General features: G+C 39.3%; 1 protein-coding gene across 1 annotated transcript; it reads right to left on the bottom strand.

Annotated features, from left to right (window-relative positions):
• Positions 1-150,790: 150,790 nt before the first annotated feature.
• LOC122797934 (zinc finger protein 271-like) lies at positions 150,791-286,399 on the bottom strand. Its single transcript, XM_044066453.1, has 2 exons — positions 286,201-286,399; positions 150,791-153,160 (listed from the first exon to the last, which is right to left on the bottom strand). The coding sequence occupies exons 1-2, from the start codon at positions 286,397-286,399 to the stop codon at positions 151,011-151,013; spliced, it is 2,349 nt and encodes a 782-aa protein (XP_043922388.1). The 3' UTR covers positions 150,791-151,010.
• Between the last annotated feature and the right edge of the window lie 1,959 nt (positions 286,400-288,358).

Genomic DNA, 288,358 nt, shown 5'->3' with positions numbered 1-288,358 from the left:
GGAATCAAGTCACTAAATAATGACATACATTGAGTTTCAGACTTCACACTCTGCAGAAAAATGCATGCTAAACCAAGACCTGTTGTTCTGTCAACTGTCTAAGTTTATACAAGAGCAATTTTAGTACTGTTTGTATGTTCCCCAATATATTTGACTTGTCAGATTTCCTGTGTTAAGAGGATGAGAGGATAATGCAAATAAATCGCTTTATAGAATTTGGTATATCCAAACCTCTCAACTGTCCCCAATTTTAGCTCAAAATGTTGCTCTCCCCCAAATAATCCCTCAGAAAAATGACAAATTTGGAAGAAAATGTGGAGGGTTTACAATTAATAAATAATTGTAATGATCAGAGTTATAGATTACTTTTAACTTCAGAAATGCGTGTAGAGTCTCTTATTTTGTCAGCTGCTCAAGTTAACAGTACTAATATTAAAAAAAGTGTCCCTTCTTTGACAGGTTCCCAACTGTATTGTGTGGCTATTTAATATTTTTGCATCACATTTTTGGTCCGTTTTTCATAAAATTGTGGTTTTCTGGCAAATTAGTGGCAAATCATTAAAGACTGAAGTTAGAAAATAATGGCAGACATTTGAGTTTCAGATTTCATACCCTTCAGAAAATTCATACTAATGCAAGACCTACTATTCTATTATCTTTCTAAGTTTATAAAAGCAATATTTAAAAATTATCCTTATTTTTGGGCCTTTAATCCCACTTCTGTTTATGGCTTTGTCCAGATTTCTTGCTCTGAGGCTGAGAGGTATGACAAATATGTCAGGGCCATCACCGTCAGCCAGAGACATTTCAAATTGTGACATACTTGTTGCATCCCACTCCCCCATGTAGTGACTCTGGATTTGTCTAAGCAAGGCAAGGAGCAGTTATGCAGTGTAAGTGTGCAGAGTATCCCCCCATCTAAGGTAGACACAAGTACTAGAGTGGCTTTTCATCTGTCCTTGATTGTGCAGAATGTTCTGGTTTTCTGTCATATTTTATACTGTTGATTTATGCTTCTTCTTATTCAGAAAATGCATGTCATTGCAGTGCCTGTTGCTCTGTGTTTAAGTAGCAATGCTTTAATGACCATCAGGTAAGCTTGTCTGAGACTGAAAAATGCAAGTAATCTTTAATAAGCATATTGTTAAAGAATTACCAACATTGAAAGCCTTTTTGTTGTTGCCATGCAGAGAATATTTACATAACTAGATAGCGGATAAGCCTTAGGTATTGAAATGCATATGACAGCATTTGTAATAAAGGACAGGATTACAGTATTTTCAGAAGCTCATTACATTTGTTGGAGAATTGCAGTCATCTTTGCAGGCTTTATCTGTAAACTAAACAGAATGCCAATCTATCATGTGTGGTCCATATCCTGTGCAATAATCCTTTAAGCAGTTTATCTTGAGCTTGTTTCTTGTTTTATTGTGCATTCTTTACTTTGACCATGTTTTTCCCATGAAACAAGTAGATAGTTGTTGTCAGGCAACAAGTCTTTTTTGGATAAGAAACATTTTTACAAGTGGGGGTATCACACAGATTGCTACTTTCAGCATGTTACTTGGTACTTTTGCAAAGCTGAATATAAATTATAATTAGAACTGCAGTGCAAGGAGGAGTGGTTTGAGTTGAGTGTTGTTTTTTTATACTTGATTTTGACTGGCATTTCAGTAATGTACTTAAAAAGTAATTTATTTTTTCATGCTTCGCAACCTTTTTGTTTCCATCTAGATATTTAGTAAGCTATCATGTAGCCAATGCATTGAAATATATTTTTTCTTCTACAATTCATTTTGTCTTGATTGGACTCTCATAATGATGGCTTGGCAGTGGCACCCAAGGCAGCGTATTTAATTAAAGTCCCAGTTGTTGATGTTTTTAGCATAGCTCCACCCTTTTCTAGTTGGCAACACCCCTTCCCATTGGCCCCACCCATTCAGCTGTCTCCTGCAGCCCCCCTTTGATTTGAAGTCACCAGCCGCCACTGCTACAAAATAGACATTACTGTCATAAAAAGGTTAATACACTGTCAGCCCATATACTATAGTGCCTGTTTGGAGACAAGAGTAGCTGAATAAGCCATGACATGGTACAGATTCAGGAATGGCTAATCAAAAGGCAAAAGGGAAATCTAAAGAAAGAGGAGGTGAAGGGAAAAATACAATAGATTGCACACTCTTACAAGGATTGCTGACATCCCTCACCTCTTTACTGCAAGATGTTCAAACAGATATCAAAGATATGTGTTTTACTTACAGAGAACTCTTCAGTGTTTTTTTAAGTGATTCAATTGCATCCAGAGCCATCCAAGCTAAGATAAGAATATTTTCTTGATTAACTGCACCTGTACTTGCTTTACACATTAAATGCTCAGATAACAGTTGTGATCAAAGTATTTAAATTTAATTTGGGGTCAAAAATAGTCATTTCTGTTTTCTGGCTTTTCTGATCTGTATGTCTTCAAATCTCTTTAGAGAAGGGTAAATTAGCCAGGGACTTTATTGTTTAGCAGTTATTTCTTGTTTAATCTGAGAGCTGCTTTTGCTGTGCTTTTACATTAACAGATTCCAGGGTCAGACATCTGGTGGCAGAAGGTGTTTACCTGGGCTCTCTGAGTTAGATAGCACTGGAGGAAGCTCAAAGTGTGGTTATTTATTGGCTAGAGGATGTAGGATTTAGTTTTCAAATTGTTCACTGAGCTGTGGCAGTTAGCGGTGCCTTGTATAGTAGCAAATGCCTAAACTATAAAATTGACTTAAAAGGTTATGATTAGATCCAAAACCTGTTAAGCAGTGTGGCATTGTACAGAAATAAGCTTATAGCAGCTAGCTTATTCATCAAATAGCATTACCATTCACACTAGCATTATATGACATCCTGCCTTTTACCCCAGAAACTACCCTAGGAGACACCAGTTAAAACCCAATCCTTAATCCTCAACAGCCAGCCCTATTGCAGCATCAGACAACATGGATATGCAATTTTCAAATGTCTCTGTGGCCATCTTGGAAGATTTGGGCACCCTAAGGCAATGTAGCAACTGTCTCATGTTGTCAGATAACCAAATAATCAATAAAAAAAAATCATAGTTTGTGAGAGATGTAAATACAGCAGTTCCTTGTAGGCAAAGACCTCACATACAAATGAGATTGCCAGGAATACCAACACTACATCCATCACACATACTGTTCCAAACACACACTCAGATTGTCTTATACTGAGGGGCTTAAAAAACCTTCCCAAACCTCAAAGACCTCTAATGCCACCTAATGGTAACACTACTTCTCAGCAATCAGTAAAGCATACACCAAATGCAACACCCCTAAGAGTCAACTCAGTAGTCAGGGATCTGGGTACACATGCAGACAGTAGCCTTACCTATGACCACCATGTGGCCGCAGTGGTGAGGAAATCCTATTATGTTGTGCAACGTAAAATTAAGGCCATGACATCTAGCTCCAAACAGGACATTATCCCACTGTACTCTGCCCTTATCAGACCAGTCATAGAGTACATTGCTCCCTTTGGCATGTACCTGACCAGGCATATGTAGCAACTAGAGTGACCTTAACGTTTCCTTACAAAAAGAATACAAGGCATAATAAATCTGCCTTATGTAGAGCAGCTTAAAGACCTTTCCCTCTACTTAGTCTCCTATAGATTGCTGAGGGGTGATCTATGCCTGATATGCAAACTCCACATTTATGAATCTCCAAACATATTTGTAATTCTAAGAGTACCAGAAATACAAGGTCTAGGAACCTGAATTTTACCTCTGACATAAACAAAATATGCTGGAGATACAGATATGTGTCCCAGAAATAGCCACTCCTAGGGAACAGGCTTCTGATCCATGTGAAGCTGAGTTTGTCTATTACCCAGTTTAAGCACAACTTAGATAAGTGGATGGGAAATAGGAAATTTACACCAGGCCTGGCACTCATGTGCTTTATAAATTCCTTGGATGCAGGACATCATTATTCTTTTGGGAAAACTTGGCTAGACTTAAAAAGACCTCGAGGGTCATTAGCCTAGTAACAGTCTATGACTCTATGAATTTATGAAACAACAAACATCTCACAAAAGCCGACACCTAATGGTCCCCCTAGGTGCAAACCCTATAAGTCAAGATTACATTTTATCTTATATGCTTGTCATCAGGGACCCCATTGTGTGACACACAGATGCCCTACTCACCAGGACCCATTGTGTTACACATAGATGCCCTACTCATCAGGACCCATTGTGTGACACACAGATGCCCTACTCATCAGGACCCATTGTGTGACACACAGATGCCCTACTCACCAGGACCTATTGTGTTACACATAGATGCCCTACTCATCAGGACCCATTGTGTGACACACAGATGCCCTACTCACTAGCACCCATTGTGTGATGCATAGATGCCCTACTCACCAGATCCCATTGTGTGACACACAGATGCCCTACTCACGAGGACCAATTGTGTGACACATAGATGCCCTACTCACCAGGACTCCATTGTGTGACACACAGATGCCCTACTCACGAGGACCCATTGTGTGACACATAGATACCCTACTCGCCAGGTCCCATTGTGTGACACACAGATGCCCTACTCACGAGGACCCATTGTGTGACACATAGATACCCTACTCACCAGGTCCCATTGTGTGACACACAGATGCCCTACTCACCAGGACCCATTGTGTGACACATAGATGCCCTACTCAACAGGACCCCATTGTGTGACACACAGATGCCCTACTCACCAGGACTCCACTGTGTGACACACAGATGCCCTACTCACCAGGACCCCATTGTGTGACACACAGATGCCCTACTCACCAGGACCCATTGTGTGACACATAGATGCCCTACTCACCAGGACCCGTCCCATTGTGTGACATATAGATGCCCTACTCATCAGGACCTATTGTGTGAGACACAGATGCCCTGCTCACCAGGACCCATTGTGTGACACACAGATGCCCTACTCACCAGGATCCATTGTGTGAAACATAGATGACCTACTCAAGAGGACCCCATTGTGTGACATACAGATGCCCTACTCACCAGGACCCCATTGTGTGACACACAGATGCCCTATTCACCAGGACCCACTGTGTGACACATAGATGCCCTACTCACCAGGACCCATTGTGTGACACATAGATGCCCTACTCACCAGAACCCATTGTGTGAGACACAGATGCTCTACTCACCAGAACCCAATTGTGTGACACACAGATGCCCTACTCACCAGGTCCCATTGTGTAACACACAGATGCCCTACTCACCAGGCTGCACAAGGAGAAGTTAATGGGTAGTTGTCTATCTGAAACCTGGATCCACAATATCAGACATGCACTCAAGTTACTGCACCCAGGTACCAATATGATTCCATCATAGTCCTTGTGGGTGTAAATTACCCGAGATGTACTTCACTGGACTATATGAAAAGAGACACAATGGGTCCCTTGGAATATGTGTCACAGACAGGTATGAGCCTTTCCCTGAGCAGCATTCTACCTTCACCAAGGATGATGCCACAGTATGAATATAAAATGATCATTTTTAATAAGTGGCTTAGTTTCTAGTACCACTTCAGGGGGATCCAATGTCTGTCAGCATCAGAGAACATGGTCAAAAGACAACGTTGCTTTGCCAAGGTTGGGTTGCACCTCTGCCTCATAGGCTTTCAGATACTGGCTAAAACTTTATCCATCCCTTAGAATCTTTTTCAAGCAATGCCAAAAAGATAAACTTACCAACATAGTGAAAACGTCTACAAGCAGCCTTAAGGTGTTGCTGCTCAGAGTCTAAACAAAAAACTCCAAACCCTTCAAGCCCTCCTCAGTCTGGACAACGTACATGTTTGTGTTGTGACTGAGACTTTGTTTAAAGCCATAGAAAGTACTCCAAAATGGCAAGGCTACAGTGCCTTCCACACATTTAGACCAAAACAGCACAGACTGGGGCCAAATATGGACATGTCTTATTCTATGTTAGCAATAAACAAACCTCCTGGTTGATTAAACAGGATGATACCCTGGAGCTCATTCACATGCAAATCAGTATAGTTAAGGTTCTCACAAAATCATGGGTAGCTTCAGGTCACCATCCATGCTCCTAGAGTCTCACAACTCTTACCTAAACCTACTACAGGCACTCCAACCAAACACCTTATTCATGGGTGACTTTAACTACCCCTCTATAGGCTGGGAAATGTATACTGCCCCAAACTCACTGGCACAATGCTGCCTGAACTTTATTAACATAAACACTTTGGACCATATAGTGCATGCTCCAATCAGGGAATCAAACATACTGGATCTGGTACTCACCGACATGGGACAACACTGCATCACCTCCATGTCATGTCCACACTAGTGAGGTTGGATCATAAAGCTGCCTCATTTGAAATAAAAAGTAAACCCAGAAAATTTACCTAAACCAGTAATAGTTAGGAACTTTTGAAAGGCAAACTACATCCTATTAAGTGACAGTTTGTCAAATTTCAAGGCACCCCCCCAACCCAGAGACCACAGTTACCTATGCAGAATTATTCACAGAGACACTATACTAACATATGAATGGCTGCATAGAGACTGCAGCACTGCCTAGAAATAAACCCAAAGCAAACACTAGAAACAATCCTCCTAAATATGATATATAATAAAATAAGAAAACTCATAGCCAAAAACAGGAAAAGCAACTCCCTTAAAGACAAGTGCTCTCTTATACAACTAAACAAAAAACGAAGAGGTCTGATTAAGACCAACATCGCCAGCTATGAGGCTAGGATAGCCTCACAGGCTAAGGACAATCAGAAGTCCTACTTTAGCTATGTCCAGAACCTTAGAGTTAACAAACAACAGGCAGTGAATGGTACCACCTACACAGATCAATGTGACATAGCAAATCTACTGGTTGATAAATTCAGCTCAGACTTCATCTCCCACTTCACCCAGCTCCACCAGGTACAATCCCTTTCAACATAATTCCCCCAGCTATCAGCAGGGACCAGGTGCTGACAGCACTTACTAAAACCAAGAACACTGCCTCCAGGGTCCTGAACATCCCTGGTTGCCTCCTGAACGGTCTAAAACATGACCCATTAGGATGACCTGATGCACTAGTCAACTACAGCTTTGAAACAGGCCACATTACAAGTGAATGTAGGACCACAGCAGTCATTCCCCTCCACAAGGGCAGACCATCAACCAACCCAGGGAAATACAGGCCTATCAGTCTAATGATTGTCTAATGATTTTAGTATGCAAAGTCATGAACAAATTATCATGGAAATGATAAACAAGGACACTGGCAACCTGCAGACACTGAACTCATCCCAGTTTGGCTTTATTAAAGGAAGGTCATGCTTACTTAACCTGATAGCCTCCTTTGAGAGGGTCACCAAGGTAATGGACAAGGGTAAAATAGTGCATTTATTTATTTATTTATTTACTGCATATCTTGACTTAGCTAACACATTGGATACAATACTCTACTCAGGCATTGTTGACAAGCTCTCTGACCTGGGCATAAACCCTTACATAACTCACTGGATTACTGGCAGGCTCACAGATAGGACCCAAGAAGTCAGCATTCGTGAGACCACCTCCACCACGAGACCAGTCACCAGTGGATTACTCCAGAGTTCCATGCTTGGCCCACTCCTGTTTGGCATCTACTTCTCAGAAGTCAAGCCTAACATTAAAGGCCGCTGTCTCAACAAGTTCACATATACTGTAAATTGGGAGCTATTACAGATTCCACCCAAGACAAAAAATTCTTACAAGTGGATTTAAGGCAAAAAAAAATGACTGGTGACAAAGTCATGGCCTAAAACTCAATGCCAAAAAATGCATTATTAATGCCCTTTGGTAAACTGTCAATACAAGTTAATTACTCTATTGATAAAATGCCCTAAGAGTCAACCCACTAGCAAGGGATCTATAACATATGTAGACAGCAATCTGGCCTTTGATCAACATGTGGATAAGATAACATGAAAATCTTTCTTTGTCACCCAGCTTATAGGTACGGGTATGGCATTTAGATACAAGGAATTTATAGTACCAGTCTATGCAGCCCCTATTAGACATACCATTGAATACAAAGTCCTCATTGGCATGTATCTAACCAGACAATTTCAAAAGTTGGAACACCCACAAATATTTCTCACTATGAGAATTCAGTGCATGAATACCCTTTCCTACACTAATCACCTAAAGCCTCTATCTCTGTATTTGATTTCCTACATGCTGCTGAGAGGGTATCTCTGCCTAGCTTAGGGGGCTTCCTCAGACCCAGCCCTGATGGATCTGTTGCACGTGCTCAAAACAAACAGCACCATAAACATTAGATCCAAGGCTCTGAACTTCACTTGTGAAACAAACACACCATGCTAGAAAAACAGATATGTGTCCCAAAGGATTCCTGCATTGTGGAATAGATTTCCAGAGTTCATCCTGACCCTATGGAAATTAAACCTTGACAGATGGATGGGAAAATTGTAAATATAACCCTCCCCTGGTTTGTCCACCCCATGTCCTTTGTGGACAGACACCACCAATAAGAAAAGTATTATCCTAACTAACACCACCTCCCTTACAAATCTTTAGCTACCTGCCTACTAACATACCCCTGTATGATACCTGGGACCCAAATGATTTGGGGTGTGCGGCTAGGCTTGTAAAGGCCCAGTGGTCATTAGCCTAGTAACAACCTATGAACCTATAAACATACCAGTAAAGCTACCAAAAAATTGAGCAGCACGGTTGGGATATCCTAGAACATCAGCAGTTTATTAATGTCTGTTCTCACCAACTGGAGGAACTATAGTCACTGAATAAGAAGCTGAAGCTCAAGACTGATGGCACAGCAAATCCCTCTCATTGGAACAACATTTGAGCAGTCGGCTTGCAGAGGGGATAGAGGTAGAAGACCTGGTGGCTTACATTGGCAAACTTGATTGTAGCGTGGCTCTCTTTCTCAAAATAAACTGTTTTGCACCAACCCTACAGCAATTTAAGGGCAGGGGCTACTGAGTGCAACTTAAGTTTCTGGCTTTATTAGAAGTCCAGAGAAGATAATTGAAACTGTCCTTTGAGTTTCCATCACAAGTGGAGGTTTACCTATTATGACAAGTCCCCTACATCAAAGTCATGCAGAGCGATAGTGGAACAGCAAACCACCTTCAAAAGGAAGCCACTGCAATCCCTAAAGGCCATTGGTCACAAACTAGGAAAGAAAAAGTTTAAAAAACACTACATCACAGTCATACACAATTGAGTGCATGTCCTCATTTTCAAAAAAAAACAAACACAGAAACTAAATTAGATTATCCATCAGGTTCCTATCCCTGACCGATACCTTCACTGAGGAGAAAGAAGCTGTATTGGAGTTTAGAGCGCCGGAACCATCACATAATGAACTTGAGCTGCTGAAAAAAGAACAAGATGGGCAGCAGTGATACAGGCTGTTGCTTCAGTTACAACAAGGATTTCTCCTACCTGAAATCAGAACCATGGGGAATGGATCATATCAAGCAATAGCTCATCAGCTTTGCTCCCAGAACAAGTATGGGATGCATAAACCTCTCTACTTGTCCTGCTAAAGGATGTTACTCACCTTTAAAGGTAAATGTTTCCTTTTCTGGTCTGAACTGCCTACTAAATGCCTTTAGCTGATGAATGATGCAAAAATTAAAAATGTGGCTAATGCTTGACCCTTATAAAGGAGTAAATCCCTGGTTGTGTATGCTATGCTTTTTTAAGTGATAGTACTTAATTATTAGGGTGTGTGCTATTGGCATCTGTCAATATTTAGTCTCATGATTTGCATTTCAGTTGGTACTGACTATGGGGAAGGGGTCATAGTGTGAATATGGTTCCTAGAATAAAGACCTTGCTATTTAAGAGCATTCTGAGGGAATATTAGCTGGCCACCCCCATCACAGAGATGGTATAAAATATACACCGTCTGTTTCTCCTGGAGCTGTACAGATGGTATTTTTAAATGACTGCTTTTTTTTGGGGCTAAATCACTACTGGATTTATAATCAGAAGAGGTTTTTGAACATTCATTTATTCATGTTTTATTTATTTATACAGTTTGTTAACTTGGGTAGAGCCTTGATACCACTGAACCAATTTCAGTCTTAGCCCAGAATGTGAACACACTTCAAGTGGAAAAAATAAAATAATTTATACAATAGAAGAGCATACTATACCTGAAAGAATAGTTAATATACAGTAGAAAACATGATTTAAGAAGGTAGTAAACAGAAACCACCATGTACAATATTTGCATCAGTTAAAGTAGTGACATGTTAAGATTCATGCAAGAGATGCTATAGTGAAAATAACAGGCAGTATGTGTCAGAGATTAGGGAGGCTAGATTATGTTACCTGAAGCACAGCCTTTACAACCATCTTGTGCTGTGAAATGTTCATTAAGTTTTGTAGTTAGAGAAGTCTTTAAGATTTGAGTGACAATCCCCCCAGAGCTTGGGTACAAGGGTAAAAATGGAATGGTTAGAGCATTTCAGTCTAGTTTTACATGCTTTCTAGAGAGACCCTGACTGGATATGAGATCTAAGGTTATATGACGGAGGTTGTCGAAGTAAGCTATAGAAAAGAGGAGGGTAGGAATTTTCTTTCAGGAGCCAGAAAAGATGGGAGCCAATGAGTAGAATGGCTCATTGCTGAACTGGCAGACAGTTGGCTTTGGCTAGTGCAAGGCAGTGGTGTTCATACATCAGGGAAAGGATAACAAAGTATCAGATGGAGTTGGAGACTGGAGGGTGCTACAGTAAGAATATGCTAATGCTTTAAGATATGTCCTTTCCTAAGGAGGCAACCCACAGTTTTATTTTAGTTTAATGGACTGAAAAGCAATATAGTGCTAATCTCACCCAGGTCTTTTTTGGGACCCCACAAAATAGTAAATATTTATTACTTATATGTGCTGTAATGAGAAATGACCCAAGACCCTGGCAGATCACATTAACCTCTTGTCATGGAATATTAGGAGACCAAACTCAGGACATAAAGTTGCAGGGGTGATTTCAAAGCTACTGCTGCATGGCTTTCTTGTTGGAAACAAAACTGAACAAAATGTCATTGTTATACGTTTGCAAAAACTGGAAGGTACGATATATGGTATCTTGTAACACACAGACTTCCTTGGGTGGGTTCATATTCATCGATTATGGTTTGGAATGGCAAATTTTAAGCATACTGACATGGAAAAACATAAATGGATACTAGCACAAGTTATGACCTCTTGGGGTATTTTGATTCTAGGAAATTTCTGTGGACTGAACCAAAAGGCTACCTCCTCCTTTAGACAGTTTCAGGAATGCTACACTGATGTCAATCTACTTTCAGGGGACTTAATGTGGTGGTAGACTTTGGTATTGTTATGATCCCTAGAGAGAGACCAGGACCGGTTAAGCACATTAGGCGTATGCAGTCGAGGTTGACATCATTTTGTCTTGCTGATGCATGGTGAGTACTGCTTCATGAAGCTGGAGAATTCCCTTATTTTTCTCCCCGTGCTGGGATTACCATCAGATTTGATTGTTTCCTGATTAGTAACTTATTTATAGGATGTATGAGCACCTCACAGGTAACCCCAAACAGTCTTTCAGACCACAGTTTTCTGGTAATAGACTGTGCAGTAATTTCTTTGGGGTACAAATGGGAAAACAGTTTGAGGTGAACCTGCTCCTGGTTAACAGACTGGACTTGCTACAGCAAATTTTATAATACGTCAGACATCAGTGGTAAAAGAATGAAAAGGGAAATAGGGTAATATGCAATAAATGGGAACAGTTTAGGGAAAATGTTACCAGTATGATGTAACAATTAAACAGCAAAACAGGGCTTCTACAATGGGATGGACATACACGTTCATACTGCAATGACCCTTCATGAAACAATATATAAATACTGGCTGCAGAAACTCATCAGTCCTGAGCACCATCAATAGCGTAAACATAGAAGTTAAATAGCAGAAATGGGGCAAAGATGCTACATTGGGCAGAGCAAACTCAGAGCCCTAAATTATTAGCCCAGAGAATGATGGAAATGAAGTAGGGCAATACTATACCACACAAGAAAGATACAAGGAGACAGAAAGTGTACTCTGCCCAAAAGGTCAGGCTGGTTATGGAAAATATCTAACAAAATTTATATAAGCCTTCATCCAGCCTCTGTGAATAACAGTGGCTGGAATTTAATCAGGTCTCCTTTGGCCCAACTGACAAGCCCATATAAACAGATGGTAGGTCAGAAGCTGACAAGACAAGCAATCCAAGGAATGAACTAAAAGAAATCTCCATTAGCAGATGGCATTCCCACAGAAATATTTCACGTTTTAAACTGACCTAGCCCCTATTCTCTTAACTTTCCATATGGAAAGTAAAACAAATTGCACCTTACTCTATCAGACAAGAGTAGCCAAAAGTTTTACATTTCACACAGTAGCCAAGGAGTAATTGGAGGCTTGTAGAGGCTGAAATTATAGCCAAGGCATTAGCAAATTGGCTTTAAAAAGTTATATCTGCAATTGTTCATGATAATCAACAGGGGTATGTAGGGGGCATACAGGTCATATCAGGAAAACACATAATGTTCTGGAGTCTTCAGCAAATCAGCCATTAACTACAATTTCCTGTAGCAGCCCTTTTTATAGACTTTAACAAGGTTTTCTGACAACTGTCACTCAACTATCTATGACATGTCACAGAAAATATGAGATTTCCTGAATCATATATAGCCTGGTGCCACTTATTATATGCAAGTCCCATGACTAAGCTGGTGACAAAGAATACCAACCCCTAACCTTTAAATTGTTTACAGGCACGAAGCAAGACTACTGGCTTTCTCCACTTCTCTTTGTCCCAGCTATAAACAGGCTTAGTCTGCTTTATAGCAGGCAGAACCACCAGCAATGGGTCATCAGGATTAAAGACACTTGGGGCACATCCAAGATGGCTAACTGAGAGCAGCAACTGGTGGAAGGTCTGTGACTGAAAACGTCCTCTGACAGAAAATGTAATCAAAAAATCAAAATTTGAAGATGCATGTTAGATAATTTTATTCATTAACAGTCAAAGAAAATATTTATACTTCAAGTTCTTCAAAAGCTGTAGTTTTTCTGTCAGAATATTAACTGTTCAGTTAAGACAGAAGAGACTTTAACATGAGTCACTAGAAATGGTACTCAGCCAAACAAGATAACAGAGCTGCTAATATATTTACAGGCTGTGACTGACAGGCAACTTTAGAAGGTTAATTTGAATAAAAGGTGGAACCTTTTAAATATGCATTAACTCAAATTTCACTGCAACTATAGTTAAACATATGAACTGGAAGTGAAGAAGTGAAACAAATATAATGTTACACATACTGTGAAATACCTTAATTTATAAGTGACTATATTTGAAAACAAGTACTTGAAGTTTGATAGTAGTTATTAATGAATGGTAAAACAAATATATATTGTTTAGAGCTTCAGTATTACAGGCTTGACGTATATGATGTGAGTATGCTGTCAATACAGTTGAAAGTCTCACACTTAAAGCAAAAAAAGAAATAAACTGTATATTTGACAGAAATAACATAGGGGCTTTAATTTACAGAAACAACCCACTGAATATATACGAATAATGAAATTTTGTTTAAACATTTAGTTTAATATAATTTTACAAAGAGGAAATAGAAGGGTTTGAAAGTAAATTGGTCTTATGGTGGAGCACACCACAAAACATTTTAAATTGTTGTGCAGCAGCCTTTTATATTTTATGCTATCAGCTGATAAATGTCAATACTATGGATAGATAAGGAACAATAATAAGAGATGTTAGCATATCTTTCTTTAACACCTTAATGAACACATAAAACAGGAGAATGTGCATGTTTAAAAAGTTTAGTTGTGAAATAATTGTTCTACTATTATATATTTACACCTTTTAAAGGATATAGGCTCCTCTTTATTTTACTGTTAATGGTATCATATTTGATTGTAGTACAGTAGACTTTTTTGTCAGAGTATTGGATGGATGTGTCTGCTTGGAAGGTTAGACTATTCAAGCAAGGACTATTAGACTCCATGAGGGGGTAAGAGGGATTTTAAAAGCAAATGTTTGGTGACAATTATATTTTTTTCACTTTTTGCGAATGTCCACAATAGTAACTATTATATCTCTAGTCAAACTTCAAGTGTTAATGTTCAAATGATGATTACTAAGCAGTTCTTTACTAACAGAGTGTCATTATCTATGAGAAGTACATGTATACATTTGATCAGTAGGACAAATGGCATTTATTAACTGTATTTCCAAAAAAGTTAGTGGATTAAATAACAGATGCAAGAGGGTAACTTAAATATATATTTGAAGTTGTTTAATTTTCAAGTTATGCTTTTTCAGGAAATGCACTTATTCACAGAAGACATGAACAGACTTAATACCAAAAACTACACTACGTTATGCAGTTCACAATATAACCAAAGGTTTACTACTGAAATGTCGAACGGCACTACGTCGACTGTACTATAGTCGAACACGGAAGTTCGAAAATAGTAATGTCGACGACAAAAAAACAATCTAGGACTGTGTTTTAACATGGGTCGAGGTAGGGGAGATGTTTGTAGTTCTGAATAATAATGAACACCTACCTCGACCCATGTTAAAACCATTCCTAGATTGTTTTTTTGATGTTGACATTACTATTTTCGAACTTCCGTGTTCAACTATAGTACAGTCGATGTAGTGCCGTTCGACATTTTAATAGTAAACCATAACCAAAAAATGGAGTTGCTATATTAGGCTAAATTCTTTGCCTATGCGTAATGTTATAGAAGCATATTAAGATGATAATGGTATGCTTTGTACTGTAACTATAAAGTATAATAAGAGGATATTTACTCTTATTAACTTGTATTGGATTCCTTTAATAGGAATTAAAACAGTTAATTAACACCTAGGACAAGTAATTCAAAACTTGAAAGGCAGTATCATTCTAGCAAGAGACTTTAATTGTATATTGTCACCAAGTGGTACTAACACAATAGGTAAAAGGAGAATATAGGCATCTGCAAAGGCATTGTTAAAATTTACTGAATTGTTTCACCTGAGAGACATAAATGAATTTTCAGACCTAAATTCATTATTTTTATGCATTATTCCCATGGACACAGAACGCAATCCAGACTTGACAGAGTTTATGTCTCTAATAGCCTGAGTGATACACTAGGCAAAGTCAAAACAGTAACCTGTCCACTTTCAGATCACAATGCACTTACTTTTAAGTTTTTGAAATCTAATAATAATGTTACAAATCAGAAGATTCCCAGCATATATAACTTGTTTAACATAATTTAAGGACTTTTGTATTAAAGGAATCCTTTCCTTTATAGAAATTATGAATACAGAAGATACTTCAGATATTCATTTATGGGATGCACTAAAAGCATATCGTTTTGGTAGAGTCACTAATTGGTTGTCAAATAAAAAAATAACAATGGGAAAAATTGCATGAAATACAAGAAAAAGTGATAAAGTTAAAATTAGAAAATCAGACAAAAAGAATATGGAAGAGATTAATACGATAAACAACAACTATTTGAAAATCTTAAACCATAAAACTAAAATAATCCTTGAGAAGTTTAAGATAAATAACTTCTCTATTAACTCAACATCTATGAGCAATTTAGCCACAAAAACAAAATTACTAAGTAAGTCCAATCACATAAAAGAAGTCTGCTCACATAGGAAGAAAATAAAAACAACAGAAATAGAAGATATTCTAAAAGAATTCAGAGATTATTATAAAAATATCAATCAAGATAATATATTAATAGATCCAGAATAAATAATTAAACTATTTATTAAAAATATAAAAACTAAACTATCTAATGACCAAATTAAATTAACTGACAAACCAATCTCTATGTCTGAGCTTCAAACTAAAATTCTAAAATAAAACCTAATATAGCACCAGGTAATGATGAAATTATATCTGAACTTTATACTCAAAGATGCCCTTAACATACTAAACAAAGTTTTTTTTTTTCTATAGTCAAGGACCTAACTAAGTTCCTCCTTCCTAGAACTATACCCTCATCTCTCCAATTTTAAAAACTGACAAAGATCCGACTGAATGTTCTTCATACAGGCCAATATCACTATTAAAAGTGGATTATAAATTATTTATGGCAATTCATGCAAATAGATTAAAATACATTCTACCCTTCATGATTGATGAAGATCAAACTGGCTTTATCTTAAACAGAAACACATGATAATATAATTGACTATGCAAATAAAACAAAAGAGAACTTAACATTAATGAGTTTTGATATTAATAGTGCTTTGACACTGTAAACTGGAGATATCCCTTGCTGGTTTTAGAAGAATATAATTTCTCAAGTAACTTCACACATCTTATTAATCTTCTTTATAATGATTATTTTGTATATGTTAAAATAGGTACTTTTACTTCTGATTCTATACAAATTTTGAAAGGAACCAAACAAGGATGTCCTCTTTCACCTTTGCTTTTTACTATAATGATGGAACCATTCACTAATTTTCTCAGATCAAATATATATCTAAAAGGTATTAACACAAATGAGAAATTTAACTCTAAAATTCAGCTGTTTGCTGATGATATTCTATTGACATTAAATGATAATGGTAATTCTTTATCTGGAGTTTTCTTAGCAATGGATGTATTTCAAAGAAAATCTAGTTTAACATTTAACAATAACAAAACAAAATCCTACCTATAAATACAAATAAGAATAGAATCAAACATAAAGTCATTAAATATATTGTCAAAGAGAAGAAAAGGAATTATTTAGGAATAATTATAACAGATAATATTAAAGATATAATAAATTATAATATTATTAATATAAACAATATGAAGAATCTAATAGACAAATGGAATAGAATTTTCTTCATTTTGGAATTGAGACTATCTATGATCAAAATGATTATCTTACCAAAAAATCTTATATATTATTCAATCAGTAACATTACTCCCACAAAAAGTTGTGTTAAAGAATTTAACACTTTAATTTTGACATTACTCCGGTTCCCCAGTAAACCAAGAGTTGCTTTATACCATCATATGAGAGACTGGGCAGCAGGAGGAATACGGCTACAGAATCTAGAATTATATTCATTATCATCGGTTATAAAACAATATATATATTGGATTAATAATGCACATCTAAGTGGAAAGAATTTTAAGAAAATTGTTTTGTAAACTCTAAACATAATAGATATTATAATAATTGTCTCATACTAAATAACAGTCTACATTGGTTATTAAAGGATTACCTTATAGGAAAAAGTTACCAAACAAGTGACTCCTATTTCATTTCTACTATATTCACCACTTTTAGAAATTTTATCTATAGAAACCTGGCATATAAAGCATGGATCTTTCTTATATTTCCTATGGTATATACCCAAAATAACATTTCCACCTCAAAGTTAGAAACAATGATCACATTTAAAGAGAATAATCTGCTATACTGGTTTTAACTAATGAAAGATGAAAAGCTACACTCTGTTGATTATATTAAGAACACATATAAATTAGATAAAGACATGTAGCTAGATGTACAATCTTGCAGACATGTAGAAAGGGAAATTAATTTAATGCAACCAAGGATAAGAGATCATATCCCAAAATTAACTGAATATTTAATATTTGAATCCTACAAAATACATTGAGACAGGGCCTCATATCCAAATTATATAGAGTGGTGAAGAGAGAAACAAGAAGTTGCAATGACAATTATTGGAACTATTTTATCCAAATTAATAATAGACCTCCAAGTGAAGAAGATAGAAAATAATTCTAATATCTTCTAAAAATACAACTTCATCTTTCAGATGGAATCTCTTTACTTGGAAATTTTTACACAGGTCTTTCTTCACACTTCATAAAATTGAATTAATGTTCAAGAAGAAGCAAGTTTGTTGGAGATGTAAAAAAGAACTTAAAGCGGATTGGCAAAACATGTTTTTTGACTGTACTGTCTTAACACCTTATTGGAATAACATTAATCTCTTTTTACAGGCTTTGTGGACATGCATTTGCTTTATCTAAATCACTAATAATTTTAACACTAATATTCCTATATGTGTTAAAAATGAAACATCACATTTTGTGGTCTATACTGTCAATAGCAAGAAATGTTATAACTCAAAAATGGAAGAACAAATCTACACACTCCTTTAAATATATATATATATATATATATATATATATATATATATATATATATATGTATATACAGCATTGAAGTCTCTCACCTGGAAATCTTTACAATTAAGTCAAGAACAACCAGGACTACCTCTTGCTACAAGATGTGGACAAGACTTAAATAACTACTTGACAAGCAAAAATGACTGCATTTTAGATTTAATGTAATGTATAATAACTTGAATGACTTGATGGTTAATGGACACTTCTGTAAATAGTTTTCTTTTGTGTGTGAGGTTTACTTAATTTTTTTTCATTATCATGTTCACAAATCTCTGACTGTAAACATTGTTGTGAACATTTTACAAATTGAAAATACAATACAAACTTAAAAAATAGAAAGAAATAGCACTCAAGATTCTAGTGCTTAAAAAGACATTGAATCAATGCTATCTAGTCTTCAGAATATATAACTTAAAATAGACAAGCTGGAAACAAAACTAGAAAGTTTCATAGAAGAGACCAGAAAGAGGATGGAACATTTTGAAACTGTTATGAAACAATAACATGCAAATAACTAGTATGGAAGAGACTTTGAATGATCATGAAGGCAAAACAACTAAAGGTGAGTCTCACACTGAATTTATTTTAAAACAAAATAAGTGGTTCATAGAAAAACTCAATAATTTAGAAAATAGACTGAGAAGAAATAACATTAGAATTTATGGCATACCTGAAAAATATGAGGGAAACAGTTTAATAAACTTCTTAACTACCTGACTACATAAAACATTAAATCTGCCTGAAACTCTTTCTGTTTGAATTGAAAGAGCACAAAGGTCCCTGAATGAGAACACCTTCTAAGAAGGAAAACTCACCACCACACTCAATTATAGTTAAGTTCATGTCTAGCTTAGAAAAAATCAAATATTAAAAACAGTATGGTCCGGTCTACCTATTAAAATAGGTGAACATGTAGTCAGATTTGACAATGATTATTCCAGTAAAGTAATGAGTAAACTAAAATCCTGTTTACCACTGATCAAGGAACTTAAAAAGAATCATATTAAATCCACATTGGTGTTTCCTGCAAAGATAAAATTATTCTTTCTGAAAAAAAAAACAACATATTTAATATGCTAGATGAGACATCCACTTTTGTTAGCAGCAATAAAATCCTTAATAATACTAGTGGTATGGAGTGGAATAGTATATCCCTGAAGAGACAAAGTGAGCTGAATTTTTGGAAAACTGCTTCCAAAGCTAAAAAGCATAAAAACAATTGATTCTTATTGTCTAATTGCAGGACTAATATTTCTGAAACAATTGATTTGCCTGTTAACTAAAAGGTCTGCACTGGACATTAAGCCTCAAACAATATGTATTTATGTATTCATATCATATGTTAAAATATTTTTTCATGATGAAGAATATAAAGGGGTTAGTCTCACTATTTACCATACTTACAATGAAATACATATATTTTATTTAACTAAACCTATAAGTGTATGTTTAAATGATAAACAAATACTTCCTCTAAGAGAATGTCATTACAATATGCAAAATAATTTGGTAACTTTAAAGCTATATAATTTAATAATTTTATTTTATTTAATCAACATTGCTTAATATGTGCATTGCTGGGTCAGACCTAAGTAATATGGTGATTAGAAGTGTTAAAGTGCTGGTGATATTGTTTTCTTTGTTCCTGTGTAACATATTCCTTTCACAGATCATTTACAATAGCTATACGGAGTGAGGCTTGAGAACAAAATGTTACATTCCTTCAGAATTCTTTTTTCCCACCTTAAGTTGTCCTGAAGAAAAGCAAAGTCAAAGTTCATCACTGATGTCCGTAAAAGAAGAAAAAGAACTTTATCTGAAAAAAAAATACTGAAAATAACATCTCTTTTCATTTCTTTGAAGTGAATAATTGGTAAGACAAAGACTATGGTTATGTTTTACACAGAAATGTAACATAATTTGCTTACATTCTATATGTTAATAGTTTATTCTGTTGTGTTATTAACTTTATATGTATCAACTGTTCATATCAATTGAAAGAACATTGTAAAACAACTAAGAAAAATGAGAAATCTACAGTGGAAATTAACAGCAGCTGTGTGCACTGAGTTGTCATTTTACATGCTGCAGCCAAATTCTGATGTCAGCATGTAAAGCTTAGAAGAGATCAGCAGTTCAAAATGGCTTAACATATGTATTCAAATGAAATAAGCAGGGATTATTTTATATCTATCTATATATATCTATATATATCTTAGCTCTCTCTCTCTCTCTCTCTCTATATATATAGCTATCTATATATATATATATATATATATATATATATATATATATATATACACACACACACACACATATATATATATATATATATATATATATATATATATATGATTCCACTTCATATCGTCGAATTATCATTTCATCGAATTGCAAAACATCGAGACCAAATCGTCGAAAACTCATAACATCAAATCTCAAATCATTGAAAACTATAAAGAAACTAGAAATAACATCCCACAGAGTTTTTACTAAGTTTATGTAGGGGGGCAAGCCCCCTGCACCCCCACGCCCTCGTACATTAAATATACCAACTCCAAGGTCACACTACAGTGGGGGAAAAAGGTAATTTCCTAACCCCACTGTAGTGCGACCGTGGAGTTGGTATATTTAATTTATGGGGGGTGTGGGGGTGCAGGGGGGCTTGCCCACCTGCATAAACATAATAAATAGTGTCTGGGATGTTATTTCTAGTTGCTTTATAGTTTTCATTGATTTGAGATTCGATGTTATGAGTTTTCGACGATTTGAGTTTTCGGTGATTTGGTCTCGATGTTTTGCAATTCGATGAAATGATATTTTGACGATATGTAGTGGAACCATATATATATATATATATATAGTTTCACTTCATATACTTGAAATGCTGAAATATCGAATTTCAGCATTTTGAGCATATAAAGTCAAAACCATCAAAACATCGGCACCTCACAAACACGAACTCACAACACAGAACACACAGAATACAACACAAAACACACACACCATAACACCCACATAACAAAACACAACACAATACCACACAAACAAACACCTACACTACACAAATAATAATAATATATGAATCTATGAATCTATGAAAAATGCAGGGGGGCAAGCCCTTCAGAATGAGGAATATATAATCTTGGTATACACTGGTTTTTCTATATCATTTAATAAGAATGACATTTTTTTGTTTTCATGTCTAATTGATACAATAACTTTTGGGGACAGTTGATCACCCAAAACTATAAGTTGGGAAACAAGAGCTTAAACTTTCTGCCTGGGTGTCAAGGCTGTTTCCAGTATCAGTTTTAATCTTCTGAAGTATTCCTTACTAGGCTTTATTCAGATTTGTTCGTGGTTTATTACTTATCCTTCATCTATTCCTAAATATTAACAGACTCCATCCTGCTCAAGTTCTTTTATATCATATTCTTGCCACATGTTGGTATTTTTGGTGCTGCAGCTTTCCTGTTTAAATGTTGCTTTTACACATTTATCAAGACCAAAAGTCATGCTTATATCATCTGAGAAAGTTTTAACCTGTGCTTTCAATTCATAGACCAAGGTTGCTAGTCAGGGACAGGAAGAAGCCAACAGATCAGCCCAGGGAGTAGCCTAATTTCCAGTGGCAGAGGGACCCTTTGTTTGCCATCAGCTCCACTGAGTGAGATGATGACCTCTGAGATCAGTGTGACACTGGTCAGGTATGCCATCAATACTGCCCCCTCCTTAGTCAAGTGCCTGTATGGTTGTTACTCAACATTTGTGTAGGGCCATATTACAGGGACAAGCAGAGGGAAATTTATTCATTGCAGAGCCAGTTGGTGTAGAATGTGTTCTGAGTGAAAACTTGTAGGATGGATGGTGCCAGATGTGCACCATTATGGACAGGTAACATAGGGATTTGATGTGCAGCAGATGTCTCAGTGCACCTACCTATCATGGTCACTGATCTTCTCATGGATGGTCTACCATTGCCTGTGAAAGCCTACCACTGGAGGTGGGGGCAGGGGGTCTATCTTGGACCTGTACCAGCATCACCTTCACATCACCACCATCCAGTGCTAAAGGCACTGTGGATTTTTGAGACAAAATTGTTTATAAGGTGCTCATTTGAGTGCACTAATATGTCCCACTTTTCATGCACTTTCTGCATAATGTAGATTGTGCCTGTGAGCGTCTGAGGACAGGGTGTCCCTACTGACAGGAACATGCGCAATCAGAACATAATTCTCCTGAATGTGTCCTACATCTGTCTACAGACCCTAGTACCATGATGCATCATCTACTGGAGCTATGTCCATGGGCACCTGCATACACACAAACACACATCTGGACCATCCACCAGCACCTATAAGATCATTGCAAAACTAAACCCTCCCCAGTATATTTCCAGCTCTCTCAAATCACCAGTTCATGCTTTACACACATACAGCATTAATCCCTGCCCCACACATACACACAAACTACTCTCACTGTTGACATTTGACACTGTGGCTCTGTGCATATGACTGTGCCCTGTCCTATTACCTGGGTAGCCTGTGTCTGATGCACAGTCCATTGATGGTAAAGCACCGCCTGAGTGCTATGATTATGCTGAACCAGATGCTGCCTCTTATCCAGTACTTTGCCACACTGTATCCATGTCCATCTCCCAGTCATTCCTGGACATCTGTCTCCTCTATAAGCTGCTCATCAGATGCCACCACCACTGATGACCATCAGACTTCTTCCTCCTACATATTTCTGCTCAGCTGAAAGTGGTTGTACATTAATATATTGTGCAATACTGCACACACTGCAAAGAATTTACTGCATGTTCCTCAGTTGTACTACGGTGCTTCATCACAGACATCCTGGCACTCAAATTAGGCATTTAGTAGTCTGAACACATGTTCAAGAATAACTCTGGTCTGTAGCACAGCAAAGTTATATACCTTCTCTGCCAGTCTGTTGATTTCTCAGTGCTGTCATTAGCCATACCTCTAGGGCAAATCTGGCATCACCAATAAGAATGCCCTGTGGAAAATTATCAGCGTAAACTGCTGATATCTTGCACAACGTATTCCTAAACATACTCAATTCCCTAGTCCCAATAAAAGAAAACATATCCCCCTGGCTAACAAACCCCACCCACTCCCTAATGCCTCAGAGGGATAAAACCTGGAAGTTGTAGACTAAAACCAAACTCCCCTCCCACCTCCAACAATACAGACAATTATGCAATCTTGCTAAGAAAGCCATCACCAGTGATAAGAGAAACTACTACAAAAACCCTCCTGATTCACACCTAAATAACCCAAAGAAGTTCTGGCATACAATTAACCAAATCCTTCATCCAGGCAACCCCTCCTCATATCAAACCTCTTCAAACTGCTACTAACTTTAACTCCTATTTTATAGACAACATCAGCAAATTAACCAACTATCCTAACTCCAAAATTGTCACTACCCTACCTACCAACCCTCTTAAACCCTCTAACACCTCCTTGGCCTTCTCCCTAAAAACTGTATCCACCAACTACATTAAATCCTCTGCTCCCCCTCAGCAGATGGTCTCCCTCCACTCTTTCTCCAGAAAGCAGCCAACACCCTTGCCCTCTCCATCTCTATTCTCATTAACCGGTCCTTTACTGATGCTAAAGTCCCTGTAATTTGGAAAATAATTCTACACCTTACCCATTCGTAAAGGAGGCAGCTCTACCAAACTCTCCACCTTTAGACCCACTGCAATTCTAACACCTCTCTCTAAGATCTTGGAAGAATGTGTACACAAATAAATCCTACAATACCTCATACAAAAGAACCTAATCACCCCCTCAACATGGTTTTTGCCCTAGTCATAGCACCTCTACTGCTCTCATCTCCTTCATTAAAACCATCACACAAGCCAGACAGCAGAGAAAACTAGTCTCTTGCCTCTTTCTTAACCACTCAAAGGCTTTCAACACCATCTCTCACCCCCCTCCTCTTAAATAACCCCTCTGAACTCAGCCTATCCACCTCTACTATTTCCTGGTTCTCTAGTTATCTCAACAATCATTTCCAATTTATTAAATGGTTTTCTGCTTCCTCCCCTGAACTTTCTAGAAATATGGGTGTTCCTCAAGGTTCATTACCGGGCCCACTACTATTTAATATTTTCACCAATCTGTTATCTACCTCCACACCACAGTCATCACTGGTACAATATGTCAATGACTTCACTGTCATCACCATAGCCAATACGCTCTCCAATCTGCATACTACAACCCAGAATTCCTTTTGTCTATCAAAAACTGGCTCAACCAAAACCACCTAATCCTAAACCCAAGGAAGACTAAACTTTTGCTCTTTGTCCCAAAAATGATGAATCATCTTTTTCTCTATCTCTTCCCATAATAATACACCAAACTGCTTGTGGACATTATTGATGACCAGCTGAAATTTGACCTACATGTTCTCAGTGACATTAAGAAAATCCACCACAAACATGGCCTCATCTACAGGAATAAAAATGTTTTATCCAGTAAAGCCAAGATAGCCCTATCCCATGCCTACTTACTCCCAACCTTTCTTTACAGCTCTCATATCTTCCCCAACTTACAAACCACACTGCTCTCTAAAACAGAGTCCACTTATAACAAGCTGGCCAAATTCGCTGCCGAACACCCCTACCATTCTCATCACTGCTTAGCACGCAGGAAACTAAACTGGTTAGAGCTTCCCCACAACCTTTTCCTCTCAGCTTCAGATAATTCATTTTATACTGCACCTGCCCTCCTTCTGTCCCAGCATTATCTCTATCATCTCTCCCTACTCCCCACCTAGAAGTCTTTATAGCTCAGAACAACATCTGCTTTCTATATACAACCCAAAATCAAAATTGGCAAGAGCCTTTACAGCTATTCCCCAGCTGAGAACTGGAATAAACTTCCGCTGGGCATTCAAAATATTAAGCCTAAACACCAGTTCAGAAATGCTGTAAAAAAACACCTAAGCAACACATGGCTATGTCAGTGTAACCATCCCCTTGACTGACTTTATTCCACTCTGCCATTGTGCCAACCACCTTTCTTCCATACCTATGTAACCCTACTTCCCTTCTCTTCCACTAATGTTGCATATTTACTATAGACTCAAACAGAATTTATTGTGTTATAATTAGTTCTACCCACTGCAGCTATTCAGCTGCACTGATGATGAGGAATGTACATTTTCTATTTGATTTTTTTTACTCTGTATTGTGCCAGGTATACTTATTAATCATTTAGAATCTATTTGTCTATTATTTTAACTCGGCTTAATTTTACTCCAAGTAACTATTGTTTATGTAGCTATATATTATGTTTATGTAGTTAGGTAGTTATGTAGCTATGTTTTTTGTGGAGCTTTTCTCCCTGTGTCTCCACTGAAAAAGGGCTTTGGCCCAGCTGGACTAACCTGGTCAACCCATGTCAAATAAATAAATAAATAAATAAATAAATATGTGCCAGATGTGGGAGTCACAGCACTGCCTATGTGGCCTACCTAGACACTGTACATTATATGTTGTGCACTGCAGACCACCTATCAGCATAAACTGTTGATAGTTTGCACATATTCCAGACGTGAGAGTCACTGCACTGCCTCTCTGGCCTACTTACACGCTGTACATTATCTGTTGTGCACTGCAGACCACCTATCAACATAAACTGCTGATAATTTGCACATATGCCAGATGTGAGAGTCACTGCACTGCCTCTGTGGCCTACTTACACACTGCACATTATTTGTTGTGCACTGCAGACCACCTATCAGCATAAACTGCTGATAGCTTTCACATGTGCCAGATGTGGGAGTCACATCACTGTGTCAGTGGCCTAAGTACACACTGTATATTATAAGCTGTGCACTTCAGACCACCTATCAGTATAAACTGCTGATAACCTGCACATGTGCCAGATGTGGAAGTCACAATAATGCCTCTATGACCTTCTTACACGCAGTACACTATATGTTATGCACTGCAGACCACCTATTAGTATAAACTGCTAATAACTTGCACATATGCCAGATGTGGGAGTCACAGCACTGCCTCTGTGGCCTACTTACACGCTGTACATTATCTGTTGTGCACTGCAGACCACCTATCAACATAAACTGCTGATAATTTGCACATATGCCAGATGTGAGAGTCACTGCACTGCCTCTGTGGCCTACTTACACACTGCACATTATTTGTTGTGCACTGCAGACCACCTATCAGCATAAACTGCTGATAGCTTTCACATGTGCCAGATGTGGGAGTCACATCACTGTGTCACTGGCCTAAGTACACACTGTATATTATATGCTGTGCACTTCAGACCACCTATCAGTATAAACTGCTGATAACTTGCACATATGCCAGATGTGGGAGTCACAGCACTGCCTCTGTGGCCTACTTACACGCTGTACATTATCTGTTGTGCACTGCAGACCACCTATTAGTATAAACTGCTAATAACTTGCACATATGCCAGATGTGGGAGTCACAGCACTGTCTCTGTGGCCTACTTACACACTGTACATTATATGTTGTGCACTGCAGACCACCTGACAATTAATGGAGTGGAAACCCTTACAGTTGATATAGTGTTGTCCCTGCTGCTCATGTGTGGCTCTTATTGAAATGTTGGTGTAGTCAGTAGCACACAGTACCTCAAGTAAACAGGCTAGGTCATAAAATGCCTGTATGGTGCTGCCTTTTTTTATTTGCAGTGTATGTGGTAACCAAATATACTTGCTCACATGCCGTAGTGTGGCATCAAGGAACTGGTGAAGTATCCTTGAGCAAGTGCCTGGGATCCAAACATTGTGTTCTCCCACTGGTACTGAAAGGTCACCATAGGTAATATTCTCAAAGGCACATACACCTTGGTGTCCAGACTGACTGGTACTTTACACAACCCACCAGCATGCATATGAGGGTGACATATCTCAACCAGCTCCCACAGTGTTTCTTTATTCACACTGTAGTGGTCCACTATTTGTATGTCCTTTAGGGCATGGATGGATGACTTAGGAGCACTGGTGACAACTTACTCCCCTCTGATTACCAGCAGTGACAAAAGTCTCTTACATATATGGTGCAGTGGTGCAGCAGTGGTGCATTGGTTAACATTTTTGCCTCATAGCAAGAGGTTTTCCGGTTTGATTCTTGGCTGAGGTGCCTTCTGTGTGAAGCCTGCATGTCCTCCCTGCATTCATGTGGGTTCCCGCTGGGTGCTCCAGTTTCCTCCCACGTTACAAAGACACCCATCTGGAGCATTTCTCCCCAGGCATCCACTGAAAATTGGCTCATTCCAAGTCAGACTTTCCTGGTAAACAAATGTTAAACAAATAAATAAATATAAATTCCAACTAATGTGGTGGTTGCTCCATGCATGTTTTCACTGTTTCTATCCCATAGCTCCAAGATTCTACTGTGGTCAACAACTTTACCTGAAGCATCTCTCCAAGCAAAATATATCTATTTCAGAAACCACACTGGCATACTGTTTACACTTATTTACATCTGACATTGCTCTCATTTTAATAATGTTTCTGATTTCCATGACATTAAACTCCTAGTTGCATATTATTCAGTCTGTGACATGTCTTGGCTGTCCATGATCATCCCAGTGAGTCTCTGAATCACTCCCATGTGGCACATTGGTACTCTTGTACAAAGTCAGCTACTGCAACAAAATGCAACAAAAAATGTTTCTGAATTCCAGTGTCCGGGATCATACTTCAAGATTATTACACTTGTGTAACAGAACAGCATTCTAACACACATTACCACAACAAGCAAAATAATAAACAACGTTACACTTTAAATTCAAAGAAAATGTCAATTAAACCAGCTGAAAATGTAATAAGTTGCTATTAAGTTCAGACCACTCTTCTACCTCTTTTGTCAATGTCTTCTGTTTATCAACTTTATCTCAAAAAATATATCTGTCATGCAAATTTGTTACTGATGTAGGTGTGACTAGACATAATAAATTACAGTAGAGTGTACAAATTAAGGTTCAGTTTAGAACAGGCATGCCTTTGAAATCGTACTTGTGAAATTATTAGAGTATAAAAACTTACAAACTCATATAGTTATATCAACAGAACAATAAGAACTCTACTTCTTCCCTAAATTTTTAATACGGAAGTTAAGTCTTAGCTAATAAGTAAAATCTTATGATAAGTTAAATAAGTAAATAAACTGAATAACAACTAAAGTTCAGATACTTTTATAAAACAGATATCTGAAAAAGTGTGTGCTGCAATGTTCCCTCTTCAATTGTAACTTCACCTTCACCATCATCGCCGTCATCATCATCATCGTCATCATTACCATCATCATCATCATCATCGTCGTCATCACAACCATCATCACCATCATCGTCATCATCATCACCATCATCACCGTCATCATCATCATCATCATGTGTCGTCGTCGTCATCACCATCATCATCATCATCACTATCACCATCATCATTATCACCATCATCACCGTCATCATCATCATCGTCATCATCACCATCATCATCACCACCATCACCATCATCATCATTATCATCATCATTATCACCATCATCATCGTCATCATCACCATCATCACCATCATCATCATCATCATCACCATCATCATCATCGTCATCATCATCATGATCATCATCATCACCACTATCATCACCATCATCATCATCACCACCATCATCACCACCATCATCATCAATCCCTTTTTCCCATTTTTCTACACGGGGTTGAGGTATCGTGTTAACTGTCACAATTTCTCTTGATTCAATATCACACTCCTACCAGACTGTCACAGATCTTCTCAAACACAATCCATCCACCTCTTTGCTGCACATCCTCATTTCACTTACCTTCTTCCTGTCTGTCCCAAGTCCTCTGCAGCAGGTTGTCTTGTGCTTTTCTGCACGTGTCCAAACCACTGTAATCTGTTCTCTTTGATCTTTTCTACAATTGGAGCTACTTTGGCTTCTGCACTTATGTCCTCGTTTCTTCATCTGTCCCACAGTGTGCATTCTACTACCCTTCTCACACACTTCATTCCCATCACCTCTAACTTCCTCATCTGCTCTGCCTTTAATGCCCAGGTTTTTGACCATACAGTAGTCCTAGTTTTACTGCTGTCTTGTGCACCTTACATTTCAGCTTCTTTGGCATTTTTCTGTCATTCACTACACTTGAGACTCTATGCCAGTTGGTTGCAGCCCCTCTGATTCTAGCTTTGACCTCTTCATTCTGACTTCCCTGCTCCTCAACTACCCCTCTTAGATACTTGAAGCTATTAACCTGTTCCACTATCTTTCCTTCTATAGCAAGTCTCATCTTCTTCTGATTTTACCAATTTGTTAAATTACCACTATCTTATCTGTGCTTAGGTTCATTTCATGTGCCTACAGTTTTACATTCCATTCCCCTATCCTTTGCTGAAGTTATTTCGCAGAGTCTGCCTGTAATGCCACATTGTCTGCATACAGCAACTTTGTTGATTTGTCCCCTCTGATCTATTTGTTAGTGTAGTCCATCACCAGTCTGAACAGCAGTTAGCTCAGAGCTGAACTCTGATGTACACCCACTCCCACTGGGAACCCCTATGTGAGACCAAACACTGTTCATACTTGATTCATTGGGTCCTTGTACATAGCCTGCGCTAATTCTACCAATATTTCTGGGACTTCAAACCAATGCAGTACTGCCCAAAATCAGCTTTCTTGGGACCGTGTCATATGCTTTCTCCAAGTCTAGTAATGCCCAGTTGGACTCTTTCCTCATTTCTAACTTCTTCTCAACTATCTGTCTCACTGCAAACATCGGATCAGTTGTGCTGCATCCTAATGTGAATCTGAGCTGCTCATCTCCTACCTTATATTTTACTACTCTGCGTATCCATTTATCAATCACCCTCTCCAGAACTTTCATTTAAAGTGACATGAGGTTGATGCCTCTGCACTGCCCACAGTTGAGGATGTCCCCTTTGTTGCAGTACAATGGCACAAGCATGCTTATTCTCCAGTCATCTGGCATACCCCTTCCTCTCCATACTGCCACAAGTATCCTCGGGTAACTGTACACTTACTCTATGCCAAATTCAGTAGCTACAAAATATTGAATGAGAACAATTCCTTAGCATGAACATTTTATGCATATCAAGTCTAAAGTTAATCCCCACAAAAACTCATATATGTCTACGTCGTGTCAAAAACTAACATTAATCTCACAAACTTCAAACTAGCTACAAAAGATTCTATGAATAGTTGTAATATCTTCATGCCAACAACTGAATGGCCATTTCTTCCACAACTACTTTGTAAAGTCCAACAAATAAACACAACCTTACCTTCAACTTACCACAAGTCAGAGTCTTAAAATAAAAATCTTTCAATTCTTTTAACTTCATTAACCATTAAAATGATTCTAAATACAGTCCCATTTAAGATAAACATAATAATAAAGGCCACTGTGCTTACTCTCCACTAATTCTAATATTATGTCTTCTTATATGAACACATACACACACACATACACACACACACACACACGCGCGCGCCTAAAAACCTAAGTCAGCAAAACAAACAAACAAAAAAAATGAGAGCAAGTGTAATATGAGATTACCCATAAGCATTAAAGTGATCCTGCTATTAGCAAGAGCAAAACATTAAATTACTCCAATATATAGTGTATCCAACATCACCACTAATAACAACATAGTTATATACTTTAGCAATAAAAATTTCAACCCCCCCCCCCCGCTAACACAGCCAGTAATGACTCTTATGCAGAGGAGTACACAAATGGCTTGTATAAACACTAAAACAACTGTATATACTCAGCTGTACCTGACCGGATCAAAAGCAGGTCCTTCTAAAAAAGAAGCCACCTTTGTAAACCTAAGTATAAACAGGTTATATAATAAAAGGAAGAAACTGACATCTAAGAACAAGAGGGAACTTAGCAGAGGAAGAACACCCTCCACAGCTTGAACAAGCAAGTCAGATATCTTGTAAAGTACTCTAAAGCCAATGATGAAGCTAAATTAGTATCCCTAGCTAAGGACAATCATCATTAGCTTTGTCTGAAATTTAAAAGGGAATGCTCAGCCATGTGCTGAACTTGAAGTGGATAGTACCACTCATACTGAACCTGACAAAATTGCCAACCTGCTAGCTGACAGATTCAGTGCAAACTTTACCCTTCTATCCCCACCAGTCATTACCCAAAGCACACTTGATACCAGTGCTCTGCCTAGTATCTCCAAAGAGCAGGTCATAACCAGGCTCTCCAAGACCAAAAACACAGCCTCTATGGGACTACATAACATCCCAAGCTGCTTATTAAACAATCTAAAATAAGACCCATTGGAACCACTTGATACTCTCTTTAACCACAACCTGGGCACTGGCTTTGTTCCAGCAGAGTGGAGAACAGCAACAGTAATCCCCTTGCACAAAGGGGGCCCATCAACTGACCCTGGGAACTATAAACTCATAGGTCAAACCAGCGATATATGCAAGGCCATGGAAAGAATCATCATGAACCTTATCAACAAGGATACAGGTGACCTTCAAACTCTTGACCCAACACAGTTTGGTTTCATTAAGTGAAGATCAAGCATATCAAACCTGGTGGACTTCTTCAATAATGTTAAAAACAACAAAAAACTGTAAGAAATACAGAGTCAATGTATAATGTTAGCACTTTCATCAAGTTTAATAACTCAACTTCATCACACAATTAAATCACTTCACAACAAACACTTAAATACTCTTCCCAAATCACGACTAAAACAATTAAAACAATTAAGTCATCACTACCACATATAAAAGTATATTAAATATTCAATAATATATAAACATATAAATATGCATGTATGTGCATATAAAAATATAAAGAAATATATATATATAAAATATATATATATATATATATATATATATATATATATATATATATATATGGGTACATGTCAGTACATCGACAAGTTAGAAGATCGACATCCACTTCACCGACACATGAAATAATCGACACCGCAAATCACGGACATTTAACAGGTAAGAAGTTTAAATTTCGCTAATCATGCCTACGATGTTTACTAAGTGTAGCAGTGTTATGCATGTGTGGTAGGTAATACTGGTAGGTAATACTTTCCAAAAAAGGCCACGAGTCCTTACATATATAACGTTCAATGGTCACATACTTGTTTAAGATTGCATCCACATATTTTGCCATTGCATATGTAACTGAACCTCTGCCATTAACTATTAGACATAATGGTGGATTCTCTAAGTCCTTATGGATCTTAGGAATCCCAAATATAACTGGTATTTTTGGAGAGGGCATAGATAAATAATTAAACAAATCCAAGTCTATTCGGTTCTCTATAAATAAATCATTCAAAAAACTCCTGATTCTTCTATAAGCACAATTTAACTCATTCAAAGAAATAGGAGTATATATTTCAGTATTTAACATTGCCAACATCCTGTCTTTATAATCTACTTCATCAAAAAATACCAAACCTCCTCCCTTGTCAGCCCTAATTACTTTCACCCCTACGTCTCTTAACTCATTCACAAGAGACCACTCTTCACTGGACATATTACAGAATACAGGGTCAATCCTTATAGTATTCGCTATGTCTCTAAAATCTAACTCACACATATTTTCAAAAATGCCAAGGACCGAGTGTAGTGGAGGGTTATATGTGCTGCTAACCCTAAATTGGTTTGAAACAAAATCTCCCATTGGCACTAACAATTTTAAATTAATTTTACTGGTAAATAATTTCATGTCTACCAATACTCTAAAAATATCTAACCGCCTACTAGGTACGAAGGTTAGACCTTTCGCCAACAGGTTAACTAACTCTTCAGTAACTTGTAAGCTAGAATAGTTAAATATTTTAAAATCTCCTTCATTATTAGTTAACAATTATTTCTCCAGCATGCTGTATTGCATTAAACTCATTACAACTCTCCATATTTGATGTGTCCCCCACACTAGAGACATCCTCATTAGAAGAAAATACATCCACAAAACCATTTATAATATTATATTGATTTGATAATCAATTAATGATGTCCCCTTCAGGCATTTGAGAAAAAACAAAATTAACAGAATTATTGCTTGGCCTGGTTTCAAACAAAGATGTATCAATGGCATTATTAGATTCTATATAGTCAACAGGAACAAACTCCGGTTCATTAAAGTTGCTCATTTCATCATTAGAATTGATTATATCTGTCCCATGCTTATCCATTGTTACAATACTTGAAATGTTATATTTTAAAAATCTATTTGAGCGAGCGCAGTAACCTCTGGGTTATCACCAGAAATAATAGATCTGTTACTAACATCATCCAAGTTAATAATATCTGCCTCACATTTTTCAGTTACCATAATATTTGAAACAGTTTCCAAAAGATACAGTACCTTGTTTGATGTTTGAACAATTATCGCCAGCATCCCTTCTTCCGACCATGGTTCCTCCATTGGTTCATGCCACCTTGTTGAAAATTTGTCGGCTGGTTGTTACTATGTTATTTTATTTGTCCTCCCATATTAGACACATTATTACTGTTCCTTTGTGAAATTCTTTCACTCCGACAAATTTTCTCTGATGTACCTTCACCTGGATCAATATCTCCACTATAAACAATAGCTTCTGTTGAATTGGTAAGCAAAGAACTACCTCGCAATGTGAAACAATAAAGCCTTGGAGGGAATTAATGCAGCAAAACACTTTTATTGAAGTATAAAAAACACCATTAATGTGGTTAAAAATCTGTTTTCGTTTCAACAACTTCGTCAGATGTGGCCTGAAGCAAAACTCATCATGTTAAATATTCAAAAATAAATGATGTCATAAATTAATTATCCAATGAAGATCTGTTAAAATTCAATCAAATGTTTTCCATCAGCCCTTTTGTAACACAGAATCAAAACCTGACACAGCCCTATCTTCTTTGCACACTGCCCACCTGTGCACAAACACTCCTTATTGCTGCAGATAGAAAAGATACATTGTTACTTCTTTCACCCACATGGTCACAATTGGAGGGTATTTGCGCCACTTTTGTTAAATTGTTCCACGAGAATTGCAAAGTGTGTGTGATGCAGATAGTGCTAAGTATGGCGCTTTTTCAAGAGAGTGAAGTGGTGTTTAATACTACCGACCACTGCTCAACACCACTTACCACGTTTGCACAGAGGAAGGTGAAAGTACCAATGTATCTTTTCTATCTGTAGCAGTAAGGCATGTTTGTGCACAGATGGGCAGTGCGCAAACAAGACAGGGTTGTGTCAGGTTTCGATTCTGTGTTACAAAAGGACTGATGGAAAACATTTGACTGAATTTTAACAGATCTTCTTTGGATAATTAATTTATGACATCATTTATTTTTGAGTATTTAACATAATGAGTTTTGCTTCAGCCCACATCTGACGAAGTTGTTGAAACAAAAACGGATTTTTAACTACGTTAATGGTGTTTTTATACTTCAATAAAAGTGTTTTGCTGCATGAATTTCCTCCGAGGCTTTATTGTTTCAAATTGCGAGGTAGTTCTTTGCTTCATTGTTTGGTTTTAATCACCTCGTTTTTGCCTTACTTTGGTTTTCTGTTGAATTGGTGTTATTCAACCATCCCCTCAACTTGCGTATTGTAGTTCAATTCAAAATTCCTTCCGCTTACTTGTTGATTCATCATCGAGTTGGACCATTGTTGAGAAACATGGGGTTTTGGATAGGCTGAACCATTTTTATAGTCGTCACTGTCCGGTTTAATTTTTTAATTTTAAATGTTTTAAACTTCTCCATTTGTATTTGAATGCTTTCAAATATACGACCATAATCATACTGATATGTATCAAAGTCTAAATCATTCCTATTTTCCAAATCAAGTGTTCCTATTTCTGCCTTTAATAAATCAATGGATGCTTGGTAATGTGTTATTAATAACTGTAGGAGCTCTAACCTTGCTGGTCAAACAACTTTACCATGTCCCAGTGAAAAGGTGAAACTGCTTCCAGACCTGTCAGGTAATGCCAATAACATAACCCCTTAGGGACCTGCTGTCTCTGCAAACATTCACACAGGTACACTACTTCTAACTGCAGCTTCTTCAACTTGAAAGATTTACTGTCCAACAACTGCAGTTTATTAACAATAGAATTAGAAGTGGTTTGGAAGCTTGGATTACCCTTCAGACACTGATCTGCTCAAAGGTTGCATAGGTTTAAACCAGTTATTAAGGTCAATAAGCAAATTATTTGTGGATGAATTCATTATACTTGTATTAGTGTCCAGAAACCCTAGTCCAGTCACAACATTTGCAAAAGACCTGGCTTCAGCATTAGATCCATTAGAACCGGGTACTAAGTCCAAACTTTGATTCTTGTGTACCAATTCGGCCAGGCTGTCCACTTTTTTGTTCAAAGCCTCAGTTAATGATGCTAAAGCAGCTGTATTGCTGTTCAGTGTCTTAACCCTTCCTTCAGAGTTAACTGGGGAAGATGTTGGAAGATTAACCATTGACCTGGTAGCCATGCTACTACTCAAACAAATGACCAATGTAAAACAAAAAACAAACTGTTAAAAACAACAAAAAACTTCAAGCAATACAGAGTCACTGTATAATGTTACCGCTTTCTCCAAGTTTATTAACTCAACTTCATCAGACAATTAAATCACTTCACAACAAACACTTAAATACTCTTCCCAAATCACATGACTAAAATAATTAGGTCATCACTACCACATATAAAAGTATATTAAATATTCAATAATATACAAACATATAAATATGCATGTATGTGCATATAAAATATAAAGAAACATATATAAAAACATATATATAACAGCAATACTACTAATTTCATTCACCTATTGAGGCTGTTAAGCTTTAAAATACATGAAATAGACCATATGTAATTCAGACCTGGTCTGGCATATGCTCTTGTTAAAATTTGCCAATGTAATTCCAGTTGTTCTAATAATAAAGACATAGGACCCCACCCCCCGTCATCCACTACTACAGTGTCAATGGCTCTAAATAAAAACGAATGATTACAATAATCTTTGACATGTCTAGCTGGGGCATTTTCAACGTTTCCTTTTCTAATACTATATAGATGCTCATATACCTGCTCCCTTAACTTCCTATCCATTTTGCCTATGTAAAAACATGGGCAAAATTGGCATTGGGCTAAATAAACCATTCTACTTGTATTACAATTAAATCTATGCCTACTAGTAAAATCTTTGCCATGCAATGCCTGGCCAAATTGGTACACATGAATCGAAGTTTGGACTTAGTTCCCGGTTCTAATGGATCTAATGGTGAAGCCAGGTTTTTCACAAACGTTGTGACTGGACTAGGGTTTCTGGACACTAATACAAGTATAAAGAATTCATCCACAAATAATTTGCTTATTGACCTTAATAACTGGTTGAAACCTATGCAACCTTTAAGCGGATCAGTGTCTGAAGGTAATCTGAGCTTCCAAATCACTTCTAATTCTATTGTTAATAAACTGCAGTAGTTGGACAGTAAATCTTTCAAGTTGAAGAAGCTGTAGTTAGTAGTGTACCTGTGTGAATGCATGCAGAGACAGCAGGTCCCTAAGGGGTTACATTATTGGCGTTACCCGACAGGTCTGGAAGCAGTTTCACCTTTTCATTTGGACTTGGTGAAATAGTTCGATCGGCAAGGGTTAGAGCTCCTACAGTTATTAATAACACATTACCAAGCATCCATTGATTTATTAAAGGCAGAAATAGGAACACTTGATTTGGAAAATAGGAATGATTTAGACTTTGATAGATATTGATATGATTATGGTCGTATATTTAAAAGCATTGAAATACAAATGGAGAAGCTTAAAACATTTAAAATTAAAAAATTAACCTTGGACAGTGATGACTATAAAAATGGTTCAGCCTGTCCAAAACCCTCTGTTTCTCAACAATGGTCCAACTCGATGATGAATCAACAAGTAAGCGGAAGGAATTTTGAAGTGAACTACAATGCGCAAGTTGACGGGATAGGGAATAACACCAATTGCAACAGAAGCTATTGTTTATAGTGGAGATATTGATCCAGGTGAAGGTACATCGGAGGGAATTCGTTGGAGTGAAATAATTTCACAAAGGAACAGTAATAATGTGTCTAATACGGGAGGACAAATAAAACAAAATAGTAACAACCAGCCGACGAATTTTCAACAAGGTGGTGTGAACCAATGGAGGAACAATGGTCGGAAGAAGGGACACTGGCGATAATTGTTCAAACCCCAAACAAGGTACTGTATCTTTTGGAAACTGTTTCAAATATTATGGTAACTGAAGAATGCAAGTCAGATGTTAACTCGGATGATGTTAGTAACAGATCTATTATCTCTGGTAATAACCCACAGGTTACTGCTCTCGCTCAAATAGAGTTTGTAAAATCTAACAACCTTTCAAATAATGTAACAATGGATAAGCATGGGACAGATATAACCAATTCTAATGATGAAATGAGCAACTTTAATGAACCTGAGTTTGTTCCTGTTGACTATATAGAATCTAATAATGTTATTGATACATCTTTATTTGAAACCAGGCCAAGCAATAATTCTGTTAGTTTTATTTTTTTCTCATATGTCTGAAGGGGACATCGTTAATCAATTATCAAATCAATATAATATTATAAATGGTTTTGTGGATGTATTTTTTTCTAATGAGGATGTCTCTAGTGTGGGGGACACATCAAATATGGAGAGTTGTAATGAGTTTAATGCAACAAAGCATGCTGGAGTAGTAATTGTAACTAATAATGAAGGAGATTTTAAAATATTTAACTATTCTAGCTTACAAGTTACTGAAGAGTTAGTTAACCTGTTGGCGAAAGGTCTAACCTTCGTACCTAGTAGGCGGTTAGATATTTTTAGAGTATTGGTAGACATGAAATTATTTACCAGTAAAATTAATTTAAAATTGTTAGTGCCAATGGGAGATTTTGTTTCAAACCAATTTAGGGTTAGCAGCACATATAACCCTCCACTACACCTGGTCCTTCATATTTTTGAAAAAGTGTGTTAGTTAGATTTTAGAGACATAGCGAATACTGGAAGGATTGACCCTGTGTTTAATAATATGTCCAGTGATTAGTGGTCTCTTGTGAATGAGTTAAGAGACGTAGGGGTGAAAGTAATTAGGGCTGACAATGGAGGAGGTTTGGTATTTTTTGATGAAGTAGATTATAAAGTCAGGATGTTGGCAATGTTAAATACTGAAACATATAGTCCTACTTCTTTGAATGAGTTAATTATACTTATACAAGAATCAGGAGTTTTTTGAATGATTTATTTATAGAGAACCGAATAGACTTGGATTTGTTTAATTATTTATCTATGCCCTCTCCAAAAATACCAGTTATATTTGGGATTCCTAAGATCCATAAGGACTTAGAGAATCCACCATTATGTTTAATAGTTAATGGCAGAGGTTCAGTTACATATGCAATGCGATCTTAAAGAAGTAATGTGACCATTGAAAGTTATATATGTAAGGACTCATGGTCTTTTTTGGAAAGTATTAACAAGTTGAAATTTATAAGTAGTTACAATTTTGCAACAATTGATGTTAAGGACCTCTATACGGTTATACCCAGTCAACAGGGTATTGAGTGGAGTATATTATTGTTGAAAGATAGGGGGCATCTATAATGGAAATTTCCCTAGTACAAGCACTTTTGGATGTCAGTTTGACAAACAATTATTTTATGTTTGATCACAATTTTTCTATTCAGAATCATGGAGTAGCAATGCTTCCCCAGTAGGTGCCGGCACGGCTAATTTAGTCGTGGCAGACTGGGAAGAACATTCTATTCCTGACGGAGGAAATGAGTATCAGCAACACATTTGTTTTTATACGAGGTTTTTAGACGATACTTTTATCATTGTAAGGGTGCTCTGGATTTATTTATACAATTGATTTACTAGTAATAGCACAACTGAATTTCTGTCTTTTACCTACACCTTTCAGTATGATAGAATAGCCTTCTTGGATGTGGATCTAATTAAAGATATAACTGAAGGGCAATATATAGCCAGGATCCACAGGAAGGAGATTTACTCCAATTCATTTCTGCACTTCAGTAGTGCGCATCCACGGCATCAGAAGAAGTCTGTGGTTAAAGGACCACTCATGAGAGCTGCCTGTATGTGTGCCACAGATAGTGATTTTGATCTGGAGTGTAATTTCCTTGCGGGATTATTTACGAAGAGGGGTTATCCAACTTCATTTTTAAGGGATATTATTAATGAAGTTAGAATTAAAAGAAGTATGGGCTATTTTAATTCAATTTTGAGTAAAGACAAGTTAATAGAAGAAATAGGAGTTATAAATAATGAATTCCAAACTTGTGTAGAAAAACCTGATTTTAGTGTATCTTTTATTACCCCTTTTAATATTGATGGATAGGTGAGCAAACATATTTTATTTAAAAATCGGGATTTGATTAAACCTGATGATCGATTAGATAAACTTGAAATTGTACCTAGGGTGATTTTTTAATGAAAAATTAATTTTAAGGATGTTTTAAGTTTCAAACATTTAGCACCCCCTAAGATAGTGGGTATGTATAGATGTGAATCCTGTAACTACTGCAGATATATGCAGATGGGTGTTAACTTCTCCATCCATGGCAAAGATTTTACTAGTAGGCATATATTTAACTGTAATACATATAGAGTGGCTTATTTAGCCCAATACCAATTTTGCCTATTTTTTACATAGGCAAAATGGATAGGAAGTTAAGGGAGCGGGTGTATGAACATCTATATAATGTTAGAAAAGGAAAAGTTGAAAATGCCCCAGCTAGACATGTTAAAGATTATTGTAATCATTTGTTTTTATTTAGAGCCATTGACACTGTAGTAGTGGATAACAGGGAGTGGGTCCTATATCTTTATTATTAGAACAACTGGAAAACTGTTGGCAAATTTTAACAAGTGCATATGCCAGACCAGGTCTGAATGACATATGGTCTATTTCATGTATTTTAAAGCTTAAAAGCCTCAATAGGTGAATGAAATTAGTAGTATTGCTGTTATATATATATATTTTTATATATTTTGTAATATATATTTCTTTATATTTTTATATTCACATACATGCATATTTATATGTTTATATATTATTGAATATTTAATATACTTTTATATGTGGTAGTGATGACTTAATTGTTTTGGTCGTGATTTGGGAAGAGTATTTAAGTGTTTGTTGTGAAGTGATTTAATTGTCTGATGAAGCTGAGTTAATAAACTTGACAAAAGCGCTAACATTATACAGTGACTCAGTATTTCTTGCAGGTTTTTGTTGTTTTTAACAGTTTGTTCTTTGTTTTACATTCTTCAAGAATGTTACCAAAGCCATGGATAAAGGCAAAACAGTACATACTGCCTATCTGGACTTAGACAAGGCTTTTGACACAATCCTTCACTTAAGTATCATTGAGAAACTCTCCCAGTGGTAAGGATGTCCCCCTGTTGTAGAAGGAAGTAGCAGTCCACAAAAATCACAATAACTGATGGGCCAAAGAACAGCTATAAAGACGATAAGTTAAGACTATGAACCTATGAACCTATGATAACGTGGACTATTGAGGATAATAAATATATTATGTAGTGTTTATATTATGCAAAAAGCACATAATTTCCAGAAACAAGATATACAAAAAGATTCAGAGATAAATTACAGGAAAGAAAATACTTACAGAAGAAAAACTGCTAAAAGCTTTGAATAAAATAATGTGTTCGTTAATACAACAGATTTGTAAAAAAAACAGTATATAGACCAAGAAACTTTGATCTGTTTGGAAAAAGAAGTGTCTGAGGAAGTGTGAAAATATAAACAAAACCTAGAGAGTTTTGAAAAGTATGAAAAAGAAATATGGACATGGGAAAGAAAGAGAGATTTGATATAGTGTAATATTTATGCAAAGGCAAAAGCCAAATTAATCAGTATAAAGAAGGCAGCCCCAAGGATATTCAAAGAGAAATACAGGCAAAGGCATCCAGATATTGAAAATTTCAGAATTAAAAATATAATATCACAAAGTGGGACAGTAGAAAAGAAGATTAGTAAAGTAGAAGTTAAAAAAATAGAAGATGAAGTTATGGAGTGCCTACAAAGTGAAGGATTTGGTGTAGAAGCTCTAACACAGGTTACATCACAGTATTATGGAATACGCCCCCAAAGTAAGGAGAAACAGGAAGTTAAGGAGATATCTGATGAAGAAATATGAACATGTGAAAGAAAATCCGATTTAATATGGTTTGATATCTATGCAAAGGAGAAAGCAAAACTAATCAATGCAAAAAGAGCAGCACCAAAGATATTTGAAGAGAAATACAGGCAAAGGAATCCAGACATGGAACACTTTACAATACAAAAAATAAGAAGACAAAGAGGAAAAGTATAAAAGGAGATTAGTAATGGAAAAGTTAAAGAAATAGAAACTGAGGTTATGGAGTGCCTGCAAAGTGAAGGATAGTGAAGTGTGGAAAATCTAATTCAGAAAGCACCATAACAGGTTAGAACAATGGACATCCAAATTAAGGGGAAACTAGTGGAATGGGAAGTAATTAGTCAGGTGCCATATGATGATATTTTGGAGCCTTCCACAGGAAACCAGTATAAATGTTCACTTGAAGCTGGACAGCAAGAGAAGGAACAGGAAACTGTGGAAACTCTAACACAGTCAATATTGAAGAGTGATAGGCCAGTGAGTTTTCATATGACAGAAGAGCAATGGATGGCACAGGATGAAATTGAAGAGAATGTGCCACAGGGAGATGTTATAGAACTTTCTATAGAATGCCCACAGGAAATGGAACACAAAAATGTGTCCTCCGTTTAGAAGACAATGAGTTAAGAGAGGAGTTGCTTATTTAATAGAGATTGATAACTATATTAAGATCAATGAAAGAAACAGACTGCAGAAGGTCAATAAAACCCCAAAAGTCTGAAGTTTGATAAAACAAATGAACACAGTAACTAGGACTGCCCATAGATATCCATGCAATATAACAGAAGTAAACAGGTTATATCACTGTGCAGCAAAATTAATAACTGATCAAGTTCTACCACAGGAATACATGGTAGTGAGGGAAAGGAAAGGGAGAAATCAAATACCATCATGGAAGTATTGAATAGAGAAAACTATAAATGAATTAAGGTAAGAATTGTCACTGTTAGAAGAGTATAGAAGAGGGAACAGTTCAACAAAAATACTTTGAAAGATAGACGAGATAAAAACAATGTGCAATATTTGAACAGATCAGGATCTATCATTGACTATCACAAATAACAAACTAAAAATCTCAGCACAGGTGGAAAAACTAAGATACACAGAAGTACAAAATGAGCAATTTATTGATGACCTAAAAAAGTTTTATAGAGGATTGGGAAACAAGGTAAAAGGAATTGCAAGGCCACCAAAAAAAAAAAAAGACGGAATAGATACATTTTGGAGAACTATTTATGAAGATCATGTGGAACATAACAAAGATGCTAAATGAATGGAAGAAGTAAAAGAAAGAATAAGAAGCAGGACAGGGATGAAGTAACAAAAATGAAGTAATAACAAGAAAAAACCCTGGAAAAAAAAAAAAACTCTAATTGCAAAACACTAGGCCCAGGTGTTAAACCTAACTTCATCTTGCATGAATAGCCATGTATTACAAAGATTTATAATAATAGAACTATTTATAACAAACATCAAAAACAACAGGAAAAAAAAACAAACAGGAAGAAACAATGTTCCTACTTAAGAAAAAAAATAGACCAATAACTTGTCTTCTAAGAATAACGATCAATCTAATACACTGGAATTGATGCCAACCCAACAAAATTTCAAAAAAAAACTCAAATTATAGCAAAAGAAGAACCACACGACAGACACAGCTAACACTGATACATGGCGAGCTAAAACATGAAAATGACAAAAACAAAACAAAAAAAAAAAAAAAAAAAACAAAAGAAGCCTCAGCACCTGAGAGGTTTTTAAAAAAATTTAATAAATCAGCAGTTGAGTAAAATTACACTAAAAATAACATACCGGTTTTGGCACTATGGCCTTCATCAGTGTGTTAAAGCAGAATACAATTTGCATCTGTTAAATAAAGTATATATATACTTGAATCAGAATGATTGGGTCCACCCATCCCATTAACTAATTAAACAAGTTAAAGTTGCTCATTCATTCCAGGGGAAAAAGAACCCCCAGTTTAATTATCTGAGTTTGGTCTTTTTTATTAAGGATGTCATGCCAACCAGCTTTCAAGTTCCTATTGCTACAATTTGCAGTAGGGTGTTTAATAGTGTGTTTATATAAAACATTAGTCTGACATTTATTCCTAATGTTACTTAAATGTTCTGAAACTTGTATTATTATAAATTTCCAAACTAATCAAACTAGGACAAAACAGGACACCCAAAACAGAACAGAATTGGAAGAAAAAAAAGAAAGATAAATAATAATAATAATACCATTAGGCTGAGTTATAACACTTTTTTTTTCACTTTCATATATGGATGTAACACTTTTTGTTTTCATTTAAGAAAAGATGGATGGATGTTGCACTTTTTTTTTATGTATGTATGAGTTATGGATGTAACACTTTTGGTTTCATGTAAGAGTTATGGATGTAACACTTTTGGTTTCATGTACGAGTTATGGACATAAGACTTTTGGTTTCATGTACGAGTTATGGACTTAACACTTTCATGTTTCATGTACGAGTTACGGACGTAACACTTTTAGTTTCATGGATTTGATTCAAAAACATTGGGATATTTTATTGGCTGATGATAGGTTAAACAATCTTCTTGATTCTAAATGTCACTTTTCATTTAAAGAGGCAAGACTTTACAGGGATTTTTCAACCATTATAAACATAGAACTCACCACAGGAGTAAGCTTTAGGGCACATTAAAGGGGGGTTTGTTATTGGGCTGTGTTCCATGTGGCCATTGTACTTTTTGTAAATATATCATTAAGACAAAGGAATTCACGAGTAAAAACACCTGTAAGATATTCAGTATAAATGTTTTTGCAAGCTACATGCTCAGCTTTTTATATAGGTCAGACATTATGACCATTCAAAATATGGGTTTCAGAACATTTAAGTAACATTAGGAATAAATGTCAGACTAACATTTTATATAAATACTCTATTAAACACCCTGCTGCACAATTTAGGTTTGTAGTTACTGACAAAAGTGTAGGCAATAGAAACTTGAAAGCTGGTTGGTATGACACCTTAATAAAAAAGAGAAACTTGGATAATTAAATTGGGAGGTTGTTTTCCCCTGGAATGAATGAGCATATTTAACTTGTTTAATTAGTTATTGGGCTGGGTGGACCCAATCATTCTGATTCAAGTATATATATATATATATATATATATATATATATATATATATATATATATACTTTATTTAATGGATGCAAATTGTATTCTGCTTTAACACACTGATGAAGGCCATAGTGCCAAAACCGGCATGTTATTTTTGTTATTTTTAGTGTAATTTTCACACTAAAAGGGATACTCAACTGCTGATTTATTAAAGAATTTATACCGAACCTCTCACAAGGAATGTTGGCTGTTCTTTTTGCTTTAATAGAACAGAAGGGCAATAAAAGAAAGTCACATGGAACAGCAGATCACTTGCTGTTTAATAAAGTCATAGTGGAGAACTGCAAAAAGGGGAAGAATTTAAGTAAGGCATGGATTGACTATAAAAAAAGCATTTGATAGTATCCCACATTTATGGATAAAAGAATGCTTAAAAATGTATAAGATACACCGTCTACACTGATCGACTACATTACAGTGACCATGAAACAGTGGCAGACCACTTTGCAATTAAGCTATGATAAAGGATAAATTATTATCCCAGGTATAAAAATCCATAGGGGATATTCCACTGTGACTCTCTATCACCACTGCTGTTCTGTCTTCCCCTTAAACCATTAAGCTGTCTACGTAACAGCTTAGGCCATGGCTATAATTTGGCTCCTAGAAAACAACAAAGTGTAAAGACTTCTCATCTTATCTTTGTCTATGATTTAAAACTGTATAGCTCATCAGATGAGGAACTGAAAGCACAACTGCAAGTTGTCAAAACTTTTTCAGATGTCATAAGAATGTCATTTGGTCTTGATAAATGTGCAAAAAAAACCTTTAAAACAGAAAAACTGCAGCACCAAGAAAACATCAGTTTGGGACAAGAATATGAGCAAGAGGGAGTGTATAAATATTTGTGAACTGATGAAGGATCAACAATAAAACATGATAAATGCGAATAAAACTTAGTAAGGAATACTTTAAAAGACTTAAATTAATCCTGAAAACAGCACTGACATCTAGGAACAAAATTCATGTTATAATCCAATTTGCTCTTCCTATCCTAACTTACAGTTTTGCGGTGAGTGACAAGCCCCAAAACATGTTGGATAGATTAGACAGGAAAACAAGAAGGATGTTTCATGCTCACCAGATAATTTATAAAAATCAGTGCATACCAAGATTATATATTCCCCATTCTGAAGGAGGTATAGGCTTCTAGATCTGCAATTGTGGGACTGCACACATATCTGCTGACCTCACAAGACCCAAATGTAGTGAAAGTTTTGAAACATGAGGAGAATAAATCTAAGATGACTTTTCTGCTTAATCTAGCAGAAGCATATCGGCATCAAGCTGGAATGGAAATCAAACCAGAAGTAGATAAAACTCAGGCAGCAACTGAAAGTGCCAAAAAAGCTAATGAAATAATATAAGGTGAAGGACCAGATGAGAGGCAAGAAATGTGGAAAATGCATAAATATAGTTGCAAGTATAGAAAACATCTGGAAGAACCTCATTTTGATCAAGATAGAATCAGGAATAGTTAAGGAGTGGCAAATTCAAACCAAGAGATGAAAGGTTAATACTGGCGGCCCAAGATAGTGGGCTACATACACGATGGTTTATAAAGTCCATTGAACATGTGGGAGAAACAGACAAATGTAAGTTTTATAAAACAGAACTCGAAACAGTCGCACCCCTCATTGTAGGTTACAACATACTAATGGCAGAAGAGCTATATACTGAAATGCATAATAATGTGGCAAGATTATTGCACTGGGGATTGTGAAAAAAATGATGGTACTGAGGTCACTGAAAAACACTGGAAACATGAACCACAAAGCATCATAGAAAATGATGAAGTCTACATCAATTGAGATCACCCATTACCGAGTTCAAAGGATAGATGCTAGAAAACTGGATATAGTTGTCCATGAAAAGAAGACAAAAGTAGCACAGATCATTGAAATCTCCACACCCAGTGACTGCAGTTTCTTGCATACAGAGAGACACAAAGTCATAAAATATCAGGATTTGCAGGCAGAAACGAGAGCAATGTGGAAGAAAGATACCCAGATAGTTCCAATAGTAGTAGAAGCAATGGGTCTTATAAAAACAATCTACAATTGTACTTAGATATGTTACCAATGCATGTAAGACCATGTGAATTGCAGAAGGAGTCATTACTGGGTACATTGTGGGTGCTACGAAGATGGAAAGAATTTGGTTGTCCGTTTCTATTGCTTCTGTATTTTCAGTGCTGTGGTGGAAAGTTACAGGTCGGGTTCAGGTAATGGAAAGTTACAGGTCGGGTTCAGGTAAGTGTGCGACTGAGTGTGGGTTAGGTTAGTTAGGGTTAGGGTGCGGGTTAGGTATGTGTGTGATTGTATGGACGTGAGGGTTAGGACGGGTTAGGTGAGTTAGGGTTAGGGTGCGGGTTAGGTATGTGTGCAATTGTGTGGACGTGAGGGTTAGGGCAGGGTTAGATGAGTTAGGGTTGGGATGTGGGTCAGTTAAGTGTGCGATTGTGAGGACATGAAATTTAGGGAAGGGTAGGTAAGTTAAGGTTAGGGTGCAGGTGAGGTGAGTGTGCAACAGTGTGCAATAGTGACGGACCTTAGGGTTAGGGTTTGGGTTAAGGTAAGTGGATAGTTAGTGGTGTATGTATAGTTTAGTGTAGGGTTAGGTGTAAGATTTTAGGTGTATGTGTGTGAATTGCTGTTTGTTTGGTGTACTTGAGTTGTGTGTATGTGTTTTCGAACAGCAAATTTTTTCCCTAGGAAAAAATTCACTGTTCTGTATGTTCTATGCTTTCAGCTTTCACTGAATAGGGGTTGATATTAGAACATTCGAAGTTTTGAAACTTTGATGTTCTAATATAGACCCGATTAACTCTTGCTTCTCTAGATGGGTAGGCAACTGGCTCACCAACAGAAAGCATAATGTCACCGTTTGGGATTTCATCTCTACCAGTAGACCAATTACCACTGGTGTACCAAACGGATCTGTGCCGGGCCTTCTACTGTTTGGAATCTACTTCTCAGAAGTCCAGGCAAAAGTAGACAACTTGTGGCTTACCAAGTTTATTGATGATTGCAAACTGGGTGCAGTCACTGAGTCTCCTAATGATGTTAACATATTACAAAAGGGGCTAACACAAACAAGTGATTGGTGCCAAATCCATGCACTAAAACTAAACACAAAAAGTGCATTATTATCCCCGGTGGCAAAGAGGAATTCCCTGCAAATTACAATATTGACAGCACCGCCTAAGTTCAAATGCAGTGGTGCAAGATTTTGGAACACAGGTTGATAGCAATCTAAACTTCGATCACCATGTGTCCACAGTGGTAAGGAAAGCCTTCCACACTGTGCAACTTAAAAGAATGGGAATCATATCTAAGACTAAGGATGTTATAACTCCTCTTTACTTGACTCTCATCAGGCCAGCGGAAAGAACTGAAATCCCTGTCACTGTACTCTGTATCTTAAAGGCTGCTGAGAGGTGACTTGTGCCTAGCCTACACTGCAGTCTCTGACCCTGCCCTAATGAAAATGCTGCACATCTGAAAATCAAATGGGACAAGAGTCACTCAGTCCAGGGATCACAACCTAGCCTGCGACACTAACAGAACATGCAGGAGAGACAGATATGTTTCCTAGAGTTTGCATCTCCTCTGGAATATACTCACAATTCATGTGAAGCAGATCTCCTCAATGACCCCATTCAAGTGCAACCTAGACAATTGGATGGGAGACTGCAGATTCACTCCTGGGGTGGTACCTATGTCCCTCATGGAAAGGGGTAGTTGGTGCTGATTATAGACTCGCTATGCAAATAATGACCATCTAACCAAGGTCAAGTAGGGAACATGTGTATAATGTGGCTAAGCTTGTAAAGGACCTAGAGCCATTAGCTTAGTAACCTCCTATGAACCTATAATTCTATACCAACAGATGATGGAACACTGAATCAGGAAGTATGGCCATTGTCACATCTAAAAGCATTTTTGAGTTGCTCTCCAATAACATTTAAGAGACCACACAACAAAGTCTGGAAAGAAAACTTTGGTTGAACTGCAATTACATTATGCAGCTCTCTTTTTTTATTTAACAAGAAACATCTTTATTAAATTATCACTTATGACATAGGCAATCATACATTTATATAAATTAAAACAAACTATACTGATGTGATTTTATTTGCAAGCAGTATACATCACAAACCATATTGACATAATTTTATTTGCAAACATCGTATATTTACCCATTCATTGTCAGTGACGCATTATATAGCTCATTCAAATCTTGTTTTTTTAAACCGCATTCCTACCCTGCATGTATTGTTCCCACAAATCCCATTTTTATGCAATTTACTCCTACCCTTTTCTAAAGATCCCAGTTCCAGTTGTTTTATCTCTGTTACTATATTCACTACTTAGAATTGTTACTATATTCATGACTTAGAATTGTGACTATATTCATGACTTAGAATTGTTACTATATTCATGACTTAGAATTGTTACTATATTCAGGACTTAGAATTGTTACTATATTCACGACTCAGAATTGTTACTATATTCAGGACTTAGAATTGTTACTATATTCACGACTTAGAATTGTTACTATATTCAGGACTTACAATTTGAGTTCCATTTTCTAGTAATTGCTTTTTTGGTTGCTGCATTAATTAGACTCGACAAGGCCTTACTATGTCTAGGCAATTCTGAGTATTTAGCATAGCTCAGAAAAATAATTTCCTTAGATAAAACAATTTGCTCACCCAATATCTCAGATTGAGTAGTCAGCAGGGAATCTTTAAAATCTGCCAACTCATTACACTCACAGAAAATATGTTCCCAATTCTCTTTTTCTTTGCCATCACACCTCCAACATTTGCTGCCTATCCGAGGAAAACTTCTCTGGAGTCCGCTTAGTATATAAAAATACCTATATAAATAGTTCCAAGCAAAAATCCTGAATCTTCTAGATTTTGTTGCATATTTGGGAGACATATATATATATATATATATATATATATATATATATTTAGGTCCACTATATAATTTCAAAAGTCAAATCTCCAACATCAGAATTTGATGTTATTCAGGATTTGAAAAAAAAATAAAAAAAAAAAAAAAACTAGTTAGACATCATATGGCTGCAGGGAGGAAAGCACCCCTGCACTCCCCCAAGTGGGGGCTGCACCCCCCACACCCCCTGCTACTTAAATATACCAACTCTGAGATTGCACTACAGTGAAGAGAGCGGTAAAGTTACCATTCTGTACTGCTGGGTGATATAAATTGTTTAACTTCGAGATTTCAAAATTTCGAACATCTGGACATTGGGATTCTGATGTTCGGAATTTTGAGATTTCGAAATTAAGAAGTGGACATATATATATATATATATATATACATATGTGGGTCACTGTCACAATGTCAAAACATGGTTTATCGAAACTGTTTCGGCAGACACAATTTAGCGAAAGTGATTTTATCGAAAATGCAATTTCACTAAATGGTGAGGTGAAAATTAAAGAAAGCATGCAGTTTGCATGCACCATTAGTTGAAAATCAACATATAGTGTTGATTTACAACTAACGAAGCTATCACTGACATCATGGTACAGTGGGGGATAAGGGAATATTCCCTTTTCCCCACTGTAGTGCGATCTTGGAGTGAGAATAATAAAGTAGGGGTGTGTGGGGGGCACAGGGCGGCTTGCCCCCCTACATAATACTGTTTGATGTAATTATTCTTTTTTGTTTTACCTTTTTTTTTAATGTAGATTTCTTTAGCAAAAGTGCATAGTCGACAATATGCACTTTCGACAATATGCAGTTTCGCTAAAGTGTGTTATCGGAAACACAATTCGATGGATTGTGTTTTCGATAATGCAACAGTGACCCATATATATATATATATATATATATATATATATATATATATATATATATCCCATTGTTTCTTTGTGAATTGCTTATCTAGTCTCTCTATCCAATCCTTTCTAATCTCCTCTGATTGATTCTTATAGTTATCATGCAATATTTTTATGCTCTACTATTCCTTTTTAACAACAGCCTCTGTTCTAGAGTCTACTAAAAACTCTACCATTGCTGGTCTTTTATTTAGGACCAACCCATTTATTTCTCTTTGCCTACACTGTGATATGAATCCTTGACAAGAAAGGCAATCTCTAGCCTGCAGTGCAAATAGATTCTTGGCATCTTTACATTCTATTACCTTTCCATATCTCTTTATATGTTCCCTATACCTTGGTTACTTTGCCAGTTTTCTCCAATAAATTTCAGTCACCTCTTGCCTATTACCTATATCCCTAATTGAAGACATCTCTTTTGAAGAATCTTCTTTCTCCATTCCCACATTGCCTTAGTTCTTAGAATACTTTCTGCTACTTTATGAATATAATATTCTGTATGATTATTGTTATTCTCCTTAAAGATATGCATCCAAAGTCCAGTCTCTCCTTGTTTCTTGAGCTTTTCCCTGATTTCTCATCATCCCTTTCCACTTTGAATTATAGGTTTCTAATTGTGCTATGTATAGAAGCCTTTCCTGTGTAGCTCTGAAATACCCTTTAAATCTGGTAATCCTAATCTGCCTTGTTCTATTAGAAGAATCAGTTTACCTCACTTGACTCTTGCCATCTTCCCCTCCCAGATAAATGCTTCAGCTCTTTATTAATTGCTATTCACAACTTCTCCTCTGGTTGCTAAAAATATGCCTGACCTGTGTATAATTCTAATGGGAATAAAACATTTTAACTACTTGTATCTTACTATCCATATCCATATAACAGATATTCCAATTTCTCAATTTTTGTATTATATTTTGTTTAGTCTATTCCCACATATCCTTAGCTGCCACACTGGAATCATTTTTAATCCAAACTCCTAAGTAGTTCATTTTATCATGACCCTATAATTATGGATATTCCCAAACTAATTTGTGTATGGGTGCTTTCTCTGCATCAAGACTCTCCAACAGCAGGGGTATTTTCTTACATTCTGCTTCCCTCAGGATGACCAGTGTTCTGTTAATGTTGTCTAATGATCACTTCCCCTCCAAAAAACTACACTGATCCATATCTATTAGTTTGGCATCACATTTGCCATTCTTTAAGCCATTACAGACATGAATATAGCCGCTGTCCCGAGGGCGGTGCCCGGTCAAAACAAACGGTAAATAAACCGCTTACCACATGTCCGGTGACGTTATTGAGTTATTATCTATGACGACATTTAACCCAAAGCTACTATTACTAAATAATGGCATATTATAATATAAAACCTGTTTATTACTTTTGCAGCATCGGCGGCGGTGTTGATGTGTTTCTGCCCTTGCGCAGCGACATTGTGATCAGGTGCTCTGCACAGAAGCAAGATCTCCATTGCAGCCTGTTAATGCTATGAGCAAAAAGTAAATGGGTTTAAGACAGCGAGACAGCTTTAAAAGTGTCAGCGAGGATGTTATTTGTTAACACAACGCTATGCTATGTGTTTAAAATTTTAACATGGGAAAAAACAAGAAAAACAGCGAGTCAACTTTTTTCGGCTAAACCTGTCTTGCCTAAATGTTAGGTTTAATTTTAAATGGCGAGACAGCTTTAAAAGCACTAGCGGAGATTGCCGTTTTTTGGTTTGCTTCTTGTTCTATATGTTAAACCCATGTACTACTCTTGGGTATTTTACAAAAAGAATTATATGGATAAAAAAGTCGAGGCGGGCGGACACTTTTCAATGACCTCTTCGATTTAACGCTGGCCAATCCAATCAGCCGCGTTTTTGGAATAATAATGGGGGGGTCATGGTATAATACTTTATAATCATTGTTTAGGATTAAAATGGGCCTGTATGCAGCTGGATCTGATGGGCTCTTTAGGTATTACAGTACCACTGCTTTCTTCCAAGATGTTGGTACTTCTTCTCCTCTTAAAATACTGATAAACAAAACCTTCCAGATTTTCATCAGTTTTTCCCTCTTACCTTCCAAACTTCCACAGGAATAACATATATTCCTGGGGACTTTCCTAAGGATTGCTTATACATCACCATTTTATCATCTCCTCCTATCATGATAGTAATTGAGCCTCATCTACCTCAAACCTTGGCATATTTAATTCTTCTTAAACATTTCCATTTGTACCTTTTCTTGATTTCTGTATTTCTCTGGTTATTTTATTTACTTATTTATTTATTGACATTTGTTAAACAGGTTTGTCCAGCTGGGCTTGTGGCTCATTTTCAGTGGAGACCCGAGGAGAAAAGCTCCAGTATACATTTTTAAACAAGTACAATTTTAAACAATATTGATATAATAGCAGTTATAGCAAAAATATGCACATCTGTTGGGTTACATGCATAATGATAAATTTGCATTAAAAAGAACCTTGGTAACATAATTTTACATTGATATAGTTCAATAGGTCAGCAATAAACCTTTTTGTTTGTATAAAATTATGAAAATGCATAGTAGACACATTGGAGAGAGAGGTGTAATGAGGTACTAAGTATGGTCCTTTTGAGGATACATAAAGGGAAGGAAGACTAGGTGGGGGTCATGGCAAGGGCAGGTTCTGGAATTGAGAAAATAAGCTTTTTAGTTCATTTTTAAAGTGTGAGGTGTGGGATATTGAACGTAAGTCAAGGGGAAGTTTGTTCCAAGCATGGGCAAGGGAGTGTTTGTAGAGTAGTTTTCCTACTGACATTTTTGGGTGGTAGATATCAAGTAATTGTTGGTTAGAAGTACGGAGGGTCCGGGATGGGATGTAGATGGAGACTAAGGAAGATAGAGATGGACAGAAGGAGGGTTTATAAAGAATAGAGTGTAGCATATGAAATTGATAAGATAGCAGAAATTGGGGAAGTTCAATCCATTGAAGAGAGTTTAAAGTAATGCAGTGGTGTGATTTGTGTGGGGAGTTAGTAATGAATCTGGCTATTTTATGCTAAGTCTGTTGGAGTTTGTTTAGATTGGAGGCCTGGCTATTGGTAAGAACTGGGGCGGCGTATAAGAGGGAGGGGAGGAGGAGTGCCTGGCCCAGGGTAAGTCTAGATTCAGGGGTTAGGAGTTTTTTCTTCCAATATAGCAGACCTAGTTTCTGGTTTGTTTTTTATACATTGGAGTATGTATAGGTTGAACTTTAATTCGTCATTGATAATGACCCCTAGAACTTTTGTGTGGGTGTCAGGTTGGATAGTTGCATTGTTAAAAGATGTAATAAAAAAGGAGGTTTTGTGATGATAAAGAGAACGGGGAAGGAAAAGTAGGAGTTTGGTCTTTTTGGGATTTAGGATCAATAGGTTGTGAGAGACCCATTGTTCAGTGGATAGTAGGACCTGTTGGGTCAGGGAGTGTAGTTCAGGAATATTATTTGAGATGGATATAAGTGTGAAGTCGTCAGCATACTGAATAAGGGAGGATTTATTGCATGAGGTGTAAAGATCATTGGTGAAGATGTTAAACAAAAGGGGTCCCAAGACGGAACCTTGGTTTATACAGACTTTCATATAATTTCTGATATATTTATATTACCTCTACAGGATCTCTTGCTATCGTCCTTGTTATAGGCTCTGTAAGCTTGGGGACATCACTTTCTACTTTCTGTCGCCTGAGTCATTGTGATAAAAGTTTTTATGCTCTAAAGTTAGTATTAAAAAAAACAGTTGTTTAACAGCAATCTTCTAAGCTCATGCATATTATTGACGTAATCCCTTATTTTCTGTTTAGAATTCTGCAGTTGCTCCTCTTCTTGTTCTGTGAGATTCTCCCTATTCTGCAATACTTTAACATTTATAAGCCCCTCTAATCAATTCTTGTTACTTCTTAACCATATCTCTCTTTCTTTTATTTCCACCCTATTTTTAAACTCTACTTTAACTGCATTCCAGTCCCTAGCTATATTTTGAGAAAAAATGCTTAGCTTCTATAATAACACCTGGATAATTTCCACCACCCATTCCTTAAATTCCTCTCTTTTCAACAGATAGGTGGGAAAGCACCAGTGTCTCATTTTTATTTTTTTACCCTGTGTTTTTATTTTATTTATTGGTGCTTGGTCTGAAATAGTTATTGGATGCATAACAAAATGTTTAATTCTGTCTAACCTGAACCAGTTTTTTGCATTTTGGGGAATAAGTTGTAAATTCACTCCAAACTCCTAGTATAGAATTCACATCTTCCATGCCAAATATTTTTCATAAATTTCTCCAAAAATATACCCTCCTTCATTATATTTTACCTTCTGGACCCCCAGACACATCTTCACTGCTGCAAATCAAATTCCAGTCCCTACCTATAATTAATATTCCTTGCTGAAAGCTGATTATTTCTTTCAGAATGTTCTTAACCTCGATTATAGCAGTTTTAGGAGGAATATAAACAAATGTCAGTGTAATCTTCCTCCCTTGGCAGTAGCCTCTTAGTACTACAAATCTACTCTTATTATTGTTGTATCCTCTTCTATAACTATTGCAGCTCTTTTTGCAATTAAAACAAGTACTCATCTTTTCCTTTGTCCCAAGTATTCTGCTGAATAACCATCCTGAAAATCTTTCCTGATATTTAAAGACATTAAAGAAAACATAATTGTGTTAAAAAGTTATTATTCCCAACTTTTATGTGTAAGAGCTTTTTTGTTAAGTGTCTAGTTCCAACTTTTGTGTTGCATGCATGCATGCACTGTTTGGGAGGTTGATCATTTAAACAGCTGTTTCTTATAGGTTCATAAGTAGGTACTAGGCTATTGGCCCAAGGGCCTAAGCAAGCCTAGCCAACAAGGTTCCCTGGCTTACGCCCCCAAGAAAGTTATTTTCCTGTGCCCCTGTCAAGCAGAGCCAAAGAAGTGATCCCTGGGGTGTATTTCCTATTTCCCATCCACTTATCAAGATTTTTCTTGAAGGGTGCTAATGAGGAACTTTGCTTGACATAGATGGGTAGCTTGTTCCAGAGTATGGGAAGTCTCTGGGACAGGAATCTATCCCTCCAGCATGTTCTGTTTATTGTGGTGACAAGGTTTAGGTCCCTAGAGCATGCAGCTTGGAGGGATTGGGTTTTCTTTAGGTGTAGCATGTCTAACAGCTCTGGGTTTGACATAGCTTTATATGTTAGGCAGAGATCACCTCGGAGTAGGCGATATGCTACGGAGTAAAGCTGGAGATTTTTGAGACGGTCAGTGTAGGGCATCTGTTTGAGGCCAGTAATCTGCTTTGTGAGGTACTTCTGTGGCCTTTCCAGCTGCTGCAGATGTCTTGTGAGGTACATTCCAAAAGGGGAGTTGTACTCTATAATGGGTCTAATGAGTGTCGGGTAGAGGGGAACAATGACCTCTTTTTTCCTAAATGAGAACCCTTTTGTGATGAGGTGTGCCATGTAGAAGGATTTCCTGACTACTGTGGGGATGTGATTATCAAAGGAGAGACTACTGAGCACCTGGGTCCCCAAGTCTCTTATCACACATTCGGCGTTAAGCAGACTGCCGCCTATGTGGCAGTTCATGGGTACAGAGTTTTTACCAAAGGGGATGACGATGCACTTTTTGGCATTGAGCTTGAGGCCATGGCTCTGACACCAGGCATCTGGCTCAGTGAGGCCCGTCTGTAGGATGTCCACATCATTTGGGGACTCATCTATGGCTCATAGTTTGCAGTCATCTGCGAACTTCATTAGCCAAAGGTCTTCTGTGTTAGCCTGTACTTCAGAGAAGTAGATACCAAACAGGAGAGGTCCTAGGACTGAACCCTGTGGTACTCCACTTGTCACTGATTTGAAGTCAAATTTGGAGTCTGCAGCTTTTATAGTGTGGGTTCTGTCAGTGAGCCAACTGGCAGCACATCTTGTGACATAGGGATTTTTACCTAGTTTAGTGAGTTTAGCTATAATTCCAGAATGGGGGATGGTGTCGAAAACCTTGGCAAGGTCATGATAGGCTATGTGAATCACCTTACCCTCGTTAACAGCTTTGGTGACTGCCTCAAAGAAGTCAATCAGATTCAGGAGGCATGATCTGCCTTTCACAAACCCGAACTGGGTGGGGTCCAGAGTTTGGAGGTTACCAGTGCCTTTGTTTATGACTTCCATGTTGATATGCTCCATGGCCTTACAGACCAGGCTTGTCAGGCTAATAGGGCGATAGTTCCCAGGATCATTGGTGACTCCCCCCTTTGTGGAGTGGGATAAATGTTGCTATGCACCATTCAGTGGTCACAAAGCCTGATGTGAGACTATGATTGAACATGGTGCTTAGGTGGGGAGCCAGTTCATTCTGAAGTTCATGTAAAACGCAGCCTGGGATGTTGTCCGGTCCCATAGATGCTGTGTTTTTGGCTTTACAGAGTGCAGATTTACCTGCATAGTTGTGATTACAGGGTCTCTGCATTCTTCCTGTATACATATGGGCCCTTTAGGGGGTGAGAGGGGGTAAAGTTAGCACTGAACCTATCTGCCAGGACTTTGGCAATATCAGTTGGTTCTGTAATTTTCATGCCATTGTGCTGTAACTCAGAGCAGATCTGGGTGTTGCCATTGAGATTCTTGACACAGCTACATAATGCTTTGTGGTTGTCCCTAGAATCAGAGGCAATTTTGTTTTCATAGCTAGCTTTGGAGGATCTTATAAGGGATCTCAGCTTCTTAGTGAGACTGACCAGGGAACTCCACTCATGGGATTTTACTCTCTTTTGCAACAGTTTCTTCCTTCTGTTGTAGAGTTTGTTTATGGCAGGGGACCACCAGATTGGCTTCCTTTTTTGAAGGATAGTGTCTTGGTTTTGTTTGGGATAGCATGATCCATGCACTTGTGTAAGTGCTTATAGACTGCATCTGTGTAGGATTCAGCAGTCGTAACTGTATTGTGCATCTGCATGGGTGTCATGAAGTTCACCACTTCTGTCTTAAGAAGCATGAAGTTGGCTTTGGAGAAATTTTTTTACCATGATTTCCTTAATGGGGGGTGGGGGTGGGATGTGGATATCTAGGGTGATTAGCTTATGGTCGGATCTGACCAACGAGGAGTTGACTCCAGGTGTGGAACACCAGTCACTCATGTTGGTAATGACCTGGTGGGGGTGTGGATAAGTTGATCCAGGGCACTGTAATTTATGAATTCCAGAAAGCATTGAGTGAAGGAGTTGGTACGTGCGTAGTTTCCCAGTTAATGGGGGGGGGAGGGTAGTTGAAATCGCCCATTATTAGGGTGTTTGGTTGAACTCTAATATTTTCCAATATATCAAGAAAAGAGGAGTGGGAATCCTGGTGCATGGTGGGGGATCTGTAGCAAGCTACAGTTTGGATTGCAGTTTTGCCCAAAGTTAGTTGCACTTGGATAACCTCGGGTGCATTATGCTGAGCTACTAGCCTGGAGGTGTGGCTATCCTTAATGAATATGGACACACCTCCACCTTTGGTGTTTTGATCCAGGTTAGGTGGCCGAAAAGTGTGGTATGAGTTATAGCCTGGTAATGCAGGAGTGCTCTCTGGAGCCTTGAATCAGGTCTCAGTCACTGCACAGATATCGATGTTCTCCATTTTAAGGAATTCCTCGAGGGAGTGCATTTTGAGATTTAGACTTCTAGCATTGAGTAGCATTACCTTCAGTTTTTACTTGCCTGTTCCTGTTACAGTGGTGAATTTGTCATTTGAACCTTGCCTAAAAAAAGGCACTATAGGGGCAGCAAGAGCCTTAGCCAGTATCCTGAATCCCAGGGGTGACAGGTGCAGGCCATCTCTGGCAAAGCATTGTGGTCTGTCGACCATGTCGTCCCAGTCAGAGAGATACTGGATCTTCTTAGAATGATGGGTTCATATTAGAACGATGAAAATGTATTTTGTCAAATACGTTTTCGTCTACACATGTAGGGCGAACAGGCAAAACAGCGAAGCGGCTGTTTAGTGAATTCTTTCCCTGGGAAAGAAGCTGCTTGACTGCTTCATTGCTTTGCCTGTTCTGGAGTGCAGTGTGGTCTCTTGTCCAGTATAGCTCCCGAGCGTGATTGTACAACAGTTACTGACCTTAGAGTTAGGGTGCGTGTTAAGGTAAGTGCATATGTATGAAAGTGTTTACTGTTTTTTTATTTTGCATTAGATGTATGGTTGAGTTACGTGTGTGTGTGTTTTTAGCTGTTTACTTTTGTTTTGGGGGGTAGGATTAGGGTTAAGGTAAGTGTGTTTGTGTTTGGAACTGTTTATGTAAATGTGCAAGAGTTACTGACCTTAAGGTTAGGGTGCAGGTTAAGGTAAGTGCATATGTTTTAAAATGTTTACTGTTTTTCTTTTTTTGTTAGATGTATGTTTGGGTTATGTGAATATGTGTATTTAGTTGTTTACTGGTTTTGGGGTGGTATAATTAGGGTTAGGGTATGTGTGTATGTGTTTGGAAGTGTTTAATGTTTTTTTGGGGGGGGGTTTGGAACTGCGATTTCTTTCCATAGGAAAGAAATCACTGTTCTGTGGTTTCGACATTTTCAACGTTCGCTGAATATGTGTCGATGTAACACCGTTCGCTGTTTTTATCATTTGGTGTTATAATATGAACCCAGAATGACACCAGAAGCTTAGCCAATTGTTGAAGTCAATCATTTTGTCCTTGTACTGCAGTATCATTTTGGGAGATGGCAGGATGCTACTCAGGGCTAGGGTCATACCTGTCTGGGCTACAAGATCGGAGAGCTCTTCCATGTCTCTTGTCATGTAGTCCAGGGAGGTATGTCTCAGGTCATTCTCACAAACATGGACAGTGACAGAGTCATATTTGTACTTGTTGTGGAGTGACCTGGGTGTGTGGGTTATGTGGCAGATCCTGGCACTCAACAGGCAGCTGACAGTAACCTTCTCCTTGTTTAGCCTGGTGAGTGGGACATCAGTGTGTCTGACTATAGAGTCACCTATGACCAGTGTATTGGGTACGTTGTTTTGCCTTATGGGCTGTGGTTGAATGGCACACTGAGTCTGTGGGCTATGTGTCATTTGGGTTGTGTTGGAGAGGTGGAGGTTGCTTGCATTTCTGCTTTGAAGGTCTCTGTTGCTTGAGCAGATTATTACTGAGAGCCTCCGCAAATGTTTTTGTGTTTCTATGTGTAGATTTTGTTGGTATAGGTTCAGTGGGACTATGTAATGAGTGCGGTGTGGTGAAAGTGTTTACCTTCTCCTCTCTACTGTCAAGTTCAGTCTTGGTTGGAGAGAGCTTTACCTCCAGTTTGGCTGGATAAGTGCATCTCTCACAGGTTGTGGTGTTGGGTAGCATGAGGAGTGGGTTGTCTGTGTACATGAGGCAATTGCTACATTGTCCCAAGATGCCCAGATTCATCAGATAAACAGGAGAGAAAACTGGGAGATGACCCTTGGACATGCCTGAATTAAAAACTACTTTCCTCTAGACAAGTGAAGAAAGTGAGTATAAGAGCTGTTTTTCTCTGAGCAAGTGAGGAAAGTAAGTACAAAAACTGTTTTTCTCTAGGTAAAGAGGAAGGTTGAGTGCTGTAGTAATTTGTAGCTTATTTAGTGCTAACAACAAGTTCTGAACAAGTGCTGAGCTTGAATAAGCAAATTCAAGTGCTAAAACTAAGAATCTGTACCTGGATCTTGTGGTATATAGGCTACCTAGTGCTTATCACTCCACTGATAAGCTAGAATCCTTCCCTTCAACACAGAAAGGCTTGGGGGGCTCAGAAGCTTACAAACAGTCCTGGATACAGCAAATCTGTATCTGGACTATACTAGTTACAGGAAATTGGGAAATAAGCACAAGCCCAGGCTTTTAAACTAGAAAGTTGAAAGAGATGAAAAAAACTGCCCAAACAGCCAATAAACTACAATTCCTTGGCCAGAAACCACTCCTGTTGTAGATAGGCTACCTAGCACTTTCCACTTCCACTGATAAGCTAGAAGGTTTCCCTCCAACACAGAAAGGCTTTGGGGGCACAGAAGCTTACAAACAGTCCTGGAAGCAGAAAATCTGTATCTGGACTAGACTAGTTACAGGAAAGGTGGAAAACAAGTGCAAATGCAGGCTTTTAAACTAGAAAGTTGAAAGAGATGGAGAAATTGCCCAAACGGCCAATAAACTACAATTTCTGGGGCAGAAACCTCTCTTGTGGTAGATAGGCTACCTAGTGCTTACCACTCCCACTGATAAGCTGGCTTCCCTCCAACACAAAAAGGCTCTGGGGGCTCAGAAGCTTACAAACAGTCCTCATTACAGCAAAGTTGCATCTGGACTAGACTAGTTGCAGGAAAGGCAGGAAACAAGCTTAAAAAATGTATTTTGTCATCTCCATTTGAGCATATGTCATATCTTACAAAACATTTTGTTTTATTGAAAGCCCTAAAACACACACACACACACACACACACACACACACACACACACACACGCACACACTCCAATTCCCTGAAAACCTATACAATTAATACTAAGCATACATCTCAACTATGCAGACTTTCACAGCATGTCCAGATTTTTGTCTCATATGTTTTTGATCTGTTTCTCATAGAATTGTGGATTTCTGGCAAATCCCTGGCAAATCCTTGACAACTGAAGTCAAAAAATAATGACAGCCATTTGAGTTTCAGATTTTATACCCTTCAAAAAAGCATGCTTATGTAAAACCTGTTACTCAATCAACTTTCTAAGTTTGCAAGAGCAAGATTAAAAAAGTGTCCCTATTTTTGGGCCTTTGTTCCTCACATTATTTATAGCTTTGTCCATATTTCTTATTCTATGAGGTATGATAAGACACTAAACTAGCCACATCTTCAAATATTGAAACTTTAACCTCCTAATAGGAATAAGTGTCCCAAACTGACAGCCACACTCTTTGATGTGGGTTAACCTAAAACAAAAGGTTATCTATGCAAAGACAGATGGTACAGGCTGTGCTTCCACTAAATGCAGTCTGGTTTTGTCTTATCTTTACACCTCTCCCAGATGGGAAAACACTTGAATGCTTTCAGAAAACATTATCTCCTAGCCATCCAGAGCCGTGGATGAGGGTAAGGTGGTCCACACAGCCTATCTGGACCTCGCCAAGACCTTTGACACCATCCCCCACTCTGGAATCATAGATAAACTTACTAAGCTGGGCATTAATCCCTACGTCACTCAATGGGTTGCCAACTGGCTTACTGATAGAACCCACACTGTAAAAGTAGCCAACTCCAAATCCAGCTCTAGACAAGTGACAAGTGGAGCACTTCAGGGTTCAGTCCTGGGAACGCTCTTGTTTGACATCTACTTCTCTGAAGTACAGACCAACCCCAAGGGACTCTGGCTAACAAAGTTCACAGATGACTGCAAACTGGGAGCCATTATTGAATCCCCAAATGATGTGGATATTCTACAAAAGGGCCTTACAGAAACAGATGCTTGGTGCCAGAGCCATGGGCTCAAGCTCAATGCCAAGAAATGTATAGTTATCCCCTTTGGGAAAAAACTTGTACCCGTGAATTACCAGATAGGTGGCAGTACACTAAACACTGAAAGTGTGATAAGACACTTAGGGACACAGGCAGATAGTGGTCTCACCTTTGATAACCACATTTCCACAACAGTCAGGAAATCCTTCTATGTGGCACACGTCATCACTAAGGGTTTTTCATCCAGAAAAAAATGGGGGTCACTGTCCCACTGTACTCATCCCTCATTAGACCCATTATAGAATACAATGCCCCATTTGGTATGTACCTCTCAAGACATCTGCAACAACTGGAAAGGCCACAGAAATACCTCACCAAAAGAATCACAGGCCTAAAGCAGATGCCCTATGCTGACCGTCTAAAAAAACTCCAGCTATACTCTATCACATATCGTCTACTCAGAGGCAATCTCTGCTTAACATACAAGACCATGTCAAACCTAGAGCTGTTGGACATGCTACACTTAAAGGAATACCAAGCCCTCAGAGCCAAACGCTCCAGGGATCTAAACCTTGTCATCACAATTAACAAAACATGCTGGAGGGATAGGTTCTTGACCCAGAGACTCTCCATACTCTGGAATAGACTGCCCATACATGTCAAGCAGAGCGCCTCTTTGGCCTTCTTCAAAAAGAACCTTGATGATTGGATGGGAGATAGGAAATTCACCCCGGGGATTATGTCCATCACCTGCTAGACAGGGGTCCAGGGAACTAAATATTGTGGGAAGAAATAGCCATGGAATTGTTATGACTAGGCTTGTTTAGGCCCTGGGGTGAATAGGCTAGTACCAACCTATGAACCTATTTCACTTTATCTGATTGCATCCATGGAGACATGAGGACGAGATATAGAGTTGCCACTACAAGCATACATTTGTTTGCTAGAAAAAAGCCTTATAATATTCAATGTTCTTGCATTCTCTTAAACATGTTACTAGATGAAGCTAAGGGCCTTAATCCAGTCACTGCTGTACACAAGAATGAGAACAAGTACACATTTTTATTTGTCTTGCTCTTTTGACCAGAATTTTCTTTACACTGCAGTGCCTACATTTCTTAAAACTGAACAAGAAGAAAGAGAGAAGAAGGGGAAAAACAGGAGCACCTGTTTGCATTAGTATCCCAGTTACACTTAAACATAAATGAGAAAACTTTACTTTACAGCATGCAAAGAAAGTCATGCACTATGAAAAAAGTTGTTTTACTTAGTTAACTCTTTCCCTACTTTTCCCCTTTCCTAGGTATTTTCCAAACATTAATGGCATGAAGTAGGTTCATATGTTTTAGAGTCCCCTACAAGTTACCAAAGTCAGAAAAAGTCCAATATTTCCAGATTTTCTTCTTCCGCCGTGTTTCATAAATATAATTATTGTTCTGTAATCTGACATTTGTCATTTTTCAAGTTACTAAGTTACTAGTTTTACTCCTGTTCATTTCCATCTCAGAAATCCTGTCTCTGCTTCATTTCCAACACACTCTAATTTCTTCTAGTCAACTCTTGTGCTTTTTTCTTCTCTAAAGCATTTTCTGTTGATACATTGGAAAATATTTTACTGGCATCATCTCTCTGTGGTCTTTATTATCAGAAGAACAAGAAGTAGAATCTCCTTTTGTTTCATAGCTCACTATTTGGACAAATGTTTGCATTTCCCCCTTAGCATGTTCTGTATCAAAAATGATTTTATCCCTCCAAGAAAGAATATTTTGAAGATAGATGGGTACAACAGTTTGAATCTCATGAATGCTTTTCAACATTTCCTGAATAATGGACTACATTTACTCCTCTTCTGCCTGGTGTACAGTGAGTAATCATTCTGCACAAACACTATGCTGTCTCCCACTTTTAGTATTTTATCCTTCTGACAGTTATTTCAGTATCAACTCCTTCTGCTAGTAGGATTGCATCTTTACTATTTAAAGTCTAGGTTGCTTTCTTATGACCAGGTTTGGAGAATACACACAATGTGCCCTTTCAATTAACCCCCGCTGTGGAATACCAGTCCAGTTGCTTATTTGTGCTTTCATAAAATGAATACAATCTGTTCCTCCCAGCTTCTCTAGTATAGCAGATTTTCCCTACATGCTCTGTCCTCTAATCTTATTTTTTGAAACATCTCTTCTTTCGCAAATAAAAATATATACATAAAATAACAAGCTAACAGCTTTTAACATCCAACATTCACTAAGAAAATAACGAAGCTGAATACTTACTATGTGCGCGCTTCAAGTATAGGCTTAATACTAATATACTGGTTGAGCCCTGGATCCACGTGAGCTCTTAACTTAAAGATCCAAGAAAGTTCTGTGGATTCTAAATGGTTCATGTTATTATTTTATATATATATTTTTATATCTTTTGATAAAAGTATGCAGTTTTACACTCATACACCTGTTGGTAATATTTCAGCGTTTTAAATTTTGTGTATGATTTGTTAGTAGTGTTGTTTTGATATGGTTAGACTAATTGATGTACTAGGAATAAATGTTTTTTAGTATATGATTAAATGCTCATCTGCAGTGACCAAGCGTTTTACCATTGAATAAAATGCTTTAGTAACTATGTTTCAAAAGTTTATGTCCTATATAGGAATAATGTTTTGCGATGTCTACAGATTGAGTGATATTTTATTTACGGACATGCATATCTGTACTCTTATTTCATTTTATTTTAATAATATGCTATTTCTCATTTTAGAGATGTTTGTTTTGTTTAAAAGTAAAGTCAAGGTGGTAGATTCAATAAAAACCCCACCTATTTAATTAATTAATTGATTACTTAATTTTTAATTAAGCTGTTGCTATTTAAATGTTTGCTGGAGGGAGTATATGTAAAATCTGAAGAAGCATGCCAGTGGAGCATGTGAAAGCACTCATTCCTGTTCATTAAACCTGGATTTTATATACATTGTGGTGGTCGTGTCCAGTCTTTTCGCTTCAAGTATTTTTCTTTTTTGGGACGAGTACCTTTGGACGGCAGCTGTACTTGGATATATCAGTATATAACAGAGGTAACAAAAATTAACTATACACTGGCATTCTTAAATACATATACAAAAAATGCAAACTGCATATATACATGAAAAGAAAAGACCAGTAATGAAGGTTACAAATAAATCATATGACACCGCCAACACTATAATTAAATGTAAATAAAATACTTTTCCCAGAATACGGCCTTAATGAATGAAGTGAAGGACAGAAGTAACTATTCTTCTGAAGGTAAAAAAAAATGTTAATGTTTAACTCTGTATACAAATATATGGCACTCCTGACTAATAAGAAAACTAGAAATTAGTTGGCATAACAATGTTGAATATATATATATATATATATATATATATATATATATATATATATATATATATATATATATATATATATGTGGGTCCACTTCTTAATTTCAAAATCTCAAAATCCTGAACATCAGAATCCTGATGTCTAAATGTTTGAACTTTTGAAATCTGGAAGTTAAACAACTGAGATCACTCAACAGTGCGGAAAGGTAACTTTATCATTCTCTTCACTGTAGTGCGATCTTGGAGTTGATATACTTAAGTAGCAGGGGGTGTGGTGCAGAGGGCTTGCCGTCTACAGCAACATGATGTCCAACTATTTTTGGTTTAGTTTTTTTTTTTTTTGCATTTCGAGATTTCAAAATCTCGAACATCAAAACGTCAGGATTCTAATGTTTGAGATGTTGACTTTTTGAAATTACATGAGTGAACCCATATATATATATATATATATATATATATATATATATATATATACATACACACACACACACACACACACACACACACACACACACAGTGTATATGCTTATATATATATATATATATATATATATATATATATATATAAATATATATATATATATATACATATATATATATACATATATATATATATATATATATATATATATATATATATATATATATATATATATATATATATATATATATATATATATATATATGGGTCCACTTCTTTAAGTCGAAATACTGAAATCTCAAATTTCAGTATTTTGAGTCAAGAACGTCGAACCCTCAAAATCACGAAACACCACAATCATGAACACTCACATCATCGAACCTAACAAAACACACATACAAACACAAACCTCCTGCCAAAACAACACAAACACTATAAAAGCATAACTGATAACACCACCAGAGATTTCTACAGGGGGACAAGCTCCCCTGCACCCCAACCCCTACTTACATATACCAACTCTGAGGTCATACTAACCCGAACAAAAATGAAAACACACCTTCTTTGACTAACCCTACACTCCCACTGCAGACAGTCATATGTAAACTCACTAATAACACACACAAACACACACTACAGATGTACAAACATCACCACATTCAGGACTCTCACACATACTCACTCAACCACCTACCCCAACCTACTTGTACAACTCCCCACAACAACTAAATATTAAGACATTAATAAAATCTTGACCAATGGATGGACCTCAGTGTCACTGGACAGGTTCCCCAAACGTAAATGCCCTCGGGCAGATAGCCTAGTATGAACCTATGAACCTATGAACTAAAACCCTTAAAATTTAAACACGTACCTGAATCTCTGTAAATAAATGAACATCACCCTACACACCACACAACCCTTAAAGCAACAGCACACACTAAATAAAGCAGCAATCTAAGTCCACCACAGATTTGATAAACCAAGATTCGAAATAGTGCAGTTTCAAAAAATTGCATTTTTGATATTCTCGACTCGAAATACTGAAATTCCAGATTTCAGTATTTTGAGTTAAAGAAGGAGACCCATATATATATATATATATATTTATACACACACACACACATTTTCAGCACTATATGATGTATTCATTTTGAGTCATCTATTCTTTTTTTGTCTTTTTTTTTTTTTTGAGGAAACAGCCATTGTTCCAGAATTCTTTTCAGCATACCTTTTTAGGCTACAGAAGTTCCACGGTTTCCTGTACTGATATAATAATATTCTATATTCTTTGACTGAAAAAAGGAATTGCCACTTCTAATGAGTTTAAAGTCAATAAACCCTCTGAAAGAAACTTTAATTTTGGATGGAAACAGATGAGCCTTTATGCCATTTTTCTACAGGGATTTAACAAATGGCAGCATGCCTTTCTCGTTTCCATAACTTTAGATACGTACTCATTATCAAATCTTATTATGCTCCCACTCACTTTAGGTGAGTCATTAGACAGCATTTCTTTTAATTTAAGAAGTCTGCCATAATGGGAGATAAAGTTGACTTTGACAGATCTAGGTGGGAATCTTAGGTCTCAATTAAAACACCCAACTAACCAATGTGCACTTTCAGTGAAGTGAGAGAAACTTTGAATTCTGAGAATATTAGGAAAACATATAGTGAGAAAGTTAACTATACTGTTCCCTTCCATATATTCCTGGATATAAATGATTCTAAAGGTTATTTCTGCATTTTCTAGTTTCCAGGCCAACAACTTTTCAAAATGCCAGCTATTTTTCTTTAAAAAGGAACACTGAGCATCTTCTTCTCCCAGTCTTCATTTGATACCATTTGAGGATGCTTCGGTTTTACAGATCTGAATTCCTTGCTGCTATATTACCATTTTTCTACCAGTGTTGTTAATGTCTGTCTGTTTATTAGTTTTCTTTACCAAAATCCAACTTAATGCCCAATTTAAGTTTCACTTATATTTTTCAATGGATGTAACTAGCTTGTGGGCTTTTTTCTTCAATTAAACTTTCTCAGAAATCATTTTTGCAGAGCTCATATATGACACAGACTGAGAAGAAATCTGGAAGGAATTTTGTTTTTTCTTATTTATTTTACTTTGTTTAAATGAAAATCTGACCAGGTAAAGTTCATTTCCAGTGGAAAAGCAGAGAGAAAAGCTCCAGAAGATACATTTAACATGCTCATGACAAAATATATTTATGCAAGGATACATTGCATAGTTCTTAGGACATTATGATATAAACAGATAATCATTCTGTAGTGATACTACATAAAGATAAAACATCTATTTATTCTGTGCAGACGTTATACATATTACATTTCAAGTATAAAATATTTAGTATGCAAACACCATGTGCAATACATGTGACAAACAGACATCAGATATGACTTATAAGACATGAGTAAGGAGGGTTACGGTATAGATGTTAGGATTAAATAAAACTGAGATAAGGAATGTGAAACGTTAGTTGGTAGGTAGCTAATTAAAGCTAGAAGAGGTAGAGAGGCATTGTGTAGCTGACAAGTCAAAGATAGTAGGGGTAAGAATACTAGGATACTTACTGACACAGAACCTGGTTATAAGAGAGTGGTGGAGGGTATTTGAAGGAGATGGATACAATTCAGGAAAAACATGAAATGTAAAGTGGGGATTAAGACAGGAAGGTAATTGGGGAGGTGTGGTACAAAGGTTTGCTGTGTAGAAGGGGCTACAGAGTAAACAGGGATGGGGATATTTATTTTTTATTTATTTTTATTTAACATTTGTTGACCAGGTTGACCAGGAATGTCGGTTAGGCTCCTTTTTTTTGTTTTCAGGCCGGGAGAATACTCAGATGCATGTCTTTGGAATGTGGGAGGGAACGGAGACCCCGAGGGAAACAACAACACACAGGGAGAACAAAACTCCACACAGCAGAATGGACCCCAGCCGAAGAATCAACCGAGCTGACAAAGAGAAATATAGTTACCCATCTGAGAAGCATATACATGATGATGTGTGGTTTATGCACTATTTTAGTAAGGGACTGAAGCTGGAAAGTTTCATTGTCATTTTTAACTATGTTGGGATGGTGTTCCAGAGTTTGATATATGCTGGAATTACAGTGATTCACCTGCTGAGTTATTAGACTATTGTAATTACTGGTTGAGTGAAGGTCTCTACCTTGACAGTGGTGCTGTAGGGTATCTTTCAATGTGGAACATTTTTATAAGACTGGGTGCAGTAACATGTTGAGAGTATGTTAAAAGGTAGCTCAATCTAATTAAGTTGTTTCAGCATTCTGCAATGCTTAGTCCTTTACATAATGTTGGCAGCAAATGTGTATTTTATTATAATAGGTGGAGAGTTTAACTGTAGGGTGTAGTGTTCAGGATTATAAGAATACGTGAGGCATATATAGCAAGGATGGAAGAGGTGGGTAAATGCTTGTGTTAGTCTTGTATCATCTGTCAGGCAGTGTTTGGTTGTGCAGAGAGGGAGCAGAGTTTCTGGCAATTTTTCAATGGCTTGTAATATGTGTTGGTCAAATTTAACGTTATTGCCAATTAGGACACCCAGAAGTTTTGTTTAGGTTACACTTTCAATTTCTGTGTTTGTTAGCTGAGGTTATTTTGAAAGATTGTTTCATATTGGTATTGTTTATGATATAAGACCATTTGCTTTGTTGCTTTTTTTGTAGGATTTAAAAGTAGAGCTGCACTTTTAGCCAAGTTTCAATAGCAGTGAAAGAATTTTGGGTGATGTCCTGAAGTGTTGGTAGAGATGGGGTTTCACATATAAGGGTTGTGTCATTAACATATTGTGCCATGCTAGGAAGGGTTGTACTATGTAGTTTGTTTATAAAAATGTTATGATAGGGGCATAATATTGATCCTTGAGGGATGCCAACAGCGATTGCCAGAAAGGAGGATTTTGTTTCTATTTGACAGCTTGTTGCCTGTCAGACATCTATGGAAACCATGAGAGAAAGGTCTGGGTGAGACCAAGGGAAGAAATTCAGTGAGATGTTGATGGGATATAGCGTTAAATGTTTTTGATAAATCTAAGAACAGTGCAGACTCCAGGTTGCTGTCATTCCTGTATTGGTATATAATACTGGTAAAGTTGAGGCCAGAAGTGGTAATACTATGCTGGAGTCTAAAACCAAGCTGGGCTGTGGACAAAAGGTCAAGAGTTAATGTACTGCATAAGTGGCAAGTGGATGCATTTCTCTAGTATTTTAGACAGACGGGATAGAATGGCAATAGGTCTATAGGTGGAAAAGTCTGTGGATGTGCCACCTTTGGGGGGGGGTGATACTACACAGAAGTTTTTCAGATGTATAGAACACCTTTCTAAGATAGGGATCGGTTCATCAGTGGGGATACAGGGAAAGCCATGACATCCACTGCTATTTTTAGGTAAACTGTTGGAAGTTGGTCAGCAGCTAAAGAGGTTGGGTTTAGCTGATAGAGTTTTAGTAGAAGTGTTCTTATAGCAAAGGTGTAGCCTGGGAGGAAGGAGAATTAATGTGATTGGTTAGTAGAGGATGGGGAGAGAGATGAAGTATTATTATTAACAGCTAATACCATCTGTATAAAGTAAGTATTGAACAGAGATAGTACTGAATCTGTGGTCAGGCATCGATGGAGAATGAAAGATTTACAAATCCAAAATATAACCAGTAATAAAAGGAAGCATACACCAAGAATATACACAGGAATTCTGGAATAAGTGGAATAGAAACTTCCTATAAGAATCTGAAAAAAATTGCAGAGATCTGTCAGGCAGCTATTACCATATGAACATCTTGGCTCTGCCCCCTCAGTATTTCACTTCTTACTTCCTTTACAGTTTTCCCTAATCTACATTTCAATGGTGGCATTCCACTTACTCCATCCTTTTACTTCATTGCTCTGTGTTTCACTGATAACACTTTATTGATTATTATTGTAACTGAATAGTACTACAGTCTACGTTTTTGTTACATCATATGACAGTAGGGCCACAGCCTTCCTTTCTGTACATCAGTTTAATAGAATAAATGATTTAATTAACAACACATCCCATGAGAACCCTCTCCAATACATCATGTAAGCTTAGATGATCACTACTGTTTACATGATGAAACAATTATATTTGTAATATGTACAACACGTTTATTTACAACAACATTAGTCACAATATTTCATATCAATTTAACATTGCTTTGACATACTGCTTGGTGAGAATCACACACTATTTTGCAATACATATCTATTCATCTATCTGTCTATAGATGTATTCAAAATTATGATGCATTTTGTTTTATATAATACACTTTCCTTCATCCATGCATCCATTTCTGCTGGACTAAGCAGACCTGGCATTCCTATAGATAATCATTTTCTTGAATGAGAATTATTTTTCTTTGATCTGTTTCATGCTCTTTTCTCTCTGTAAAATCTCTACTGGGTTTTCAAGCAATTCTCCTGATTGTTTTGCCTTTTTATATTTCTGTGAGTTTAGTTTTCTTTTTTAGTACCATCACTAGAATGGGCCTGATGATTAAGTGAAGGAGTAATAAAAGTTTGTGAAATTAAAATGACTTCAGTCTTTGATTCTTGCTAAAAGTACTCATCTAATTACCTGTAATGTATCCAGATCTCACTCACCTTGCAATTAACATTAACTGTACTGGCAGCATATTTACATTATGCAAAAATCCCCTTTTAGCATACTTTCTGCTCCTCCTACTGGATTTATCTGGGAGTTCTTGTTTCACATTGCTCCAGTTTTTGCTTGCATGTCCTGATATTTTATAATGTAGTATCTTGCAGTGATTCAGACACAACAGTAGAAAAGTTTTTCTCAATAATTAACAGTGTCTGTCCTTGCTTCAGCTACATCTGGTCTTCTTGTTTTGTCTTTCTTAACTGTTGGTACTGGATGATACCACCTCATTATATCTTTATTTTAAGTAATTGTTTGTAGTTCATGTTTTCAATGTCTCTGATGTATATGCATGTAGTAGTGTTTCTAGTCTCCAGTGTAAGAACCTTACCATATTAGTACAGAGACCAGTCATATCACAGCCTGCAACATGATACACAACTCTTTATTTCCATAATACAAAATCTATATTTGTATCTCCCAGTTTTTCTAAAGAGTTGATGATCATTTCAGAGGCATAAAGCAGAATTGTTGTTTTGCAATCCAAGTGATCAAATATTTTTGGGGCCAAATGGTCATAACAAATCTGTTTCTGCATTTATTTAATTTCAAATGTGTTTAGGTTTGTAGTACTCTGTCAAGAGTGGACACCATTCCTAAGTCAGGACATAATTAAAATTCAGAAAATATTCTGCTTCAGTCCTTGCTTTTTACCTACAGTGCTCTTCTCAGCATCTAAGATGTACCCAGAATGACCTCATTCTGCACTTTCAAATGAGGTGTGTATTGGTAACATCTGAGAATGCTTGGAAATTCTTTTTTTTATTAGCACAGTTACTCATATTACCACTAGAACTATTTGCATAGCTTTATTCTACAAGACACTACATTCAACTTGATGCATTGGCATTTTATAAGTTTATTGCTTTCAGTAAATAAGACATTACTGTTAACTAGGCATAGCAATTTTGATAATCAATATATTTTCTGTCCTCTTCTCTTTGAATAAAAGATATAATTTTATTGCTTTTACTTGCTTAACTTTTGGCACCTGTATAATCCATGTAATAATTACATCTTAGGTTCACAGATGTTTAGTAGGCTAAAAAACACTAGGGTCTTTTTAAGCCAAGCCATGCTTCCCAAATCTCTGACAAGTTCTGCTACCCTTGATAAGTGTAAGTTGGGGCTTGAGAAAGGAAACATTAACAAGCAGTGGTCTGGGAGACAAACCATTTACAGGCTGCCCATGTCAGTGAGAGACATAGGTGCCAAACCAGGGAAGAATGTCTTTTTCCCCATCCAACTATCCAAGTTGCACTTGAATTGAGTTAGCAAATAACTCTTTCACATGGACTGGCAGCCTGTTCCACAGAAGGGGATACATTTTAGTTTCTCTCTAGCAGATCCTATTTATATCATAAGCAAAGTTTAAGTCTTTAGAATAGGTAATTCTGGTGTTATTTTGTAGATATGCAGAAGATCCATCAAGATCAGGTCTGACAATGCTTTGTATGCCAAGTATAGATCTCCCCTCAACAGCCTGTAGGACACAGAATACATGGATAGGGCTTTGACAGAGTCAGTATAGGGCATGTTACTTAAACCTTGCATTCTTTTAGAGAAGAACCTCTGTGAATATTCCAAATTATTGGATATGTTGGTTAGGTACATACCCAAAGGAGACAATCTTCACTATGAATAAATCTTTGAGGTTTATATTTCTGTGCTGTAATGTTTACAGTCGCTAGTTTACCAACCTTGCTACATTGTATCTTTCAGTATACAATCTCTAAGCCATAAGTGCTACCTGAGAGAGAGAACTAGCAATGTGACAATGGTGTGAGACTCAGCGGCCTTGGAATACATATGAATCTAATCTATAAGTGTATTATAGCATGCAACAAGATGCGTAACTGCTTCTATTTCCATAAACAAATCCTACATTTGTATTTGCTGCCTACACTTTCTTTATACTTTATAAATCCCTGCATATGAAGTCCACTATTTTGATCTGCCATACTACCCGTCCAACTTCTGCATTCAGGTCATCCAAGCCAAGCCATTTACATACCAAGTCTTGATGAACATGTGGCTGCTCCAGCAGTTCTCTTTGTTTTCCACTATGACTGACAGCTTCCTGTCTTCTTCTCCTTTTTGTCTGTGCATATTAATCGTGTTCTTGATGGCCTTTTATTCTGTAGTTTCCTTCTGTTTCTCCATATGTATAATCAAATGTAGTTTTTGAAGTTTTGTTTTGTGAATCATTGATGCCACATCACCTTGTTTAGTTCCTCTAGAACTTATTATTTTTAGTGTTTTAATGCACCAGTCTCATTTCTGATAAGCCACTGTACCCTCTGTCTCTCCTTGAACCTGTACCAGTTTTAGCCAATTATTGTGCATTGTTGTTTACAGCTGGGATTCTGATTGAAATTGTTTACTTTTTAGCTAGTCTGTCACTTTGATATTAATTTTCTCTCCATCTCTACTAGTAAACTAGCTACATTTCAATACATTTCTCTTGTGTGGTTACTCTATTTTTTTAAATCACTTCTGTCATCTCTTGATCCACATGTTTTTGTTCCAGAAGCTCTCTGTATCCACTCTAATTCTGGATTTTACACTTCACCATTTCCTGATCATATTCTTTGCATTTTTTTTTGCTTGTTTGCACTTTCTACAGCTATTGATTTTTTGGAGGCATTTGTCTATATAAATCTTCAAATAACTTTCACTCTGCTGCAGGCATTACAGTATGTTTCTTTTCTTCACATCAACTGTATCATATCAAATCTCACTTCTTTTCTCAATCCCATACTTCCCCCTTTAAGGAAGCTTCCATACTTCTTCCTTTCTAACATGTTCAGTGTTTCTTTGTCATTTATTTATTTATTTATTTGACATGTGTTAGCTGGGTTGGTCCAATTGAGCCAGAGGCCCAATTCAAAAAGCAGTAGTGATGCAATTGCAGGTAATTAAGACAGAAAAAATGTGAACAAGATGAAAATACAAAGCACAGAAATATAAAGGTTATAATATCAGCAATTTTTTTCCCTTCTAGCAGACAGGTATAACAGAAATGAAACATATCTCAAAAAACAAAAAAAACAATCAAAAGAAGTTAACATAGAGCTAGGTATGAGATACATTTATGCCATTGAAATCACCTAGCTAAGTGGAGTTTATTCCTGGCTTGGAGGGGGGGTGAAGGGGTGTAATGGGTTAGGTAAGGTCATAAGAGGGGCAAGACTTGATGGTAAGTAAATGTAGTCTAAGCTCTTTTTTGAAGTGCTTAGAGTAGGAGATGGTTCTTGTATGTGAGGGGAGTTTGTTCCATGCTTGGGCTACGCTGCATTTGTAAAGTAGTTTTCCAAAATATTTGTTGGGTTTATAAATGTCAGGGAGTTGTTGATTTTATGTATGGAGAGTGTGGTTTGGGGTATAATAGGATACAAGGGAAGAGAGAGAGAGGCAGGTAGTAGGTTTGTATAGTACAGAGTGTATGATTTGAAATTGAGACATTTGGAGTTGATCGGGGGATTCTAGCCATTTAACCTGACATTATACTCCAGATCCCGAGCAGGCTTTGCTTCTGCAGTCCTGCAGGGCCTTCTAGCTACACCATCTCTTGCTTAGTCCTACCACCCACAGCTTGGCTATGGTATTCAACCCATATGTCAGGACTGCAGTTGCATTCTTGAAGGACATAGTACAGTTTTGTACCTACCATAAATGTAGATGTCCGATAGATATGCAACTGCAGTCAGGTTTTCCCTCCCTCCTACCCCTCTGTTTTTCCCCTTGGGTCCATTTTCCCCCCTTTTCCCTATAAGCTGGGGTTATCTGTTATGGTGTATCTGTTTATTACTGTTGTGCATCTTTGGATTTTTTGTTTATCCATACACAAAATTTAGCCTTCCTTGGAGGGCACCTGGCATCTGGGGCAAGAAACACCGAAGAAGATGGCGCTGGCTGATGCTTTTATACCCCAGCCGCTCTGACGTCGGGGAGGAGGCGACATCAGCCGACGCCGGACCCAGACTTTGGAATCCGGCCGACCGAGGGGCTGCCTGAGGCAGGACAACCCATATGTCAGGACTGCAGTTGCATTCTTGAAGGACATCTTGTGAACATACATATTCCAAACCCAAGATCGCTCTTTTTCAGAAAATGCCCTTTTATCTGAGACATGACAACCCTGGAGTTGGTATATTTAAGTCAAAGGGTGTGGGGGGCTTGTCCCCTGCAAAAACAACTTTAAAGGTATAATAGTATTTTTTTGATATTCTCTGTTCTTCTGCGTGTTTGTAATTTTATTTTCATAAGTCTAGGACTCACAGTTACAAGTCTCAGAATTACAATAGGGATCCAAAGTAATTATGTATGCTTGGATGGTTTTATTAGTCTAGCTGCTCCTACTAGAACCGGGACTACATGTTACCCTTATTCAACACTGCTTTAGTTTCTGTTTGCATGTCTTGCTATTTTACAGTTTGTAAGGCACTGCAGTCACTATTACTTGTTATTAGTCTAGCTCCCCGTACTAGAACTGGGACTACCCGCATACCCTTATTCAACACAGCTCTAGTTTCTGCTTGCATGTCTTGCTATTTTACAATCTGTAAGGCACTGTAGTCACCAGGGTGGCAATTTTGATAATAAATGCTGTTTTTATCTTTGTGTCTTCTTCACTCTTAGCTGTTGGTAATGGGATGACCCCACACAATCATTACCTTTTCATTTTTAAAAATCCTTTGTGATTCCTGGTTCCAGTATTATCTGTATGTTAAAATGTTTACAAAATTACTATTGTAAGAGCCTTACCATACTGTCATCTCCTTCAGTAAACAGACCTTCAACCATAAGAATATCACTGTCTAAAAGATGCACAGTTGTTTATAGTTCGCTGCAAAATCTACATTTGTCTATATCTTCTACCTTTTTATGGATTTTTTGAACTATCTAGTAATCCATTAACTTCAGCTGCCATTTCTAACCTTATATCTTTTGGTTTAAATTCACCTCTCCTGAATCACCCATGTTTCAGCTCTTGATCCACATGTGGCTGTTCCAGTAGCTCTCTGTACTTTCCACTATAATTCTGGCCTTTACACTTCTCCTTGTTTCCTGATCACATTCTTTGCATTTTTTGCTTGTTTGCACTTTCTGCAGCTACTTGATTTTTGTCCACTTCTGGTTTGATTTCCATGCCTACTCATTTCCTAAAGGTTTTTGCTAACCTAAGCAAAGTCATCTTAGACTTCTTTTTTAATGTTTTAGAACTTTCACTATGTTTGGATCTGATGATGTCAACAAATATGAATGTAATCCAGGACTCGCCAACCTGTATGCGTAGCAAATTTCTAGGAGATTCATGCCTCCTTCAGCCTGAATATTTTATAAGCCTGTCAAACAATGACTCTTGTATAACATTTGATGGAGATAAAACAGTTTTTTTCTTCTATAAAGCTTACCCAGCTCATTTTTGCAGCCAAACATCCCAATGATGTAACTTAGAAGTGAAAGGCAAGCTACTTTACTGTTGGACCTTATTCTTATATTGAACAAATGTTTTAAGTATTAGTTTCTGATTTCTAAAATGTTCCTGAACTTTTTTTTATCATTATTCATGCCGCATTGCTGCGACTCCATTTCCAGACATTTATATGCTCCCTCTTGTTCCAATTCTTTATATGACATTCCTCCCCAAGTTTTATATTTTCTTGATTCTTCAACTTTCTTGCTTCAAATGTGTTTTGTACATTTCTTGAGAGCAAATGACATTTTTGTGTCATCTGAGAAGGATTTAATGACTTGTAACTGTTCTTTCAGTTGATTACTTGATGAACTATACAGTTTTAGACCATCTGCAAAATGTAGAGACATACTTTGACAGGAAGATATTCTTTGTGTCAATACATAATCCATGACCTAGGCTGTTACATAAACAGCTTAACGGACTGAGAATAAGGCAAAACAGTAATGGTGAAAACAATCACCCTGGAATACTCTGTGCTAGATTCTCACACCATGGATAGTAATATACCCTTTATTGTGTTTCAAATGCAAAGTGGTTTGACACCTCTTCACAGTAAATATAATAAAATGTCAACATCCAGTCATTAATGAGGTGGCATCTATTGCCAGTGTTCTTAGATTGAAGTCAGAATTCCTGTTATAGGTTTTAAATAGAGGATAGACAATTTCTTAGGTTAATTAAAGTGCCAATATAATTTTACAATTTTATAAATGTACAATTCATTGGTCACATAGAGAACAAAACATACAACCTAACACAACATTTTGGGGGGTCGCTAATGGTTCCCCAATTGTGTTTTGTGTTTTTTGTCTAGTAATAATTTTTTTATATAACCACAAACTTCCAAACTTCTGAACAACTAGGACCAAGGTGAAAACCAGCACAGCGACCAGAAAAGTTCAAGTTAGAGTTTATTAGTTGTGCAAAAAAACAAGGTTAAGTGCTCTCTTCCCTCAAAAACCCAGGCCTTATATATTAAAACACCAATTGCATTAATTACATACATTATTCAAATAATTGCCCCAGTTAAGACCATATGAACATATACTTAGACAATCAATCTAAAATTCTTAGATAAAACAATTAACCTAAAATGTTTTTTTAACTTTAATACACTAGATATGCGGACATTCTCATTGATACCTGGATACTGTGTTGTGTTCAACCGTAACTGCCATTCTAATTCACATATATCCAGGTGCACATCTAAACATCTCCCTTGAGAATCAAAATTGTGGTTGTTATATTCCTGAATATGCCTACTTAAGGCATTAGTCATTTTCCTATTTTTAATATCCAGTAAATGTTCACTAATTCTGTCTTTTCCTATATAAAATATTGGGCATTTTTGGCACTTGGCCATGTAAACAACATTTTTATTACAGAAATTGAAATTCCCTTTTTAAAAAATGTATCTACCATTCAAGTTAAAACTATCCTTTGTTTCCAAAATGTTAGTACAATACATACACGTCCCATATTTATAATTTCTGACTGGTATATTATTGTGAACTTCATCCATTGTACCACACATTTCTAAAATGTTTTTGAATGATCTATCTCTCCTGTAAACAATTAATGGTGATTTACCCACTTTTTGGGCCACATTCTGGTCAAAATGCAAAATATCCCAATTATACTTAATAACATGGGAAACTTCTTTGGAATTCATATTAAATGTCGTAATGAAACTTAACCCTACACCATCCCTTTCCTTTCTTTCTATACATACAGGGGGTACTATTCCTCTTACATTAGTTCCCCCTAAAATGGGCTTGTAAATTCCTTCTATCTATTTGTTTACAACTTCCTCACTAACTTGATTTGCTCATGTTGTGCTGCTGCCCATTCATCTTTTCCCAGATGTTCTGGCCTGATTTAATTTCCCCAAATGCTTAGGTTTTTACATGCTCTGACAGGAATGGACCCCATTCTTATGTCAGGACATAATGTTTATGAGATCAGTTTTACTTTAGTCTTTGACATTTGACATTATATTCCCTTCTGTTCTAATGTCTGAACCTAGATGACTGAACTCCTTGACTACATTAATTTCTGTATACAGGTTGCAAACTATTTGACAGCTCTTTGGAAGGTTTGGAGGTTCAATATTAAGCAAGAGTATGGTTTCCTCCATTGTTAGCCAAGCTGGTGTGATTTCAGGGTGTGAATATAGATGGATTTTACTCAAGGATAAATCACAGTGCAGCAAATGATGTTCGTGCAATTAACAAAAAGTTGGTTACAGTATCTGTACCTGGCTTCTTCCAACTGGGAGCCTTTCTTAACTTGATCTTTACCTCAGAAGTTACTTCCTTGTAGTCCATATCCTCTGTTAGAATTTCTTTCTTCTTCTTTTATTCATTCATCTTCCTCAAGTTCACCTGGGTCATTGTAGATATTTCTTTGAAATTTATGAATGTTGTCTTTTCCCAGCCGTGTCTCAAATATTGTTTTTCTTTCTTTCTTTGCTCCTTCTAGAATGTATTTAGGTGAATCCTAAACAGCTTGTTCCATGTTCTTTCCCAGTGTATCTGTGGAGGTTTTTTGGCATGTGCAGAGACTTAATTTATTGTTAGAAACAGCATAAATCAAATAATGATATGTTTCTTATCTCATTCACTTTTTAAAAAAATTTTAAGTGATTTTTTTCTGTATTCTTCCAATGATATCTCTTTTCTTAGCTGTCCTGAATTGGTATTCCCATTCCAGTGATCTGTTTACTTTTCTTTACTAGTTTATGTGTTTTCTTAACACCTTGTCTGTTATTAGTTTTGCTGCACAGTAACGTTGTCTAGTAATTTTTTCATGGCATGTGAAGCTCTCTTTATACTTCCAAATATTGTATTATCTGGTTTATTTTATTTATCCATTGTTTTCTAGCATTATTACCGCATTATTACTATTATTCTTATGTTTGCTTGGTTTAATGTTAAGGTTTTATATATCTAGACAGAGAATGGATCCCATTCCTAAGTCAGGGTATAATTCAAGTTTATGAAATCAGTTTTGTTTCAGTCTATGATAGGTGCTTTTATCAGCATCCACAATGTATCTAGATTTGCCTCTTTTTTTTTTAGTTAATAAGGTGTTAGATTTATCAGAAGTATATCTAAACATGTCTGGGGATTCATTTTATTAGCCCAGTTGCTCCTACTACTATTGGAGTTATCTGTGTGTCCTTATTCCACATTGCTCTTGTTTTTTTTTTCTGCAGGACTTGATAGTTTGCAAATATATGTCTTTCCATTCATAAGATCTTGTAGTTGCTTGGTTGAGCAATTTCAATAATTAATGCTATTTTTGTCTTTTTCTTTCCTGGATGATAATATCCAGTCTGTTTGATTCTACCTTCTTAGCTGCTGGTATGAGATGTTCCCACAAGATCATCACTTTGTCATTTTCAATAATGCTTTTTGGTTTATCTGTCCAGTCTCTTTCAACTGCTGCTATGTTGTATATTTACACAACTAGCAACATGTGTAACACTTTCTAGTTTGGTACTACCAAATCCATATTTGTCTGTACCTTCTATCTGTTCTATGGACTTTTGTGAACCATCCAGTACACAGTCCATTATCTTGGGAGCTAATATTAACTTTTCACCTATTATTTAAATTCACCTCATCTAAACCATGCATCTTTTGGTCAACATCCGATCCTTCCAGTAGATCTCTTTACTTCTTGCTATAACTGTGGTCTTTCTATTACATTTTCATTTTTGATCACATTCTTTGTATTTTTTCTTTTGCTTTTTACACTTACTGCTCCACATTTTTTTAATATGTTTGGTTGGATTTCCATGGCTGCTTGTTTCCTAAAGGCTTCTGCTAAAAATAAAGAGGTCATCTTATTTTGTTCATGTTATAAAACTTTCAATATATTTGAATCGGATGATGTCAATCAATATGTATTTTCCTTATTGTGTTCTTTGTATTCTTTCTTTTGATATTTGGCATTGCATTTTGTTACCTATATTTTGTCCTTGTCTGATAGAATTCCCTAAAGGCTTCTGGTAACCTAAGCAAAGAGGTCATTTCAAGCTTATTTTCATGGTATAGACAGCTGCATCTGAAAATACTGTGTGTGTCTATTTCTCTCAAAGTGAACATTCCCCACCAGTGTCAGTGGTGAAGAATGAAGCTCCTTGGTTACTGGCCCAGAGGAGAGATGTCCACAAATAACAAAGGGGAATGAGGACACCCATACCTAGTTCCTCTGCTCAAGCAGAAATTATCAGAGAGGATCCCACCCTATTTAATTTTCACCTCCAATCCCTCATATATACTCCTAGTCAATCTTATAATTTTATCAGGGAATGCAAATTCTTCCACTGCCCTGCTCAAAAAGTCCCAACTTACTCTGTCAAATGCTTTCTCTGCATCAAGACCCACCAACAACAATGGTATTTTCTTACATTCTGCATTCCTCTGGATCATCATCGTTCTGTTAATGTTGTCAAAGGTTTTCCTCCCCTCCATAAAACCACACTACTCCATATACATCAATTTTGTCATCAGTTTTGCTATTCTTTTAGCCATTATAGACATAAATACTTTATAATCATGGTTTAGTATTGAAATAGGCCTGTATGAAGCTGGATATGATGGGTATTTACCCTCTTTTTGTATTACAGCCACCACCACTTTCTTCTAGGATGTTGGTACTTCTCCTCCTCTTAAAATAGTGTTAAACAAAACCGTCCAGATCTTTATCAGTTTTTTTCCCTCCTAGCTTACACATTTCCACAGGAATACCCTCTATTCCTTGAGACTTTCCTGTGGATTGGTTATACATCACCATTTTTATCTCATCTCCTTCTATCCTAACTGTTAGCAATTGAGCTTCGTCTACCTCTGTCATTAACACATTTAATTCTTCCATAAACATTTCCATTTGTGCATTTTTCATGCTTTCCATATTTCTCTTCATACAGACTTTTACAGAATTTCCAAAATATTTCTTAAACCTCTACAGGATCTCTTGTTATCTTCCTTGTTATAGGCTCCTTAAGCTTGGTGACAACCCTTTCTAATTTCTGTTGCCTTAGTTGTTTTGCTAAAAGTTTTTGCACTCTAGAGTTATAAAAAAAAATTACTTAACAGCATTCTTTCTAAACTCATGCACATTATTGAGGTAATCGGTTTAGCATTCTGCAGTTGCTCCTCTTCTTGTTCTGTGAGATTCCCCCTATTTTGCAATACTTTACAATCTGTCAGCCCCCTCTAAATAATTATTACTTCTTAACCATATCTCCCTTTCTTTTTCTATCTTCTGCTATATCTCCTGAATAACTTCCATGACCTATTCCTTAAATTCCTCTCTTTTCGATACATCTGTGTGAAAGTGCCAGTACCTCATTTTTATTTCATTACCCTATGTTTTTATTTTGGTTATTACTGGTGCATGATCTGAAACAGTTATTGGGTGCATATCAAGACTTTCAATTAAATGCACACGTTCGTGTGAAATGTAAATTTCGTTTAGCCCACCCAGTTTTTGTATCTTGGGGAATAATATGTAAATTCACTCCAAACTCCTAGCATTGAATTTACATCTTCCATGCCAATTTTTTTAATAAATTTCTTCAAATATCTACCCTCCTTTGTTATAGTTTCCTTCTGGACCCCCCAGATACATCTTCACTGCTGCAAATCAAATTTCCATCCCCATCTGTAAGTAATATTCCTTGCTGAAACCTGATTATTTATCCCAGAGTTTTCTTAAGTTCTATTATAGCAGTTTTACACGGAATATAAATACATGCCAGTATAATCCTCCTTCTTTGCCAGTAGCCCCTTAATACTACAAATCTACAATTATTATTACAATTTGGCTCTTAGAAAACAAAAGTAGCTCATTTGAAGAGTTCCTGCCTTTGATTAACTGGTCAAAATAATTAGCTTTTTGCATACATTGACATGAATGGACCACACATAACTCTGCCTCATTTGGATCTTCTGATGGTTTTACCAGGTCAGCCTTCTGCACAAAACTCTTCACACATACTGCATTTAAAGGGATTCTGCCTTTTTTTAATTTCTCCAAATCTTTTGGGTTTCTGGTACCATGACGGGAATGGACCCCATTCTTAAGTCAAAGTACGATTAAAGTTCATGAAATTAGTATAGTTTCACTCTGTGATGTCAGCCAAAAGTGGTCTTCGCAGCACCCGCAATGCACCCAATAATGACTCCTACAATTTGTATGGAGTTACATGTATTGGTAGTGTATTTAAACAGGATTGTAGACTCTTTTTTATAAGACCCATTGCTCCTACTATTATTGGAACTATCTGGGTATCCTTCCACACTGCTCTCAATTCTGCTTGCAAATCCTGATATTTTATGCCTTTATGTCTCTCTGTATGCAGGAACTGTAGTCACTGGGTATGGTGATTTGCATGATCAATGGTACTTTTGCCTTCTTTTCTTGGACCACTATATCCGGTTTTGTAGCATCTATCTTTTTTAACTGTTGGTAATGGATAATCACATGTGATATAGACTTCATCATTTTCTCTGATGCTTTGTGGCTCATGTTTCCACTGTTTTTCAGCCACTTCAATACCATAATGTTTGCACAATCCCCATTACATTAGCCTTGACACATCATTATGCCTTTCATTATACAGTCCTTCTGCCATTAGTATGTCACAACCAGCAATGAGGTATGCAACTGTTTCCAATTCTGTTTTACAAAACCTACATTTGTTTCTCCCACATGTTCAATAGACCTTGTAAACCAATGTACATGTAGCCCACTATCTTGTGCAGCCAATATTAACCTTTCATCTCTTGGTTTGTATTCACCTATCCTTAACCATTGCTGTGTTTGTTCCTGATCAACATGAGGTTCTTCTAGAAGTTTTCTATACTTGCAACTATATTTATGAATTTTCCACATTTCTTGCCTTCTCATCTGGTCCTTCATCTTACATTCATTCTTTGTTTTTTTTTTTTTTTGGCACATTCAGTTGCCTGACTTTTATCCACTTTTGGTCTGATTTTCATTCCTGCTTGACACTGATATGCTTCTGCTAGCCTAAGCAGAGAAGTCATCTTAGATTTATTCTCCTTATGTTTCAAAACCTTCAGTACATTTGGGTCTTGTGAGGTCAGCAGATATGTATGCAGTCCCACAACTGCAGATCTGTACATGTAATCAATTTCAAGGAGGCCTGTCCCTCCTTTGGAACAGGGAATATATAATCTTGGTATGCACTGATTTTTATAAGTCATTTGGTGAGCATAAAGCATCCTTCTTGTTTTCCTGTCTAATCTATCCAACATGTTTTGGGGCCAGTCAATCACTCCAACACTGTAAGTTAAAACAGGAAGAGCAAACTGGTTTATAGCCTGGATTTTGTTCCTAGATGTCAATACTGTTTTCAGGATTAATTTAAGTCTTTTAAAGTACTCCTTACTAGGTTTTATTCACATTTGTTCATGTTTTATTGTTGATCCTTCATCAATTCCCAAATATGTGTACACTCCCTCTTGCTCAAGTTCTTTTATATCACATTCTTGTCCCAAACTGATGTTTTCTTGGTGCTGCAGTTTTCCTGCTTTAAAGGTTGCTTTTGCATAGTTATCAAGACCAAATGACATTCTTATATCATCTGAAAAAGTTTTGACAATTTGCAGTTGTACTTTCAGTTCCTCATCTAATGAGCTATACAGTTTCAAATCATCAACAAAAAGAAGATGAGAAGTCTTTACACTTTGTTGTTTTCTAGGTGCCAAATTATAGCCATAGCCTAAGCTGTTAAGTAGACAGCTTAAGGAGCTAAGGGCAAGGCAGAATAGCAGTGATGACAGAGAGTCACCATGGAATATCCCCTTTTGGATTTTTATCCCTGGAATAATAAGTTGTCCTTTATTGTGGCTTAATTGCAAAGTGGTCTGCCACTATTTCATGGTCACTGTAATGTAGTAGATCAGCATAGGGTATATCTTACTCATTTTTTAAGCACTCTTTCATCCATGAATGTGGGGTACTATCAAATGCTTTTTTTTATAGTCAATCCAAGCCATACTTAAATTCTTCCCGTTTTTACAGTTCTCCACTGTGAATTTATTTAACAGCAAATGATCCTTTGTTCCATATGATTTTCTTTTATTCCCTTTTGTTCTATTGCCACAACTGAGTTTTCTTCTAAATGATTATAGACTCCGTCAGCATCAATTCCAGTGTATAGTTTATAGATCATCGGAAGGCAAGTTATTCTCCAGAATTTATTTATAGGTTCATAGGTAGGTACTAGGCTACTCTGGCCCTAGGGCCTGTACAAGCCCAGCCAAAAAGGTACCCTGGCTTTTACCACCCAAGAAAATTGTTTCCTTGTGCCACTGTCGAGCAGAGCCGCAGAAGTGGCTTTTTTTTTTTGGTGTTCTTTCAATTCCTTTTACCTTATTTCCAAATTCTCTCAAACTTTTTTGGGTCATCAATAAATTGCTTAATTTGTACTTTTACGTTATATTTGTCTGCGTATCTGCTAAGTTTTTCCACCTGTGCTGAAATTTTTAGTTTGTTATTTGTGATAGTGCTTGATAGATCCTGATCTCTTCTAATACCATGCATTGCTTTTATCACGTCTGTATTTTTAAGTATTTTTGTTGATCTGTTCCCACTTCTATACTCTTCTAACAATGACACTTCTTGTCTTAGCTGCTTTATAGTTTTCTCCATTCAATACTTCCATGATGGTATTCAATTTCTCCTGTTTCTACCCCTCACTACCCTGTGTTCTTGTGGTAGAACTTTATCAGTTACTAATTTAGCTACTCAGTAATATATCCTGTTATTTCTGTTATATTGCATGGATTTATATGGACAGTCCTAATTATTGTGTTCATTTGTTTTATCAAACTTCTGACATTTTGGATTTTATTGACCTTCTGAAGTCTATCTATCTCTATTAAGTCGAGCAACTCTTCTCTTAGCTCATTTTCTTCTAAACTAATGACACATTTTTTTTGTTTTCCATTTCCTGCAGGCATTCTATAGAAAGTTCTATTGCATCTTCCTGAGGCACATTCTCTTCAATTTCCTCCTGTGCCATCCATTCATCTGCCATATGAGAACTCACTGGCCTATCACTCCTCAAGATTAACAGCGTCAGAATTTCCTGTTCTATCACTTGCTGTCAAGCTTGAAGTGAATGTTTATACTCGCTTCCTGTGGAAGGCTCCAAAATATCTTCATATGGCACCTGACCAACTGCTTCCTGTTCTACTAGTTTCCCCTTAATTTGTTTTACTACACTAAAACCTTCACTTTGGATGTACTCCATAACCTCAGTTTCTATTTCTTTAACCTCTCTATTACTAATCTCCTTTTCCTCTTTGTCTTCTTATATTTTTGTATTGTAAAGTTTTCCATGTCTGGATTCCTTTGCCTGTATTTCTTTTCAAATAGCTTTGGTGCTGCTCTTTTTGTATTGATTAGTTTTGCTTTCTCCTTTTCATAGATATTACACCACATTAACTCTCTTTTTCTTTCCCATGACCATATTTCTTCTACAGATGTCCTGATCTTCCTGTTTCTCCTTACTTTGGGGACTCATTCCATCATGCTGTGATGTAATTTGTGTTAGACCTTCAACATCAAATCATTCACTTTGCAGGAACTCCATAACTTCAACTTGTATTATTTTTCAGCTTCTACTTTACTAATCTGCTTTTCTACATTCCCTCCTTGTGATATTATTTTTATTGTGAAATTTTCCATGTCTGCATATCTTTGCCTGTATTTCTCTTCAAATATCTTTGGAGCTGCCTTTTTATGTTGATTAATTTGGCTATCACATTTGCATAAATATTGTACCATATCAAATCTCTCTCTCTTTCCCATGTTCATATTTCTTTTTTATACTTTTCAAAAATATCTAGGTTTTGTTGTTTATATTTTCAGACTTCATCAGATGCTTATTTTTCCAAACAGATCAACGTTTCTTGATCCATATACTGTTTTTCAAAAATCTGTTGCATTAATGACCACAAATTTTTATTTGAAGCTTCTGACAGTTTTTCTTGTGGAAGTATTATTTTTCCTCTAATTTCTCTCAATTTGTTTGTATATCTTGTGTCTAGAAATTCTGAGCTTTTTGCATATTAGTAACAATATATAATTTATTTTGTATCCACAATAGTCCACTCTATCAACTTTATAGTTCTGCCTGGTGTCGATACTATCATGACCTAACATATAACTTTTCCTGTATAAATGTTTTGTCACATATTGTGCATTTATATGGCTTTAGGTCATATTCAATGTCTGAAGATTTATCATACTGCTTTTGTGTGCAAAATTATTGTCACGCACTGTGCATTTTTTCTGTCTACAGTGGACACTCTGATGCCTAATCATAGCAGTTGTATGTTTAACAGTGACAATTTTATTCACCATCATATCTCTTTTCTAGAGGTGGAGCCAAGATGGCCAAATGAAGGCAGCTTAATTTCAGAGCTCTGTAAAATTTACTCAGAAAGGAATTCAGTCAACAATATCAGCTAAACTTTACAACATCTTGTCAATAATGCTTTGTATTTCATTTGTAACAACTTTGAAGTCCAAATAAACAACCCGAGCAGCTGAAGGACTTCAGGTACACAGGATAAATACAAACAGGAAGGAAAAAGCAGAAGTCCACCATTCAGTAAATGGTAGTTTAATAAAAATGAAATTGATAAAACACAATGCTTTCGAGTAAAAGTCTTCCTCAGTATAACAAACATAAAAAACATTCACATTTTATACTACACACAGCCAATCAGTCATTAAAATTAACATCAATTAAAAAGTTTTTCACAGATTTAAAATGCCCCAGCATTAAATACCAAAATATATACATATATACATAGATCCAAGAACCTAAAATAAATAATGTTATCAACTAGACTATATCATATTTATCTTTTAACATTGGTTTTATGCTAATACTACCAGGCAGATGGTCAGCCCTAAAACAGTTGATCCATTTGTACTCTACCATCCCCATCTTATTTAATAGGTCTCCCCCATTACTACTTGGAATTAACACTTGCAAAATTCTAAACTTAAACTCATGTTCTAATCCAAATGCAGACTCATGTTTTGCTAGTGCATTGGTAAGGACACTCCTATGAATGTCAGATAAATGAGCACTTATTCTTTCTTTTAGTTCTTAAGTCCCTCACTTAACACCTCCACCTTAGGTATATATCCAACTAACACCCACCTACAACTTTCTCTTCACTCAGTCTCACTATGCCCCTCCCCAAATACCTTCCCTTACCATTTTTTAAAGCTATTTTCATCTTAGCTCTATTGGGGGCTTATTACTATATATCTTATGAAATTCACCACTATATATCTTTCCAAAACCCAAGGGACCATACTTACTCCATTCCTATTAATACCATCCACTTTAACTTCATTGCAGTCCATAAAATAAAGATACATCACTACTTAAAGCTTACATAATTCACACAAAGCTCTGAATATTCCAAATCATCACTAACAAAGAGATATACACTTTTACTTTTTAAACTATCCAAACTACTCCTGAAAGTATATAGCCAACTAAAACAACATGGTGACATTCACCCAAACCCTGGCCCAGTTACACAAATTCAAATCTCTAACAACACCTACCTGGACAATAGTCACCATCTATGTCAAAGCCCCACCATAGTCTAATGATCATTAATCTAAATATCAGAAGCTTAGTAAATAAGATCCATGACTTTCATTCCCTTCTATCACAATACTCACAAGACATTGTTTGTCTTACAGAAACCTGGTTAAAGCCTGCTATATCTGATAATGAAGTGCTCCCACCTGGCTATAATGTCTACAGAGCAGACCATCAAGGTAGAAAAGGGGGAGGGATCACGATACTCTTTAAAAACTCCCTTGACATCATGAAAATAACTACAGCAATCCCTTTATTTAATAATGCTGAAATCTTAATCACCAAACTTAGGATCAATAGCAGGAAAATATAAATATTATAAGCAGATACATTCCCCCTGGAAACAATATTACCACCCTTGAAAGCATTTTGCAATGGTTATCTGAAACCTACCCCCAGGAAACATATTTGCTAGTTGACTTTAACATTGACTGGAACACCTGTTCCTCTATAAACCCAACCAAGCACCTAAATCGATATAACTTTAAACAAGTAATTAATTTTACTACGAGAATAGATATCAGAAGTGAAAAACATAGTATCTTAGACTGGATCCTCATTAAAAATACCCCACACCCCTATACATCAGGTACCCTTCCTCGATAATATAAGTGATCACCAACCCACTTTTATTCTAAAACTCAAATCTCACCATAAACATATGCCAGTCCTGCAAAACATCAGCAATAAGAACAAATTTGACCCCATCAAGTTCAATGCAGACCTTAAAAACTACAACTGGGCTACACTTTATCATCTAACACTGGAAGAGGCAGTTCAGCACTTCATTGTAATCTTCCTGTCTATCCTGAATAGACATGCTCCAGGTCGAACTATTAGATCCAAGCCAAAAATTGCACCTTGGCTAACAAAAGACACCAAAATAAAAATAACAGAAAGGAACAAACTCTGAAATCTGTGGAGGAAAACCAAATACCCTATAGACCAACAGCTCTACTGTGAACGTAGGAATAGCAGAAAAAAATCAGTGTGCCAGGATAAGAAAAACTTCTTTCTAAATTTACAAACAAAAAAATCAAAGAAACCCACAAAAAGTACAGTTGTGTACACTTACCATAAATGCAGATGTTCGAGTGCATTCACTGTTGCAGTCATTACATTTGGGTTATCTGCTTGCAGGTAGCCCTCAGTCAGCCGGATTAACAAAGTCTTGGGTCCTGCATTGGTTGCTGTCCCTTCTTCCATGACATCAGGTCATCAGGAGTATAAAACATGCAGCCAACACCATTACATCAGTTTTTCTTTCCCCAGATGTCAGGTGCCCCCCTAATGGGAAGCAATTAAATATAAAGGTACAATGATATACCTCCAACAAAAAAGCAAATACACCAAAAAGCTTTTAAGCATAGTAAAGGAAAGTAGAGGTATAACCAAAAGAAGTTAGGGACTGGATGGAGGGTAACCAGGACTGAAATAGTGAATACATTCGAACTTCTACATTTATGGTAAGTGTACACAACTGTACTATGTTCTTCGTGTTTCACTGTTGCAGTCATTACATTTAGGTAGATTCCCAAAGCTATGGTTGGGAGGAGGAATTTAAATAGCATTAGGACCAGCTATAAGGCCCTGCAAGACTGCAGTGGCAAAGCTAGCTCTGGATTTAGAGAAAATTAGCAAATGATAATGCTTGGTGAAAATATGTACAGAACTCCAGGTAGCAGTTTCTAGGATGTCCCTGGTAGGGACGCCTCTGAGAAAGGCTGTAGAGGTAGATGCAGCCCTGGTGGAGTGAGGTCTGATCCCCTGGGGGATAGGTTTTCCATGGCGCTTATAGTAGAAATTAATGCACTGGCCTATCCATTTAGAAATGGTTTGCTTTGAAATAGCCTTCCCCTCTGCCCCTGCAGCAAATGCCACCAGCAGTTGTTCAGATTTCCTTTGAGGTTTAGTCCTGTCCAAGTAGAATCTAAGTTGTCTGTGCACATCTAAAGGATGCAGTATCCGTCCCCCTTTGTTCTGTGGATTGGGAAAGAAGGTTGGCAAATGAATGGACTGATTAAGAGCCACACTGGATACCACCTTGGGCATGAAGGATGGATTGGTTCTGAGGGACACCCTGTCCACATGAAAGATGATGAAAGGCTCCACTGCCATAAGGGCCTATAATTCAGATACCCTTCTAGCTGAAGGGATTGCTAAAAGGAAAGCTGTTTTCCAAGAAAGAAACTTTAAGTCTGCAGTAGCAGCTGGCTCGAAAGGAGGTAGAGTGAGTTTCTCCAAAAGAAAGTTAAGGTCCCAAGCAGGGGTTGGAGCTCTCCTGGGTGGTCTCAAATTGTTGGCCCCTCTGAGGAACTGCTTGAGCAGTGGATGAGAGAAGAGGGGAGGTTCTGTGTTATAATGAGCTGAAATGGCTGAGGCATGGATTTTAACGGAGGAAAAAGCCAGGCCCTTGTGAAGCATCTCAGTTAAGTACTGTAAAATCCGAGGTAAATTGGGCGCTGCTGTGCTCATCCCTTGAGACTGGTTCCAGGCACAGAATCTTTTCCATTTTTCAGCATAAGATTTTCTAGTACTAGGCCTCCTTGCCTCTAAAATGATATCCATCACAGGTTTACTGAGGAATGGTAAAGGAGAGATTAGATAATTAGCCAGGCTGCAAAGTTCAGTGTTAGAAGCTGAGGGTGCAGAATCTGGTTTTCCTGCTAGGAAAACAGAGAAGGAGTCTGAGACAGGTGCTATGGGGATAACCGTTACACACTGCGCAGGACAGGGTACCAATAATGGTGTGGCCATTCTGAAGCAATCAAAATCATCCTTGGTTTGTCCTGTTTGATTTTTAGTAGTACTTTGGAGAGCAGAGGCAGAGGGGGAAAGGCATAGACTGATAGTTTTTTCAAGCTGAAGGACAGAGCATCCACTTTCCAGGCTTGTTTGTGGGGAGTCCTTGTGCAAAATTTGTCCAATTGGTAGTTCTGGGGAAAGGCAAATAGGTCTATATTTGGGCTCCCCCATTTGCTTGTCAACATGTTGAAAATCCTTGGTTCCAGTTTCCACTCATGTGGGTCCATGAGGTTTCTGCTTAGTCCGTCTGCCAGTGTATTTAATTTTTCTGGCAGCAACTGAGCTTGTAGATGCACTTGGTAGCTCAAGGCTGTGTTCCACAATGCTGTGGCTAGTCTGCAGAGGGGGTAAGAATGTGTACCCCCCTGCTTGTTTATGCACCACATAACAGTGGTGTTGTCCGTCTTTACCATTAGTTGTCCTGGAAGAATGTGGTCCTTGAAGGCTGTCAGAGAATTCTGTACAGCTAACATTTCTTTCTGATTGATATGCAGGTGCATTTGACTTGGGTTCCATTTACCCTGAATGCACTTCTCTACCAGGTGAGCCCCCCCATGCATAGTCCGATTCGTCTGTTTTTAGGGTTTGGGCGGCAGGGGTGGTGTGAAAGGTAGTCCTTTGTTTTGGTGGCAGGCCTCTGCCCACCAAAGGAACTCTAGGCATAGGCAAGGTAGGTTCATAGATTCATAGGTAGATACTAGGCTATCTGCCCTAGGGCATTTATAAGCCTAGCCAGAGTGTATTTGGCATCCGCCTCCCTATTAGATTAGCCTACTGTGCCTCTGTAAAGTAGGTCACAGAAGGTACCCTTTTAAGATTAGTTTACTGTGCCTCTGTCTAGCAGGGTCACAGGAGAGATCCCAGGGGTGAATTTGCGATTTCCCATCCACGCGTCCAAATTTCGCTTGAAGAGGGTCAGCGAGGGGCTATGTCTAACATGAATTGGAATTCTATTCCAGAGTGAGGAGAGCCTCTGGGAAATGAATCTGTCCCTCCAGCATGTCCTATTTATTTTTGTGCTGAGGTTTAGGTCCCTGGAGCGTGTAGCTCTAAGGGACTTGGATTTTTTGAGGTGGAGCATGTCCATTAATTCTGGGTTTGACATGGCTTTGTACATCAGGCATAGATCGCCTCTGAGTAGGCGGTAAGCAACTGAGTAGAGCTGGAGTTTCTTTAGTCGAGCTGCATAGGACATCTGTTTGTAGCCCATGATCCTCTTGGTGAGGTACGTTTGGGGTCTCTCCAGTTGCTGCAGGTGTCGGGTAAAGTACATCCCAAAAGAGGCATTGTATTCAATTATGGGCCCGATGAGTGACGAGTAGAGGAGCACAATGACCTCTCTTGATCTAGATGTGAACCCTTTCATGATAAGGTGGGCTATATAGAAGGTCTTTCTAACCACTTTGGCAACATGATTATCAAAGGAGAGATTACTATCTACGTTGGTCCCCAAATCTCTAATTACTTCTTCCAGATTAATGGATTACCACCTATGTGGTAATTTGTGGGCACCTTGTTTTTCCCAAAGGGGATGACTATGCACTTTTAGCATTTAGCTTGAGGCGTGGCTCTGGCACCAAGCATCCATCTCTGTGAGACCCTTTTGGAGGATGCTTGTGTCAGCTGGAGATTCGATTATGGCCCCAGTTTGCAGTCATCTGCAAACTTTGTCAGCCATAATCCCCCCGTGTTAGCCTGAACCTCAGGGAAGTATATACCGAACAAGAGAGGTCCCAGAACTGAGCCCTGTAGGACTCCACTTGTAACTGGTTTGGATTCGGACATGGCACCTGTGATTCTGACCATGTGGGTTCTATCTCTGAGCCAGTTTGCAACCCATCTTGTGATATAGGGGTTGATATTTAAGCTGGTAAGCTTATTTATGATGCCCGAGTGGGGTATTGTGTCAAAGGCTTTTGCGAGGTCCAGGTAGGCTGTGTGGACTACCTTGCCCTCATCTATGGCTTTGGTAACTGTTTCAAAGAAATCAACTAGGTTTAAGAGGCAATATCTGCCCTTATCAAAGCTGAATTGTCTGTGTCTGGAGGCTCCCAATGTCTTTGTTTATGAGTTCCATGATAATACGCTCCATAGCTTTACAGATCAGACTAGTCAGGCTTATGGGGCGATAGGTTCCGGGGTCCGTTGTGGCACCACCTTTGTGGAGTGGGACCACTGTAGCTGTACGCCATTCTTTGGGTACATATCCTGTAGTAAGGCTAAGTTTGAACAGTGACTTAATGTGAGGGTTCAGTTCTTCTTGGAGCTCATGTAAGACACAGCCTGGGACACCGTCTGGTCCCATAGATGCTGTGTTTTTTGATTTGGAGAGGGCAGCTTTCACCTGTGCATCTGTGATGTCAGGGAGGTTACATTCAGTTGGGATAGGCGTTTGCTGCTTTGGGGGAGAAGTTTGCGCTGAATCTGTCTGCCAGGATGTTGGCTATGTCTGTAGGTTCGGTATATTTTGTACCGTTATGCAACAATTCAGAGCATATCTGGGAGTTTCCGCCCATGTTTCTGACATAACTAAAGAAGGCCTTGTGATTATCTTTAGTGTCTAGGGCAATTTTCCTTTCGAAACTGGCCTCTGATGATTTTATGAGGATCGAAGTTTCTTGCTAATACTGATCAGAGATGCCTTCCCTTTTTGGGATTTTGCTCTGTCATGTAGTAGCTTCCTCCTTCTGTTGTATAGCTTATTTATGGCTGGGGTCCACCAGACCAGTCTCCTGTTTTTGGAGGAGTGAGTCTTGGTTTTATTTGGGATAGCACGATCCATGCATTCCTGCAGGTGCTCATAGAATGCATTTGCAAAGGATTCTGCGGATAGGGTTGTATTATCCTTTGGCCCAGGGGCTTTGAAGGATTCCACCTCAGATTTGAGAAGTGCAAAGTTGGCTTTGGAGAAATTCTTTACAGTGATTTCCTTGGCTGGGGGTAAGGACGGAATATGGATGTCCAGGGAAATTTGTTTATGGTCTGATCTTACCAATGAGGGGTTTACCTCTGGTGTGGAACATAGAGCCCCCATGTTGGTGATGACCAGGTCCAATATGTTGTTCCCTCTTGTGGGAGTGGTGACCAGTTGTTCCATTGCGTTAGAGTTTATAAATTCAAGGAACCGTTGGGCGAGGGTGTTTGGGCTTGAGTAGTTTTCCCAGTCAATGTTTGGGTAGTTGAAGTCACCCAATAACATAGTGTTTGGAGAGACCTTCATAATCATTGCTTCTAGATCCTGGGAATGTTGACACCATAGGCTTTTTAGATACCACTGTAGTTTCCTCATATGCAGTCTTGCATATGGAATTGGAAGAATGCAGGAGGCCACGAACCCCAAGGTTTGCAGTATTTGTCTTGCAGATAGCAGGGCTTTTGTGGCCACTTGTTTGAAGTAGGTTGTCAAATGAATTTGTTTCTCTGGCATGAGGTAAGCCATCTGGGAAGTTGTATTCAAGCTTGCTCCCAGCAATATAATTTGCTGACAGGGTACCAGGCGAGATTTCTTTTCATTTATGGTGTACCCCAGACAGGTTAGAACTTTTTGTACAAAGGCCAGATAATTCAAAAGTATGTCCTGGCTTTCTGCCTGAATTAGACAATTGTCCAGGTATGGGTATATTTGAATAGTTCTTTGCCTGCAAAATGCAATCACTGGCACTTTGTGAATACCCTGGGTGCAATAGATAAGTCAAAGGGCAGTGCAGAGAACTGATAGTGTGTGTAGCCTGCTTTGAAGTGAAGGTATCTTCTGCAAGATTCCCTAATTGGGATGTGCAGGTATGCTTCTCTTAAATCTAGTGTTACCAACCAGGCGTCTTTGCCTAGCATAGGAAGTAATTGGTGAAGAGTCAGCATCTTGAATTTTGGAATCTCCAGAAAGGTGATTAGAGTAGACATGTCCAGGATAGGATGCCATGAATTGTCATTTCTAGTTATCAGGAAAAGTCTCGAGTAGAAACCTTCTTCCTTTTCCTCTTCTGGTACCAGTTGAATAGCCCCCATGCTTAAGAGAGAAAGTACTTGTTTTTGGGCCTCTGCCCACTGATTTGGGGGTAGGTCCAGCCACTCTTTTGGTGTTGGCAATGTGTGGAAGTGAAATCTGTATCTCTGGGACACTATATTTAAAACCCATTTGTCCTGGGTAATGAACTCCCAGTTTTATGCATGAAGAGCAATCTTTCCCCCCAAAGGGGCAGTCAGTTGATAAGTGCTTGGAAAATTTAAAAGGAAGTCATTGAGACAGTTTACCATAGGGGGGAGTCTTATTACTCCCAGATTTGGAAGTGGAGGCCCCCCCCCACTGCTTAGTCCTGTGTGTTCCCTGGGACTGAAACTTGGGGTTTCTGCTGTGTCTGGGTTTGTCTTGAGAATACCTGGAAGGGGCTGGAAAGGACCAATTTTTAGAGGGCCAGTGCCTACTAAATGTAGGAGGCTGAACTTGTAAGAAATCTTTAATGGTTTGCATAGATTTAGCCTTATCTTCCATCTTTTTAAGAACTTCCTCAGCCTTGTTGACAAACAGGCGGTCCTGATTTAAGGGAGCATCCAACAATTTAGCTTTAACATGATCAGGTAAAGACTGCTCCTTAAGCCAAGCATGCCTTCTGAGCACAGACCCAGTAACAGCAGCCCTGCAAGAGGCCTCTAATGAATCAAAACCACATTGCAAAGTATGTTTTCCAACCTGTTCAGCAGAATGCATTAAATCCTGTAATTCTTTATTTTCCACACAATCAGGAATCAACATCATTTTCTGTTTAAGCAATCCAATGACATGTTGCTGATACTTTAACATATGAAACTGGCAGTTTAAAGCCCTAATGGCCAAGGTTGCAGAAGTGTAAACCTTCTTACCCCATCTATCTAGTGCCCTGGAGTCTCTATCAGAAGGGGTAGGATTTTTAGCAGTAGAAGCCTTAATGTCCTTGGGCCTCTGAGAAATAGTCTCAGGATTCGCAATAGGATATTTAAAAAGGAACTTGCATGACTCAGGGACCCTGTAGTATCTGTCAGGTTTTCTGGTAGCAGGAGGCAAGGAATCAGGGGCCAAACTAGATTCCGAAAAAGCATCATCAACAATGTCTAGTACAGGAGGGATAGCTAAAGGCCTATGCTGAAGCCGGAGTAAGAAATCTCTGAGCCTCTTTTTTGAATCAGAAAAATTCTGGCTCTCCCAATGGAAATGCTCCCATAGAGAATGTAAGGTTTCACCAAAAGAAAAGTCCTCTGGTGGTACAGCACAGGGAATAGAGTCCTCTGCATCAGAATCCTCATAAGTAGATAAGAGCAAATTGAGATCATCAGAAGAATCCGAAAAAACAGAATCCTGGTCAGAAGATTCATAAACAACTTCAGTTCTAGGCCTCTTAGAAGGGGGGGGGGGTTGGCTACCCCTGATTAGAGTTATTAGAGCTTCAGCCATTCTTATCATTTGTTTTTTAGGCATAGAGGCCTGAGCATGTGGCCTGGGTGTCGGTTTTTTAGGCATGGTTCGAGATTTTAGGCCTAAGTGAAGAAGGAGGCGTTGGTTTAACATGCAAGTCCGTAGGCCTGAATACACCCTCAGAAGCCGGTTCCTGCACAGTGGCTCCGGACCCAACAAAGGTAGAGACATCCACAGGTTCCATAGCTGAAGCACCTCGCGGCATGCCGGACTCCGAATGGGTCTCAGTAGAGGTCTGCGAATCAGAAGTAGTGGGTATCAGGGGCTGTGAAAGCACCTCACTGAGTACCGGTGAACTAGCGACTGGCTTAGGAGAAGCATCGTTGGCAGTTTTGGACCTCAGCGGCCTGTCTCTGTCTTTATCTTTCCGTTTTTCAGAATCCCGGTAGTTGGATGGCTAACTGACATTTCTGGATAATTAAACTGAGAAACGAAATATTTAGAGGCGAAAATATATTGACGAGATAGTGCACTGATTAAATAAAGCACAAAACCGACAGCAAGGTACATCATGGCCAGGGCCTAGGCAAGGAATACAGTATGAATGAAAATCTTTATGAGGTATTTGCTTTCAACAAGTAATGTCATTATTAACTTTTACTGACATCGGTAAGGAGCAAGAAAAAGTTTCCCCAATGGGGTACTTAGCTTTAGTTGAAGACTTTGGTTCTGAAACTCGAAAACGAAAAGTTCAGGAGTCGGCCGACCGGCACTTGCGAACTGCTTCTGCTTCGGGTACCACACGGCAAGAAAGATGGATGTAATGGCATCGGCTGCATGTTTTATATTCCTGACGACCTGACGTCATGGAAGAAGGGACAGCAACCGATGCAGGACACAAGACTTTGTTAATCAGGCCAACTGAGGGCTACCTGCAAGCAGATAACCCAAATGTAATGACTGCAACAGTGAAACATGAAGAACATCTTCTGGGCAGGGATAAATAAGGTACTTCAGGCAAACCTACTACTCCATCCCCAAAAGTTACCAATAACCAATCAGGTGACATAGCTGATAGCTTTAAGAGATACTTTACAGAAGTTATACTATCCCTTGCCAACCAGCTACCAAACCAAATAATCAACCTTCCCCAATACCAGACCTCTCTTTTAGACTCCAATCAGTATCAACAGATTATATCAAAAATCAACTGGCCAAACTAAAACCTACAACCCTAGCTGCTGATCAACTCCCAGCTGAATTCCTTCAAATTGCATCAGATGCCATAGCTGTGCCAGTTTCAATCGTTATTACTAGAGCAATAACCGAATCAACTATTCCCTATATTTGGAAAATTACCCATGTTATCCCCCTGCACAAAGGTGGTAGTTCCACTGCTATATCCAGTTATAGACCTATAGCTATACTCTCTCCTTTAGTCAAAATCTTGGAACGATGTATTCACAAGCAACTCATGCAATACCTCATCAAAAACAGTCTCCTATCCCATTCTCAACATGGATTCAGACCATCCCACAGCACAACTACTGCATTACTGACATTTAAAAATGCCAATAACCTTTATAGAAATGGTGGAAAGTTATCATCTGCTCTCTTCCTAGACCTTTCAAAAGCTTTTGATATGGTGAACCACTCAAAACTGTTATACTCTCTACAAAACCTGGTCTTAGACAATCACTCTATTGCTTGATTTAAAAACTATCTAGAGGGTAGACAACAAGCAGTTCTATGGCAGAAAAAACTATCCTCTTTACTCCCAGTATCCACAGGAGTTCCACAAGGCTCAATTCCTGGCCCCCTTCTATTTTCCATCTTTATTAATGACCTGTATACTGCCTGTCCAGAAGCTAATATCATTCAATATGCAGATGATTCTACATATTGCGTCCTCAATGACTGAATTGCAGGAAATTACCCAGTCCAACTTTACTTCTATTGAAAACTGGCTAATTAATAACTGCTTAATATTAAATCCTAAAAAAACAAGTTGTTACTGTTCACACCCACTCATATCAAATCTCTTCCAAACTTTTGTATCACTTCCAGTAATGGCACATTAATTGCTTCTGACTCCCATACTAAACTGCTGGGAGTGGAAATTGATAACAACCTAAAATATGACCTGCATGTAAATCAGATGATCAAAAATACACATAAGAAACTGGGCTGCCTTTACAGGAACCAATCCTTCCTATCTCATAATGCCAAAGTTACCATTGCTTGCACTCATCTCCTTTCAACTCTATTGTATGCATCTCCCATCTTAACTAACCTATCCAAGTCTGAACTAAACAAACTTTCAGCATGCTATAAAAAAATTGCAAGATTTGCCACTATATCCGCCAATCAAACTCATCACTGTCTTTCTCTCAAACAACTTAATTGGCTGGAATTTCCCCACTTCCTCCATTACAACCAACTTGTATTTGCTCGTAAAATACTATATCAACCAGACAGATTTCCATCACTAAAAAACATAATTATGCCTCATACCACTGCAAGACCTCTCTGATCAAGTGACAAGCTTCCACTTAAGGTCCCCAAATCAAATAACTCAGCTGGGGATTCTTTATTTTCCACTTATGTTGCTAAATACAGGAATTCTCTCCCAATTGCCTTAACTATTGAATCCACTCACACAGATTTCATAAAAGCTGTTAAGTCACACTTACTGGATCACTGGATCTGCCTCTGTTCATCCCCTGGTTGATTCTGTTTCCTTCTTACTTACCCGGTAAATATCTTTCTTTACCTACCTTCAACTTCCCTTCTTCTTGAGACTAATATCCTCCATGTTAACTAGCCATGAAATGTACCCAACATCCCTTTAAGTATTAGATATCCTAATATGGCTCTTACTGTATAAGGAATCTAACTTACTAGTATTTTATAAAGAATTTATCACTATTAATGTCATTATTTCAATATATGTAAATTTTGATGTATAGCTGCAACTTAATGCATGTTCACGCTGTACTGATTTTGATTGTATTCCATATCTTGTTATATGTATACTGATGTTATATATGTGCCTTATTTTTTGTATGCCTTGTTTACTTAGTTGGAGCTTTTCCCCCGCGGGCCTCTGCTGAAAATGGATTTGTATCCAGTCGGACCTTCCTGGTTAACAAATGTAAAATAAAATAAATAATAAATAAATTAATAGTTTTACCAATGTAAAAACAATGGCAGTAAACACAGTTTGCAAAATATATCACATTCTCTGTATTACATGTGCCTGAAGCCTTAAACTTAAAACTTGCTTGACTGATTGGATGTGTAAAATATAAGTTCAAGTTTATATCTTTACAGTGGGTACAGTTATAACATGGTCTAGTGCCCGGTTTAGTCATATAATTCTTCACTATACTTCCTTTACTTAAATCTTTATAACACAACTATTGCTTTAACCTTTTTTCTTTCTTATATACAAATCATGGTGCCATACCCACTAGTTCACCAATCTCTTGATTCAACATTAAAATGGACTAATTTTTCCTAATAATCTGTTGTATTGATTTAGTATGTCTGTTAAATTTCATCAAATAATTAATCCTACCCAACTTCCTATTTATATTAGCTTGATTTAGTGGGCTAGGTCTCCTCCCAGATAGATAGGGTTTAGCCACATCCTTCCTTAGTTCATTTACTATACCTTTCATTTCTTCAATCATAGCAGTACTGTAGCCTCTGCTTCTACAATCTACTGCCATCCCTTCCGTTTCCTTTCTAAACATCTCATCTTTAGTACTGAGCCTACTTTCTCTCATGAATTGGCCTTTTACAACCCCTCTGAAAATATGTTTGGGGTGTATACTTTCTGAATGTATATAAGAAAGAAAAATGTTTAAGACAATATTTGTATTATAAAGATTTAAGTAAAGGAAGTATAGTGAAGAATTCTATGACTAAACCGGGCACTAGACCATGTTATAACTGTAGCCACTGTAAAGATATAAACTTGAACTTATATTTTACACATCCAATCAGTCAAGCAAGTTTTAAGTTTAAGGCTTCAGGCATGTAATTCAGAGAATGTGATATATTTTGCAAACTGTGTTCACTGCCATTGTTTTTACATTGGTAAAACTACTAAACTATAAGAAACTAAAAGAAAGAATAAGTGCACATTTATCTGACATTTGTATGAGTGTCCTTACCAATGCAGTAGCAAAACGTGCCTGTGTTAGGGTTAGAACATAAGTTTAAGTTTAGAATTTTGCAAGTGTTAATCCTAAATAGTAATGGGGAGAACTATTAAATAAGATGGAGATGGTACAGTACAAATGGGTCACCTATTTTAGAGCTGACCATTTGCCTGGGCTTAATGGTAGGATTAGCATAAAACCAATTTTAAAAGATAAATGTGATATGGTCTACTTGGTAACATTATTTGTTTTAGGTTCTTTTATGTATATATTTTGGTATTTAATGCTGGGGCACTTTAAACCTTTGAATAACTTTTTAATTTATGTTAATTGTAATGATTAATTGGCTGTGTGTAGTACAAAATGTGAATGCTACTTATGTTTGTTACACCGAGGAAGAGTTTTACTCAAAAGCTTTGTGTTTTATCAACTTTGTTTTTATTAAACTACCGTTTACTTGAACTGTGGACTTCTGGTTCTTTTTCTTCTTACTTGTAACAACTTTGGAGAATTATTTTGAAGAAATTCCCGTCACATTACCTGAGACATATTAGAAACAAAATGAGCAGTACCAGCACTGAAGAAGGAGATACAAATGTTAACTTCAACTCTACAAACATTATCTATGAAAATAGATACCTTCCAGCAAAACCTAGAAAATCTTCAAGAGAACAACCAGAAGCAGACAGATGTTTTCAAGGGACTCTTACAGCAGCACCAGAGTAACATCTCTGACATAGACGTTGCACTAACTGATATGGATGGGAGGCTTAAAGAAGATGAGTAACATACCGACTTTCTGCTTAAACAAAGCACCTGGTTAATAAATAAACTTGATGATCTTGAGAACTGAGAAAGAAGGTGCAATATAAGAATTTTCGGTCTCCCCAAGAAAACAGAAGGAGACATTATTGCCTTTTAGAACTCCTGGATTCCTGAAATACTGGGCTTACAAGAAAGGCTTTCATATGGAATTGAAACAGCCCAGAGAGCACTAGGTAAGCCAGCTTCAGCTTCCTTTTCTACAGCACCAAGGTCAATTGTTATATAATTCCTCTTATACTGATAAAAACCTTATACTAAAAACAGCTTGGCAGACAGCTCCAACAAAATGTAACCAAAGCTTATTAGATTTGGCAATGATTATTCTGAAAGAGTACTGGAAATGAGGAAAATATGTTGGCCTTTTGTAAAGCTACTAAAACAAAATAATATCAAAACACAAATCTTGTATCCTGCAAGAATAAAAATGCATTTGTCTAATGGAACAAGAACATTTAATAGTCTTGAAGATGCATCTGCTTATACCAAAAAATGACAACATAATCACCATCCCTGAGGGCATGGAAGTTTCCTTCTCTTCATTAAAAAGATCATCTGAGAAAACTTCTTGGACAGACTCAAAGAAAAAGAAGACAAAAAAGTGACACTTCATCCACATCTAGTAATAAACCTCTCAAAGCTTCTTCTGATAGGAAAAAACTTTTTTTGTCTAGTTTTTCACAGAAGTCATGCAGCTACACACTTAGGTTCATAGGTTGGTACTAGGCTATCAGCCCTAGGGCCTATACAAGCCTAGCCATAACAATTCCCTGGATATTTCTTCCCACAATATTTACTTCCCTGGACCCCTGTCTAGCAGGGTGACTGACGTGATCCCCGAGGGTGAATTTCCTATCTCCCATCCAATCGTCAAAGTTCATTTTGAAGAGGGCCAAGGAGGTGCTCTGCTTGACATGTACGGGCAGTCTATTCCAGAATATTGGGAGTCTCAGGGTCAGGAACCTATCCCTCCAGCATGTTTTGTTCATTGTGATGACAAGGTTTAGATCCCTGGAGTGTATGGCTGTGAGGGATTAGGATTTCTTTAAGTGGAGCATGTCCAACAGCTCAGGGTTTGACATGGCCTTATATGTTAAGCAGAGATTGCCTTTTGCAAACTGCCACACTAAAGCCACTAACTGTTTTTAACATTTAAAGAGAGTGAATAAGCTATTACAAGCTATAAGAGTAGTTTAAAAAATATAACAGTTATGTAACTCATCATAAGGTGCGTATCCTGCTTTTTCATGTCATAATTTTTATTAGGACTGTCTGGCATTCATACAGCATGATTACTGATTTATTTATTTCACTGTCTCAGAATGGACTTTTCTGAATAATATGTGTTATCTAGCACACTAAATGTATTACTAACACAATATTTATTAATTTAACTATAAAAAAATAGTTTACTGATGCTTTTCTAGGCAAAACAACTTAAATACAGTTTGCTGTTGCTGTCTATGTGATTTGCCATTTACTAACATACAGGAAATGGCTGCAAACTTTTGTGACTTTTTTAATGTTTTTTTTTCAAGTTTACAGCCTCACATTGCTTGAGAATGTTGTTACAAACACTTTTTACTCAAACTGAATCTTTTACTTACATTGACGGTTCTCAGGACTTTTTATCTCAGGACTTGTTTTAAATGGTGCAGTAGCCACCATTATGAAAATCTCATGGTCATTCCCTTTTAATGTAACACAAGGAAAATGTGGGGAATGCTTTCAGAGTGACACACCAGTCTCTTTTACCTTAATCTTCAGTTGTGAATGCCTAGAATAGCAGAACATTATTAGATTGCTTTATTGAAGTTAAATAAAAGGTTGTTAATAAATAATTAGCAATTATTTAAAGGCAGTTTTATAATTTAATTTGAATGGCTTGTTCATTGTTGGAGGGAGGGGAAAACAAAACTTGTGTATAGGACATCTACTGTATCACACTGATACTAATTGCACTAGCATTTTCTTCTTTTAAATATTATTGAAAACTACTTTAGTGTTGTAAACATACTTTGATACACTGATTATTGTATGAAATTATATTCCTTGTATAATACAGCACATTTGTTTGAGTGGGTTTTAAATTTATTGTTTTTAACATTTTTTTCCAGTAAGCATGAAACAAAATGCATGAACCAATAATGACAAACAGAATTAGAATAAAATGTTTTATGTCACCATGCATTCCAGATTCAGAATTCAGTGATTTGATTTGAAAAAACCACACATGCACACCTTTCTAAGCATGCTTGCTTAACAGACCGTGATCCAATACCTTATACACTTAATTTTTCTTTAAGATGTAATCTTTGTTATGAAGGAATACAGATGTGTATTTAAATTATAGAGTGCTCTTCTTCATCTAAACAAGTAGTTCTGTGTAATTTTACACTCATAAGCAAGTATGCATTAAGAGTTTAAATAATTTTACTGATAAATTATAAGTTGCAGTGCTGACAACGATTGGAAATATATGTTTGTATTAATATTATCCTGCAGGACTGCTCTGTGAGTGTAACTTTAATATTAGCTACTACAACTGAGATGATTTAAACATAAAGTTATCTTTATATATGTCACAAAAAGAAGTTATGTACTCACCATAACGTTCCATCTGAGTACTTCATTTATCTTCAACCTGTGGGGCTATGGATCCGAATGGGATCCAACACAGCCACAAAACTAGCATTTGATCCAAGCTCCAAGCTCCTCCTCTTACCCATAATGCCCCCTGTCTTCTTCCTCCCTTCAGATTGAGTTTGCTACTCAACATAAAACATACACCTGACCCAACAAGACCTTACCACTACTGACAGCCCAAAAAATTCCTAAGCCAAGCATAACAAGGGACACTCCTGGAATGCTCTTCTCCCATACTCATGGTCAGGACAATAGTGATAAGGTCAGGGGAAGGGGGGGGGATGGTTGAAGACAAATGAAGCAAAACTACTCAGATGGAACGTTATGATGAGTACATAACTTCTTTATCTGATGTAGTTGACTTCATTTGGTCTTTATCCTGTGGGACAGTGTCTCCAGCTACTAACACCTAGGTGGCCCTCATAGAAGGATATTCTGGAGCACCGCAGAGCCAAAGGATGCCCTGTTCCTGGATACAATGTCCAATTTGTAATGTGAAATGAAGGTATGAGAGGAGGACCAAGTAGCTGCAGAACAAATATCATCCAGAGGCCCTGGACCAAAAAGCCACTGAAGTGGCGATAGACCTGGTGGAATGCACTTTCACCTGACCCGGAGGGGAAATTCCCTAAATAAAATATGCTCGAATAATGCATTGGGAAATCCAATGAGCAATTGTCACCTTAGAAATTGGCTTCCCTAAAAATGGTTTTAAGAAGGACACAAACAACTGATCAGATTTACGAAAAGCTTTCGTCCTCTGTAAATAGAATTGCAATTGCCTGTGTACATCCAGCAGATGTAATTTATATTCACCCCTATTCTGGAAATTAGGAAAAAAGACAGGAAGATTGATAATCTGATTGATATTGGCTTCTGATGCCACTTTGGGAAGAAAGGATGGATTAGTACGCAGACAAACCCTGACCTTATGAAAAAAATCAAGTAAGGTACTTTAATGGATAGTGCCTGAAGTTCCAACACCCTCCTGGCAGAAGTAATAGTGACTAAAAAGGCAATCTTCCAAGAGAGATACTGCAAATCCACCTAAGCTCAGGCTCGAAAGGAGGGGAGACTAAAGCCTGGAGCACGAAAGTAAGGTCCCATGGAGGCATAGGATCCTTCACCAGGGGTCTTAAAAGAAAGGCACCCTTAAGGAAGGTCTTGCAAAGTTTAGAAGAGGCTAATAAAGACATATTTTCCCCTACGTGGAAATTAGAAATTGCAGCCAGTTGGACTTTGACAGTTGAGGAACTGGCACCTTGCTGAAAAATCCCCACCAAAAACATACTGCAGACACAGGAACAGTACAGAGGTCCAATGCCCGCTGTGAAACCCATATGGAGAACCACTTCCACTTGCTACGGTACAACCTTCTAGTGGAAGATTTGTGAGCCACCACCAAAATAGTTTTAACAGGAGATGATAAACTGGGCGTCCTAATAATCAAGGGGAACTGGAGCAGCCAAGCGGTGAGTTTCAGACTGACCAGGTCTGGGGGAGGAATCCCCGAGGGATGAGAAATAAAATCTGGAACCAGATCCAAAATCCATGGTGGAACTACTAGGTGAGACCAAAGGGAGGGAAACCAAACTTGGTGAGGCCAGAATGGGGCAATGAGTATCACAGTGCTCCCCAACCTGCGAGCTTTCTGAAGAAACTTTGAGATGATGGGCAGTGGGGGATAAGCATAAAGAAGACAGGAGGCCAAGCATGAGTCAGAGCATCTCTGGGGCCTTCCCCCTGAGGGGGGTTCAGAGTGCAGAACTTGCTGCATTTTGCATTGGAAGGAGATGTGAATAGATCGCAGCAAGGAAGACCCCACTTTAGAAAGATCTGCTCCGTCACTGAAGAATTCAGAGACCACTCGTAAGGCATCAGGATAGTTCTGCTGACCGTCCCAGAATATGCATTGCAACCAGAAGTCGACTGGTGGAGATTGCCCATTCCCACACTCTCATGGCTTTGCGGCAAAGGGGGTAAGATCTGGTCCCTCCTTGTTTGCTGATGTACCAGACTATCGACATGTCTGTCTGAATCGCAATCATCTTTAGAGGAAGATGGGCATGAAGGGCCTGCAACGCAAGAAGAACCACCATCATCTCCAGGACGCTGATGTGCAAACTGGTCTCGGATGGGGACCATGTGCCTTGGACTGTCCTTCCCGAGCAATGCCCTCCCATCCTAGCTGGCACTTGTGGTCACTGTGGTTTTGGGCAAGGATGGAAGAAAGGGACGTCCCCTGACTAAATCTGGAGAATAAATCCACCAAAGAAGAGTCTCTACATACTCAGGAGATCCGGACCTTTTGGGAAAAAGGTAGAGCTAAAAGAGACCATTGGACCACAAGAGTCCACTGAAGACTACGCATGTGAAGGAGTGCCACAGTTAATAGGTTGTTCGTGGCCACCATTGACCCCAATGCCCTCAGAACTGTCTCTGCTGTCAGAATCTGGGCTTGAAGGAAGTACAAAATATGTAAATTTAGACTGTGTACCCTGTCTGTGGTAAGGAAAACTTTCATTTGGATAGTGTCCAACCGAGCCCCAGTGAAGTCTAGGATCTGAACAGGAGCCAGTGATGACTTGTTGAGATTGATGGTGATGCCCAGTCTTTTTGCTGGTAAGAAGAAATAGTCCCTGGCCTGGCAAAGCAGATACTTGGTGGGAGCAGTGAAGAGCCAATCGTCCAGGTAAGGGAAGACCTGATTACTTTGAAGCCTCAGGTGAACCCCTACAACTGCTATCACCTTGGTAAACACCCTGGGGGCTGTGGTGAGACCAAAGGGAAGGGCTCTGAACTGATAAAGATTGGCTCCCAGCTGGAAGTGGAGAAACCTCCGAGAGCGCCTGTCCATCTTGATATGACAGTATGTGTCCTGTAGGTCAATCAGGCAGATCCAATCTTTCTCCTGCAGGTAGGGCAGAATTTTGCCTTGGCTCCTGACAGGTTCAAGGTGGATAGATCCAGAATAGCTCTTTGGTCCCCAGTTTTCTTTGGCATTAAAAAGAACCTGGAATAAATGCCTGATCCAGATTGATGAGGGAGGACAGGTTGGATGACTCGCTTTCTTAACAGCTTGCCTATCTCTCTAGTGCTGCTCCCTCCCTTTGCATGGGTGGAATGTCTGGGAGGTGATTTGGTGGGAGAGGTGGTTCGAGGAACAGAATGGAATAACCTCTGGATATAATTTGCAACACCCAACAAACTGTTGTTATGGACTCCCATGCTGCTGGGTGCAGTGATAGGAGACCTCCGACTGCCTCCAGAGATGAGCAGCCAGGCAGCCCTTTGGGGCTGCTGCACGGGCCTGTCCGAGAACTATCTTGGGGAGCCAAAATTTCTCGGCCCCCCTCTGCCTCTAGGGCGGCATGTATCATAACCCCCTCTGCCTCTGGGAAGATGTGTCCTGAGTGTCCCGTGAAAATGCCTGAGACTTCTGTAACCACATCTTCTTTCTCCCTCACTGATTCCTAGAGAAGGATCTTTGAGGGGTGGAGAAGTAGATTCTGACAGCAGTCTTCCTGTCATTCTCACTCTGGATCAAGGTCTCTTGAACTGACTTCCCAAACAGGGAAGAACCATCATATGGGGTATTTGCAAATGACTCCTTAAAGTGGCGCCTTATAGCAAAACCAGAACCGGGTGCCCTGGTGGCTCCTTCCAAAGCATGGGAGAGAAGACGTATAGACGTATTCACTAAAGCCTTGAGAATGGCCATCCGTGCGGAGAATGTCTTCTTGCCCTCTGCCAACATGGACTCCTGGGTCGACTCAGCAATTTCCTTGACCAAGTCTCGCTGCAGCCAAATAACATGTACCATACAGTTCAGCACTCTTATGCAAAAAGTCACTGAAGCGTACACCTGCTTCCCTAGATGATCCATAGTCCTTGACTCTTGGTTAGGAAGATGGACTGTACAGCTCTCCTAAAGCCCAAGCCCTTTCTTTGGGTGGCTGTCACCACCACAGCATTCACCGGGGACCCCTTATTCCAGCAAGTTCTATCTGGAGGGGGACTAAGGACCTTATCAGGGTGCTTAGGGATGTGCTCCACGGTGTTCGGTTCCTTCCATGCTCGAGGTGTTATAAGGTCCACAGGTGGATCTGTGAGAGGAGACACCCAGGAAGTAGATGGGCCCGTGCCGAATGCCTTGAGGACCACTGACTTATATGAGGTCGATTTTTGGGCAGACCCCCCCCGGCAAAGGAGTTCCATGATGTCTCCAAAGAAGACCTCCTTGGGGGATGATCGGGGGAGAACCTTCTCCTTCCTCCAAGTCAGTGTCTTCAGTAACAGACTCTGGGGAGGAGTCCAGGTGCCTCCTTTTGCATGTCTGTTGACTAGGAACCTCCTCAGTGGGACTCTGGGGATGGCTCATATACCTCTTGCTGCTTCCTCAGGAGAGCTTTCTGAGGCAAACCAGGCACAGGCTGTCCCTGAAATAAAGGAATGGTTGGGGCTGTACTCAAAGCAGAGGGAGTCAGGGTAGAGTCCAAGGATGATCTCATCTCATCAAGGGCCTTGACGAACTTGAGAGAATCCTCTCCACCACATCAAAGGCCAAAGGGAATGGACATCCTGTGAAGTGCCAGTAGGAGCCGTCCTCCTTTGATCCGATGGGGGAGTCAGAGCTGAGACTAAAGGAGCTGAGATGCTGATGGGTAGATTGTGCCCCGACACACTCGGAGCCGACAGCAACCCTCTGATCCGATGCCAAGCCTACAGCTCTTGAGAAGTCAGATCAGATCCTGTCAGATCCAAGACACTCAAGGCAATGGTGATGTTGAGGTACAAGGTACCATTGGCGCTGACACCCCGAGGGTCCTCGGATCCAAAGGCTACAAAACTGAAGGTCAGATCAGAGAAGGAGTTATTGGAGTGAAGAAGGACTGTGAGCTCTCCGCTCTGGAGGGAGAGGGGGCAGGCAAGACTCCCATTTGGATTTGGGTGAGGATTAACTTTCGTATCATCCTATCCATCTCCACTTTGCTCAGGCTACGGGTTGAATGGGAGGAGGAAGCCACCAACACTGACGGGAGTGCCGATGAGGGGAGGCCTGAACAGGAGACCGAAAATCTGGGATAGTGTAGCCAGGGAGAACCTGGTCTAGATGCAGACTTAGATTTCAGCAGAGGCCCCGGTGGAGCGGAGCAGTCAGGCGACCACTTCTTCAGCCTATCTTTATTATGCTACTTCTGTCCTTCCCCAGACCTCTTGGTGGGAGTTTGAGTCCCAGAGCCCCGGGAAGGAGAAGAAGCTGAAGCCGTGGTAGAGGCTGGGGGTGTGGGGGCCGCCATCCCCAAAGAGGGAAGTAATCCCTTTAGGATAAACTTATCCCTCCTTTCCTTAAGGACCCATGGATTAAACTCTGCACAGATAGGACAGAGGATAAGCAAGTGTACTGTACCCAGGCATACCACACACACACATAGAGTGTGGCCATCGGCTGGGGAGAGCTTATGGCCACACACTGTGCACTTTCTAAACCCTGGTTTTGGAGTATCAGATATACTCCCAAACCTGAAATCAGAACACATACATACACACACACACACACACACACACACACACACACACACACACACACATGATGGGAAAAACTTTTTTTTTTTTACCGAAGACCAACACAGGTAGGGAAGGTAGAGGAAAAAGAGAGAGAAAATTCTAAGAAAGATAGAGAAGAGACGCCCCCCAAAAAATTCACTCACCCAAAAAGATGCTCAGAGCTCAGACCATGATGCTACCTGTTTCAGCAGCAAACGAGATCTGAAGGGAGGAAGGAGACATGTGGCATTATGGGTAAGGAGAGGAGCTTGGAGCTTGGATCAAATGCTAGTTATGCGGCCATGTTGGATCCGATTCGGATCCATTGACCCACAGGTTGAAGACCAAATGAAGTCAACTACTTCAGATCAGCTATTTCATAGTTCTAAGCAACTAACAACCAAGCCATCACAAAGGATCTTTTAAGAAGCACTTATGGTTGTTCTTATCTATTTCAATTAAGTATGTTTCTAACAAGATATAATTTAAGAAGTTATGATTCACAGATTCATATTTTCTTATAGAGACCTAACTTTAGCAATGGATTTGTGTGTGTGTCTGTGTGTGTGTGTGTGTGTGTGTGTATATATATATATATATATATATATATATATATATATATATATATATATATATATATATATATATTGTACGCACATGTATGTATAATTATATGTGTGTGTGTGTGTGTGCAAGTGCAGATTATATATATATATATATATATATATATATATATATATGATTTGTATGTGTATATACATGTGACTTTATATATATAATATATATATATATATATATATATATATAAACATGTGTGTGTGTGTGTTTATGTATGTATGTGTATGTATGAGGACACAGATTTATATACATAAATAATCTTGAAGTTGCACATTATTACATTTGGTTTATATTTAATTATTAAGTTGATTCTAATGAGTTGGTTGTAACTACAGCAGAGATGGTAAGGGAGGCAGCTAGAAAGGTTTGGTGTGACATCTGGACAGAGAAAGGAGGTCAAGCAGACCTGGTGGTGGAATGAGGAAGTACAGGAGAGTATACAGAGGAAGAGGCTGGCGAAGAAGAAGTAGGATTGTCAAAGAGATGAAGAAAGTAAACAGGAGTATAAGGAGATGAGGTACATGGCAAAGAGAGAGGTGGTGAAGGCTAAGGATAAGGCATATGGAGAGTTGTATGAGAGATTGGACACTAAAGAGGGAGAAAAGGACCTGTACCGATTGGCTAGACAGAGGGACTGAGCTGGGAAAGATGTGCAGCAGGTAAGGGTAAAAGGATAGTGAGGGGAAACATACTCACAAGCGAGGAAAGTGTGTTGAACAGAGGGAAAGAGAACTTTGAGGGGCTGATGAATGAAGAGAATGAGAGAGAGAGAAGGCTGGATGATGTGGGGATAGTGAATCAGGAAGTGAAACAGATTAGCATTGAGGAAGTAAGGACAGCTATGAAGAGGATGAAGAATAGACAGGCTGTTCACCAAGATGACATACCAGAGGAAGCATGGAGGTGCTTAGGAGAAATGGTAGTGGAGTTTTTAACCAGATTGTTTAATGAAATCCTGGAAAGTCAGATGATGCCTGAGGAGAGGAGAAAAAGAGTTTTGGTACCTATCTTTAAGAATAAGGGTGATGTGCAGAGTTGTAGTAACTACAGAGGGATAAAATTGATCAGTCACAGCTTGATGTTATGGAAAGAGCAGTGGAAAAGTACAGTTTTGTACCTACCATAAATGTAGATGTTCAAGTGCTAATACAGCTGCAGTAATCACAGATGGGTTCAAAGTCTAGGTCCAGCGTCGGTTGTTGTTGCTTTCTTTCCTGATGTCAGTGCGACAGGGGTATATAAGACACAGCCAACGCCATTTTCTTCAGTCTTTCTTGCCCCAGATGTCAGGTGCCCCAAGAAGGAAGGCAATACATACATTATATATATATATATGTAATCAAGCAATGCAATATAATCAAAAATCAGTAATTGCAAGCAAATACACCATAGAAGGATAACCCAATCAGGTTGTATGAGGAGGTGTTAGCCACTAGGGCCTTTACAACCAAGAGGAGGGAGGAGGAAACCTGTACTGCAGCTGTATTAGCACTCAAACATCTACATTTATGGTAGGTACAAAACTGTACTATGTTCATCGTGCATACAGCTGCAGTAATCACAGATGGGTAGAATCCCAAAGGTGGTAGGCACTAGGTGGAACTGGGATGAGCCAGAATGCCCTGCAACACAGCAGTGGCAAAGCCTGCTCTAGTTTTGGAGTATAAGGCAGATGGGTAGTGTTTTGTGAAGGTATGCACAGAACTCCAAGTGGCTACCTCCAAAATATCTTTGGTAGGAACTCCTCTGAGGAAGGCTGTAGAGGTAGCTGTGGCCTTGGTGGAGTGGGATCTGATGCCTGTAGGGACAGATTTTCCATGATAGGAGTAACAAAACCGTATGCAGTGGCCTATCCATTTTGAAATTGTCTGTTTGGTAACTGGCTTCCCTTGAGCTCCTACAGCATAGGACACAAAAAGTTGTTCTGATTTCCTGAAAGGCTTTGTTCTGTCCAAATAATAACGTAGCTGTCTATGGATGTCTAAGGTAGCAGCCTTTGCAGCCTTTCCCCTTTGTTTTGAGGATTGGGGTAAAAGGTAGGTAAGTGTATGGCTTGATTTAAAAGCTACCCTGGATACCACTTTAGGCATAAATGACGGTTGGTTCAAAGGAAACCCTGTCCTGATGGAAGATGAGAAAGGGCTGCACAGCCATGGCTAGTTGTGGTTCCGAAACCCTCGAGCTGAGGTAATGGCCAGAAGGAAAGCTGTTTTCCAGGACAAATATTGCAAATCTGTTGAGGCAGCTGGTTCAAAGGGAGGCAATGTTAATTTTTCTAGAACGTAATTAAGATCCCAAGCTGGCACTGGTTGTTTCCTTAGTGGTCTTATATTCTTAGCCCCTCTGAGGAACTGTCTTAAGAGAATACGGGTGAGAGAATACGGTGGATCCGTGTTGAATTCCGTGTTGAATTCTGCAGAAATGGCTGAGGCATGGATTTTTATGGAGGAAAATGAAAGTCCACTGTTCAGCAGCTCAGCTAGATACTGTAATACCTGAGGCAAATTCAGTTTTCTAGGGTCCTGGCCTTTTTTCTCATTCCAAGAGCAAAACCGGCCATTTTTTATGGAGTAAGCCTTTCTAGTAGATGGCCTTCTGGCCTCCAAAATGACATCCTGCACCTCCTTGGGGAGTAGGGTCTGTTGTGGTGTTAAGGAATTTTCCATGCAGCGAGATTGAGTGTTTTCAGCTGACTGTGAAGAGTTTTGTAGCTGTGCTGAGTCAGCAGAAGAGGCATTAGAGGTAGGGGGAGGAGCATGTGTTAGGCTCCTCAGGAGTGGGTACCAGTGTTGTCTTGGCCAGTCTGGAGCGATCAGTATCATCTTGGTCTCTGTCTGCTCTTGCTTTCAAGAGCACCTTGGGCAGAAGAGGCAAAGGTGGAAAAGCGTAAACTGTCCATGCTGTCCAACTGAATGAAAGGGCGCCCACTCTCCAGGCCTTTGGATGAAAGGTCCTTGAACAAAAGTTTTCCAATTGATGATTTGTGGGAGGCTTAAGAGATCTATGTCTGGCCTCCCCACTTGGATTATCTTTGTAAACACTTGAGGATGCAACTTCCATTAGGTGTGGATCTGTCATATTTCTGCTTAGATTGTCTGCCAGCGTGTTTTCCAAGCCTGGCAAGTACTGTGCTTGAAGTTCGATTTGCCATTCCAGAGCCAAGTTCCAAAGTGTCATGGCTAGTCTGCACAGGGGATATGAATGTGTTCCTCCTTGTTTGTTTATGTACCACATTACTGTGGTGTTGTCTGTTCTTATCAATAATCGCCCTGGATGCAGGAGGTCCTTGAAATCTGTAATTGCATTTATCACTGCTAGCATTTCTTTTTGATTGATGTGAAGGTGCTTTTCCTTTTGGGACCATTTGCCCTGTCTGTCATGTGTCCATGCCCCCCCAGGCATAATCTAAGCGTCTCCATAATCATCTGGCGTCTGTTGTGATGACTTGATTTGCTTGAGGCTTGCAGAATGGAGACATGTGTTTGTTTGACATGCTTGGGCCCACAATAGAAATTCCTTTTCATTGTTTCCAAACTGTGGCTGTGTTGAGACCACAACTTTGCACATGGGATTAAAAGAATGCAAGATGCCATGAAGCCCAGCCTGCAGGGGATTTTTCTTGCAGTAAGCCTGGTACAATTTGCTAGTGTTTTGAAGTACTGAAATTAGTGCCCCTGTTTTTCTGGAAGATAGGCCATCTGGGTGTTTGCCAAGTTGGCACCCAGGAAAGTTATTTTCTGAGATGGTGTTAGCATCAGGCAGTCACCAAATAAGGGTAAATTTGTATCCCTTGAAGTCTGCAGGCAATTATACTGATGCCAGGCATTAAGTGAATACTCTGGGTGCAGTAGATAAGCAAAAGGCCAATCCAGAGAATTGATAGGGGATTGAACCTGCAAAAAATCTGAGGTATCTTCTGCAGCTTTGTCTGATTGAGACATGCAGGTATGCTTCCTTGGTCCAATGTTACCAACCAAAACTCCTTGCAAAATCTCCCCAGTGGGTTCCTTTCCTTGGTACCAGAAATAGCCTGGAATAAAAACCTTGACCTTGTAGGTGAGTAGGTACCTCTTGAATAGCTTTCATGTCTATGAGCTTTGAAATTTGTAGTTGTGCCTCTGCCTTTTTTGTTGTGTGGTTTGGCATGCCTGCCTCATTTTTGGGAGAGTGTGAAAACTGTTTATAACGTCCAGGATCCATTTGTCTGTTGTGACAATATGCCAATTTCTTGTAAATAATGCCAGCTTTCCTCCTGTGCTGCCAGCTGAGACTTGCTGCTTGGCATAGAAAGAAGGAAGTCATTGGGTTTGTTTCCTGTATTGTTGCCTGTATCTACCTCTTTGGGAGTTTTAGAAGGATAATTTCTGCTAAAATGTGGTGGTTGAACCTACAGAAAAGCTTTGACAGTTTGCATAGATTTGGCTTTTTCTTCCATTTTCCGTAGTATCTCCTCAGCATTAGTACCAAATAGCACATCCTTTTGTAGGATTTGTTCCCTAACCCAGGCATGTCTACGAATGACTGAACCTGTAACAGCAGCTCTACTTGAGGCCTCTAGGGCATCATAAGCCACATTGTAAGGTGTGTTTACCCACTTGTTCTACATTTTATTTCTTAATTGTGATAACAGAAACTGCTGATATTTAAGCATATGAAACTGACAATTTAAAGCCCTCATAGGGGTGGCCGAGGTATATACCTTTTCCCCACCTTTCTAAGGATCTTGGCTCTTCGAAGGTAGTGGATTCTTAGCAGTAGGGGCTTCATTCCCTTGGGGCCTTGAGAAATGGTTTCAGGGTCAGCATTATGGCTGGCAAGCCTCGAATAAACATCATCAAATGCGTCCAAGACAGGAGGGTATCGCCAGAGGTCTGTGTTGGGACTGCTCTGCATCAGAATCTTCAAGGGGAGTAAGAGTGTTCATGGGCCCTGTGCAACAGGCCTCTGGGATGCCCTGGCTGATTTGAACTTAGTAAAAGCCTTAATGGAAAAGGAAGATGAGGGTCTAAAGACACCATGGGTGGAAGTGGACCTGTCTTTGGTGGTTGTAGTATGGGCCCGGGTACCAGTGATCTCGGTTACAGAAGACTGTCATCAGTAGTCAGTGACTGCATAGGCTCTCCGAACCGCACATGTATCGGCTCTTTTGGCATGGTGTGGGGACCGCTGGGGGCAGCTGCACGGTATCCCTTGTCCTTGCATTTTGGACAAAATGGTAGTCGGAGTCTCTGGCGACATTTTATAATCAAACCAAAAAAGTGTTGTTGGGGAAGAACTCCGCCGGCTAATAGTGTGTGTTTATTGAAAGTAGCGCCAGCGACAGCCCGAGATGTCGTGGTAACAAGGTGCATGCAAAGGGAATGGAAATCTGTTGTTGATTTGCTTTCCACAAGAAAATTATTACTTTTTTCTTTCTGACGGTCTGAGGCAGAAAAGTTTTTCTAGCGGGGTTTAGCTTTAATGAAGACTTCGGTTTTTTTTTTTTTTCGAGGAGGAGGAGCTGGCGAGCACACTTGAACTGCTTCTGCTTGCTCGGCACCGCGGCGCAAAAAAGACTGAAGAAATGGCGTCGGCTGTGTCTTATATACCCCTGACGCACTGGAAAGAAAAAAAACAACAACACCCGGCCGACCTAGACTTTTGGAATCTAGCGACCGCCGAGGACCCGCCTGACGGCAGAGAACCCATCTGTGATTACTGCAGCTGTATGCATGATAAACATCTAGGTTAAGAAGGGAGGTAATGATTAGTGATCAGCAGTATGGTTTCATGCTGGGAAAGAGCATTACAAATGCCATGTTTGCTCTGAAAGTGTTGATGGAGAAATATAGAGAAGGTCAGAAGGAGCTGCATTGTGTCTTTGTGGACTTAGAGAAAGCATATGACAGGGTGCCTAGAGAGGAGTTGTGATATTGTATGAGGAAGTCGGGAGTTGGAGAGAAGTATGTAAGTGTGGTACAGGATAAGTCCGAGGGTAGTGTGACAGTGGTGAGGTCTGCAATGGGAGTGACAGATGCATTTAAGGTGGAGGTGGGATTACATCAAGGATCAGCTCTGAGCCCTTTCTTATTTGCAGTGGTGATGGACAGGTTGACAGACGAGATGAGACAGAAGGCCCTGTGGACTATGTTTGCAGATGACATTGTGATCTGTAGTGAGAGTAGGGAACAGGTTGAGGAGACCCTGGAGAGGTGGAGATATGCTTTAAAGAGGAGAGGAATGAAGGTTAGCAGGACTAAGACAGAATATATGTGTGTGAATGAGAGGGAGGATACAGGAATGGTGAGGATGCAGGGAGTACAGTTGGCGAAGGTGGATGAGTTTAAGTACTTGGAATCAACAGTTCAGAGTAATGGTGAGTGTGGTAGAGAGGTATAGAAGAGAGTACAGGCAGGATGGAATGGGTGGAGAAGAATGTCAGGAGTGATTTGTGACAGACAGGTACCAATAAGAGTGAAAGGGAAGGTCTACAAGAGGGTAGTGACACCAGCTATGCTATATGGGTTGGAGACAGTGGCACTGACAAAAAGGCAGGAGTCAGAGCTGGATGTGGCAGAGTTAAAGATAAGATTTGCACTGGGTGTGATGAGGATGGACAGGATTAAGTATCAGTATATTACAGGGTCAGCTCAGGTTGGACGGTTTGGAGACAAACCCAGAGAGGCAAGATTGCGTTGGTTTGGACGTGCTTAGGAGGGATGCTGGGTGCATTGTGAAAAGGATGCTAAGGATGGAGCTGCCAAATAAGAGGAAAAGAGGAAGGCCTAAGGTAAGGTTTATGGATGTGGTGAGAGAGGACATGCAGGTGGTTGGTGTGACAGAGCAAGATGCAGAGGACAGGAAGAAATAAAAACAGATGATCCGCTGTGGTGTCCCCTAATGGGAACAGCTGAAAGAGAGAAGATTAAGTCGATTCTAAAGCTACTGCTGCACAAAATAATCTCATTTAAATTATCTATGTCTCACTAATAGTACTTGTCAGAGCTGTTTAGCTACAGTCATGAAGGCTGGAGAAAGCAGTCTGACAGATTGTGTTCTATCTCGCAGACTGGGAATCTTAAAAATTCTATGTTTTTTGTCGGGAATTTTTTGTTACATTACTGCTTGTTTTTCAGTAATTCTTCTGACATTTCTTTCTGTCCCAAAAGTAAAGTATTTTACATATTATGTATTGTCATCATATAAACAGATCTGTCATACATCTTTACACATACCTGGGTATATTGGGGAAGTATAAAGAGTTGTCTAAATAGAAGTTTGACTATTTCTTATTTTAAATGTGACACTGCCAGCCCAACTATCTAGAATTTTGTAAATAATTCTGTCATTTGTGAATATTTATATGGTTCATACAGAACTGTATGTTATGTATTGAGCTTCAAGAATGTAATCACAACATACTCTGCTGGAGCATAGAAGATTAACTTACAAAACTTAAGAATAGTTGAGGATAAGTTACTTTATAGCTGGGCTGTAAACAAGATGTTCTCTCTCAGTTTCAGTGCAAAAACAGACACAATGTCTAGAGCTAGAATTTTTTCTATTGTCTTGAAAGAAAAGTAATTACTAGGTTTAAAATGTAAAGTGCTTTATTGCTTTATGACTTCCTAGCAGCTACACAATTCTGAGCAAACGTTTGAGAGATATGTATTTCTCACATAGAGATGTTAACATTCTGTTAGTTTCTGGTTTAGTCTAGGAACTGAACTCAGGTGACAAAAAGTGATGTCATCCAGGCTAACCCAGCAGCAAAATGTGATATTAATTTAAGAACTCTCTCAGAGAGAGACTGTGCATTTTGTATTTTATCTTGGACCTGGCAAGAACATCCAGTCATCATCATCATTATCTGTACTTGCCTGCCTTGTAAGATTCAGGGCATAGTATCTCTTTTAGATATAGACAGGATTAGTAAAGATCAGTTTACACGTTTTCTGTATTTATTTGAGACAGTCTTGCAATGTTGTTTTAAAATATTTCCGGTGATTTTGAACTCTGAAGTAATTGCGTTGATTGACTGAGTATTTTCTTGTTCCTTTACTATTGAATACATTTAAACCTATCTTTGTGGCTGATATTTGTGAGACATATGTAAGCTCCTAGAGTACTTGCATATGTATTTGTTGACACTGTACAGGCCACTCCTAAATAGTCTTGCAAGTCTTGGTCAACACTACCATTTGGATAATAGTAACATTACACAGTAGGATTGGACACATTTTGTAAGGGCCTTACAGAAGCTGATAAATAGGGGTTGGTGGCAGTGGAAACTACCTTATAGTCTGGGCAGAAGGGGGCATAGCTAGTAAACCTGTGCCAGCATTCCCCAGGTGTGTATGTGTTTGTATATAAATCAAATCTCAAACTGTGTGTGTGTGTGTGTGTGTTTGTGTGTGTGTGTGTGTGAGCTACTTGGGCAAGGACATAACGTACTGATTGGACAGAGAGGGTGTTGGAGGTCTTGGGTTGGCCTCCTCGGCTGAGATATTAACCCTATAGCTGTACCAGTGGGGAGTCATATTGGGGACCTGGAGAAAGAGGGAGAAACCAACCTCAGACTGACTGTGATCTCTTGTGTGTTCTTAAGGGAAACTGCAATTTACTGTGTGCGTACTTGTCATCCTCCTGTTGTGTATGTCCACTTACTATTGCCAGTGGTGAGGATTGAGGCTCCCTGATTACTGAGCCAGTGAAAAGGCATCACATTAACTATATCTACATTTACTTATGTCCTTATCCTTAGTTTCTTTAAACATAAATGGACTCAATAATCCAAGGAAAAGATCTAGTTTATAAGGTATTTAAATGTAAATAACCCCCAAATAGTATTCGTACAAGAAACTCATTAAATCAGCTGAAAAGAATGCCTGGAACCCACAATACTAACCCATTCTTCATATAAAGCTAAAAAGAGAGGTGTCATGACTCTATGCAAAAGAAGTGTTGTACACCCTCAAATTGTATATAAATATTTTATTTATTTTTTATTTACAGTTTGTTTACACGGATAGTCCATTAGGCCTGAAAGAGCCCATTTTCAATGGAGTCCTGGGGAGAAATGCTCCATAAAAACAGCATCTAAAACATCATACAAATAAAACAATACATTCACATGTTATAATGCAGATGATGAACAAGATATTGCATAGGATAAAAATACAGTTTCTAGTGGAATTTAGATATAGAAATATGAAAATAATTAGTGGTTATTCACAAACACATTGGAATATAACACTAGTGGCGAAGAGCCTCACATGCTATCTTAGCACGATAATAGTAACAAAGAGTATTTATAAGTAAATAAGTGAAAAGAAAAGGGTGGATAAGAAGCAATGTAGTTCAGCATGGTGAGTGAGAAGAAACCGTGAGGGAATATGAGAAGCAGGGAATAATGTAGTGGGGAGTCATGTGGGGTGAGAGCAGGAACATTCCCAGAGGATCTTGAGGGACTCTTAACCATCATCATTACTAAAGATTAGGTGTGACAACTTCAAGACGTCATCTGGATTTTATTACAAATACTTATAAAGATAATCTTATACTGGGGGGACTTCAATTGTATTTTAGATAATCTTGACACTACTAGCACCTGACCACTAAGGCTAACATCTACAGCAAAGCTATTTAAGAAATGAATTGATTCCCTTAATTTATATGATACATTTAACTCTAAACATAATCAGTCTCTGAAATTTTCGCATGTTGATAACAGGTTCAAAACCCAAACTAGGACTGACAGAATATTAGTTTCTAATGATTTAATGCTAAAACTTTCATTTTTCTCTATAATTCATTGCCCAATTTCCAATCACAATTGTCTCAAACCCATATCATTATTACATTAGTATCACAACTAGTGTTTACTTCTTGAAAGTATTTTAATTCCGCTAATAACCAAGGATTTAAATCTTTAATTTTGGTGATATACCTAGAATCCCTGCATATATCACCAAAATTAAAGATTTCAATCCTTGGTTATTAGCGGAATTAAAATACTTTCAAGAAGTAAACACTAGTTGTGATACTAATGTAATAATGATATGGGATGCTTTAAAGGCCTTTATTTATGGTAGAACTGTCACCTGGTATAAGAATAAATTAAAGGAATGGGAATCTGATAAGCAAAGTCTATAAATCCAAATTTCAACTCTTAAATCAAAATCAACACACTTATCACCAGTTGATAAAAAAAGAATTAGATGAACTGAATCTAAAGTACTCAAATATTTGGCATATAGAATAAATTTAGCTCTAGAGAAGATTAAATTAAATTCATCTGCACTAACTCCAAAGACATGCATAATTTGACAGTTAGAGCCAAGATTCACTCTAAATCAAATAATATCATAAAAATAATACATGCGTCTTCCAATAAGGCAGTATCTGATATAGGAGATATATTAGATGCTTTCAGGTTTCATTACACTAATCATTATAATTGTGACACATTTAAGTTGTAATAACCTAGATGATGAGTTGGCTACAATAAAATTACAGACAATAACTAATGAACTTAAACCAAACTTGGAAAAACAAATAACTAAATGAAATAAAATATACAATTAAATGTTTTAAACCTAATAAGGCCCATGGTATGGATGGTATTATAATAGAAATGTACAAACTATTTCCCACAGCTACTACTTCTCTTTTTCATAAAGCTTTAATAGCAGTACAGTCTGAAAACCTGATACCACTCTCCTGGAAGTATTCCTTAATCATCCCCATTCTCAAAACCAATAAAGAACCACAGTTCTGTAAATCTTATAGGCCTATTAAATAATGATTACAAAATCTTTATGTCCATACTTGTCGAAAGAGTGAAGGTCCTGCTTATGAAAATGATAAATTATGATCAAGAAGATTTTATACATAAAAGACACAAGAGATAATATTAAAAGAATACTAACACTTACTGAATACCTAAATAAAGAAGGTGAAGAAGCCCTTTTAGTCAGCTTGGACACAAAAAAAGCTTCTGACTCTATCAACTAGGACTTTCTTTTTGGAATATTAAACACGTTAGCATTTTCACCATCATGTGTTTCTATGATAAAATCCGTTTACAAAAATAATCTTGCTTACGTTAAACTAGACCCTTTTGTGTCTGAGTCCATACTATTAACTAAAGTGACTAAGCAAGGCTGTCCACTGTCTCCCATCATAGTCACTCTAGTTATAGAAGTTTTTGCCTGGTTAATAAGAAATAATCAAAAGATTAAGGGTATTAATGTTTATAACAATTATAACTCCAAAATATCTCTTTTTGCAGATGAAATTTTACTCACCCTCTTCAACTCAAGAGTCTGATTTGTAAGAATTGGACTTAGTTATAAATCGTTTCCAAGAAATTTCAGGACTTCATTTTTGTGAAAGCGCTCACCTGTGTTCGAATAAAAGTCTATTTGGATTTTACACTGCTCTTTGCCATCTGCTTTTCATTGGTTTGCTGTGGTGCTGTGTTCTACATTTTTGTTCATCAACTTCATAAAGATAATAAACTCCAATATAGACATTAAAATTTTGTTTTACTTGCTTCCTTCAAAATTACATCTCTTTTCTTGAAAACCCTTGCCTCATGTGGCACAATTTACAGGATTTCTGCCTACTGTGGATTTTATGGTGATGTACCATATTATGCTTCCATGTAAATCTCTTGTATGGTTTCTGCCTTCTTTAATTTCTCCCATTCTTTAGGGTTTCTAACACCAGTTACAGAATGATTAAGGTTCATGAATTCAGTATTGTTTCAGTCCTTGATGTCAGCCAGAAGTGCTCTTCGCAGCACCTGCAATGTACCCAGTATTGACTCCTTCTGTAATTCATACAGAGGTACATGTATCAGTAACACATCTAAGTATGATTGTAAATTAATTTTTATAAGACTAGTTGCTCCTGCTACTACTGGAACCATCTGGAAATCCTTTCACATTGCCCTGGTTTCTGCCTGCAAATCCCAATACTTTATGACATGATGCAAGACACTGTAGTCACTGGGTGTAGCAATTTAAATGATCAATGCTACTTTTGTCTTTTTTCATGGACTACTATATCTGGTTTTCTTGCATTTATTTTTTGAACTGTTGATAATGGGTAATCCAATGTGATATAAACATCATTTTCTATAACGCTTTGTGGCTCATGTTTCCATTGTTTTTCAGCTACTTCACTATTATAATGTCTGCACAATCCCCAATGATGCAGTCTTGCCACATTATTATGCCTTCCAGTATACAGTCCTTCTGTCATTAGTATACCACAGCCAGCAACAAGATGTACGACTGTTTCCAATTCTGTTTTACAAAACCTGCATTTGTCTGTTCCTCTCACATGTTCAGTGGACTTTGTAAACCAATGTGTACTTGGTCCAACATTATTAATTTGTCATCTTTTGGTTTAAATTCATTTCTGCTTAACCATTTGTGTGTATGGTCCTGATCAACATGAGATAGTTCCAAGAATTTTTTTATACCTGCAACTATATTTACACATTTTCCAAATTTCTTGCCTTCTCATCTGATCCCTCACGTTATATTCTTTCCTTTGTTTTGTGGCACAATCAGCTGCCACCTGATTTTTATCTACTTCTGGTTTAAGTTCCATTCCCACTTGACACCGATATGCTTCCATTAAACTAAGTAGGGAAGTCATCTTAGACTTATTCTCTTCATGTTTTAAAACTTTCACTATGTTTGGGCCTTGTGTGGCCAACATATTTGTATACAGTCTTATGATTACAGATTTATACACATAATCAATTTTCAGAAGACTCAAACCCCCTTCAAAATGGGGACTATATAGTCTTGGTAATTTGATAAGCATGAAGTATTATTCTTGTTTTCCTGTCCAACTGATCCAACACCTTTTGCGGCCAATCAATCCAAAACTGTAAGTTAGAACAAAAACAGCGAATTTGTTTACTTGGGCTTTGTTCTTATGTCAGGGCTGATGAAAATACAAAACCAGACCACGGAGACCTTGTACAAGCAGCAAGCAAACCAAGCGTAATCTTAACGAGCTTTTATTTATTACAAACGTTTTCGCCACACAGCAGTATGGCTTCCTCAGAGAAAAGCATTTAACAATGAGGTATAGCGCACGCCCCCTTTTATAAGAGACAAAAGGAAATGACAAAAAAGGCGAGTCGCACTCATTATAGTCAAAGGAAACAATTTAAAACTTAATAAAGTCATCAATTTCATCAAAAATAATCAACAGCAATAGTAATACAGGCTATTCATCATGTTTGAAATTGCAAATTTAAAATAATAAAATAGTGCCAAAAAATTAAGGCAACTTGACACTGATATGCTTCCATTAAACTAAGTAAGGAAGTCATCTTGGACTTATTCTCTTCATGTTTTAAAACTTTCACTATGTTTGGGCCTTGTGTGGCCAGCATATTTGTATACAGTCCTATGATTACAGATTTATACACATAATCAATTTTCAGAAGGCTCAAACCCCCTTCAAAATGGGGAATATATAGTCTTGGTAATTTGATAAGCATGAAGTATTATTCTTGTTTTCCTGTCCAACTGATCCAACACCTTTTGCGGCCAATCAATCCAAAACTGTAAGTTAGAACAAAAACAGCAAATTGGTTTACTTGGGCTTTGTTCTTATGTCAGGGCTGTTTTATTCACATTTCTTCATGTTTTATTGCTGATCCTTCATCAATTCCCAGATATTTATACACTTCCTCTTGCTCAAGTTTTTTTTATATCTCATTCCTGTCTAATGCTAATATTTTCTTGGTGTAGCAGATTTCCTGCTTTAAAGGATGGTTTTGCACATTTATCAAGACAAATGACATTCTTATATCATCTGAAAAAGTTTTGGCCACATACAGTTGTGCTTTCAGTTCCTCATCTGATGAACTATACAGTTTTACATTATCCACAAAAATAAGATGAAAAGTCTTTATATGTTTTTTAGGAGCCAAATTGTAGCCATGACCTAATCTGTTAAGTTGACAGCTTAATGGGTTAAGGGCAAGACAAAAGAGCAGCAGTGATAAAGGGTCACCCAGGAATATCCACCTTTGAATTTTTATCCCTGGAATAATAATTTGTTCTTTATCATGGCTTAACTGCAAAGTAGTTTGCCACCATTTTGTAGTCACTGTAATGTAATCAATCAGTGTAGGGTGTTCTTATACACTTTTAAGCACTCTTTTATGCATGAATGCGGAATACTGTCAAATTATTTTTGTAGTCTATCCATGCCATACTTATATTCTTCCTCTTTTTAAAGTTCTCCATTACCACAGGATCATAGGAAGTTACTACACTATTGGCCTTGAAAAGCATGCCAAGAATTTAGCCCATGTTCCAACAAGTCAGCACCCTATGACACTGTCCAGCACGGACACAGGTGGAATTCCAGGGGTGCATTTTCTGGCTTCATTTAACAAATGATTGTTCCATATGACTTTCTCTTGTAACCCTTTTGTTCCATTGCCATGACTGAGTTTTCTTCTAAATTACTGTAAACTCTGTTGGCGTCAATTCCAGTCTATAGTTTATACTTCATAAGAAGGCAAGTTATTGGTATACACTTTTTAGGATATCATACAGGTCCACTCTTAAGTAGGAGTATTGTTTTTCCTGTTGTTAACCTGGTTGGTGTGTGTGTGGTGCACATAGAAATTGCTCTTAGTCATGGCTAAATCTTCATATAAAGATGTTAATACTTTTAGCCAGAAATTAGGTACTGCATCTGAGCCTGAAGTTTTCCATTAGGAGCTTTTCTTAACTTTGTTTCAATCTCTTTGGCTGTTACTTCATCCCATTTCATATCCTGTAAATGTTAATTTCTTATTCTTTCTTTCTTTTACTTCTTCTATCCATTCAGCATCTTTGTTATAGGTTCATAGGTTGGTCCTAGGCTACCTAGGGCCATAGCTAATAACAATTCCCTGGCTATTTCTTCCCACACTATTTACTTCCCTGGACCCCTGTCTAGCAGGGTGACTGACGTGATCAGTGAATTTCCTTTCTCCCATCCAATCATCAAGGTTCCTTTTGAAGAGGGCCAAGGATGCGCTCTGCGTGACATGTATGGGCAGTCTATTCCAGAGTCTGGGGAGTCTCTGGGTCAGGAACCTATTCCTCCAGCATGTTTTGTTTATTGTGATGACAAGGTTTAGATCCCTGGAGCATGTGGCTCTGAGGGATTGGGATTTCTTTAAGTGTAGCATGTCCAACAGCTCTGGGTTTGACATGGCCTTGTATGTTAAGCAGAGATTGCCTCTCAGTAGACGATATGCGACAGAGTATAGCTGGATTTTTTTAGGGTGGTCAGCATGGGGCATCTAATTTAGGCCTGTGTTTCTTTAAGTGGGGTTGTTCTGTGGCCTTTTCAGTTGTTGCAGATGTCTTGAGAGATACATACCAAATAGGGCATTGTATTCTATAATGGGTCTAATGAGGGATGAGTACAGTGGGACAATGACCTCCTTTTTTCTGGATGAAAAGCCCTTAGTGATGAGGTGTGCCACATAGAAGGATTTCCTGACTGTTCATTGCAATGTGGTTATTGAAGGTGAAACCACTGTCCACCTGTGTCCCCAAGTCTCTTATCACACTTTCGGTGTTTAGTGTACTGACACCTATGTGGTAATTCATGGGTACATGTTTTTTCCCAAAGGGGATAACTATACATTTCTTGGCATTGAGCTTGAGCCCATGGCTCTGGCAGCAAGCATCTGTTTCTGTAAGGCCCTTTTGTATAGTATCCACATCACTTGGGGATTCAATAATGGCTCCCAGTTTGCAGTCATCTGCAAACTTTGTTAGCCAGAATCCCTTAGTGTTGGCCTGTACTTCAGAGAAGTAGATGCCAAACAAGAGCGGTCCCAGGACTGAACCCTGAGGTACTCCACTTGAAACTTGTCTGTATCTGGATTTGGAGTCAGCTACTTTAACAGTGTGGGTTCTGTCAGTAAGCCAGTTGGCAACCCATCGAGTGATGTAGGGATTAATGCCCAGCTTAGTAAGTTTATCTATGATTCCAGAGTGGGGGATGGTGTCAAAGGCCTTGGCGAGATCCACATAGGCTGTGCGGACTGCCTTACCCTCATTCACAGCTCTGGAGACAGATTCAAAGAAGTCAATCAGGTTCATAGGTTCATACTAGGCTATCTGCCAGAGGGCATTTACAAGCCTAGCCTATAGTTTTGTGGCTTACGCCACCCCTCTAGTTTGGAGAAACTATGCCCATTATTTTGCTGTGCCTCTGTCGAGCAGTGACACTGAGGTAATCCCTGGGGTATATCTGCGATCTCCCATCCATTGGTCAAGATTCCTCTTGAACAAGGCCAGCGAGGTGCTCTGCCTCACATATACCGGGATTTTGTTCCACAGCATAGGGAGTCTTTGGGTGATGAATCTATCCCTCCAGCACGTCCTGTTAATAACTGTGTCGAGGTTTAAGTCTCCCGCCCTTGTGGCTCTAAGGGATCTAGATTTATTGAGGTGAAGCATGTTCATCAAATCTGGGTTTGACATGGCCTTGTATGTCAGGCACAGGTCACCTCTGAGCAAGCGGTAAGCGACTGAATAGATCTGGAGTTCTTTCAGTCGGGCAGCATAAGACAGATTTTTGAGACCCTTTATCCTTTTGGTGAGGAACTTTTGGGGCCTCTCCAGCTGCTGCAAGTGTCGGGTCAGATAGATTCCGAATGGGGCATTGTACTCAATCATTGGTCTGATGAGTGATGAGTACAGGGAGACTATGACCTCCCTTGATCTAGATGTGAATCCCTTCATGATCAGATGGGCAATGTAGAAGGTCTTCCTAACTACTTTAGCAACATGAGTGTCGAATGAAGGCTAACTGTCAACCTGGGTCCCCAGGTCCCTGATAACTTCTTTTGTGCTCAGTGGATTGCCACCTATATGGTAGCTAGGGGTAACCTTGTTTTTCCCGAAGGGTATGACTATGCATTTCTTGGCATTTAACTTTAGGCCATGGTTCTGGCACCAGTTATCCGTTTCTGTGAGACCCTTCTGAAGGATATCTGTGTCAGATGTGTTTTCACACGGCCCAGTTTGCAGTCATCTGGAAACTTTGTCAGCCATAACCCTCCTGTGTTTGCTTGTACTTCAGAAAAGTAGATGCCAAACAAGAGTGGCCCAGGACTGAGCCCTGTGGGACACCACTTGTGACAGGCTTTGAGTCTGACATGGCGCCAGCAACTCTGACCCTGTGGGTTCTGTCACTCAGCCAGTTTGCAACCCATCTTGTGATGTATGGGTTACATTTAAGCTGATGAGTTTTTCAATGATACCCAGTGGGGTATTGTATCGAAGGCCTTTGCCAGGTCGAGGTAGGCTGTATTGACTGCCTTTCCCTCATCAATGGCCTTGGTGACTGTTTCGAAAAAGTCAACCAAGTTTAAAAGGCATGATCTGCCTTTGACAAAGCCAAACTGGGTTGGATCCAAAGTCTGCAAATTCCCTATGTCTTTATTTATGAGATCCATTATGATCCTCTCCATGGCTTTGCAGATAAGGCTTGTCAAGTTAATGGGACGGTAATTTCCAGGGTTCAGGAGACAAGATCAGCCATTCACGAACCCAAACTGGGTGGGGTCCAATGTTTGAAGCGTGTCAATATTTTTGTTTATAAGTTCCATGAAAATACGTTCCATGGCATTGCAGGTCAGACTGATGGGCGGTAGTTCCCAGGATCGAACGTGGATCCCCCCTTGTGGAGTGGGATAACTGTAGCTGTGCGCCACTCAGTGGGCACGAAGCCTGTGGTGAGGGTATGATTAAACATGACACTTAGGTGAGGTGCCAGTTCATTTTGTAGTTCATGTACTACACAGCCCGGGATGTCATCTGGTCCCATGGATGCTGTATTCTTAGCTTAGGAGAGTGCGTTTTTACCTATGTGGCCGTTATTACCGGAAGAACTCTGATGTAAATGCTTTGGCTAAACACATTGTTAACCATCCTGGACACTCCTTCTCGTTTATGGCCATAGACCAAGTGACTAATAACATCCGAGGTGGTCCTATACCTCTCCTCTTGGAAGTACGTGAACTGGAGTGGCAATTGCGCCTTGACGCATTTAGCCACCCGGGCTTAAACGAAAATTGTAACATCTCAGCAGTGCTTAGACTGAGGAGTTACCTGAGGTAATACTCTTTATTGTAAGCTTTTCACTATTTCTTGCACACATAATGCTCTTCCATTCCCATACTTTAGACTTATTTACTTAACTGTCTTTAGGTTGAGGCATCACTAGTGGCATGTTTCTGCTACGCATGCACACTGGAGTAGTTATATGTAAAAACATACATGTGTATCACACCTAGCTGTCCCTTGTGCCTTATTCTCTTATTTGATGTTCTGTACCCCAAAGTTTTTTAATCATCACTGTTTTTTAATTACCACTGATGTTTATTAACTTGCCTTCATCTCATGAGTCACCATTGGACTCATCATCATGTTGTGTGAAATAACACATATATATTATTTCTATTATCATGTTTTATATTTCTTTTATTTTTATGCCTTAATTTTTTGGCACTATTTTATTATTTTAAATTTGCAATTTCAAACATGATGAATAAATAGCCTGTATTACTATTGTTGTTGATTATTTTTGATGAAATTGATGACTTTATTAAGTTTTAAATTGTTTCCTTTGACTATAATGAGTGCGACTCGCCTTTGTTGTCATTTCCTTTTGTCTCTTATAAAAGGGGGCGTGCGCTTTACCTCATTGTTAAATGCTTTTCTCTGAGGAAGCCATACTGCTGTGTGGCGAAAACGTTTGTAATAAATAAAAGCTCGTTAAGATTACGCTTGGTTTGCTTGCTGCTTGTACAAGGTCTCCGTGGTCTGGTTTTGTATTTTCATCAGTTCCTGCTTCCTGTACTCTTATGTCAGGGCTGTTTTATTCACATTTCTTCATGTTTTATTGCTGATCCTTCATCACTTCCCAGATATTTATACACTTCCTCTTGCTCAAGTTTTTTTTACATCTCATTCCTGTCTAATGCTAATATTTTCTTGGTGTAGCAGATTTCCTGCTTTAAAGGATGTTTTTGCACATTTATCAAGACAAATGACATTCTTATATCATCTGAAAAAGTTTTGGCCACATACAGTTGTGCTTTCAGTTCCTCATCTGATGACATTTTTACATTATCCACAAAAATAAGATGAAAAGTCTTTATACTCTGTTGTTTTTTAGGAGCCAAATTGTAGCCATGACCTAATCTGTTAAGTTGACAGCTTAATGGGTTAAGGGCAAGACAAAAGAGCAGCAGTGATAAAAGGTCACCCAGGAATATCCACCTTTGAATTTTTATCCCCGGAATAATAATTTGTTCTTTATCATGGCTTAACTGCAAAGTAGTTTGCCACCATTTTGTAGTCACTGTAATATAATCAATCAGTGTAGGGTGTTCTTATACACTTTTAAGCACTTTTTTATGCATGAATGCGGAATACTGTCAAATTATTTTTGTAGTCTATCCATGCCATACTTATATTCTTCCTCTTTTTAAAGTTCTCCATTACCAGAGGATCATAGGAAGTTACTACACTATTGGCCTTGAAGCCGTTACAAGCCTAGCCAAGAATTTAGCCCATGTTCCAACAAGTCAGCACCCTATGACACTGTCCAGCAGGGACACAGGTGGAATTCCAGGGGTGCATTTTCTGGCTTCATTTAACAAATGATTGTTCCATATGACTTTCTCTTGTAACCCTTTTGTTCCATTGCCATGACTGAGTTTTCTTCTAAATTAGTGTAAACTCTGTTGGCGTCAATTCCAGTCTATAGTTTATACTTCATAAGAAGGCAAGTTATTGGTATACACTTTTTAGGATATCATACAGGTCCACTCTTAAGTAGGAGTACTGTTTTTCCTGTTGTTAACCTGGTTGGTGTCTGTGTGTGGTGCACATCGAAATTGCTCTTAGTCATGGCTAAATCTTCATAAAAAGATGTTAATACTTTTGGCCAGAAATTAGGTACTGCATCTGAGCCTGGAGTTTTCCATTAGGAGCTTTTCTTAACTTTGTTTCAATCTCTTTGGCTGTTACTTCATCCCATTTCATATCCTGTAAATGTTAATTTCTTATTCTTTCTTTCTTTTACTTCTTCTATCCATTCAGCATCTTAGGCTACTGGCCCTAGGGCCTATACAAGCCTACCCATAACAATTCCCTGGCTATTTCTTCCCACACTATTTACTTCCCTGGACCCCTGTCTAGCAAGGCGACTGACGTGATCAGTGAATTTCCTTTCTCCCATCCAATCATCAAGGTTCCTTTTGAAGAGGGCCAAGGATGCGCTCTGCGTGACATGTATGGGCAGTCTATTCCAGAGTCTGGGGAGTCTCTGGGTCAGGAACCTATTCCTCCAGCATGTTTTGTTTATAGTGATGACAAGGTTTAGATCCCTGGAGCATGTGGCTCTGAAGGATTGGGATTTCTTTAAGTGTAGCATGTCCAACAGCTCTGGGTTTGACATGGCCTTGTATGTTAAGCAGAGATTGCCTCTCAGTAGACGATATGCGACAGAGTATAGCTGGAGTTTTTTAAGGTGGTCAGCATAGGGCATCTAATTTAGGCCTGTGATTCTTTTAGTGAGGTATTTCTGTGGCCTTTCCAGTTGTTGCAGATGTCTTGAGAGATACATACCAAATGGGGCATTGTATTCTATAATGGGTCTAATGAGGGATGAGTACAGTGGGACAATGACCTCCTTTTTTCTGGATGAAAAGCCCTTAGTGATGAGGTGTGCCACATAGAAGGATTTCCTGACTGTTGTGGCGATGTGGCTATTGAAGGTGAAACCACTGTCCAAATGTGTCCCCAAGTCTCTTATCACACTTTCGGTGTTTAGTGTACTGCCACCTATGTGGTAATTCATGGGTACATGTTTTTTTCCCAAAGGGGATAACTATACATTTCTTGGCATTGAGCTTGAGCCCATGGCTCTGGCACCAAGCATCTGTTTCTGTAAGGCCCTTTTGTATAGTATCCACATCACTTGGGGATTCAATAATGGCTCCCAGTTTGCAGTCATCTGCAAAATTTGTTAGCCAGAATCCCTTAGTGTTGGCCTGTACTTCAGAGAAGTAGATGCCAAACAAGAGCAGTCCCAGGAATGAACCCTGAGGTACTCCACTTGAAACTTGTCTGTATCTGGATTTGGAGTCAGCTACTTTAACAGCGTGGGTTCTGTCAGTAAGCCAGTTGGCAACCCATCGAGTGACGTAGGGATTAATGCCCAGCTTAGTAAGTTTATCTATGATTCCAGAGTGGGGGATGGTGTCAAAGGCCTTGGCGAGATCCACATAGGCTGTGCGGACTGCCTTACCCTCATTCACGGCTCTGGAGACAGATTCAAAGAAGTCAATCAGGTTCAGGAGACAAGATCAGCCCTTCATGAACCCAAACTGGGTGGGGTCCAATGTTTGAAGGTTGTCAATATTTTTGTTTATAAGTTCCATGAAAATACGTTCCATGGCATTGCAGGTCAGACTGATGGGCGGTAGTTCCCAGGATCCAACATGGATCCCCCCTTGTGGAGTGGGATAACTGTAGCTGTACGCCACTCAGTGGGCACGAAGCCTGAGGTGAGGGTATGATTAAACATGACACTTAGGTGAGGTGCCAGTTCATTTTGTAGTTCATGTACTACACAGCCCGGGATGTCATCTGGTCCCATGGATGCTGTATTCTTAGCTTTGGAGAGTGTGTTTTTTACCTATGTGGCCATTATTACCAGAATTCGGCAATCTTCCGGTATTGAGATGGGCCATTTAGGGGGTGAGAGGGGGTGAAGTTGGCACCGAATTGATCTGCCAGTATATTGGCAATATCCTTGGGATCAGTATATTCAATGCCATTCTGTTGTAGCTCAGAGCAGGTCTAAACATTGCCATTTAGATTCTTGTCATAGTTATAGAATGCCTTGTGGTTGTCTTTTGGAATCTTTGGCAATTTTATTTTCATAACTAGCTTTGGAGGATTTTACGAGGGATCTCAGCTTCTTACTGAGACTTGTAAGGAAATTTTTTGCATTGTGGGATTTTCCTCTTTTCTGCAACAGTTTCTTTCTTTTGTTGTAAAGTTTGTTTACGGCAGGGGACCACCAGATTAGCTTCCTTTTTTTGGAGGAGAGCATCTTGGTTCTATTTGGGATGCCACGATTTATGCATGAGTGGATGTGCTCGTACAGTGACTTAGTGTAGGACTCAGCAGTGGAACTTTCAGTTCCCATCTGCATGGGTGTCATGAAGTTTGTCACTTCTGACTTGAGTAGCATGAAGTTGACTTTGGAGAAGTGTTTTATGGAGGTTTCCTTACTGGGGAGTGGGGGTAGGATGTGGATGTTTAGGGTGATTAGCTTATGGTCTGATCTGACCAACGAGGGGGTGACCAAAGGTGTGGAGCATCGATTTCCCATGTTGGTAATTAGCAGGTCTAGGATATTGGAGCCCCTGGTGGGACTATGTATTAGTTGATCCAGGGCATTGGAATTTATGAATTCCAAGAACCGTTCTGCAAAGGTGTAGTTTTCCCAGTTAATGGCAGGGTAGTTGAAATCACCCAGTATTAGGGTGTTTGGTTGTACCTTAATATTTTCCAGTATGTTTAGAAAGGTGTAGTGAGAATCTTGGGGCATAGTGGGGGATCTGTAGCAAGCTACAATTTAGATTGCAGTCTTACCTAGTGTTAGTTGCACCTGGAGAATTTCAGAGCCATTGTGTTGAGCAACAAGCCTGGTGGTGTGAATAACCTTGTTGAATATGGACACTCCTCCACCTTTAGTGTTTCGATCCTGGTTTGGTGGCTGAAAAGTGTGGTAAGAGTTGTAGCCCAGTACTGCAGGGGTGCTCTCTGGGGCCTTGAACCAGGTCTCAGTTACTGCACAGATGTCCATGTTCTCCATTTTCAAGAGTGCCTCGAGAGTGTGCATTTTGAGGTTTAGACTTCTAGCACTGAGTAGCATTACCTTCAGATTTTGCATGCTTGTACCTGTTACAGTGGTGGTTTTGTCCTTTGAACTTTGCCTAAAAAGGCACTATATGGGGTGGCAAGAGCCTTAGCCAGTAACCTGAATCCCTGGGGTGACAGGTGCAGACCATCTTTGGCAAAGCATCGTGTTAGTCGATTATGTCGTCCAAGGCAGACAGATACTGGATCCCCATTGAATGACACCAGAAGATTAGCCTATTGTGGTATCATTCTGGGCGAAAGCAGGATGCTACTCAGGGCTAGGGTCATACCTGCCTGGGCCACATGATCCGAGAGCTCTTCCAGGTCTCTTTTCATGTAGTTCAGGGAGGTACGTCTCAAGTCATTCACCCCAACATGGACAATGACAAAGTCATATTTGTACTTGTTGTGAAGTGACTTGAGTGCATGCATTATGTGGCAGATGCTGGCACCCCACAGGCAGCTGACAGTAATTTTCTCCTTGTTCAGCCTTGTGAGTGGGACATCAGTGTGCCTGACTATAGAGTCACCTATGACTAAAGTGTTAGGTATGTTGTCTTGCCTTAGGGGCTGTTGCTGGGTGGCACACTGGTGTTGTGAGCTATGTGATACTTTGGTTGTGATTGGTGTTGCTTGTGTTTCCGCTTCGGAGATCTTTGTTGCTTGGGCAGGTTACAGTTAAGGGCCTCCACATATGTGGATTTAGTGTTGCTATCAGTGGGTGTTGGTGGTGTGAGTTTAGAAGGGCTATGTGTTGTGCGGGTGTTAACCTTCTCCTCTTGACTGTCTAGCACAATCTTGGGTGGAGAGAGCTTTGCTTTCAGCTTGGCTAAGTCAGTGCATCTCTCACAGGTTGTAGTGTTGGATGGTAGGAGGAGAGGGTTGTCTGTGTACATGAGGCAATTGCTGCATTGTCCCAGTATGCCCAGATTCACCAGGTGGACAGGAGAAATCACTGGAAGCTGACCCTTGGACATGTCTGGTTTAGTGCTTTTTTAAAAAGTACAGGAGCTGTTTTCCCTTCCCTTAGCAAGGTACTTTGCAATTGTAGGCTGTTTAGTGCCTATGATTAATTTCTCCTTAATTAATTATAAATAATTTATCCTTATTAATAAGGAAAGTTGAGTGCTTGTATCAGTTTAAGGATTCCTTTCCAGCAGGTATTAGAGCAAGTGCTAGTCACAGAATCTTCATAGATATTTCTCCAAACTGTATTTCTTCTTTTCTTTAGTGTTTTTTCAATTTCTTTTGCCTTGTTTCCCTCTTCTCTATAAAACGTGTTTGGGTCATCAATAAATTGCTTATTTTGTACATTTCCTTTATATTTATCTGCATATCTTCTACGCTTTTCTGCCTGTGCTGATATTTTCAGTTTATTATTTGCGATAATGCATGATAGCTCCTGATCTGTTCTGATACTGTTCATTGCTTTCATCATATCTTTCTTAGCATTTTTATCTATTCCCTTGTCTGTACTCTTCTAACATTGATACTTATTGGCTTGACTGCTTTACAGCTTTCTCTATTCAATACTTCAGTGACGACATTTGATTTCTCCCCCTTCCTTTCCCTTACTGCCCTGTGTTTTTTAAGGAAATACTTTATCTGTTATTAATTTACACAGCAATATATCCCATTTACTTCTGTTATATTTCATGAATCTCTATGAAAAGTCCTAATTTCTGTGTTCATTTGCATTATTAAACTTCTAACTTTTGGGGTTTTATTGACTTTCTGTAGTCTATTTCTATCATTGATCTTAATATATTTGTCCATCTCTATTAAACTAAACAACTCTTCTCTTAGATTATTTTTTTCTAAACTGACAGTGCATTGTTTTGTTCTCCATTTCATAAATCATTTTAGAGAAAGTTTCAGAACGTTTTCCTGTGCTACATTTTCTTCAGTTTTATCCCGTGTCAGCCATTGCTCTTTCATATGGGAACTCACTGGCCTATCACTCCACAACACTGACTGTGTTAGAGTTGCCAGAGTTAGCTATTCCTTCCATTGCTGTGCAACTGCAACTGAACGTTTGTACTGGTTTCCTGTGGAAGGCCCAAAGCATCTGTATATGGCAACTTAGATGCTTCCTGTTCCACTGGTTTCTCCTTAATTTGGGGATCTGTTGCTCTATCCTGCTGTGTTACCAGAGTAAGATTTTCTACACTAAATCTTTCACTTTGCAGGTAATCCATAACCTCAGTTTCTATTTCTTAAACTTCTAAATTATTAATCCTCATTTCCACTTTTCCTCTTTGTTTTCTTATTATTTGTATTGTAAATGTTTCCATATCTGGATACTTTTGCCTGTATTTCTATTCAAATATCTTTGGTATTGTTATTTTTTTGTATTGATTAGTTTTGCTTTCTCCTTTGCACAATATTAAACTGCTTTTTTCCCCATGTCCATATTCCTTCTCAGATGCCTCCTGGTCCTTCTATTTCACCTTACATAGGAGACATGTTGCTCCATCAAGCTCTAATATAACCTATGTTAGACTTTCTGTACTAAATCTGTCACTTCACGGGTATTCCATAACTTCAGCTTCTATTTTTTTAACTTCTACTTTACCAAAGTTCTGTTCTGTGTTCCCTCATTGTGATCTTATATTCTGTATTGTGACATTTTCCATTTCTGGATGTCGTTGCCTGTATTTCTCTTTGAATAGTTTTTCTTTATATCTTTCAAAAATCTCTCGGTTTTGTTCATTATATTTTTACACTTCCTCGGTTGCTTCTTTTTCCAAATGGCCCAAGGTTTCTTGGTCTATATAATGTTTTTCACAAATATGTCGTATTAATGAACACAGATTTTTATTTGAAGCTTCAGACAGTTTTTCTTGTGCATGTATTTTTCTTTTCTGCAATTTCTGTCAATCTGTTTGTATATCTTCTGTCTAGAAATTCTGTGCTTCTTGCATAATAGTAACAATACATAATTTCTTTCTTCTCCTCAATAGTCCACTCTGTCATCTCTATGGCTCTTTCTTGCCCCATCAGTTTTTGTAATTTTTGTAGACTAATAGTTCCTTCTACAACAGTGTGGGGGGGGCAGCTTCCCCTGAGCCTGGTTTAGCCCCTTGTAGGAATGGTTTCATGCCTCGAGGTTTCTACATTGTCATTTTTTCCAGTCTTGGTACCAGTGCGCCTATCAGGCTTGGGCACTTTTTTATTCTGGTTCTTGTACACCTAGTTATCTTTTTTATTTTTTTAACCTACTTTTGTCCATGATATATGCTATATAAAACATAGACTATAAAACAGTGTCACCTTGGTGAAATTTTGTGAAAAACAGTGTCCAACTCATCAAGGTACTCACCAAGACTTGAGGATGAATTAAGTTAAAACAATACTACTCTCCTTTTCTTGCTGATTTATCATCTCTCCATTCAGACCCAGTATGCATCTTCTGATGAAGAACCAGTAGACTCTTTTGCACAAAACTGTTGTCACACATGGTACATTTATACTGATTCTGCCTCTTTTAATTTCTCCAAGTCTTTTGGGTTTCTAATACCATGATGGGAATGGACCCCATTCCTAAGTCAAAGTACAATTAAAGTTCATGAAATTAGTATTGCTTCAGTCTTTGATGTCAGCCAGTAGTGCTCTTCATAGCACCCACAATGTGCCCAGTAAAGACTCCTTCTGCAATTTGTATGGTGTTACATGAATTGGTAACATATCTAAATATGATTGTAAATTCTTTTTTATAAGACCCATTGTTCCTACTACTACTGGAACTGTCTGGGTACCTTTCTTCCACATTACTCTCATTTCTGCCTGCAGATCCTGATATTTTATGACTTTGTGTCTCTCTGTATGCAAGATGCTATAGTGAGTGGCTGTAGTGATTTCAATGATCAATGCTATTTTGTCTTCTTTTCTTGGACCACTATATCTGGTTTTCTAGCATCTATCTTTTGAACTGTTGGTAATGGGTGATCCCATGTGATATAAACTTCATCATTTTCTATGATTCTTTGTCGGTCATGTTTCCAGTGTTTTTCAGCCACTTTGACACCATAATATTTGTACAATCTCCAGTGCAACAGTCTCACCACATTATTATGCCTTTTAGTATACAATCCTTCTGCCATTAATGTGTCACAACCAGCAACAAGGTGTCTGTTTCCAATTTAGTTTTACAAAACCTACATTTGTCTAGTTCTCCCACATGTTCAGTGGAAATATTAACCTTTCATTTTTTGGGTTGAATTTGCCTCTCCTTAACCTTTCTTGTGTCATTCTTGATCGACATTAAGCTCTTCCACAAGTTTTCTATACTTGCAACTATATTTATGTTTTTTCCACATTTCTTGCCTTCTCATCTGGTCCTTCACGTTATATTTTTTCTTTTGCTTTTTAGCACATTCAGTTGCTACCTGGTTTTTATCTACTTCTGGTTTGATTTCCATTCCTGCTTGCCTTTGATATGCTTCTGTTAAATTAAGCAGAGATGTCATCTTAGATTTATTCTCCTCATGTTCAAAAATTCTCATTACATTTGGATCCTGTGAGGTCAGGAGATATGTGTGGAATCCCACAATTGCAGATCTACATATGTAATCACTTTCAAGGAGGCTCATCCCTCCTTCGGAATGGGGAATATATAATCTTGGTATACACTGATTTTTATGAATCATTTGGTGAGCAGGAAGCATCCTTCTTGCTTTAATATCCAATCTATCCAACACTTTTTGGGGCCAGTCAATCACTCCAAAACTACAAGTTAGGACAGGAAGAGTAAATTGATTTATGGCTTGGATCTTGTTCCTAGATGTCAATGCTGTTTTCAGGATTAATTTAAGTCTTCTAAAGTACTCCTTACTGAGTTTTATTCGCATTTGTTCATGTTTTCTTGATGATCCTTCATCACTTCCCAAGTATTTATATACTCTCTCTTGCTCAAGTTCTTTTATATCACATTCTTGTCCCAATCTGATGATTTCCTGGTGCTGCAGTTTTCCTTTTTTAAAGGTTGCTTTTGCACATTTATCAAGACCAAATGACATTCCAATATCATCTGAAAAAGTTTTGACAACCTGCAGCTATGCTTTCAAGTCCTCATCTGATGAGCTATACAGTTTTAAATCATCAACAAAGACAATATGAGAAGTCATTAGGCTTGGTTTTCTAGGAGCCAAATTGTAGCCATGACCTAAGCTGTTATGTAAACAGCTTAATGGATTAATGGCAAGGCAGAATAGCAATGGTGACAGAGAGTCACCCTGGAATAGCCCCCTTTGGATTTTTATTCCTTGGATAATAATCTGTCCTTTATCATGGCTTAACTGCAAAGTGGTCTGCCACTGTTTCATGGTTACTGTAATGTAGTCAATTAGTGTAGGGCGTATCTTATACATTTTTAAGCACTCTTTTATCCATGAATGTGGGATACTATCAAATGCTTTTTTGAAGTCAGTCCGTGCCATACTTAGACTCTTCCCCTTTCTACAGTTCTCCACTATAACTTTATTTAACAAAAAATGATCCTTTGTTCCATATGACTTTCTGTTATTGCCCTTTTGTTCTACTGCCAAAACTGAGTTTTTTTCTGCCCAGAGTGCTGCCTCCGATGAGCTGCCAAACTGCTTATGGATGCAAAACTGTTTTTGCACACAGAGCATTTATATGATTTCTGCCTTTTTTAATTTCTCCAAGTCTTTTGGGTTTCTAATATCATGACAGGATTGGACCCCATTCCTAAGTCAAAGTACGATTAAAGGTCATGAAATTAGTATTGTTTCACCCCTTGATGTTAGCCAAAAGTGCTCTTTGGAGCACCCGCAATGTGCCCAATAATGACTCCTTCTGCAATTCGTATGGTGTTACATGAATTGGTAACATATCTAAATACGATTGCAAATTATTTTTTATAAGACCAGTTGCTCCTACTACTACTGGAACTATCTGGGTATCTTTCTTCCACATGGCTCTCGTTTCTGACTGCACATCCAGATATTTTATGACTTTGTGTCTCTCTGTACGCAAGACACTGTAGTCACTGGGTGTGGCGATTTCAATGATCAATGCTACTTTTGTTTTCTTTTCTTGGACCACTATATCCGGTTTTCTAGTATCTATTTTTTGCACTGTTGGTATTGGGTGATCCCATGTGATAAAAACTTCATCATTTTCTATGATTCTTTGTGGCTCATGTTTCCAGTATTTTTCAGCCACTTCAATACCATAATATTTGCACAATCTCCAGTGTAACAGTCTCGCCACATTATTATGCCTTTCAGTATACAGTCCCTCTGTCATTAGTGTGTCGCAACCAGCAACAAGGTGTGTGATTGTTTCCAATTCAGTTTTACAAAACCTACATATGTCTGTTTCTGCCACATGTTCAGTGGACTTTGTAAACCAGCATGTACGTAGCCCACTATCTTGGGCTGCCAACATTAACCTTTCATTTCTTGATGCAAATTCACCTCTCCTTAACCATTCCTGTGTTCGTTCTTGATCAACATGAGGCTCTTCCAGAAGTTTTCTATACCTGCAACTATATTTATGTTTTTTCCACATTTCTTGCCCTCTCATCTGGTCCTTCACCTTATATTCCTTCTTTTGTTTTTAGCACATTCAGTTGCTGCCTGATTTTTATCTACTTAGGTTCATAGGTTCTTAGGTAGGTACTAGGCTATTGGCTCTAGGGCCTATACAAGCCTAGCCAAAAAGGTACCCTGGTTTTCACCACCCAAGAAAATTATTTTCCTGTGCCCCTGTCAAGCAGAACCACAGAAGTGATCCCTGGGGTGAATTTCCTATTACTCATCCAATCATCAAGATTTTTCTTGAAGAGTGCTAATGAGGAGCTCTGTTTGACATAGATAGGTAGTCTGTTCCAAAGTATGGGAAGTCTCTGTGACAGGAATATATCCCTCCAGCATGTTCTGTTTATTGTGGTGACAAGGTTTACGTCCCTAGAGCGTGTAGCTCGGAGGGATCGGGATTTCTTTAAGTAGAGCATGTCCAACAGCTCTGGGTTTGACATTGCTTTGTATGTTAGGCAGAGATTGCCTCTGAGTAGGCGATATGCGACAGAGTAAAGCTGGAGTTTTTTAAGTCGGTCTCCGTAAGACATCTGTTTGAGGCCAGTAATCCTCTTTGTGAGGTATTTTTGTGGCCTTTCTAGTTGCTGTAGATGTCTTGTGAGGTACATACCAAAAGGGGTGTTGTACTCTATAATGGGTCTAATGAGTGATGAGTAGAGGGGGAACAATGACCTCTTTTTTTCTGGATGAGAAACCTTTTGTGATGAGGTGTGCCATGTAGAAGGATTTCCTGACCACTATGGCAATGTGATTATCAAAGGAGAGACTACTGTCCACCTGTGTCCAAAGGTCTCATCACACTTTTGGTGTTAAGTAGGCTACCGCCTATGTGGTAGTTCATGGGTACAGAGTTTTTACCAAAGGGAATGACAGTGCACTTTTTGGCATTGAGCTTGAGACCATGGCTTTGGCACCAGGCATCTGTCTCAGTGAGGCCCTTTTATAGGATGTCCACATTGTTAGGAGTTTCAATTATGGCTCCTAGTTTGCAGTCATCTGCGAATCTAGTTAGCCAAAGACCTTCTGTGTTAGCCTGTACTTCAGAGAAGTAGATACCAAACAGGAGAGGACCCAGGACTGAACCCTGTGGTACTCCACTTGTCACTGGTCTGAAGTCTGATTTGGAGTCTGCTACTTTCACAGTGTGGGTTCTGTCAGTAAGCCAGTTGGCAACCCATCTTGCGACATAGGGATTTATACCTAGTTTAGTGAGTTTATCTATAATTCCAGAGTGGGGGATGCTGTTGACCGCCTTACCCTCATCTATGGCTTTGGTGACTACTTCAAAGAAGTCTATCAGGTTTAGGAGACATGATCTGCCTTTTACAAACCTGAACTGTGTGGGGTCCAGAGTTTGGAGAGCTCCAATGTCTTTGTTTATGAGTTCCATGATGATATGTTCCATGGCCTTGCAGACCAGACTCATCAGGCTAATGGGGTGGTGGTTCCCAGGGTCTGTTGTGGCCCCCCTTTGTGGAGTGGGATAACCATTCTGGTGCACCATTCAATGGGCACAAAGCCTGAAGTGAGGCTATGATTGAACATGGCACTTAAGTGGGGTGCCAGTTCATTCTGTAGTTCATGTAGAAGGCAGCCTGGGATGTTGTCAGGTCCCATGGATGCTGTGTTCTTGGCTTTGGAGAGTGAGGTTTATACCTGTGCAGCCGTGATTACAGGAACTCTGCATTCTTCCGGTATAAATATGGGCCTTTTAGGGGGGTGAGAGGGGGATAAAGTTAGCACAGAACCTATCTGCCAGGATGTTGGCAATATTGGTTGGTTCTGTATATTTAGTGTCATTGTGCTGTAACTCAGAGCAGATCTCAGTGTTGCCATTGAGATTCTTGACATAGCTATAGAATGCTTTGTGGTTGTCTTTAGAATCAGTGGCAATTTTGGTTTCATAACTAGCTTTGGAGGATTTTATGAGGGATCTCAGCTTCTTACTGAGGCTGACCAGTGAGTTCCTCCAATCGTGGGATTTTACTCTTTTTTGCAACAGTTTCTTTCTTCTGTTGTAGAGTTTGTTTATGGCAGAAGACCACCAGATTGGCTTCCTTTTTTTGGAGGATAGCATCTTGGTTCTGTTAGGGATAGCATGATCCATGCACTCGTGTAAGTGCTTACAAAGTGCATTTGTGTAGCATTCAGCAGTTGTACCTCTATTGTCCATCTGCATGGGTGTCGTGAAGTTTGCCACTTCTGTCTTAAGAAGCGTGAAGTTGTCTTTGGAGAAATATTTTATGGTTGTTTTCCTAATGGGGGATGGGAGCGGGATTTGGATGTCTAGGGTGATTAGCTTGTGGGCAGATCTGACCAGCAATGAGCTGACCTCTGGTGTGGAACACCGGTCGCCCATTTTGGTGATGACCAGGTCTAGGATATTGCTGCCCCTGGTAGGGGTGTGGATAAGTTGATCCAAGGCATTGGAACTGATCATTTCCAGAAAACGTTGAGCAAAAGAGTTGGTACATGAGTAGTTTTCCCAGTTAATGGTAGGGTAGTTGAAATCACCCATTATTAGAGTGTTGGGTTGTACCTTAATATTTTCCAGTGTATCAAGAAAAGAGGAGTGGGAATCCTGGGGCATGGTGGGGGGTCGGTAGCAAGTACAATCTGGATTGCGGTTTTGCCCAGAGTTAGTTGAACTTGGATAATCTCGGATGCATTATGCTGAGCAAATAGCTTGGAGGTGTGGATATCCTTAATGAATATGGACACACCTCCACCTTTAGTGTTTTGGTCCGGGTTTGGTGGCTGAAAGGTGTGGTATGAATTACAGCCTGGTAATGCAGGGGTGCTCTCTGGAGCTTTGAACCAGGTCTCTGTCACTGCACAGATGTCAATTTTCTCCATTTTAAGGAGTGCCTCGAGTGAGCGCATTTTGAGGTTTAGACTTCTAGCAATGAGTAGCATTACCCTCAGATTTTGCTTGCTTGTACTTGTTATGGTGGTGAATTTGTCATTTGAACCTTGCCTAATAAAGGCACTATATGGGTGGCAAGAGCCTTTGCCAGTATCCAGAATCCCAAGGGTGACAGGTGCAGGCCATCTCTGGCAAAGCAGTGTGGTCTGTCGATCATGTCACCCAGGCAGACAGATACTGGATTCCCTTAGAATTACACCAGAAGCTTAGCCAATGCTATAATTTCCATTCCCGCATGATGTCTCTATGCTTCTGCTAAATTAAGCAGAGATGTCATCTTAGATTTATTCTCCTCAGGTTTCAAAACATTCACTACATTTGGATCCTGTGAGGTCAGCAGATATGTGTGGAGTCCCATGACTGTAGATCTATACATGTAATCAATTTCAAGGAGGACCATACCTCCTTTGGAGTGGGGAATATATTTATTTTATTTTTATTTTATTTTACATTTGTTGACCGGGAGAGTGCAACTGGATTACAAGTCCATTTTCAGTGGAGACCCGGGGAGAAAAGCTCTAAGAGAAAATTTTTTACAAAACATAGCTTTAAGGACAGACTTTTGACATACTATTTCCATAGAAGAGACTCTGACATACATATTAACTAACAGATAGGATACATTTATTCTCTACAATATAATATTACATTTTAGAAGGTATTCCTAAGTTTTGGATTCATGTGATATATCTACTATCAGAGTAAAAGCAGAGAGATGTAGAATAAGGCACCAAGAGCAGATGATTCTCGCTATAGTTGAGAAGGATAACAAATTGATTCTCTATATATCTTCGTGTGGTTTTAGTGGAGAAGGATAACAAGTTGATTTACAATATGTCTCCTGGTTTTAGTTGCTTATGGAAAGCACAACATTGCTGGGGTAGTTTTCCCTAACTCCTGGAGAGATGGGATGAGCAGTAGATTAACAGTCCTAAGTGGGTACAGTACTATGATTGGTTGGCTTAGCAGAGTTACTTAAGTTAGGTGAAGTGTTCTAATGAGACATTAGCCAGGGGGATACAGGAGCACAGCTGATTATTCAAAAAGTGAGTTTTAACAAGTTTCTTGAACTGTGATGGGGATTTGTTGTCAGTTATGTGGGCAGGAAGGGAGTTCCAGGTTTTTGCTATACAGTGGCTGTAGACAGACTTACCAGCTTCATTGTTATATTTAATTACTTTGAGGAGGTTTTGTGTGCTAGACCTCAAGGGCCTGGTGGTTGTATAGGGTTGCAAAAGATTTTGCAGGCTGGGGTGTTTTCAGAGTTATGCATTGTTTTGTGGGCTAGTGATAGTTGATTGAGTTGAAGTAGTAGTGGTAGTTCTAGCCAGTTGAGTTTTTTTAGGCATTCACAGTGATGTGTTCTGATGGGAAAGGTTGTAGCGAATTTGGCTATCTTATTATAACAACTATCAAGTTTGCTTAGGTCAGATTTGCGGAGATTTGTAAACATGGGGGAAGCATGAAGTAGGGTGGATAGTAGGTGAGTCCTCACTATTGTAGTTTTGGAGTGGTCATTGAGGAATTTTTTATTGCGATACAGTAGGCCAAGTTTTTTTATGTACTTTTTATGGTTATAGAAATATGTAGGTCAAACCTAAGGTGATTATTTCAACCCCTAAGAGTTTGGCATGATTTGTGGGGGTGATTGTGGTCTTGTTAAAAGCGGAGATGAAGAAATAATCAGTGGGAGGTGTGGCTCTGTGGGAGCTAAAGAGTACTAGCTTTGTTTTACTTGGGTTCAGAATGAGACTTTGGTTTGTGATCCAAGTTTCTGCTAGGGAAAAGCATTCTTGTGTTAGAGAGTGAAGGATGTCAATTGATTTGGCTGCACATATTATGGTGGTATCATCTGCATATTGCACTACTGAGGCTTTAGGAAAACTGTTTGGGAGCTGATTGGTGAAGAGGGTAAAAAGAAGTGGCCCCAGGATGGAGCCTTGGGGTACTCCTAGGGAGTCTGGTAGGGAGGGGGAGAGTAGGTTTTGCCACATAACAGCTTGTTTTCTTCCCTCTAGGTAGTTTTTGAACCAGAAGATGGCAGTGGTGGTAAGGTTTAGAGTTGCTAGTGAAAGAAGGAGTTTATTGTGGATAACCATATCGAATGCTTTGGACAAGTCAAGGAAGGTGGTAGATGCAAGGAGTCTGTTGTTTCTGTAAGTATTGACAATGTTGGTGAATTCTGTTAGTGCAGTGGTGGTGCTATGGAAGGGTCTAAAGCCATGTTGTTGTGTTGCTATTAGACTATTTTCTAGGTCATATTTCATTAGTTACTTGTGTATCACCCTCTAAAAGTTTAGATAAAGGTGGTAGTATGGCTATAGGGCAGCAGTTATTGAGTTCCAGGGAGGTTCCCCCTTTATGTAGAGGGATGATATGTGATATTTTCCATAGCTTGGGTACTATACACTTGGAGATGGATCTGTTAATTAGGATGGAGATAGGATATGATATGGCTTCTACAGCCAGGTGGAGGTATTCAAATTTATCTGCAGCTGGAGACGTTGATTTGAGCTTGCAGAGTAGTTCTGCAATGGATTTGGTCTTGGTATACACTGATTTTTATAAATCATCTGGTAAACATGAAGCATCCTTCTTGTTTTAATATCCAATCTATCCAACACCTTTTGGGGCCAGTCAGTCACTCCAAAACTATGTTAGGACAGGAAGAGCAAATTGATTTATGGCTTGGATAGTGTTCCTATATGTTAATGATGTTTTCAGGATTAATTTAAGTCTTCTAAAGTATTCCTTACTGAGCTTTATTCACATTTGTTCATGTTTTATTGCCGACCCTTCATCAGTTCCCAAGTATTTATGCACTCTCGCTTGCTCAAGTTCTTTTATATCACATTCTTGTCCCAAACTTATGTTGTTCTGGTGCTGCAGTTTTTCTTTTTAAAGGTTGCTTTTGCACATTTATCAAGACCAAATGACATTTCAATATCATCTGAAAATATTTTGACAACCTGCAGCTGTGCTTTCAGTTCCAGCCCAGTATGCACATTCTGATGGTATACCAGTTGAGTCTTCTGCAAAAAACTCTTGTCACACATAGTGCACTTATATGGTGTCTGCCATTTTTAATTTCTCCAATTATTTTGGGTTTCTAATACCATGATGGGAATGGACCCCATTCCTCAGTCAAAGTACGATTAAAGTTCATGAAATTAGTATTGTTTCACTCTTTGATGTTAGCAAAAAGTGCTCTTCACAGCACCTGCAATGTGCACAGTAATGACTCCTTCTGCAATTCGTATGGTGTTACATGAATTGGTAACATATCTAAATAATGATTGTAAATTCTTTTTCATGAGACCAGTTGCTCCTACTACTATTGGAAGTGTCTGGGTATCTTTCTTCCACTTGGCTCTCAGTTCTGTGTGCAGATCCAGGTACTAGACACTGTAGTCACTAGGTGTGGTGATTTCAATGATCAATGCTACTTTTGTCTTCTTTTCTTGGCTTACTATTTACGGTTTTCTAGCATCTATCTTTTGAACTGTTGGTATTTGGTGATCCCATGGGATATAAACTTCATCATTTTCTATGATTCTTTGTGGCTAATGTTTTCAGTGTTTTTCAGCCACTTCACTACGATAATGTTTGCACAATCTCCAGTGTAACATTCTCACCACATTATTATAACTTTCAGTATACAGTCCCTCTGCCATTAGTGCATCGCAACCAGCAATAAGTTGTGTGACTGTTTCCAATTCGGTTTTGCAAAACCTACATATGTCTGTTTCTCCCACATGTTCAATGGACTTTGTAAACCAGCGTGTATGTAGCCCACTGTCTTGGGCTGCCAATATTAACCTTTCATTTCGTGATGTGAATTCACCTCTCCTTAATCATTCCTACGTTCGTTCTTGATCAACATGAGGCTCTTTCAGAAGTTTTCTGTACTTGCAACTATATTTATGTTTTTTTCCACATTTCTTGCTTCTCATCTGGTCCTTCACCTTATATTCTTTCTTTTGTTTTTTAGCACATTCAGTTGCTGTCATATTTTTATCTACTTCTGGTTTTATTTCCATTCCTGCTTGACGTCAATATGCTTCTGCTAAATTAAGCGGAGATGTCATCTTAGAGTTATTCTCCTCATGTTTCAAAATTCTCACTACATTTGAACCCTGTGAGGTCAGGAGATATGTGTGGAATCCCACAATTGCATATCTATATATGTAATCAATTTCAAGGAAGCCCATCCCTCCTTCGGAACGGGGAATATATAATCTTTGTATACACTGATTTTTATAAATCATTTGGTGAGCCGGAAGCATCCTTCTTGTTTTAATATCCAATCTATCCAACACTTTTTGGGGCCAGTCAATCATTCCAAAACTATAAGTTAGGACAGGAACAGCAAATTGATTTATGGCTTGGATCTTGTTCCTAGATGTCAGTGCTGTTTTCAGGATTAATTTTAGTCTTCTAAAGTAGCCCTTACTGAGTTTTATTCACATTTGTTCATATTTTGTTGCTGATCCTTCATCAATTCCCAAGTATTTATACACTCCCTCTTGCTCAAGTTCTTTTATATCACATTCTTGTCCCAAACTGATGTTTTCCTGGTGCTGCAGTTTTCCTTTTTTAAAGGTTGCTTTTGCACATTTATCAAGACCAAATGACATTCCAATATCATCTGAAAAACTTTTGACAACCTGTAGTTGTACTTTCAGTTCTTCATCTGATGAGCTACACAGGTTTAAATAATCAACAAAGACAAGATGAGAAGTCATTAGACTTTGTTATCTAGGAGCCAAATTGTAGCTATGGCCTAAGCTGTTAAGTAAACAGCTCAATGGATTAATGGCAAGGCAGACTAGCAACAGTGACAGAGAGTCACCCTGGAATATTCCCCTTTGGATTTTTATCCCTGGGATAATAATCTGTCCTTTATCATGGCTTAATTGCAAAGTAGTCCACCATTGTTTCATGGTTACTGTAATGTAATCAATCAGTGTAGGGCATATCTTATACATTTTTAAGCACTCTTTTATCCATGAATGTGGGATACTTTCAAATGCTTTTTTGTAGTCAATCCATGCCATACTTAGATTCTTCCCCTTTTTATAGTTCTCCACTATAACTTTATTTAACAACAAATGATCCTTTGTTCCATATGACTTTCTTTTATTGCCCTTTTCTTCTACTGCCATAATTGAGTTTTCTTCTAAATGACTATAAACTCTGTCAGAGTCAATTCCCATGTATAATTTATACATCTTTGGAAGACAAGTTATTGGTCTATAATTTTTAGGGTAGCTTGCAGGTTCACTCTTAAGTAACAACATTGTTTTTCATGTTGTTAATCAGTGCAGTGTCTGTTCGAGGTGTGCATATAAATAGTTCTTACTAATGGCTAAATCCTCATGCAAAGATGTTAATACTTTCAACCAAAAGTTAGATACTGCATCTGGGCCTGTGGTTTTCCAATTAGAGGCTTTTCTTAACTTTGTTTCAATATCTCTGGCTGCTATTTCATCCCATTTCATATCCTGTACCTTTAACCCTCTTATTCTTTCTTTTACTTCTTCTATCCATTTTGCATCTTTCTTATGTTCCACAGGATCTTCATAGATATTTCTCCAAAATGTATCTATTTCTTCTTTTTTTGGTGGTCTTTCAATTCCTTTTACCCTATTTCACAATTCTCTATAAATTTTTTTTGGATCATCAATAAATTGCTTATTTTGTACCTTTCCTTTATATTTATCTTTGTATCTTTAAGTCTTTCTACCTGTGCTGAAAATTTTAGTTTATTTGTGATTGTACATGATAGATCCTGGTCTGTTCTAATACTGTGCATTGCTTTTATCACATCTTTATTAGTGTTTTTGTTGATCTGTTCCGTCTTCTATAATCTTCTAAAAGTGACACTTCTTATCTTAGCTTCTTTATAATTTTCTCCATTCGATATTTCTATGATGGTATTCATTTTGCCTCTTCCTTTCCCTCGCATCCCTGTGTTCCCATGGTAAAACTTTATCAGTTATTAATTTAGCAGCACTGTAATATATTCTGTTTACTTCTGTTATATTGCATGGATCTCTATGGACAGTCCTAATTACTGCATTCATTTGTTTTATCAAACTTCTGACTTTGGGGGTTTATTAACCTTCTGCAGTCTCTTTGATTGATCTTGATATATCTGTCTATGTCTATTAAATCAAGCAACTTTTCTCTTAAGTCATTTTCTTCCAAATTGAGGACACAGCCCTTATTTTCTGTTTTCTGCAGGCATTCTATAGAAGATTCTATAGGATCTTCCTGTGACATATTCTCTTCAACTTCATCCTGTGCCATCCATTGCTCTATCATATAGGAACTCACTGCCCTATCACTCCTCAACATTGATTGTATCAGAGTTTCTACAGTTTCCTGTTCCTTCCTTTGCTGTCGAACTTCAAGTGAATGTTTATACTGGTTTCCTGTGGAAGGCTCCAAAATATCTTGATATGGCACCTGGCCAATTGCTTTCTGTTCCACTGGTTTCCCCTTAATTTGGATATCCATTGCTCTGTCTTGTTGTTGTGCTGGCTGCATTTGATTTTTTACACTAAATCCTTCTCTTTGCAGCTGCTCCATAACCTTAATTTCTATTTCTTTGACTTCTCCATTATGAATCTCTTTTTCCTGCTTTTCCTCATAATCTCCGTATTTTTTGCATTGTAAAGTTTTCCATATCCAGATGTCTTGGTCTGTACTTCTCCTCAAACATCTTAGGTACTGCTGTTTTTGTATTGGTTAGTTTTGCTTACTCCTATGCATAAATATTACACCACATTAAATCTATTTTCCTTTCTCCTGTCCATATTTCTTCTTCACGTCTCCTGATCTTCTTGCTTTTCCTTATTCTGGGGACTCACTCCATCATGCTGTGATACAGTCTGTGTTAGACTTCTACATTAAATCCTTCACTTCACAGGCACTCCATAAGTTCATCTTCTATTTCTTTAACTTCTGCTTTGCTAATTTTCTTTTCCACATTACATCTTTTCCATATCTGGATGCTTTTGCCTGTATTTCTCTTCGAATATTTTTGAAACTGCCTTCTCTATATTAGTTAACTTGGCTTTCTCCTTTGCATAAATATTGCACCATATCAAATATCTCTTCCTTTCCCATGTCCATATTTCTTTTTTATATTTTTTAAATATCTCTAGGTTTTGTTGTTTATATTTTCACACTTCCTCAGATGCTTCTTTTTGCAAACAGATCAGAGTTTCTTGATCTATACACTGTTGTTCAAAAATCTGTTGTATTAATAAACACAATTTTTTATTTGAAGCTTCTGACAGTTTTTCTTGAAGAAGTATTTTTCTTTCCTCTAATTTCTCTCTTAATCATTTTGTATATTGTGTGTCTGGAAATTCTGGGCTTTTGACATAATAGTAACAATATATAATTTCTTTCTTATCCTCAATATTCCACTCTGTTGCCTTTATGGCTCTTCTTTGGCCAATGATTTTTGTTGACTGCTACTTCTTTCTACAGCAGGGGGGCCATCTTCCCCCCGGGCCTGGCCAGTCAATTGTAGGAATGTTTCCATATTTTGAGGATTCTATACTGTCATTTTTCTAGTCCTGGCACCAGTGCACCTACCAGGATTGGGCACTTTTTTATCCTGGGTTTTGTGCACCCAGCTAACTTTTTTTGTTTTTGACTTACTTCTGTCCATGATATATGCTATATAAATACAGCCTATACATCAGTGTCGCCTTGGTGTGATTTTAGTGAAAAACAGGGTCCACCTCATGAAGGTACTCACCTAGACTTGAGGATGAATTCAATTTCAGCACTACTACTCTCCTATGTTTGCTGACTTTTCATCTCTCCATTAGGACTGTGGAGCCTCTGATGAATCACCATATTTTTTTTGTATGCAAAACTCTTGTCACACATGGTGCATTTATATGGTTTCTTCCCAGTATGCCTGTTCTGATGGCATAGCAGTTGACTCTTCTCCACAAAACTCTTATCACACGTGGTGCATTTATATGGCTTCTGCCCACTATGGGAATACAAATGTCTTACCAAGTACAGCTTCTGTACAAAACTCTTGTCACACAAGGTGCATTTATATGGCTTCTGCCCACTGTGGAGCCTCTGATGAGTCGCCACACTGTTTTTGTATGCAAAACTCTTGCCACACATGGTGCATTTATATGGTTTCTGCCCAGTATGCATGTTCTGATGGTATACCAATTGTCTCTTCTGCACAAAACCCTTGTCACACATGGTGCATTTATACTGCTTCTGCCCAGAGTGCAGCCTCCAATGAGTCACCAAGCTGCGTCTGGATGCAAAACTCTTGTCACACATAGTGCATTTATAAGATTGGCCAGTATGCACACTCTGATGGTATACCAGTTGATTCTTCTGCACAAAACTCTTGCCACATGTGGTACATTTATATGGTTTCTGTCCAGAGTGTATATTTTGATGAAGTATCAGTTTATCCTTCCTCACAAAACTCCTGTCACACATAGTGCATTTATATGGCTTCTGCCCACTGTGGAGCCTCTGATGAATCACCATACTATGTTTATATGCAAAACTCTTGTCACACATGGTGCATTTATATGGGTTCTTCCCAGTATGCCTGTTCTGATGGTGTAGCAGTTGACTCTTCTCCACAAAACTCTTGTCACACATTGTGCATTTATATGGCTTCTGCCCACTGTGGGTATAGTTATGTTTCTTCAAGTAATTCTTCCTCAGAAAACTCTTGTCACACATGGTGCATTTATATGGCTTCTGCTCACTGTGGAGCCTCTGATGAACCAACATAGTCCGTTTGCATGCAAAACTCTTGTCACATGTGGTGCATTTATATGGTTTCTTCCCAGTATGCCTGTTCTGATGGTGTAGCAGTTGACTCTTCTCCACAAAACTCTTGTCACACATTGTGCATTTATATGGCTTCTGCCCACTATGGGTATACTGATGTCTTACCAAGCATATCTTCTGTGCAAAACTCCTGTCACACATGGTGCATTTATATGGCTTCTGCCCACTGTGGACTCTCTGATGAGTCACCATATTCTTTTTGTGTAAAAAACTCTTGTCACACATGGTGCATTTATATGGTTTCGGCTCACAGTGTATCTGATGATTCATCATGCTACCTCTGTATACAAAACTCTTGTCACATGTAGTACATTTAAATGGTTTCTTCCCTGCATGCACCTTCTGATGAAGTGCCAGTTGGTTCTTACTTATAAAACTCTTTTCACACATGGTACATTTATGTGGTTTTTGCTCACCATGGATATACTGATGTTTCACCACATGATTCTTCTTTGCAAAACCCTTGTCACAAATGGAACATTTATATGGCTTCTGCCCACAGTGTACCTGATGTTTCAACATGCTGCCTTTGTGCACAAAACTCTTGTCACATGTGGTACAATTATAGGGTTTTAGGCTAGTGTGGATACTCTGATGACACTTTTGCCAAACATGGACATTCTGAAGTATTGCCATGTCATTATTCTGTGTAAAACTTTTGTCACATGTTGTAGACAGATTCTGACCAGTATGAATGATTTGCAGTGCTAATTTTTTTTCTGTAAAACCTTTGGCATTCATAACATCTTTATACAAAGCCTGCCTCATGAGTATTTGTCTATGCATTTGTGACACATTCTTTTGCCCTTCCCCATTGTCGGTTAGATGATCAGTTACACTGTTACAATAAAATGTTAGATTGTTGCTATGATTAAGCCAGCTGCATGGTATTTCCTCTGCTTCAGCTTGCAGATGCTTTTCTAATTCAAGTTTCATGGCAAAGTCCTCATTACCTTGCCTACAGTTACCATTTTTTATTTCCATCTTCACTGGGTCTTGTCTTGTGATAAACATCTCATCAGGCAGAGCTCTGTCACATTCTGCACCCCAGAATTTCCCATAGGATGACTGCAGACTCTGGATGACACTGAATTCTCCATTCCTGCTGCCTTAAAAGAAAAAAATAGTGTGTCAAAAATATAATCAACTGCACAGAAGGCTTTTCTTACAACTTAGATTGTAAACCCCAAGTGTGTTAGTGTATCCACACACAAACCTTTTTAATGTCTATTCATAGTAAACAATAAACTGCTGTCACAAAGAATTTCAATAATGAATAGGTCTCCAACAAAAATCTGCTATGCCCTCTCATTCTGCCTTAATTTTCCTTCTGGCTACATTTAAAATGTGTTAAATGGTCTATTGTTTATTTTATTGTCTTTTGTTTGAATTTCCAACAATATAGCCGATGTGCTTTGCACCTATACATGCTACACAAATTATGCAAATTCCGTACAACTACCCTAACTTTCTGGAAAAGCATCATTGGTGTTCTCAGTCAAATGTTTAAAAAGAACTCTTCCCAGAGGCCAAGGACAAGTCAGGTGAATTATAATCAGAATAAGAGAAACCAGAATTAGCTTAATCTTCAAATATTTAATTTTTTGAATATTAAAATTCCAATATTTTATAACATGACAGTTTTAAATGTTTCCTCCCATAAAACTAGAGACAAAGCATACATATAACAAAATAAGTATGTCATTCTATTTAACATATTTTGGAAGCAGCAGGCATTAAACAACTTGACTTTGAACTTTAATTCAGATACAAAATAATTATATAATTCCCTTGATGGCAATCAAATAATAGTGTATTTATTTAACATTAATACCACTATCCACAAGAAAAAGAAGAAAAAACTTAAACTCTGTTTTATTTTTTAATGTATTAACTAAGCACCATCACTAAATAAAAGTCCATCTTTTGAAAATCAGCAATGTCTATTTAACAACCATGCTCAAAGTTGCACACACTGCAAATGGATACTGAGTGAATTAAACATGGAACAACTGGCTAAAGTCCATAACAATCTTTTTCGTTCTCTCTCTGTTTAACTTCAATAAAGGCTGAAATGCTTCTGCTGTTACTCTACAGATATGAAATACTCACTACAAACTATGCAGGGACATGTGGAGCCTGGTTTACATAAAGAGATGCCAGACAGTTTGAAATAACCACTGATGTGATGATGTGTTATTTACCTCTCTGACTGCCTGCAACATAATTCATAAATACCCCTGTAGAAGATGCTTTGTGATGCAGTATCATAAAAAGTATCACATACATCTTGGTAAGTGGTACTGTTGGCCTGGGTTGGCCACTGGTGCTGTAAAATCACATAATCTCTGTACAGCAACACAATCCAGTTTTCATGAAACAAATATTTTCCCTTGCACACCTCACACCACAGTGCTAGAAACTAAAAGTGTACAGTCATCATTCAGTTCATGATCATCCCCTACAATTTTTGCTACGTGAAAACCCAGTCCCTGCTGATGTACTATCCCATCTTCTCCTAATTATCACAACTGACTACCCACACCTCCAGGTTGTTGGCACAGCACGAAGCATCAGAGACTATCCATGTGCAACTAACAGTGGGTAAAACTGCCTTCCAGTTTATAGCCTGCACCACCCTCCCAAAGCCAGGAACTCCACTCGGCCTTCCTGAGAACACTGGAAAATATGAAGGTCTCTCCAATCACCATTATATTGGGCGACTTCAACTACCCAAACATAGACTGGGAGCATTACTCTAGCTCCAACTCAAATGCTATGGAACAACTTGTTACCACTCCCACAAGAGGGGAAAACATACTGGACCTGATCATCGCCAACATGGGGACTCTATGCTCCAGACCAGAAGTGTATCCCTCACTGGTAAGATCAGACCATAAACTAATCTCACTGGATATTCACATCCCGACCCCACCCCCTGCCCAGAAAACCACAGTGAAAAACTTCTCTAAAGCAAATTTCACACTCCTCAAAACCGAGGTGGAATCCTTCAAAGGCCCCGGGCCTGTGGAAAATCGGCCCAGACTGCAGAATCCTTTATAAGCGCATTCTATGAACACCTTCAGGAATGCATGGATCATGCAATCCCAAATAAAACCAAGACCCAATCCTCCAAAGGCAGATGTCCTGTCTGGTGGACCCCAGCCATAAACAAATTATACAATAGAAGGAGGAAGCTACTACATGACAGAGCAAAATCCCAAAAAGGGAAGGCATCTCTGATCAGTATTAGCAAAAAACTACGGGCACTCATAAAATCGTCTAAGGCCAGCTTTGAGAGAAAAATTGCACAGGACACTAAGGATAATCACAAGGCTTTCTTAGTTATGTTAGGAACCTGGGTGGGAATTCCCAGATATGCTCAGAATTAGTCCAAAATGACAAAAAATACACCGAACCCACAGACATTGCCAACATCCTAGCTGACAGGTTCAGCACAAACTTCTCCCCCCCTCCCCACCAAAAGGGAAAATATCTATCCCAGCAGAGTGCTGCCCCCCTGACATCTCAGATGCTCAGGTAAGAGTTGCCCTCTCCAAAGCAAAAAACACAGCATCAATGGTACCAGACGGTGTCCCGGGCTGCGTCCTACATGAACTCCAAAAAGAGCTAAACCCAAACATAAAACTACTGTTCAATCTCAGCCTTACTACAGGATATGTACCCAAAGAGTGGCGTACAGCAATGGTGGTCCCTCTCCACAAAGGTGGTGCCTCAACGGATCCTGGAAAGTATCGCCCCATAAGCCTGACTAGCTTGGTCTGCAAAGCTATGGAAAGGATCATCATGGACCTTATAAATAAAGATATTGGGGACCTACAGACACTGGATCCTACCCAGTTCAGCTTTGTTAAGGGCAGATCCTGCCTCTTAAACCTGGCCGATTTCTTTGAAACAGTCACCAAGGCCATTAATAAGGGGAAAGTGGTCCACACAGCCTACCTGGACCTCGCAAAAGCCTTTGATACAATACCCCACTCGGGCATTATAGATAAGCTCACCAGTTTAAATATAAACCCCTATGTCACTAGATGGGTTGCAAACTGGCTCAAGGACAGAACCCACATGGTTAGAATTGCTGGAGCCATGTCAGACTCCAAACCAGTTACAAGTGGCGTCCCACAAGGCTCAGTCCTGGGACCTCTCTTGTTCGGTATATATTTCTCAGAGGTACAGGCTAACACAGAAGGACTGTGGCTGACCAAGTTCGCAGATGACTGCAAACTGGGCGCCATAATCGACTCTCCAGCCGACACAAGCATCCTCCAAAAGGGCCTCATAGAAACAGACAACTGGTGCCAGAGCCATGGCCTCAAGCTAAACGCCAAAAAGTGTATAGTCATCCCCTACCACATAAGTGGTAATCCATTAAGTACGGAAGAAGTAATTAGGGACCTGGGGACCCAAGTTGATAGCAATCTCTCATTTGACAACCACGTGGCCAAAGTGATTAGAAAAACATTTTATATAGCCCACCTAATCATGAAGGGATTCACATCTAGATCAGGGGAGGTCATCGTGCCTCTTTACTCATCCCTCATCAGGCCCATAATTGAGTACAATGCCCCTTTTGGGATGTACCTTACCAGACACCTGCAGCAACTGGAAAGATCCCAAAAATACCTCACCAAGAGGATCAAAGATGCCATATGCTACCTGGTTAAAGAAATTCCAGCTCTACTCACTGGCATACCGCCTGCTCAGAGGCGATCTGTACCTGACGTATAAAGCCATGTCCAACCCAGAATTAATGGACATGCTGCACTTCAGAAAATCCAAATCCCATCGAGCTATGCGCTCAAGAGACTTGAACCTCAGCACTGAAATACATAGGACATGCTGGAAGGACAGATTCATAACCCAGAGGCTCCCTTCACTCTGGAATAAAATCCCAGTCCAGGTTAGGCAGAGTCCCTCAGTGACTCTCTTCAAGAGGAATCTTGATGAGTGGATGGGGGATCGTAGGTTTACCCCGGGTATCACTTCTGTGTCACTGTTAGACAGAGGCACAGTATACTAACCTCAAAAAAGGGCATAGCAAATTAATTTAAAATGGGTGGCGAAAGCCAAACACACTCTGGCTAGGCTTATAAATGCCCTAGGGCAGATAGCCTAGTATGAACCTATGAACCTATGAACTAAGTGAAAACAAGGAATTTCTGATAATACAGTTGAACAGAACTGTTTTTATATAGATGGTACAAGATGTTTACATTGTAACAGTAAATAGCAACTGTATCTTTGCTTATGTAACCATCACCTCAGCAAATCTGTTGTCTCTCTTGGCTCTTGCTGTGGCTGAAGAGTTTCTGCTGTCCAGTCTACTCACACTGTCTGTTTTCTTAAAGGCTCATAGGTGTTTACTGAGCTAATGACCACAAGGGCCTTATTAAGCCTAGCCATGCATCCCAAATCCTTAACAAGTTCTGATACCCTGGATAAGTTTAAGCAGGGGTTTGGGGGAAGAAACATTTACAGGAAGGGGCTGGGGAAATTAACCATTTCCAGGCTGCCTGTGCCCATTAGAATTATAGGTGCCAAACCAGGGATGAATTTTATGTTCCCCATCTAATTGTCCAAGTTACACTTGAATTGGGTTATGGAGGAACTCTTCTTCATCTTGATTGAGTAAAACAGATTTATAGATACTTCAGTCATGACCATTAACACACGGTCAGTGCAAACTATCTAAGGCTGCACAGGTTTTCTTCAGGAAGGCCACACCAGCCACTTCTGGAGTAAGTGTGTGGCTACCCATCCAGTAGTCTGGGTTATATTTAAATGAAGATAGTGAGTCACACTGATTAACATGCAAAGAAGTATACTGTAAAGGTTAAGGATGCACTGGGTTATAAACCTGTCCCTTCACTATATCTTATTTATCTGCTCGTGAAGATTTTCATTGTTGGTTTTAGTGTTGGGGAGTCATTGGATTTATGGAGATACTGGAGGTCCTGGACAATATGGTCTCTAATGGCACGGTAAGTAAGCCAGAAATGAACCCTAAAAAGTCTTTAAAACACTAAATAAAAAGCTTGAGCTTCCAACCTCCCCTAAGAGATCACTGAACTTCTCTAGGTCCTGATCTACTTTCCTCAAACACACACCTCTCCCTCCACACCCTCTGCTATATATTCCTCACTAATTCATCAATCACAGAACTTAATTTCATCTCACATGAATCTTCTTCTCCTCTATCCTTACCAAAGGCTCTTCTTTCAACAGCACAATAACCTCTCTCTCTTTCCCTAGTCATTCTTTCACAACTGTATCAGCTCAACTTGGGCACCCCATAATTATTACCTCTCATTATCTGAAAGCCTAACTATCACAAATATTGTCTTTTTATAAATATTTTTTAAGTACGTGTATTTTACATTGCAACCAAAAAAGTCTTTGTATTAATCTGGTACTAAAGATTCACTTTAATGTACATATTTACCAGAATGCTACCTCCCAAACTATCTTTCTATAACTTTTATAAAATATTCACTTTAAAATATGTGTACTGCACAATGCAATTAATTCACTGCTGAGGTCTTGATACATCTCTGTTATAACCTTACAAATGCTTTAGCTTTAATAAACGTTTTGCAAACCATCTATGTAACCACGGAAATTTTCTCCATGGGCCACTAGTGAAAAGGTGTTTTAATGCCCAGTTGGACTTACCCAGTAAACAGATGTAAATAAATAAATACACATGCACATACAAAACCTCTCAAAGGGGCATTACAGTTGATAATTGGTCTGATGAACACTCAGTATAAGGGAGTGATTACCTCCACAGACCTTGGTTGATTATATTCCTTTGGCCATCAACTGTGCTAAATTAAAAGTATTTCCCAACAAATGTTGCCACATGATGATTAAACACAGGGAGTTATCAACCTAAGCGCCCAGGTTCCTGACCACATTTTAGTTTTGTAGTGGTGTGCTGTCTACACAGTATGATAAGGGGCGGGGCTTAGGTTCATAGGTTCATACTAGGCTATCTGCCCTAGGGCATTTATAAGCCTAGCCAAAATGTGTTTGGCTTTCGCCACCCATTTTAAATTTATTTTGCTATGCCCTTTTTCGAGGTTAGTATACTGTGCCTCTGTCTAACAGTGACACAGAAGTGATACCCGGGGTAAACCTACGATCTCCCATCCACTCATCAAGATTCCTCTTGAACAGAGTCAATGAGGGACTCTGCCTAACCTGGACTGGGATTTTATTCCAGAGTGAAGGGAGCCTCTGGGTTATGAATCTGTCCCTCCAGAATGTCCTATTTATTTCAGTGCTGAGGTTTAAGTCTCTCGAGCGCGTAGCTCAATGGGATTTGGATGTTCTGAGGTGCAGCATGTCCATTAATTCCAGGTTGAACATGGCTTTATACATCAGGCACAGATCACCTCTGAACAGGTGGTATGCCACTGTGTAGAGCTGGAGTTTCTTTAACCGGGCAGCATATGGCATCTGTTTGAGCCCTTTGATCGTCTTGGTGGGGTACTTTTGGGGTCTTTCCAGTTGCTGCAGATGTCTGGTAAGGTACATCCCAAAAGGGGCATTGTACTCTATTATGGGCCTGATGAGGGATGAGTAAAGAGGCACGATGACCTCCCCTGATCTAGATGTGAATCCCTTCATGATTAGGTGGGCTATATAAAATTATTTCTAACCACTTTGGCCATGTGGTTGTCAAATGAGAGACTGCTATCAACTTGGGTCCCCAGGTCCCTAATTACTTCTTCTGTACTTAATGGATTACCACCTATGTGGTAATTTGTGGGCACTTTGTTTTTGCCAAAGGGGATGACTATACACTTTTTGGCATTTAGCTTGAGGCCATGGCTCTGGCACCAGTTGTCTGTTTCTATGAGGCCCTTTTGGAGGATGCTTGTGTCGGCTGGAGAGTCGATTATGGCACCCAGTTTGCAGTCATCTGCGAACTTGGTCAGCCACAGTCCTTCTGTGTTGGCCTGTACTTCCGAGAAATATATACTGAACAAGAGAGTTCCCAGGACTGAGCCTTGTGGGACACCACTTGTAACTGGTTTGGAGTCTGACATCGCTCCAGCAATTCTAACCATGTGGGTTCTGTCCTTGAGCCAGTTTGCAATCCATCTAGTGACATAGGGGTTTATATTTAAGCTGGTGAGCTTATCTATAATGCCTGAGTGGGGTATTGTATCGAAGGCTTTTGAGAGGTCCAGGTAGGCTGTGTGGACCACCTTCCCCTCGTCAATGGCCTTGGTGACTGTTTCAAAGAAATCAACCAGGTTTAAGAGGCAGGATCTGCCCTTAACAAAGCCGAACTGGGTAGGATCCAGTGTCTGTAGGTCCCCAATATCTTTATTTATGAGATCCATGATGATCCTTTCCATAGCTTTGCAGACCAAGCTAGTCAGGCTTATGGGGCGATAGTTTCCAGGATCCGTTGAGGCACCACATTTATGGAGAGGGACCACTGTTGCTGTATGCCACTCTTTGGGCACATATCCTGTAGTAAGGCTGAGACTGAACCGTAGTTTTATGTTTGGGTTTAGCTCTTCTTGGAGTTCATGTAGGACGCAGCCTGGGACACCGTCTGGTCCCACTGATGCTGTGTTTTTTGCTTTGGAGAGGGCGGCTCTTACCTGAGCATCTGAGATGTCAGGGGGGCAGCACTCTGCTGGGATAGATATTTGCCCTTTTGGTGGGGAGGGGGGGGAGTTTGCGCTGAATCTGTCAGCTAGGATGTTGGCAATGTCTGTGGGTTCAGTGTATTTTTTGTCATTTAGAACTAATTCTGAGCATATCTGGGAATTACCACCCAGGTTCCTAACATAACTAAAGAAAGCCTTGTGATTATCCTTAGTGTCCTGTGCAATTTTTCTCTCGAAGCTGGCCTTAGACAATTTTATGAGTGCCCGTAGTTTTTTGCTAATACTGATCAGTGATGCCTTCCCTTTTTGGGATTTTGTTCTATCATTTAGTAGCTTCCTCCTTCTATTGTATAGTTTGTTTATGGCTGGGGTCCACCAGACAGGACGTCTGCCTTTGGAGGATTGGGTCTTGGTTTTATTTGGGATCGCATGATCCATGCATTGCTGAAGGTGTTCAAAGAATGCGTTTATAAAGGATTCTGTGGTCTGGGCCGTATTTTCCACAGGCCCGGGGGCTTTGAAGGATTCCACCTCGGATTTGAGGAGTGTGAAATTTGCTTTAGAGAAGTTTTTCACTGTGGTTTTCTGGGCAGGGGGTGGGGTCGGGATGTGAATATCCAGTGAGATTAGTTTATGGTCTGATCTTACCAGTGAGGGATACACTTCTGGTCTGGAGCATAGAGTCCCCATGTTAGTGATGATCAGGTCCAGTATGTTTTCCCCTCTTGTGGGAGTGGTAACAAGTTGTTCCATAGCATTTGAGTTTATAAATTCTAGGAACCTTTGGGCTAGGGTGTTGGAGCTAGAGTAATGCTCCCAGTCTATGTTTGGGTAGTTGAAGTCGCCCAATATAATGGTGTTTGGAGAGACCTTCATATTTTCCAGTGTTTTCAGAAAGGCCGAGTGGGGTTCCTGGGTTTGGGAGGGTGGTCTGTAGCTTAATGCCAAAAGTGCTACTATATTTTTAGCATTCACTTTGAGTCTATTTTTAGTACACTAAGAGTTTAGTAGAGTCAGTTCATTCTGGAACATTTGGATGTCACAGGATGACTTAACAACACCCCCTATTTACTTACACACATCTGCAGACTTTGTTAGCCAAAAAGGAGAGGTCACAACACCTGGTATATGGTGACCTCTATATATATATTTCCAGTCACCTGGCCCTGAAGGACACGGCGGCTCACTTTCTTGCTTTCTAATTAGGTGCCTGCAGCTCTCATATGAGCTCTGTCTTTCAGTCTATTGACTGTAGTAATCATGATCTACTGACCATCTGTACCCAATTACTGCTATTGCTTTTATTGTGTGAAACACGTAAGCTTTGGTGATGTACTGTCCTTCTCTCTCATGAACATGCCATCTACTTGTGAGATAAATTAATCTCAGGTGATCTGCTTTTCTTCCCCTATTGAACACTTAATATTTTTATGTGATCTACTAGGTAATCCCATGTGATCTACTATTTGTCAAATTTAATTCCCTTTTTACATGAAATATTACTCTCCAAGGACTTATTGCCCCTCAACTCCTGATGACCTCATCCTATTTTTGCTGCATACAACAGGGGATTTACAGCACCTCTTCGGATTACCTGAAGCCTTCTGTTAAGGTCATGGAACATCAAAGTTAGGGATTCAGTAACCGCTTAACGCATGGACCAAACACCTGTTCCTTCTAAATATCGTAAACTACAAGCAGGAGAAGGAAATGGTCATACCTTCCTATTGGCTTTTATGTATATGTATACGTATATGTATTGTACACACACACACACACACACATATAGGAAATACCGGTGTCAGTAACGCGAATATTTAGCTTATACACTGCCTCTCGATTTTCTAACAACCTGGAGATGTGTATTCAAGTACTATTTCTGTAACGGAGTTTTCAGTTAGCTACACATGACTACCATGTTTTGTAAGAGTAGCAGATTTGTGCAGTTGTTAGGGGCATGTCTTTAGTTACTGCTTGTTTGTCGAACATGTGAATTTCGGTAATGTGACATTTCGCTTATTTCAGTCGTCGGTGATTTCGTGTCGCTCAAGTGGATGTCGATATTGTGGCTTGTCGATGTACTCATATAGACCCACACACACATATATATATATATATATATATATATATATATATATATATATATATATATATCTATATATTTCCAGTCAAATAGAAAGCATAAAGCATTGGTAAAACATAATACATTACATTATGCTGTTGGCAGCAAAATAATAGTTATGAGAAGTTGGTACAACTTAACAGATGTAACATGGAAAAGTAAATTGCAGCTGACATATGTAGATGTTTTCAAGTGCACTACTATGGCGAGGGGGCTTTACAGGAGACATTAATGTGGGGATAGGTTTGCCAAAGGGTTACTGGGGTCATTTTTTGACAAAAATAAAGGAAACTACCGATAAATGGCTGGGACACTCAGACTCAACCACTATGTATGACTTTATAAAGCAAAATATGCAGATTTGGAAGATCAGAAGGCAAGGAAGTGAACCATTAAAGATAACTTGGCAGAATTAAATATGGACTAGCCTGTCAGTGCATGAATGGGATTCCCAATTACAATGCCAATTGCCCAAGTTGAGGAATGGAGACAGGCCACATGCCAATTGGCTGGAATACAGAGGTAGAGTGTGGCAGGACCACAGTTATGATCATGACTTATGATGAGGAGGAGGGGTTCCATCATCTGACATGTATGCATGTTCACAACTGTAGAGCTATATATGCACATTGACAGTAAATGGTTAAAGTCATCATATAGAACTAAAACACTATGAGATATGCTAAACCTCTACTAGGAATGAAGATTATAGGATGATAGTTTATTAAAAAAATATCCAACATTCAAAATAATAAACAGTTTTGTCTCATGAATAGAGACTTCATTAGATAAAACAACACATATCACATTGTTAAATACCCTTTCAATTTCCTGTCCCACTCAAATTAAGTAATTAATTGATTAATTAACAATAATCAAATGGTCCCTCAAAGTAAAAAACTTAAAACTAATACACATTACAAATCTATAAACTCAACACACTTTTTTATGTGTATTGAAAACACACAACTTAAAAATGCAAAAAGTATGAAAAAATATATGCATTATCAAGATCTTTAAAAGTAAGCTACTCTCTCATTTAATGGAATTGGAACCACGATTGCTATGCTGAATGTGTGTGGAGGTCTGGTGAATGGTACATATGGTCTCATCACTACAGCCATCTCAGCTGACCTGTTTCAGCTCCTGCTTCACATCTGGAATACATTTTGGATCGCACCTGGTTTCTACAACAAGCTTTCTGTACTTTCTAAGGGACCAAGATGGGGACCAGGAAAGCTAAGACTGGGTCTTCCAGAGGAAATTCCCAAGGTTTGCTGTACTTTGAAAGTAGAACCGGTATACCCGAAGAAGAAAAACAGTAATTCTTCCGATATGGGACTGATGCACAATTATCAGTACAAGCAGAGGTCATTGTCACCTTTTCATGCAAATGTCCGAGAGCAGCGAACAAGTCATGGTGGTTACATTGGTGAAACTGGTGGGCTTTCAAGAGAAAAAGAGCGACCTTTGGAACATTACAGTTTGCATGATGAGCGTAGCACTTCATACACACACCAATCTCATACAGTCCCCCACCCTCTCTCATACATACACCACACCCCACACATCTATACTACAATGCCTACCTTCCCACAACAAGCTCTACTACTATCTACCCTTTTAATATCCCTAACCTACATTACCCATCTTAGCCTCCTCACTAATACATACCTACTTCTAACCACACACACCACCACCTCACACCCCCCAGATATATCCAACTCATATTCACAGATCTCTCCAGAACTTTACTCCTCCAGCCCATCCAATCTTTTCAAACTCTCCTTACTCCCTACATCACCATCTCCTCACCCCACTCTATCTACTTTCTCTAAGACAACCCTCCCCCCAAAAAAACATACTTCCCTTTATCCTCTACTTTTCTTCAATCAGCTCCTCTCTCATATCTCACTCTCTCTGTCATGTGACATCCACCCTAACCCAGGCCCAACCCCTAACCTGTACCCACCCTAACCCAAGTTCTAATCAACACAAACACAAGACTATCCGCCTCATGACCCTAAATGCACAAAGCCTCCGTAATAAAATCCCCAACCTTCATGCCTGGCTCTCTTACAACCAGCCAGACATAACCGCTGTCTCTGAGACCTGGCTAAAACACTCAGAGATAATGAAATCCTTCCTCCAGGCTACCACATTATACACAATGATAGAACTCCTAGAAAAGGAGGTGGCATAGCAATTATATACTCCTCAACTCTCACTTTTACACCATTGACCAACCCCATCCCAACATTTGCCAATGCAGAAATGACTGTAGGCTTTCTAAAACTTAACAACTATAAATCCATCTGCATCTGCTCCATCTACATCCCACCCGGAGACAATACCAAAACTCTGGAAGACATCCTCTCTTGGTTTAACTCAAACATCAAATATGAAACCTACATTCTTGGCGATGTAAATATTAACTGGACCGCCTTCCTCATAGATACCCCATCTCACTCTATCAACCTTTACAATTTCACCCAACTAATAGACCTCCCTACTAGGCCACACAATGATGATGGTTCCTCCGGTACCATCTTAGATTGGATATTAACAACACATCCATATCTCGAAAGCTGGTGTAATACCAGACCCCCTAGGTGACCACTTACCAGCCTTCACTGATCGCCTATCCTCACACATAGAAAAACAACACATTTTCAAACAATCCCGTAACCTATCTTCCTTCAACCCCGAAATCTTCTCTGAATGCCTCAAGGTTACTAATTGGTCCCCACTGAAAATCCTTCCACTAGATAATGCCGTCACATATTTTAACCAAACCTTACTTACCTTACTTGATAAAGTAGCCCCTTTACAAACCAAACGTATCAAAACAAATTCCTGCCCCTGGCTATCCCAAGAAACTAAATTGATAATCACTCAGAGAAACAAAAAGTGGAAACTGTACCAAAAACAGAAAAACCCCACCACCCTCCAAGAACATAAACATCTTCATAACCTGGACAAAAAATCAATAACAAAAGATCGCAAAAACTACTACAGCAGTCTGCAATACAAACACTCAAACAATCCAAACAAATTCTGGACATCCATCTCTTCAATATTCAACCCTGGTAATACTTCCAACCCCTGCCCCAATCCCAACCTCTCAAGTCTTGAAACGGCCACTAACTTCAACACATTTTTCATTGATTGTATAGCTAAATTATCCTCCACTTTCCCCAATCCATCCATCAATACTAACCCCTCACCCTGCACCCCAAACCCTCTCTCTCACCCCCCTCCTCCACCGCTATTCTCACTTAAACCTGTCTCCACCTATACTATAAAAAAACTACTGCAAAAGCTAAAACCATGCTGCAGTGCCCCTGACAACCTTCCAGCAAATTTTCTTCAAATATCAGCCGAAACTATAGCCTATCCCATATCCATCCTCATTAATAGATCCATTCAGGAATCCTATGTACCAACCATCTGGCGTTATGCATACATAATTCCTCTCCACAAAGGTGGTAAGAACACAGACACTACCAACTTCAGACCCATAGCTATACTCTCTCCTCTCTCTAAAATTCTAGAGAAAGCCATCCACTCCCAGCTCATGCCCTACCTAATCCAGAACAAACTCCTCTCTCCCACCCAGCACGGCTTCCGCCCAGGCCACAGCACCATGACAGCCCTCATTTCCTTCCTTGAAACAGTCAACCTAGCACGTGAGAGCGGCAAATATGTATCTTCTCTTTTTCTTGACCTCTCAAAGGCATTCGACACTATTTCCCATTCACTCCTCCTGTCCCAGCTCTCACACTTGCATCTATCTCCCTCAACCCTAGACTGGTTCTCCAGCTACCTTTCCACACGCCAGCAGGCTGTACAATGGAAAGAGTCAACCTCCCCTTTCTTACCTATACTCACAGGAGTTCCCCAAGGATCAGTACTTGGCCCTCTGCTCTTCAACTTATTAACAACTTTCACCTCTCCATCCCTGAAGCCTCAGTCATCCAATACACAGATGACTCCAGTATCATCTGCTCAGCCTCCTGCCCCTCCAAACTTCTACTTAATACTCAAACAGCCTTCTCCAAAATTGAATCATGGATGCAATCGCATCACTTGGCCCTAAATGCCAACAAAGCAAAGATATTTACTCCCACTAAAACTTCCCAGTTCCACAAAGTCCAATTTTTCCATAAAAAGCCACAATAACACCCCTCTTGAAACCGTTCCTAGTACCAAACTACTTGGCATTACCATAGATGAAAACCTAAAATTCGACTCCCACATCCTCTCAGCAATCAAAAAAACCCACCAGAAAATTGGCCTCCTCTACACGCACAACTACTACCTTACTCCATCTTCCCGTCATACCCTTGCATCTACCTTCCTTCTCCCCTCTCTCTTGTACGGTACTCCCCTATTCTCCAACCTACAACTCGGACTCCATGCTAAACTTGAGGCCTGTTACAACAAAATCTGCAACCAATTCTAAGAACTCTTCCCATCACTGTCACTCCATACACACCCTAAACTGGCTAGAACTCCACAACCACCTAAAGTACCTACAACTTTCAACAGCCCACAAACTCATCTTTAAACCAGCAGAATGCCCCTCTCTTGCTAAATCTCTAATACCCTACACACCTACCCGTACCCTGAGATCCACAGGCCAAAACCTCCTGCATGTACACAAACCCATCCACCCAACTGGTAAACTACTACTATCCCACACTATAGCCAAACTATGGAACAATCTCCCCACACCACTACGTAATATACCTAACCACAACAATTTCAAATCATAGATTAGTACTAAGCTATCTGCCCTTGCGAGCCATTTTAAGCCTAGCCAATTATCCCTTGTGAGACTCAAACCCTGCACCTTGTGTTTGTAAGGCAAACACCTTAACCATTAGTCCACCACCCTCCCTCCATGCTTCTCTCCTCCAAATGGGAATGTCCTTCACATGCTCCCACCTAAAACTCCCACACTACTAACTGTACACCTAAATCATAATTTCTTTGCCTACTTTAACTTAATTCAGAGATCTTGCTCAGAACACCTTTTCATAAATCTTTTGCATGCATGCCTCTGGCCTACCTTACTCATATTCTCAAACTTTCATTGTTTGTTTTTCTTATCCATTGTACCCATAATATTGTTTTCCTCTGTAATATTGTTAATTTGTCTCTATTTGTATGTATTTGTATGTCTGTATGGGGCTTTTCCCCACGGGTCTCCACTGAAAAAGGGTAATTCTTACCCAGCTGGACCAACCCGGTTAACAAATGCAAATAAATAAATAAATAAATAAATAAACCGGGGGGGAATGTGGCATGCAACCTTAACTGCCATATCAATTCTGTCTTCATTAATAACCTTTTCCAGTCACTACTGCTAAGTTTCTTTTTGATGTTTTCTAAAATACCAAATATAAATCTGGTGAAATTAGCACATGTAGTGGAATGTTTGTACATGGCACTAGTTTCCCTTTTTGTAGTGATGTTGTAGATATGTTCATATATTCTAGGTTTCAATGCTCTCTCCGTCTTCCCTATACAGAAGGCAGGATAAGCATCACACTTTGCTAAATAAATGATTTTACTAGTGCCTCAGTTCCCATTTTAAAAAATAACCCTGCAACCTAACCTGTTATCTAGAATCAAACTAAGTTCCTTTGTTATAAAATAACATTGATTAAACCTGTCACACTGGCCAATCCCCTTGCTCAGGGATGTAGGGTTGCTTCCAATATTTTCAAAAAGCTGTTTAAAATTTTTCCCGGTTTTGTAAGTAAAGACTGATTCTTCCCCTAACAAGTCATATAATTCCTTATTCACCTTAAAACTGTTCCCATTTCTTTTAGCAACTGATCTAATGTCCCTAGAATATGGGTGATATTCAAGAACCAGTGCTTTCTCATACTTAACATCATGCATCACTCCACCTAATTTATCCATACCTGTTCCTAACATCCCACCCCTGATGTACTTCTTTACTGGCACCATCTACCATTGCTTTTGGATAGACCCCAATTAAAAACATCCCCTTAAGTTTCATAAGTTCACACCATACATCCAAATGCTCTGAGATCATTCTGGCAATTTATATAGCCTGCATTTTTACCAAACCTTTCTTTTGGAAGTGTGGGTGCTTACTAGAATAATCTAGAAAAACTACCGCAAAATGTTTCCATCCTAAATACATTAGATTTGAAATCTCCTGTTTGTGGGAGATGAAAATGTCCAAATAACTGTTTTCCTTATTCCAACAACTGCTAAAATTAAAATAAGTAGTACATTGATTTAAATTATCCACAAATTTAGCCATCTCCTCTAGAGGTCCCACAAAATAAATATGTCATCCAAATACCAGACTTAAAGATGTAGATACTTAGCAAAAGGGCAGTTAAAGATATGCTCATACTCCCACACTAACATAATGTTCGCAAAGACTGGAACACAGGCTGCTCCCATTGCCACACCAGTGGTTTGTTGGTAATATTCACCCTCAAAGTGTAAAACGTTGTCCTCCAGGAGTAATTCTATCAAATTAATCAGAACCAATTCCATCAACTCAGTGGTGATGGAAATCAACTTTTTCGGTATGGTGGACTTTTGATGTAAAATGGTCTGAAAATAGTCTAACCCCTCCTTTCTAGGTATAACAGAGAAGAGATCCACTACTTCAATAGTCAAAAAAAAAATTAGATTTCTTTTCCAAACACTATGCCTCAATTTTCCCCAAAAATCCCAAGTCCTTTATCAAATGTGGCATGCTGTTCACCACTTCCTTGACCCAATGGTCTATTAAAATTGCTAAGGGATGAGTGTTTGATCTTTTTGCAGATATGATTGGTCTAAAAGGAGGACACTCCACATTTTTATGTATTTTGGGAATCCCAAAAACATTTGGGCTAATAGGGTTAGGCTGACACAAAAATTGATAAATTTCCACATCTATCCTTTTGTCCAAAAGATATTCTTTTAAATATGAGTCAGTTCACCAAAATGCAATATGGTACTAGTTTCTAGATATGGGGGAATATGTCACGTTGTTATGTAACATATTGGTCATGGCATTATTATAATCTTCCATGTTATACAAAACCACATCTTCTCCTTAATCTGGCTTCATTACTTTTATATTTTTGTTGTTCTTGAACACATTTAAATTTTTCTCTTTACTTCTTAGCCAAATTTGAAAATATTCTTTTTTCCTGTGAGAACAACTTATAAACATCCTCCATAACTGTCTTCTCAAAAATTTGAATTATAGGGTTTAGAGGTGGGTTAAAGGTGCTACGTCTTTTAGGGTGTAATGGACTGTTCGGTCTTCTTTACCTTTCTATCTGATCTTTAAAACATAGCTTGAGATTCAGTTTTCTATGTAACAACTTTAATTCAAGGATAGAATCTGCTACATCAACTCTCCTAGTTGGAATAAATTTAAACCCTTTCAATAGTAGTGTAAAATGTTCCTTAACAAAGGGAATCTCAATCTTCAATACACATAAAAATGTGTTGAATTTACAGATTTCTAATGGGTATTAATTTTAAGGTTTTTACTTTAAGGTGGACCATTTTGTTATTGTTAATTCATGTGTACATGTTTTTTCCCAAAGGGGATAACTATACATTTCTTGGCATTAAGCTTGAGCCCATGGCTCTGGCACCAAGCATCTGTTTCTGTAAGGCTCTTTTGCAGAATATCCACATCATTTGGAATTTCAATAAGTTCCAGACAAGTGACAAGTGGAGTACTCAAGGTTCAGTCCTGGGACCGCTCTTGTTTGGCATCTACTTCTCTGAAGTACAGGCCAACACTAAGGGACTCTGGCTAACAAAGCTTGCAGATGGCTGCAAACTGGGGGCCATTACTGAATCCCCAAATGATGTTGATATTCTACAAAAGGGCCTTACAGAAACAGATGCTTGGTGCCAGAGCCATGGGCTCAAGCTTAATGCCAAGAAATGTATAGTTATCCCCTTTGGGAAAAACCATGTACCCATGAATTACCACATAGGTGTCAGTACACTAAACACCGAAAGTGTGATGAGAGACTTAGGGACACAGGTGGACAGTGGTCTCACCTTCGATAACCACATTGCCACAACAGTCAGGAAATCCTTCTATATGGCACACCTCATCACTAAGGGCTTTTCATCCAGAAAAAAGGAGGTCATTGTCCCACTGTACTCATCCGTCATTAGACCCATTATAAAGTACAAAGCCCCATTTGGTATGTACCTCACAAGACATCTGCAACAGCTAGAAAGGCCACAGAAATACCTCACTAAAAGAATCACAGGCCTAAAGCAGATGCCCTATGCTGACCGTCTAAAAAAACTCCAGTTATACTCTGTGGCATATTGTCTACTCAGAGGCAATCTCTGCTTAACATACAAGGCCATGTCAAACCCTGAGCTGTTGGACATGCTCCATTTAAAGAAACCCAATCCCTCAGAGCCACACACTCCTGGGATCTAAACCTCGTCATCACAATGAACAAAACATGTTGGAGAGAGAGGTCCCTGACCCAGAGACTCCCCATACTCTGGAATAGACTGCCCATACATGTCAAGTGGAGGGCCTCCTTGGCCCTCTTCAAAAGGAATCTTGACAATTGGATGGGAGATAGGAAATTCACCCTGGGGATCACGTCAGTCGCACTGCTTGACAGGGGTCAACAGAAGTAAATATTGTGGGAAGAAATATCCAGGGAATTGTTATGGCTAAGCTTGTATAGGCCCTAGGGCCGATAGCCTAGTTAATCTGAGTGGGACAGGAAATTGAAAAGGTATTTACTAATGTGAGGTGTGTTGTTTTATTTGATGAAGTCTCTATGCAAGAGATGAAAGCACTTATCAGCCTATAATCTTCATTCTGGATTGAGTTTTGGCATATCTTATAGTGTTTTAGGTTGCTTTTGTGTTGTATACATTTGTTTCATCTTATAGAATTGACAGCCCTCACAGACGAAACTTGTTACAGAACAGCTATACAAGTTTTAACAAATCTGACAAATTACTGAGCTAAATGGAAAATTTTGGATAATGACATCACTATGTCTAGAAAAGGCACATTCAATTGTCTTCTTCTTGCTGCTGGTACAAATGAGGTTGCGACGTCCACATAATATTCCACCAACAGCCAATATGATGTGATGTCCCCTACTATCTTGGATCAGTAACAAAGAAACTTCAATCCTCACTACTGACTCCACAATGTGATACTGTCACTTAAACAGGAGTAATATTTCACAATTTCTCCTAAGAGCACAAAAGAAACATGCTCTATAACCTCAGGTTGGACTTATACTACTGCCCACTCCAAATATAACTCGTTGCTATACACTTCAGAGCAATGTGTCCCAGTTTAAGACTTCTGGTACACCCACACTTAAATAGATTAAATCTCACAATCCACATTTCTGGGAAAGCCTGATACAGATTTCCAGCTGTGTCCCCTCTCCAAAACAATACAGTAACAAGCTGCCACCAATCAGAGCATCTACATGCCCTTTCAAAGGGGTGTACAATTATTAAAATAAGATATTAAAACAAATTATAGGAAATTACCTTAAGCAGCCAGGCTTTTGGAGTGGCCTAGGAAGTTATCAAAGCAGGTATAAGCAATCTTGAATCACTAAAAAAATCACTGACTGACCAGCCACAATGTAATATAATAAAATATTTAATAATGAGCAAATGATTAAAAATATAAAAGTGTAATTTCCAATAAACAAACCAAATTCAATCACTGGAAAAATGAAATCAATACTGAAGGATAGAAATCCAACATTTAGAAAAACTCTAACTAATTAGTTAGAATTTTCATATCTGACTAAAGAACACTGTCCTTGATCTAAATTAAATTATTACAAAAGAGCAAAGGCAGGCTTACAGTTCTTGGTGAGTCCTTTTGTGTATCCACAACACAGAACAACTGAATAGCTGCTGAACAACTGTTAACTGTAACTATAACTGTAACTGCATCCAACTTCAACTGTCTTCAGCAGACTCTTTTATAGACTAGCCTTACTGTCATAACTGTTCCAGTTCTAATTTTCATTTCATATTTTTGAACTCAACCAACAGCCGTGTACTAAAGTTCATTCTTGTCTTTTAGCCTCTTGACAGTAAACACAAAGCAACTGTCAACATTGCGATGACATCATCTGCAAATCAGGTGATTCTGAGACCGTCTGCAATTAGAATCTTCTTCACAAACGTGCAGTTAGAAATGTGAAAGAACACTGTTCAAGCCTTTAAAACATCATGTACAAACAGATTATAAATCAGCATGTAAGAACTTATTTACAATATCATAGCTAGTCGTGCTTGCATATAATACACAGGTTAATCTGAAATTATATACATAACCTCAGTCAGACATGCTAGCACAAATGACAGTGTCTAATTTCTTTACAGAGTTATTTTACAGGACAGACCAGTATTTCATTTCTGTGTTTTACTATACATTAATGTCACATTTTATGGGTGAAATCAATCAGTTTCACCTTGTACTTAACTATTATAACAGTGGAGAACATAACACAATCTGACTGACATGTGGCTAAGTATAGCACATTCAGGGTCCTACAATTTGCATAGACATTGAACTTATAAACCTTTCCCATGTACAAACATTATGTCTTGATTAATGTGTGAACATGCCTTCTACAGGGCCTAGTTCCTTTGTGTCTGGATACAAACTGATGTTCCTTCTTACCTGCATGACATAATAGGTCCTTCAGGTTCTTATTCCTCCTGAACCCAAATGATGGCACCTCACCTACAACTTTCCTCATTTATTTCATCTGAGAGCCGCATTTTAAAATTATGTCGCACTATATCACAGACACCATTAATATTATTGCTATAAGTAAACTTCAACCTCATGTTTTCCTCATGTATTCGTGTGTTGTGTTTACCAAGCTCATGCTCCCTACCCGGAGTGAACCATGGACACATCTTCTCTTTCCTCTGCCCTTTATTTTTCTGAATAACTTTTACCACCTTATCCTTGTTATATCCACTATCTACAAAATTGTGTTTTAATTGCATAACCTCTTTCTCAAACATACTATATTCAGTGCATAACCTGGAAATCCTGCCCGATTGTCCGATAACTATATTGTCAAATGTGAACCTAGGATGCATGCTATCCTGTCAACACGCTATTTTTCCAACAGCTCTTCCTATAAAGGGTAGTCTTAAAACCCATGTCATTTTGTAAAACCCTTACATCCGAAAAATCCAATTCTGTTCTAGAGTGTCTCAAAGTGAACTTTAAAAAGGTCGTAGTAGACTCTAAATATCTTATGATACAGTATGTTTAAGAAAGAGGTTATGCAATTAGAACACAATTTTGTAGATAGGGGATATAACAAGGATAAGGTGGTGAAAGTTATTCAGAAATATAAAGGGCAGAGGAAAGATAAGATGCATCCATGGTTCACTCAGGGTAGGGAGCACGAATTGGGTGGACTCAACACCCGAATACATGAGGAAAAATGAGACTGATGTTCATTTATAGCAATAATATTAATGGTGTCTGTGATATAGTGCGACATAATTGGAATATTTTGCTCTCAGATGAAAAAATGAGGAAAGTTGTAGGTGAGGTGCCATCTTTTGGGTTCAGGAGGAATAAGAACCTCAAGGACCTATTATGTCATGAAGGTAAGAAGGAACATCAGGTTGTATCCAGACACAAAGGAATGACACCCTGTAGAACTTGCAAGGCATGTTCACACATTATTCAAGACATAATGTTTGTACGCGGGAAAGGTTTATAAGTTCAATGTCTACGCAAATTGTAGGACCCTGAATGTGCTATACTTAGCCACATGTCAGTCATGCAAATGTTTTTATGTAGGGAAGACAAACTGCATGCTGAAGAATAGGATATTAAATCACTTGCTATCCATTAGAATACAAAATTAACACAATGCTTTATATCAGCATGTTTCCTAGAATGAGGGCCATGGCTTCAAGTTCATGATTATTCAGTACATACAGAAAGGTATTAGAGGTGGAGACCTGATTAATGAAACTGAATACCAGGAATACAAATGGATTATAGAACTTATAGCCCATAGGCTACCAGGGCCTTAATGATGTCATCCCTTTAAAGCCCGCCTTAAAGAACTGGCGGGTGAAATACAGATTTGTGATTGGTTAGTATTTTTTTTATAAATGTGGACCATGTACTGTTAACAAACTATCAGATGAAGGGCATTTGCCAGGAAGCGCTCATCACCGTTTGTTAGTGCTCTTAGCATTTTATTCTCATTTTTATTTTTATTTCTATTTTATATGACAAAATAAATACGTTGGATTTTATATTTTGTGGTGGTTGCTGCCTTTGTTCTCTGTTTGGTATTGACCTCTTGCTGGGCAGTACAACCGTTGATGAGGCTACTTCTGCTTGTTTCCTGATCTTCCATGCAGAAATACTTGCTGTTGGTTTGGCTCCCTCTGGGTAATCCTTGGTGCATGTACAGAATGTGCCAATATTTCATGTTTTTATATTAGTATATCAATATTTGGAATGCAACACTGTGACTGTTTGAACACAAAACAATAAATGTTGCCTACAAGTTGTCAAACGGCAACTTATCGAAACCAGAAAACTGCCAGCACACCTAATCAAAAATCAGCTGATCAAATGTGCCAGCATTTGTACAGTGGGAGATTCCAGTACAGTGGGGGATGAGGAAGTTAAACTTTCCTCAATGTAATGCAATCTTGGAGTTGGTATATATATATATATATATATATATATATATATATGTGTGTGTGTGTGTGTGTGTGTGTGTGTGTGTATATATATATATATATAATTAGCAGGGAGTGTGAGGGGTGCATGGAGCAAAAACAGAAGATGTTTTGTTTTGTTGTGAGTTTCTGAATTGGCTGCTGAACAATAAGTTGTCCTCAAGCAGTTCCCATTCAATGAATGAAAGTTTTAACCAATTGCTGGACTTTCTCTCTCTCACACACACACACACACACACACACACACACACACACACACACACACACACATAGGTGAAGGACACTATATCGAATATACAGTGTCCTGACACCTGCAGGTCGACGCTAAATGGTCAACATAGACAGGGGTCGACAGGTATGCAAGATTGACAATCCCTGAAGAAGGGAATACTTCCTCTTACAAAGGACTGTGTGATGTGAGAATTAAACACCACAAAAAAATAAACAAAGAAACCAAAGCCATGGGTTACCAAGGTGTATGACCCTATCACAGTCTATTTAAAACTTTAGTCCACAATGACAAAAAAACTTGGAGCACTTCTGCAACAATGAAAGGATTATGCGACACAAAAAAAATCACAGACTAAGCGCTTTCATCCCTTCTATCAATGGGACTTCATCAGAGTAAGGTAACTATGATCCACCACAGTTTAAAACCCCAAAAGCCCGCGAAACACACTGTATCCACTAGATTTAAAGCAACAGTACAACTGAGATGAAAACAGTATCGGAATAGAATCTCACACAATTATCATAAAGTTTAAAAAACAGTGCAGTTAAAATGAGACCACTGTCTAAATAAAAAATCATCAAACAATTATTTTACATAAAATGTATTAATAAATGTCCCACAAATATAACATAGAAAATAAAATGAAACAAAAATATCAATCAACTGGGAATAAAAAATAAAGTCTATAAAGCAGTTCAACCTATTACCATGGATCTAGGACTGTTGAACGAAAGTTCAACAGTCTGAATCCACTATCACTGAACACACTTTAATGAAAGCGCTTTCACCGAAAAAGCGCTTTCGCTAAAGTGTGTTAAAAAAAAAATTAAATCTACTTTTAAGCAGGGAGGCTGCCCCCCACACCCCCTGCTTTAATATTCTCACTCAGAGATCGCACTACAGTGGGGAAAAGGGAATTTTCCCTTATTTGCACTGTAGTACGACCGGCACAACAGGCAAACATATGTGAAAATGCTGCTTCTGTAAAAAGCATTTTCGTGTAAGCACGCCCATTCGCGATTTGGTAAAAAGTGCATTCGCGCAAGAGTCCTACACCCATTATCATATGGACTTTTATAAAAAAAGACCCTATGGAGTTAGTATGTTAGTGCCCTTAACCTGAAAACACATAACAAAGAAATAGAGTCATTAAGACCATTAGGGCCTGTGGCATTAGTCCTAATCTGCCATTCAGCCTCCTTACATTATAGTTGAACCTTCCATGGTCCCACTTTACTATCCAAGTGCATTGTATAAATAAAAAGAAAGTGAAATTCATGTCCCTCATTCATTTCAATATGGTGTCATAAGGTATTACAAGTGTCTTTCCTCTTTATTTCCCTTAGATGTTTGTATACTCCATCCTTCAGTGCCCTCTCAGTCTTACCAACATAGACAGATGGGCATTTATTACAAGTTGCAAAATATACTACCCTATGACTCTTATAAATTCACCGTCATAAATACATGGGCAACTCGAGCATATTCCGCATTTAGACATCCTTGGGTTTTTATTAGTACATCCAGCACGTTTTTTGTGTTCCAAATAATTTTTAATGTTACTGTCCCTCCTAAACATGACAATTGGTCGAGGTTCTATCTTACTCATATCTAAACCACCCATTATCAAGATTTTCCAGTTCACCATCAGTATTTCCTTAACTAGTCTATCTCCCTGGTTATAGGTTAAAATGCAGCCCTTATTGAATTATGTATCAAGTACCCTTGACACTATAACGTTGTTGTTAGTCCCCAACAGTGGAATGTAAACACAGTTCACAGGCATTCCTTTTTTGGTAGACTTCTTGAAAAATCCCTTCAAGAAATTCAAGGAGATAACCTCTATTCAGCAACATATCCCTCAAAATTGTACATTCTTCTAGAAAGAACTCTATATCTGACACCATTCGTGCTAACCCCACCAATTGCCCTTTCACCAGAGATTTTGTCTGGTGAAATTGGTGCCAGCTTTCAAACTGTAAGAAAGAGTTAGAATAGGTGGGTTTTCTATACAGGGTAAATAAAAAACAACCATTTACAAGATCAAATTTCAGTTGGACATCAAGATAATTAATATTCTCAAAATATTTAGTCATGGTATTGATATAAGAAAAAAAAATCCTCTAGCCTAACACTCTGAGTCACACCAAAATAGTATAGTATCACCCAGGTATCACCCATACAGGCTCCAAGACCCCCAAAAAGGACTATTGCACACGTAATTGTGTTCCCAGTAAGCCAGTACAATAGTTGTAAAAATGGGGGCACAAGTGGCCCCCACTGTTACACCTTGCAACTGCTTGTAAATGGTACCTGCAGACCATATAATGATGGAATTCAACATAATCTCCATCAAACTGGTGACACATTTGACCATACTGTCTTCCAAATTAATATATCCAGTTAGGTATAAATTAAACCACTCCAATCCAATATTATGTAGTACAAAAGAAAACAAATCCTTTCCATCAATGGCCACCACTATAAGTCTGTTATCTCCCAAATTTCTGGGTACTTCAGACAAAAAGTCCCAGGAATCTTTGTAAATGTGCACTTCACAATCCAGAATATGTTTTAACTTACTGTCAATATATCTAGCTATACTATAAGTTTGGGAACCATTTGTATCAACTACAGGTCATTGGGGGGTTGTAAATCTTTATGAATTTTAGGAATTCCAAAGATTGACAGCATCCTTGGAAAATCACTCTTCATATAATTATATTCCTCTATAGTAAGAATATCATCAAGTAGTAAATCTTAAAGGACCCCATTAGTTTTTGCATATTCGATATTCAGCTGGTTCCTATTACTTTCCTCATACTGGTCAGTGAATAGAATTGCCTCCATCTTAAATAAATAATCAGTTCTAAGCATCACCACGATCTCCCCACCCCTGTCAGGTTTTATGCAACTAATTGTGTAGTTATTACTAACTTCGTTGAGTAGATCCCATTCATAACTGGACAAATTATTTTACCCATGTTGTGAATTTTACTTGAAAAGTTGCCTCAAATCATGTTCACATATTTTTTCATACAGTGCAATATTGTGATTAAGAGGGAGATTAAAAAGACTATTTTTTTGTAAACATCATTCCCAACTTGATTGATATTATTGGCATCAAAAAGAATGCTAAGATGTCGCTTCTGAGTAAACATCTTGAGGTCCACTATAGATTGGGCCATACTGCCCAGTCTAGAAGGAACACAAGTGAGACCTCTTGAAAATAATGATGCATGATCTCATGTTAATATTACTGAGTTAAAATTGTAAATTTTAAATTCATTAGTCCAATTAAAAATAATGTCCAGTCCTTTAGACATTAATGGTTCCTCCCTCTCCTTGTAGGTGGGGGGGGGGATGGTTCCTGGGGTAAAATTCCTGTTGGTACTGTCCCTGGAGGCTACCCTGTTGACCCCTTGTTTGATTCTGTATTCTTTCAGACGTCCATAATGGTAAAGGATCTAAAGAGGTACAGGGACCACAGCATTGTCTCTTGGTTCAACTTCATGGGCAAATTTATTATTATTGGGTACAGCTTTAAACAGTTTTAGTTTCATTTCGAAGGTATACAAAGGGTTTTCCTAAATTAAGCGAGCTAGAATTCCATTCTGTGAAGCTGGACTAATTTTACTTAATGCCCAGAAACCAGTAGCTGAGCCAAACAATAGCTTAAGTCCATCTATGGGATTGTTGTCTGCAGTCATTAGTGAGTAGCCCAAATCACATGTGAAGGGTCATTTCTTAGGTGGTGGGCAATAATGCAGATTTTTTTTTTTGTTTTAAATACTAAAGTATTCAGCTATACTGATGCCCTGCTTGGTATAGGAAGCCAACTTATTTTCTGTAAAATGTCACATAAATAGTTCTGGCCTGACCTAAAGATACATACCTTAACAGTTTGTGGGGATTTAAGCTAATTGATCGAATACCCATTAAGTGAATTCCTTCAATCCAAATACAAATCATTGAAACCAATTTCAGTGAACTGCAGGGGATTTCTACTTTTTGCTAAGCCCTATACCATCATTTGGAGGGGGGGTGCTCACACCACTGGACTTAAATATATTTTCTCAGAGGTCACAAAATATTGGAGAAAAGGTTTACTATCAAAAGTCCAAGCATTAGTCTGTGGAAAATGCATTCTCTTCAGATGCAAACATTGAAATCCACAACAATGATCATGTAGAACCCTGAAACTGGACAGAACTGTGAAACACCCTACTCTCATGAACACAGAAATAAACACTAACATGGGACCTGTGGGGGGAGGGAAGTCCATGATTCAATAATGTGAGTTTTGGTATGGGTAGATTTAAATGTTTTGATGGACTAATGCCCAGACATTTAATACTAAGCCTGGAGAAAAGTGAATGATCCATTATTACACAACATGGTATCTGTGAGTTACCTTTGGATGAATGATAGTCACTATGACTGAATGATACATTCCCATTCGTTGTTTCTGGTGGAGAGCTGTAATATTCCCTTTGCATTAATGATACTATGACTGAATGATACATCCCATTTGTTGTTTCTGCTGGAGTGCTGAAATATTACTTTTGCATTAATGATACTCACTATGACTGAATGATACATCCCATTTGTTGTTTCTGGTGGAGTGCTGTAATATTACCTTTCCATTAAAGATACTCACTATTACTGAATGATGCATCCCATTTGTTGTTCCTGGTGGAGTGCTGTAATATTACATTTGCATTAATGATAATCACTATGACTGAATGATGCATCCCATTTGTTGTTTCTAGTGGAGTGCTGCAATGTTACATTTGTTTTAATGACACTCACTATGACTGAATGTTACATCCCATTTGTTGTTTCTGTTGTGGTAATGTAATATTGGCTTTGCATTAATGATACTCACTATGACTGAATGATACATCCCATTTGCTGTTTCGGGTGGAGTGCTGTAATATTACCTTTGCATTAATGATAATCACAATAACTGAATGATACATCCCATTTGTTGCTTCTGGTGGAGTGCTGTAATATTACCTTTGCATTAATTATACTCCCTTTTACTGAATTATACATCCCATTTGTTGTTTCTAGTGGAGTGCTGCAATGTTACATTTGTTTAATTGACACTCACTATGACTGAATGTTACATCCCATTTTTTGTTTCTGTTGTGGTAATGTAATATTGGCTTTGCATTAATGATACTATGACTGAATGATACATCCCATTTGCTGTTTCTGGTGGGGTGCTGTAATATTACCTTTGCATTAATGATAATCACTATGACTGAATGATACATCCCATTTGTTGTTTCTGGTGGAGTGCTGTAATATTACCTTTGCATTTATGATACTCATTATAACTGAATGATACATCCCATTTGTTGTTTCTGTTGGGGTGCTGTAATATTGGCTTTGCATTAATGATACTCACTAAGACTGAAAGATATATCTTATTTGTTGTTTCTGGTGGATTCCTGTAATATTACCTTTGCCTTAATGCTACTCACTATGACTGAATGATACATCCCATTTGTTGTTTCTGATGGAGTGCTATAATATTACCTTTCCATTAATGGCATTCCCTACAACTGAGTGACACAGTCACATTTGTTGTTTCTGGCGGAGTGCTGTAATATTACATTTGCATTAATGATACTCATTATGACTGAATGACATGTCCCATTTTTGTTTCTGCTGGAGTACTGTAATATTCCCTTTGCAGTAATGATACTCACTATGACTGAATGATACATCCCATTTGTTGTTCTGGTGGAGTGCTGTAATACTACCTTTCCATTAAAGATACTCACTATGACTGAATGATACATCCCATTTGTTGTTTCTGGTGGAGTGCTGTAATATTACCTTTGCCTTAATGCTACTCACTATGACTGACTGACGTATAAAGCCATGTCCAACCCGGAATTAATGGACATGCTGCACCTCAAAAAAAATCCAAATCCCATCGAGCTACGCACTCGAGACTTGAACCTCAGCACTGAAATAAATAGGACATGCTGGAGGGACAGATTCATAACCCAGAGGCTCCTTTCACTCTGGAATAAAATCCCAGTCCAGGTTAGGCAGAGTCCCTACGCGCTCGAGAGACTTGAACCTCAGCACTGAAATAAATAGGACATGCTGGAGGGACAGATTCATAACCCAGAGGCTCCCTTCACTCTGGAATAAAATCCCAGTCCAGGTTAGGCAGAGTCCCTCATTGACTCTCTTCAAGAGGAATCTTGATGAGTGGATGGGAGTTCGTAGGTTTACCCCGGGTATCACTTCTGTGTCACTTGTAGAAAGAGGCACAGTATACTAACCTCGAAAAAGGGCATAGCAAAATTAATTTAAAATGGGTGGCGAAAGCCAAACACACTCTGGCTAGGCTTATAAATGCCCTTGGGCAGATAGCCTAGTATGAACCTATGAACCTATGAATGATACATCCCATTTGTTGTTTCTGGAGGAGTGCTGTAATATTACCTTTGCATTAATGATTTTCACTGTGACTAAATGATACATTCTCATTTGTTGTTTTTGGGGAGTGGTGTAATATTACTTTTGCATTAATGATATTCACTATGACTGAATGATACATTCCCATTTGTTGATTCTGGTGGAAGGCTGTAATATTACCTTTGCAGTAATGCTACTCACTATGACTAAATGATACATTCCATTTGTTTCTGGTGAAGTGCTCTAATAATACCTTTGCATTAATGATAATCACTATGACTGAATGATGCATCCCATTTGTTGTTTCTGTTGGGGTGCTGTAATATTGGCTTTGTATTAATGATACTCATTATGATTGAAAGATATATCCCATATGTCGCTTCTGGTGGAGTGCTGGAATATTACCTTTGCTTTAATGCTACTCACTATGACTGAATGATACATCCCATTTGTTGTTTCTGGTGGAGTGCTGTAATATTACCTTTGCATTAACGATGGTCACAATGACTGAATGATACATCCCATTTGTTGTTTCTGGTGGAGTGCTGTAATATTACCGTTGCATTATTGCTACTTACTATGACTGAATGATACATCCCATTTACTGTTTCTGGTGGAGTGCTGTAATATTACCGTTGCATTAATGACACTCACAAAGATTGTTGTTTCTGGTGGAGTGCTGTAATATTACCTTTGCATTAATGATACTCACTATGACTGAAAGATACATCCCATTTGTCGTTTCTGGCGGAGTGCTGTAATGTTACCTTTGCATTAATGATACGATGACTGAATGATACATTCCATTTGTCGTTTCTGGTGGAGTGCTGTAATATTACCTTTGCAGTAATGATATTCACTATGACTGAATGATACATCCCATTTGTTGTTTCTGGTGGAGTGCTGTAATATTACCTTTGCATTAATGATATTCACTATGACTGAATGATGCATCCCATTTGTTTTTTTCTGGTGGAGTGCTGTAATATTACCTTTGCATTAATGATATTCACTATGACTGAATGATACATCCCATTTGTTGTTTCTGGTGGAGTGCTGTAATATTACCTTTGCATTAATGATAATCACTATGACTGAATGATACATCCCATTTGTTGTTTCTGGTGGAGTGCTGTAATATTACCGTTGCATTATTGCTACTTACTATGACTGAATGATACATCACATTTGCTGTTTCTGGTGGGAGTGCTGTAATATTACCGTTGCATTATTGCTACTTACTATGACTGAATGATACATCCCATTTGTTGTTTCTGGTGGAGTGATGTAATATTACCTATGCATGAATGATATTCACTATAACTGAATGGTACATCACATTAGTTGTTTCTGGTGGAGTGCTGTAATATTATCTTTGCATTCATGACACTCACAAAGACCGAATGATACATCTCATTTGTTGTTTCTAGTGGAGTGCTGTAATATTACCGTTGCATTAATGACACTGACTATGACTGAATGATACATCCCATTTGCTGTTTCTGGTGGAGTGCTGTAATATTACCTTTGCATTAATGATACTCACTATGACTGAATAATACATCCCATTTGTCGTTTCTGGCGGAGTGCTGTAATATTACCTTTGCATTAATGATACTCACTATGACTGAATGATACATCCCATTTGTTATTTCTGGTGGAGTGCTGGAATATTACCTTTGCATTAATGATACTCATAAAGACTGAATGATACATCCCATTTGTTGTTTCTGGTGGAGTGCTGTAATATTATCTTTCTATTAATTATACTTCCTTTGACTGAATAATACATCCCATTTATTGTTTCAGGTGGAGTGCTGTAATATTACCTTTGCATTAATGATACTCACTATGACTGAATGGTACATCCCATTTGCTGTTTCGGGTGGGGTGCTGTAATACTGGCTTTGCATTAATGATACACAATATGACAGAATGATGCATCCCATTTGTTGTTTCTGGTGGAGTGCTGTAATATTACCTTTGCATTAATGATACTCACTATGACTGAATGATGCATCCCATTTATTGTTTCTGGTGGAGTGCTGTAATATTACCTTTGCATGAAACATACTCAGTATGACTGAATGATACATCCCAGTAGTTGTACTCAGTATGACTGAATGATACATCCCAGTAGTCGTTTCTGGTGGAGTGCTGTAATATTACTTTTGCATTAAAGATACTCACTATGACTGAATGGTATATCCAATTTGTTGTTTCTGTTGGAATGCTGTAATATTACCTTTACATTAATGATACTCACTATGACTGAATGATACATCCCATTTGCTGTTTCTGGTGGAGGGCTGTAATATTACTTTTGCATTAAAGATACTCACTATGACTGAATGATTTATCTGATTTGTTGTTTCTGTTGGAGTGCTGTAATATTACCTTTGCATTAATGATACTCACTATAACTGAATGAACAATCCCATTTGCTGTTTCTGGAGGAGTGCTGTAATATTACCTTTACATTAATGTTACTCACTACAAGTGAATGATACATTCCCATTTGTTATTTCTGATGGAGTGCTGTAATATTACCTTTGCACTAATCATACTCACTATGACTGAATGAAACATCCAATTTGTTGTCTTTGGTGGAGTGCTGTAATATTACCTTTGCATTAATGATACTCACTATGACAGAATGATATATTCCTATTTGTTGTTTCTGGTGGAGTGCTGTAATATTACCTTTGCACTAATGATACTCAGTATGAATGAATGATACATCCCATTTGTTGTTTCTGTCGGGTACTGTAAAATTACCTTTGCATTAATGATACTCACTATGACTAAATGATACATCCCAGTTATTGTTTCTGGTGGAATGCTGTAATATTACCTTTCCATTAATGATATTTACTATGACTGAGTGGTACTGTCCCATTTATTGTTTCTGGTGGAGTGTAATATTGCCTTTGCATTAATGAAACTCACTATGACTGAATGATACATCCCATTTGTTGTTTTGGGTGGAGTGCTGTAATATTACCTTTGCAGTAATGACACTGACTATGACTGAATGATGCATCCCATTTGTTGTTTCAGGTGGAATGCTGTAATATTACCTTTGCAGTAATGACACTGACTATGACTGAATGATGCATCCCATTTGTTGTTTCTGGTGGAGTGCTGTAATATTACCTTTGCATTAATGATACTCACTATGACTGAAAGATACATCCCATTTGTTGTTTCGGGTGGAGTGCTGTAATATTACCTTTGCATTAATGATACTCACTCTGACTGAAGGATACATCCCAGTTGTTGTTTCTAGTGGAATGCTGTAATATTACTTTTCCATTAATGATATTTACTACGACTGAGTGGTACAGTCCCACTTGTTGTTTCTGGTGGAGTGCTGTAATATCACCTTTGCATTAATGACACTGACCATCACTGAATGATACAATGCCATTTGTGTTTCTGTTGGAGTGCTTCTGTAATATTACCTTTGCTGTAATGATACTTACTATGACAGAATGATACAGTCCCATTTGTTATTTCTGGTGGAGTGCTGTAATATTCCCTTTGCAGTAATGATACTCACTATAACTGAATGATACATCTCATTTGTTTCTGGTGAAGTGCTGTAATATTACTTTTGCATTAATGATTTATTTTTTTATTTTTTATTTATTTATTTAACATTTGTTGGCCGGGAAAGTCTGACTAGGTTCCACAGATCCTGTTTTCAGCGGAGGCCCGGGCAGAAATGCTCCAGAAGCATGTCTTTAGAATGTGGGAGGAAACCGAGTACCAGAGAACCCACGCCACGCGAACGCAGGGAGAACATGCAAACTCCACACAGCAGGCACCCCAGCCGAGAATCGAACCGGAGAACCTCTTGCTGTGAGGCGACAGAATTAACCGGTGCACCACTGCGCCACCCCTATAACTGAATGATACATCCCATTTGTTGTTTCTGGTGGAGTGCTGTAATATTACCTTTGCATGAATGATACTCACTATACTGAATGATACATCCCATTTATTGTTTCTGGTGGAGTGCTGCAATATTACCTTTGCCTTAATGCTACTCACTATGACTGAATGATACATCCCATTTGTTGCTTCTGGTGGAGTGCTGGAATATTATCTTTGCATTAATTATACTCCCTTTGACTGAATGATACATCCCATTTGTTGTTTCTGGTGGAGTGCTGTAATGTTACCTTTGCTTTAATGATACTGACGATGACTGAATGATGTTGTTGTGACTTTCGACTTTTCCCGGTTAGGGGTCGCCACTGCGGAACTCCGGTCTGCTAATGATTGGCAGTTGATTTTTACGTACCAAGTTGCCAGCTCTGACGCACAACCTTCAACGAAAGTATGCCCATTCATGCATGTCTCCACACAGAAGATGCTCTGAGAGTCGAACCGGACAGCGTCTTACTGTGAGGCTGACTGAATGATACATCCCATTTGTTGTTTCTGGTTGAGTGCTGTAATATTACCTCTGTCTTAATGCTACTCACTATGGGGGAATGATACATTCCCATTTGTTGTTTCTGTTGGGGTGCTGTAATATTACCTTTGCATGAATGCTACTCACTACGACTGAATGATACATCCCATTTGTTGTTTCTGGTGGAGGGCTGTAATATTACCTTTGCATGAATTATACTCTCTTTGACTGAATAATACATCCCATTTGTTGTTTCGGTTGGGTGCTGTAATATTACCTTTGCATTAATGATACTCACTATGACTGAATGATAAATCCCATTTGTCATTTCTGGTGGAGTGCTGTAATATTACCTTCGCATTAATGATAATCACAATGACTGAATGATGCATCCCATTTGTTGTTTCTGCTGTGGTGCTGTAATATTGGCTTTGCATTAATGATACTCACTATGACTGAAAGATACATCCCAAAAAAGTTCAGTTACAGATTTGCTGTTCTGAACTGTTTGTAAGTTTCTTGAAGGCCATTGTTTGCTTGCGCTAAAGGGAAGTCTCTGTGTTCATCAGTGGCAGTGATAAACATTGAGCAGCCTGCCTGCCCCTGTGGGAATGGTTACTGCCTTGAAACTGTAGTTTTATTGGCCATTTTGGGTCAATTCCAAACTCCTTGATCTCCCTCTCTTAAAACCCGATTGCCTCGTGGTTTTGGCGTCTTTTCGGACTTGTTGGCTGTTGGTGAAGCACCCACCAAGAGGAGAAAACGCTGTGAGAAGAAAGGAGCCACTTTTGAGATTTTAAGTATTTTGCTTCAGATTATTTGTTAAGTTTTTCTGCATTGCCGCCTACTTTTGAGCATTTTCTGGCTTGTTAAACTTGATTTCTGTGTTGGTAACTGTATTTAGAACACAACCTAGAGCTGATTACTGAATTTCCTGCATGCACTTATTTTTAAAATCGTTTTTTTCTTAAAACTTGCATTTTATCTGTCTCTGGCCTAGCACTGAAGTGTGGGGTCATTTACTGCACTGTTCTAACTTGTTGATACTTGTGAACCTCTGCTTTCCTTAAAAAAACAAAAAAAAACCCTTGCTTTTTTCCCACTTTTCTGTGATTTTAAAAAGTTCAGTTACAGATTTGCTGTTCTGAACTGTTTGTAAGTTTTTTGGAGGCCACTGTTTGCTTGGGCTAAAGGGAAGTCTCTGTGTTCATCAGTGGCAGTGATAAACATTGAGCAGCCTGCCTGCCCCTGTGGGAGTGGTTACTGCCTTGAAACTGTAGTTTTATTGGCCATTTTGGGTCAATTCCAAACTCCTTTATCTCCCTCTCTTAAAACCCTCTTTTGTGCGTTTTTGCCTAATTGGGTTTAAACTATTCCTGGCTCCACAAAGTCTGCTCTTCACTTTTTCCCTTAGAACTGCTCTATCTCTCAAATTAAACACCATATTCTCATTTTAAGGCCCCTCACTGGTCCAAATAAGTAATCTTACAAGTTAGCACTAATAAACCACAAGCACTACTTACTCTTCTACTCTCTACGATTACCTTGTCCCCTATTGGTCCATTTTAATTCACCTCCCTATATTACTCTAGCATGTCCAAAGGTCAGTCAATCGTTTCCTCTCCAGTCCAGCTGGTGAATCTGGGAATTTTGAGGCAATGTTATAACTGTCTCATGTATACGGACAACCCTCTCCTCCTCCAAACAGGTTCAAATATATGTGAGAGATGCAACCATATAGCCAAACTGGAGGCTGAGCTCTCTCATCTCAAAACTGGTGTAACCAGTCAGGAGGAGAAGTTAACCTCACACAACACAATTCCAGTATCACATAGTCCCACCACAACAGCGAACCAAACACATAAAAACACAAAAACATACAAGGAGGCTCTAAATAAAAATCTACCTAAGCAACAGAGACCTCCAAAAGCAGACATCCAAGCAAATGCTACCCTAAAACATAACACATACAACACATAGCACACAAAGTCAGTGTGCCAAGCAGTCACGGCCCTTAAGGCTGAATAACACACCTGATACTCTTGTAATAGGTGACTCTATTGTCAGACACACTGACGTCCCACTCACCAGGCTGAATAAAGAGAAGGTCACAGTGAGCTGCCTGTCAGGCACTAGGATCCGCCACATAACGCAAGCACTCAGGTCACTGCAAAGCAAATACAAATATGACTCAGTCATTGTACATGCTGGCGTGAATGACCTGAGACGTACCTCCCTCGACTACATGAAAAGAGACATAAAGGAGCTCTCTGATCATGTAGCCCAGGCCGGTATGACCCTGACCTTGAGCGGCATATTACCCTCACCTAGAATGATGCCACAGTATAAAGGCAAAATGATCGATTTTAACAATTGGCTAAAATTTTGGTGTCATTCAAAGGGGATCCAGTGTCTGTCAGCCTGGGATGACATGCTCGACAAGCCACGTTGCTTCGCTAGGGACGGCTTGCACCTGTCACCCCTGGGCTTTCAGATATTGGCAAAGGCTCTTGCCACCCCCATAGTGCCTTTTTTAGGCAAGGCTCAAAAGGCAAACCCACCTCCATAGACAGCACAAGGAACAAGAAACTAAGGGTAATGCTGCTAAACACCAGAAGTCTTAACCTCAAGATGCATGCACTCGAAGCTCTCCTCAGTATGGAGAACATCGATATCTGTGCAGTGACAGAAACCTGGTTCAAGGCTCCAGAGAGCACCCCAGCACTACCAGGTTATACCTCATATCATACTTTTCGGCCCCAAACCCTGACCGAACCACAAAAGGAGGGGGAGTTTCCATATTTATCAAGGACATCCACACCTCCAGGTTAGTGGCATTGCACGAAGTATCGGAGACCATCCATGTGCAACTGACAGTGGGCAAGACTGCTTTTCAGTTTATAGCATCCTACAGACCACCCTCTCAAAGTCAGGAATCCCACTCGGCTTTCCTGAAAACATTGAAGAACATGAAGATCTCTCCGAACACCATTATATTGGGTGACTTCAACTACCCAAACATAGACTGGGAGCATTACTCAAGCCCCAGCACCTTAGCCCAAAGGTTCCTGGAATTTATAAACTCAAATGCTATGGAACAACTAGTTACCACTTCCACAAGAGGGGAAAACATACTAGACCTGATCATTACCAACATGGGGACTCTATGCTCCATACCAGAAGTATATCCCTCATTGGTAAGATCAGACCATAAATTAATTTCACTGGATATCCACATCCCGACCCCACCCCAGCCCAGAAAACCACAGTGAAAAACTTCTCAAAAGCGAACTTCACACTTCTCAAAACTGAAGTGGAATCCTTCAAGGCCCCAGGGCCAGTGGAAACTATGGCCCAAACTGCAGAATCCTATATAAATGCATTCTACGGACATCTCCAGGAATGCATGGATCATGCTATCCCAAACAAAATCAAGACCCAATCATCCAAAGGCAGGCGTCCAGTCTGGTGGACCCCAGCCATAAATAAACTGTACAACAGAAGGAGGAAGCTACTACATGATAGAGCAAAATCCCTAAAAGGGAAGGCATCTCTGATCAATACTAGCAAAAAATTACGATCCCTCATAAAATCCTCCAAGGCCAGCTTGAGAGAAAAATTGCACAGAACACTAAAGACAATCATAAGGCTTTTTCAGTTATGTTAGGAACCTGGGATGCAACTCCCAGACTTGTTCTGAGTTGATTCTAAATGACAAAAAATACACTGAACCCACAGACATCGCCAATATCCTGGCAGCCAGGGTCAGTGCAAACTTCTCCCCCCCCTCCCCCCAAAAAGAGCAAGTATCTATCCCGTCAGAGTGCAGCCTCCCAAACATCTCTGATGCTCAGGTGAAGGCCGCCCTCTCCAAAGCAAAAAACACTGCGTCCATGGGACCAGATGGCATCCTGGGTTGCGTCCTACATGAACTCCAAGAAAAACTAATCCCTCAAGTAAAACTGCTGTACAATCTCAGCCTCACTACAGGATATGTGCCCAAAGAATGGCGTACAGCAACAGTGGTCCCACTCCACAAAGGTGGCGCCTCTGTGGATCCTGGAAACTATCGCCCCATAAGCCTGACTAGCCTAGTCTGCAAGGCTATGGAGAGGATCATCATGGAACTCATACACAAAGACATTGGGGACCTACAGACACTAGATCCTACCCAATTTGGCTTAGTCAAGGGCAGATCCTGCCTTTTGAACCTGGTCGACTTCTTCGAAACAGTCACCAAGGCCATAGATGAAGGGAAGGTAGTCCACACAGCCTATCTGGACCTCGCAAAGGCATTTGACACAATACCCCACTCGGGCATCATAGATAAGCTATCCAGCCTAAATATAAGCCCCTATGTCACAAGATGGGTCACAAACTGGCTCAAAGACAGAACCCACAGAGTCAGAGTTGCTGGAGCCATGTCAGACTTGAAACCGGTCACAAGTGGCGTCCCACAAGGTTCTGTCCAGGGACCTCTCTTGATCGGCATTTACTTTTCTCAGGTACAGGCGAACGTGGGAGGACAATGGCTCATCAAGTTCGCAGATGACTGCAAACTAGGTGCCATAATCGACTCTCCAGCTGACAAAAACATCCTTCAAAAAGGTCTCGCAGAGACGGATAACTGGTGCCAGAGCCATGGTCTAAAGCTAAATGCCAAAAAGTGTATAGTGATACCCTTTGGCAAAAACAATGTGCCCACAAATTACCACATAGGTGGTAACCCATTAAGTACAGAGAAAGTAATTAGGGATCTGGGGACCCAAGTTGATAGCAATCTCTCCTTTGACAACCACATTGCCAAAGTGGTTAGAAAGACCTTCTACATAGCCCACCTCATCATGAAAGGATTCATATCTAGATCAAGAGAGGTAATCGTGCCCCTTTATTCATCCCTCATCAGGCCCATCATAGAATACAATGCCCCCTTTGGGATGTACCTTACCCGACACCTGCAGCAATTAGAAAGACCCCAAAAGTACCTCACCAGGAGGATCAAGGGACTCAAATAGATGTCATATGCTGCTCAGTTAAAAAAACTCCAGCTCTATTCAGTTGCATACCGCCTACTTCGAGGCGATCTATGCCTGATATATAAAGCTATGTCCAACCCAGAATTAATGGACATGCTCCACCTCAGTAAATCTAAATCCCTTAGAGCCACGCGCTCGAGGGACTTGAACCTCAGCACAAAAATAAATAGAACATGCTGGAGGGACAGATTCACAACCCAGAGGCTCCCTTCGCTCTGGAATAGAATTCCAATTCATGTTAGGCAGAGCACCTCACTGACTCTCTTCAAGAAGAATCTTGATGAGTGGATGGGGGATCATAGGTTTGTCCCGGGGATTACTTCCATGTCACTATTAGACAGAGGTACAGTAAACTAAACTTTAAAAAAGGCACAGTATACTCAAATCAAGGGGTGGCGTAAGCCAAACACAATCAGGCTAGGCTTATAAATGCCCCAGGCCAGATAGCCTAGTATGAACCTATTTGTTGTTTCTGGTGGAGTGCTGTAATATTACCTTTGCATTAATAATACTCCCTCTGACTGAATGATACATCCCATTTGTTGTTTCTGGTGGAGTGCTGTAATATTAACTTTGCATTAATAATACTCCCTCTGACTGAATGATACATCCCATTTGTTGTTTCTGATGGAGTGCTGTAATATTACCTTTCCATTAATGGCATTCCCTATGACTGAGTGACACAGTCCCATTTGTTGTTTCTGGTGGAGTGCAGTAATATTACCTTTCTATTAATGGCATTCCCTATGACTGAGTGACACAGTCACATTTGTTGTTTCTGGTTGAGTGCTGCAATATTACCTTTGCATTAATGCTACTCAGTATGATTAAATGATACATCCCATTCATTTCTGGTGAAGTGCTGTAATATTACCTTTGCATTAATGATAATCACTATGACTGAACAAAAAGTACAGTTTTGTACCTACCATAAATGTAGATGTTCGAGTGTTGACACTGCTGCAGTCATTTCACTTGGGTTATCCTGCCGTCAGGCGATCCCGCAGTCGGCCAGAGTTCCAAAGTCTTGGTCCGGTGTCGGTTGCTGTCACCTCCACCCTGACGTCGGTGCGACAGGGGTATATAAGATGCAACCGACTCCATTTTCTTCAGTTTTTCTTGCCCCAGATGTCAGGTGCCCCCAAATAGGTAGGCAATTCAAATTGCTAGTAAATAATACAAAAGAAAAGCAAACAACCATTTTAGTTACCAGCAAATACTCCCCATAGGTAATAAAGGGTAGATGCCCTAGTTAAGTACCAGAAAGTAAGAGGGGAAGGAGGGAGGGTAACCTGGACTGCAGCAGTGTCAACACTCAAACATCTACATTTATGGTAGGTACAAAACTGTACTATGTTCATGTTACGCTGCTGCAGTCATTACACTTGGGTGGAATCCCAAAGATGAGGTAGGGAGGCTGGATCTATAAGGCATTAGGGGTAGCTATAAGGCCCTGCAGTACAACAGTGGCGAAGCCAGCTCTGGATTTGGAGTATAAAGACAAATGGTAATGTTTGGTGAAGAAATGCACAGAACTCCATGTTGCTGCTTCCAAAATATCCTTGGTAGGTACTCCTCTGAGGTAGGCAGATGAAGTGGCTGTTGACCTGGTGGAGTGAGATCTAATGCTGCTAGGGACAGGTTTCCCATGGTGGGTATAGCAAAAACGTATACAGTGTCCTATCCATTTTGAAATAGTCTGCTTTGAAATGGCTTTTCCCTGTGCTCCTGCAGCGTATGCTACCAATAATTGCTCAGATTTTCTGAAAGCTTTGGTTTTGTTCAAGTAGAAGCATAACTGTCTGTGAATGTCCAAAGAATGTAGAAGTCTCTCCCCTTTGTTCTGTGGTTTTGGATAAAAAGTTGGCAAGTGAATAGTTTGGTTTAGAGCCACACTTGATACTACCTTTGGCATAAACGTAGGGTCAGTTCTTAAAGACACCCTGTCCTGGTGAAAGATGAGGAAAGGTTCCACTGCCATTAGTGCCTGTAATTCTGAAACTCTTCATGCTGATGTTATTGCCAGTAACAGAGCAGTTTTCCAAGAGATGTATTTTAATTCTGCTGTGTTAGCTGGCTCAAAAGGAGGTAGAGTTATTTTTTCCAAAACAAAGTTGAGGTCCCAATTTGGTGTAGGTGCTCTACGGGGCAGTCTTATGTTTTTAGCCCCTCTGAGGTATTGTTTGAGCAAAGGATTAGAAAAAATTGGTGGATCCGTGTTGTAATGAGCAGAGATAGCTGAGGCATGGATCTTGATGGATGAAAAAGAGAGGCCCTTGTCCAGCATCTCAGTTAAGTATTGCAGTATCTGAGGAATGTTTGGTACTAGAGGGTCAAGGCTGTGCGCTTGGTTCCAGGCACAGAATCTCTTCCATTTATCCAAGTAGGCTTTCCTGGTGCTAGGCCTTCTGGCCTCCAGAATGACATCCATAACAGCTTTGGAGAGAGGCATTTCTTGCTTGACTACAAAATTTTCCATGCGGCTAGGTTTAAGGTCTTTAGCTGGCTGTGAAGTATCTTATTGTGTTGTGTCAGCAACTCTGGGATTTGAGGCAAAATCCAGGTTGGTTCTTGTGCTAAGTTCTTTAAGATTGGGTACCAGTACTGGCGTGGCCAGTCTGGTGCAATCAGTATCACTTTTGGATCTTCCTGCCTGGCTTTTATGAGTACCTCTGGAAGGAGAGGTAAAGGAGGGAAAGCGTATATCTGTAGTTTTTTCCAGCTGAATGAGAGGGCATACACTTTCCATGCTTGTGGATGGTAGCTCCTTGTGCAGAATTTCTGTAATTGGCAGTTCTTTGGGGAAGCAAACAGATCCATGTCCAGACTCCACCATTTTTGTGTTATCATTCTGAATATTTGTGGATTCACTTCCCATTCGTGTGGGTCCATAATGTTTCTGCTTAGGTCGTCTGCCAGTGTGTTTTTCTCTCCTGGCAGGAATTATGCTTGCAGATGAACTTCGTAGTTTAGAGCTGTGTTCCATAAGGTCATGGCTTGTCTGCAGAGGGGGTAGGAGTGTGTGCCCCCTTGCTTGTTTATGTACCACATAACTGTGGTGTTGTCTGTCTTTAGTAGTAATTGTCCTGCATGCAGTAGGTCCTTGAAAGCTATAATAGCATTTTGTACAGCTAGCATCTCTTTTTGATTGATGTGGAGATGTCTTTGCTCTGTGGGCCACTCTTCCTGGATACATTTTCCTGCCATGTGTGCTCCCCAGGCGTAATCCGATGCATCTGTTGTCAGTGTCTGCCTGGTTGTGGGTTGTGTGAAAGGCTGTCCCTTGTTGAGGTGACAAGCTTGTGCCCACCATCGAAACTCCTGTTGTAAGCAAGGAATTAGTGGTATAGCTGTTTCCAAACTTTGACAGTGTTGAGACCATAAGCTCTTTAGGTACCATTGTAGTTTCCTCATATGCAGTCTGGCATATGGAATTAGTAGTATGCAAGATGCCATGTAGTCCAAGGCCTGCAGAATGTTTCTTGCAGGGAGTTGGGTCTTTGTTGCCATTAATTGAAAATATTGAGTCAGTTGTCCTTGCTTGTCTGGCGTGAGATAAGCTATCTGGGCCATTGTGTTCAAGCTGGCACCCAGGAATATTATCTGTTGTGAGGGCACTAGTTTGATTTCTTTTCATTTTCTGTGTACCCCAGGCAACTTAATAACTTTTTTACGTACGCCAGATGCTTTAGTAGAGTGTCCTTGCTTGAATCAGGCAGTCGTCCAGGTATGGATAAATTTGAATTCATTTTTGCCTGCAAAATGTAATTACTGGTGCCAGGCACTTTGTGAAGACCCTGGGCGCACTAGATAAGCCAAAGGGCAGTGCAGAGAATTGATAGTGCATTGAACCAGCTAGAAATCCGACGTATCTTCTGCAGTTTTGTCTGATAGGGACATGCAGGTATGCCTCTTTGAGGTCCAAATTCACGAGCCAAGCTTTCTTGCCCAGCATGAGAAGAAGCTGCTGTAGTGTCAACATCTTGAATTTCGGAACATCCAGGTAAGTGTTTAGTGTAGAAAGGTCCAGAATGGGTCTCCAGGCTTTGTCCTTTCTGGGAACCAGAAAGAGTCTTGAGTAAAATCCTTGTCCTTGTTCCTGTGGTGGTACCTTCTGAATAGCTCTCATGTCCATGAGTGCTGTAATTTGTTTTTGAGCCTCTGCCCATTGATTTGGTGGCAGATTTGGCATTCCTTTTAATCTTGGCAGGGTGTGAAAATGTAACCTGTAACCTTGAGATACAATGTTGAGAACCTATTTGTCTTTGGTGATGCAATGCCAGTTGTGATAGAAAAGTGCCAGTTTTCCTCCTAAGGGGGCTGCCAAGAGAGAACTGTTTGGCAGCTGTAGTAGAAAGTCACTGAGTCTGTTTTTTATAAGGTTGAGGCCTGTCTTCCCCTTCCTTATGGCCTGGTGTGCCCCACTGTCAAGGCCTGTAAGGGTCTTGTGTCTGACCTCTACCTCGTGGACGTCTGTACCTGCCCCTTTGAGGTCTATCCGTGACTGGAAAGGACCAATTCTTTGTTGGCCAATTTCTACTAAACCGAGGAGGCTGAACCTGTAAGAAATCTTTCACCGTTTGCATAGATTTTGCCTTATCCTCCATCTTCTTTAATACCTCCTGTGCCTTAACTCCAAACAGCACATCCCACTGCAAAGGTGCATCCAATAATTTGACCTTAACATGATCTGGTAATGTATGTTCTTTTAACCAAGCATGCCTTCTAATGACAGAGCCTGTAACTGCTGCTCTACAGGAGGCCTCTAAGGAGTCAAACCCACATTGCAAAGTATGTTTTCCCACTTGTTCAGCTGCATGCAATAAATCCTGCATTTCTTTAAGTTAGGAGGATCTGAATCTGGAAACATCTTTTGTTTCAACTGAGACATCAAAAATTGCTGATATTTTAGCATGTGAAACTGGCAATTCAAGGCTCTCATTGCTAAAGTTGCAGATGTATATACCTTCTTTCCCAATCTCTCTAATGCTCTGGAATCTCTGTCAGAGGGGACTGGGTTTTTTGCTGATGAGGCCTTAATCCCTTTGGGTCCCTGAGAAATAGTTTCAGGGTCAGCAACAGGGCTTTTGTACAGAAATTTGTGAGAGTCAGGGACTCTGTAATATCTATCAGGTTTAACTGGGGCTGGGGGTAAGGAGTCAGGCTTCAAAATGGATTCAGTTTACACATCATCCACAATGTCTAAAACTGGCGGGATAGCAAGGGGTCTGTGTTGAGGCAATAAAAGGAAGTCTCTGAGCCTTTTCTTGGATTCTGAGTAATCCTGACCTTCCCAATGGAAATGCTCCCTCATGATATGTAAGGTCTCCCCAAAGGAGTAATCCTCAGGTGGACAGGCTGATGGAATTGATTCCTCAGCATCAGAATCCTCATACGGAGGTAAAGAATATCCTAGGTCCGAGGAAGTGTCTGAGGAAATGGGCACCTGGTCAGAAGATTCATAGTCTGCATCCTGTCTGGGTCTTTTATCAGGAGGGGGATGGGACCCCCTGATCAGGGTGATTAGGTCCTCGGCCATTTTTAGCATTTGTTTCTTAGGCATGGAAGCCTGTCCTGGAGAGAGTTGTGTCTGTTTCTTTGCTTTTATGGGGGGCTTAGACAACAGAGGGTTTAATGGTTAACTGGGTAGGTCTGAAAACATCCTCTGTAACTGTGGATTGCTCAGCTACTTCGTTCCCTCTGTAGGTTTAGGATCGGTAAGCTAAAGACCTAGTACGTCCGAAGGCCCAGCCAGCTCCACGTCGGAGGCGGTCTGTGGTTCTGTGGAGGCGGTAGTCAGGGGCTGTGTAGGTGCCTCGCTGAAAACCAGAGAACCGGCGACTGGCCTAGAAGAGGCCTCGTCGTCAGTTTTGGGCCTCGGATGCCTGTCTTTGCCCTTGTGTTTTTTATGCATTGCGGTCGTCGGAATTTCCGACGGCATGGTGTAATTGAATTTTCTACCAAAATAATGTTGGGGAAAATCAAACCGACGTTTAATAGTGCGCTTGTTAAACCTAGCACAAAACTGACAACCAGTGATGTTGTGGTTAGGGCCTAGGCATGGAATGCAATAGGAGTGGAAATCCTTATGAGGTATTTGCTTCCCACAAGAAATACAGTTATTAAGTTTTACTGACATCGGTCTGAGGCAAGAAAAAGTTTCCCCAACAGGGTACTTAGCTGTTTTAGAAGACTTCGGTTCTGGATTTGGAAAGAAAATCTCAGGAGTCAGCCGACCAGCACTTGCGAACTGCTTCTGCTTTGGGCACTGCGCGGCAAGAAAGACTGAATAAAATGGCGTCAGCTGCATTTTATATACCCCTGTCGCACTGACGTCAGGGAGGAGGCGACAGCAACCGACGCCGGACCAAGACTTTGGAACTCTGGCCGACTGCGGGACTGCCTGACGTCAGGATAACCCAAGTGTAATGACTGCAGCAATGTAACACGATGAACATCATCCCATTTGTTGTTTCTAGTGGAGTGCTGCAATGTTACATTTGTTTTAATGATACTCACTATGACTGAATGATACATCCCATTTGTTGTTTCTGATGGAGTGCTGTAATATTACCTATGCATGAATGACATTCACTATAACTGAATGGTACATCCCAGTAGTTGTTTCTGATGGAGTGCTGTAATATTGCCTTTGCATTAATGATACTCACTATGACAGAATGATACATTCCATTTGTTGTTTTTGGTGGAGTGCTACTGTAATATTACCTTTGCATTAATGATACTCACAATGACTGAATGATACATCACATTTTTTGTTTCTGGTGGAGTGCTGTAATATGCCCTTTGCATTAATGATACTCGCTATGAGTGAATGATACATGCCAGTTGTTGTTTCTGGTGGAGTGCTGTAATATTACCTTTGCATTAATGATGCACACTACGACTGAATGATACATGCCATTTGTTGCTTCTGGTGGAGTGCTGTAATATTACCTTTCCATTCATGGTATTCCCTATGACTGAATGATACATCCCATTTGTTGTTTCAGGTGGAGTGCCGTAATATTACCTTTGCATTAATGATACTCACTATGACTGAATGGTACATCCCATTTGTTGTTTCGGGTGGGGTGCTGTAATACTGGCTTTGCATTAATAATACACACTATGACAGAATGATGCATCCCATTTGTTGTTTCGGGTGGAGTGCTGTAATATTACCTTTGACTTAATGAATACTCACTATGACAGAATGATACATCCCATTTGTTGTTTCTGGTGGAGTGCTGTAATATTACTTTTGCATTAATGATAATCACTATGAATGAATGATGCATCCCATTTGTTGTTTCTGGTGGAGTGCTGTAACCTTTGCATTTATGATACTCACTGTGACTGAATAATACATCCCATTTGTTGTTTCTGGTGGAGTGCTGTAGTATTACCTTTGCATTAATGATATTCACAATGACTGAATGATACATCCATTTGTTGTCTCTGGTGGAGTGCTGTAATATTACCTTTGCATGAATGATACTCACTAAAACTGAATGATACATCCCATTTTTTGTTTGTGTTGGAGTGCTGTAATGTTATCTTTGTTTTAATGATACTCACTATGACTGAATGATATATCCCATTTGTTGTTTCTGGTGGAGTGGTGCTGTAATACTACCTTTGCATTAATCCTACTCATTATGACTGAATGATACATCCCATTTGTTGTTTCTGGTGGAGTGCTGTAATATTACCTTTCTATTAATGATATTTACTACGACTGAGTGGTACAGTCCCATTTATTGTTTCTGGTGGAGTGTAATATTGCCTTTGCATTAATGACACTCACTATGACAGAATGATACATCCCAGTAGTTGTTTCTGGTGGAGTGCTGTAATATAGGTTCATAGGTTCATACTAGGCTATCTGCCCTAGGGCATTTATAAGCCTAGCCAGAATGTGTTTGGCTTTCGACACCCATTTTAAATTAATTTTGCTATGCCCTTTTTTGAGGTTAGTATACTGTGCCTCTGTCTAACAGTGACACAGAAGTGATACCCAGGGTAAACCTACGATCTCCTATCCGCTCATCAAGATTCCTCTTGAAGAGAGTCAATGAGGGACTCTGCCTAACCTGGACTGGGATTTTATTCCAGAGTGAAGGGAGCCTCTGGGCTATGAATCTGTCCCTCGAGCATGTCCTATTTATTTCAGTGCCGAGGTTCAAGTCTCTCGAGCGCGTAGCTCGATGGGATTTTCTGAGGTGCAGCATGTCCATTAATTCTGGGTTGGACATGGCTTTATACGTCAGGCACAGATCGCCTCTGAACAGGCGGTATGCCACTGAGTAGAGCTGGAGTTTCTTTAACCGGGCAGCATATAGCATCTGTTTGAGCCCTTTGATCCTCTTGGTGAGGTACTTTTGGGGTCTTTCCAGTTGCTGCAGGTGTCTGGTAAGGTACATCCCAAAAGGGGCATTGTACTCAATTATGGGCCTGATGAGGGATGAGTAAAGAAGCACGATGACCTCCCCTGATCTAGATGTGAATCCCTTCATGATTAGGTGGGCTATATAAAATGTTTTTCTAACCACTTTGGCCAGGTGGTTGTCAAATGAGAGATTGCTATCAACTTGGGTCCCCAGGTCCCTAATTACTTCTTCTGTACTTAATGGATTACCACCTATTTGGTAATTTGTGGGCACTTTGTTTTTGCCAAAGGGGATGACTATACACTTTTTGGCGTTTAGCTTGAGGCCATGGCTCTGGCATCAGTTGTCTGTTTCTATGAGGCCCTTTTGGAGGATGCTTGTGTCAGCTGGAGAGACGATTATGGCGCCCAGTTTGCAGTCATTTGCGAACTTGGTCAGCCACAGTCCTTCCGTGTTGGCCTGTACCTCCGAGAAATATATACCGAACAAGAGAGGTCCCAGGACTGAGCCTTGTGGGACGCCACTTGTAACTGGTTTGGAGTCTGACATGGCTCCAGGATTCTAACCATGTGGGTTTTGTCCTTGAGCCAGTTTGCAACCCATCTAGTGACATAGGGGTTTATATTTAAGCTGGTGAGCTTATCTATAGTGCCCGAGTGGGGTATTGTATCGAAGGCTTTTGCGAGGTCCAGGTAGGCTGTGTGGACCACCTTCCCCTTGTCAATGGCCTTGGTGACTGTTTCAAAGAAATCAACCAGGTTTAAGAGGCAGGATCTGCCCTTAACAAAGCCGAACTGGGGCTTTATTTATGAGGTCCATGATGATCCTTTCCATAGCTTTGCAGACCAAGCTAGTCAGGCTTATGGGGCGATAGTTTCCAGGATCCGTTGAGGCATCACCTTTGTGGAGAGGGACCACTGTTGCTGTACGCCACTCTTTGGGTACATATCCTGTAGTAAGGCTGAGATTGAACAGTAGTTTTATGTTTGGGTTTAGCTCTTCTTGGAGTTCATGTAGGATGCAGCCCGGGACACCGTCTGGTCCCATTGATGCTGTGTATTTTGCTTTGGAGAGGGCGGCTCTTACCTGAGCATCTGAGATGTCAGGGGGGCAGCACTCTGCTGGGATAGATATTTGCCCTTTTGGTGGGGAGGGGGCGTTTGCGCTGAACCTGTCAGCTAGGATGTTGGCAATGTCTGTGGGTTCGTGTATTTTTTGTCATTTTGGACTAATTCTGAGCATATCTGGGAATTACCACCCAAGTTCCTAACATAACTAAAGAAAGCCTTGTCATTATCCTTAGTGTCCTGTGCAATTTTTCTCTCGAAGCTGGCCTTAGACGATTTTATGTGTGCCCGTAGTTTTTTGCTAATACTGATCAGAGATGCCTTCCCTTTTTGGGATTTTGCTCTATCATGTAGTAGCTTCCTCCTTCTATTGTATAGTTTGTTTATGGCTGGGGTCCACCAGACAGGACGTCTGCCTTTGGAGGATTGGGTCTTGGTTTTATTTGGGATCGCATGATCCATGCATTCCTGAAGGTGTTCATAGAATGCTTTATAAAGGATTCTGCGGTCTGGGCCGTATTTTCCACAGGCCCCGGGGCTTTGAAGGATTCCACCTCGCTTTGAGAAGTGTGAAATTTGCTTTAGAGAAGTTTTTCACTGTGGTTTTCTGGGCAGGGGGTGGGATCGGGATGTGAATATCCAGTGAGATTAGTTTATGGTCTGATCTTACCAGTGAGGGATACACTTCTGGTCTGGAGCATAGAGTCCCCATGTTGGTGATGATCAGGTCCAGTATGTTTTCCCCTCTTGTGGGCGTGGTAACAAGTTGTTCCATAGCATTTGAGTTTATAAATTCTAGGAACCTTTGGGCTAGGGTGTTGGAACTAGAGTAATGCTCCCAGTCTATGTTTGGGTAGTTGAAGTCGCCCAATATAATGGTGTTTGGAGAGACCTTCATATTTTCCAGTGTTCTCAGGAAGGCCGAGTGGGGTTCCTGGGTTTGGGAGGGTGGTCTGTAGCAGGCTATAAATTGGAAGGCAGTTTTACCCACTGTTAGTTGCACATGGATAGTCTCTGATGCTTTGTGCTGTGCCACCAACCTGGAGGTGTGGGTATCTTTGACGAATATTGATACTCCCCCTCCTTTTGTGGGTCGGTCCAAGTTTTGGGGCCGAAAAGCATGGTATGACGCATAACCTGGTAGTGCTGGGGTGCTCTAGGAAGCCTTGAACCAGGTTTCTGTTACTGCACAGATATCAATGTTCTCCATGCTAAGGAGAGTTTTGAGTGCGTGCATCTTGAGGTTTAGACTTCTGGCATTGAGTAGCATTACTCTTAGTTTCTTATCCCTTGTGATACCTATGGAGGTGGGTTTGTCTTTTGAGCCCTGCCTAAAAAAGGCACTATGGGGGTAGCAAGAGCCTTTGCCAATATCCGAAAGCCCAGGGGTGACAGGTGCAAGCCGTCCCTAGCGAAGCATCGTGGCTTGTCGAGCATGTCATCCCAGGCTGACAGGCATTGGATCCCCTTTGAATGACACCAATACTTAAGACAATTGTTGAAATTGATCATCTTGTCTTGATATTGTGGCATCATTCTTGGCAAGTGTAAGATGCTACTCAAGGTCAGGGTCATACCGGCCTGGGCCACATGCTCAGAGAGCTAGTCTATGTCTCTTTTCATGTAGTCCAAGGAGGTACGTCTCAGGTCATTCACACCAGCATGGACAATGACTGAGTCACATTTGTACTTGCCTGGGAGTGACCTGAGTGCTTGTGTTATGTGGCGGATCCTAGCACCCGACAGGCAGCTCACCGTGACCTTCTCCTTGTTCAGCCTGGTGAGCGGGACGTCAGTGTGCCTGACGATAGAGTCACCTATTACAAGTGTATCAGGTGTGTTGTTTAGCCTTAAGGGCTGTGACTGTTCAGCACACTGGCTTTGTGAGCTATGTATTGCACGTGTTTTGGGGTAGCGGTTGCTTGGGTGTCTGCTTTGGAGGTCTCTGCTGCTTAGGCAGATTTTTATTTAAAGCCTCCGAGTATGTTTTTGTGTGTTTATGTGTTTGGATTGCTGTCGTGGTAGGTCTATGTGAGACTGGAATTGTAGTGAGTGTGGTTTCCTTCTCCTCCTGACTGGTTACGCCAGTAATGAGTTGAGAGAGCTTAGCCTCCAGTTTGGCTATATGGATGCATCTCTCACATGTGTTGGAATTTGTTGGGAGGAGGAGAGGGTTGTCTGTGTACATGAGACAGTTGTAACAGTGCCTCAAGATTCCCATATTCACCAGCTGGACCGGAGAGGAGATTGATAACTGACCTCTGGACATGCTAGAATAGTATTGGGAATTCCTTTATAATTGAAAAAAAAAGGGCCAATGGGGAACAAGGTACTCAAGGGGAGTTTGTGAGGGTGTAGTGCTTTTAATTTTTTAGTGCTGACTTATATAATCGCTTTAGTGAACTGAACAAGATAATAACTCAAAACTTGTAAAACCAAAAAAGGCGAAAAACAAGTTGGAAAACAGTACAAACGGAATTTAATAAAATGAGAGCTTTCGGAATAGTCAATGCTCTTCCTTCATCAGATCCAAATACAATGCATTTACGTGGTTTTATAATAAAACCACGTTCCAATTAAACAATTAATGAAATCACATGTTGTAAAAACTTAAAATAACAACCAACTTCGAATCCCAAAGCATTATATGATTAATATACTCAAATAGTAGATCAAAATGACTTCCATTGATCTACCCTAAAATAAAAGTTAATTATATAAAATTCCTTTTAAACAGCTCAAGTACACACTAATAAAATCTACATATTTCCCTTCTAACAAAAAGTTAACGCTTAAGTGCTAGGAGTTTAAGAAAGCATTTAATAGAAATGCTTCCATTAAGCCCTGGAGGAATATGGGCAACACTCCTAATTTGCCATAAAAGTTCCACAATTTCCAATTTTATCTGCCATGGCCCACCCCTCTCATCCTGTACCACTTGTTTAAGTACAGTAAATTTAAAATTATGATTGGGAAACAGATGTATATGTTTAGCCAAAGCGTTTGTTATATCTCCTTTGACTATGGCGTATTGGTGCTCGTATATACGCTGTTTGAGTTTCCTTTCTGTCTTCCCTATGTAAAAAGCAGTACAGTTTTAGCAAATAGCTGCATAGACAATTCCCCTAGTGTCACAATTGTATCTACCCTGCACTTTATAGCTTTTACCATTTATTATAAATTGATATGCAGTGTTTAAATGCCTACATTGTTGGCAAGATCCACATTTGGTCATGCCTTTGTTCCTAAACACTGAAGGTTTTTTGTGGTATTCAAGCAATGATTTTAAATTGTGCCCACGTCGATAAGTAATTTTAGGCTGGTCTCCAAAAAGACTATTAAGACAACTATCTTCTGTGATGAGGGCCCAGGTTTTGTTCAAATTTTCTCTAATACATGGTCAAGGTTATATGTGCACAGAAAGCTAATGGTGACATTTTTAGTACTTCCATCAGAAGCATTAGTTTGTTTATCTAGGAAATTAGCTTGTTCAACCACATTATTCGTAGATAATAAAGGTTTAAAGTGCCCTATTTGCCTTTTAATGGTTACTTCTGTAGTAATCTTGGAAATCAATACTAAAGGATACCCTCTGTTGAGAAACATGTTCTCAATTAATTCACATTCCTTCATAAAATCGTTGTTGTCTGAAATCATTCTAGCTGCCCTAACGATCTGTCCTTTGACGACAGCCCTTTTCAGGTGTGTGTGTGTGTTCAGTTGGGTATATAGTGGTGTTGTCTTTTGCTGTGATGTTAAAGTGGGAGTTGTTTTGAGTATGTTTGGTGAGTTGAAAGATGAGTAGTTTAGTTTTGTTTGGGTTGAGTATTAATTGGGCATCGGATAACCAAGTTTCAACAGAGGAAAAGGCTTCCTGTGTGACTTTTTGCAGTTTGGGTAGGGACTGGGCTGAGCAGATGATGGTTGAGTCATCTGTGTATTGTATGAGTGTGCCATGTTTGGTGGCAGAGGCTAGATTATTGGTGAAAACAGAGAAGTGAAGGGTCCAAGGATGGATCCTTGGGGAACCCCTATGGAGACAGGTAGTTGGGGAGACACGTCATTCAACAGATTGTTAGCGGTCACACAGGTAACTCTGAAACCAGTTGGTGACCGATTGTGAGAAGGATAGGTTATTGAGGACAGAGATAAGTTGTTTGTGTGGGACCATGTCAAATGCTTTAGATAGGTCTAGGAAAGTAGCAGAGAAGAGATAGCCATTGTTTTTATGCTGAAGGATAGCGTTAGTAAAGGAGAGTAAGGCAGTGGTGGTGCTATGGTTTGGTCAGAAACCATGCTAAGTATTGGAAAGGAGGTTGTTAGTAAGGAGGTAGTCTGAGACCTGACAGTGTATGCATCTCTCTAGTATTTTGGAGAGCGGACAGAGAATAGCTATGGGGAGGTAACTGGTTAGTTCTGTGGAGGGTCCGCCTTTGTGGAGGGGAATTATATGTGATACTTTCCACAGTGTGGGAACGTAACTTTCTGACAGAGATCGGTTAATCAAGATGGATACTGGGTAGGCCAGAGCATCAGCTGCGATTTGTAGGTATTCACTTGGGAGGTTGTCTGCTGCTAATCTGGTGGGCTTAAGTTTAGTTAAGAGTTTTTTTATGTTGGAGGTAGGTACAGGAGAAAAAGAGAGGGCAGTGGGGAGATTACTAGTTGAAGGTGTGGGTTGGAGGGAGGGTTGTGTTGTTTAGCTAGTGATAGTATGGTTTGTGTGAAGTGTGTGTTGAATGAGGTAGCAATATTTTCTGAGGAGTGAGGGATGTTAGGAGGAGAGGTACTGACTTTACCTGGGTGGAGGATGGAGTTTATGGAGGACCAGAATTGTTTGGGGCTGTGTTGAGAGGAGTCTAGGGCAGACTGGTAGTATTGGAATTTGTCCTGTTTTATTAGCTTTTTGACTCTATTGCATAGTTCTAGGAATTTCTGTCTAGTTGAGGGGGTTTTGGTTTTGCGCCAGTGCTCCCAGGGGCTTTATCCCTATTTTTCATTTCTGACTTAGTGGTTTTCTGTAGCCATGGTGAGGGTTGTGCTTTGATTCTGGAAAGTCCTATGGGGGCATGGTAATTAAGGATGCTCAGGAAGGTAGTATTAAAAAATTCAACTGCGTCATCAGGGCTGAGGTACTTTAGAGGATGCCAGTTACATTCTTTGAGGGATGAGATGAATGTGAGTGGGTTAAAATTTAGTTTTTACGTATTTGATGGTAGATGACAGGTTTAGCTTGATATAGGTATTTTTTGAGTAGGAATGTTGGGGAGTGATCACTGAGGCTATCTGATAAGCAGCCTGTTATATATGACTGGGGGCTCTTACTGACCAGTATCCAGTCCAGGGTAGTGTGCTTGCTGGAGTTTTTATTTATCCTGGTTGGCGACTGGACTAGTTGGGTGAAGCCATGAAGGTTTACATGATGGGTTGGATGGTTGCCTGTCAGTCAACATTGAAATCACCTAAAATGATAGTTTCTTGGGGGAGATGGTGGGTAGACCAGCTGAGGAGGTTTTCTAGTGGAGGGATGTTTTGGCCAGGTGGGAAGTAGCATCCAATTATGTTGATGGGGTTTTTTTTGGTTTATTTTGAGGTTGGTATATATTATTTCTTCATTGCCTATTTGTGGAGCTGATGATTTTAAGATCTGGATATTTAGATGCTGTTTAAATATTATAGCTACACCGCCTCCTTTCTTGTTTAGCCGGTCTACTCTTAGTATACCATAACCTGTGGGGAGTATTTGCTCACTGGTAATGTGAGGTTTTAGCCAGGTTTCTGTCAGGATGACTATATCTGGGGAGTACAAGTCTATGGTGGCATGGAGTTCATGGACTTTGTTGAATATACTTCTAATATTTAGGCTTAGTAGAAGGAAGTCACTTGGCTTTCTATTGGTTGTAATATGGGAGAAGTTGTGGTTTCTAGTCTGATTATGAGGATTGGGGTTGGAGATCGTAGGGCCAGGGTTGGGGTGGATATCTCCACTTAGGACTAAGTTTAGATATGCATGAGGTTATTAGTTTTCTCAGTTTTTGAATGTGTTTGTTTATAAGGGAAACTTTATGATTGTGCTCTTTGGGTAATAGGTATGGTGGGAGGGTTACTGTGTAAAGTTGTAGGGATGCTTTATGCTTGAGCAATATAGTTGGTAGAATATTTGGGGGGTGCATAGGGATGTTTCTTGAGTTGGTGGGAGGGGAGCTGAGTGAGGGTGAGACATGAGTGGTGGTGTGAGTAGTAGTACAGTGGTAGTGGTGAGTGGGGGAATGATGGAGCTTTGGTAGGATGTAAGATATGCAAGGAGAGTGCATGCCGTGAGCATAGGTAAGGTATGCTTGTACATGTTAGTTGAGGAGGTGTGACAGTGGGAAGATGGAGGAGGTAGTGTTGGGTTAGTGCTGTGGTTGGCTACTGGATAGATGGGAGGGTTTTGTGAGTGTAATAAAGGTGGGACCAATGGGGGTGGGAGGCAGGGTGGGGAGCAAAGCAGGTAGAGACCCTGTTAGTTGCTCTTATGAGGGGGCTGGAGGGAATAGGGGGCAGGGTGGGGAGCGAAGCGGGTAGAGACCCTGTTAGTTGCTCTTATGAGGGGGCTGGAAACAATCAGGTAACAGAGTTAACTGATAAATGAACATTTGATAGTGACAAGGGTGGTTGTATTTGTAAAAATGGTGCCTGCCACAGGTAATATTTATTAACTTTGGGATTGTCTTAAGGTAATAAACAGGGAAGGGGGAGGGGAGAACAAGGGTGTGAGCAGGCAGTTCTTTGTACTGCTGCTAATGAGCCAAAGCAAAGACAAGTTTGTGTTTAAGAAACAATCACAATTGACCAAGGACTGCTCTGAAACTGTAAGTCATTTCTTAACCATTTGCCAGGTGGAAAAACAGGATAACCTTGTATCAGTAGGCTACTGTGGTCTCAGTTTAAATTAACAAACACACAGTATTGATCAGTTATGGATACTATTTGCTAATAGAAGGGAATAAGAGAGAAAGTGGAAGATGTGTGTGTGTGTGTGTGTGTGTGTGGGGGGGGGGGTGCTTACAAGCCAAAGCAGAGTGCTCTCCAGGGGAAAATGAATATTGGCTCAAACAGGTAGACACATACTCAAAGTTAAGTTTAGCTGTTTGCAGACAGTTCAGACCCGGACTGCGCTTTTCTTATAAGAATGATAAAGGTGGTACCGCAGTTGAATATTTAAGAGTGGTGTTAGGTTCAAAGTTAACTTTACCTGTTTGCAGACAGTTCAGACCCGGACTGTGCTTTTCTTATAAGAATGATAAAGGTGGTACCGCATTTGAACACTTATTGGTGTTAGGTTCAAAGTTAACCGTAGCTGTTTGCAGACAGTTCAGACCCGGACTGTGCTTTTCTTATAAGTATGATAAAGGTGGTACCGGAGTTGAATACTTAGAGTGGTGTTAGGTTCAAAGTTAACTGTAGCTGTTTGCAGACAGTTCAGACCCGGACTGTGCTTTTCTTATAAGAATGTTAAAGGTGGTACCGGAGTTGAATACTTAGAGTGGTGTTAGGTTCAAAGTTAACTGTAGCTGTTTGCAGACAGTTCAGACCCGGACTGTGCTTTTCTTATAAGAATTATAAAGGTGGTACCGCAGTTGAATACTTAAGAGTGGTGTTAGGTCTAGAAAAAAAGAGTACAGAGAGGAGTAATCACTTTGAGATGCTAAAGATATATTAGAAAGATTACAAAAAACAAACTGAGCAAATAGCTACTGTATATGCAGGAAAATGTCTTGAAACAACTAGTATATGCAGATACTGAGCCAATTGGAAACACCTCTGTTAGAAAAACCTCAAGACAGTTATGCAGTCACAGATAAAATATAGCGAGCAGCACTCTGTTGAGGTTGTCTAATATGATTCTATCCACCAATAACAGTACAATTATATAGAAATAATTTAGACACCAGTATGAGCTGTCTACACACAACACAATTACATGAATAACATTAGTGAACAAGGTGCAGCTATGCAAACAGACCGTACATACTATTATACTAAAAACAACTTGGTGCAGATAAAATGCTAGCATGGCATAGTAACTTCCAATAATAAAGCATAAATCATATTAGATGTCTGACACAATTCAACATAAACATATACAGTTGTAAAATGTCTAACACAATTCAACATGAATAGGCATTTACAGTTGTAAAACACTTACTGGAGAGACACTGAGCTCCTTCATGGGGCCTGTAGCAGAGTGGATTGTAGTTGTAAAAATGGTGCCTGCCACAGGTAATATTTATTAACTTTGGGATTGTCTTAAGGTAATAAACCCATCTCTCTACTGCTCTAGACTCTCTTTCAGAGGGTAGGGGATTTTTGGCAGTGGCAGCTGCAACACCTTTTGGGCCCTGTGAAATAGTTTCTGGATCTGCAGCATGGGCTTTGTACAGGTGGAAGTGAGAGTCCGGGACCCTGTAATATCTGTCAGGTTTGGCAGGGGCCGGAGGAAGAGAATCAGGTGCAGAACTGACATCATTATACACATCATCAATTACAGTTAGCACTGGTGGTATGGCTAAGGGCCTATGCTGGGGCAAATGTAAAAAAGTCCTTAGCCTTTTTCTAGAATCAGAAAAATCCTGACCCTGCCATTGAAAGTGTTCCCTCATAGAGTGCAAGGTCTCCCCAAAGGAAAATTCTTCAGGAGGGGAGGCAGAAGGGATAGAGTCTTCAGCATCTGAATCCTCATAAGGAGAATAGGCCCCTTCCTGATGGTCTGACAAATCAGATCCATCCGTGGAGTAATCAGAGGAGACAGGTTCAGAGGGTTCAGTCCTAGGCCTTTTGTCTGGTGGAGGTTGGGAGGCCCTGTCTGGGTGAGGTTGGGAACCTAATCAAGGATATAAGGTCCTCAGCAAGACTGAGAATCTGAGAACTTGAGGAAGGCCTCTGAGAAGTAGATTTGGCAGGTAAAGCTTTTGAATGTTTGGCAGCTTTAGCCCTGGAGAAGGCCTTAATAGACATAGAAGCTGGGGGCCTAGCTGCCCCACGTGCAGGTGTAGAAATGTCCAATGGAATGGTGTCGGACAAATCTTGAGCGCTAGCTTCGGTAGCGATTTTTGAAGCCGACTCAGCCGGGGCCTCTGTGGCCTCGGTTGTCAGAGGAAAGGTTTCTGTCGTAGGAAGAACCGAGGGCTCGGTTTCAGCCGAAACCGAGACACTCGCGGTAGGCCTAGCCGTGGTTTCAGTCGGTCCTTTTCCCTGCGTTTTTTGGCCAAATGTGTAGTCGGAGTCTCCGACGGCATTTTATATGCAAAAGCGGATCCGAAAAATTCTTCTGCAAACTCCGACCGACGTCTAAGAGTCCGTCGGTTGAAGGAGGCACAGGCTAAACAAGCTGATACGTCGTGGTCTGGGCCTAAGCAGGGAAGGCAGTAAGAATGGAAATCCTTATGAGGTATTTGTTTCCCACAAGTTAAACAATTATTTACTTTGTCTGACATCGGCTGAAGCAAGAAAGAGTCCCCAACGGGGTGCTTAGCTTTTTTCGAAGTATTTGGTAGCTGAAATCTCTGGATCTGACCGACCGGCACTTGCGAACAGCTTCTGCTTCGGGCACCTCGCGGCAAGAAAGACTGGGGAAAATGGCGTCGGCTGATGCCTTTATACCCCAGAAGCTATGACGTTGGGGAAGGTGCGACATCAGCCGAGGCCAGACCCAGACTTTGGAATCCAGCCGACCGAAGGGCTGCCTGAGGCAGGACAACCCATATGTTATGACTGCAGATGCATCCTTGAAGGACATCAGGATAACCTTGTATCAGCAGGTTACTATGACTGAAAGATACAGTCCATTTGTAGTTCTGGGTGGAGTGCTGTAATATTACCTTTGCATTAATGATACTCCCTCTGACTGAAGGATACATCCCAGTTGTTGTTTCTGGTGCAGTGCTGTAATATTACATTTGCATTAATGATATTTACTATGACTGAGTGTTACAGTCCCATTTGTTGTTTCTGGTGGAGTGCTGTAATATTACCTTTGCATTAATGACACTGACTATGACTGAATGATACAATGCCATTTACTGTTTCTGTTGGAGTGCTTCTGTAATATTACCTTTGCTGTAATGATACTTACTATGACAGAATGACACATACCTTTTGTTGTTTCTGGTGGAGTGCTGTAATATTACCTTTGCTGTAATGATACTATGACTGAATGATACATCCCATTTGTTGTTTCTTGTGGGGTGCTATAATATTACCTTTGCATTAATGATACTCACTATGACTAAATGATACAGTCCCATTTGTTGTTTCTGGTGGAGTGTAATATTGCGTTTGCATTAATGATACTCACAATGACTGAATGATACATCCCATTTGCTGTTTCTGGTGGAGGGCTGTAATATTACCTTTGCATTAATGGTACTCAATATGACAAACTGCTACAGTCCTAATTGTTGCTTCTGGTGGAGTGTAATATTACCTTTGCATTAATGACACTCACTATGACAATATGATACATCCCATTTGTTGTTTCTGGTGGAGTGCGGTTTATTTTATTTTATTTTATTTATTTTACATTTGTTAACCGGGAAAGTCCAACTTGGAACGAGCAAATTTTCAGCAGTGGCCCAGGGAGAAATGCTCCAGATGCATGTCTTTGTAATGTGGGAGGTAATCGCAGCACCTGGAGGAAACCAAAACGAAACAGAGAACTTCTTGCTGTGAGGCGACAACGCTACCGCTGCACCACTGCGCCGCTGTACTGCACTGTAATATTACTTTTGCTTTAATGATACTCACTATCACTCAATGATACATCCCATTTGTTGTTTCTGGTGGAGTGCTGTATTATTGCCTTTGCATTAACAATACTCACTATGTCTGAATGCTGCATCCCATTTGTTGTTTAGGCTGGAGAGCTGCAATATTACCTTTGCATTAAAGATACTCACTATGCCTGAATCTGCATCCCATTTGTTGTTTCGGGTGGAGTGCTGTAACATTACCTTTGCATTTATGATACTCACTGTGACTGAATGATACATCACATTTGTTGTTTCTGGTGGAGTGCTGTAATATTACCTTTGCATTAATGAAACTCACTATGACTGAATGATGCATCCCATTTGTTGTTTAGGGTGGAGAGCTGCAATATTACCTTTGCATTAATGTTACTCACTATGATTGAATGATACATTCCCATTTGTTACTTCTGGTGGAGTGCCGTAATATTACCTTTGCACTAATCATACTCACTATGACTGAATGATGCATCCCATTTGTTGTTTTTGGTGGAGTGCTGTAATATTATCTTTGCATTAATGGTACTCACTATAAAAGAATGATACATCACATTTTTTGTTTCTGATGTACTGTTGTAACATTACCTTTGCATTAATGATATTTACTATGGCTGAATGATACATCCCATTTGTTGTTTCTGGTGTGGTACTGTAATATTATTTTTGCTTTAATGATACTCACTTTGACTGAATGATACATTCCCATTTGCTGTTTACGATGGATTGCTGTAGTATTACCTTTGCATTAATGCTATTCACTATAACTGAATGATATATCTTATTTGTTGTTTCTGGAGGAGTGTTGTAATTTTACCTTTGCATTAACAATACTCACAATGACTGAATGATACATCTCATTTGTTGTTTCTGGTGGAGTGTTGTAATATTCCGTTTGCATTAATGATACTCCCTCTGACTGCAGGATACATACCAGTTGTTGTTTCTGGTGGAGTGCTGTAATATTACCTTTCCACTAATGATATTTACTACGACTGAGTGATGCAGTCCCATTTGTTGTTTCTGGTGGAGTGTAATATTACCTTTGCATTAATGACACTCATTATAACAGAATGGTGGAGTGCTGTAATATTATCTTTGCATTAATTATAATCCCTCTCACTGAATGATACATCCCATTTGTTGTTTCTGGTGGAGTGTTGTAATAAACCTTTGCCTTAATGCTACTCATTATGACTGAATGATACATCCCATTTGTTGTTTCTGGTCTAGTGCTGTAATATTACCTCTACCTTAATGCTACTCACTATGGCGGAATGATACATTCCCATTTGTTGTTTCTGGAAGAGTGCTGTAATATTACCTTTGCATTAATAATACTCACTATAACTGAATGATACATCCCATTTGTTGTTTCTGGTGGAGTGCTGCAATATTACCTTTGCTTTAATGCTACTCACTATGACTGAATGATACATCCCATTTGTTGTTTCTGGTGGAGTGCGGTTTATTTATTTTTTTATTTCATTTTACATTTGCTAACCGGGGAAGTCCGACTTGGAACGAGCCAATTTTCAATGGAGGCCAGGGGAGAAATGCTCCAGATGCATGTCTTTGTAATGTGGGAGGAAACCGGAGCACCAGCAGGAAACCCACACGAATGCAGGAAGGACATGCAGACTCCACACAGAAGGACCCCAGCCAAGAATCGAAGCGGAGAACCTCTTGCTGTGAGGCGACAATGCTACCACTGCACCGCCGTAGTGCGCTGTATATTACTTTTGCTTTAATGATACTCGCTATGACTGAATGATACATCCCATTTGTTGTTTCTGGTGGAGTGGTGTAATATTACCTTTGTATTAATGATACTCACTATGACTGAATGATGCATTCTCATTTACTGTTTCTGGTGGAGTGGTGCTGTAATATTACCTTTGCATTAATGCTGCTCACTATGACTGAATGATACATTCTCATTTGTTGTTTCTGGTGTAGTGGTGCTGCAATATTAGCTTTGCATTAATGATACACACTACGAAAGAATGATGCATCCCATTTGATGTTTCTGGTGGAGTGCTGTAATATTACTTTTGCCTTAATTATACTCACTATGACTGAATGATACACCCCATTTGCTGTTTCTGATGAGGTTCATAGGTTCATACTAGGTTGTCTGCCCTGGGGCAATTATAAGCCTAGCCCGATTCTGTATGGCTTACGCCACCCCTTGATTTGAGTATACTGTGCCCTTTTTAAGGTTCATAGGTTCATACTAGGCTATCTGCCCAAGGGCATTTATAAGCCTAGCCCAGAGTTTTGTGGCTTTCGCCACCCCTTTAGTTTGAAGGATACTATGCCCATTATTTTGCTGTGCCTCTGTCAAGCAGTGACACTGAGAAAATCCCTGGGGTATATCTGCGATCCCCCATCCATTGGTCAAGATTTCTCTTGAACAAAGCCAGCGAGGTGCTCTGCCTCACATGTACTGGGATTTTGTTCCACAGCATAGGGAGTCTCTGGGTGATGAATCTGTCCCTCCAGCACGTCCTATTAATAACCGTGTCAAGGTTTAAGTCTCCCGCCCTTGTAGTTCTGAGGGATCTAGATTTTTTGAGGTGAAGCATGTTCGTCAATTCCGGGTTGGACATGGCCTTGTATGTCAGGCACAGTTCACCTCTGAGCAGACTGTAAGCGACTGAATAGAGCTGGAGTTCCTTCAGTCGGGCAGCATAAGACATATTTTTGAGACCCTTTATCCTTTTGGTGAGGAACTTTTGGGGCCTTTCCAGTTGCTGCAGGTGTCGTGTCAGATACATCCCAAATGGGACATTGTACTCAATCATTGGTCTGATGAGTGATGAGTACAGGGGGACGATGACCTCCCTTGATCTAGATGTGAATCCCTTCATGATCAGGTGGGCAATGTAGAAGGTCTTCCTAACTACTTTGGCAACGTGAGTGTCAAACGAAAGGTTACTGTCAACCTGGGTCCCCAAATCCCTGATAACCTCTTCTGTGTTTAGTGGATTGCCGCCTATATGGTAGCTAGGGGTAACCTTGTTTTTCCCGAAGGGTATGACTATGCATTTTTTGGCGTTTAACTTTAGGCCATGGCTCTGGCACCAGTTATCTGTTTCTATAAGACCCTTCTGAAGGATATCTGTGTCAGATGTGTTCTCAACTATGGCGCCCAGTTTGCAGTCATCTGCAAATTTTGTCAGCCATAACCCTCCTGTGTTTGCTTGTACTTCTGAAAAGTAGATGCCGAACAAGAGTGGGCCCAGGACTGAGCCCTGTGGGACACCACTTGTGACAGGCTTTGAGTCTGACATGACGCCAGCAACTCTGACCCTGTGGGTTCTGTCACTTAGCCAGTTTGCAACCCATCTTGTGATGTATGGGTTTACATTTAAGCTGATGAGTTTTTCAATGATACCTGAGTGGGGTATTGTGTCAAAAGCCTTTGCCAGGTCGAAGTAGGCTGTGTGGACTGCCTTTCCCTCATCAATGGCCTTGGTGACTGTTTCGAAAAAGTCAACCAAGTTTAAAAGGCATGATCTGCCTTTGACAAAGCCAAACTGGGTTGGATCCAAAGTCTGCAAGTCCCCTATGTCTTTATTTATGAGTTCCATTATGATCCTCTCCATAGCTTTGCAGATCAGGCTTGTCAAACTGATGGGACGGTAATTTCCAGGGTCGGTGGAGGCATCGCCTTTGTGAAGTGGAACCACAGTTGCCGTACACCTCCTTGGGCATGTATCCTGAGGTGAGGCTAAGATTAAACAGCTGCCCTAACTGCGGGTTTAATTCCTCATTGAGTTCGTAGAGCACACAACCGGGGACACCATCTGGTCCCATGGATGCTGTGTTTTTTGCCTTGGAGAGAGCAGTTCTCACCTGAGCGTTAGAGATGTTTGGGGGGCTACAATCCTCTGGTATAGATATCTCACCTTTTGGGGGGGAGGGAGAAGTTTGCACTGAACGTGTCAGCCAGTATGTTGGCAATGTCTGTAGGTTCAGTAATTTTTACATCATTTTGAACTAATTCTGAGCATATCTGGGAGTTTCCTCCCAGGTTTCTAACATAGCTAAAGAAGGCCTTATGATTGCCTTTTGAGTCCTTAGCGACTTTTCTCTCAAAATTTGCCTTGGATGATTTTATGAGAGATCTTAGTTTTTTACTTATAATGATCAAAGGTGTCTTCCTTTTAAGGATTTTGCTCTATCTTGTAGTAGCTTCCTCCTTTTGTTGTAGAGCTTGTTTATGGCTGGGGTCCACCAGACTAGACGCTTGCCTTTGGTACAAAGAGTCTTTGTTTTGTTTGGGATTGCCTGATCCATGCAGTCCTGTAGGTGCTGGTAGAAGGCATTTGTAAGTGATTCAGCGGCTTGAGTAATGGTTTCCGCAGGCTCGGGGGCCTTAAGAGACCACACTAGTCTTTAGAAGTGTGAAGTCGGCTTTTGAGAAGTTCTTCACTGTGGACTTTTTTATCTCAGGTGGGGGCGGGATGTGGACTTGCAGTGAGATTAGTTTATGGTCTGATCTCACCAGTGAGGGGTATACTTCCGGTGCTGAACATTGTGACCCCATGTTCGTGATGATGAGATCTAGTATGTTTTCTCCTCTTGTGGGGATGGTGACTAGTTGTTCCATGGCATTTGAGTTTATGAACTCTAGGAACCTTTGGGCTAGAGTGTTGGGGCTTGAGTAGTGATCCCAGTCTATATTCGGGTAGTTGAAGTCACCTACTATGATGGTGTTTGGAGATACATTTATCCCCTCCAGTGTTTTCAGGAAAGCTATGTGAGGTTCCTGAGATTGAAAGGGTGGCCTGTAACATGCTACAAATTGCAGAGCAGTTTTGCCTATGGTTAATTGCACCTGGATGGTCTCTGATGCATCGTGCGTTGCCACCAACCTTGAGGTGTGGGTGTCCTTGATGAATATAGACACCCCCCCCTCCTTTCTTGGTGTTGTCCGGATTTTGGGGCCGGAATGCATGACATGAGGTAAAACCTGATAGTGCCGGGGTGCTCTCGGGAGCCTTGAACCAGGTTTCAGTCACAGCACAGACATCGATGTTCTCCATACTGAGAAGGGCCTTGAGTGCGTGCATCCTGAGGTTGAGACTTCTGGCATTGAGCAGCATTACCCTTAGTTTTTTTCCTTTTAGTTTACTGTGCCTCTGTCTAATAGTGACATGGGAGTAATCCCTGGGACAAACCTACGACCCCCCCATCCACCTATCGAGATTCTTCTTGAAGAGATTCAGTGAGGTGAATGATATTCAGCATGTGCTCTGCCTCACATGAACTGGAATTCTATTCCAGAGCGAAGGGAGCCTCTGGGTTATGAACCTGTCCCTCCAGCAAGTTCTATTTATTTCTGTGCTGAGGTTCAAGTCCCTCGAGCATGTGGCTTTAAGGGATTTAGATTTACTGAGGTGGAGCATGTCCATTAATTCTGGATTTGACATAGCTTTGTATGTCAGGCATAGATCGCCTCGAAGTAGGTGGTATGCAACTGAGTAGAGCTGGAGTTTTTTTAACAGAGCAGCATATGGCATCTGTTTGAGACCCTTGATCCTCTTGGTGAGATACTTTTGGGGTCTTTCTAGTTGCTGCAGGTGTCAGGTAAGGTACATCCCAAAAGGGGCATTGTATTCTATGATGGGCCTTGATGAGGGATGAATAAAGGGGCACGATTACCTCTCTTGATCTAGATGTGAAACCCTTCGTGATGAGGTGGGCTATGTAGAAGGTCTTTCTAACCACTTTGGCAATGTGGTTTTCAAAGGAGAGATTGCTATCAATTTGGGTCCCCAGGTCCCTAATAACTTTCTCTGTACTTAATGGGTTTCTGCCTATGTGGTAATTTGTGGGCACATTGTTTTTGCCAAAGGGTATGACTATACATTTTTTGGCATTTAGCTTTAAACCATGGCACTGGCACCAGTTATCTGTCTCTGTGAGACCTTTTTGAAGGATGTTTGTGTCAGCTGGAGAGTCGATTATGGCGCCCTGTTTGCAGTCGTCTGCGAACTTGGTGAGCCATAGTCCTCCCACGTTTGCCTGTACCTCGGAAAAGTATATACCGAACAAGAGTGGTCCCAAGACAGAACCCTGTGGGACGCCACGTGACTGGTTTCGAGTCTGACATGGCTCCAGCAACTCTCACTCTGTGGGTTCTGTCTTTGAGCCAGTTTGCGACCCATCTAGCTTTGCATTAATGCTATTCACTATGACTGAATGCTACATCCCATTTGTTGTTTCAGGTGGAGTGACGTAATATTACCTATGCATGAATGATATTCAGTATGACTGAATGATACATCCCAGTCGTTGTTTCTGGTGGAGTGCTGTAATATTACCTTTGCATTAATGATACTCACTATAACTGAATGATACATCCAATTTGCTGTTTCTGGTGGAGTGTAATATTGCCTTTGCATTAATGCCACTCACTATGACTGAATGGTACATCCCATTTGCCGTTTCTGGTGGAGTGCTATAATATTACCTTTGCATTAATGCCATTCATTATGACTGAATGATACATTCCCACTTGTTGTTTCTGGTGGAGTGCCGTAATATTACCTTTCCATTAATTATATTTACTACGACTGAGTGATACAGTCCCTTTGCGTTAATGATACTCACTATGACTGAATTATACATCCCATTTGTTGCTTCTGGTGGAGTGCTGTAATATTATCTTTGCATTAATTATACTCCCTTTGACTGAATAATACATTCCCATTTGTTGTTTCTGGTGGAGGGCTGTATTACCTTTGCATTAATGATACTCACTATGATTAAATGATACAGTCCCAATTGTTGCCTCTGGTGGAGTGTAATATTGCTTTTGCATTAATGACACTCACTATGACAAAATGATACATCCCATTTTTTGTTTCTGGTGGAGTGCAGTTTATTTTTTTTATTTTATTTTTTATTTATTTTATTTTACATTTGTTAACCGGGAAAGTATGACTTGGAACGAGCCAATTTTCAGTGGAGACCCGGGGAGAAACGCTCTAGATGCATGTCTTTGTAATGTGGGAGAAAACCGGAGCAGCCGGAGGAAACCCACATGAATGCAGGTAGGAAATGCAGACTCCACACAGAAGACACCCCACCCAAGAATTGAACCGGAGAACCTCTTGCTATGTGGTGACAACGCTACTGCTGCACCACTGCGCCGCTGTACTGCGTTGTAATATTACTTTTGCTTTAATGATATTCACTATGACTCAATGATACAGCCCATTTGTTTTTTTCTGGTGGAATGCTGTAATATTACCTTTGCTTTAATGATATTCACTATGACTCAATGATGCATCCCATTTGTTGTTTCTGATTTTTATCTTATTTATTACTCTCTTACTCCTCTACTCCTTTCCTCTCCACTCCAACTCCTGTTTCTGATTCTACCACTATTAGAACTATAAGTATTATACTTTCTCTGTAAAATTGTTGGAATTGAAGAATAGTACCTTTTTTTTTTTCTTTTTTGAGAAAACTTGTTACATTACTGTTGAATATCTCTCTTGCAGTGATATTAATCCTTAAGATGTATTTTTTTTTTTTTTTTTTTTAGCAATATATTTCTTATGTAATGTACTAGTAGAAAGTGGAGCTTTTCTCCTCGGGCCTCTGCTGAAAAAGGACTTGTTATCCAGCCAGACTAGCCCGGTCAACAAATGTAAAATAAATAAAAATAAAAATAAATAAATAATGAAGTGCTGCAATATTACCTTTGCATTAATGATACTATGACTGAATGATAAATCCCATTTGTTGTTTCTGGTGGAGTGCTGTAATGCTATCTTTGTTTTAATGCTACTCATTATGACTGAATGATACAATCCATTTGTTGTTTCTAGTGGAGTGCTGTAATATTCCCTTTGCATTAATGATACTATGACTGAATGATAAATCCCATTTGTTGTTTCTGGTGGAGTGCTGTAATATTCCCTTTGCATTAATGATACTCACTATGACTAACTGATAAACTCCCATTTGGTGTTTCTGGTGGAGTGCTATAATATTACCTTTGCACTGATACTCACTATAACTGAATGATGCATCCCATTTGGTGTTTCTGGTGGAGTGCTGTAATATTACCTTTGCACTGATACTCACTATAACTGAATGATGCATCCCATTTGTTGTTTCTGGTGGAGTGTTGCAATATTACCTTTGCATTAATAACATTCACTATGACTGAGTGATACATCCCATTTGTTGTTGCTGGTGGAGTGCTGTAATATTACCTTTGCATTAATGATACTCACTGTGACTGAATGACACATCCCATTTGTTGTTTCTGGAGGAGTGCTGTAATATTACCTTTGCATTAATGCTACTCACTATGACTGAATGATACATCCCATTTGTTGTTTCTGGTGAAGTGCTGTAATATTACCTATGCATGAATGACATTCACTATGAATGAATTATACATCCCAGTAGTTGTTTCTGGTGTAGTGCCGTAATATTCCTGCTCCACCCAGGAACAAATAGTACCCCATGCCCAAACCCAGAAAAACTTCCTCTGAACTAGCCTCACTCTTCAACACATACTTTATAGATAGCATCGCCAAACTTACAGCTACCTTCTCTCTCACCAATACAGACCCATTAGAAACACCACCAAATCTTAACCCTTCAAATCCCCTAACAACATTCTCACTATCACCCATTCCCACAGCCACCATTCAGAAGCTTCTTTATAAACTAACACCCTGCACAAATGCTCCTGACAACTTACCTGCAGAATATTTAAAAATGGCAGCCCCCCTCCATCGCTTATCCAATCAGCATTCTCCTAAACAGGTCCATTAAAGAATCATATGTACCAGATATCTGGAAGATAGCTTTTGTCAGCCCTCTTCACAAAGGAGGCAATGAGCATGACATCTCTAATTTCCGCCCCATTGCCATTCTTTTCCTATCAATAAAATATTAGAGAAATGCATCCACTCCCAACTCTCAAGGCATTTAGTAAAACACCAGTTGCTTTCCCCACTCAACACTGATTCAGATCTGGACACATAACAAACACAGCCCTCATATCCTTCTTAGACACAGTAAACAGAGCTTGCGATGCTGGCTCCTCTGCTCTCTTTCTGGATTTATCTAAGGCATTTGACACTATCTCCCACACTCTACTAATTACTAAACTCTCCAGCCTTAATCTCCCTCCATCATACAGTGGTTTACCAACTATCTCAGCAACAGGCAGAAATCCACTAGGTGGTAGCACTCCTCCTCCCCATTTATTAATACTAAAACAGGAGTCCCTCAAGGCTCAATTCTGGATCCCCTCCTCTTCAGTATATTTGTGAATAACTTTCATAATACTCTTACACACAGTACAGTCATCCAATATGTTGATGACTCTACCATCACCTGCTCCTCAAAATCTGTCTCAGAACTACAACATCTTACCCAAGATGCATTTACCTCCACAGAGCACTGGATGTCCCAGAATCACCTAGCCCTTAACCCCAATAAAATAAAACTATTACTATTTACCCCTACAAAATCTAGTCCTATTAACAAAAAATCAATTCACCGTAAGTGCCCAAAATAACACTGTCATTGAAGTTGTCCCTAGCACCAAACTGCTAGAGGTCATCATTGATGACAGGTTAACTTTTGACCTTCACCTCCACAATAACATCAAAAAAACACATCAAAAACTGGGTACCTTATATAGGTACAACTATTTCCTCAGTCTCCCTGCAAAAAAAACCTTGGCCTCATCCTCCCTACCCTTCTATATGGAGTCCCTGTCCTCAGCAACCTCCAATCCTCCATAAAAAGAAGTTGGACATTTGTTACAACAAAGTGGCTAAATTTGCTACCACTGCAAAATATTCCAACCACCACTGCTTATCTCTCCATAAACTAAACTGGCTTGAATCCTCTCACCACCTTAGTTACATACAACTAACTACCGCCCATAAGATAGTTACATACAACTAACTACCGCCCATAAGATAGTTACATACAACTAACTACAGCCCATACGATAGTTACATACAACTAACTACCGCCCATACGATAGTTACATACAACTAACTACAGCCCATAAGATAGTTACATACAACTAACTACAGCCCATAAGATAGTTACATACAACTAACTACAGCTCATACGATAGTTACATACAACTAACTACCGCCCATACGATAGTTACATACAACTAACTACAGCCCATACGATAGTTATATACAACTAACTACAGCCCATAAGATAGTTACATACAACTAACTACAGCCCATAAGATAGTTACATACAACTAACTACCGCCCATACGATAGTTACATACAACTAACTACAGCCCAAAAGATAGTTACATACAACTAACTACAGCCCATAAGATAGTTACATACAACTAACTACAGCCCATACGATAGTTACATACAACTAACTACAGCCCATAAGATAATCTTTCACCCTGAAACCTGCCCTTCCATCGTGTCCATACCGACCACTTACCACCCAAATCGCCATCTCAGGTCTGAAAACAAAATGTTATTATCCATTCAGAAACCTAAACTCTCAGCTGGCCAAATGCTGTTCTCTCATTCTGTCTCCAAGTTATGGAATAATCTCCCTCCCCCACTCAGATCAATCAATAATCCTGCTTCCTTCAAAAAATCCCTCAAACTACATCTTTCCTCTCACTGGCTATGCCCCTGTACCACACCTAACAACCCCAACGCCTGAATTCCTTTTCTTACTATATTCACAGTTTAACTGTTGCAATTCACTAAGGATTTTTTCGGTTTGTACTCCACAATAATTTCCCAGCACATAACTGCCTTCCCAAACTTTACACAGTTTAACTATCACAAATAGTAGGAATCTTTTGTATGTAATTAATGCAATTACTATGTTCTTTTTTACTCAAATTCTTTTTATGATAACGTAATTATAGCAAAGACAATGTCCTATTTTTTTTTCTTTTCAAATTATTGTCTGCGCATTCTATGTATCAATATTGTTTCTTTTTATGCATGTATTACTATTGAATTGTAATTACATAATTCTGTGGAGCTTTTCTCCGTGGGCTCCCACTGAAAATGGGCTCTTCTTGGCCCAGTGGACTTTCCCGGTCAACAAATGCAATAAATAAATAAATATTACCTTTGCATTAATGATACTCACTATGACTGAATTAATCATTCCTATTTGTTGTTTCTGGTGGAGTGCTGTAATGTTACCTTTCCATTAATGATATTTACTACGACTGAATGATACATTCCATTTGTCGTTTCTGGCGGAGTGCTGTAATGTTACCTTTGCATTAATGATACGATGACTGAATGATACATTCCATTTGTCGTTTCTGGTGGAGTGCTGTAATATTACCTTTGCATTAATGATATTCACTATGACTGAATGATACATCCCATTTGTGTTTCTGGTGGAGTGCTGTAATATTACCTTTGCATTAACGATAGTCACTATGACTGAATGATACATCCCATTTGTTGTTTCTGGTGAAGTGCTGTAATATTACCTTTACATTAATGATAATCACTATGACTGAATGACACATCCCATTTGTTGCTATCTGCAGCATTCAGGGGGTACTGGTTGAGTGTTGTATTACTACTGAAAGTACACATTCAGGTTTTGCAATTAGTATTTTGTTTGCTATGGCTATTCCTGCCTCTGTTGCTGATATGCAGCATACACTGCAGTATGCCTTTAGTTGAGACAGGGGCTTTGTGCACTACTGTAATTGTTTGGAACATAAGGATAAGGCTGAATCTGATATATCACATATATAATCCTGTCAATACATTTTGTCTCATTATTAGTATCTGGTATTTACAGGATTGTTTTTTTTTAAGTTTCTGTTGGGCAGCAAACAGCATAATCCTTGACTGATTTATGTTTATGAGCAGGTTACTGATTCCTGTCTGGCCCAGCATGCTGCTGAAGTGAGCTTGTGTTTATGAGCAGATTACTGATTCCTGTCTGGCCCAGCATGCTGCTGATGTCAGCTTATGTTTATGAGCAGGTTACTACTGCTTGCTGTCTGCCCCAGCATGCTACTGATGTTAGTTTGTGTTTATGAGCAGGTTACTACTGTCTGCTGTCTGCCCCAACATGCTGCTGATGTTAGCTTGTGTTTATGAGCAGGTTACTACTGCCTGCTGTCTGCCCCAGCATGCTGCTGACATTAGCTTGTGTTTATGAGCAGGTTACTACTGCCTGCTGTCTGCCCCAGCATGCTGCTGACATTAGCTTGTGTTTATGAGCGGGTTACTGACTGCTGTCTGGCTTAACATGCTGCTGAAGTGAGCTTGCATTTTTCTTTGGAGGTCACTGAAGTGTTTGTCAACGATTGACAAGAATACATCATACTAATATTGAATTAAGCTGGAGTAGGGGAGCCTGATGGTGATGTCATTAACAAAGAGAATAATCAAAGCCTAAGCATGGGTGTATATCAGTACGTCGAACTGTCTATCAACGAACGGCATTGCATCGGAAATTACAGTCATTGAAATCTGCTGATGTGGAAGGTTGGGTCCCCACACCACCCACTTATTTTATATATATATATATATATATATATATATATATATGTGTGTGTGTGTGTGTGTCTGTGTATACCAACTCCTAGATCACACTACAGTGAGGAAAGGGCGAATTTTCTGATCCTCACTGTACTGCGATGTCGGTTTAAACAGTTCGAAGAATGGCATGTTTGACGTAATTGCATGGCTGTCATGCTTAGTGGTAGGTCATACAGACTAATGTTACCAAGGTCCTGGGTTCGAGACTGGCAGTGGGAATTTATTTAGGGGAGGGGGTTGGCATAATGGTTAAGGTGTTCACCTTATAGACACAAGGTGCAGGGTTCAAGTCTCACATGGGGTAATTGGCTAGGCTTAAAAAATGGCCCACAAGGGGCAGTTAGCTTAGTACTAATCTATGAATCTATGAATCTATGAAAATGCCGTTTACTGAACTGATTATTCAATGAACTGATAGGGCCTCCTAAGTAATGATCCCTGTGGATCACCACAGTTTAGATTTCTTGTTTCAGGCATGACTTTGTCTATCATGTGTTATATTACATTTACTTATTTGCATTTTATTTGTTAACTGGGGTAGAACACTGAACTCCCTTGGGCTATTTTCAGGCTTGGACTATATCAACAAGTATGCAAGAAAGAATCCAGAATAAATGCTTAATACAAGTCAAATAATTAAAGGCAGGTTTAAGACAAATCAAGCATTAGGACGTCAGATATACAAGCAAAATTACAAAGTGAAATAGTGAACACAAATCAACCGATGATTCTAGATCCAAGATATTCACAGAACAGCAGCAGCACTAAATATCTCTGAAATTAAAATGTAAAATATGTAGGAAGGAGGCAGGAACACGTAGCCACAGAACACCAGCAGCACTAACTATCTCTGCATGTAAAATGTAAAATATGTAGGAAGGTGGCAGGAACACATAACCACAGAATAGCAGCAGCACTAAATATCTCTGCAAGTAAAATGTAAAATATGTAGGAAGGTGGCAGGAACACGTAACCACAGAATAGCAGCAGCACTAAATATCTCTGAAATTAAAATGTAAAATATGTAGGATGGAGGCAGGAACATGTAACCATAGAACACCAGCAGCACTAAATATCTCTGCAAGTAAAATGTAAAATATGTAGGAAGGTGGCAGGAACACGTAACCACAGAATAGCAGCAGCACTAAATATCTCTGCAAGTAAAATGTAAAATATGTAGGGAGGAGGCAGGAACAGCTAGCCACAGAACAGCAGCACTAAATATCTCTGCAAGTAAAATGTAAAATATGTAGGAAGGTGGCAGGAACACGTAACCACAGAATAGCAGCAGCACTAAATATCTCTGCATATAAAATGTAAAATATGTAGGGAGAAGGCAAAAACATGTAGCCACAGAACAGCAGCACTAAATATCTCTGCAAGTAAAATGTAAAATATGTAGGAAGGTGGCAGGAACACGTAACCACAGAATAGCAGCAGCACTAAATATCTCTGCATATAAAATGTAAAATATGTAGGGAGGAGGCAAAAACATGTAGCCACAGAACAGCAGCAGCACTAAATATCTCTGCAAGTAAAATGTAAAATATGTAGGAAGGTGGCAGGAACACGTAACCACAGAATAGCAGCAGCACTAAATATCTCTGCATATAAAATGTAAAATATGTAGGGAGGAGGCAGGAACACGTAGCCACAGAACAGCAGCAGCACTAAATATCTCTGCAAGTAAAATTTAAAATACGTAGGAAGGTGGCAGGAACACACAGCCACAGAATAACAGCAGCACTAAATATCTCTGCAAGTAAAATGTAAAATATGTAGGGAGGAGGAAGGAACATGTAGCCACAGAACAGCAGCAGCACTAAATATCTCTGCAAGTAAAATGTAAAATATGTAGGGAGGAGGAAGGAACATGTAGCCACAGAACAGCAGCAGCACTAAATATCTCTGAAATTAAAATGTAAAATATGTAGGAAGGAGGAAGGAACATGTAGCCACAGAACAGCAGCAGCACTAAATATCTCTGCATGTAAAATGTAAAATATGTAGGGAGGAGGAAGGAACATGTAGCCACAGAACAGCAGCAGCACTAAATACCTGTGTAATTAAAATGTAAAATATACAGGAAAGCAGCAGGAACACACTTGGCATGTATTTTTTAACCTGTGAACCGATAAACAAATTTTCCTTGAAAAGTGATTGTAAGTTTCCTGCCACAATATCCTTCCTTAATAGTCAGTGAAGTAGACATAGCACAGACAGCTTCAAAAACCTCCTAACATCGAAGAAAGACTTCCATCAAGTTTTATTGTCAATACACAAACTCAACCTGAACATTGACAACTTTCAAACTGGACTGGACAATCTACAAGATACCATGAAGCAGACAGTGATGTTAAAATCTATGACGAACTGGATGTACAAATCTTGAACACAAAAAATGTACTGAACATTATCAATGGAAGGCTGACAAAAGAAGAAACACAAACAGGTTTTCTTACTTAAGCAAAAATATGGTTGTCAAAACAGAATATCTTGAAAATAGGGAAAGAAGATCCAACGTAAGAACATTTGGAGTAACAGAAAAAAACTGAAGACGGTGACATTTTGGATTTTCTAATTACAGGGATACTTCACATATTAAATCTTCAAGCAGGCTATTTTGGTACTGAAGGATCTCACAGAGCTATTAAAAGCAGACACTTGTGAGAAGGAGATAAATGACCATTAATCAAGCAACTAGAATCTAATAACATCAAAGCACATTTATTACACCCTAGAAGATTAAAAATATTTCTCTCTCCTGGTATACAGACCTTTAATACTTTGGAAGAAGCCAAGACTTATATTCAAATAATATTTTCTCAACTTTTAAGGGCACAGATTTTTCTACTACCACAACAAAAATATGTTCTGAGAAAAACAGCTGGATTGAAAAAAACTAGTAAGGAAATATGAGCAGTGCCATATTCAACAACCTCATTACATTCGCAGGAAAACAAAGACTTAAAATGAAGGAATTACCAGACCCACTTTTGACAAAAAAAAAATCACAGTGGAATTTCATTTTAAAACATTCATAATAATAAAAAAGTAAGATGCATGCAAATAAACGTTGTTTTGACTAAAGCAGATATGCAATGATCATTAGATGTTCAACTGCTACTAAGCTCGGCATAAATCCCTATGTCACTCGATGGGTTGCCAACTGGCTTACTGACAGAACCCAGACTGTAAAAGTAGCCGACTCCAAATCCAACTCCAGACAAGTGACAAGTGGAGTACCTCAGGGTTCAGTCCTGAGACCATTCTTGTTTGGCATCTATTTCTCTGAAGTACAGGCCAACACTAAGAGACTCTGGCTAACAACGTTCGCAGGTGACTGCAAACTGGGAGACATTATTGAATCCCCAAATTATGTGGATATTCTACAAAAGGGTCTTGCAGAAACAGATGCCTGGTGCCAGGGCCATAGGCTCAAGCTTAATACCAAGAAATGTGTAGTTATCCCCTTTGGAAAAAAAACATGTACCCATGAATTACCACATAGGTGGCAGGACACTAAACATCGAAAGTGTGATGAGAGACTTAGGGACACAGGTGGACAGTGGTCTCGCTTTCGATAACCACATCGCCACAACAGTCAAGAAATCCTTCTATGTGGCACACCTCATCACGAAGGGCTTTTCATCCAGAAAAAAGGAGGTCATTGTCCCACTGTACTCATCCCTCATTAGACCCATTATAGAGTATAATGCCCCATTTGGTATGTACCTCACAAGACATCTGCAACAGCTGGAAAGGCCACAGAAATACCTCACTAAAAGAATCACAGGCCTAAAACAGATGCCATATGCTGACTGTCTAAAAAAACTCCAGCTATAATCTGTGGCATATCGTCTACTCAGAGGCGATCTCTGCTTAACATACAAGGCCATGTCAAACCCTGAGCTGTTGGACATGCTCCACTTAAAGAAATCCCAATCCCTCAGAGCCACATGCTCCAGGGATCTAAACCTTGTCATCACAATGAACAAAACATGCTGGAGGGATAGGTTCCTGACCCAGAGACTCCCCATACTCTGGAATAGACTGCCCATACATGTCAAGCAGAGCGCCTCATTGGCCCTCTTCAAAAGGAACCTTGATGATTGGAAGGGAGATGGGAAATTCACCCTGGGGATCATGTCAGTTGCCCTGCTAGACAGAGGTCCAGAGAAGTAAATATTGTGGGAAGAAATATCCAGGGAATTGTTATGGCTAGACTTGCATAGGCCCTAGGGCCGACAGCCTAGTACCAACCTATGAACCTATGCTAATGCAAGGTAACAGCATCTGATAAATACTAAAACAAAAGTTAAGATTTTCCTTTGAATACAATATATAAGTATTTCTGTTTTTTAATAAAGACCTATTTTCACTCAGTATCATAGATAAAAGTTAACATTTTCCTTTGAATACAATATATAAGTATTTCTGTTTTTTAATAAAGACCTATTTTCACTCAGTATCATAGATAAAGTTGACTGTTACGACAGTTTCTATGAAGAATATGCTAAAATTTCTTTAGCATAGATGTAATTTCTGAAAAAATACAAATATGCAATGAATAACCGATGAGGGCATGGTGTTTTTAGTTTAAGTTGTTACATGATGCAGCACATTTTGAATAAACAGTTTAGAGTGGTTATTTTTAATTTCCATAAAGAATGTTACATTTAACAGCACATTTCCCACCTCGGGCTCAAAGGGCTGTATTATGAAATGCTCATAGTAAACAGAGACTGATGAATTATCACTTTTTCCTTGAGGTGAACGTGAATAACTTCCTTAGACTTGTGGATTCAAAAATGCTATCTTATATCTAGAGAAGATCTACGGAAATGTCTGTTTGCCATAAATAAATAATGAATAAGCAAATGATATGTTGGTCTGTTTCTTTCACTGGACATTGCCAGACGTTATGTTACGCTAACAGCAGAGATGGAGTGGGCAATGTGACAGTGGTAAGATATCTTTGTATTTGTGTCTCTATGAGTATAAAACTAAAGGAATGTGTTCTAATGAATGATCATTTAAAAATGTTAAAATGATAGAATGGCACTGTAGACTTACTTATAATACAGAATATAAAAATGTAAGTGCAGATAAGTAAGAAACAATCACTTTTTATGAGAGAGCTGTAGGACAGCTTAAAACATAAGCTGCCTATTTATGGTGCATTTGGACAGATAGTCAAAAACATCTTTCATCAGAATAAGAGATACAAGAAGGAATATTTAATACACAATTTCAGAGCAACATTAAGTAACATTCTAAGTGTCCAGTCAAAGAAATAGCAACATGGAAAGAATACCAAAGGAAATATAGAACAGCTTTTATACTCAAAACAATTACTGCTCTTTTTTCAAAGTTGCTTTTTTGTCAGTATTTATAAGCGATACAGGAGCATGAATGCATAACGTTTCAATTCAACTCTGATGCTTTATCAAGATTTCAGTATAAAACTCTTTAGATAAACAGATTCTAATGAAAATACATGACAGTTGTAAATACTATTATATTAGACACAGACAACAGCAGCTTAAATATACTTCACTAGGACTGAAGAAAATAAATCAAACAGCAGAATAATAAAACAGGGATAAAAAAAACATCTCTATAATTTCATAGCTGGATTTCTATCTTTTTAATGTCCTATCTCCTTCATATAAAATGGCATTTATTGAAACAGATGTGTTAATTTCTTGGCATATAACACAGGTCATACATAGTCTGATGATAATGTGATAGATATGGTGTCAATCACTGCCATTACAGAATCATTAGAGTTGTTCAGCAATGATAACATACGAGAGCAAGATATTCCATGGATTACACTATACTTCATGAAAACTGCATTAGAAAATTTAAAACGTTTCTTAAAACAACAACACAATATGTATATTGTACATCAAAATCTGACATGATGTTATGGAAATGATTGTATGTATGTATATATGTATGCATATACACACACAACATAGACATAGAGTATGACAAATTATAACACAATGGAAAGTTCATTTAAGTGCGACAAACATCTGTAAATTAGATGTAACAGCATTCTGATAAGTACTAACTATAATTTTTTAGGGACGGTCTATTAATTTAATTAATATACGAGTTCTTCTGTACTCGATGTGAACTGCTGTATACTAATGTATGATTATTTTAATATAAAATAGTAACAAAGAGTAACATTATAAGAAAAGTGAATTTCAATTTTCTGCAGTTATTAAAGTTAAAAAGCTGTTAGTTTGATATAATCAGACCACAATGATTTAATCTACTGGAATATTTAATAAGTTTATAAACTCTTAGATACATTAAGTTATAAAGAAGTAAAAAAAAAAGGGAAGAGAAATAAGAAAAGCAGGAAAACCAGAATATATGACATACTTACTGGGGTCTGCAAATGTGGAACCATACAACACGTCTTTTATATTAAAAATGCACAGACTCTGCACAAAGAAAATATTCAAATTCAAACCTTATTTTCCATATAACACACGTCTTTAACTCGATTTTATATTTAAAAATGCACTGACTCGGAACAAAGAATATATTCAAATTCAAACCTTATTTTCCATATAACACAACGTCTTTAACTCGATTTTATATAAAAAATGCACAGACTCTGGACAAAGAATATATTCAAATTCAAATCTTATTTTGGAAAAGAGGATAGTGAAACTAGTTTACTTAGACATAACTAGTCAAACTAGGAATTATATGCTAGAATCCACTGTAGTGCTTTTCTTCTTTCCTTTTTATCACAATTCTACTAGTTATTACCACATTATATTCATATAAGATGTCTGCAAATATCAATTTGCAAGTTATTTCTTCTACTCATATAATTATGAAAGAAGAGTAAGTAGACATACCAGATCTAATAGCTTCTCCAAGAGCTACTTAAAATGCACATATTTTGGATGAACTTAACTTCATAGGTAAGAGCCAAGCTAATTGCTGTTGTGCGCCATTTTAATCCTGGACACTTTCCCCTTCAAAGGTGAGAATCAAACTTTGTACCTTGTACTTGTGAGGTAAACACATTAACCATTATACCAACCCCAACCCAAAACCTTAAATGTAACAGGTAAGTAGTCCTTTTATTCAGAATATAACAAAGATGCTTTCTTGAGTGGAATTCATTTGGACTTTGATGGTAACGGTGGGTGGAAGATCTTTATTTGTTGACCAGAACTGTTTTGGACAGGCTCAGTAGAATAGTTGCCTTTGTCATGGGTAGGGGGCTTTGGAAAAGTCTGTAAAAATTCTTTATTGTTTTTTGATGATAATGTATTCTTGGTGTAGCATATTGTTTTTGCTACACTTCTTTTTTCAAACAGCTTTATTGAATTATCACTTGTGACATAGGCACATTTAAATTTACATTCATGTAAAAGTAATCCAACTATATTAACATAACAAACTTTATACTTCACATATATTGCTAGATATATGACCTACGCAACATTACATAAAATATTCAAGTCCTGCCTTATTTTTTAAACAAGAAACATCTTTAGTAAACCATCACTTACTACATAGGCAATAGTACATTTACATAAATGAAAACAAACCACACTGACACAATCCGAGTTGCAAGCATGTTATATCACAAGCCATACTTACACACTTCCAGTTGAAAACATTATTCTTCACTTACAATCTACCCAATCTTTCTCACTCAAACATTACATAGCTCATTTAAGTCCTGCTACCTTTTAAGCCTAATTAAAAGGTAGCAGGACAAGTCCTGCTACCTTTTAAGCCTCAATACTGCAGTGGTGGTGCTGCGGTAGTGTTGTCACCTCACAGTAAGACGTTGTCCTGTTCGATTCTCAGCTAAAGCGTCTTCTGTGTGGAGACATGCATGAATGAGCGTACCTTTGTTGAAGGTTGTGCGTCATGGCTGGCAACCTCGGCACATAAAAATCTACTGCCAATCATTACCAGACCAGAGTTTCGCTGTGGCGACCCCGAACCGGGAAAAGCCGAAAGACACAACAACCTTTTAAGCCTCATTGCTCCCCTGCATGTATTGTTCCCACAATTCCCATTCTTTCCTGTGTAGTTTGGTCCTATCCTTTTCTAAAGATCTCAATTCCAGTTGTTTCGTTTCTGTTATTATATTCATTATTTCCAGAATAGTCATTTACACTTTGATTTCCATTTTTCTAGTAACTGCTTTTTTTTGTCAGCCACCATTATTAGACATAGCAAGGCCTTATGTTCTAGGCAATTCTGATTCTGTATCCTAGCTCAGAAAAACCACCTCACTCGTCAGACCAAGCTGCCCACCCAGCATCTCAAATAGTGCATCCCGCAGTTAATCCTTAAGGTCCACCAACTCACCACACTCCCAGAAAATATGTTTCCAATTACCTCTTTCTTTTCCTTCACACCACCACCATTTGCTGTCTGCCTGAGGAAAAATTCTCTGGCATCTACTTGGGGTATAAAATATCTATGTAACATTTCCAGGCAAAAATCCTAAATCTTCTAGATTTTGTTGCATATCTGGGAGACATACATATATATATATATATCCTCCCATTGTTTCTTTGTGAACTGCTTTTCCAGTCTCTCTTCCAAGTCCTTTATAACCTCCTCTGATTGATTCTTATAGTTATCATACAATATTTTATATGTCCTACTAATTATTCCTTTTTTAATGGCAGCTTCTGTTCCAGATTCTATTAAAAACACTATCACTGCTGATCTTTAAGTTAGGACCCCCTACTTCTTTCTCTTTGCCTATACTCTGATATCAATCGCAGATAGGGAAGGCAATCTCTAAACTGCAATCCAAATAGATTTGTGGCATCTTCCCATTCTATCATATTTCTCTCTCTAGTTATTTTCTCCAAATACCTTGGTTCCTTTGCCAGTTTTCTCAAATAAATTCTAGCCTCATCCTGCTTATAGTCTGTATCTCTAATTGCAGTCAGCCCTATCAGAAGAATTTAATTTCTGTATTCCTGTGTTGGCTTAGTTCTAGTTTTATGCCTGTGGAATGTACAGGAGACTGTGTAGCTCTGACATACCCTTTCAAACTGGGCAATGGTAATCCACCCTGTTGTACTAGAAGAATCAGTTTATCTCACTTGATTCCTGCTGTCTTACCCTCCCAGATAAAGTCCTTCAGCTCTTTATTTATTGCTATCCACAACTTCTCTGGTTGATTAAATATGCCTGACCTGTGTAAAACATTTTAACTGTTTGTATCTTACTATCTATATCCATATAACAAAGCTTCCATCTTAGTGTTTGTATTAACTTTTGTTTAGTCTCCTCCCACATATCCTTAGCTGCCACAATAGAATCATTTTAATCCAGACTCCTAAATACTTCATTTTATCATGTCCCCATAAATATGGGCATTCCTGAACCAGTTCATGTGTGGGTACATAATTTACCACTATTGCCTTTGTTTTAGCTTCATTAATTTTGTATCCCAAAACGATCTGAAACGGTCTCAAAATGTTCCACAACACTGTAATGTCTTTTTCTGGTTTTGTCAGGTATAACAATAATATCCCCTGCAAATAAAGTCAGCTTTTCTTGACTACCATACCAATTATATCCTTGAAATTCTGAGTCCCTTATTTTCTTTGCAAGTGGTTCTAAATATAATGCATGTAAGAATTGATAAGACGGTAGTATACTGGAATTAATTGGAAACAACTGAAATGAGACTGACACAAAAGCCTTTCCCTGTTAATTGCCCAACCTTGTGCTGATGCAGGTGCCCGTCTCTCCTTTACGGGCCAAGTCTTGTGTACTTTTCAGAATGCATTCTATAATCACTTTAATTCATTTAATAATGCTTTATTAGATATTCACAATATCGAAATACTGTCTTCATTAACAGTGCTGCTAAATATATCCAAAGTTTCTGCACTATCATCTGATTGTCCTGAATGATGTAAATGAAATCAGTCTTTATGCGACCTGTCTTCTGTACTGAGGCTCGAGTGCCTACATTGTAGCTTAATCTTTCTGTATATCAGGTCAAACTAACTGACTGACTGACTTCTAACTGTAGCTGAAGTATATTTAATAATACCAACCCCCTGTAATGCTTTACATGCCTTCTTAGCCTAGGTTCTCAGGCCTTGTCTTGTTCTGCAGCCTTGTCTTGTTTTGAAGGTGCCTAACCGTCTCATTATCTAACATTTTCTTGATTTTTCCATTGAGAAAGAAAACAAAAACTGTCTGTAGCTTTCCCTTAAAAACTGTTATCTCTCATGCTTGATCAGCAAGGCTATTCTTTCTTTCTGCTTAACTGTCTTTTATGCATAAATAAAATACAATTTCTAGGCCTATTTTACCCTTTAGCCTGTCTAATGTCTAATAACTACTTTGAAATGGAAGTCCCTAATCTAAATGATGCAAATAATAAAGTGAAAAGAGGACATCCCTGCCTGGTTCCTCTGCTCAAGCAGAAATTATCAGAGAGGACCCCACTCACTTTAATCTTCACATCCCTCTGGATCATCAATGTTCTGTTAATGTTGTCAAATGTTTGCCTCCCCTCCACAAAACCACATGGATTCATATCTATCATTTTTAGCATTACTTTTGCCATTCTTTTAGCCATTATAGACATGAACACTTTATAATCATGGTTTAGTATTGAAATGGGCCTGTATGAATCTGGATCTGATGGATCTTTTCCCTCTTTAGGTATTACAACTACCACTTCTTTCTTCCAGGACAGTGGTACTTCTCCTCCTCTTAAGTTACCATTAAATAAAACCTTCCAGATCTTTATCAGTTTTTTCCTCCTAGATTCCAAACTTCCACAGGGATACCATCAATTCCTGGGGACTTTCCTGTAGATTGGTTATACATCACCATTTTTTATCTCACCTCTTCTATCCTAACTATTAGTAAGTGAGCCTCATCTACCTTTAACCTTGGCATATTTAATTCTTCCATAAACATTTCCATTTGAATCTTTTCTTGATTTTCATATGTTTCTGCTTTATAGAGACAATCACAAAAATTTCTGAAATATTTCTAATACCTCTACAGGATCTCTTGTTACCTTCCTTGTTATAGGCTCCTTAAGTTTGGTGACAGATCTTTCTACTTTCTATTTCTTGAATTGTTGTGCTAAAAGTTTTTGTGCTCTAGTGTTATTTTCAAAAAACAGTTGGTTAACATCAATCTTTCTAAGCTTGTACATATTATCAAGGTAATCTTTTATTTTCTGCCTAGCATTCTTGCTCTGTGAGAACATTTGTTAGTCCCTCTAAATAATTCTTGTTACATCTTAAGCATAGCTCCCTTTCTTTTATTTTCAGCCTATTTTTAAACTCCACCTTAATTTTATCCCACTCCTTATCTATATTTTCAGAAGAAATTTATATCCTAGTAGCTCCTGAAAAATTTCTACAACCCATTCTTTAAATTCCTCTCTTTTCAACAGATAAATGGGAATGGGCCAAATGTCTCATTTTTATTTCACTACCCTGTGCTTTTATTGGTGCATGATATGAAATAGTTATTGGGTGAGTATCAAGACCTTCATTTAAATGCACATGCTCCTGGAAATGTAAATTCTCTCTAGCCTTGCCAGTTTTTATATTTTGGGGAATAACATTTAAACTCACTCTGAACTCCAATTACTGAATTCCCATCTTCCATGTCAAACATTTTCATAACTTTCTTCAAAAATCTTCCTTCCTTTGTTATATTTTCCCTTCTGGCCTCCCCAGACACATCGTCATTGCTACAAATTAAATTCCAGTCCCACCTATTCCTCACTGAAAACTGATTATTTCTCCCAGAATTTTCTTGAGCTCCATTACAGCAGTTTTAGGTGGAATGTAAATAAATGCCAGTGTAATCCTCCTCCCTTGCCAGTAGCCCTACAACTCTACCATCATCTTTTTTGTCTTCTTCTATCACTACTGGAGCTCATCTTGCAATTAATAAGTATACTCCTCTTTTCTTTTGTACCAGGTATTTTGCTGAATAACCATCCTGAAAACCTTTCCATATTAAATTCATATGTTCAGTTCTTTCCAAGTATGTCTCTTGTAACATAGCTATTTGCACTCTACATTTCTTAATATAGTTCACTACTCTTTCTTGTTTATATTTATTTGTGAGGCCATTTACATTTAAAGACATTAAAGAAAGCATCATTGTATTAAAAAATATTCACACCTTTTATGTATAACACCTTGTTTGCTAAATGTCTACTTCCAGCTTTTGTGTAACATGCATACACTGTTTGGAAGTTTGAACTTTTATACAGTTGTTTTTTGTCATATCCATTTGAGCCTATGCCACAACTTATAAAACTTTTTGTTTTATTTAAAGCCCTCAAAAAAAAAACACCCCAATACCCCCTAAAACCTATTAACATAATAAATACACAAAACTACATATACCTTCAAATAAAAGTTTTACCCTCCTAATAGGAAATAAAAGCCCCAAACTGACAGCCATACTCACAAACTTGAGTAAACCTAAAAGAAAGGTTATCCGTGCTCAGACTTGTGGTGTAGCCTATGCTTCTACTAAGTGCTGATTGGTTTTGTCTTATCTTTATAGCTCTCCAAGCTGGGAAAACATCTGAATGTTTCAGAGAACATTAACTACCTAGGGAAAGCCCCTGAATGCTTTCAGAAAACATTATATATCTTGGGAAAACCCTTGAATGCCTTCAGAGAACATTATCTCCTATCTAATTTCTCTTTTCTTTTTTACCTCAGCCAATCACTCTCCACCAGACTGTAGCCATTTTCTCTTCATCAGACTGTCTCCATGGAGACATGACAACCAAGCAGCCAGTTTCTCCTTATCAGATCGTTTCCATTGAAATGTGAAGACTAGCTGCAGAATTGTTACAGAGCATACACGTATTTCCTAGAAAAATGCCTCATAGTATTTAATGTTCTTTTTCACTTACATTCTTTATCTTAAAATCTATTAGTAAATCCCCCATGAAAGAATAAGAAAAAGCACATTAAAAAGCATGATAAAAGAAACATTTTAATCAGGATTTTTTTACATTGCAGTGCCCACATTTCTTAAAACTGAACTAGAAGAAAGAGACAAGAAGGGAGAAAGAAAAAAAGAACAGCAGCACCTGCTTACAATCCCCATTACACTTAAAAATAACTGAAAAAAAATACTTTATAGCATGTAAAGAAAACCACATGCCACAAACTTGGCACCATTTAAGAAAAAAAAAACTTTACTTACAGTTAACATCCCCCTCCCTCAAAGCACTTTTCTGAAAATTAATGACATGAAGTAGGGCATATGCTTTAGAGTCCCCAAGTCCTACAGATTCTGAAGAAGTCCAATATTTCCAGATTTTCTTGTTCTGTCATATTTCAAAAATATAATTATTGGATTGTAATCCCATATTAACTTACTGGTTGTATTACTGTTCAGCTCCATAATCCTGTGTCTACTACATTTCTAATGTACTCTTGATTCTTCTAGTCAACTCTCATGCTCCCTTCCTTCTCTCCAACATTTTCTTTTGAAAAACATGAAACAGTTTCACAGGTACAGTCCCTCTGTGTTCTTTATTACCAGAAGAACAATAAGCAGAATCTCCTTCGGTTTCACAGCTTACTTTTTTTTGGACAAACTTTTGTTAGCATGTACTTCATCAAAAAATGATTTTCTCCCTCTAGGGAAGAATACCTTGAAGACAGCTAGATACAGCAGTGTAAGTCTCACATCTGCATCTTGACATTCCCTGAATAGTGGAATAAATTTGCTCCTTTTCTGTCTGGTGTACAATGAGTAATCATTCTCCACAAATATTCTGCTGTCTCTCACTTTTAGTACTTTGTCCTTCTGCCACAGTTTTGTCAGATTCAACTCCTTCTGCTGGTAAGATTGTATCTTTACTATTAAAAGTCTATGTTGCTTTCATATGGCTAGGTTTGGAGCATACACACAATGTGCCCTTTCAACTAACAACTCCTGTTGTGGAATACCAGTCCAGTTTATTTCTGCTTTCATAAAATTAATGCAGTCTGTATCTTCCAGCTTCTCTGATATAGCTGAAAATCTCAGGTTTTCCCTACATGCTCCGTCCTCTAATTCTATTATTTTTTGAAACATCTCTCCCTGAGCACTCTCATATTCAGCCATCCTTTTCTTCTTGTCAACCTCTGATTTTTCCAGCTTTATCATCTCATCTGTATATCTGTTTCAAGCTTCTTCCATTTTTTTCCAGCCTTTTGTTTGCATTGATATATTCCATCAGTGTTTTATTTATTTTAATCAGGTCTGTATGCAGTTGTCTTATATCTTCCTGTAGGTTATTTGAAGTCATCTGTGAATGTGGCACTGCGTTTTCTTGAACAGTTGCAGAACTTTCCCCAGTCAGTGTTTCTTCATCACTTTTTGTAGCCAATTTTTTTCCAGGTCTTCTGTATTTCTTTATTCCTGGCATCTAGTCAGTGCACATACTAGCCAATTACTGAACTTTACCCATAAACACAAGTCTCTGGCCTTCTCTGTTGAGTTTCTGTTTTCACACTGGGAGGGCTAAAAACAAGCTGTTACTCAATGTATCACCATCTTGGAAATCGTTTTCCCCTACATTTCTTCAAGATTTTCCATGCCCCATATCTTTACACAAGGAGTGACACTATTTCCGTGTCCTAAAATCTAGGCATATGAGGCAGGCTGTAAGCCTACTTGGTAAACTTAGATAAGTAAACCAAACAAAAAAAATCAGGAGGTGAGACACAGACAACTTTCAGACACTGGACCCATCCTGTTTGGCTTTGTCATAGGAAGGGTCATGCCTATGAAACTTGGTGGACTTCTTTGAGAAGGTCACCAAGGCAATGGATGAAGGGAAAATGGTGCATACTACCAACCCAGACCTGGCTAAAGTGATTGATACAAAATCCCACATGGGTACAGTTGGCAAACTCAGTGAAATGGGCATAAACTCCTATATAACTTGTTGGATTGCCAGGCAGCTCAGAGAAATCACCCAGGAAATCAGGATTGCTGAGCTGACCTCCACCAAAAGACTTGGTACCAGTCGACATCTCGGGGCTCCATGCTGGGATAGCTCCTATTTGTGTGTGTGTGTGTGTGTGTGTGTGTGTGTGTGTGTGTGTGTGTGTGTGTGTGTGTATTATATATATATATATATATATATATATATATATATAGATATACATATATATATATATATATATATATATATATATATATATATATATATATATATATATATATATATATACATATATATATATATATATATATATATATATATATATATATATATATATATATATATATATATATATATATATATATATATATATATATATATATATATATATATATATACACACATATATATATATATATATATATATATAAAATGTCACACAGTCAGCTTTATTGGAACTGTTAGTAAAAAATATGAACAAAAGTAGTTTGTCTGATACTGAACAAATTTAAAATACCACTGTTTTATTGCTCACCCAAGGTACATAAACATTTCCAATCCCCAAGGGAGTTCTACAGTGTCACAGGTTGAGGCCTATTTTAAAAAGTAGACCTCATCAAAGAGTTTTAATAACAGACATCAAAGAGTATTAACAGCCATATGTAATTGTCGATTCTTACTTAAGAGACAGTTAGCATTTACTGGAAAAACTACAAAATGTGATATGGCAAGAAAATGTGTTAAGCCTTCACATGTCATTCTTTGCATGAATGGGGGTTTGGATGCTATATCTTATCTTCATGATTTATCTGCCAAGTAATTTATTCTCTCCTTGGCAGAATTTTTTTTAATCATATATATATAAATGGTGAGTTTTTTCAGCAGCTAGGGCAAGCTATGTAACCAATTATGCTTATACTTTTATGACCCTTTTTTACGGGTGTATTCATATTTGTAATATAGAGATCAGGTTATGCCTGCTATAGAAATTATTTTTTTATTTATCTGGATAGATACATGGATAATAATAAAAAATAATTTGTATAACATATACTTACATGCACACACACACACACACATATATATATATATATATATATATATATATATATTTTATATATATATATATATATATATATATATACAATTTGTATTTGTACATATGTATATATATATTTAAGGGAACCAAGGATGAGTTTGATTTTTTTTTTTTTTTTTACAGAGATTGACTTTAAATAAATATGGTATTAAGTACAGATAAAAGTGTCAGAAAAAGTACTTCTCAGTGAAGAGGTACTGGTTGCTATTTTGAAGTATTTTCCAAAAATCTCTTCTTCTAATTCTGACTCCCTCTTAGACTGTTTGGTCTGTTTAAGTATTTCCCCTCAAATATCAGAGAGTAATGATCTTTTAATGTGCAAAACTTTTTCAATTTGCCAGTACTGGGATTTTACTGAAATGTTAATACAGTTATAACTTCCAGTTTTCATGTGGGAGCACTTTATTGATTTAAATGTCCATGCAATAAATATTACATGAGAGAGGGTTCTGAAATTATAAGCAAGTGAATTTTACAGCATTAATAGATACTAAAAAAATCTGTATTACAAATTTAGTTACTGTATGTTTTGGAGAAACATTAAATATTTAGATACAAGTACATCTCTACTCCATATTTTAGAAAAACATATTTTTAGAATCAAGCGGGTTGACTGAGTGACAGTATAAGTATTCAATATAATATTTTATTTTATTAATTTATTTATAATGTCACTTCTTCTTTTGCACACTACTGGTTGTTTCAAATAACTATTATCATCAATTTTCTTTAGTTAATTATTTGTTTTAACTTGTAAAGTTCCAAGCCAAAATGCTAGTTTGTGCTATTACATTGTTTCATTAACAAAAGTTGTTTTAATACAGAGCCTTGACTAAAAATGTGCCACCAGTATGAAAAAAGTGAGATGCCCTCCTATTTGAGACCATGGATTTATGACATCACATTAAAAAAGTGCCTATTAAGAAAGAAATGCTAACTTCTGAGGAAACGTATGAATTAGGTAAGGAAAAAGTACAGTTGTGTACACTTACCATAAATGTAGATGTTCGAGTGTATTCACTGTTGCAGTCATTACATTTGGGTTATCTGCCTGCAGGTAGCCCTCAGCCATCCTGAATATCAAAGTCTTGGGGTCCTGCATCAGATGCTGTCTCTTCTTCCATGACGTCAGGTCGTCAGGGGTATAATACATGCAGCCAATGCCATTACATCAGTTTTTCTTGCCCCAGATGTCAGGTGCCCCCATAATGGAAAGCAATTATATGTTAGGATATACCTCCAACAAAAAGAAAATACACCAGAAAGCTGAAATGCACTAAACAAGAAGAAAAGTATAGCCAAGAGACGTCAGGGGGCTGTTGGGAGGGTAACCAGGACTGCAACAGTGAATACACTCGAACATCTACATTTATGGTAAGTATACACAACTGTACTATGTTTTTTGTGTTTCACTGTTGTAGTCATTACATTTGGGTTGATTCCCAAAGCTAAGGAAGGGAGGAGGAAGTTAGAGAGCATTAGGACCAGCTATTAAGCCCTGCAAAACTGCAGTGGCAAAACCAGCTCAGAATTTACAAAAAATAGGCCTGTGGTAATGCTTGGTGAAGGTATGTACAGAATTCCAGGTAGCAGCTTCTAGGATGTCCCTGGTAGGGACACCTCTGAGAAAGGCTGTAGAGGTAGATACAGCCCTGGTGGAATGAGATCTAATCCCCTGTGGGGTAGGTTTCTATGGTGCTTATAGCAGAAATGAATGCAATGGGCTATCCACTTAGAAATGGTTTGCTTTGAAATGGCCTTCCTCTCTGCCCCTGCAGCAAAGCCAGCTAGCAGCTGTTCCCCTTAAGGGAGCAGAGAGTTGAGCAGGGCTTGGAAGGTTTAAGGTTAAGTCATTGCAACATTTTTCCATAGGGGGTGTCTTACTACTTCCAGCTTTGGAAGTGGTAGCTCCCCACTGCTTAGGCCTGTGAGTACCTTGAGACTGTAGCCCAGGTGGTCTGCTGTTCCTGGGTTTGGACTGAGAAGGCCTGGAAGAGACAGGAAAGGACCAATTCTTAGAAGGCAAATGCCTGCTAAATCTAGGAGGCTGTACTTGCAGGAAATCTTTAACAGTTTGCATAGATTTAGCTTTTTCCTCCATCTTTTTAAGGACTTCTTCTTCTTCTGCTTTGTTGCCAAACAGGCGGTCTTGGTTTAAGGGAGAATCCAGTAATTTAGCTTTAACATGATCTGGCAAATTTTGCTCCTTAAGCCAAGCATGCCTTCTAAGTACAGACCCACTGACAGCAGCCCTGCAAGATGCTTCTAGAGTCAAAACCACATTGCAAAGTATGTTTACCAACTTGTTCAGCAGAATGCATTAAAATCCTGTAATTCTTTATTTTCAGCACAGTCAGGAATCAACATCATTTTCTGTTTAAGTAGTCCCATAATATGCTGCTGATACTTTAACATATGAAACTGGCAGTTTAAGGCCCTAATGGCCACAGCAGCAGAAGTATATACCTTCTTACCCCATCTGTCCAAGGCCCTGGAATCTCTATCCGAGGGGGTAGGGTTTTTGGCAGTAGTAGCCTTAATGCCTTTAAGTCCTTGGGAAATGGTCTGTGGGTCCGCAGTAGGATTCTTGAAGAAGAACGTGTGAGAGTCATGTACTCTGTTATACCTGTCAGGCTTCCTGGGAGCTGGAGGCAAAGTGTCTGGGGCCAGGCTGGATTCCAAGAAGGCATCATCTACAATGTCCAGGACAGGAGGCATAGCTAAAGGCCTGTGTTGAGGGAGGAGTAAGAATTCCCTAAACCTCTTTTTGGAGTCAGAGTAATCCTGGCTTTCCCAACAGAAATGCTCCCTAAGAGAGTGTGCAAGGTTTCACCAAAAGAAAAATCTTCTGGAGGGGAAGCAGAGGGAATGGAATCCTCTGCATCAGAATCCTCATAGGTAGATAAGGGCAAATCCTGGTAATCAAAAGAAACAGAAATTTCAGAATCCTGATCAGAAGAATCAGAAGGAAAATCAGTTCTAGGTCTCTTAGAGGATGACGGCTGGCTTCCCCTAATTAAAGTAATACGGTCTTCAGCCATTCTCATCATTTGTTTTTTAGGCATATGGACCTGACCATGCAGTTTGGAAGTCGGTTTTCTAGGCGTGGGTCGAGTTTTAGGCCTTGAAGCAGAAGATGGTGTCGATTTGAAATGCAAGTCAGTAGGCCTGAATACACCCTCAGAAGCCGGTACTTGCACAGCGGCTTCGGACCCATCCAAGGTAAAGACATCTGGAGGTTCCATAGTCGAAGAAGCATCTTGCAGCATACCGGACAATGAATGGGTCTCAGTAGAGGCCTGCGAATCTGAAGTAGCGGGTATCAGGGGCTGCGAAAGCACCTCAATGAATACCGGTGAAATGGCGACTAGCTTAATGGAAGTGTTGTCGGCAGCCTTGGACCTACGTGGTCTGTCTCTGTCTTTAACTTTACATTTTTTTTAGAATGTCTGTAGTCGGACAGCTTACCGAAGTCACTTCTGGATAGTTAAACTGAGTACCAAAATAATTTGCTGCAAAAAGAAACCAACGAAGAATAGTCCAGGGGTTGAATAAGGCACAAAACCGACAGCGAGGGACATCGTGGTCTGGGCCTAAGCAAGGAATGCAGTACGAATGAAAATCTTTATGAGGTATTTGCTTTCCACAGGTAATACAATTGTTAACTTTTACTGACATCAGTTAAGAGCAAGAAAAAGGATCCCCAATGGGGTATTTAGCTTTTTGAAGACTTCGGTTCTGAAACTCGAAAACGAAAATTTCAGGAGTCGGTCGACAGGCACTTGCGAACTGCTTCTGCTTCGGGCACCGCGCGGCAAGAAAGAATGATGTAATGGTGTCAACTGCATGTTTTATACCCCTGATGACCTGACGTCATGGAAGAAGAGACAGCATCCAACGCAGGACCCCAAGACTTTGATATTCAGACCAGCTGAGGGGTACCTGAAAGCAGATAACCCAAATGTAATGACTGCAACAGTGAAACACGAAGAACATTACATTTTTAACAGAGGTTAAAGTTTAATTTATGTTGACTTATAAGTGGGTTAATAGATAGAGAAAAAGAAAGCTACAAACAAGTTAGAAAAAGAAGGAAAGATCCAGATTTGGATAACATAAAAACAAAATATAAGTCAGTGGTTAGGGAAAGTAAAAATATGAAAGTTCAGGGAAAATGAGAGACAGGGACTCTACAAGGTTCGAGCAATTTAACAAACTCAGGTTTAATTTAGAAGGATAGTTGTAAGTTATTAGTTTACAGATGGCGCAGTGGTACAGTGGTTTGCATTGTCACCTCACAGCAAAATGTTCTCTGGTTTGATTCTCAGCTGGGGTGCCTTCTGTGCAGAGTCTGTATGTCCTCCTGCATTTGTGAGGGTTTCCTCTGGGTGCTCTGGTTTCTTCTCACATTACAAAGACATGCATCTGGAGTGTTTCTCCTCAGGCCTCCACTGAAAATGGCTCATTCCAAGTCAGACTTTCCCAGTAAATAAATGTTAAATAAAAATCAGTGAATGCAGTGTCATTCCTTCCAGTAAACATGAAAGAAGAACATGCAAATATTTCAGACCCATAGTCTTCAGCTTAAATCCAGGAGGCAATGAATCCAGGAGGCAAAGTTAAGAGTTAATCCTCCTGTGGCTTAGACAATGGTGTATGAAGTTAATTAACAAAAGGGAGAAGCACCTTAACCAGACTTTGCAGAGCTTTTAATTTTTTGCCAAGGCTGTGGGTGACAGAATATCTATGATGTTCCTAAACTTGGTAAACAATCTGAAATAGTATTACAATACTGAAAAATGTAAGATAAAAACGCACCGACGTATGCGGAAAACTGGAAATTTTATTGACTGGTAGCAAAAAAAAAAAAATCTGAAGCGCCACTGGGCAGGATAAGATGCAAAGTATTAGCAGTTGTGAGAAAGGATACAGGTAGTGCAGTTTGTTAAACTGACAGATAGTGGGTCGTATAGCAAATTAGACTGATAAGACTAAAAGAAAAAGGGGACCACAGAAAGGCAGGACAGGACTAAGGAAGAATATAACAAGTCTGAATGAAAGACTGGAAAAGACAGAACAGGCATTACAGTGTAACAGGAGAAATGTTAAAATTACCGTGTGCATCTGTCAGTCTGGCACAAAAGCTAAAACAGAAGGGGTACTGTTTGAAGCTAATGTGCTACCATATGAAGGTGAAGGGTCCATATGATAAATGCAGTTAATGCCTCAAACTACAATATTTTATGCTAAACAGAACAAACCAAAACGTCTTACTTACATGCAGGACCAGTACTTATAGGCATTACTGGACACTGAGGCTAGGACCAGTACTTACAGGCATTACTGGACTTTGGGGCCAGGACCAGTACATACAGGCATTACTGGACACTGGGGCTAGAACTAGTACATACAGGCATTACTGGACACTGGGGCTAGGACCAATACATACAGACATTACTGGACAGTGGTGCTAGGACCAGTACATACAGACATTACTGGACACTGGTGCTAGGACCAGTACATACAGGCATCAATGGACACTGGGGCTAGGACCAATACATACAGACATTACTGGACACTGGGGCTACTACTTCTCTCATACTCTAACCATTTGGCTATTTATAAGTTCACAGGTTCTCACTAAGCTTAAAGTTGAAGACCATCAAGAAGCTCAACTACATCCCCCAGAGCTGGGGTGAGGCTAAAAGGGTCCCAAGTAGACTTTGTCCACGTCTCAGGTGAAAATATGTCATCACCCCATCTAGCTAGATCTGAGATCAATCTGTTTTCAGTTCAGACTAGCCCGTCCTGGGATGTCACTATGGTGTTTAAAATATATTGCCTAGATCTGCATACTTTTGGTAGGCCCAGTCTTTGTAAAGTGGCAAAAGGTATTATGCAATTTTCCCACAAAAGTACAGTTTTGTACCTACCATAAATGTAGATGTTCGAAGATCCACATTGCTGCAGTCTAGTCCGCTGTCCTCGGTCGCCCGAATACCAACATCTACATTTATGTGCCCTGTAAAATTGCAGTGGCAAATCCAGCCCTAGATTTAGAATAAAGTGGAAGGTGGTAATGTTTAGAGAAAGTATGCACCGAACTCTGGTAGAATGAGGCCTGATTCGCAATACAAAACCAATCCACTTTGAAATAGTTTGTTTTGTAACAGGTTTTCCTGAGAACCCAAAGCAAAGAAACAAACAACTGCTGAGACTGTCTGAACCCTTTAGTTCTGCTCAAATAATAATGTAACTGCCTATGAATATCAATGAATAGTTTGGTTTACACTAGAAACCACTTTTGGCATAAAGGAAGGATTTGGCTCCACTGCCATAAGGGCCTGTAACTCAGAAACCAGAGGTAATGGCCAACAAAAGCAGTCTTCCATGTTAAGAACTTTAACTCGGCAGTAGCTGCAGGCTCAAAAGGTTGTAGAGTGAGTTTCTCCAACACAAAATTGAGATCCCAAGCAGAAACAAAGGATGAGAAAATAAAGGTGGTGCAGCATGAATCTTAATAGAGGAGAAGGCTTGAAACATCAAAGTTACTAGGCCTTCTGGCCTCCAAAATAACATTCAAAACTTGTGAGACCCTCCAGGGTCTAGAACAGAATATGCCAGGCTGTTAGATGCAGAGACTTGTTTTCCTGAGACAGAAGAAGGCAAAGGCCATGGAGGCAAACTTCTCAGTAGTGGGTACCAATGCTGTCGAGGCCAATCTGGAGCTATTAAAATCATGGATGGCTTGTCCTGTCTGACCTTCAAGAGCACCTTTGGGAGGAGAGGCAGAGGTGGAAAGGCATAGACGTGAAGATTGCTCCAACTGAATGACAGAGCATCCACCCTCCAAGCTGCGTGATGAAACCTTTTTGTGCAAAACTTTGGCAACTGGTAGTTTAGTGGAGAAGTGAACAGATCTATGTCTGGAGTTCCCACTAACACTGTCAACTTTCGAAATACATAAGGATCCAATTTCCACTCGTGGGGATCCACTATCTGTCTGCTCAACACATCTGCTAAGGAGTTCTGTGCTCCTGGCAGAAACCTTGCCTGAAGATTTAGCTGTAAACTGAGAGCAGTCTCCCACAAAATCATTGCTTGCCTGCAAAGAGGGTATGAATGTGTTCCCCCTTGCTTGTTGATGTACCACATGACAGTTGTGTTGTCTGTTAGAATCAACACCTGCCCTGGGAGAAGAAAATCCTTGAAAGCCATCAATGCAAATTGGACTGCTAACATCTCCTTCAAGTTGATATGTAAATGTTGAAGTCTGGCAGGCCACTTGTCTTGTACCCATTTTCCATTGAGATGAAGCTTTGTCTGAGGCATCTGTCATTAGAACCTGACGTCACAGAGAGTCCCTTGTTTAGGTGACATTCCTGAGCCCACCACAAAATTCCTTTTGAATGCAAGGTATTATTTGGATGACAGTGTCCAGATCTTGGCAGTGTTGTGTCCATACATTTTTGAGATACCATTGAATCTTCCTCATATGCAGTTTGGCATTGGGAAGCACCAGAATACAAGATGCCATGAACCCCAAGGCTTGAAGGACTGTCCTTGCAGTCAGCCTTGACCGAAGAGACAATTGATGGAAGTAAAGAGAAAGATTCTTTTGTTTGTCCGGGGTCAAAAATGCCATCTGGGCTGCTGTATTCAGTCTCACACCCAGAAAGCACATGTCCTGAGAGGGTACTAGACTGGACTTTGTTACAGAATACCCTAGGCATCTTAACACTGCCATTACATACTGCAGATGATGAAGAAGTTCGTCCCTGTCTTGAGCCAGAATCAGGCAATCGTCCAAATAAGGATAAATTTGTATTCCTCTCAACCTGAAGAAGGCTATCACTGGAGCAAGAACCTTTGTGAACACAGTAGATAAGCCAAAGGGCAATGCAGAGAATTGATAATGAAAAGTCCCAGCCTTTCTGCAACTGGGTCTGATAGGAACATGAAGATAAGCCTCTTTGAGATCCAGAGTTACCATCCAGTGATCTTTGCCCAACAGAGGTAAAAGCTGTTGTAACGTCAACATTTTGAACTTTGGAATGTCCAGATATGTGTTGAGGATAGATAAATCCAAAATTGGTCTCCAAGTGTTCTCTTTGGTACTAGGAACAGGCGAGAATAAACTCCTAGGCCCACTTCTGACAGAGGAACCGGTTGTATAGCTCCTATTTGAAGAAGTGAAGAAATCTGCTTGTGAGCCTCTAACCTTTGCTGAGGAGGAACGTCTGGCATGCCTTTGAAAGGAGGCAAGGTATGGAAATAAAACTTGTAACCTTGGTGTATAATATCCAGTACCCATTTGTCCTGGGTGACTAAAAGCCAATTTTGCTTGAAGAGAGCCAACCTTCCTCCCAAAGGTGCTGCCATGCAAGAAGAATCTGGCAGCTGAAAATGCAGGTCATTGGGCCTGTTTGCGAAAGGACTGGCCCCTGCCCTCACCCGAAGATTGTGCAGGAGAACTCCAAGTTCTAGGCCTGAAGGTACTCTGAGCTCTGCCCCTACCATGCCTAGATCTACCCCTGGACTGAGAATCAGAGGAAGGATCTGTACCTGCAAAAATCTTTAACAGTCTGCATAGACTTAGCCTTGTCTTCCATTTTTCAAGACTGACTCCACAGGTGGACCAAACAACACTTCAGACTGTAAAGGAGCATCCAAAATCCTGGTTTTAACATGCTCTGACAAATTCTGATCAAGAACTGAACCAGTGGCAGCCACCCTAGAAGAGGCCTGTAAAGCATCAAAACCACACTGCAAAGAATGCTTACCCACCTGTTCAGAGACATGTACCAAATCCTGTAATTCTTTACACTCAATGCCAGATTTTAATTGTGAAAGGAGGAAATTCTGATATTTCAACATATGAAACTGGCAATTCAAAGCCCTCATTGATAAAGCCCCATCTATCCAAAGCTCTAGCCTCTTTATCTAGAGGAGCTGGATTTTTAACAACAGAGGCCCTGACACCCTTAGGTCCACTCTTATATAGATATTTATGAGCTTCAGGCACAGGCAGAGAATCAGGATTAAGGGAAGCCTCTGAAAACACATCTTGAACAACATCCAGAACAGGTGGTACAGCCAAAGGCCTATGTTGAGGTAAAACAAAACCGTGAATCAGAGAAATCCTGACCTTCCCATTTAAAATGTTCCCTCATAGAATGAAGTGTTTCTGAAAAGAAAAATCCTCTGGAGGAGAAGCAGAAGGAGTGGAATCCTCTGCATCAGAATCAGAATAAAAGACTCTGAATCCTCTGAAGCCTGATCAAAACCTTCCAACTCTGGCTCCACCCTAGGCCTCTTATCCGGAGGGGGCATAGAACCTCTAATCAGAGTAATCAAATCTTCTGCCATTTCACAGACCCTGCTGAACTAGGACTGACACCAGCAGTAGATAAACCAGGCCTGCCTTTGGAAGAAGCCTTAGAAACAGAAGGAGAAGGCCTAACCACCCTGGGAAGGGAAGGAGAAGCCCCTCAGCCTGACCTGCCTCCTGAGAGGCCACATCTTGCAAAATCAAAGTCTCCCCTGAGACTCCAAAGAATGTCCGGAATGGATGACTCATCCTGTCTGGGTTTAACAGCTTTGTCCGGCCCCAAACAAGGAATACACAAAGAATGATAAACAAGAAATACAATTATTCACTTTTTCTGACATCCGGTAATTAACTGAGGCAAGAAAAAAAAATGTTACCATGCGGCAAAAGACTGAGGATGTACCCTGATGCTCTGATGTCAGTTCACCGAGGACAGCGGACTACCCATATGTAAGGACTGCAGCAATGTGAGATGAAGAACATGGTTAGTTTAAGGAATCTAAGCATCTCACCCATAGCAGGGTAGCAGGATCAAGTCATACTGCCAGGACTGTGAGAGGTGTTTGCCTGTAAGACCCTTGTGGTTGTGTAACTCATGAAACCTGACCAGGGTCAGCCCCCCCCCCAAAAAAAAAAAGAATGCCCTCATGTGGACTCAAAGATACAAGAAGAAATATGGGGGGGTCAAGTGTAAGATGGAGCACCACAGATAAGATCAAAGAAGTGGAAAATGGTTCTTGGATACAGAGTTTCACCTTATGACTGGGAAAGGCTAAAGACCTTCAGCAAGAATTTCAAAAGTACCACATAGATGTAGTTTTCCTTAACTAGATACAAAGTTCTGGTTCCTGAATCAGACCTCATAACTGTTGTGTGGTCTCTCTCATACTCTCTTAACCTGGAAGTGACACTCAGGAGGGGAGGGTGCAGGTAGGTGGGGATACTTACAAGTCTGTTGCCTGTTATTTGTGCATGTGCTCCTAACAGCACATTCAGACTTTTAAAGACCATGTGACTGCAGAGCTTGAAGGCCACCACATAGTTCCACTGGGAGACTGCAGTGGTCAGGGAGGAATGACTAGGACAACTGGTGCAGTATAACAGGGAGAAACAGGTGGCCTAATCTGACTCAAAAGTAGTAAATTGCTTTTAAACTTCTGTGCTAGTCAAGGATGGTTCTTAAATCAGCATGTTCAAACACAAGGATGGTCATAAGTGTACTAGTCACCTGAATACCCTGGGCCAGTAATCAATGACTGATTCTATTCTCATGTCACCTGGTCTGTGGTCATGTGTTCCCGGCACATGCTCAACAGGGTGCTGTCAAGTGGTTGCCATCAGGTGATGCGAATATGGATGGACATGGGAAACTCAAATATATACTGCCAGTGCCCCAAGAACACCTTGACAATGTTTCTGTTTGGGTTAAGTTCAACTCCTATCTTTAGAAGCGCTTCTTGCATGTAACAGGGGACATCAGGGACGTGAAGTATGAAGGGACTCTTGTTTAAGAAGTCAGTAAGGGAGACTGGCAAATAACTGTAGCCAAAAGGTGGTCAGCAATTGTCATGGCAGCTGTCGTTAGACCAGTCATAGATATCAACTGTTAGAAAGACAGCTTTCATGTGCTGTTTATAGTAGAGGTCTCCAGATGTAACTGGTAAGTCCTGACAAACAAGGAAGGCAGCAGCTGTGACAGCCACTGAAGCAAAGGCTATGCTGTGTAGGGAGTGTCCAGAGGCTTGGCAAAATGACTATTAGATGGCCTCAAACCATCCAGTGACACAAGAGATGGAAGTGTGACATTGTCAAGGCTGTTCTCAACAAGGATGGTGAAGCTCTGGCCTCAACTAGAGACACAGTGCAGAGATAGAAGAAACACTTTGCAGAACTCCTCAGTATAGTGGACATGTCCTTCTCTGAGGAATCAGTGCCAAATCTGGATGGTGAATCTGGCTTCATTTCAGTAGATAAAATAACTTTGGCAAGTTATGGCAGGGTTACGGCAGAGAATGAGATCCAGATGGAGATGATGAAAGCTCTACATACTGTTGGACTTTCTTGGCAGTACACATTTTCAGTGTTGCATGGACAGCTAGGATTGTAGTTCTTGACTGACAAAATGGGGAAGTGTTCTCATTTTCAAATAAAGGGAAAAGGAGAGGGTGTCTAATTACAGAGAGAACACACTCCTCAGCCTCACTGAATAAGCATAATCTAGGGTACTGGGAAGGAGACCTCATCCAAAAGTCAAGAAGAAGCAGTACAGAGTCTATCCTGGCACTGAACTAACTCACTGTCCATGCACAAATGGTAAACTGGTCATGGGAGTTTGTCAGTGATATCAACGTGCGCTTTCAGGACTTAGAGAAGGTGCATAGCTGTATACCCTGTCTTCTCAGAGTGTTACAGTAATAATGGAATCCTAGGTCCATTGGTGGGTGTCACTCAGTCTTTGTATTTAAGGGGTGAGAGAAGAACTCACAGTCTCAGCATTAAGCCAAATATATTCAAGATCAGCAAAGGACTCTGTTTTTGGCAAGAGTGTGTCTTGTCCCCCTCTAGTTTATGAGACTCCTGTTCTGTCCAGTTTATGATTATCATGGATAGGATATCAAGCCAATGCCAAGGTTTGCTGAGTATGCAGTATTAGGATATGAAGGTGGGAGCCTTGTGGTGTCCAGACCATGTGGTTCTATTATTCTCAACTGTTAAGGGTAGAATGTCTGAGATAAAAGTTAACACTTCCAGATTACAGGTCATTGTTCTGTCTTTGAAAAGATTGCTCTGCCCTCTGCAGTTGAAGGGTAACAACTACCTCTTGCTGGAGAATTTAAGTATCTTAGAGACATGGCCATGAGTAAAAGTGTAGGAGGCTGACAGACTGACAAGAAAATGGGTTCAGTGGAGCCAGTACTGCAGCCACTGCACAAAAGTGTGGTCATTAAGAGAAGCAGTACTGCAGCCACTGCACAAACGTGTGGTCAATAACAGAAGCAGTACTGTGGCCACTGCACAAACGTGTGGTTATTAAGAGGAGCAGTACTGTGGCCATTGCACAAATGTGTGGTCATTAAGAGAAATAGTACTGTGGCCATTGCACAAACATGTGGTCATTAAGAGAAGCAGTACAGTGGCCATTGCACAAATGTGTGGTCATTACGTGAAACAGTACTGTGGCCATTGCACAAACATGTGGTCATTAAGAGAAGCAGTACTGTGGCCATTGCACAAATGTGTGGTCATTAAGAGAAACAGTACTGTGGCCACTGCACAAACGTGTGGTTATTAAGAGAAGCAGTACTGTGGCCATTGCACAAAAGTGTGGTCATTAAGAGAAGCAGTACTGTGGCCATTGCACAAAAGTGTGGTCCTTGAGAGAAGCAGTACTGCAGCCGTTGCACAAAAGTGTGGTCATCGAGAGAAGCAGTACTGAGGCCACTGCACAAACGTGTGGTCATTAAGAGAAGCAGTACTGTGGCCATTGCACAAATGTGTGGTCATTAAGAGAAGCAGTACCGAGGCCACTGCACAAACATGTGGTCATTAAGAGAAGCAGTACTGAGGCCACTGCACAAACGTGTGGTCATTAAGAGAAGTACTAAGGCCATTGCACAAAAGTGTGGTTATTAAGAGAGAACTGAGTAACAGGATAAAGCTCTCAGTTTACTCTATGCCCCACCATCCTGACCTCTGGTTAAGAACATTGGGTAGTGAATAAGATGAAGAGAAGAGATCATGGCCACAGGCAGAAGAAACAAGCTTCACTTGAAAAACACACATGATTATTCTCTGTCTCAGACTGAGAAGTCTGGCAATTTTTAAAGGAAATCAATATAAATCTTTACTACACAAAGTAAATCATGCCAAGATTATATTAATAAATACCCAGTTTCCAGCTATTATAGAAGGCTGGAGGGAAAATACTAACTACAAATAAGAAAGCAAAAAGAGAACAGTCTCCCTCCATCACTGGGTGATGGGGCTGAAATTGTTGATGGTGTACTTAGCCATAAGCTTAGTAAGAGCTTGAACTTATGAACTGATGAGTCTATAATTTAAATTATATAGAGTACGTAATGCTAAAGCACCTGAATCAGGGCATTAGCAATTCTTTCCATAAGGAATGCGCAAAGTCCATATCATATTCCCCTGTTTGATGCCAAGCACTGAGAATCATCAAGTGTCCTATCTTTTTAGTTCATCTCTTGACCTCTTTTACTATACAGAATATTCTTTCTTTAATGCTTTTACTAAATAATCACTTCAGATATAAGGAAACATACATTAACAGCAAAGAAAAACAAATCACTAACATTTTTCCATTTAAATGCAATATATATCACATAGATTTTTTTGCTGCTATCATCAGTCCAACAGTACAAACATTTGCTGAATTCCTGCCTTCCCTTAAACGTCATTCCTCCTCCTCCACCTGTTATGCATGTATTGTTCCCATGATTTCCATTTACTTCTATGTAATGTGTTCCTTCCCTTTTCTAAAGATCCTCTTCCAGTTCTTTTAACTCCTTTACAATATTCAATACCTCAAACACAGTTGGTGTAGACTTTGCTTTCCATTTTCTGTCAGCAACTAGAATTAAACTTAATAAGGCTTTACTACATCTAGGCAATTCAGATCCTATATCCCAGCTGAAAACAAATAATTTCATCACTTGCAGCCATTTGCTTACTCGATATTTCTGATAGGGTACTCTGTGGAGAATTTTTTTAATCTGCCATCTTATTACACTTCCAAAACATAAGTTTCCAGCTACGTTTTTCTTCTCCATCACACATCCAACATTTTCTGTCCACATGAAGAAAATTCTGTTAACTGCATAAAAATACCTATGCAAACATATCCAAGCACAAATTCTAAACCTTCTGGACTTGGCTGCATACTCGGGAGCCACATATATGTTTTCCTACTGATTTCTTGTAAATTTATTTTCCAACATCTCTTCCCAAGCTTTTCAAACCTCCTCTCATTGATTCTTATAATCATCATAAAATATTTTGTATGACCTACTAATTATTACTTTTTAATTGCTGCTTCAATTCTAGATTCAACTAGAAACTCTACCAGAGTGGATCTTATCCCTTTCACTTTACCTATACTCTCAGATCAAGCCCTGGTAGGGAAGGAAGTCTCTAGTCTGCAATCCAAATGTCTTCTGGCCTCATCCCATTCTATTACTTTTCCAGCTAGAGTTATTTCTCCCCAATATCTTGGTTCAATTGACAGGTTTCTCCAGAAAATTCCAGCCCCCTCTTGCCTAATTTCTGCTTGCAATTATCCCTATTGGCAAAATCTTCTTTATCCATTCTCATATTGGCTGAGTTGTTAGAATACTTTCTGCTACTTTAGGGATATAATATTCTGTCTGGTTGTTATTTTCCCCAAGGATCTGCATCCAAAATCCCACACTCAATTTCCTGAACTTCCCTCTTGCTTCATCATCATCCCTTCTAATCTGAATTATAAGCTTTGCTTATATTATGTATAAGAGCCTTAAATATGCAGTTCTAAAATATCCCTTCAAATCTGGTAAACTTAAACCGCATAGCTATATTGGAAGGTTCAACTTATCCCACTCAGCCTCTCTCCTCCCAATTATTATCCCAAACTTCTCCTTGGATTTATAAAAGTATGCCAGACCCATATAAAGACTAAAGAGGCTAAAACAATTTTACTGCTTGTACCTTACTATCCATATCCATAAATAAGAGTTTCCGTTTTCTCAATTTTTGTATCATCTTTGCTTTAGTCTCTTCCCACACATCCTTAGATGCCATAACAAAAGCTTTTTTTTTTAAATCCATACTCCTAAATATTTCATGTCCTCATAAATATGGATATTGCTGAACCAATGTGTGGGTATATAAAGTACAGTTGTGTACCTACCATAAATGTAGATGTTAGAGTGTATTCACTGTTGCAGTCATTACACTTGGGTTATCCTGCTGGCAGGCGACCCGTAGTTGGCCCGAGTTCCAAAGTCTTGGTCTGGCGTCGGTTGCTGTCACCTCTTCCCTGATGTCAGTGTGACAGGGGTATAAAAGTTGCAACCGACGCCATTTTCTTCAGTTTTTCTTGCCCCAGATGTCAGGTGCCCCCAGATATGAAGGCAGTAAAGATAAAAATATGCCAAACAACCATGCATATATTACTATAAACATTTCCTTCTTCTTAAAGCAAATTCACCACATAGGTTGTATAGAGTTGAGAAGTACAGAATAGTCCCAGCAAAGAGGGGGATGGTGGGTGGGTAACCAGGACTGCAACAGTGAATACACTCGAACATCTACATTTATGGTAGGTACACAACTGTACTACATTCATCGTGTTTCACTGTTGCAGTCATTACACTTGGGTAGAATCCCAAAGTTGAGGTTGGGTGGCTGGGTCTAAATTGGATTTGGAGAGGCTACTGGGCCCTGCAGAACTGCGGTGGCAAAGCCCGCTCTGGATTTGGAGTAGAGAGGTAGGTGGTAGTGCTTGGTGAAAGTGTGCACTGAGCTCCAGGTTGCAGCTTCTAAAATGTCTTTGGTTGGTACCCCTCTGAGGAAAGCTGCTGAAGTGGCTGCTGCTCTGGTAGAATGAGGCCTAATGCCCTTAGTCACAGATTTGCCATGTTGTGCATAACAGAAGCGGATGCAGTGTCCTATCCATTTGGAGATTGCTTTGTAATAGGTTTTCCTTGTGATCCTGCAGCATATGCTACAAACAGTTGGTCAGTTTTTCTGAAAGATTTTGTTTTGCCCAAGTAAAATCGTAGCTGCCTGTGTATATCCAAAGAGTGCAGAAGTTTTTCCTCTTTATTCTGGTGATTTGGGTAGAAAGTAGACAAATGAATAGTTTGGTTTAAGGCCACATTGGAGACCACTTTTGGCATGAATGTTGGGTTCATACCTAGAGAAACCCTCTCCTAGTGAAAAATGAGAAAAGGTTCCACAGCCATCAATGCCTTAACTCTGAAACTCTTCTTGTTGAAGTTATTGCTAGGAGCAGAGCAGTTTTCCATGATAAGAATTTTAGATCAGCTGTGCTGGCTGGTTCAAAAGGAGGCAGTGTGAGCTTTTCTAAAACAAAATTGAGGTCCCAAGTAGGTGCTGGTGCTCTCCTAGGGGGTCTTATATTCTTTGCCCCTCTGAGGTACTGTTGTAGTAAAGGATGTGAAAAAATAGAAGGATTTGTATTGTGATGAGCTGAAATGGCAGAGGCATGGATTTTAATAGATGAAAAAGATAGGCCTTTGTCCAACATCTCAGTCAGGTATTGCAAAATCTGAGGCATATTAGGGACCAGTGGGTCGAGCCCTTGTGCCTGGTTCCAAGCACAGAATCTCTTCCATTTTTCTGCATAAGATTTCCTAGTGCTAGGTCTCCTGGCTTCCAAAATTACATCCATAACAGCTTTAAAGAGAGGTGCAGTCTGAGTGGCTACATTATCTGCCATGCTGCCAGGTTTAAGGTTCTGAGTTGACTGTACAGAATCCGATTGTTTTGCTGTGTCAGAAGTTGAGGGATTTGAGGTAGAGGCCAAGGTGGGCCTTGAGACAAAATCTTTAGGATTGGGTACCAGTGCTGGCGTGGCCAGTCTGGTGCAATCAGGATCATTTTTGGCCTCTCTTGTCTGACTTTTAGAAGCACCTTGGTGAGAAGAGGCATCGAGGGAAGGCATAGACTGTCAGATTTTTCCAGCTGAAAGATAGCGCATCCACTTTCCATGCTTGAGAGTGATAAGTCCTTGTGCAAAATTTCTGTAATTGACAATTGTGAGGGGAGGCAAAGAGGTCTATGTCTGGGCATCCCCACTCCCTTGTTATCATGTTGAACACTTGTGGATTTAGCTTCCATTCGTGAGGTTCCATGTGATTTCTGCTTAGTTCGTCTGCCAGTGTATTGTTTGTTCCTGGCAGGAATTGTGCTTGCAGATGTACCTGGTAAGTCAGTGCTGTGTTCCACAAAGTCATGGCTTGTCTGCATAGGAGGTAGGAATGTGTGCCCCCTTGCTTGTTTATGTACCACATAACTGTGGTATTGTCTGTCTTTATTAATAATTGTCCTGGATGTATTAGGTCCTTGAAGGCTGTCAGGGCATTCTGTGCAGCTAGCATCTCTTTTTGATTGATGTGAAGATGCATTTGTTCCTTGGGCCACGTGCCCTGAATACATTTTCCTGCCATATGTGCTCCCCAGGCATAATCCGATGCATCAGTTGTTATTGTCTGCATGGCTGTAGATAAGGTGAAAGGCTGTCCCTTGTTGTGATGACAGGCCTGGGACCACCATCGAAACTCCTGTTGCAGGCAGGGAATCAAGGTTATGACCGTCTCTAGGCTGTGACAATGCTGAGTCCAAACACTTTTAGATACCACTGCAGTTTCCACATATGCAGTTTGGCATATGGAATTAGTAGAATGCAAGAAGCCATGAACCCAGGGCCTGCAGAATTTTTCTTGCAGGCAGCTGGGTCTTTGTTGCCATCATTTGAAAGTAATGAGTCAGTTGCCTTTGTTTGTCTGGTGTGAGATAAGCCATCTGGGCAGTTGTATTTGAGCTTGCACCCAGGAATATTATCTCTTGAGAGGGCACTAGTTTTGATTTCTTTTTGTTTACTGTGTACCCTAGGCAAATTAGCAATCTTTTTACAAACGCCAGGTGCTTTAGAAGAATGTCTTTGCTCTCTGCTTGTATAAGGCAGTCGTCCAAGTAGGGATATATTTGAATTCCTTTTTGTCTGCAAAATGCAATTACTGGTGCCAGGCATTTTGTGAAGACCCTGAGCGCAGTAGATAAGCCAAAGGGCAGTGCAGAGAACTGGTAGTGCATTGAACCTGCTATAAATCTGAGGTATCTTCTGCATGACTGTCTGATTGGGACGTGCAGGTATGCCTCCTTGAGATCCAAAGTAACTAGCCAAGCCTCTTTGCCCAGCATGGGCAGGAGTTGTAGTGTTAACATTTTGAATTTTGGAACATCCAGGAAAGTATTTAGGATTGACAGGTCCAGTATCGGTCTCCATGCTTTGTCCTTTCTGGCTACTAGTAAAAGGCGTGAGTAAAATCCTTGGCCCTGTTCTTCTTGTGGAACTTTTTGAATAGCTCCCATATCCATAAGAGCAGCAATCTGTTTTTGTGCCTCTGCCCATTGCTTTTGTGGCAGGTTTGGCATACCTTTTGGTTTTGGAAGCGTGTGGAAGTGGAACCTGTACCCTTGAGAAACTATATTCAACATCCATTGGTCTTGGGTGATCATGTGCCAATTTTTTGAGAAAAGTGCTAGCTTTCCCCCTAGGGGTGCTGTCAACTGGTAAGAGCTTGGCATTTGCAGAGGGAAGTCATTGTGACTGTTTCCAATAAGGTTGTGATTTGCCTTCTCCTCCTTTGGGGGCTGTAGCACCCTATTGTTTAGGTCTGTAGGAGCCTTGGGGCTGAGATCTGCCTCTTGGGCATCTGTATCTGCCTCTTTGTGGCCTGTCTGACACTGGAAAGGACCAATTTTTTGAAGGCCAGTTTCTGCTAAATCTAGGTGGTTGAACCTGTAAGAAATCTTTCACAGTTCGCATTGACTTTGCTTTATCCTCCATTTTCTTTAACACCTCTTCTGCCTTAACACCAAACAAAGTATCATGCTGTAGTGGAGCATCCAATAATTTTACTTTAACATGGTCAGGTAAACTTTGTTCTTTCAACCAAGCATGTCTTCGAATAACTGAGCCTGTAACTGCGGCTCTACAAGAAGCCTCTAATGAATCAAAACCACATTGCAGAGTATGCTTTCCCACTTGTTCAACTGCATGCAGTAAATCATGCATTTCTTTACTGTCAGGACCTTCTATATTTGTAACCATTTTCTGCTTTAACAATGACAAGAGATACTGTTGATATTTAAGCATGTGAAACTGGCAGTTTAAAGCTCTTACAGCTAAAGTAGCAGAAGTGTAAACTTTTTTCCCCCATCTGTCCAGAGTTCTGGAATCCCTATCTGAGGGGACAGGATTTTTGGCAGTGGAAGCTTTAACCCCTTTAGGACCCTGAGAAACAGTTTCTGGGTCTGCAGCGGGGTTTTTGTAAAGGAATTTATGAGAGTCAGGGACCCTGTAGTACCTGTCTGGCTTTACTGGTGCAGGGGGTAAAGAATCTGGAGACAGACTGGATTCAGAAAAAACATCATCTACAATATCAAGCACAAGGGGGGATAGCTAGGGGCCTATGCTGAGGCAACAGAAGGAAATCTCTGAGCCTTTTCTTGTATTCTGAGTAATTCTGGCTCTCCCAATGGAAATGCTCCCTCATGGTGTGCAGGGTTTCCCCAAAAGAGTAATCCTCAGGTGGTGAGGCTGAAGGAATGGACTCTTCAGCATCAGAGTCCTCATAGGGAGGGAGAGAATAGCCCTGGTCAGAAGAAGAATCAGAAGAAATGGAAACCTGATCAGAGGAATCATAATCAGTGTCTTGCCTAGGTCTTGTCAGGAGGGGGATGGGAGCCCCTGATTAAAGTTATAAGGTCTTCGGCCATTTTAAGCATCTGTTTCTTTGGCATGGATGACTGTTCTGGAGAATGCTGCACTTGTTTCCTTACCTTTAATGGTGTTTTTGACTTTGCCTTTGCTGCTGTAGTAGCTTTAAATGTAAGCTGTGAAGGTCTGAAAACAGTGGCTCTGGACCCATCTGAGGGTATATTTTCCGTAGGCCCAATACCTTGAGTTTCCACAGGCCTCGGTGTCTCCACGTGGCTGTCGGTTACGTCAGGGACTGCGAAAGCGCCTCACTGAGAACCGGCGACTGGCCTAGAAGAGGCTTCATCATCTGTTTTGGACCTCTGATGCCTGTCTTTTTCTTTGTCCTTGCATTTTTTATATATTCCGGTCATCGGTTGTTCCGGCGGCATTATGTAATCAAATCTTCGTCCAAAATAATGTAAAGCAAAATCAAACCAACGTTTATTGCGTTTATTGAATCTAGCACAATACCGACAACTAGTAACGTCGTGGTCAGGGCCTAGGCAAGGAATGCAGTAAGAGTGAAAGTCCTTATGAGGTATTTGCTTCCCACAAGAAATACAATTATTAACTTTTACTGACATCGGTCTGGAGCAAGAAAAAGTTTCCCCAATGGGGTACATAGCTTTACTGATGACTTCGGTTCTGAAATTCAATTTTGAAAATCTCAGGAGTTGGCGACCGGCACTTGCGAACTGCTCTTGCTTCGGGCACCGTGCGGCAAGAAAGACTGAAGAAAATGGCGTTGGTTGCAACTTTTATACCCCTGGTGCACTGACGTCAGAGAAGAGGCGACAGCAACCGACGCCAGACCAAGATTTTGGAACTCGGGCCGACTACGGGTCGCCTGCCAGCAGGATAACCCAAGTGTAATGACTGCAACAGTAAAACACGATGAACATTTTAAAGTTACAGCCTTTATCTTCTTTAATTTTATATCCTGAAAAGACCTGAAACCATCTCAAAATGTTCAACGACACTGAGATGTCCTTTTCTGGATTTATTAGGTACAAAACAATATTGTCCACAAATAAAGCCAATTTTTCATGATTGTCATACAAATAATATCCTTATATTTCTGAGTCCATTATTTTATTTGCCAATGGCTCTAAATGTCATGCTAATAACAAAGGGGAAAGAGGACACCCCTGTCTGGTTCCTCTGTTCAAACACAGCTTACAAGAGAAGATCCCTCCTACTTTAATTCTTGCCTCTGATTCTTCCCAAATCCTTCTAATTAACCTTATTATTGTATCAAGGGGAATGCAGATGGTTCCAATGCCTACTCATAAAATCCCAGCTTACTCTGTCAAATGGTTTCTCTGCATCACGACCACCAACAACACAGATATTTTATCTTCTCCTTCCCATTCGATCATCATTGCTCTATAAATGATGTTAAATGCTTGCCTCCCTGCCACATTCGATCATCATTGCTCTATAAATGATGTTAAATGCTTGCCTCCCTGCCACATTCGATCATCATTGCTCTATAAATGATGTTAAATTGCCACATTCGATCATCATTGCTCTATAAATTATGTTAAATGCTTGCCTCCCTGCCACAAAACCACACTGATCCATATCCATCAATTCTGGCAACACCTTTGCCATTCTTTTAGTCAGTATAGGCATAAGTACTTTATAATCACGGTTTAAAATTAGATGAATCTATATGAAGCTGGTTCTGAAGGCTCTTTGTCATCTTTAGGTAACACAGCCACCACAGTTTTCTCCCAAGATATTAGTGGTTCCCCTCCTTTTAAAATACTGTTAAACAAAACCTTCCAGATCTTGATCACTTTCTTCCCCCCTAATTTCCAAACTTCCACAGGAATGCTACTTGTTTCTGGACACTTTCCTAAAAGTTGTTTACACATCACTGCTTTTATCTCATCACCTCCTATCTTAACTGTTCAAAGTCAAGCATCATCTCCCTCTAACCTTGGCATAATTAAGTCTTCCATGAATATTTCCATTTGTACTCTTTCTCGATATCCACATTTTTCTGCTTTATAGACATTTTCATAAAATTTCCAGAATATCTCTAAAACCTCTATAGGCTCTCTGGTTATTTTTCTTGTTGTAGGTTCCATAAGTCTGGTGACAACTCTTTCAACTTTCAGTTGCCCAAGTTCTTCTTTCGGCTTTTCCCGCTTAGGGGTCGCCACAGTGGAAATCTGGTCCGCTAATGATTAGCAGTAGATTTTTATGGTGCCGAGGTGCCAGCTTGCTACCCAACCTTCAACGAAGGTATGCCCATTTACGCATGTCTTTCGAATACCACTCGACCGGGGGGAGGACATGCAGACTCCACACAGAAGGCGCTCCAGCCGAGAATCGAATGGGAGAACCTCTTGCAGTGAGGTGGTAACACTACCGCTTCACCACCGCGGCCTAGTTGCCCAAGTCATTTTGCTAAATGTTTTTCATTTTGCTAAAAGTTTTTGTGTTCTGGAGTTATCCAAAATTGTTGCTTAACTGCAATATTTCTAAACTCCTGTGTATTATACTCCCTTATTTTCATTTCAGCACTCTGCACTTGCTCCTCTTGTTCTGTGAGATTCTCCTTATTCTGCAATACTTTAACCTTTGTCATCCCCTCTAAATAAATTCAATTACTTCTTAACCATATCTCTCTCTTTTATTTTGACCCTATTTTTAAACTCCATAGTTTCATAGATTAGTACTAGACTAACTGCCCCTATGAGCCATTTTAAGCCTAGCCAATTATCCCTTGTGAGACTCAAACCCTGCACCTTGTGTTTGTAAGGCAAACACCTTAACCATTAGGCCACCCTCCCAACCCAATTTTTATTTTATCTCAGTCACTATAACTTCTGAAAAGATTTCTACCTTCCCTAATAACTCTCTTTTTAACAAGAAGGTGGGAAAGTGCCCAGTGTCTTATTTTTATGTCATTACCCTGCTGTTTTTATTGGTGCACGATCAGAAATAGTTATTGGATGTGTACCCAAGCTTTTAATTAAATGCACATGCCCTGTGAAATACAATCTCCATGTAGTCTAGTCCAGTTATTGTACTTGGAGAATGATATGTAAACTCTGAGTTCCTACTACTGAATTCACATCTTCCATACCATATATTTTCATACATTTCTTCAGAAACCTACCCTCCTTTATTATATTGTACCTTTTAAATCCTCCAATACATCCTTGGTATTGCTAATCAAATTCCAGGCCCCACCTGTAAATAATACTCTCTGCTGAAAGCTGATTATTTCTCCCAAAATGTTCTTAAGCTCCACAACAGCAGGTTTTGATTGAATACATATACATGCCAGTAATTCTCCTCCACTGCCAATAACCCCTTACTATCACAAATCTACCACTTCTTTCTTTGTTCCCTCATCTATTTCTGTTGGAGCCCCTCTAGCAATTAATGTAATTACTTCTGTTTTCCTCTGTGTCTGATATTCTGCTGAATATCCATTCAAAAATCCTCTCTTTAGAAAATTCACATGTTCATTTCTTTCTAAATTTGTCTACTGCAGCATTCATTTTTGCACTCTGCATGTCTTAATAATACAATAGTCTTTCCTTTTTATCTAAACCTGTAAGGCCATTCACATTCCAGGATAACGTTCCCATCTATTACACATCGCAGTTTTAAAGTGTATTTCTAGCTTTTGTGTTACATGCATATACTACTGTGTGGTAGGCTAATCGTTTGTACAGCTGCTTCTTCTCATCTCCATTTGAATCTTTGGCACATTTTTCAAGACTTTCTGTTTTAATAAAACCCACAAAAAAAGTTAAATAAATAACACCTCATTCCCTATTAACTTGGAACAAACACACAAAACTATGTACATCTTGAAAACATGACTTTTAATGCTCCAGAAGGGAACAATTGCTCCAAATCAAAGTCTGCACTTATCTAATCTAATATTAAGGTTTGCCATGCTAAAATGCACACTACCGCCTCTGCTCCTACTTACACTGATTGCCGTCTGTTCTTTTCTTGTTTCACTTCCCCTCCCAGATATGAAAAGCAGCCTGTATTGTATGCTTTCAGAAAACATTAATTTTTAGCACTAAGAAAAAAATGCACTGGCTATCTTTAAATAAAACTAAACTGTACACTGATAAACTACATTAAAGTATTAAGGCTGCTGGGGAGGTTGTTGCCTCTTACTGCACATAATTTCAAACTTAATTTTTTCAATGAACTGCTTGGCATTCTACATTTACATTTTTCATCTCCTTCAAAAAGGAATAGTCCGAATTCACAAGATTAACTGCTTGCACCATCAAACAGCTTCCCTTTATGGAAATGTACTCAGCAATAAATGTAAATTTCACTCAGAAAAGATGCACAGGTGCCCTCAACTGCAGACATCTTGACTCCAGTGAATATTTGCCAGTGGAAAACAAACAAGTTACTATCTTTGCAGTTGCAAATCACTTAGCATATTCATGCCTTTCATAATTTTCTCTAATTGTTAAAGCCTACATACTTACAAAAAAAAGAAGTTATGTACTCACCATAACGTTCCATGTTTGTAGTCCATCTTGCCCTTCATTCTTACACATGGGTTCGGATCTGATCCTCGGCTCTGACTCGGCTGATTACAAAGCTTGAAGTCTCTAAGTTGGCTTGTGGTAAGGTAGGTATCCCATAATACACTACTAACAATCCCCAGATCTTGTTTGCTGCTGTCTATAATAGTGATATAATAGTATTTCCACAAGGAAAAACAATAGATGAAAGGTCTCCAACTCAAAGAAGATAGACATTATCTTGTCTTCAGATCCTCCAAGGATACATGGACTGTGATAGGTGGGTGGGTTCGTAAGAATGAAGGGCGAGATGGACTACAGACATGGAATGTTATGGTGAGTACATAACCTCTTTATGTTCTGTAGTCCTATCTCGCCTTCATTCTTACATATGGGATAGCGTCCCTATCACATTTTTCTTGGGTGTCTCATGGGAATATACTCCTAAGAACCATGGAACCAAACAAGGCTCTACCCCTGGAGGCCAAGTCCAATTTGTATGAGTAATAAAGGTATGAGGGGTAGCCCAAGTTGCTACGACACATATACTGTCCATTGGAATTCTGGCTTGAAAAGGGCAGATGTGGGCATAGATCTGGTGGAATGAGCTTTAATTTTAAAAGGGAGTTCTTTGCCATTAGAAGAGTAAATAAAAGATATGTAATTTGAAATCCTGTTTGATAACGTTATCTTGGAGACTGGCATTCCTTTTCTCATCTCCGAAAAAGATATAAATAATTGTCTGGGTTCCTAAACTCTTTGGTTCTATGAAGACAAAACCCTGACTGTTGGTGTACATCAAATTGATTAAACTTATATTCCGCTTTGTCTGTATGAGTTGGAAAAAAATACTGGCAGTTCAATAGTTTGATTAATATTTGATTGTGAACAAATCTTGGGGACGAAGGAAGGGTTAGTGCGAAGGGAAACTCTGTCTCTATGGAATATCAAGTAAGGAGGTCTGACTGAGAGCACTTGCAACTCTGACACTCTTCTGGCAGATGTAATGGCTACCAGAAAAATGTTCTTCCATGAAAGGAACTTTAAATCACATGTATATGCAGGTTCAAAAGGCAGTGAGGTAAGTTTTGAAAGAACAAAATTTAAATCCCAGGGAGATATAGGTTCTTGAAAAGGAGGTCTTAGGAAGGTAGTGCCTTTTAAAAATGATTTACACAATCTGCGAGTCATAAGATTAGGTTCATGGTTGCTCCAAATGAAAACTAGAGATAGCTGCTAATTGAACTTTGATTGTAGCAGCAGCTGATCCCCGATGAAAAAGTTGAGTTAGAAATGCTAATACTAAGGGAATGGAATATTTATGGATCTAAGAAATGCTAATACTAAGGGAATGGAATATTTATGGATCTAGATTCCCAGCTTGTGCCCAGAGAGAAAACCGTTTCCATTTGCTAGCGTACTGTTTCCTTGTAGAAGCTGTATGAGATGACGTCAGGATATGTGAAACCGCAGGGGAGAAGTCATGAAGCCTGACTAGGGATGGAAGTGGAGCAGCCACACTGTCAAGTTGAGGGTGTGGAGACAGGGATGGAATGTGCCTGACATATGTGTCAGAAGGTCTGGTACTGGGTCCAGAGTCCATGGATCATCCAGAAGGTGAGGCTCGAGAAAGGGGAACCAAATCTGATGAGGCCAGTAAGGAGTGATGAGAATCATTCTGCTTCCCAAAGTCTTTGCTTTCTGGATAACTTTCGATATTAGCGGAAAGGGAGGAAAAACATAAAGAAGTCCCGAGGGCCAATTGTGGACAACTGCGCCTCTCAGTGTCTCCCCCGGGGGGGGGTAAGGGTGAAGTAGCTGCTGCATTTGGTGTTCATTGGGGTGGCAAACAGATCGCAGCAAGGCTGTCCCCATTTGTGGAAAATCTGTTCTGCGACTTTCTGATTCAGTGACCACTCGTGAGGCATCAAGATTGCCCTGCTGAGCTTGTCGGCTATCACACTGGTTCTCCCCGGGATATGCATTGCAACTGGAAGCGTTGGGAAGATATTGCCTACTGCCAAACATGTACAGCCTCTAAACATAGGGGGTAGGATCTGGTTCCTCCTTGTTTGTTTACATACCATATCACTGACATATTGTCTGATTGGATTGCTATTGTTCATAGAGGAAGAAAGTCATGAAGTGCTTGCAATGCTAGTAGCACTGCTCTCATCTCTAAAACACTAATATGCAAGTGAGCCTCGTGTTCTTGCCATGTGCCTTGGACTGTCCTTTCTAGATAATGCCCCCCCCCACACACTATCTGTGAGGCATCCATGGTCACAGTAGCAACGGGCTGGCGAGGAATGAATGGTCTCCCAATCATTAGTTGACTGGACTGGATCCACCAATGAAGGTCCTTTTTGCAAGACTCCATTATTAAAATAGGATGAGACAGAGGCGGTTGCTGAAGAGACCACTGGGAAAAGAGTAGCCACTGTAGAATTCACATATGTAGTCTGGCTACTGGAACTAGAGTTACAGTAGAGGCCATGGTACCCAGTAGTTTGAGCACTGTCTTCGCTTTGACCTTGTGATGGGGAAGCAGGCTGTATATTTGTTGTCTTAGATTTTTGCACTCTGAGGGAAGGCGAGCCATCATTGCAACTGTGTCTATTTCTGCACCTATAAAAGTCACATATTGAGAGGGCGACAAGACAGACTTTTCCCATTTTATAGTGATGCCTAGCTGAGTACAGGCTTGGATGGCTGAATCCCTGGCTTGTAGAAGTAGGTGCCTGGTAGTGGCAGTCAGGAGTCAGTCGTCCCGGTATGGAAACACTTGGAATCCAAGATGTCTCAAGTGAGCCGTTACTACCACCATGCATTTGGTGAACACCCTGGGGGCTGTGGTGAGACCAAAAGGCAGAGCACGAAATTGGTAATGACCGGCTCCCAGCCAGAAGCGTAAATGACTCCTTGATGCTCTGTCCATTTTTATGTGGTAGTACGCATCTGGAGGTCTATAGAGCACATCCAATTGTCTTTCCCTAACAAAGGGAGTATAGACTGCAGTGTTACCATTTGGAACTTGGACTTCTTCACTGATTCGTTTAACTTGCGAAGATCCAAGATGTTTGTTTTGGCACTAAAAAGAATCTGGAGTAAGTTCCGAATCCTATCTGGTCTGTGGGGACGGTTTGGATGACTCTCTTTTGAAGCAACTTTTGGACTTCTATAGTTGCTTGATCCCTGTGATTGGGTGGAACATCTGGGATTCTCATGGTTAGATGAGGTGGAAAAGAGAAGGGTATGGAGTATTCTCTGAAAATTATCCTTTGTACCCACTTGTCTTGTGTGATATGCCAGGCTTCTGGGTACAAAGATAAGCGACCCCAGACTGGCTCCAGAAAATCACAGCTGGGCCTCACTTCAGGAGCACTGATAGGGACATCCATGAAATAAATCGCGGTCACCCTAGTTTAGCGGACCCCCCCCCCTGCCTCTAGGGTGAAGTCTACCACTATTTCCTCCTCCTCTGCCTCTGGAGAAGGAATCACCTTGTGCATCTGGGAAAAATCTCTGAGATTTCTTGAACCACATTTTTCCCCCTATCTGACCTTTAGGCTATGGTCTAGAAGGGATGGAAAAACGTACTCCCACAGCAGAGAGAGTCCTTCCTCCTCGCATCTGGTGAGTGTGTCTTTTACCTTTGGTCCAAACACAGAGGAACCATCAAAGGGGGCATTGGTAAATGTAGATTTGAAGGGCTTCACAAAGTTACACAAGCGCACCCAGGAGTGTCTCCTAAGGGAAACTCCTGAATCCGCTGCCCTGCGCACTCCATCTGCTGTGTAAATATCAGCATCATGGAGGAGTTAACAACAGAGTTTAAGGTGGACAACTGAGCAGTGACCTTCTCAGGGACTCCTTCAGTTAAAGTACCTTGGAGAGTATCTCCCAGCTCTTTTAGGAGATATCTTTAAAGCCTAGTGAAACAGGCGAGGTAATTCAGTGATCTGAGTGTATAGCTGCTGAAGAAAAAATACGCTTCCAGGATCTGTCCATCGTTTGAGACTCTGTTCGGTGGGTGGACAGATGAGGATGTCTCTGCTAGCTCCTTCTTTGTGGCTGCTGCCAAGACCATGGCATCTACAGGCACACCATTTGTCAGAAACACTTTTTCCTTAGGAGCTGAAAGGAATTTGTTCGGCCTTCTATGGACTGGTCCCACACCTTTTGACTCACCAAATCTAACAGCTCGTTGAAAGGTGGAGACACCCAAGAGGCTGAAGGTTGAGACCTGAAAGCCTTCAGGTACACTGACTCCTCATCAGAAGGGGTAACGGTGGGCCAACTACCTCTCTGTTTCAGGATCTCTAGGGTATCTACCCTTCTGACTCCTCGAGGTCAGTGTCAGAGGTGATGGACTCATCAGGGGAGTCTACATGCTTCCTCTTGCAAGTTTTCATCAGAGGAGGCTCCTCAGAAGGGTATTCTGGGGAGGTCTCGGAAGACTGGGGGCCACCCAAGGGGGGCTCCTGAGGCTGCAGGTCTCTGCTGTCATGAGGGAGGGATGGTGCTGAGACAGAGGTCGGAGTTTGTGGGGGAAGAACATCGGTACCCTTGTGTAGAGCTGAAGATCTAGACAGCAAGCTCCTCATTATCTCGAAGGCAGATCCCCCCGGCTCCGAGGACACCACCGGTTCCAAAGAATCAAAAGTAGGCCCTGGCTCCGGAGCTCTCGGCTCCGAGACAGATGTAGGATCTAAGCTCATGCGAGCCGACACACCGAGAGGTAGGCTCAGAGAAGAAGGTCGGGTCCAAGCGTCCCCATCGGGGCCGAGTGGTGAGCTTCAGCTCTTAGACATCAGGGACAGCACTGAAGGTGTTGAAGCGGAACTCAGCTCCAAGAAAACCACTTTGGGTGCTGGACCCGATGGTTCCACAACAAAAGGCACCAATAGATCTGGCTCCGAAAGACTGGCATGGCTCAGAGCGGGAACAGAAGCAGGTAATACGGGCTTAGACGGCTCCGGAACTGATTGGGTCGGAGCCAACAACAAATTTGCTAGCCCCGACGACTCCAAAAGTCTATGCACCACCCTCTCGACATCCTCATCAGAAAGACTCTTGGAGGATCTGGAAGCCAAAGCAGGGGGTCGAGATCTCTGCAAATTTGGAGCTCTAAGTGTCGGGGATACTGGTAGTAAGTGTTTAGACCCACTTCGAGGTATGGATTTAGCTATAGGCCCCAAAAAACTTGGGGCTGAAACAATAACCTCAACCAGGTCTGAAGGCAGAGGAGCCAAAGAGGTAGAAGGTTTGACAATTTTGGCAACTTTCTCTGGAGGTCCTGATTTGTCAGTCAGTGTCGGAGACTGTCTTTTCACTGACTTAACCTTTTTTTGAAGAGGGAGACCTTTAGTGAGAAGAGTAAGAACTAGCTAAATCCTCCTCAAAGGAAGGTTTGAGGAGGCCTTTCAAAATCAGTTTGTTCTTCCTTTCCTGGTGAACCCAGGAACTAAAAGAATGGCAAAAGGTACATGTCTCCTGTAGATGCATGGCTCCCAAACAATAAACACAAATACTATGCCCGTCAGTCAGGGACATTTTTTGTGAACATTTATGGCATTTCTTAAAACCCAAAGGTTTATGGTCTTTAGATTCCTTAGATATAATTACCAACAAAGACAACAGACTATAATCGTAGACAGACAGTAAGAAGAGAGGACAAGGTCCTTTAAACGGGCCTAGCCCTGCTCAAGAAACAACACACAAGGGAGAAAGGCAATAGAGGACTACGTCCTCTAACTTAAACGGGTCTAGCCATGAACAGAGGGGTAGGCAAGACAGAGCATAAACAAGCAACAGAAAAGGCAAAAATAGGTCTTCTAACAAAAAAAAACGGACCTATGCCTGAGAAAGATTAACAATAACTAGCACAGAAATGAAGGGATACCACTAAGGAAGGCCTGCGGAAGCGATGGCCAACAATTAGCAAAAACAAGTTGCAATAAAACTTCAGAAACACACTAACTACTAGCAAGTTAAAAACAGTAAGCTATCAATAATCAACTAACTTTACAGTAAAAAAGAACACTATAAATATTAGAAGAAAAAAATATTCCAACTTAGCCACGGCCAAGAAAGAGAACACTTCTGAACTCGTAGAGTGGCAAATGAGATCTTGGGATTGTTAGCAGTGCATTATGGGATACCTACCTTGCCAGGAGCCAACTTAGAGACTTTGAGCTTTTAATCGGCCGAGTCGGAGCCGAGGATCGGCTCCAAACCCATATGTAGAAGGAAGACAAGATAGGACTACAGATCACTAGTTTATACCTTAAATCAAAGACAGTAATCTAGATATTCCCCTTGGGAAATAAACAGAGAAAATATTGCAGTTCTACATATATTATCAGTGCACTTTTACACCCCACTCACATCCCAGCAGCCCAAGATCACAGCATATGAACATTAAAATTGCTTTTATCCAACTTTTTTCTTGTTATATTGTAAAACCCATAGTTCTTACAATTAAAAAAAGTACTAGTTTATTTTTATATCTCAACACATAACAGTCACAGAAAAAAACATTAACAACATCCCTGACTATACAATCAACAAAACTGTTTTACTGTACGTAGCATGCAGTTTATATCAAAAATGCTTTACACAAATACTAATAACAATTGTTTTACTTACAGCTAGTTTACCCCCTTATAGCATCCTTCTAAACAGTAATGATATAAAATGGGGCATATGTTGTATATTCTACCCTCAAGTTTAACAAAGTCAGCAAAAGTCCAGTGTGTTTCAGCCAATTTTTCTTGCAAAACCATATTTCACAAATGTGATAAACTTTACAGTCTTCCAGTTATTTACTAATGTCTTCTTCTTGTTCATCTCCATCTCCCAACACTAGACTCGGGTTCAAGTCCTAGGCACTGCTGATTCTTCTGGTGAATTCCTGTGCTTTTTCTATGTCTATCAAGCATTTTCCTTTGGAACATTGGAAAATGATTCACTGGCAAAGTCTCTCTATGAATCTTACTTTCATAAGAATGACAAGCAGAGTCGCCTTCTGCTTGCTGAATCACTTTTTGTTGGATAAACTTTTTTATTTCCTCCTAAGCCTGTTCTGTGTCAAAATTACTTTGATCCTCAAAGAATAAACACTATGAAGATATCTAGATACAGCAGCTTGAATCTCACACCTGTCTCTTGACATTCTCTGATTGTTGGGATAAATTTGCTTCTCTTCTGTCTGGTCTACAGTGAATAATAATTGTCTACACTCTGCTGTCTCCAACTTTTAATACTTTGCCCTTCTGCCACAATTTTTTCAGGATCAACTCTTTATGATGGCATGATTACATCTTTACTAATACAGATCGTGGCTGCCTTCAAACAGCCAAGTTTGGAACATACACATAATGTGTCATTTTAGTTAACAGATTCTGACGTGGGACACCGGTCTAATTGCTTATTTGTGATTTCATAAAATAAACAGTCTTTTCCTTTCAGTTTCTCTGGTACAGCAGAAAAAAAATCAGATTTTCTCTTTGTGCTCTTTCTTCAAACTCTACTACTTTTTAAAAAGTTCTTCTTGAAAAACCTTACATTCAGCCAGCTTTTTCTTCATGTGAGACTGATATTTGCAGCTTTATCTGTTCACTTCAATGGATAGTTAAAACTTCTTCTATTTTTTTCCCAGTCTTTTGTTGTTTGAATTGATATATTCCTCAATCTTTCATTTATTTTAATTACCTCTGCGTACATTTGATTTATTTTTTCCTGTAAATTACTACAAGCCATCTCTTGAACCAAAGCTGAAGATCAAACTGCTTTTTGCCGAACAGCTACAGAATCCTTCACTGTGTCTTCTTTTCCTCTTTTCTGACTGATTTTCTTTCAGGTTTTCCAAATTTCTCTTTTGCTGGCATCCAGTCAGTATATTTATTTATTTGACATTTGTTTACTGGGATAAGACCCATTTTCAGCGGAGGCCTGGGGAAAAAAGCTCCACATACAGAGATTATACAAAACTTATACAAAAAATTATACAAAAATATACAAGACACACAGTACATAATAAATTACATTCTATGCTATTATAGCTGACATTTGTATTATACAACCATCTGATATAATTCCTTACTGTAGTGTAGACATTATAGTTTCTCAAAGAAAGCCAAGGAAGGGTTTTTAGAGGGAAATTGGATAGAAACAGATGAGGTTAGAGATTATCTACACATGAGAGAGACAGCATAGATTATGAGGTGGTGAGGGAAGAAGAAAAAGTGTGATCAGAAGGTATTAAAACTAGACCAGCCAGTAACTGGATTTTACAAAAGTCAATGGCACTCCTTTTCTCAGTTTCAGTTTTCAAACCAGGAGAGCTGAAGTTCTGCTGCTAATCAGTGTGCAGCCATCTAAGTCCTCTAGACAGAATACTCTTGTACAATATATTCAGTTACATACTCAAGGTTGCCTAGTGCTACCTATGTTCTAGCATGAAGCGTATAAAATTGCAAATTAAAAATGCATTTAAAGAGTCAGATGCACCTCATATAACAATAATAATAATCGATTCATCAGTATCTAGCAGAAGGCTATGCTGAGAACAGTTCACTGAGGTGGTTTGAGCACCTTTTTAAGATGCCACTTGGGGTGGAGCCCCCCAGTCCAGATTTATTAAGCATGGACTGCTGAGAGGATACATTAATTGTATGTTATCACAGAATAAGCTGGATATTGTTGCTGAAGATGGGGATATCTGATCCACCCTGCTCAGCTTTCCACAATCACAACCATCATTAGAACAAGTGGTTGAGAAAACAGATAAGCAGAACAAATAATTTCAGCTCAGAAAGGATGGAAATCTGCTAACTGCGGGAATTGGCATAATGTTTTAGTGCGATTATTAGTATCGGCTCATGTACGCTAATGCAATTTTTATGGATCTCTACTGAGTAATGAAAGCATTTCCAGACAAAGTAAATTATACATTTGTTATTTATTTATTTGTTTTTAAAGTTAAGGACTTAAAACCAAACAGTTTAAATAATAAACATTTAAACTCCTAATGATACTGTTGATTCTGTAGGTTTTTCTGATATTTCATTGGAATTCAGCAATGTTACTGGAAATAATTTGCTGCAACATGGAACGTGCTTGCATATTTGGAATGTACAGTAATGTGTTTTGCTAATATTGTGTTGTACTTTATTACTAGACTTTGTAGGTATTTAGCAGAGCTTCAAATTCAGTATGGTACATAATAGTGTCCTCCATATTTTGTATGCAGTAAAATGTTTAATTCTACAAACATGCATTCTTAAGCCATCTATCCTTACTAATTGGTGCTTATATCCCAACTGTTCTTATGATGTTATCTAACCTGAGTGCAAGACAGGCTGTTTAATTTGGTTATAGCCGCTGTTAAAATGACAGCTTATACTCACTAAATGCTACCCGTAATTATCTGTGCTCTTATTGGTCTGTAATGAGTCTAGACCTACATAGTTCATAGTAGCAGCTAAGGACAATGAAGTTCTCTAGGATATGTTCCATTCAAAATATAATACAGTGTAAAGCTGATATATAGGTGATTAGCAGAAATACTGACATCAATGCATTTGGTCAGCCATGGTGGTGTAGTGGTTAGCATTGTTGCCTCACAGCAAGAGGTTCTCCAGTTCGATTCTCAGCTGGAGCACCTTCTGTGCAAAGTCTGCATGTCCTCCCTGTGGTTTAGTGATTTTTAAAGATATGCAGAGTGTGTGTGTGTGTGTGTGTGTGTGTGTGTGTGTGTGTGTCTTCTGTGAAGGCTGGGCACTGGGTTGGCAACTTGTCACTGGAAAAACTCCACTGCCAATCAATTGGTGGACTGGTGATCTGCTGTGGTGACCCCTAAAGGGAGAAGCCGAAAGACATTCCTTACTGACATCAATGCATTTGTTTATTTCATTATCTCATAACTGTTTTTGCTTTACTTATGTTCTGACTCAAGTTTATTCATATATTTCTGATATATGCTTGTAATATCCTGAAAGAGCCCCTGACATGGCAATTACTACTATAGAATGGTAAATTTTTTTATATACCTGCATTTGTTTTCTGGGATACAGCACTGATCTCCATGGACCATTTTCATACTCAGCCTGGGAGTGTTGCTTGATTAAGTGACTTGCTCAGAGCCACAGAATTAGGCAATGGAATCCAACCTTGCACCACTAGACCACAGGAAACATTTCCCTAACCCTCTAAGCCAGCTCTGCCAAACATTTCTAAGTGAAAGTTTAGCCTCATGCTCACTTGAGCTTTTAGCCAAGTGGCATGTTTTCAAATAGTGTCATAGTCGCTTCACTGGCCGATTGTATGACCATTTTCTCTTCTCTTCATAACTAGTCATGTCCTCATCTCTGCTCTTCTCCGTTACTTTGTAATTCGTGGCAGTGAAGGCCGGGGAGAGCAGCCTTACAGTTTCCTATTGCATTTTACTTCTTAGGTACAAAAACTTTTCTCCCTTGTCCAACTACTATCCCAGGATGCATTTTTTCCAAATGTGTATGCTATTTCACCCAGCAATACAGCTTCCCAGAAGCTCAGAGATTTGATGAATAAGAGCTATACAAATCAGGACAAGCAAGGCAGCACACACTGATAAAATATGGATGTTTTAGCTTACTATTATATTTTCAAATTTAATATAACAACTATGTAGGAGCAACAGTTCACAATTATCCTAACAGTGCTATAATTATTATTCTGGGTGGTACAGTGGTTAACGTTTTCACCTCACAGCAACACTTTCTCCGGTTCAGTTCTTGGATGGGGTGCCTTGCCTTCTGTGCAGAGTCTGCATACGTCCTCCCTGGATTCACATGGGTTTTCTCTGGGTACGCCGCTTTCCTCCCACATTCCAAAGACATGCACCTGGAGCACTTCACACTGAAAATAGGCTCTGTCCTGGTCAACAAATGTTAAATAAATAAATTCATTGTGCAGCATCCAGAATGTAGTCAGTGGAAATGACCTATAATTAAATATTTTTAAATAAGGTTTTTCCTTATTATATCCCACCTACGACTACTGCTTATGAAATTAGTCAGTGACTGATTCTCTTCCCATTGGTTCAATATGTGGTCCTTCAACCTACAATCATATGTACTACTGCCATAATCAGACTTGTATAAAAACAATAAAATTATGTGATATTTAATACTGGTTATATCGCTCTAGAAGATAGTTGGTCCCTCAAGTGCCTTTTGCACATGTTAAAAAGTATTGCTACATATATAAATAAATATAGTCTCAATGTCATCTTAATGAACCAAATTATGACCAAAATTAACGTTTACATTCTTTACGGATTTTTTTTTTTTTTGCTGCTATACTTTGGTCCCCGAATGCAGCCCACACCATTTGTCCTTGAAATTCTCAAGATCACTCCACTCCCCTACCGTACCCCCAATTCTCACCACCTAAACATCATCTACTGTTATACCTCCTTAGCTCCATCCTTTCTCATCTCTACCAAATACAAATGACATTGTATTACTCTGCATTTCAACTCCACCTGTACTCTTACTGTTTTCCGTTCAGCAATCAGCTCCATCCATTCCCTACTACTATCCTCCAACTTTTCTTTTCTTCAATTGCTTTACGTTTCCCTCCAACCATACCATAATTTGAATATCGCCTTTGTTCCTGCCACCAATATAATTTCACAACTGTTATACACTCATTCTGTCACAGTGAAACCCTCCCAGCACTAGTGTTTGCCCTTTCCTCTACTATAACTTCTCTCTTTATATTATCGAGTATTACCTCCATCTAAAAATTAATGATCAGCAGACAGCCACAGCAATTTCACTATAAATCTCAGGACTACAACTAGTTTCCCTAATATCTCTCCAAGTTTATTTAACATTACCCTCCTAAACTTCCCTATATTTACAGTACTGAATATAAGCTCCAGAACCACCATTATCAAATTGCAAAACCTCCTCAGAAAAAAATAGCTTTATAAACACCATCCTAAGTAGCTCTCTCATTGCAAAAAATATGGCAACATCCACCCAAATCCTAATGCAAACTTTCCACACACAACCCTTTCCTAAACTAAAAAAAAAAATTAGACCTGATCACACTGAAACTTCATAGCATCAGTAATAAAACTAAAGAATTTCATGATTGGTTATCACAATACCCACCTGATGTACTAGCTGCCACTGGAACTTGGTTCAAATCCACAATAAAATACTATGAAATAGCTGCAATAAAATATTCTGATTTTTTTAAAACAACGCTTTAGAGCTAATTGCAGCTCCTTGGCATCCATGAATCGTGTGCTCACAACTCGCCCTTTACTCTGAATACATGAGTGCCCCAGGGATCGAATGCCTCTGAGTATCACCCTTACTGCAATAACACGTCCCCCTATACTCTGCAAATATGGATGTTTCACCTCTTCCTGGGATCAAATGCCTCTGAATATCCCCCTTACTGCAAGACCGTGTCCCATGTTGAATTTGCACTCAAGTTCTAATTAATGTATGTCTTTCCCCACTAGCTGCAGTTTTTATATGTTTTATTCAACCTATGTACTTAACTATAGATCTTAATAAGATAGTGGCAGGTTTCTTGTCTAGAAATACTGGCAGTGACCTATGGCATTATAGTACAACTGATGTTTTTTTCTGCTGCTTGGTCTGCTTCATGGTCGTTGGCGAGGTATTGCAGTTTACTGCACTCTGTTTCGGTTTTCATTACCTACTACTTTTCTTGCTGAAGCACCAGTCAAACTAAGGCTCCTTCTATATCCAGCATCTGAAATGAGTTTATTTTCTTCCTGGACATAGTCAATAAAGTCCAAGACTCAGGCAAAATTGTTTCTTTCCTATTTTTAGACATATAAAAAGGCCTTTGACACAGTCTCCCACCCATTACTTTTATTACAACTCTCAAAAATTGGTGTCTCCCCCCTTAACTGGTTCTCCAGTTCCCTATCACACAGACAACAGGCAGTTAAATGGAAGAACGCCATACTTAGTTGTAATAACTTTATACAGTTGCCATTTTTCCTCAATTACTAAGTATTCGTTTGCTGTTTTTTTTATATATATATTTTTTTGTTCTCTCTGGCCGTCTCCCATGCATGCAGATCTGATGAAGCATACATGAAAGCACTAGAAGGAAAAAGACCAATTCTCTAATTTCAACCTGCATATTAACATTATTTAACAATTGTTGTTACTAACCTAGCTATGCCCTAGGTTTGACTCTTCAATGGGAAATGAAAACCGCCCGCCAACTGATGCAGCTACCACCCAGTTCACTCCTGTTTGGATCCTGGAATACAAGCCTACAATGGGTCCACTCCCAAACTACATGATCAACAGGAGTTATTCTTTTTTGGGAAATCTCTGACATACCTTATGAATGCTGTTTTCTATTATTCATAAACCTGAAGGGGCTGTTAAATGGCTCTGTTGAGTGATTTCATTGTGTGCTTAGACCGTCTTGAGATTTGAGGTCTGTGGTATACTATAACTGATTTAAGTTAAGTTTTTTGACTGATGGCTGTGTATATTGTTGCTAAACTAAAACTGTTATAAGTTATCCAACAATAATTCCTGACTAACGCATCAGACCCAACATCCTTAATCCCCTTTCTTGGCTGTTCAAATCACAGCCAGGTCAAAACCGGGTCAAAAAAAAAACCAAGGAGTCCTTGTCAAGTTTTTGATAGTACTGGATATGTTTATCCTTGTTTTTTTCATGATTAGACTTTACACTGCAGAAAGATTCTAATTTGTAATTACTCTATTAGAACTAATAATTGCAATGTTTGCTTGGGTTATTTTCCTGGGCCCTAACCAAAATGGTTATTAAGATCCCACATTATCCCCAAGATATTTTGGCTGATGGCTGATCATTGCCAGAATTAAGCGGCACCATTGCAAAGGTCTATGATTTGAACCAATCATCTTTCAATAATGAGGCATCCTCCGGATCAACCAAATAAAAAGCATTTATTCCCTGAATTCACAGCCTTCAGAACTGCTAATGGACATAGTGAGACTAATTCAGTGGTTCCCCTACCATGGGACCTGAGGAAGACAACACCCCTCCACTGGGGGCCAGTGCACAATGTACATTGATGCTGATCAGGCATTGGCCACGGCTTGCTGCTCGGAAACCCGCAAGGGACATTTTACCCAATAAGGTAACACCAAGAAGGCTTAAGCTTACTGGCCATGGCCAGTAGCCATTCTAAAACCAACCAAATACTTTGGTCAGCTGACTGGCTCCCGAAGCTCCTGCCACTGGAGCTCAGGATGGTAGTTGATTGGCCTTGTCCCTGGACCAATAGAGTACTCTCTTTCCTTCCTGCCAGATTTCGCAGTTCTTTGATTGGCCACAGTCTCCACCCCTCGTTCTCCCTCAATCAGCACACACTCCCAGAGCCCACCACTTTTTGATGGATCCCAAATGGACTTTCATCCTTCCGCCCCTTTCAATTTATGTAATTTTTCTTTCTCTCAAGATGACTGGCCGAAGTTAAAAGGGCCTTTCCTCTTCAAGGGAAATCACCTACCATGTACAACCACTGATTGGCAGATCAAAAAAGTTTCTGATTTTGATAAGTTGGAAAGTCCTTGTGGTGTATCCAATGGAAAACCGCCCTCATTAGCCATATTTTGTAATATGATTTAAGGATCACAATCCTTGATATATATATATATATATATATATATATATATATATATATATATATATTTATATGCACAATGTTGAAAGCTTATTACATTTTATGTGCACTGCTCATCTGCCCACACTATTCTGATTAAGAAAATATATTTAATATTATAACATTGAGCATTTGATTTTACTTAATTCATGTTATCATTAGTTCTCTGGAATTTATTGAATAAAACTACAGAAACCGAATACTCATAATAATTAAATTTTTTCTCCAAGGAACCTGAAGATTTTTTGGACTTTTTTTCTCATTTAGTTTCTAATGTGACAATTTAGGATCTCTTAATTGAACTTGGATTCAGCGGTACTACCACTTGTTTCATAACTTTAATATCCTCATGGAAAATAATACGTAAATTGTAGTAGTTCCACACATCAAACTCCTACGTGTAGCACACATAACGACCCTTTTATTAGTATATGTGTGTGACAACTTCTGTAGTAAGTACTCATATGATAAGTCAGTACACATGTGATAACTCCTATGGTTAGTACTCATGTGATAACCCCAGACATTAGTACACTCATGAAGACTCTTGCAGTTAGCACATATGTGATAACTCTTTTTGTTAGTGCTCATGAAATAACCCCAGTAGTAATTACACTTGTAAGGACTCCTGTAGTTAAGCGCAACCTACAGCATTGGATGGGGACCAGGAAATTTACACCAGTCCTGGCACCCATGTCCTTTATGGAGAGAGAGAGTTCATAAATGCCTGGCCCTAGATGTCCTATTTGGATACAGGACCTCATTATTCTTTCGGAAAAACTTTGCTAGGTTTAGAAAGGACACCTAGGTCATTAGCCTAGTAACAGTCTAAAAAACTATAAATCTAAACTCCAGTAAGTAGTATTCTTGTAAACCCAGCAGTTATTACATGTGAAAATGCCTACACAGTTAGCATTATATGTGATGATTCCTGCTGTTAGTGTTTCTGCAATAACTTATGCAGTTAGCACTTAAATAAGTCATGCAATTAGTACATACATGAAGACGTTTGTATTAGTATATACGCAAAAACTTCTGTAGTTGCTACTTATGAGATAACCTGGTAGTTACTACACAAGTGAAGACTTCTGTAGTTAGTATACATGGGATAACAGCTATAGTTAGTACTCATGTGATAACCCCAGTAGTTATTACACACATGAAGACTCTTGTGGTTGGTATGCATGTGATAACTCCTGTAACAATTAATACTCATGAGATAATCATAGTAGTCATTACACACGTGAATACTCCTGGAGTTCGTATTAAATGTGATAACTCCTGTAATTAGTACTCAGATGATAACCCTGTAATTACACACATGAAGACTCTTGTATTAGTATATGTGTGATAACTTATGTAGTTAGTATACATGGGATACCAGCAAGAATTAGTACTCATGCAATAAGCCCAGTAATTAGACACATGAAGACTCTCATATTAGTACGTGTGATAACTTCTGTAGTTAGTATACATGTAATAACAGCTGCAGTTATTACACACATGAAGAGTCTTGTGGTTAGTATGCATGTGATAACTACTGTAATAATTAGTACTAATGAGATAACCATATTAGTTACTACACATGCAAACACTCCTGGAGTTTGTCTTAAATGTGATAACCCCAGTAGTTATTACAGACATGAATACTCCTTTCTACACATGTGATAGCTCAATTAGCTAGTACTCACTTGATAACTCCAGTAGCTATGACCCTTGTGATAATCCTGCTATTTGGTGTCAAGTAATAATGACTGTAGTAAGTACTCCTATGATAACTTCTGTAGCTACTACTCATGAGATAAACCGGTAGTTATTACACATGTGAAGACTCCTGTAGTTAATATATATGGGATAACATCTGTAGTTAGTACTCATGAAATTACCCCAATAGTTATTACACATATGAAGACTCTTGTTGTTAGTCCTTATGTGATAACTCCTGTAATAACACGTGAATACTCCTGGAGTTTGTATTAAATGTGATAACACCTGTAATCAGTACTCATGTGATAACCCCAGTAGTTATTACAGATGTGAATACTCCTTTCTACACATGTGATAGCTCAATTAGCTAGTACTCACTTCATAACTTTTGTAGCTATGACCAGTGTGATAGTCCTGCTGTTAGGAGTCATGTGATAATGACTGTAGTAAGTACTCATATGATAACTTTGGAGGGTAGGTTTCTTTTGGAGATTAGTACATACAAATCAGTATAGCTTGGCGAGTTCTCTGTGGTGGATATTTCAAATCAAGTCAGTTCAATTCTTTTCATTGATGATTCATAATAAAGTCTGCATTTACATTTCAGGGAAGGCAGTATAACACAGAAGTACTTGGCAGTTTCCCTCTTACACACCAACACTGTTTCACTAAGTATCACATCAAATTAAAGCAGGTGCTCAGGTGGTTTAGTATCGACTCCAGTTCAGTCCAATCTGGGGAATGACAATTCAGAAACTGTTTTAAAGAACATATCCAAAATAAATTGATTCAGAGAACACTCATACTGCCTAAAAAGTAAAATTCTTGCGAGCTGTACAGAATACACAATGTCCGAGTATTGCAAGATGGAAGTAAGATTATATTGAGTATTTATGATGCTCTTTGACTTGCTGATGTGCAGTAAATCCATCACTATTTGGTCAGAGGATACCTAGTATGCCAGATACAGGTCATCTATTAGCAGTCTGTAGGTTACAGAGTATAGTGACAGAGCTTTGAACCATCCATGCAGGACACATTGTTTAGGCCTTGTATCCTTTTAGTAAGGTATCTCTGCTGTTTGATGGTAAGTACATAGAAGCCTCAAGTATGTGGTAGTAGCTTTACTTTTACTGATATTACTATGGTCTAGATATTTATTATACAGTTTGCTGTTACTTACATCAACCAACCTATCAGCAAAGGTACTATTTGTAGACTTTGCTATAAGTACTGTCCATTCTTCTTAAGGGGGTATTGTAAGTGAGCAAAGATTTGGTGGAATTATTAGCAGTATTCCAGCAGTCAGTTACAGGGATTACATCTTTCTCAATCTAATTAAATAGTTATTCTCTATCTTAAAATGGATATGTTCCATACCTAACAACATATGACACCAGGAATGTCATATTAGATTACTAATATCCAGTATTTTTAAACCTCATTTTCAAGACACCCATGATCCCATACTTTGTCATGATGACCTAGTGTACGCTGGACATGGGCATGATGAATGGCTTCTCCTGTAATCAAATAGAACTTTGAGAAGACCTCAATGTAAAAGGTACTGGAATAAATGTGGTGGCCAAATAAAGTGGACAATTAAGTAGACCCCCACCCTGATTTGATTCTAAGCATCAGGAATTTTTTCCTTGAATACTCTGTGAGTTTTGAAAGGAAAGAGCCTTGAGTTCAAAATTTTATTTGTTTTATCCAAGGCAATTCTTAAATAATTATAGTATGTTGCACAAGTTAGAAGTGATATGTGTTCATATACAATGCATTAGTTTAGCCCAAATTTAAGCTTAAGCCTGAGACCACAAGAAATAGGTCTGTCAATTATATAATCAGTTATCGCTTTCTCATGTTTAGCAACCACCATCCATGCACCAAGAAAAGGACAATGAATTAGGCCTCATGATAAGCATGCCTGCAGTGGAGACATTTTCTGTCAAATGGGATGCAATTGCTTCCACCAGGAATAGCTGTGAGAGCAGGGTTATCCCTGTCTCACATGTAAAGAAATCCTGAAAAGTAAGTGAGGTTGCATGGTCACAACAGGTGAAACTTTTCCACAATGCAGGTAGACAGAAATAACACAAAACTAACCTCAGGGAGAACTAACCGAGTTGAAAGCTTTTTAAAAGTCCAAGAGAAAAGCCACAGCAGGGGTATTCTAAATATCATTTTTCTGGACATTAAGCCAAATCCTAAATAAATCAGGCCATCAAGGTGACTTTTGAAACCCTTGTTGGAAATGAGCTGTACAATATAGTATAACATTTTCTACATAACTAAAAAAAAATTGGCATTGACTTTAGTCTCAAGAGGCACAAGGGAGATATCGCACAGTTAACTGGGCAAAGTCAATCATTGCCTAACTTATGAAACAACTGTCCTTCTGGAAGACAATGGAAAAGAACCTTGCTCCTTAGCCTTTTAAAGAACAAGATAATCTAAACATGTTATTCAGGGGTAATGTATAAAATTAAACATTAGCAGAACAGCAAGTATACAGAATCTGAAACATAAGCTAGCACAGATAATATGGGTGTTACTTAAGACTGATAGGTCATACGGGAATGCAATACACTTCCCTTATTAACAACAATTTAACAAAGGATAACACACCAGCCCGGATTTGCAAAGGCAGATTATGCCTGCTCAACTTGGTTGAGTTCCTTGAAAAAGTTACTGAAACCGTGAATAAGGGGTATACAGACTACACTGGTTATCTAGACCTGGGCAAAGCCTTTAACAATACGGGTTCATAGGAGGTTGCTAAGGTAATGGCCCTAGTGCCTTTACAAGCCTAGCCATGTTGTACACATGTTCCCTAATTGTCCTTGATTAGATGTTCATTATTCACATAGTGAGTCTATGATCAGTACCGACTACCCCTGTCCATGAGAGACATAGCTGCAACCCCAGGAGTGAATTTTTAGTCTCCCTTCCAATTCTCTAGGTTGCACTTGAATAGGGTTACTGAGGAGCTCTGCTTCATATGAATTTGGAATTTATTTCAGAGGAGAGGCAATCTCTAAGAGATATATTTATCTCTCCAGCATGTTCTGTTAATGTCACAAGCTAGGTTGAGATCCCTGGAGGTAGTGACTCTTGTCCCATTTGATGTGCGGACTTGGAGCATTTCCATTAGGGCAAGACCAGAGAGTAGACTAGGCTAGGCACAAGTTTCCTCTCAGCAGCCTATAAGATGCAGAGTACAGTGACAGGGCTTTCAGTCTTTCCACGTAGGTCATATTTTGGGGCGCTGAATTTTCTTTGTGAGAAACCTCTGTGGTCTCTCCAGCTGCAGCAGGTGACTGGTGATGTACATGCAAAACAGAGAACTGTACTCTATTAGTGGTGTGATGAGGGTCAAGTAGAGAGGAGTTGTAACATCCTTAGTCTTGGATGCAATGCCCTTACTTATGAGGTGCACAACACAGAAGGCTTTCTTTACCATGGGGGACACATGGTGATCAAAGTTTAGATTGCTATCAATCCTTGTTCCTAAATCTTTCACCAATGGATTTACGATTAAGGGGAGTTATCAATACTGTAATTTGCAGGGAACTCCTCTTTGCCAAAGAGCATAATAATGCACATTTTGGTGTTTAATTTTAGTCCATGGCTTTGGCACCAGTCATTTATTTTATTTATTTATTTATCATTTGTTTACCAGAAAAGTCTGACTTGGAGCAAGCCATTTTTTAATGGATGCCCAGGGAGAAATGCTCCAGATGCATGTCTTTGTAATGTGGGAGGAAACAGGAGCAGCCAGAGAAAACCTACACAAATGCAGGAAGGACATATAGACTCCTTACAGAAGACACCCCAGCTGAGAATCAAACTGGAGAACCTCTCATTGTGAAACGACAATGCAAACTGCTGCACCATCTATGTTAGCCCCTTTTGCAATATGTTAACACCTTTGGGGGACTCAGTGATTGCACCCATCAGCAGACTTGGTAAGCTGTCTACTTTCACTTGGTCTTTTCAGAAATAGATTCCAAACAGTAGAGGGTCCAACAGAGATTATTGTGAAATGCCAGTGGTAAGTGGTTTAGTGGTAGAGGTGGAATCCCCAACTTTGACAGTATGCATTTTGTTAGTGAGCCAGTTATCTACCCATCTAGTGACATAAAGGTTAATCCCTAGATGGTAGAAGTTCTCAAGAATAGCTAAGTGGGGAATTGTGTCAAAAGGCTTGGCTAAATCAAGATAGGTGGCATGTGCTGTTTTGCCTTCATCCATGGCTTTGGTGATATTCTCAAAGTCCACCGGGTTTAATAAGCATGATCTACCCTTAATGAAACCAGACTGGATCGGGTCAAGAGTTTGAAGGTCGCCTATGTCCATGATAATTCTTTCCATGGCCTTGCAGATAAGGCTGGATAGACTTATGGGTCTATAGTTCAAAGGATCAGCTGATGGTCCCCTTTGTGCTAGGGGATTACTGTTGCTCTTCTCCACTCTGCTGGAACAAAGCCAATTATCAGGCTATGGTTAAGGAGAGTGCTAACTGGTCTGCTAGGTCCTGTTTTAGATTGCTTAATAAGCATCCTGGGATGTTATCTGGTCCCAATAAGGTCATGTTTTTACCTTGCACAGCACAAATATGACCTGCTCTTTGGAGATACTAGGCAGAGGACAGGTGTTGTGTGTACTACAAGTTCAGCACATAACTAAAGAAATGCCTTATGACTGTCCTTAGTTTGGGATGTTAATTTAGATTCATAATTAGCTTTACAGTCTTCAGTACTACATCATGTTCTGTGGTACTGCTCACTCCGAGCCTTCACTTCAGTACCACACCATGTTCTGCAGTACTGCTCACCCAAGCCTTCAGTAGCACACCATGTTCTGCAGTACTGCTCAAACTGCCTTCAGTAACACATTGTGTTGTGCAGTACTGCTCACTCCCAGCCTTCAGTACATCATGTTGTGCAGTACTGCTCACCTTAACCTTCAATGCCACACTATGTTCTGCAGTACTGCTCACTCCTGCCTTCATTGTCACATCATGTTCTGTAGTACTAGTGACTTCTTGCCTCCAGTATTAAATATTTTGTAGCACTGCTCACCTCACATATCAATGTGCATCATGTTCTATAATACTGTTCATCCAGGATTTAGTGTCACACCATGTTCTACAGTACTTCTGAGCCCCAACATTCACTAGTACACCATCGTCTGCTCAACCCCAGACCTCACTATCATTCCATCCTCTGCAATACTGCCCAGCCCCAGCTTTCAGTATCATGGCAAGCTCTGCAGTACTGCTCACAACCAGCCTTCAGCACCCCACCATGTTCTGCAGTACTGTACAACCCAGACTTTAATGAAACTCCACAATCTGCAATATATACTGTGTCTAGCATTCAAAACCACACCCAGCCTTCAGTAGCACACTGTGTTCTACAATACTGCTTACCTCAGCATTCAGTAATACATGAAGGTCTACAGTACTACTCACCCCAGCTTTTAGTATACCATGCTCTACAGTAATGCCCATCGCCAGTCTTCTATACCATATCATGTTCTGCAGCACATCTCAACAACATTCTTCACTGCTAAACCATATTTTGTAGGCGTGTTCACCCAAACAATTAGTACCACATTTTGTTCTGTAGTACTGTTTATCCCAAGCTTCTAGTAATGTAAAATATTCTGTAGTATTGTTCATGTCAGCTTTCAGTGTAGTACCACACCATGTCCTACATACAGTGCACAAAGGCCTTTAATGTCATATTACATTTGGCAGTACTGCTTAACCCAGCATTCAGTACCACACCATGATCTGCAGTACAGCTCATCCTCAGTCTTCAGTGTAGTACCACACTATGTCCTATATACAGCCCACACAAGCCATTAAAATATTACATTCGGCAGTACTGCTCAACCAGGCATTCAGTACCACAACATGTTCTGCAGTACTGCTCAACCTCAGTATTCAGTGTAATACCACACCATGTCCTATATGCAGCTCACACAAGTCTTTAATGTCATATTACGTTCAGCAGTACTGCTCAACCAAGCATCCAGTACCACATGTTCTGCAGTACAGCTCATCCTCAGTCTTCAGTGTAGTACCACACCATGTCATATATAAAGCCCACACAGCCTTTAATGTCATATTACATTTGGCAGTACTGCGCAACCCAGCATTCAGTACCACATGTTCTGCAGTACTGCTCATCTCCAGTATTCAGCTCCACACCATGTTCTGCAGTACTGCTCATCCTCGGTCTTCAGTGTAGTACCACACCATGTCCTACATACAGCGCACACAAGCCATTAATATATTACATTCGGCAGCACTGCTCAACCCAGCATTCAGTACCACATCATGATCTGCAGTACAGCTCGTCCGCAGTCTTCAGTGTAGTACCACACCATGTTCTATATAAAGCCCACACCGCCTTTAATGTCATACTACATTTGGCAGTACTGCGCAACCCAGCATTCAGTACCACATGTTCTGCAGTACTGCTCATCTCCAGTATTCAGCTCCACACCATGTTCTGCAGTACAGCTCATCCTCAGTCTTCAGTGTAGTACCACACTATGTCCTATATACAGCCCACACAAGCCTTTAATGTCATATTACATTTGGCAGTACTGCTAACACACAGCCTTCAGTACCATACCATGATCTGCAGTACTACTGATCCACAGCCTTCAATACCACACTATATTCCGTGATACTACTCAATCTGGCCCTCAGTATCAGACTGTGTCCTGCAGTACTGCTCATTTCCTGCCTTCAGTGTAGTGCCACACCATGATCTGCAGTACAGATCATTCCCCGTATTCAGCGTAGTACCACACCATATCCTATATACAGCTCACACAAGCCTTTGATGTCATATTACATTCGGCAGCACTGTTCAACCCAGCATTCAGTACTACACCATGTTCTGCAGTACAGCTCATCCCCAGTCTTCAGCTCCACAACATGTTCTGCAGTACA

The sequence above is a fragment of the Protopterus annectens genome, chromosome 3.part1 (assembly GCF_019279795.1).
Source record: "Protopterus annectens isolate FY-2018-M chromosome 3.part1, PAN1.0, whole genome shotgun sequence".
NCBI classification, from domain to species: Eukaryota; Metazoa; Chordata; order Ceratodontiformes; family Protopteridae; genus Protopterus; species Protopterus annectens.
This window is presented reverse-complemented; position numbering and strand designations above follow the sequence as displayed.

Bases quoted from the DNA above. Each gene is read 5' to 3' on its own strand.
- LOC122797934 (XM_044066453.1), bottom strand. From the start codon at position 286,399: ATGAAGGCAGGAGTGAGCAGTACTGCAGAACATAGTGTGGCATTGAAG. The intron at 153,161-286,200 runs GTGTGGTACTGA...TTTTCTTTTAAG, and splicing joins GAGCAGTACTGCAGAACATG to GCAGCAGGAATGGAGAATTC.